The 288,358-nt window shown below is 36.7% G+C and overlaps 5 protein-coding genes and 2 long non-coding RNA genes across 10 annotated transcripts; 4 read left to right on the top strand and 3 right to left on the bottom strand.

Annotated features, from left to right (window-relative positions):
* Positions 1-4,947: 4,947 nt before the first annotated feature.
* On the bottom strand, positions 4,948-16,007 carry LOC135155645 (uncharacterized). Its single transcript, XR_010294803.1, has 3 exons — positions 15,887-16,007; positions 8,866-8,985; positions 4,948-8,506 (listed from the first exon to the last, which is right to left on the bottom strand). It is a non-coding gene; the product is annotated as an uncharacterized LOC135155645 (long non-coding RNA).
* A 39,704-nt stretch (positions 16,008-55,711) lies between these two features.
* LOC129269851 (uncharacterized) lies at positions 55,712-61,971 on the top strand. The gene is made up of 3 exons (XM_054907315.2): positions 55,712-57,911; positions 58,706-59,004; positions 59,643-61,971. Exons 1-3 carry the CDS (start codon positions 57,602-57,604, stop codon positions 59,883-59,885), a joined length of 852 nt encoding a protein of 283 aa, XP_054763290.2. The 5' UTR covers positions 55,712-57,601; the 3' UTR covers positions 59,886-61,971.
* LOC129269850 (WD repeat domain phosphoinositide-interacting protein 3-like) lies at positions 61,078-79,148 on the bottom strand. 4 transcript variants are annotated; one of them, XR_010294802.1, is made up of 12 exons: positions 76,645-76,726; positions 76,324-76,523; positions 73,890-73,964; positions 73,023-73,124; positions 72,465-72,552; positions 71,476-71,570; positions 70,643-70,833; positions 69,967-70,052; positions 69,426-69,530; positions 68,218-68,339; positions 67,526-67,690; positions 61,078-63,678 (listed from the first exon to the last, which is right to left on the bottom strand). XR_010294802.1 is itself a non-coding variant. In XM_064105350.1 (11 exons), the coding sequence occupies exons 2-11, from the start codon at positions 76,397-76,399 to the stop codon at positions 67,584-67,586; spliced, it is 1,047 nt and encodes a 348-aa protein (XP_063961420.1). In that variant the 5' UTR covers positions 76,400-76,514; positions 76,645-76,693; the 3' UTR covers positions 66,406-67,583. The 4 variants fall into 4 exon arrangements, 2 of the variants coding, with proteins under 2 accessions (XP_063961420.1, XP_063961421.1); XR_010294801.1 differs by having other exon boundaries at positions 76,324-76,745; XM_064105350.1 differs by lacking the exon at positions 61,078-63,678 and having other exon boundaries at positions 66,406-67,690; positions 76,324-76,514; positions 76,645-76,693.
* Positions 79,149-114,614: 35,466 nt separating this feature from the next.
* Positions 114,615-136,737, top strand: LOC129269119 (enoyl-CoA hydratase, mitochondrial-like). The gene is made up of 7 exons (XM_054906575.2): positions 114,615-114,840; positions 118,176-118,370; positions 126,844-126,971; positions 130,300-130,399; positions 131,240-131,344; positions 131,745-131,932; positions 135,488-136,737. Exons 1-7 carry the CDS (start codon positions 114,735-114,737, stop codon positions 135,551-135,553), a joined length of 888 nt encoding a protein of 295 aa, XP_054762550.2. The 5' UTR covers positions 114,615-114,734; the 3' UTR covers positions 135,554-136,737.
* Positions 136,738-137,115: 378 nt separating this feature from the next.
* Positions 137,116-210,039, bottom strand: LOC129270178 (polycystin-1-like). Its single transcript, XM_064106016.1, has 32 exons — positions 209,874-210,039; positions 192,962-193,257; positions 191,650-191,932; positions 186,251-190,580; positions 185,491-185,651; positions 184,867-185,037; positions 183,679-183,971; positions 183,161-183,307; positions 182,621-182,650; positions 179,984-180,115; positions 178,363-178,453; positions 171,825-171,961; positions 170,915-171,166; positions 168,916-169,396; positions 166,222-166,412; positions 164,753-164,977; positions 163,396-163,566; positions 161,209-161,369; positions 159,110-159,206; positions 157,696-157,929; positions 156,291-156,509; positions 154,185-154,466; positions 152,874-153,024; positions 150,582-150,827; positions 149,658-149,858; positions 147,264-147,427; positions 146,468-146,812; positions 145,424-145,625; positions 144,408-144,670; positions 142,350-142,517; positions 141,535-141,712; positions 137,116-141,114 (listed from the first exon to the last, which is right to left on the bottom strand). The coding sequence occupies exons 1-32, from the start codon at positions 210,037-210,039 to the stop codon at positions 140,912-140,914; spliced, it is 10,671 nt and encodes a 3,556-aa protein (XP_063962086.1). The 3' UTR covers positions 137,116-140,911.
* A 10,151-nt stretch (positions 210,040-220,190) lies between these two features.
* LOC129270177 (josephin-2-like) lies at positions 220,191-244,384 on the top strand. Its single transcript, XM_064105349.1, has 5 exons — positions 220,191-220,271; positions 228,132-228,393; positions 231,076-231,226; positions 238,025-238,150; positions 240,384-244,384. The coding sequence occupies exons 3-5, from the start codon at positions 231,111-231,113 to the stop codon at positions 240,685-240,687; spliced, it is 546 nt and encodes a 181-aa protein (XP_063961419.1). The 5' UTR covers positions 220,191-220,271; positions 228,132-228,393; positions 231,076-231,110; the 3' UTR covers positions 240,688-244,384.
* A 27,897-nt stretch (positions 244,385-272,281) lies between these two features.
* LOC129269849 (uncharacterized) lies at positions 272,282-280,307 on the top strand. Its single transcript, XR_008585461.2, has 3 exons — positions 272,282-272,910; positions 273,565-273,630; positions 275,583-280,307. It is a non-coding gene; the product is annotated as an uncharacterized LOC129269849 (long non-coding RNA).
* The last annotated feature ends 8,051 nt before the right edge of the window (positions 280,308-288,358 follow it).

Genomic DNA, 288,358 nt, shown 5'->3' with positions numbered 1-288,358 from the left:
AAAGCTGTTGAAGAAATCATCACAGAAAAATATTCCACGAGGATGCCGTACAAACTATTCTCCTGGCTTGACGGATGACGAAGCTGCTGTACAATAAATATTTCAGGAGCTTTTAGAATTACCCCTTTGGTGCCGATACACTTGAATGTGGGGGAAAATAGACAACTGCCATTATGGATAGTAAAAAAAGAAAGTGACAGTGATTTAACAAATCAATGGATATGACTCACTACAGCAGAAAAGCCGGGAAAATAATTCGGATCCTTGAAAACGACTATGCGAGTCTCAAACTATACCCCTAGTGACCACCGACCAAGTGACCCACTATCTTCTTGTGTACAGTCATGGTCACCCTATTTATTGTCCGCGAAGGGCCAACCTCCCTAAAAGAGCAGAGACAGCGTCCCAACTGAAGAGTCATTTGAAAACACAAGACAATTCAGCATGAACGTCTTGTCTGCTTGTGCTATGCTATTAAAGAAAATAATGAAGAGCAACAAAGATTAGATGTCCTCTGTGAGCAGATCACACTTCTTGGACCTGTTGCAGCCCAATGGCTGCTGACATATTAATCGACTGTTTGCATGAGAAAAAATGGCAAGAGGAAATTGAGGGTAGTTGCCTAACTCGAGCCAGGCAAAGACCCAATCAGCCCAAGGAGTTACAGAACTATATCTCTACTCTGTCACACACACAATCCCTTTGAAAGGCTCCTGCTTAACCGCATTGCTCCCTTTGTGACTGAGTTCCTCATTCAATTAGGCAAGATTCAGACCAGGAAAGTCCTTTACTTATCAAGTACTGAATCTGACTCGGTACATTTGATGGTTTGAGGAAGGTCTGAAAACTGGAGAAGCCTTTGTTGACTTCTCTGCAGCTTATGAACCAGTTAATCATAGGGTAGGCCTACTTACGAGGAAAGTCATTGTGATGACAAAGGACGTCAAGTTGACAAGGCTAATTCAGAACATGTCCTCAAACCGGTTGTTTGTGAATCTCAGTGGTTCCAGCAGCAAATGGTGGAGGCAGAAAAATGGTCCCCAACAAAGAAGTGTCCTTGTCCAAATACACAAACGACCAACTAATCCACCCAAACACCAAAATAGCTACCTATGCTGATGAACTGTGCATTGCCTCATAAAAGCAGAAGATGTGGAAAAAAACATTCAGTGATGCTCTGGCATATCTGACTCTTTACTATCTAGAGAAAACCCAACTTAGCGTCTTCCACCTTAACAATAGAGATGCAGACCGGAAACTGCTGGTCAGATGGTGTTGAAACTTGAAAGTGAATGAAACACTCCAGCAAGCCTGCCTACCTTGACGGCACTCTTGCGTACAAAGAACATATTGCCGAGACAAAGGCAAAAGCTGGAGAAAGGAACAACATCAAAAAGAGGCTTGCTAACACGATATGGGGATATCCGTTCAAAAGCTCTGCTGTATGCTTCAAGTTTAACCCAGTCCTGAATGCTGCTTGCAGAGCAATTTCCGACTGTCCGCTACCAAAAGAGTAAACGATCTTTACCTACTGTATGGCACAGTCCCCCACACATATAGGTATCAGAATGGGTGGAAAAACAAGCAAAAAAAAAAACATGTCCTTCTTCCACTCTTATGAACCTTCCAAAAAGAGACTCGAATCCTTCGTTTCACTTGACTGAATCCCTTGATGGCTATGCACACAGTCAAATGATCCCCCTATAATGGTTAAACCACCTCCAGTCTGTGACGCAAAAGCTTTCCATGTGACCTAGCGAATCACGCCCCCAGGTTCAAGTGACGAAAGGTCATCCTGACTATGGTCTGGAACAGGAAGGTGCAAAGTCCTTAATATGCAGTTCGGGGCTACAGCAGGGATGCAGACACTATCTACGACTGAGGGGAGGATCAGACAGTGCATCACCTTTTGGTCTGCACCCCCCTACCAGAGCCGTGCGCTGCCAAAGATCTGGAGTCGTTCAACCCAAAAGCCAGATCTTGCTTGATCCCTCTACTACACAGGACTTGTGTAGTGACCCGAGAAGATGGGCACAGAGCAAATATTGCCCTTTAAAATCATGCAGTATACTATGACCAAAGGGAGCCTAGGTGTGCAGGAGTTTTTCTCTCCAAAAGGTGGCTTTTGGGGGTATGTAGATATGGGGTAAGATTGTTAGCATCGAATGTCTTTGCTCATTCACTGGCAAATTGTAATTTTCACCTTAAAACACTAACAATCAGAATATAGGCACCTTTTCAGCTAAGTTTTAGCCTAACCGACAACCCCATCAGGAACCAATTAAGTCCCCGCCCCCTCCCCCATCCAACAACCCTTGAGCAAATAATCATTTTTTCCCAAAATGTCAGATTACCATAAATAGGTGTCTTCTACCAGTAAGATAATTAATGACAAACTTCTTCTTAGGTCACTAAAGATATCATGTCCTGTTAATGGTACAAGAATTACATGAAACTTTCCTGTGAAAAGACTCACGTGCAGTGGCAAAGGCAGTGGCAGTTCATAGCTCTGGTAGGAGGGAGCAGACACAAAAGTGTTGTATCCTATGATCATCCTTACAGTTGCAGGTAGTTTCTCCATCCCTATTGTAGCCCCATAGGCGATTCAAACAAGATCAGGTAGGCCATTCTTCACTTGGACCTGGATAGTGATGTACTAAGTCCATAGGTGAGATTGTGCATCACAGACTGGAGATTGTTAGACCAGAGGGTGACGCTTTCATGCGTGCAGAGTCATCAAGGGATTCTGTTGAGCGGAGAAAACTGTCTAGATTTGAGTCTCTTGGCAGGTTCATGGTTGACGAGTGGAATACTATGTTCTTGATTTTTTTTTTTTCTTTCATCTGTGCTGATGACTTCTCTTCTGACGTACGGTGGGGCAATAATACAGAGCAGGTAAAGATTACCCACTTCTGTTAGTCGCAAGCAGCCAGTGATGGCTCTGCAAGCTCCATTCAAGACTTGGGGTCAATATAGCACCAAGGGCTGCGTACTCAGCAGTGGAGAAGCAAAGAGCAAGAGCTGTGGTACAGAAAGATTTGGCATCTGTCAATTCCCCATCTGTCTCCCAGCTTCTTCAGAATGATATTCCTTGCTCCAAATTTTGCATTTGTTTTGGCAGCATGTTCTTTCTATGAAAAAAAAGGTCTAGAATGACGCCAAGGTAGGTTTGCTTGTTACCAACTGACCCTCAGTTTTTGATCTGCTCTCTGTTTTTAAGGTGGAATACACTATAATTTGGGGGTCTTTTTGGATTGGCTCAGAGATGATTTATAGCACAGTAAGGAGTTAGACTTGCCAGATCATCACTGAGTTCGTTTTGGCACACTGATGACTGATTATTACTTTAGAGATTATTGCACAGTTCAATGTTTTCCCACTCCATTCAAGCAGTGATACAAAATTATGGCTGTAATTTCGATGTTCCAGCATTATTATATGAACAAATCATCATTACAAATACAGATGAGTATGTTTTAGCAATACTGTAGGGGTATCATCCCAATTACATCAGTTTTAGATATATTCTCAGACATATTTATTATACCATGGATGTCTTTAAAGATTTACATTACTTGATACTTGATGTAGTGATGCCTTTGGCAGCTCATACAGAAGCTATACTGGGATGATGAATAAAGTGAGCCACTGGAAGGAGCATCATGAAGTGCAGAGATGGTGATAGATATACATAGCAATTTTGTATATGTACAGTAAAACATGCTATGCTGAGTGCAAGTAAAAACCAAGCTTTTGACTTTAAATCATTTGGGATCCAACAGGGGGCTGCATCATTCTGATGGCAGGGAGAGCAGCCTCCTTGAAACTGGACATTCCTTTGGTGTTGGCAGCTGAGCTGGGTAGGTTGTTCCAGTTCCTTATCGTTCTTGGATAGAACGAGAACTTGAAGGGGTCCCCTTACAAAAAATTCCTGTAGTACTCTGTGATATGTACTGCAGGAAGTATCGCAGGAAAGTACTGCAGGAATTACGTGCACGTAATTTGGGACGGTACTACAGAAATGTACAACAGGAGTACAACAGGTCCGTGTCCTGTGATACTTCCTGTGGTAATAACCGCATAAGTATGGCAGGAAGTATGACAGGACACGATCACCACAACCGCTACAACCGCTACAACCACTACCACACTACTATTAGTACTACAGGACAGTATCACAGGATAGTATCACAGGATAGTATCACATGATAGTATGACAGGACAGTATGACAGGATAGTATGACAGGACAGTATGACAGGACAGTACTACAGGAATACCGCAGACCAGTATCACAGGGAAGTACTACAGAACAGTATCGCAGGACAGTACTACAGGAGTACCGCAGGCTTCTGGTACTGTGTCCTGTAGTACTGTCCTGTGATACTGGTCTAGTATTCCTGTAGTACTGTCCTGTGATACTGGTCTGGTATTCCTGTAGTACTGTCCTGTGATACTGGTCTGGTATTCCTGTAGTACTGTCCTGTGATACTATCCTGTGGTGATAAATAGTATCACAGGACAGTATGACAGGACAGTACTTTAGGAATTCCGCAGACCAGTATCACAGGAAAGTACTACAGAACAGTACTACAGGACAGTACTGCAGGAATACCAAGAGACCTTACCGCAGGACAATTCCTGCAGTACTGTCCTGTGGTATTCCTGTGATACTGTTCTTTGATATCTTCTGTGGCATTATTGGTCTCATCCTGCAGCCTTCTTGTGATACTTTACTGTGGTAATCCTGCAGGGGTATTCTTGTTGATTTCCCATGACAATCCTATGGTATTGTCCTGTAGTAGTCTGTGCGATTTTCTCACGACACCGTCCTGCACTGGTTTGTTAGGCGTAGTAGTTTGTAAGAATTTCCTGTGATCCAGCACAACAACTTTGACATCTTGACTAATGAAAAGAGGGGTGAAAAAACCCACAAATTTGCAAAGACGTTAAAAGCATATTCACATACCTTTATTATGTATGAGTTGTACTATGCACAGTATAGAACATCTTTGATATCATAAATGACTGCTAGAATAATGCAGTAACATTTCATCTTTAGGATAATACATGTACAAAGATTTATATCCACCAACATTGAGATGCCACATGAACTACTTTCACTATTCATACATTGCTGCCATTTTGAGATCACATAAAGAAAGCTAGATTCGACCCAGAATCCTTCCCTCTAACACAACAATAAGCGATTATTATTAATACCTTGGTCACATTCCTTGACCGGTTGCCTTACGGCGAGACAAAATCAGCAGTTTTAGGTATTCCTGTACAAACCACCCACGTGTAGCTGGTACAAGGATGATTAAGACTGCTAATTTTGACTCGACGTAAGGCCACGAGCCGGCGAATGTAACCAAGGCTTAACCAGTATTATGGTTGCAAAAAAACCTGTAATAGCTGAGCAATTGCATTTTCCCCTTCTTGTCAACACCCGATTGGCTTAATACTAAAAGCAGAACATCCTTTACTCAACCATGTTATGAAACAATGGATAACCACTTCTGCATGTACAGATAATGCATGGTGCACATACAGTAAGGGATGAAATTATGATGTGTTGATCACCAGTATAAACTTAAAGTACATGAACGTAATCATAATCACTTCATTTTGCTCAGAATTCACTTAAGTCCATAAATACTGAAAGATATTTTTGAATGAATTTCACATGATTTAGAACGTTCACCATAGGTTAGAAAAAATATGAACATAAGATTACTTTGCCAAAACGTAGATCAAATCTATTGAGACATTAACCTTTATGACATTGAATAGGCATATCATTTTACACAGTCTTCTTGTCTAAGAATTGCTCCAACTACGTATTGAAGGGTTATATATGAATGTAAGCATGAGCCCATCATAAACACGAAATTGCGGCATGTAATTTGATTTGCTACATGTCATAATTGATAACTAAATGACGTTCAATACTTGATGTTGCTACATAAAATAATTAAGGTCATGTGGCAACCTACTCGAGTCATTTAGTAATTTCAATTAGTATATGACCTAATTAATTATGACATATAGCTCAAAATTGACTTGAATAATTATGACCAATTTGATTGACCTCAATTATTTGAAGTAGCAACATCAATTATTTAACATAAGCACTCTCAATCGACGTGGAGTAACTCTTCTTTAGGTCATGTTACTATTCGAATTGGAACATGTCATTGTTTAGGTCATGCAGCAATTCAAATTACTTGCTCAAGTAAACAATTACAATTGTAATATCACGCAAAATGAATTAGCTGTACATGACATAATTCTGTTCTTTGATGGGCTTATGCTTCCATATATTAAGTAAATGGCTTTAATTCTTAATGATTATCCAAAAATTCATATACATAAAATAAACCAATATGAAGAGCATCATATCCAAAGTGATCACCAGTTCACCCAATGTTACAGTACAAAAATAAAAAGCTGATTTTCTTATGTACTTTCACACACGTTATACATGTGCACTGTATGTCACTTGACCCTGGCAGACAATAGAATTGACAAGCAGTGAGTCCTACATGTACATGTAGCTGCCTGGTTTGCATACTTTAATGTTATATGAATTTCAATCATGGCCATGTGCTGTTTATACACTAAATGGAGGGATCTTGTCATAATGTTATGTCAATTAAAAACTGAATAAAATCCCAATTATCCTGAATAGCTAGACTAGCCCCCTTGCAATGGACATTGTAATCTTGTTTTCTTTTACCTTTCATTATTTTTGAAAATTTTCATACAACTAGGGCTGGGACTAAAACCCGGGTACCCGAGTAGAAAAATCAATACCCGATACCCGAAAATTGCTCACCAGTATAATGTACATGTATTTGATTTGTATTGCGTAGTGTAAGACATGATTGTAACTCATCACAAAAGTACACAAGCCTCATTTTGAATATCAACAATTACCCTCTAAATATCCATAAATATACAAGTTTTCAAGTGATGATGATGTGACCGAGATCGTTCAATCATCGCCATGTTTCTTTTGCAGCGCAGTGACGTCATCCAGCCACTGCGACGCAAACCAATTTATGAATGAAAATATAGTAAGCATGCGCATTGCAAGCCTCAGCCCCACGCAGTATTACGTCAAAACAAGTCTGCAATACTCTGTCACCTCATACCAAAATCGACCTACGAAGCACCAGCCAATCACGTTCTTGTTACCATTTTTAGTTCATCATAAACCGAAAATGGGAACACGATCGTGATTGGCTGGCGCATTTGACGCTCCGAAACCCGGAAATCAATTGACTTTGTTCACGTAGCGATACAAACTCACGAACACGATGTTATAACGACGCTACTTCGTAAGATTTTGACGGAAAAGCAAGAAGTAATAAAAATTTGCTTACCTGTGCAGTATCGGTGAGAAAACCTTTTATAATTCATATGATATATAGGAAAGTGGAATTCTAGGTCGATTTTGGTACGAGGTGACAGAGTATTGAAACTTGTTTCGATGGAATACTGCATGGGGCACGGGAGGCTTGCAATGCGCATGCTTACTATATTTTCATTCATAAATTGGCTTGCATCGCATTGGCTTGATGACGTCACCTATGGGGTTTTTCCACCAGTCATATTTCAAGTGACATGATTTTCAGGTACCCACCCGAAAATTACCACGGGTACCCGAAGAGAAAAAACCCGAAAGTCCCAGGCCTACATACAACTCTTTGGGTTTTTTTATACTTTATCAAAACTTTTATGATTATAAATGTAATTAAATAATTTGACTTTAATCTTGATAAATGTATATTACTGGTATACTAATTGTGAATTTTTTGCAAGAAACAGTATTTGTGTTGGATTAATACATAAAAATGTTGCGAAATTTCGGAACAGCGTACCCAGGCATCACAAATTTGGTCTCAAAAGATGTGCAAGACTTGAAAGTAAAAAGGCAGCTAACAGCCTCCCAGTTATTAACCCTTAGTTAAATTGGACCAATTTGACCCCCCCCCCCTTCCAAAAATTTTGCGACCATGCTGTCGCACAATTTTTTTAAAACATGCCTCTTTCTAGTCTTGTGCATCTTTTGAGACCAATCTTGTGTCACCCGGTATGTGGTTCTGTAATAACATGACATTAAAGTACATGTCATACCAAAAATTGCTCAAAAACGTGATTTTGTGTACAAAGTCAATGCAATAGAGGAAAAAGTATGATTTTGTATTCTAATTACGCATAAATTAGTATTATCACTTAATAACAATTTGCGTGAAATAATTTACAATTTAATTTTGTAAATTATGCCCTAGACAACCCATGTGCCAATGTTAGACGCGATTGTGCGGTCAAGATCTCAAGGAAGGGGGGGGGGCCCTGGAAACCCCCCCCCCCCTCCCCCGGCCATATCAACTCCCAAAATACCCTGGCCTTAGTTGACTTTCTGGCTCCTCTTGAGTAGTCACCATTCATTGGACAGCTTGTTTTTATCCACGTCTGTATAGCACGAGGCAGCTTAATCTGTAGAAAAAAAACACACGTACCATTACGATAACATGAACAACATAAAAATAAAAGAAATAAGGTGTTTTGCCACCATCTAGATCTCTTTTCACAAGTACATACCTATCGGATCATGAGGTCCTTGCGGCTATCTCTCTTAGCATATTCTTGCTTATAAAAGCAAACTAAGCCGAAGAGTGACAAACAATTTATAATGCAAACAAATTGTCATAAGCACATATTGAAACTCTTTAATAAAAAAATGAAGAATAAATCTACATCTTCTAACAAGGATTACACTGTATGCCACTGCATGAATACAATCTGCTTAATTTTGCAATTATAATATCTACTGAAGTGAATGCCTATATAATCACCTTTTATGAACTCCAACCGTGTCTTGTACAAGAACATGGCCTTTTCTGTGTACGCCTGTAGTATCTTTCCCACATAATGCTGGACTTGCTGCTCGATCATCCAGAGATCCCTCTTTGAATCTTTAATGAAATGAAATGAATTTGAGTGACATAGTAAAATTTTATTTGCAGATTAATACAAATACATGATGTAATAAAAATACATGATAAAACTTCTTCATTTCCATATTTCAGTGTTACAATTCAGGTGCAAAGAGTCATATTCTTTAATAATATTCAACATAAAATCAATGAAAACTAGTGCTGTTGTCGATAGGCCTCATATCGACATTGATGTCGACATACGAAGGATTTTCACAATTCCGACATGTCGACATGCACGCACCCACATCGACATGTAAACATAAAATAAAAAGGGGTCTAGCCTACAATCACGAGTGTAAAGATTAGCTGAAAAGTTAGAAGCATTTATCCACAGTAATTGGCGCGATTAAAAGGTTTATTCAGCTTAGCAGCGCATTAAATGAAAAAAGAATACCTGCGAGCTGTGCGGCAGTAGAAATACGTCAGTGCAGGGCCGGCCTGCCCGATCGAGCCGCCCTTGATATCCCGCTATAGCGAGAGTAGCATTCACCGTACCCATCCACGGAAATATGTACCCATCGCGCGCTATTCACCGTGCTTGATAATACGTTGCTCCTCAATGCATTACTTTTCACATAAACGTGAGCAGCAGCGAACACGTGTTTTTGTCAAAGTTGTGACCGCCGCAATTGAGCGCTTACTTCATATCACGAAGTCACAGAAAACTTCCCTTCATTTGTTTGGAGATCGTTGCACGGATCGCCGCGGAAGTGATACTGAAATTATCGGTCGATTTTCATTATTTTTCATTGTCAAATTGAGGAGCTTGCGTTTGCAGCACATGGTACCAGCGTACACTACGCAATGATCACTGTTGTAATTGGTGATTCTCAAATTGGCTACGAGTGTTATTGAGCAATGCTTTCGAGACCGGATCCTGGTACAAAAACTTGATTCTCCAGAAAAAAAATGTGGATTAAATCGGTGATTTTGGAAGCTCAATTCCCGAACTGAGCCTGTATTATATAGATCTAGTGTGGGGATATCACTCGTGTCAAGGTGAATATATTTGATTGAGAGTGTTGTTCCACGATCGAATGCTTTTTTTTATGTTAGGGAGCCCAGGCTAAATTACGGTCCCTTTTTCATGTCGACATTGTCGATGTCGGGATTAATTTTTAAGCGACATGTCGACATGGATTTTTGTTCCCGACAACAGCACTAATGAAAACATTAAAAGTAGAGGAGCATTTTAACCTTACTCACAGTCTGTTATTGTCGCTAAAGTCTTTACAATAAGAAGATTGGACACTTTGCCGACATCGCGTAATGCTTTGCATCGATTTACATGTATAATAGTCTTTGTGCCTAGTCTTTTCTATGTAGTGTCTTTAATATGTAGATAAAACATGCATCCTTTAGCTAATTAGACGAACAATTTTGGAAATTAAAGACGGATCCATATTTTATCAACCGGAAGAGAAATTAGTGCTTAAATGAAGCTATTTGAGGGATATTGATGATATTTAGGGTGAATTGACTTCACATCTTTTCGTAAGTTTGTCATGTTCATAGAAGGCCGGACTTGATTTTATAGAAACCTCTTTTAAATTTGTGGGATTGCCTACCTCGAGTGAAGTTTGTGCAGGCTCCACTCCACTTCACTATTGCTACACTACGCTCCACCTACCCAAATTTTGAGACCGTGAACTGGATCTGATATTCCGAGTGACAAAAAGTGGGATTTTATGGGGGGGGGGATATAAAATTCATGCAACATCACGCTCTTTAAAAAAATTAAAACTAATATTCTTCCTGCACACAAAGTCTCAGTTCTTCTCCATGCCTCTATCCGTCTCAAAATTGATGATTTAGAGCCAACATGAAGTTTCTCACACGTATCAATATTCAATACATCGCATGCGTGTGAGGTCGGTCGGGTCAGACCAGACCCGGTATCTCGCGCATATTGCATCCGCATGCAATGTTTTGAAATCGGCAGCGAATTATAAATATGTGTGAGGAACTTCATGTTGGCTCTAAATCACCAATTTTGAGACTGATAAAAGCATGGAACTAAATGAAACTTTGTGTAAAGTAAGAATATTAGTTTTAATTCTTTTTAAAAATCAAGATGTTGCATGAATTTTATATTCCCCACCCCCATAAAATCCCACCTCTGTCACTCAGAATATCAGATCGAGTTCATGGTCTCGAAGTTCCCGTCTGTAACGTTGGCGAAGAACAATAGAAAACAAGATGGCGGCGTAAACATCGGGCAAGTCTCTTCCGTCTAATCATGATATTTTTCTCATTTTCTTAAAATGAATTTCTTCTTCAAAAATAACAACGAGAGCGTAGAAATGTTGGAAATTAAGTTTTATCCCATGTACATGATTTAGGTCTAGATCTTTTAGAAGGAAAGTAGAAATCTCGGGGGTGAAAGTTTCAAGTTTTGGCTTCCTCTGTGTGGGTATATGAGAAAGGATCCCTGGCTTCATATGAGAGTGACCTTACGTTAGTAAATGATTTTCACTCTCTAGAAGCCGCCTGGCTAGGCCTACACTATGGCACGCTCATAGAGAATCAATTAAATATATATTTCACTTATAAAATATATGTTTCTCTTTCACTTAACCATTTCACTCAAAGAAATTTATATTTCACTTTTAAAAATATATTCCACTTTATCAAAAAAATATATTTCACTTTAAAAAAATGTTTCACTTTAAAAAATAATATGTTTTACTTTAAAAAAATATATATATATTTCCCTTTCCCCCAAAAAATATATTTCACTTTTCAAGAAAATATATTTCACTTTTCAAAAAAAATATATTTCACTTTTAAAATAAATATATTTCACTTTTCAAAAAAAATATATTTCACTTTTCAAGAAAATACATTTTACTTTTCTACAAAATATGTTTCACTTTTTTAAAAATATATATTTCACTTTTCCAAAAAAATATACTTCACTTAAAAAAATATATTTCACTTTTCCAAAAAAATACATTTCACTTTTAAAAAAAAATATGTTTTACTTTTCAAAAAAAAAAACATTTCGCTTTTCAAATAATATATTTCACTTTTCAAAAAAAATATATTTTACTTTTCAAAAAAATACATTTCACTTTTCCAAAAAAATATGTTTCACTTTTTCAAAAAAAATATATTTCTTTTCGACAAAGAATCATTTCACCTGTTCCATTTTAATTGTGAGAGAATACAAATCCTTTCGCATTCGTTGGATAACACATACATGGTGTGCCTTACTGCACGTGAAAATCCATTCCTCTCTCGCTCCGTATTACATTTCACTCTTGTTGCAAAATTCATTTCACTCAATTGCAAAAAATACGTTCCTCTTTTTTCTCGGCCTGTAGGCGGCGCACACCATTGTTGGTGGGACGAGGACAATGCACCACGAGGTGGGCCCATAAACACAAATCGTAAAGTTTGAATTTATCGCTGATTACGCTCAATAGCCAGTGCAAACAGCTGTTGCATTCGGCCCTATGATCAATCACTAACCTTAGCACGGTCTGGCTATACGTAATAGGTCCATGGTTTTGTAGGCATGCATGAGACATGAATACTTTATACAATACGGAGCTGAATGGTCAAGGTATAAGTGTTGAAATTTCCCTTTTCTCCCTTCCGTCTGTTTTTTTTACTTCATTGACATACGATGATCGTAATGATTGATGAAATGAAGCTTACAAAAAGCTACATTTCACTGGTCAACTCGCTTGTACCTGCACTGCAAAACCAAATTCTCTCCATTTTGTATGAGACATGAATGGGGGGGTCCCCATCCTTAGAACAGACATAAAAAGTGAGTATACGGGATTGAAGTTGGGTGATGACATCGTCGCTTTCGGTGGACATTCTCGGCTAACACCTCAGAGATGTATACTAATTACGCGTTATTAGTATATATCTCTAACACCATGGACCTATTACGATGCTAACACCAACCTTTTTGGGTTGAGCGATGACGTCATCACCCAACTTCAGTCCCGTATACTCACGTTTTATGTCTGTTCTAAAGATGGTGACCCCCCCCCCCTTCATGTCTCGGACAAAATGGAGAGAATTTGGTTTTGCAGTGCAGGTACAAGTGAGTTGACCAGTGTAATGTAGCTTTTTGTAAGCTTCATTTCATCAATCATTACGACCATCGTATGTCAATGAAGTAAAAGACAGACAGAATGGAGAAAAGGGAAATTTCAACACTTATACCTTGACCATTCAGCTCCGTAGATAGTGTATGTATCATGCCTCATGCCTACAAAACGTTGTAGCCAGACCGGCCGTGCTAAGGTTAGCGATTGATCATAGGGCCGAATGCAACAGCTGATTGCACCGGTTATTGTGTTTGTATTCTAGTTCAGTGGGTCCACCTCGTGGTCGTGGTGCATTCTCGTGCACGTGGGAAAGTGATGTAATTGGGTTCGCTGGTATTCCCATATCCTCGTTATTTTGTGTGTTGCAACCGCATTCATGATTTCTCCCCTCAGCACAGCGAAAATTTTGCAACCATCTCTTTTCCTCGTCCCACAAACAATGGTGTGCGCCGCCTACAGGCCGAGAAAAAAGAGGAACGTATTTTTTTGCAATTGAGTGAAATGAATTTGCAACATGAGTGAAATGTTTTTCGCAGCGAGAGGAATGGATATTCACGTGAGGAACGAATTTTACGTACGGTCCAATACGGCAGCCGTATGTGTTATCCAACAAAAGTGAAAGGATTTGTTTTCTCTCAGATTTAAAATGTAACAAGTGAAACTAGATTTTAATTCGTCGTGCGGAGGAATTAGGTGGTCTGTCGTAGATACAGAGATAAACAGACATAATTATTTAAACAAATGAGTGGATATAAGTATGAAAGATAAATAGACAGACAGATAGACATACATATTTAAACAGATACATATAAAAAAGATAGATAAATAGATAGATAGATCGATGGATGGAGAGATAAATGGATAGATCAATAGAAGATAGATATATATTAATAAAAGGGATTAATATATAGATAGATATAAACAGATAAATATAGGTATTAGATAGATAGACAGATAGGCATTAGATAGATATTGATTGACGATAAAAAATACGATGAGGAGGATGATGCTGATGATTGATGGCAAATATGATGATGATGATAACGGTGATTATGATATTATATTTGATATACACATAGATTCAGAGACAGATAGATACATACGCAGATAGATAAACAGATGGATAGATATATAGATAGAGAGAAAATAGATTGATATAGTTATTGATAGATAGACAGATAGAATAACATATTTAACAGATTTAATAGATAGATATTAAATAGATAAACAGACAAATAAACAGACATAATTATTTAAACAGATCAATAGATATTATATTAAAAAACAGATAGACATACATATTTTGAACAGATAGACATAAGATAGATAGATAGATAACGATAAATAGGCAGATAGATAGATAGATAGATAGATAGATAGATAAAGATAAATAGGCAGATAGATAGAAATTAAGACAGATATACAGACATTTAAACAGCCGGATAAATCATTAGATAGATAGATAGATTGAATGATAAATAAACAGATATAGACATATTAAAATAAATAAATAGATATTAGATAGATAGATAGATAAAGAGACAGACAGATAGATAGATAGACAGACATATTTAAACAGATAATTGTTAGACAGTTTGATAGAAAAATAAATAGTTCGAGAGATAGATAGATAAATAGACAGACAGATAGATGGATAGATAGATAGATTTAAACAGATAGATATATATTAGGCAGAGAGATAGATATATCATGTAGGTAGATAGATAGATAGATGAATTTTACGTACGGTCTAATACGGCAGCCGCATGTGTTATCCAACAAAAGTGAAAGGATTTGTTTTCTCTCAAAATTAAAATGTAATAAGTGAAATGATTCTTTTCAAAAGTGAAACATATTTTTTTGGAAAAGTGAAATATATTATTTTTTGAAAAGTGAAATATATTTTTTTGAAAAGTGAAATATATTTTTTGGAAAAGTGAAATATATTTTTTTTGAAAAGTGAAATATATTTTTTTGAAAAGTGAAATATATATTTTTTTGAAAAGTGAAATGTATTTTTTTGAAAAGTGAAATATATTTTTTGGAAAAGTGAAATATATTTTTTTTGAAAAGTGAAATATATTTTTTTGAAAAGTGAAATATATTTTTTTTGAAAAGTGAAATATATTTTTTTTGAAAAGTGAAATATATTTTTTTGAAAAGTGAAATATATTTTTTTGAAAAGTGAAATATATTTTTTTGAAAAGTGAAATATATTTTTTTTATAAAAGTGAAATATATTTTTTTGAAAAGTGAAATATAAATTTCTTTGAGTGAAATGGTTTAGTAGAAGAGAAACATATTTTGTTCAAGTGAAATATATATACAATTGTTTCCCTATGGGCGTGCCATACTACACGGCTACAGCCATTCCCGATCACGATATTTTGAAAAGTGGTGGATATATTATTGACTTCGAAATGTGACTGAGAGACTTGTCATGACATTTGGGAACAAATATTGGTGATGAGGTATGCTGGTAATCGGCCGGTGCGAAACTGCATTAGCGCCCACCCCTGACCTGGCTACAATCATGACAATACAAACATCCTCACCGCCGCCATCAATACTACTAGCCAGCCGTTGGCCGTCCCCGGCCGCGCACACCGCAGATCAGCCCCCATCCGTTAAGCAATCGGGAACAACGGCAGTGCAGTGGCCGTACGGTAATGATTAAAAAGTCTTCTTCTTCTTCTTCTTCTTTGTAGTCTGCTTCCTTCAATCCTGAAGATTCTTGCAGAACTTGGTGAAGTCGAAGAAATTTAAGTGCATGCCGTGCCAAACTACGAAAAATGGATCTAACTTACTGTTTAGCCTGTTGTGTGAATGTCTTAAGAAGTCGTTGTCCGAATCTGATCCATATTCTGTTAGTTTTTGTTGAAATATTGACGGCCTTCTTCATCAAGCTTCGGGTTCAGCTGAGCAGTTACGAGCGTTTTTTTTTCAAATGGCGGAACCGGAAACACGTATACAGTCCGTGCGTTTGTACGGGGAGCTCGGAGGGGGGTCTTACTTTTTACTTGGCAACCAGACAATTTGACTATTTTCGCCATCATATATATCATATTATTAACGTAAAGTAATTGAATAAAGTAAAATTCAAATATTTATTTCTTCTTCCTTTCTTTTTCTTTTCTATGTCTTTTAATTTTTTTCTTTCTCTTTATTCTTTTTTTTAATATAAGGATAGGATTTAAAAACATGTCTCACAATTTTACTGAAAAATATGTTATATAGGCCTATTAGTATGCAAGTAGGATGACAAAGAAAGCAATGAGGAAAATCACAGCTCCAATCCTATGTATTTTTAATTTTATTTCTTTTCAAAAACACACATTTTATCCTTTCTTGCGATCGAAGGAAAGATCCCTTTATAAGGTTCAAGTAGTAAAAGAAAATAATCTTAGATCCGGCAGTGCCGGCAGGGTATTTTGATAAGGGGTGGAGGAGCAAGACAAGCAAATATAAAGATACCATTTTGAAGCGAAACATAAGAAAAGATAATAACTTTGCCAACGAGGTAAAAAATAATATGACATCGGTCGTGACACTTTAAGGATGGAAAATAGTTTGAAAATATATAGATACAAACTTCATACAAATTAGAAAAAAGAAGCAAAATAAACTGCCATCATATGTGAACAGAGATACAAGATTGTTCTTGCAATTAAAAAACATATTTACAAACTATATATAGCTTCGCATCATAAAAATAGATTGAAAATATACAAATTTATTTGATTTAAAAAGAAATAGATATAAACCAGCCTGGCTAACATATTGCAAGGTTGCAAAGATATAAACCGGGGATATAAAGCAAAAAATAGGCCTTAAAATGGAAATTAAATATCCTATTTTTAGTTTATCCTATTCCACCTGTAAAAAATATTGTGAATAGGAGAACAAATATTGAAGTAATTTTATTTGTAAAAATATATTTGTAAGAAAAAAGGTCCTTTTTACTAAAAAAATAAATAAATAAATAGATGGGAAACTTGGAAAAATGTATTTTCTCGCAATAAAAACTTCAAGGGGCCAGTATCGCATTAAAACTTGGTTATCAAACATGTAAAACAAAATCTTAGATAGCATTTTAACTGAGATTTATTTTTTAATCAACATTCAACGCTGAACTTTCTTATGTTAATTGTTTATCAATATTTTGTGAAAACAGATAGTGTGCACATCGTCATGAATATTCATTTGGTGGGCTGATGATGTGACATTCCCATTTTCCTTTTTTAATGTTAGATATGAAATTATGATTATCTATTTTTTTCAATACATGTGTAAATAATGTGTCTCCATTGTAAAGTTGCTGCATTAAATAACTAATGCGGTTAATCAGTTGTCATTCCAATTGTTTAAGTTCTTGGTAGAAATATGTTGAATAAACCTAATTTCATATAATGTACAAAAGAACATGGGATATGACATCATCAGCCCACCTAATGAATATTCATGAGACATGCCTAAATAAAACTGTTTCATGGGAATATTGCAAATCCTTAAAATTCAACTTAACTTCGTTATTTGTCATCCGATTTTGAATAAATTTTAAGCATTTTGCTTTGTGAATTTTACTCTATTTATTGATTATCTCTAGCCTTGACCTCCCCTTCAATTATTTTCTTGTATTGTTAGAAAGAGATGGATGAAGTAGAATAATACGTTCATGCTTATATTTTTATTCATTACAATATCTCTTTGAAATTCAACCCGGCTTCCTCACAACCATGGGTGTCGATCGGTATTCTTGGTTGGGGGGATGATTGACACAAATATTCATGTGGATGGGGATCTTTCAATATTACCCCCACTAAAATCACAAGTTAGGACATTTGGGAGTGGTTGATATGCATGGTGCTCTTGGAAATTCCTTCATTGTTGCAGTGTACTGTATTTATATAACTTTTTTTAAATTCAATTTGTGTTACAAGTAAGCCCAGTGGTGTACCGTGGGTCATGGCATTGGGGGGCACCAGCAAAAAGTTTGAGTCACTTATGAGCGTGCAAAGCGCGCTCAGTTGCCAGGTAAACTGACCTAATATACATTTTAAGGACAGTGCCATATATTAAACAGATATGTATCTCACAGATGAAATAATGCGAGCGCGAAGCGCGAGCTTAAAATTTTTTGATATTCGGACGTAAAAAGGGACATTATAATCAACTTTTTGTAATCATGATACGTATCTGTCTCGCTAAACAATGCGAGCGCGAAGCACGAGCTGAATTTTGTATATATTGACCCCAAAAAGGGAGATTTTAAGGACTATATTTAAGGAATCTACTTCATATCTCACCACAGTCATCTGATGCGAGTGCTAAGCGCTTGCTGATTTTGTTAGAATTACACATGAAACACTTGAAGTCATTGTAATCATGATTGTTAACATAGGCATCTCAATAATCAAATATTGCGAGCGCGAAGCACGAGTTGAAAATTTTGGAAATTCAGACCTGAAAAGGGGCATTCTAAAGCTTGTTTGTAGGAATTCACTAAGACCATACGTATTTCATTAACCAAATGATGCGAGCGCGAAGCGCGACCTGAAATTTTTTTATATTGAGATCAGAAAAAGGGACATTTTAAGGACTGATTCTAGGAATTCATGGAGAGCAGACATATCTCACTAATGCCAACATAAGCACGGACAAGAAATGTTTTATATTAAGACCTTAAAATGTGGCAATCACTTTAAGTAGTCATGAAAAGAAGCATACTATTGCACATAAAATAATAATTCGAAGTGCGAGGAAGTATATTGAAAACAGGTGCATAAACATTTCATTCTTTTTCATCTTGAACCTCCACCCATCTGTTTAAAAGTCCTGGAAAAGAATGTTTTATTTAATAACAATATACACAAATTGCGAGGGAAACAAATTGATTGATGGCATACTTTAATCATCACTATAATCACCATTATCAAACTTTTCATTTTTTCATCATCATTATTACAATTTTTCTACCCTGAATTATTGGGGGGGGGGGGATGATAATACAGGCCATCCCCCCCCCACTTGAAATATTGGGGGGGATATATCCCCCCCATCCCCCCCCGTGATCGACACCCATGCTCACAACCATTAAGCTCTAAGAGTGTTAGGTGTGTCCTGTATATTTCAACACGTACCCTTTTAAATGTAGTCAATTTTTTTATTATTCATCCTGCATGTTTTTTTTTATGAAAAATAAGTGGCGAACAAACAAAACAAAAATGATAATTGAAATTTAAAAGAGCGCATGAAAAAGAAATAACCCTGAAAACGAACAATAGTCCTCAAAATATAAGTTGCCCATTTTGGGGTCAATAATTTTTCGCATTTTTCAGTTCGCGCTTTGCTCCTAGTTTTGATCTAGTACGTATAGTACCCTTTCTCGTAGAAATAGAAGCTATCAAACTTAAAACCTCTGAGTCTCAGTAGGCATAACCCCCCCCCCCCTCGCTGATATAGACCTACACAATGGGACAGGGTGAAATATAATTTTGAAATAGGGCCTATATGTCACAATCTAGCTATCACAAAATTAAATTTTCATATAAAAAATTGTACTTTTTAAAATGAATGGTGCCCTTTTAAGCCATATGGCCTTCTAAAAATATAAGACTCAATACGCTACTGACCTCTCCCGAAACTGAAGAAAAAAGATAAATCCCTCACTGGAAAAAAAAAAAATAGTCTGTGGTACAAACAGGGCTTCCATACAAGTACTGAAGGAAACTAAATTTTTCATGTACTGTACCACAGAAAATACACCATAGCGTCTGTGATACAGTTTCAGTCATATTTCTGGGGTGGCTGCATGAGAAGTACCGCAGGAAATTTTGAAAGTATAGCACTGGGGTTGCCATAGAATTTTAGAAGTGCCTATATTGAGTCCTGCAGGAAATTTCAAAATTTTCATTTACCACAGAAGTATCACAGGGTTTCCATAGAAGTGCCTTTAATAGGATCGAGTACTGCAGGAAATTTCAAAATGTTCATGTACCACAGAAGTATCACAGGGTTTCCATAGAAGTGCGTAGTAATAGGAGTACTGCAGGAAATTTAAAAAATGTTCATATACAACAGAAGTATCGCAGGGTTGTCATAGAAGTACTGCAGTATATTTTAGAATTTTCATGTACAACAGAAGTATGACATAACTATCACAGAGTGATATTGTATACAGTTATGTACAACAGAAGTATCACACAGGTACGACAGAGTACCATTAAGGTATTGCATGAAATTTTCATATTTTCATGTACCACAGAAGTATGACAGAACTATCACAGAGTGATACCACAGAAGTCCTGTTGTAATTCTATATACAGTTTTGTACAACAGAAGTATCACACAGGTACGACAGAGTACCATTAAGGTATTGCAGGAAATTTTCATATTTTCCTGTACCACAGAAGTATGACAGAACTATCACAGAGTGATACCACAGAAGTCCTGTGGTAATTCTGAGGTACCGTCGTGTATGACAGAAGTATCACACAGGTACAACAGAGTACCACTAAAGTACTGCAGGAATTTTTTGTAAGGGTCGATTGTGGCTTCAGGTATGATGTACTTACTTCAAGTTGTGATCATGTCTTGTATAAAATGTTGCTGGGGTGACGATAAGTGGAAGAGTTATGAAGACATGATGGTAGTGGATTTTGTGAAAGAGGGAACATTGGGCAAGGATTCGGCGTGTGTGTAGTGCATCCAATTCCAATGACGTCACAAGAGATGAAGGTGATGTGGAAATCCTGTAGTCAGAGTACACGAAGCGAGCTGCTGATCTTTGTACTTGCTCAAGCAGGTTCATGACTGTGACTGTGTATGGATTCCAGGCCTCACAGCCATACTCTAGTTGGGGGCGCACTAAGGATGTGTAGGCCCTCGACTTCACATTTCTTGTACAAGAGGAAAGAGTTCAAGAGTACGACTTGCTTTCTGCCGGACGAATTGGCAATGCTTGTTCCATCGCAGATCAGAAGAAACTGTAACACCCAAGTTCTTGTAGTTGCTAACTCAAGGGATTACACTATTTATCAGATGATACTGCTGGATGTTGGGAGTGCGTATGCATGATCTAAATCTCCATGGAACGAACAGTAGCGTTAGTGTAAGCCCTACAATAGTGGCATGTGTACCTGTTTTTCCCGAAGCTTTTCTCGAAGCTTTGTCGATGTCCTTTACATATGTATGCATGTTGAGAGGAATCCTTGTCTTTTCTTTCAGACATCTTTTCTTAAACTGAGTATTTAGGGCATCAGTTTTTAACAGCCGAGTCACTGACACTATCGCTGTAGCAGAAAATACCTGAAGGACAACATCAAAGACCACTTAAGCTGATATGCCTCCTCTCCATATTTAGGGACTTTTCTTGTATGCCCCTCCCTGGTTGTCTCAATAGATGTGTGCAAACATTATGACATATTACATAATGACACTTATATATACATAGAAAACATCTCCCAATTTAGTTAGCCTATCTATCTTTAATGGTTTTCTTGTCCTTTTCTTGGCCTAATCAGGAATGATAGCTCAGTCGATAGAGCGGGGGTTTCGGATTCCGGTGACCTGGATTTGATTCCCACTTGGTACATTAGTGCTCTTTTGTAAGGCGCATCCTCATTACCATGTTACCAGGTTTTGGAGAGGACATTAAGCTGTCGGTCCTCTGGTTGTTTGCTTACAAGCATTCATGCTTTCTTAGTAATCAGGTAAACAACCATCATATTAAGGCTTAAGATCCCAAGTTTTCATACTTTCATCCCTCTGATTTCTTGACAGTTATCAAATTGAAAGTGACATTATAAGTTCCCTGTGATTAAACTTCTGACACTTAGTAATAGTATTAAAGTTTTTGGCTCTCTTTTATTAGATAAGCAGTTTTCAGCAGCTTCTTTTTGCCATTGTATTAAAGTTTCAACAGAAACTTGTCGAACTCACAACTTTGGCATCTTTGGGCTACAGCCTCCACACAGACACAACCTTGGAAGTTGGTCATGCATGGGTGATTAGGTATTATTTGACAAAACAGATCCATTTGTAAACCATTCCATATTCACTCGAGGAAAGTGATCTGAATATGCAGCCAAAAGCCTCTGCCAATGACTTAATTGAGTATAGGACGTCCCTGAAATTGAAAAAAAATATCTGTATAAGCCTTAGGTGAAGACCCACTTTATGATCAAATTCAGGGACTGTGCCTGAAGAGTAGTGTTGTCCATTCTATTATATCATCAATGCTATACCTACTGTAGCACACTAAAAAATGTTTTGTACCCAGCTATGAATCCTCCAAACCATATTATTCTCTTTTTATCTTCAACATTTAACTTTCTCTTTGAAGCTGCTCTTTTATATATGATAAGTTTAAATGCCATGCTCATCGCACTGTTTAGAATTGGTAGACAAGCAATATACAAACAAGGATAAATGATTTTTTTTTTAAATAAGAGAAATGAAGTGGTGTCCTTTAATTTACCATTGCCAGTATGCATGTAGGTATATTATTGAAAGGGATGGTCCAGGCTGGATAATCTCTATATCTCAACTAAAAGAGTAAAATTCACAAAGCAAAATGGTGAAAATTTGATCAAAATCGGATAAGAAATAACAAGTTATTGAATTTTAAAGATTTGCATCATTCCGGTGAAACAGTTTTAGGTATGTCTTTATGAATATTATTAGGTGGGCTGATGATGTCATATCCCCACTTATTCTTTTGTAATTTATTATATGAAATTAGGTTTATTCAAAATTGTTCTACCAATAACTAAAACAATTGACAACTGATTAAGTACATTAATTATTTATTGCCGTAACTTATTTCATCATAATGCAGACACATCATTTACGCATGTATGAAATAATGAAACATTTATGATTTCATGTATTAACAAAGAAAAAGGAAAGTGGGGATGTGACATCATCAGCCCACCTAATGAATATTCATGACGATGTGCATATGACTGTTTTAAAAAATATTGATAAACTTTAAAATTCAATAACTTTGTTATTTGTTATCCGATTTTTAAGAAATTTTCAGCATTTAGCTCTGTGAATTTTATCCTATTTATTTAGATAGAAATATTTTCAGCCTGGACCATCCCTTTAACAAATGGTACTGCACACTTAAAAGTGGATTATTTTCCTCAAGATTTTTAAGGGGAAAATACATCGTTGCTAAGGTAAATAGTGTTGCTAGGCAATGGAATTGTGTCAGTAGATAATAGTACAACTCCGGAATGCTGTTTGCCTATCGATAACAAACTATCATGTTAATTTTCTCAATATTTTTACTCTAAGGCACAACTTCCTCAGCACATTTGGCCGAGATGAAGAGTGGTAACATAGCCGTTGCTAGGGAATATTGTTTCTAGGCAACACTTTTGTCTCCAAGGAAGCTACAAAATAGTCAGTTTGTTGAATGATTATTGAAAACGAGGTTGTAGGCATCTATATGATAATTGTGTCAGTATTATTGCTCATAATGGACCATTTTTCCACAGATTTGTCCAGGGAAAAGAGTGTTAACATAGTCGTTGCTATGGAAAATAGTCGTTGCTAGGCAATGAATTGGTATCCATGGGTAATATGAAATGGTCATTTTGTTGTTGTTCTATTGAAGACAAGATACTACATGTTAATTGATCAGGTATTATTAACTCAATCAACTTTTTCACCACAAAATAGTATAAAGTATGTGACTTGTACATACGTGTTTCAATGCATGCAGTCAAAATGAACATAATATGGCGATTTGTACGATGTGAAGGGGTATGTCAGTTAGAGCTTAGCAAATTTATTTGAGGTTCGCAATGGTTAAAATGGGGGTTTTCAGTTCTTTTTATTATTTTTCAATAATACTTTATAGAATTTCATTGGTGTAATTTATTTGGTTTAATTTAACCTAGTTAAAAAGTAAAAAGTTAGGTTTGAAATGGAAAAATAAGTGGTTTACTTAAGGAGCTAAATGGTTGCTAAGGAAATTTTTGTTGCTAGGCAACAGTTTCTGAGAAAATGTTCATAAAATTCATGCTAAGTTGTTTTTCAGTAATTCTTCTTACAATATATAGTGGATCTATCCTTTGAAAATAAGAAAAAATACCTGATAATTCAAATTAATGAGTAAAAAATCAATATTCACAAGAAATATTCAATAAGTATTTAAAATGGGCGTGGCTTATTCAAGGCTGGTTTCCATGGTGATGCTACACATTACGGCATTTTTAATGCCCAATTCCGAAAACTTCAGAAAATTTCCTTTAATTTGATGTATGATTTTGCTTTGATCCAGCCGGGGGGATTAAAGTCAAGAAATAAGGCACTTTTTGGCTTCTGGCCGCTCACCTATAGGGAATATATACGCGAGAGAGTGTAGCGAGCAATGAAAAATACTACTCTTTTTTTCACCTTTCTTACTGCATTCACCCAATTATTAAACCCTACAATTTTGAGAGAAAAGAAATCTTTTATATTTAAATATAAGTGTAATTTTGTCACAAATTTCGTCATCCAAATACCTGATGGGTCTATCTCAATTCGATATTATTCAACACTCGCTTGACTCCCTTACAATATTTATAATTTGCAAGTGGGCGAAGCAAGAGAGGGGCCTAACTCGTGAGGTAATTGCACTCATAAGCATATTGGGCGACAATTAATGAGATCGATTGTCAATCAAATGATATCATGAAATAAAACATTATACATGACAAAGTGTTGACATTTAATTAATGACAATGTATGTTCCATCTAGAATGAAGAGAAAGATTTTAAACAAACATGTCAAACTGATTACATCGATCAATCTACACCTTTTCTTTTTTACCCATTTTGGCAATAAAATACAATTTTGGAGTTTGACAAATTCTTCTTGAGACAAAATGTATAATCCCTTCTGTGGAAGCTTACAGAAAACACTTCTCAGACAATTTTTCCCTGGGGCAATTTAAATATATTTCACTGTTAATATTTCAGTTTGTATTGGCTCAATAACACGATTAATTAGGGTTCATCTAGTCGTATTACAAACCGCAGTGTTTATTATTATAATCGAAAAATATCACAAAAAGTGCACTTTTCGACAAGGACGCCCCTTCCCGACGCACTCTTTTAACACCCTCCCTTTCATTTTGTTTGTTTGAATTACGCGCCGGACAAAAGCGCTACCAAATACCTCAACTTTCAAAAGCATGAAAAGTGGGATAAAAAGTACATCTAGACTCTTCATTTACAAAGTCAACATAAAGTCGTTTGTGACTCCAAAAGGAACTTTTTGATATCCATTTTAAACTGTTTATTCAGGTTAGGCTTTTCTTTCTTAAATGAGCGCGGAGACAGTTTGTCTGAAATCATCAAAATATGATAATATCTCATACAGAGCTACCAGACAATTAATTCATTCTGAAAGAAGCGATAATCATTGTGAGGGATTAAGAATTATGAAAACTAACAAGGGACTTTAACCACTATCGCCCTTCTCTTTATGCCTGATTTGTCCATCAAATGATGTACCTTTATGTAATTACACATGTACAGGAATATTTTCTTTTGTAGGCTGTGAAGTTACTCGTGAAATCATACGTCGCTTGGGCGTCTTTTTCAAATCAACAGAAGGAGAGAACACACGGGGGAAAATCGATAAATAGAAAAGTCGCTGACAAGCTCACAAAAGCCGTTTGACGATTTTTTTTTCGTCATGATTACTCTTTTAATTCCTTTTTGTAATAAAATAGCTGCTCGCGTCGCTCCGCTTAGCGTGAATGGTTGTTAAGAATAAAAACTATGACTCATATTTATAACGCTGATCGTAATGAAAGCATGGACCTATTATCATCTATTTTGGTGGTATACTTTTGTGCCCTTTCCTTTTCTTTGCTAAATCTCTTCACAAGTCAGAATGAGTTTATTGCCCTCGAGGACTCCTCGGGATTATGGTTGGGGATAATCGTGAAAGACGAGAGATAATATTTGATAAAGTACATTTAAAATATGAAAAATAGGACAGTCATAATTATAGTCGGAGGAGAGAAGGGATGAGAGAGCGACAGAAGAATAGAGGTCTAGAACATGAGCGAGAGGGGAAATGGGTCAGATATCATGTACATAAAGAGATGGATGGATAGATAGATAGATAGATAGATAGATAGATAGATAGATAGATAGATAGATAGATAGATAGATAGATAAATAGATAAATAGATAGATAGATAGATAGATAGATAGATAGATAGATAGATAGATGGTAGATAGATAGATAGATAGGTAGGTAGGTAGATAGATAGATAGATAGATAGCAAGATAGATAGATAGCAAGATAGATAGATAGATAGATAGATGGTAGATAGATAGATAGATAGGTAGGTAGATAGAAAGACAATATGTATATATATATATAGAGAGAGAGAGAGAGAGAGACATAGGAAGAAAGAGAGGGTGAGAAGATAGACTAACATATCTATTGGATATACATATAGCAAAAGAGAGAGAACAAAGAGAGAGAGAGAGGGGGGATGTTTCGTCCATAATATTTTAAGGTCATGAGTATGTACTTTTCAACCAATAACGTCCGCCAATCCACCTTTGAATAGAATTAATATAATCGAACAGGAGTTATTCTATTTCTTTGATTTAATCAAAGTGATGTCGAAAAACCTCTGACTCTTTGAGTTCATTCTTGGACACCGCCAAAGTACATATTTCTCGTTGTGAATTGTGTTGGCGGGTTTCGGTGTGTATTTGTGGCGATGATTTAATCTTTAGTGCATTATTCTCTCACCATTATATTTATAAAGTAACCCCATTATCATTATAATTATCGGTCTCCGCCCCCTACGCCACCAAGAACTCCTCCTCAAGTTTTTAAGTACCCCCCCCCCCCTAATAATACTCCCCTTTGCCTTTACCAGGGTGTGAACCACGGGAAAAATTACACGGAAGATAGGGCAATTTAGCACCCGAATTGTTTAAAGGAGCCCTGGAAATCCCCATTTGTTGCTATGTTAAAGCTAATCCAATGTTGCAGATGTAGGCAGTAAGTTGTGTAGCCCTAGAAAAAAAAATGGCCTGGTGTGAACCAAAAAATCCTTGCCCCATTCCTATCCACTCAGTGATGATTTATCTTCGTGATTTATAAACTTCCTCCTCGTGCTATCATTAGATTTGTATCATCCATCCACTGATCTGCTGATCCATTTACATAATTTTTTTTCGACTTCATGAGAAACTCAACGGCAACCTTGGGGTAGGGCAAAATTTGTATTTGAGAAGGGCATGCCCTTGAAATTCGCTAAAACTATCAGGTTTTATGGTTCATTTTGGCAGAAAGAGTACTAATTAGTATGCTTTTAAAGAAAATGGATCCTCTACATTTTTGAAACAAATTGTCAAAAAGAAACATGTCGAGTCACTTCGATACACCCCTGTTTAGTGATTTTTTTTTGGGGGGGGGGAGTGGGGGAAAGATTCACTTTATAGCAGAATTGAGCATCACACTACTCCCTACCTTGCGGTTTATTTTCATTTGGTCTAATGCCAATTCGTCCATTTTCCATCTCGTCTACTATAATTTTTTCTACCATCAGTTCGTCCAATAGCCACACGGTCTAATTGCCATTTCGTCTGATAACCAGTTGGTCCAATAGCCACTTACTCCATATACCATTTGGTCTAATTAGACTAAGTGTTAATTGGGCAAAATGAATGAAAATAAATCGGATATTTATTACACCAACTGGTTATGAGACGAAATGGTCATAGATGAACTGGTAATTATGATTGGACCAAATGGTTGTTAGACGAAATGTTGATGGACGGAATGGCATTAGACTGTATGAAGGTAGACCACGTGATGAGTGGATGAGTTGGCAGTAGACAAATTGGCAATCTACTTACCTTACCAGGGGGCTGTTTCATAAAGCTGTTTGTAAGTTAAGAGCGACTTTAAGAACGACTGGTGAACCTCCTTACGCGCTAAACCATCGCCAATTCAATATACTATTTATCACAAGAAAGGATCACCAGTCGTTCTTAAAGTCGATCTTAACTTACGAACAGCTTTATGAAACACCCACCAGGTGAGACCCCACCTCTTGAGACATTTGTCTGCGAGATGACAAAAGTGCGAAAATTGCACCTTATACTACAAAAATTCATATAAATCTTTCAACAAATTTGACCCAATTAACAAGCCAGTACAGGGTGGTGTTTCATAAAGATGTTCGTAAAGTTACGCACAACTTTACGAACGACTGGAACATGTTCTTATGCATAAGTCAGCTACATAGGGATATCATACAGCACAAGAAAGGGTCACCGGTCGTGCGTAAAGTCATTCGTAACTTACGAACAGCTTTATGAAACGGGCCCCTGGTATAATTACGGCATACAGTACTTCGATCAAATTTAATACAATCACTGACTAGTACCAGCACTCCCAAGAACACCGCCCTTACAACAGAGCCGTCATAAACATGACCATCACCATTGTATCCTCCATTGCACCGCCAGCGAAATCACAATCACAGTGACGACCACGAACCACTACCACTACTGCAATCACAACAGCCACCACGACATTCACCACAGTGGTGAAGTCTGACCACAACCATCGTCACCACTGACCACCACCACTACTGTCCACAACCCCCATTATCTTCACCCTCACTAGTGGCCACCACCACCAAAATCATTGACCTCAGCCACCATCACCACGCCACCACCACCACTACACCCACCGCCACCATCACATTACCATTATCACTGACCATAACCATCACCAACACCACCACTATCAACATTACTGACCACAATCACCATCGCCACACCCACTGCCACCACGACACCACATCCACCACCACTGACTACATCAGCCACCATCACCACACCACAACCATCACCACCACACCCACCGCCACCATCACAATACCATCATCACTGACCAGAACCACCACCATTACCACCAGCACCACCACTATCAACATTACTGACCACCACCACCGCCGCCACACCCACTGCCAACACGACACCACATCCACCACCAGTGGCGTACCGTGGGTCACGGCATTGGGGGGGCACCAGCAAAAATTTTGAGTCACTAAGTGAGCGCGCAAAGCGCACCCAGTTGCCAGGTATACTGACCTAATAGACATTTTAAGGACAGTGCCATTAAACGGATATGTCTCTCACTGGTCAAATAATGCGAGCGCGAAGCGCGAGCTTAAAATTTTTGATATTCAGACATAAAAAGGGACATTATAATCAATCTTTTGTAATCATGATACGTACCTGTCTCGCTACATAATGCGAGCGCGAAGCGCGAGCTGAAATTTTTGTAAATATTGACCCCAAAACAGGAAGATTTTAAGGACTATATTTTAGGAATCCATTAAGAGTATACACATCTCACCATAATCATCTAATGCGAGTGCCAATAAGCGCTTGCTGATTTTGTTAGAATTCCATCTAAACATGCACATAAAGAACTTGTAATCATGATTAACATACCCATCTCACTAATCAAATCTTGCGAGCGCGAAGCCTGAGCTGAAAATTTAGGAAATTCAGACCTGAAAAGGGGCATTTTAAGGCTTGTTTGTAGGAATTCACGAAGACAATACGTAGTTAACTAACCAAATGATGCGAGCGCGAAGCGCGAGCTGAAAATTTTTGATATTCAGATTAGAAAAAGGGACATTTTAAGGACTGATTCTAGGAATTCATGGAGAGCAGACATTATTTCGCCAATCCACTACTGCGAACGTAAGCACGGACAGGAAATGTTTTATATTAAGACCTTAAAATGGGGCAATCACTTTAAGTAGTCATGAAAAAGAAGCATACTATTGTACATAAAACAATAATACCTCGAAGTGCGAGGAAATATATTTGGCAGTTTGGTGTATATTGACTTGAAAACGGGTGGTTTTCATTATAATGAACAATAATGTCTTCTTTCCCATTTAGTTTCTCTTCCTTTCTCCCTCTTTTTCTCCTTTACCCCGTTTTTTTTTTTTTTTTTTTTTTTTTTTGTCAGCCGATTGGGGGGGCACGTGCCCCCCCATGCCCCCCCGTAGTTACGCCACTGTCCACCACCATCGTCACCACCACCACCATCACCACTGACTACACCAGTCTCCATCACTGTAACACCACAACCACCACCACTGCCACATCACACCCACCACTGGATTCACCACTGATCACGACCACCATCGCCACTCACCACAACCAACATTACCATAATAACATATATCAAATCACTCTTCACAAAATTAACACAAGCAAAATTAAAAACTATTGTATTGTTCTCTCTTTTTTTCTTCCTTTTTTTTTTAAACCTAAGCTAAATCTGTGTCAACGCAATAACCCAATCATTTTTTAAAATAACTTTCATCCCCATTGTAACCTTCTAGGTTTCAACCTCCTTTCCACCGATTACTTTTATGCCCTTCATTTTTTTTACTGCGTTTTTGTTTTGTTTTGTTTCATTTCCATTGTTAAAATTTCGCTTTTGTATGGAAATGATGTGGTTTCTACAACGCCCGAGCTCGCCGCCTAAATCGCCCTTTCGTATTTGCTCGCTGTAGACTCGATCGCTCCAATTGCAGAAACGTGACGCCGATAGCTCAAGCAATTCCCCTTCGAACAATCACTCTTTCCCCCCACAATTTGACGCAACTTGATATCAAATTAACGTTCAAATTGTGATTCATAAAGACCAGCTATTGCACAATTTCCTTCCTTTCTGGCATAATTTGTATTTGATTGATTTGGATTGTTTATTTTTCAGAGTGTAATTCCAGCGCTAATTTGTATGACGACCCATGCGCTGTAAATTTTTGATAGTGTAGGCGGGCAAGTGTTACTTTGAATTTTAAGCATGATAAGATTGATTTACTGAAACGATACTTTGGTGGCTTTTTTATTTAGAAGTAGGACGGAATCAAGCTTAGGAAGTAGCTCCGGGAAATAATGTTCTTGATGACGAATCAACGGAAGTTCTCTTTGAAGAAAGATTCGCAAAGAAAAAGTATGAGTGAGGCAACTTGAATTAGCAAAAATGAGGAAAGAAGCTGAAATTATATAGAATCAACCCGAAGATCGTCAACTTGAAGATAACTATTTACACTGACGCATAAATCAATTCCCTCACACATCTACTGTCTATAATGGATTATACCTATTTGAATCAATCAATCTATAATTTGACAGCTTAAAATTCCAAATTACCTACGTTTTTACGTTAAAAATGAAATCAATATTTATTCAATCATGGGTTTTCCTTTCAAGTACAGATGTTTCCAAGAGTACACACTGTCTTGCTTAATTACATACAATATATTTTGAAGTAAATATAAATATACTCCTGGTGGGTGTTTCATAAAGCTGTTCGTAAGATAAGAGCGGTGATCCTTCTTTGGTAAATGGTATACACCATTGGCGATGATTTAGCGCGTAAGAAAGGATCACCAGTCGTTCTTAAAGTCGCGCTTAACTTACGAACAACTTTATGAAACGACCCCAGGCATTGTACTGCTATTCCTTTGGGGTTTTGTGTGTGTGTACACTGTAAAAATGCTGTTAAGCATGTTGTTTAAGCCCATCACTCTAACAACTATTGTTTAAAGTTTTAAACAAATTGTTTAAAAAGTTTAAACAATTGCAATTTTTTAAACAACTTGTTGTTAGAGTGACAGGCTTAAATAATTTGTTTTTTTTTACTCTGCACATAATTTCTTAAATGTTTATTCGTTGTATAATGATATTATTTGCAATATATACTGTATTATGTATCACACACAAAAAAGTTTAGTTTAACCCTGCTTCTTTTTGAATTACCACACTCGCCACCAACGATCGTCTGCATTTTCATAAAGTTCAAATGCACTTGATATACCCCCGTCTAGAGGCATTTGAATATATGGTTAACCAATCATGGATATGATAACAAAGAAACTCTTTGATTTCTGGCCCCGCGAACAAGTAATTATCCTCTTCACTTTTTACAATCTTTGCTAAGGACTTTTCCCCACCCGTTACGTTCTTGTGATGATGAACTTGATGTAACCGTCGTGTTTTCTAAATCCTCCCGACATGCTACTCAAAAAGCGATCATCATTAAAACTACTTGAGCGTTGACATCGCTAGCATGTACTAATTTTTCGTTTTAGGATGATAATCACATATTGAGACGGTTTATGAAAACCGATACGAACGTCTGCCCAACATCCCAACACCCCCCCTCTTTCTCTATCTCTCTCTCTCTCGAAATGGTTCAAAATGAAGTTTTGTTTACTTTTTGATAAAATTATAATAATAATAATAATATTCCGCATTTATATAGCGGTTAATACATCGAAACGACGTCTCTAAGCGCTTTACAGACATATTATTACCCCGGTCATCGGATCCTTGCATGCCCGCATACAATGTATGCACCTTCTCCACTCCCTGGGGAGCATTCCAACAAGAGTTCCAAGACTCAATTGCTAGGCATACTACATATAGGCTTTCACATCCTACCGGGTACCCATTTAACACCTGGGTGGAGAGTGGCAAAGTGTGGATTAACGCCTTGCCAAAGGACGATAGGCCATACCCAAATTATGGGTATTGTAAAAGTTCAAACAACAAAACATGATTCTTTTTCTGACTAGAGACGCGTTTTCTTGTTTCTTTGTTTTGATTTTTCTTTGAAAAAAAAAAAGAAATTAGGTAAAAATCTTTATTGCCATCACTTGTTTTATTTGATTTGATGAGATTTATCTTAAGCAATTTTACACACAAAAACACATCCTTTCCATTTCCCTGAAATGAGACTTTCTTCCTCTATAAATGCACTAGCTTTTACCGGTATAAAAAGTGGAATCAGCTCCCAACCTCTCTAAAAGATTGTTCAACTGCATCCCGTTTTAAAAATTACGTATATAGGGCCGATTTAATGGAAAATCTATAACATCGCCAGGGTTTATGTGCGTGAGTTTGGGTGTGTGTGTTTGTGCATAATACGTCTGATGGTGAAGTTTGCCCTGTTTTTAAATTACATTTTTATGTTGTTTATTGCAAAATTTTGCTACTTTTGTCTATTTGGGTAATTCTTTCCAAGCAATTTGCTTTTTTATGGTCCTAGCCATATTTTGCATTATCTATTGTATATGTACAAAGTTTGATTTTAATATTGGTATTTTCATGGTTGAATAGATTGAATTGCATTGAAAACTGAATTGAAATATCAGAACTATATACATCGTTGAACACAACATTTCTTGCGGAAGACGGATTGCCATTGTACGCAAATATACTCTACAAATTAAAATAACCATATATATTTAATATATGATTATACATTGAAAGATCAGAATGAATGACAAGAAATGATTTAAATACCATCTTTGAAAAAAATAAGAAAGAGAGAGCCCCTTACCCCGTAAGTCTGCCCCTATTTCCCCTATAGTCTAGGCATAGACTCTTGGTTTTCGCAATACGCATATAATGCAGAGTCTGAAGTCATGAGACTAGATTCACTATGTAATGTGACTTTATTTTAAAAAAAATTGCAGGAGTGTCTGCAGTTTAATCAATAAATGAAGAAAAAAAACTTGATACAATAACAATGACATAAATGAGTACATTTTTGCATGACAATCGAAAAGATAAATAATGTATAAGACTGAAAACTGCATAAATAAAGCATGTAAAATAGTAAGTTGGGTAAAAATGCAGGGGCAAGCTATAAAAAGCAGGTAACTGCTTGAAACAATAGCAGCCATGAGGGAGGGCTACATATACTAGTAGGTTATGAATTTATTTCGATAAAATGATGTCACGAAATATAAAGTATGAAAGTTTAGATATTAAGTGGGGGGGGGGGACAGTGTAAAAAAAAGTGCGAGTGAGCGCAAGTGGGTGAGTGCAGTCACGTCTTCATTCTAAACATCGTTTTGATCAAAATGTCAAATTTGAGTCTGTATACCTGCAGACTAGTTTCCCCCAGTCCCCAGCCATGATCATTGACCACCGCTGCATGTTTCTCGACGGTGACTCACATTAATCGCTGCTCCCCCGCCATGCCCGTGGCCATTCACCAGATTGTAGCAGAGCGGCGACATGCTGCGCAGCAAATTGAAACATCTTCCAAATTGTTAATCTCACTTTTGAAGTGTGCACTCTAGTTCAACTACAAGTAAAGGACCTACCACAGTTGACTGATAATAATTCATGTAATTCAGAAATATTACCAGCAAATTGACTGAACTAAAGAATTCAAAAATACATTTTTTTTTATTCCGTTGAAATCAACCGTTTTTTCTTCTTCATATAATGAAGACACATAGGTATTTTTGGTAGACCCAAATGATTACGTCATAATCATTTCCGGTTGCAATGGCTCCCTTGGAAAATATAATATTCAGGATTATCTACTCATCTATCCTCAGTCACAAAACAAATGACGTATGATTGATCATATCTATCTACCGTATATCATGTTTGATTAACCCACCATTTTCCCAATTTCTCAGAAAATCCCGAGTCGTTGACCGGTCCAATTGGTTACTTAATACATGGTGATGTCACCAAATGTGAAATCGACCTTTATGCTCGAGTAAATAGATACAAGATTCATACAAATGGAATTATTTCAACTGGTCAATCATATCAATTACTATCTGACGAAAAGAAAATTATTTAATGAAAACTACTGACCCGCTACTAAAGTAAGCACTATTTGACTTTTGTTTTCCACGCATTCTACCAAAAGGCAGTGTCTATTGTATTGGCGTGATTAATACTGATTCATTATTTTTCTTTCATAAAGTATGAATTGCGCTTTTTAAAATCGCATTATTCAGAACTTGTTACTTGTTGAACATAATATGAATCTATAGATCGGGTGCTTCGTTCATACCATGAATATCTGTACCAGCAATTTTCATTCATACAATACCACCTCTAATTATTTCTTGGTGTAATTCATCTTCAGATTTTCGGGTTGGGTGGTTTTCTTCCGAAATCGAAAGTAAAAGAGAAAAACGCCCCGTATTTTCAGACTTCCGAGCTCTCCGACAAAAGAATATCAAACCGTTTATATTAGAGTGGGCGGGGAATCGGTAATGAGAAGGCCTGGGCTATTTTAGTCTATCTGGGTTTCTATAAAAAGAAACACCTGATGGATACCCGGGTCGAAAATGGTCCTGATGCTAATTAGAGAAGATATGAAATCAGGTCTTTCCCGGGCGGTTTGGAGGGGCTCTCGGAGAGACCCATGCTGCGGGGAGTTGAGGCGCAGTCAGATCGCGGGAGAGGGGTAATGTCACGCCCAGTCAGGGGGCAGCTGCGAGGTCCGCTCGAGTGACAGATATGCCACTTTCTTCCCATAAACTTGAATGGATTAATAAATCATGATTGGTCAGAAAGAAAGAAAGAGAGAGAGAAATATTATGAAGAGCTGTGGGAATAGTTATAGTGTGTTCTTCATGGTCAGCTCACCAGGTGGTCCACATCAAAACCCATATCTTCAATCTATCCTTGTTCGATGTGGTCCGAATTGAAGAAAGGTCTGAATTAAAGTTCAAATACAACGTCTACCAACCCGTAGACCTGCTCGAAGATGTCAAGTTGAAATGGCAGTGGTAAAAAAAAAAGTTAGAAAAATGGCAGGAGTGAGAACTGTAAAATTGGCAGAATACATGTCGGGTGAAAATGGCAGAGCTCAAAAATGGTGAGGTAAAAATGGCAGAGGTAATAATGGCAGTGGTGAAAATGGCAGAAGTAAAAAATGTAGATGTAAAAATGGCAGGGGTAAAGAATTGCCGAGGTAAAGTAGGCTCGGTCGCTTCACTCCCTCGGTTGTACGTTTCTAACTGACAGACTGATATAATGCCCATTTCGTCTTCTTACTTTTTTTCACAATGTGTCAATGACAATTCAGTTAATTCTACAGTTCGTCTGATCATTATACAAAGTATAGTTAGAAAAGTTGGATGATAGATCAGGATGGGTAGCCTAACAGCCTATACTAAAAATTAGAAGAAAACAAAAATGGTGAGGCATTTAGACAAAGTGGTTACTATATGCACATACGATAACGCTGTAAAAACGCTGTTCAAAATTATAAGTACGTTGTTTAAGCCTGTCACACTCACAACTATTGTTGAAAGTTTGAAACAAGTTAGTTTCAAATATTAAAGTTCAAACAATTTTGTTGAATTCTGAAAAAATTATTTCAAAGTTTAAATAACTTGTAGTAGTAATATAACGGGCTTAAACAAAGTGTTATATTTTGATACTGTGTAGAGACTGACACTCTCAAAATGAATTGTTAAATGACCATATTAACAAAGATCGTAAGAGTGACACCCTTGTTTTATGCAATGCAATGTTTTATCCAACCTTGCTTAAAGCTGAATCCAACATTTTAAGTGTTGGGTTGAACCATTTAAAGTGCATGGTAAATGCACCCCCCCCCCCAAAAAAAAAAAAAAAGAAGTCTGTCACTCCTCCAAACTTTCAAATATTGATTTAACATTTAATATTTTAAAGAGTGAAGCGGAAACAAGACCAAGTTCATGGAGAGTTGGAGACGAAGTGACAATTTACCCATGCATTTTCCTGGTTGTATCCCCACCCATTACTATCCGTGTCGGATTGGCCTTCTGATTGGGACCGGTTACGATCTGTCATCTTCCGTAGATATAAAACTAAGAGGTTTAAGAGAGAGAGTCAAGTGCATTAATAGCGATGACGAACGGAATCACCGACATCGACATTTTCAGATAAACAATGCTCAGTATGGTAGCGTCAAGAAATACATAAAGGGAAAATTAGTCAACTTAAGTATACACAAACGAATTGGCCTTTTATCATACAACCACTTGAAAAGGAAAACACAAAAACCGCCATTTCCACTGCACTATCCTTGCCGATATTGGTCATAATAAACACTCTTGCGGATTTCTTCTAAAACAAACAAATGGGGTTTTTAAAGTATCTCTTGAGAAAGTGCACAGCTAATTGGTGCTTGTGGATAGGGTGACATGCATGGCGTTAAAGCAAACCTCTAATCCTACTCCGTATTTTTATTTTTTCTTGTATGACGATACCTCCCTCCAAATCATTCAGGTCATCGGTTGTTTTTGCCCAAAGGCATCATAATAATTTAATACTATATTTTTAATGATGTTCATGGTCTTAGAGCTAGTAAATTTATTCAAACTGACTGTTTCAAAACCGTCAATAAAAATGAAATAAGTTCTTACTACTTATAGAGAAAGAAATCTTTTTTAATTTTACAAATTGGCATGCAAAACTTGACTTAGAAATGAGTAGCAAGGTACCTTATGTGAGTTGCGACGTCATGGCCTTCCATAATTATTGTATCGTAATAGCCTCCCATAATCATTGCATTGTGATTAGCTTTCCATATTTATTGCATATATTGTATATATAATCCCAAATACCTTTTACGGGTTCGGCTTTATACTCTGAGGCAACCTTTAATATACGCTGAAGATCATCATTTTTGGTGGGATTGTTTTAATATCAATAAACAAAATCAAGAGCAACCTGCAGTCTGCTTGCCGCCATGTCTGACCGTCTGACAGAAGTATAACCTTGACCTTAAGATCTCTCGGGGTCAAGTGTGTGAGATCACGTCCGGTCAAGTGGGCGGGAAAACTTCTAAGCCATGGATTTGTGGGGGAGGGGGATGTCGTCTGCTACCTGTTACGAAAACAGAGAGATGGGTACTTACGATTTTGGGGAAAGTATGTTGTTAAACGTCTTCGCTTTATAGTTTAAGCGTATTCTGAAATTTTAGAAAAGGTTGAAATCATAGTTCATGTGAGAGAACGATATATATAGATTATAGATAGATGGATGGATGGACAGATAGACAGAAAGAAAGATAGAAAGAAAGATATATAGATAGATAGATAGATGGAAAGATATATAGATAGATATATAGATGGATGGATGGAAAGATAGATAGATAGATAGATGGATGGATAGATAGATAGATAGATAGATAGATAGATAGATAGATAGATAGATAGATAGATAGATAGATAGATAGATAGATAGATAGATAGATAGATAGATAGATGGATGGATGGATGGAAAGATAGATAGATAGATAGATAGATGGATGGATGGATGGAAAGATAGATAGATAGATAGATAGATAGATAGATAGATAGATAGATAGATAGATAGATAGATGGATGGATGGAAAGATAGATAGATAGATAGATAGATGGATGGATGGATGGAAAGATAGATATATAGATAGATCAATGGATGGATGGAGAGGGGAAGGGTGGGGAAAATGGGGTAGGCATAACACTTACTTCTTCAAAGCTCACCATGATGTTGAAGAAGAAGTATATAAAGGGTTTTTGATAAAGGTTTTATAAAGAGTGGCACAATTAATTTTTCCTGATTTACTATTTTTTAATTAAAATTTATCATTGTTGCTGAAATTGTCTCAAAGATAAAGACATTGATTTTCCAAGGCTTCTTGAATATATTGATATTGTCGCTACAGCAAGCTAGCACTCGAGTAGTAATCAGAGGACACGCCTTGCGAGTTGGACGGGTGGATGAAGCCAAACAATTAAGTGAGACTCAAAAAAGTAACATTACCCCCCCCCCCCTCAGTAGCAGTCAAGTGGATGGGGGGGTAATGTGACTTTTGTGAGTCTCACTCTATGTTGAGCCTTGAGGAAAGTAACTTCCCCCTCACAAGAGGGGGGGGGGGGGGTCAAACAGGACTAGGAAGGATGGGGGCATACGAGTTAGCGAATGGAGGCTAGACTTGGAGGAGGAGGGGGGGGGGTCTTACCAATATGATCATGGCCCTACAGTATATAGGTAAGCGGCCAGAAACCAAAAAGTGGCTTATTTCTTTTAATCCCCAGGCACATTAAAGGGGAAGTTCACCCTGACGGAAAATCTGTTGTAAAAGAGTTAACAAAAAATAATGAAAAATGATTGGTAAAGGTTTTGAGGAAAATCCATTTGTTATTAGAATTTCGAGTTTGTAATTTGTGTCGTCATAAACAAGCAGCTGTCTCATATGTTATGTGATATAAAAGTTTCGATATTTTTAAAATTATTTGTCTGTTATTTTTACAGTTAACTTTTTGTCAGGGTGAACTCCCCCTTTAAAAAAAGAAAGAATATTTTTATGGACACGCATGGGTCTACATTAAGCACGTGCCCCTATTATGGCAATTTGTCAGGCCTGTTGGTGTAACGTGCTCGGGGCATCAGGAGCGAGATATTTAACGACCTGTACGATTCCGTGGTTGAAGTCACGTCTGATCACGAAGCCGTGACCGTACATGGTCGGAGGGGATTAGACCGTAACATATATTACATGCTCGGTGATGTGGTTTAATTCGCATCAGAGTGTATCCATATGCATCGTCAGGCTCCTTGGTGATTGGTAAAGGTGTGATGTGCGTAAGTGTGTGTGTGGGGTGTGGGGGATGGAAACTTGTTCTCGTGATGGGGTACTTACAATCTTTAATGATTCAATTTATGATAGATCATGCAGTATATTCAATCATGCGTGGAACGTGGATTTTTGTATCTTTTATCAACACGTGATAGAAAAATATAGGCTTAGTTTTCACGATTTTCCACTTTACCCCCCCCCCCCTTTCTCTCATACTCTATTTCATTATATCTTACTTTATCTTTTATATATATATACATGTATATTGGCGAAGAATCTCAAAAAGCATTGAAGCTAGAGACGTAGCCTGGATTTCTTCAACTTTTATTAGTACAAGCTTTCGGCCATTTAGATTTTGGGATATACAGCACACATAACTTTCAAAAAAATGTTTGTAATAAAAATCTGCGTAAAATTAATTGATTTTAATAGCTATTGGATAATCCTAATTAAACATTACCGATGTAAAACATTTTCTTTTAAGATATACCTATATTTAGTAAATTAATCCAAATATATGCATGGTAATTGTAAAGCCATTATGTCTTTTACATCTTCAGATACCTGAAGAAGGCCCAACTAAATGGCCGAAAGCATGTACCAATAAAAGTTGAAGAAATCCAGGCTACGTCTCTAGCTTCAATGCTTTTTGAGCTTCTTCGCCAATATATTTCTCACTGAAGCACCCACGCAATGTTTAGGTCCTTGCTCATCACAATTATATACATATACATGTATATATATATATATTATATATATACATGCATATATATATATATATATATATATATCTTTCTTTTTTTCTCTTTATCTTTACAATTACATATTTCTATTCATCGTTCAATTTTTCCATATTTCTATACTTTTTTTTCTGTCTATCTTTAGGTTAAAAATTTGAAAAGAATTCTACAGAAAGTCAGGGAGGATGTGACTGTGTGACCATGACTTGACCTTTGACTTGACCGGGAGTCAATCTTATCCATCGACGTGGTCCTCACGAACCAATATCAATCTTCCCGTAATCGACTTACATGCGGACATGTCCGAATCATCCGGGTCCCTTCAGCTGTGAGAACGTCACAGGTAAAGCGATATTGAAATGATGATGAAAAGGATAAAATGATTATAATGATCCTGATAATAATCAATGACTGTGATAATGACGATGATGATATCGATGACATTGATGATGATGATGACAATGGTGATGACGATAATGATGAATGATGATGAGGATGACGACGACAAGGACAATTATGGTGAACATGATGACGATGATAATGATGATAAAAGTAATGAAGTTAATGGTGTCGATTTCGAAGATGATATTGATGCAGTGATAATGCTGATATTAATGATTACGACGATGGTGATGATGACAATGAACAGATGAAGGGGTGGACCAAAAATCATTGGAGAAAAACGGTACATGTAGTTCGGCGTGTTGTAACTACAACGCTAGATGGCGCCAAACTATAATTTGACATGGTGACGACTCTGATCTGAGGGTCCATCTCATGAGGACATCCAACTCTTTGGTTGTCATGATGTGAACTGTCCTAGAATCCTTGATTGTGATTGGCTGCTGAGCCTTGTTGCCATGGTAATTACCATAGTGACAAAGTTTACATATTTGTAACTCTTAATGAAACAGGCTATGTCTTCGCAATTACGTATCCTGTTATATTCTATCACAATTATACATGTAGGCATATCTGCCGACTAAATCACTGTTGAATGTCGTGGAATAATAATAGGAGATAAATTATGAATTTTTACAGAAAATATTTGAACGTGAACACAACCAAAGAGTTTTCGACAACGATGACCATCAATTGCATCCATAGAAATAAGCTCATTATTAAACCACCTAACTATTTAATATCGAAATTGCAACAAATATAGTTATTCAGGCCAATTCTAGATTCAGATTCAATGAATTTTGATGACTGCTGAATTTACTCACGTCGTCAATTGGGATAGTAGGAAGCTACATTGCCAAATGACAGTCGAAATAAATGACAAATGTTTGTCCAATTTCGGTACACTGTATTGGATATACATTATGAAATAGTAAGTCAAGCATGTCAAGTATTTTGACGAACAATGATTGGGCAACTGTTGATTAAAACATCGACAAAAGAAATGTCCACTTGCTAGACCTTGTATTACATCTGATAAAGTACCTGCTATCCTCTTCCCTTTTTAATGATTATAGTATTTTCATGATTTAATTTCCGGAACCGTTTAGCTCCTCAATTAAAGTGTAGACGAGATTGCAATGAAATCATTTAAACATTTATGCCTTTACAGAAGAAAATTATTGTGAAAAAGAAATCACCTTGCAAATTTGACGCAATTAAACACCTCTCCTAATACATTTCATCCTTAAACTATTAAAGAGGATTTCAAGATTTGTAAAATAACATTTACGACGCGAGAATCAAGACTGGTTTGGATTTGCAAGCTAAACAAACAGTATGATATCCCAGCAGGCGATGACAGGACGCCAGGGCAGCCTAAAAGGGGTATAATCGAAAATCATAATTTTAAAAAACAATGTTATTATTCCTTTTCACATTAACCTCACAGATCAGGTGTTATATTCGTTTTCTGTCCATTTTTAGCAATTGATCCACTTATAACGTGCGTCACAAAATGATAATTGAAATAACAGATTGAAACTCAAATCCATGAAATATTGAGGTTTTCTTGATTTTCCGTGTGGTGCTTTATCCTGCAACAATCATTATATTTTTCTGTATTTCTCATCGTATTCTAATAATAGCAACAAGATTCAAGAACATGCTAACCTAAGACCATTATTTTTACTTCCCTGACATAAGATTTTATTTATATTCACTATCTTGGCTTTGACCATCCAATTTAGATTTTTTTTAATATTTCTTTCCCTATCTCTTTCCTAACTTTAACGCTTATTATGCCACCTTTTGCAGAAAAATTATAGACCATATACGGCCGGAATCCCGAAGTTAAACTCTGGTTGTTTAGATTATTGTGGATAACATTTTTTTACATAAATTTCAAGCAGTATATGTTCAATTTACTAGCTCATTTGACTTTCAAATTATTATGAACTCCTGGGAAGGATAAATAAGATAGTTGTCTTCACCATTAAAGAATGAGGAAAGAGCACATCAAACATGAGAAATACAATGTGTCAATACTTTGCTTTCCATAATTTGGCACATTGTTAAAAGTTGGTCTATAAGTTAAACCCGACTCCATAATACGGGGTTATATTTATTTCAATATGAAGTATAAAAACTCTCTCAATCTCATTAGAGAGCCAAAATATGTTAAAATGTGCAATTTTAAGCCGATTTTTGTGTGTGTTTCATGTCGAATTAATTTTAATTCATAGGACCTAATTAAATGACGACTCCAATGCAAATAGTATTGGACCTATATACTGCAGGTTTAACTTGGAAGAATTGATAATTATGTATGTCGTTTCATTATTGGACCCCCCCCCCTCCCCAAACAAGAAATAAAACAAACAAATGAAATAGATGAAATGATAATGATAATAAATTTTGATGAAAAAATAAATAAATAAATAAACAGTAATTTAATTTGCTTTTGCATATTATGGTCATCCTCATTAAACCCGCGACGATATTTCTGTTCTTTTGACATTTCGCATACAGTAACAGTAATTCGTTATGACATTTATGTTGGAACATGCAAGAAACTCAAACTCGACATGAACATAACGAAGACGGAAAAAAGGCCCTGTTTAGAAATGCTCTATCAAAAGATGATTTCAGTGGAAGAATTTTACCAATCTACCAAAAGCTCAACATTATTCACCCAAATCCAATTAAAATCCTATCATCGCTGTGAAAGCCACATAACATCATCATGCTCGTAATTTTTATTCCATCACAACCGCATCTTCTCATTCCCCCCCCCCCTTAATGATTAAAATAAGAAATATAACTTTTTTACTTGTCACATCAACAAGAAAATTTTCGGTATAACCAATATCAAGTCCATTGGGGAGCCCTGGTTAATTGTCACTTCTGTGAAACTAACTGTCGTCTTCAGAGTCACGATATATAGCTATAAACTAGTTATGAGCCTGTAATTGGTCCATTGGGGGTGATGAGTATTTGCGCATGCGTGTCGCGTATACCTGGTCATTGACCCCTTATTGCCCAGGTATCATGTGACGTCATCATCACCAAGGTAACGATCAATAACCTTTGAGATGTCCCCTCAAGCAGTGGCATAAGATATAGTAAAGGCTTGCTTCTTCATAATAGGCCCAAGCATGGCCGTAAGAGGGGGCTTTCGGGAGGGGGGTGGGGCAAAAATATACAAAATTTCATGTAGGTTTACAGAGAAGGCGAAGCGACCACGTGAATTTTTTTCCATCTTAAAATTGAAATTTAAAGATTTAGTGTAGTCTTTTTGTTGATTTCAAGTGGAATGCTCATTAAAAGTCTCACACCCAATTGCGATTCTCATGTGTACTGAGATATGTAAGGTTATCTACATATTTCTGGACGGGGGAATTTATTCCTACCGATCAATCGCAACAAAACATGAAATTAATTAGTATGGATGTGTTTGACAGCGACAATTTTGATTAATCAAGACTAATAAATTTTCAGACTGACTTCTGATCGTTGTTATACACAGGGACATAGGCCTGCTTTTTTCCTCTCTCTCTTTTCGGGGAAATGTCTTTGCCACATCAATATGAATAGATTAATATAATAATAATACTAATCAGTATATTCAGGAACACAATACCAGTCATCCTTACGATACACTGCAAAAACGCCGGTGTTAATTTAACACCAGCCAGGTATCTATATCGGTCCACACCAGAGATGTGTGAAACAACACCGGTTTAGCGTTAGGCTAACCAGCGGCGTAACAGGGGTCGGTGACCAGGGGGGGGGGGGGGGGGCAAGAGCCAGAAATTTCCCGGTCATATCATGGAACAGGCAATGGCGTCATAAGGCAAAAATTTTGATTATATGGCGTATCGGGCAAATATATAAGCGAGCGAGCAAAAATTTTTGACATTTTTATTGCAAAAATCCAATTTTGTGATAGATTTTGACATAATGTTAAAAGGATGATATCATATTTCACCCTCCTCTCTTTCCTTTTTTCTCTCTTTTTTTGTACGCCACGGTGAACAGGATTTGTGTTATGATTGTGAGCATAAGGGCGAAGCTCTATATGCTCGAGGGGGCCGAGTAATGCGCTTCTGGCAAGAAGTAGCTTAATATAGGTCCCGAGCGAGCGAAGCGAGCGAGATAAAAATAAAACATTTTCATGAGAATCTAACATGGAGATAGATTTTAACGTGATATTCAGAAAAAATATAATACACTTTCCTTTCTTTCCTCATTTTTTTTTGTTTGGTTGTAGAACTTTTTGGGGCCATGGTCCAAACTCATCCATTTAACAGTGCTTTATGGGTGGGGTCCAGGGCAGAGCCCCGGAACCTCTTGATATCAAAGCCATTTTAAACCTTACAGATGGCCACTTATTTTAATCAAAGTGCGTGTATATTTATATAGCTTTAACACAACACATAAATTCAATGCAGTTGTGTATCGTAATCATCCAAATATTGTGAGGGGCACACCATAGCAAATGTGGACTAATTTGTAAAAAGTCGCCAGCGAGCGAAGCGAGCCAGAAAAAAAATGGCCTGTTAAAATGAAATTCCAATTTTGTGATAGATTTTTACATCATTATAGCAAATATCATGTCAAATATATTTTTTCATTCATCTCATTTCGCTGCCTCCTTTATTTTCTTTTATTTCCCCTTGGCTGTGGAACCACTCCCGGTACGCCATTGCTGCAACGTAAAGCTTAATGCATGAAGGGTCCATATAGGGGCCCGTTATATAACCCATTAAAGGTTACAGATGAAGAGCCCCCACTGCATGGGGTCTTGACTCTTGTTCATACGACATTATGCTATATACCATCCATTTTTCTTCCCGCTCGTTATCTCAATCCTCGGCAGCCCGGTAGTGTACGTTATCTTGTCCCTAATTCTTTATTTTCCAATTTAGATTTTGGCTAATTCCATTCTGCCTTTATTTTCCGCTTTTGTTTTCCTTTTTGTCATCTTTAATTTATTCCCCTGTCTTACTAATCATGCTAATGTATTTGTATATCGGGGCGAATTGTTCTTTCTCACTTGTTCTTTTTTCCTTCCTTTTCCCGTTATCTTTCCGTTTTCCCTTTTTTATGTTTTTTCCTAGTTTTCTTTTCCCTTTTCCTTTCCCCTTTTTTCTTTCCTTTCCCTTTCCCTTTCTTCCCCCTTTTGTCTTTTTCCCGTTTTTTTTATTTTCCCGTTGAGCTCCTCCAGGGGGGGGGGGGGCAGCTTGCCCCCCTGCCCCCCCGCCTGTTACGCCACTGAGGCTAACACCAATTTGGCATTAATTTAAGCAACACCAATTAGTGTTAAAACCAATATCGATTTGATTCATAACTGGTATTGTTTTGATGCCTCTCTGTTGTGGACCGATATAGATACCGGGCTGGTGTTAAATCAACATCGTTTTTTTGCACTGTAGTAGTTTTTAAGCAGACCCCCCCCCCCCCCAAAAAAAAAAAAAATAATAATAACAATAAATAAATGATTATATATATATAATAATATTGATAATTTAAAAAATACATACATACATATATATATATATATATAGATATATATATCCTCTTTCATTCGAATTATAAATTTAATGGAAACACTATCGGCTATAGTATTAGAGAAGTCTGAACTCGTGCTTTCTCGGTCAAAGTTTGGTTTATTTTTAGAGGAAGGTAACTCACCTGCCTACTGTAAAGTGATAAACAGCGGGCCAGGATTTAGTACCAAATATCACCGACTATTTACCTTTCATTTCACTAGCCTGCTCGTCTCCATCGGGGGTCCACTGGGAATGGGGCCAAATATAGACTCGTGTCACGAGAGAGAGAAGGGGGGGGGGATGATGTGAGAAAGTGGTAAGAAGAAAGGTAGAGAAGAGAGAAGTTGGCAAAGGCGGGTTACTAGCTACGGGAGGTTTACAAGAAAAGAACAACAGAAGAAGAAAGAGAAGAAGAAAAGAGAAGAAGAAGAAGAAAAAAAAAGAAGGGGAGGAGGAGGAGTACAAGAAAAAGAAGAAAGAGAAGAAGAACAACAACAACAAGAAGACGAAGAAAAGAAGAAGAAGAATAAAAAGAAGGGGAGGAGGAGGAGTAGAAGAAAAAGAAGAAAGAGAAGAAGAACAAGAAGAAGAAGAAGAAGACGAAGAAAAGAAGAAGAAGTAGTAGTAGAAGAAGAAGCAGGAGGAGGAGAAGAACAACAACAACAGCAACGATAATAGGAAGGAGAAGTAGAACAAGAAGCAGAAAGAGGAGGAGGGCGACGACAGTGTCGACGACGAGGATTGTTATTGGGGTAGAGGAGTTAGGTAAGAAGAAAATAAGAATGAAAAAAAAACGGAACGGATCATAAAATACATGTACGTATCTACGGCATCTGCTCATTTGGGAATTTGTTCATAATTAGTTGTATAAATTTACCATCATTAAGAATTTGTAACAATGTTCAGGAGCAATAAAATCAACGAACATCTCCGTTCTTACTCTTTTAGTAACCATTCAGAGATGTTCGTATGTTTTTTTTTTTTTTTTTTTGGGGGGGGTGAAGCTGTGTGACCACAAATACAGCTTATTGGATGTATGCTTTTCAAGATAATAATGAGAAAATTTAACAACATCTCTAGTAGTAGCAAAAGAAGATGGTAATGAGAGGGAGGGGCAAGGGAGAACGGGATGAGAAAAGAAGGGGTGGACGGTCAGGCAGTCACCTGTATGTCATCACGTGACTAACCTTCCTTATCGTTCAAAGCGGTGCCGACCTGGTGTCATGACCGAACCACCCTGACGGGGTGACGAATGATAATAATCAGATGAAAATCATTTACCTGCACGCGCAGATATAATCGTTTGGTGAAACTTGCCCTGGTTGCATGTTTATTTATTGCTAATTATTCTTTTTTCTTTCTTTGGAGAATATTTGCATTTTAATGTAACGTTAGTGGCGAAACCGAGCCTTGGGCGGTTGCTACCAGATAGGCCTACACTTCTTTTTACACCAGATATAATTAATTAATTAAATTAAAGACATATATATACAAGTAAAAAATGTAGATACATACAAAATTATTCCATTCTCAACTAACGTCTATCAAAATCTGATAAAATTTGTTTTCACTTTGACCCACACCAGACTGTGGTAATAGTGACCCAAATCAGAACGAAATTTTACCGCGAATCCTATCAATATCAACTTTCAACACATATATCAAAAACTTTTTTTTCTTTAAGTGTTGTAGAATATACTGCAGTATTTTATATTTTATTCAAATTAATAATTATTTTCATTTTTTTATGTCAGAATAATTCATTTTGAAGCGCATCGAGATTATAGACCGATATATAAGTTTGTTCAATCCAGTCATCAAGTGATATAATACAAATGAAACGACGAACATAACAACGTAAGTTAAATGGAACATTACATCAAGAATATTGATATAATGATAAAATAAAGGGTAAACAATTTTTTAAATACATAATTAATACATGAAGAAAGACATTTATGTACCATTTTTACGAGGCCGCCATCATTTTCAAGATTAACCGCTCACGATGGCGGTCTCCTGCATTCGTTTAAACTTATATTTTCTTTTAATTTAATAATGCTTCTTGTTGATATTAATTTTTCATTTGATTATGACTATTGTTTTATTGTTTTGTAAAAATTAAATGTATCACATTTGTAGATGTTATGTTGCATATTTATCTTGAATGCAGAAATAAAATAAAATCAATCAATCAGTCAATTATTATACCCACACACGCGCGCAATTGCTTTCCAACAATTTGTTTTCGTTCGAACTATAGGGGAGCTGGCCTTCCCAAACTATCCCCTTGCTTGTTGGTCAGTTAATGGCTTCATGATAGTAACCATGTTGTATTTTTAATGATCGCTTTTACATTTACAATGCTACTTATAAAAACGAAATAAAAACATAATAATCACCATTGCTTGGTAATAATGGAATGCCATAAAAATAAAATCATAGATTTTAAAAGAAAACCGAGTATATATAATGTAGCTCTCAAAAGTGAAAGGTAAAGTCACACTCTTCGTCAGTGCCATGGTGTGACCCCCCCCCCCAAAAAAAAAAAGAGAGAGATCAAAATCCGTTTCTGAAACAGTCATGAAAAAACACGTCTTTTCTTGTATTCCTTGGATGCTAATCAGACTATTTACATTTTAGAACAGTTTACATTGTGACGATAAATCTGCAAGCTCTTTTTCACAGATAATGAATAATTCAGTTTGTCGAAAGCTAATACATCAGTCACATTTGCTCTACGGCGGCCGTACGGCGAGTCGAAAACGGCCGTTTTATTCATTTTTATTCAAACCATGTATATGTAGCTATTGCCAAAAAATGTCAAAACGGCCGTTTTCGACTCGCCGTACGGCCGCCGTAGAGCAAATGTGACCGAGGTATAACCTACTCGATTGAGTGCCTTAAACTTGTTGGCATCCAATGAATGGTTATTCAGAATCCGTGGTGAAATATTGTATTGGCCCACCCCTTTATTGAGATATTCTTGACAGAGGACAGAATGTCCCAAAAGAACCCCGAACTTCCCATTTTATGACTCGGGCAATCAGAATGGGTCAAGATGTTAACATCCTTCCATTTTCGTCTGAGTATTTTTCTTTTCATTTCCTTACGCTATTTAATCCCTGCGGTCTATTATTTGTAAATGCATATTTTGGACCCTGAAGATTTTGGTACTCGTCGCCCAACCCAGAAATATGAGAATGGGACTAGGAGAGATATGTCAACGTTAAAACAGGAGACTGTATCATGAAGCTGTACATAAAGCTACGTACGCACGACTTTAAAGGACAAGTCCACCCCAACCAAAAGTGGATTTGAATGAAAAGAGAAAAATCCAACAAGCACAACTCTGAAAATTTCATCAAAATCGGATGGAAAATAAGAAAGTTATGACATTTTTAAGTTTCGCTTAATTTCACAAAATAGTTATATTCACATCCTGGTCGGTATGCAAATGAGAGAACTGATGACATCACACACTCACTTTTTCTTTTGTATTTTATTATATGAAATATGAAACATTCTTATTTTCTCCCCATTGTCCAGTGAAACAATGATTAATTCCTCCATGAACATGTGGAATTAGCATTGTTTAATACTATATGATTCAGTCAAGTCAGTCCCTATGGTCAAATCTGTAAAAAATGAAATATTGTATAATTCAAACAATAAAAAACAAAAGAAATAATGAGTGATGGACATCATTGACTGACTCATTCGCATGTCACTGAGTTGTGCATATCACTGTTTTGTGAAAAATAAGCGAAACTTTAAAATGCCATAACTTTCTTATTTTACATCCGATTTTGATGAAATTTTCAGTGTTATGCAAATTTGATTTTTCTCAATTATTCAAATCAACAATTTTCTGGGGTGGACTTGACCTTTAAAAGCGAGTGGATATGTCTATTATGTCTATGGGCAAGTTATTGTGGTCGCTCAGTTAATTTCAAGCTCATCAGCCAAATGTGAATATGCTGATATTTACACATTGTTATGGTAGAGTAAAGGCCATATTTTGAACGAGTTGATCAGAAAATAATGCTACATTAATTTCAGTTACTTTTATTGGGGAGGACTTGGTCTTTAACTTTGGGACGCTAGCGGTTGGGTCTTACAAAGATGGATGATCATTGGATTTCGTGTCTGTAGAATTAATCCGAAGGGGGATTCATCGAATGACCACGAGTCCTTGACAGTAGACATGCATCCACCACAGACAGACATGGGGGGGGGGGGAGTTGAAAAAAGAATTGCTATCAATCACAAGTCCAAAATCGAATTTATCTTGGTTTTAAACCAATTAGAAGTGTCCATTTAGCCTCTCTCAGTCTCAATTCCTTCTGTACCGGGTAACAACTATGGTAACCCTGCCCTTTCGGTACTACTAACGCCTACCATCATCATCATCTCATCACTATCCTACTACCATCCAACTATCATCATCATCATCACCATCACCATCCTCCTACTACTAATCTAGTACTATCGTCATTGTCACCATCACTTCAATCACCATCACACTAACCTACTATCACTATCATCACCACCACAACCATCGTCATCATCATCATCATCATCACCATCACCACCACGTACCATTATTCTACTGTATTAATTTCCTGCCATCATTTTTGCCACCACGGTCGTCATCACCACCACTACCATGATCGTCATAATCACCACCAACACCATCTTCACCGTCAAAATCATCGCCATCACACTAACCTACTACCACTATCGTCACCACCACCAAAACCATCGTCATCATCACCAACACCATTATCCCACTATACTAATATCCTGCCATCATTTTTCACCACCACCAATATCACCGTCACCACCACCGTTGTCATCATCATCATCACCACCACTAACATCCCGTTACTAAGGTGTTACCATAATCGTCACCACTCACCACCACCATCAGCAGCAGCACCGTCACCACTATCGCCATCCCACTGATAACCTACAACCTATCGTCACCACTGTCATCATCGCCACCGCCACCGACATCCAATTACTAAGCTGTTACCACTATCGTCACCACTCGCCACCACCACCATCGTCACCATCCATGTACTGTTAACGTACAACCACCATCGTCACCACTGTCATCATCACCACCACGAATGTCCCATTACTAAGCTGCTACCATCATCGGCACAATCACCACCATCCACCCTTCGTCATCATCATCTCTATCCAACTACTAACTTACTACCACTATCGTCACCACTGCCATCTTCACCACCGCCACTGACATCCAATTACTAAGCTGCTACCATCATCGTCCCCACTCGCCACCACCACCACCGTCATCATCATCGCTATCCAACTACTAACTTACTACCACTATCGTCACCACTGTCATCATCACCACCGCCACCGACATCCAATGATGAAGCTGCTAGCATTATTGTCGCCACCACCACCACCACAACCATTGTCACCATCATCGCCATCCATTTACTGCTAACCTACAACCACCATCGTTACCACTGTCATCATCACCACCACCACCACCATCATCCCATTACTAAACTGCTACCATTATCGTCACCAACATCCACCATCGTCGCCATCATTTCTATCCAACTACTAACTTCCTACCACTATCGTCACCACTGTCATCATCACCACCAACAACATCTTAAGATGCTACCACTATCGTCACCACTACCGTCATCATCACCACCACCATCATCCCATTACTAAACTGCTTCCATTATGGTCACCATCACCAACATCTACCATCGTCGCAATCATGGCTATCCAACTACTAACTTCCTACCACTATCGTCACCACTGTCATCATCACCACCAACCACATCCCAAGCTGCTACCACTATCGTCAGTCCTACCATTAGAGGTGTCGTGGCCGAGTGGTCTAATGTGCCTGGCTATACATGGAAAGTCCGGGGTTCGATCCCGGCCGCGGCACGTATGTTCTTTTATCCTGCATTCAAATAAAATGAAATGCTTTACGCATTATTGGTAACTAGGTGTGCACTTGTTTCAAAAAAATACTACCATCCCATAACTAAATCGCTACCATTTTCGTCACCATCACCGCGAGAAAGCCTTCCCCTCTTCATTAAAGGAGCAAATTTGTGAAAGCAGAAAAATCAAAGAATAAGATCAACAAAAGTTTGAGTAAAATAGGACTAGCAATAGAAGAGTTATGCGACGATTCATTAATGATATAATGTTGTGAAACCTGTGTACTTGTCCTCTCATTCAATCTTCCTCAAACTTTCAACAATATGTTTCTTTGATTTTTCTCTTTGATATGGATTCAGCTGGTGTCAATGGTTTCATTCTCCTTTAATTGTATTATTGTCACTAATATTCAATGGCGATAATGAAAAAAATAAGGAACATGTTTTCTTGAACATCATGATTTTACGATAAATTATCTTATAATTTAACCAGAAAGGACATCATTATACACATGCATGGATTTGTGAAGGAAAACAATAATTAAGAACTGAAAGTAAAGAAACAAATATATATATATATATTTACATATTTATATTATATTTATTTTCATTTTCTTTATTTTTCTTGAATAATCCGATATTGAAGTATGTTTACACCATATTTTGTTTGAACGTTATCAAAATTGTTGGTTACGTATGCTATAATTCGGCATTTTAGCCACGAAGAGATGTTTGTGAGCACTTCCACTCCCCAAAATACCAGTGGAAACCGAAATATTGCCCCTCGCTCCCACGTGGGACACAAACCCGCACCAGATCGGAAGAAAACAAACGATTATTACCCACAAAAATGGTGAAATAAATCCTTATAAATTATTCCTTTCCCCAGTAAGACTGACATCAAGATTATCTTTCAGTCTCATCTTTCGTCGCACTAACTAGTCTGATTTTCAGACAGTGAGTATTTGAATTCTCTCCCATATTTTACAAACGTCTCGTAGTAAATTGCTTTCATTCTTAGGTGTTTAGAAGGAAATTTACACTAGCGAAGCGGAAAATGGTATAGGTTTGACGAAAATCACTCAGAGAATAGCGGAGTAAAGAAACAAAAGGTAAAGTCACACTCTTCGTCAGTGCCATGGTGTGACCACCCCAAAAAGAGAGATCATAATCCGTTTCTGAAACAGTCGTGAAAAAAGCACATCTGTTCTTGTATTCCTTGGATGCTAATCAGACTATTTCTACTTTAAAACATAATATTTGAGTTTACATTATGGTGATAAATCTGCATGCTTTTTTTTTCACAGATCATGAATAGTTCAAGTTTGTCGAAAGCTATACCTACTCGATTGAGTGCCTTAAACTTGTTTGCATCCAAATCAATGAATGTACGAAAAACAAAACAAATGAGTATTACCCACAAAATTTGTGAAATAAATCATTATAAATTATCCCTTTCCCCATTAAGAATGACATCAAGATTATCTTTCAGTCTCATCTTTCGTCTGATTTTCGGATAGTGACTTAGATTTTTTGAATTCTCTCCCATAGTTCATAGTTTACAATTTCTCGTAGTAAATTGCTTTCATTGTTAGGGTGTAACAGGAAATTCACACTGTCGAAGCATAAAATGGTATTGGTTTGATGAAAATCCGTCAGAGAATAGCGGAGTTATGAATTTCAGGGGAGGGGGGGCATCGCTTTTGAGTTTCGTCGAAAATTTATACGCGTTCCTGCCCCCCCCCCCACCCCCCCGGAAAAAAAATCTGCGTACGGTCGTGATTATATTATATATGTCTCATAAAAATATAATTTGAAGCAATACTTTTGAAATAAAATACATACAACATGAATATTGACCATTTTGTGTATTGGAGAATAGTCCCTTTCAATATATTGTAGGAGTGAGATGTAGTCGGCGGGGTCATTATATCCTTCATTAAATCAGTAGTCATTTTTTTTTCATTCTTAGAGGGGAAAAATGGAAGGAATCTTACTTTTTGAGGAAAAATAATGGTTCCGAATAGTGATGATGCTGGAGCTGATGATGGTGGTGGTGGAGGGAGGATGATGATGATGATGATGAAGGTTAATAGTGGTATTTGCAGGGTATTTGTAAAAATGGCTCTCTGGTTGTTGGCCCAAATAGCGATTGCAATGAGCTTTGATGGATAGATATATGTATATCCAGTATGATTTCTCTCATAATGTGTACCCATGCCCATTCTTGCCCCCCCCCCCCCACCCCCACGCCCTACACCCACTGAATGTATCGTGATCAATACTCAAAACATTGTCAATTGTCATCATTGTTCCAGCTTTTCATCTTCGTTGTTTGTATTTTTTTACGTGATGACCATTCAGTGCAACGGACCATGTCGAGTGGGCGTGGATTTCATTTTTCTGGTAATCGAACCCCGGGGAAGGCCCAGCTCTGACGTCAATGTCGCGCTTGGTGAGTTTATTATGAACAAAGATTCTTTTAATACATTGGATGTCTGACAAATTGACCGGTGCTTGACCAAAACCTCTTATCACCTGAAAACAAAAGGTGAATGGAGATACAGATTATATATTCATTCGAATGGATACTATTGTTTATGGAGAATGAATGAGTCACTGTGCCATATAGGCCCGAATTCACAAAGGTAGACTAACTTTATACCCGGGTATTAGTTAACCCCGGGCTAAATTTAACCCCGGTATAACTTTAGTCGACCTTTTTGAATTCGGGCCATAGAGTAAAAGGTCACGTGTTTGAGCTATGGGGCGGGCTTGGGTGTTTCATGCACGTTATAGGGCAGTGGCGTAACTACGAGGGGAGCATGGGGGGCACGTGCCCCCCCCCCCCTAATCGGCTGGCAAAAAAAAAAACGGGGAAAGGAGAAAAAGAGGGAGAAGGAAGAGAAACGTAGTGGGGAAAGAAGAAATTATTGTTCATTATAAAGTTATACTACATAAGAAGCATTTTTTCATAACTTTATGAAACATTAATTGCTCAGTGCCTATGTCTTTATTGTTCCTGGTGCTCGCATAGACTGTTTAACGAGATATATAATCATGTTGTACTAAAACCTCCCGTTTTCAAATCAATATACTGTACACCAAATATATTTCCTCGCAATTCGAGTTTTTATCGTTCCATTTTTCATGCCTATTAAAGTGATTGCCCTATTTCAAGGTCTTAATATAAAACATTTCCTGTCCGTGCTAACGTTCGCATTAGTTGATTGGTGAGATATCTGCTCTTCATGAATTCTTAAATTCAGTCCTTAAAATGTCCATTTTTAAATTTTCAGCTCGCGCTTCGCGCTCGCATCATTTGGTTAATGAAATACGTACGGTCTTAGTGAATTCCTGCAAACAAGCCTTAGAATGCCCCTCTTCAGTTCTGAATTTCCTAATTTTTCAGTATTTGATTAGTGAGATGCGTATGATAATCATGATTACAATGACTACAAAAAGTGCTAAATGTGTTTAGATGTAATTCTAACAAAATCAGCAAAGGATGGCACTAGCATTAGATGACTATGTTGAGATATGTATACTCTTAATGGATTCCTAAAATATAGTCCTTAAAATGTCCCTGTTTGGGGCCAATATATACAAAAATTTCAGCTCGCGCTTCGCGCTCGCATTGTTTGTTTAGCGAGACAGGTACGTATCATGATTACATAAAATTTGCTTATAATGTCCCTTTTTAGGTCCGAATATCAAAAATTTTCAGCTCGCGCTTCGCGCTCGCATTATTTAATCAGTGAGATACATATCCGTTTAATGGCACCGCATGTCCTTAAAACGTCTCTAAGTGACTCGAAATTTTTGCTGGTGCCCCCCCCCCCATGCCGTGACCCACGGTACGCCACTGTTATAGGGGATTTTTTTATACTATACTCTCATTTTTCTTGTCACCCGCCCCATCACAATGAGGGCGATTCCATGCTTTCATTGTTTTTTTCTTGTTTATGTGTCTTGTACGACACGGTATTATTTTCCATTTCTATTGTATAGGTATGTAATCGAGTCAAGTCTTGTTAATAGGCTCATGCAAATCATTTATCAACGGCGATGAGCTGAAACAGTGGCGTACATATTGCCGGGGGCGCTTGCCCCCCCAAAAAAAAATCACAAGAAAAAAATATAAAAGGAAAGAAAGAAGGGTGAAATATATCATTTTCTGTATAATATGTAAAAATCAATCACAACATTGGATTTTCGTAATAAAGAATGTCGACATTTTTGCTCGCTAACTTTTTCGCTCGCAATTTTTTTTCTAAATAAATTTTACCCGTTACGCCATATCCCGCCCCTCATTTATTTATTTATATATTTATTTGGCTCATTACGCCACTGAGCTGAAAAGCGAGAGAAGTAGCCTATATAAGGAGTGACGGCAAGTATTGATGGAGTTCACTCGCTTCGACTAGAAGCCCGGAATTTTGTGCGCTCAATATGAAAGAACAAAAAAAAAGATGAGTTCACATATTTCGGCCCAATATAATTTTATTTTCTGTCCGAATGTATACTTTTAAAAATCCTTCAATTAAATACACTAGTCCTATATTCGAGGCAGCCGGGGAAGACGGGGTGGGGAAAGGGTGTAGGGAACAAAGGAGTAATGGATTATTGTCCAGCGCAAAGCACGGAAGCGATTATATTCGATTATTATAAAAAAAAAATTTGAGAGGGGGGAGATGTTTCGTTCAGGGGGGCGTTTCATGAAAGGACTTGTCGGACGTTTTATCCGACAAGTCCCATTTTATCCGACAGTTGCCATAGTAACAGTGCTTCTTAGCCAATCAACATCAAGGAAAGATGTCAGATCTGACAACTTGTCGGACAAAAATGTTGATGAAACACTCCCCAGGATTCTATTCTTTTGAGAAAAAAACCCACAAACCTATTTCTTTCTTTTAATCCCTTTGCTTTTCCATTTATCCTCCTTTTTCCCTTTCTACCTTTTATGGGAGCATAGGGGAGGCATGCCGTGAGCTACGTGCCTTCTGCCCTCACCTGCCCACTTTTGCTTTCATAAAATTCGTGTCGTAGGCCTACTATTTACAATATTTCTTGAAAGGTTTTCTATTCAATGGAACTTTCGACTCCTATTTTAAATATTAGAGGGGTTTTCGTGCTTTGCTTGAGAAGGGAAATCTCATTCCTTGCACATCCTTTTCCCATTCTTGTGCTCCATTTTCCTCGTAGTCCAGTTTAATCTTAGAAAAATAAATTAAATGAGAGCGGGTGAAGGGCTAGGGGGATCCGGAAGGGCGAGGAACGGGCCCCTATATAGCTGGGATAGGGGGCCGGCGGAAGGGTGAAAGTTGGCGCGGCGTCGATGTGGCTTCGCCTGGTTGCGCGCAATAATTTTGTTGACCCACGCGCAATGCGCGTTCACATAGACTGACGCGCCCTAATTTAATTATCAATGCAAATATCGCATTCATTCGAGAATGATTTTATACCCGATTTTCTCAGTTTTCATATTCGCAAAGAGATTGCTCTCGCCCGAACCGTCGTCATGTTCAAATCAGTCCGACGAGCCGTGGTCCAGGGAGTGGAGAAGACCTGGCACACGTTTGCTTCTCATGGAGAGGGCCGAGGCGACAGCCAGTGGGAGGGGGAAACCAACCGATTCAAGAGAGAGGTTCTTATTACCAGCAAGGATCTTGGAGTAGGGACAGACCCGGATGTTATGACTGATGCTATCCGGAGGATAGGGCATCTAGCTTGGGGTGGTATGTCGATATTATCATCATCCATCATTCTGTTTTTATTTTTAGAATTCATTCCAACTTAGAGCATCCCCACCCCGCCCCTTCTCTCCCTGCAATAGGCCCCTTTCCTCGTGAGTGAATGGGGGGGGGGGGGGGGGGGGGGGGTCCGGACACCCAAGCACATTCTAGCAGATAAAATGCTGACATCATCTTTTGCTCCAGCTTTCTTCAACATACAGCAAATAGATCTCGATCTGCAAAAAATTGTGTCGGCTTGTGTTTTTTCAGCCCCCCCCCCCAAAAAAAAAAAAAAAAAAAAAAAAAAAAAAAAAAAGATCTGAAAACAACTGTGTGTTTGTACGTTAAACAATTGATGATATTGCTTGCAAATTATTGAAATTGCCTTCTGGCCCAGACAAACAACCCACAGATATGTACAATTGTTTTCTCAGTCATTACAATCTCTCTTCCCGTTCTAATACATCAATTTCTTCCGCGTTTTCTTTACATCCTCCTTTTTCTGTAAATTTTTTTTCTTCTTCTCATCATCCCCCTTGTTCTACTACGTCTTCTTTTTCTCTTCTTGCTCTTCTTCCTTCTTCTTCTCTTCTCCTTCTCCTCTTTCTCTTCTTCTTCTCCTTCTACTTTTTCTTCTCCTCCCCTCTTCCTCCTCTTCTTCTTCACCCTTCTAATCCATCTCCGATACTCCTACCACTCTCATTTCTCACTGCCCTGTCCTCCTTTTATCTTCCTTGCTTCCTTTCCCCTACCCTTCCCATACATTTACCCTTTTTCTTTCCCCCTCGATCGCTCAGGTGGTCCAGACGCGGCAAAGGCCGCCGCTACCTCACTGGACCTCCTGCTCGGCTACCTCTCTGATCGGGAGACCAGCATCAGGGTTCGTACACAGATCGTGCGATCCCTCAGCGAGATCTACCGAGGTCATCGCGACCACGGGGAAAAGTTCCGGTCCATGGGCGTGATCACCATCCTCGCCGACCTTCTAAAGAAGTACAACGATTCGGCACTGCTTCGCTGGTGCTGCTACACTCTCTTCACGTTGTGCGCAGGCTCACTGGTCAATGTGGGATTGGTGGAAGCACACGATTTGAAGGTATACATTTCTATAACGGCGGGGGGGGGGAGGCAGGAGCTAATAAGAGTGATAAGCCCTAAAAATATTAAAATAACCACTGAACTTTTTCTTTTCAAAAGGAGTCACCGTCAAATCATCTGCCATGCATAAATCATGGACATGGTGGATTTTTTAGCAGCCCTTGTGAAAGGAATATATATATATTTTTTTTTTTACACAGGGGGGAGGGGGTACCAGCTTGTTCTTATTGAGGGCATGAAGGGGCAAGAATTGTGACTGCACCTTCTGATTTTGAAAAAAAGGGGTAACTGGCATGCAGGCATGACTTTAAAAAATACTATACTACAATCTCATAAATAAGGGGGGAGGGGTCGATCATTTCAATGTTGGACCATTCCTAGCTATGAATAAACTTCCAAAAGACATCCAAAATACAGCATGCCCCCCCCCAAAAAAAAAGTCCCTCTATATTGTTCAATTAATTCCAAAATGCTGTATTATTCTTAATTAAATGTACAGAACTAGAAAGCTCATTTCATTTTCTGACTTCTCTGAAAATGTCAATGTTGCTGAATAGTTCTTAAATCTATCTCCATGGCATTTAGACTCATTTTCAAACAATTTAGTATTTCATCTTCTAATCCATATGTCGACAGGAAAACTTCACTGTTTTAGCGAGCTTGTCTTGGAAGGGCTGGCCGAAGAACTATGCTCAGATGATGCTGCTGATGGTCGGATATGCCAAAGAGGAAGACTTTAAAGAGATGACGGAGGAGGAGGAGGAGGAGGATGAAGAAGCAAGCGATCATCCAATGCCTTTGAAAGACATCCTGAAAGGCAGGAGAACGGCAGAGACGAGCGTCATCAAGAAGAAATCCTTGGATGTTCCTGCGCTCTGAATGAACCAGAATCCCGGGAGTTTTCGGTTCTGCGACGCATGGAGGAGGGTTCAAGAACACAATGAATGTATTGAAAATTCTGTTAAATGACAAAGAATAGCTGGGAGGTCTTTGTCATAAAATGGTGAAGAGAACAGCAGTTTCATCCTTTCGGAGCTGACAAGAAGAATTGCAAATATGTTGTTTGTCCAGAGTTCAGGACAGACCATTTTCGACAAGGATTTCTTGGATGTTCTGTCACGAAGGGCATTTGACAATACATTTTCTCTATTCTCGAACCCTCTGTACAATGCAGAGTGAAAAACCAGTACCATCCACAGGACTGTTCTACGAGACCCTCAATAGTCTAAGTTCAAGGATATCATTGATTTGTTTTTCTTGGGCTATCCTGCTTAGGTATTTCATACACCCCATCATGTCATTGTATTTCTTGATTTATTTTATTCATTCATCAAGTATTACAAAAGAAATGCAAAGATCTGGTGGGGTAGTATCAAATACCTTGACAGGATAGCCAAAGAAAGCAAAGTGGCACATTCCATACGGGCATGTTAAATTTATAAGGCACTTCCCTCACTGTTGGTCATGGAGTAATACTACAGCAATTCCTTGAATCGTGAATCTGGGTCACATTTCATAAGACATTCGATCATGGTAAATTTGCCATTATGGTAACCATGAACTACCATGGAAACTCTGATGTTGAGTGGCTGATTGGCCCTTTTACCATGAAAGTTATCATGATGGTAAATTTACTTATTTTATAAAATAGAACCCCTGAATGACCTTTGTAACTATGGCACTAAGATTTAGTTTAAGAGGTTGTTCTTTTATTCCCCCACCTTCCTCTTCACAACAAACGTCTTACAAAGAGTTGTGATTGATCCAATCAATCACAACTATGGACAGCCAGCAAGGTCAACATCTATCATGCATGTTTGTTCAAAATATTTTCTATGGTGTACATTCATGCATTCATTGTTTTCTTGAAAATTCACTGTGCTTCTCTTTGTTTAGAAAGGAAATTGTGCAAATTTCCAGTAGAAAAAATTATGACACTGATGGATTTCCGTAGTTATGATTGATTGGATCATTGTCATTTTCACATTTTTCATCAGCAATATCAATAACCACCATCGCACATTAAAACAAATATGTTCTACAATAATATAGCAAATGACCACATGCAAAATATGCTAGAAATGTTTTTTTAATTGAATGAATATTATATTTACAATCATATTCTATTGTAATTGTTACTGTACATATCATACTAAATCCATACTGCTAAGTCTTATTGGTTTCTCACTTATTGAGTAATAATATGGTATAAACAAAGATGGAATAAAATTGTTAAAGCCTTGTTCATAATAATGAAGTGTACCACCTTACAATGGGTGATTTCTAGTTCAGTGTTGGTGTTGGAAGCACATTTTGGATCGTGTTTCCTAGCTCCAAAAACCTATTCTGAGTTTACACTTATGATCCAGATCACAATATTGACAGCTCAACACCTAGTGAGTGACTTGTCAGGACTATCTTCATGTTGTGTTTGGTGTTATACTCGTGTAAAAATTGACCTAACACTAACACCAAGAGGTCAACACTGAACTTGAAATCATCCACTGCTTCAGTCACATCAACAAAACCAACCCCAGGGCCCCGTCTTACAAAGAGTTGCGAGTGATCCAATCAACCACAACTATGGAAAGCCAGCAACGTCAATATCTAAAATATATGTTTCTTCAAAATGTTTTGTAGATATGTATATTCATACATTCACCACTTTCTTTTCAATTCAGTATGCTTCTCTCTGTTCTCAAAGGACATCGTGCAAATTTCCTTTGGAAAAAATTACGACAGGCATGGATTTCCATATAGTTGAGATTGATTGGATCAATCGTAACTCTTTGCAAGATGGGCCCCTATCGACCACAACAATGAATGGCCAGCAACGTCAACATACAAATACATATTTGCATGATTGTTCAAAGTAATTTCTAGATCTGCTCTTTATTCATACATTCACCATTTTCTTAAAAATTCAGTGTGCTTCTCTTTGTTTACAAAGGTCATATTGGAAATATCCCGGAGGAAAAATCATGACAATGATGGATTTCCAAATAGTTGGGGTTGATCGAATTGATCGCAACTCTTTGTAATATGGGGGGAGAACTGATCAACTCCAATTATATGGGAATCCATCATTGTCATAACTTTTCCTAGTTTGGAAACAAGTGGAGCAAACTGGATTATAAAGACAGCAATGAATGTATGAGTATACATCATATCTTGGAAACATCTTGAACATGACTTACATGTTGGCATGGTGGGGGGGGGGGGATTTTTGTACAGAAAAAATTAAGAAGCCCCCAAAAAGGTATCCACTCCCAATTAATGGTGACTTATATCGTGAAAATTTTGACAAGCAAATAATTGTGTAAGCAGGACATATTCCCCTAACAAATATCTGTTATGGCTCTAAAAGGGGGGGGGGGGCGTGGAAATGGGCCGAATGTACCCCTGCCTGGATCCACCACTGATTGGATCACTGCAACTCTTTGTAAGACATGGCCCAGAACAGACAAAGATATTACATTATTTCCACTGACATACCACTGGTCGGTTTGGGTTGGTTTCGCCATTGTGACTTGTGCGGCATTAACACCACAGAGACAAAATGAGAAAGAAAAAAATAGGACAGCAATGAAGTTCAGATTTAGTGCCGCCTTACAAGAGACTAAGAAATGGGTCGTGTTTTAAAATGAAGCTTACTTTGTTGTGGCAGCATATTTGAGGCAGTCTACTGCATGTTATCTAGTACATGCAAGAACATTACCAGAAATTGAGTAAAGTTTCACATCTCTCCTACCAGGGAGTTAACTCCCTGCTCTCACCAATGACACTTCCCTTTTATATAGCAAGACGAGAATACTGCATGTGACAAGAAAGTGATTATTTTAAAAGAAAATCGAGAAACGAGCGGGAATGTAAATACAATTCACAGAATAAAATTAAAGATAATCTAAGTACTGAATCTACATGTATATAATTATTACATCTGCATATTAGAAACCTTCAAACATACTCTGTCATATTATAATTTACAAATGCAATTTTAAATGTAAATGTCTGATATTATAGAAAGCATACATTTCTATGAAAGTTCTTTCTTTCATGTTTGATTATTATAAATTTTACTGCAACCTTTGCTATTTAATAGCATGCATCCTGGAGTATATATCATACTGAGTAATACTGGAATTTGTCATGTAGAAAGTCAACTGATTATTTACGAATGTTCATGCTTAAGCCATATGCTTAAGCCATGAAACCCTGGATTGAAAAGTCCAGGCGATGTGTAGTCTGCAGGCACAGACCCTGATTGAAACTTTGATCAACAAGTGTGTCTCCACGCAAAGACTAGCACATACAAAACTTGCTGTGAGGGCCTACAGTACACAAGGCATGAGTAGGCTGCAATTCAGACCCTTTACTCAAGTGAAGGGTTTGCACAGCAGACTAGGCAATGTGGGTGCTATAAATTCAATTTTGTCATAAAGCCCAGCGCGCATCGTGCAACACCATTGCACTAAGATCCGATTGGAACAAGTTTGCTGCTCCCATCTCGGGGCAATCGCATCGCAGGCCAGCGCACACGTCGTAACAGCTCTGCAAACGAGCTGCATCTCCATGGAACGTTCTCTGTTGCGTGTATGTTTTCTGTGCTGCAGCAGCACAGCAAATTGGTCATGACCTCTTCATCTAGGACAAATCATCTGATTTGTTATTGCTGAAATTAGCAAAATTGTGGAAAAACACAGGAAGATTAGAGTCAAACGTCTGAGATTGGGTCTGCGATTCTTCTGCAACCAATCAGATCACAGTGCGTTGCAGGTAAGCGGACATTCATACATTAAAGGACAAGTCCACCCAATGAAAAAGTTGATTTGAATAAAAAGAGAAAACTCCAACAACACTGAAAATTTCATCAAAATCGGATGTAAAATAAGAAAGTTATAACATTTTGAAGTTTCGCTTAATTTCGCAAAACATTTATATGCACATCCTGATCGGTATGCAAATGAGGAGACTTGTGATGTCATCCACTCACTATTTCTTTTGTATTTCATTATATGAAAAATTATAATTTTCTCATTGTCAAGTGAAACAGATCAATTCCTCCCTGAATCTGTGGAATTAGCGTTATTTTGATACTCTGTGGTTTAGTCAAGTTGGCCCTTATAGTCAAAGCTGTAAAAAATGAAATATTTCATAATTCAAACAATAAAAAACGAAAGAAATAGTGAGGACATCATCGACTTTCTCATTTGCATGTCGCTAAGTTGTGCATATAACTGTTTTTTGAAAAATCTGCAAAATTTTAAAATGTCATTACTTTCCTATTTTACATCTGATTTTGATGAAATTTTCAGCATTATGCTAGTCTGATTTTTCTCTATTTATTCAAATCAACATTTTTCTAGGGTGGACTTGACCTTTAAAATGATTTCAGAGTTATCACTGATATCCAAAGATATCCTTGAATTTTTCTACCAGCAAAAAACTTCAGGATGTTCTTGTGATGCAGAGGTTTACATGCAAATGATTGGTGATTTCAAGTTCAGTGTTGACCTTTTGGTGTTGGTGTTTAGTCAATTTTTACTCGAGCATACCACTCAACTTAAAATGAAGTCGGTCCTGACAAGTCACTAACTATGGGTTGAGCTGTCAATATTGTGATGTGATCATAAGTGTAAACTCAGAATAGATTTGGAAACACAATCCAAATTGTGCTTCCGACACCAACACTAACACTGGACTTAAAATCACCCTGTATTAATTGTCCATCAAATGAAAACCATCTTGAAAGATTGAGGGACCAACAAATAAAAAATCAAGGCACATGTTGACAATTTCTATTTAAAGTCATCACCTACTAATAACGTTTTGAAATGACTGAACAAATGTCACACAACATGGAATGGCATTATTGAAATCAACCATGACATAAAAAGAATTGGCGCAAGAAAGAGACATATAATAGAATGTATGAATTTCATGAAACATACACTTCACAAAATAAACAGTGAATTTCACTTATTGGAAGGGTTGGGATGACGAATCTGTGACAATCATTTTTTTTTACAATTTCATTTATGGAACAAATATTCAACAAAAACAATAGACAACTGACAAACGACATGTGATCTTATGAAAGTGGACAAACTGAATTGGAACCCTCAGGTTATTAAAGTAACATATTTTCCTCCAAAAAAAAGGCAGAAGAAAAAATATAAGAAAACAAATGATCATATACTGACCAAATGCAATACTACTGTTTACATATGACTTGAATTTCATTTCAAGGAAGAAAAAGAGACAACAAAAAAAAGTAAACAGAATTCGGCTGTGAGATTTAGTCAACCAAAATAAGAACGATGGGGTTCTGCATGGCATCAATATAAAAATATAAAATATGATAACTTTATATTTACAGCAAATATTGAAAGTGTAATAAAGAAATATGAATAACTATCAAATAAGCATATATCTACCTCATTATGAATTAAACTCATAAATGCCAAATGACGATATTATTATGATCAATATTATGATCAATGTTATCCTATTCAGAAATTTCTGAAATTAAACCACAATGAACAGTTCTAATGGCATGGATGCATTTGCGTGAAATCTTCACTTTGCCAAAATCAAATCTGAAAACTTTTATCAAAAGGGTTGTAATAAACTTTACTGTTATTATTAATGAATAATAATAATAATATAAGATTTGTATAGCGCACGTATCCACCTTGCTAGGTGCTCAAGGCGTTCCTATATTACCCCCGGCTAAGCTAGTCTACCAATTCTGGTGCGCACTGCCGGTACCCATTAACCTCACCTTGCTGAAGGAAAATATGCCATGGCTAGGATTCGAACCCACAACCCTCTGTTTGAAAGGTGAAAGTCAGAACCACTAGACCACGATGCGCCCACAAGGACCTTCTTCATGAAACTTGGACGTATAGGTAATCAAGTATTACTGAACATCCTAACTGCAATCTTAAATACAGTGAAATTCTCCAGAAGTAATTGGTGGAGTATATAACATGACCCCAAATATATATGTATCCCTATATTCAACGCAGACAATATGAAACTGTTCATTTTCAGATCAGTATCGTCGTGGTCTAGTGGTTAAGACTCTCGTCTCACAATCCGAAGGACGTGGGTTCGATTCCCAGCCATGGCGTGTTTTCCTTCAGCAAGAAATAAACCCACATTGTGCTGCACTCAGCCAGGCGAGGTAAGTGGGTACCGGCAGGGAGTAATTCCTCAAAAAGCTGTGTGCACCGGAATCGGTAGACTAGCTTAGCCGGGGTAATATAGAAGCGCCTTGAGCACCTAGCAAGGTGGATATGTGCGCTATACAAATCCTATATCATTATTATTATTATTTAATATATCCACTTTGCTATCAACGGTGTGCTTTAAGGCTTGCAAAAATCAATCGCCGCTTTACTATGTTAGCCGCCAAATTTTCTCAAATTTGACTAATACCATAAACCTATTACACAGACCCATCAATAACGGAATTCAGAACACAATTTGTAATTAAAGTTCTACCTATTCAAGCGGATAATTTCTTGAAGGCTTCAAGTTATACAAAGGTTAAAAATGGAAAAAGTACTGAAAAACAAAACCAACATTTGGGAATTCTTGGAAGAGGTCCATTTTGAGAGCATTTAATGAATCAAATAATGATTTTCAATGATGACTGTTACAAGCTACAGCTTGGCTAAAGACAAATTAGGCAGTTAAAATCAGAAAATAAGTTTCTGGCCTGGGGAACGTTTCATGACATAATTTTTCAGTGATTTTCATTGCAAATTCTTGCATCTAATAGCAAATTTGTCAGTGGTATTCCCCAATAGGTTATGGAAGTCAAACGCCTTATTGAAGTGGAAAACAATCATTAGGCGACATAATATTCATATCCCAAAGTTTTATCCATGAATTCATGTAGAAGTGATACTGGAGTATGATAAAGGTGCATTCATTCTAATTCGTCATGCAGCATAGGTTATAGTTAAGTATTCAATGGAGGAAGTAAGAAATATAAAAAGCAATGAGATAACCTAGTGCAATGCAAAGAGTATTTATTCATATCCAGGCCCCCGTTGCATAAAAGTTACTATTATATCAACTTTACCACCCAATGGTAACTACCATGGTAACGATGCTCAACAGCCAATGAGAATCAAGGATTTCAGAGATGTGCAATTGGATGACAATGTTACTGTAATACTTTTATGCAAAGTGGTCCGAGAGGGTGTTTCACAAAGTTAAGTGTGACTTAATAGTCATAATTGAATGCAAATGTGCATGTTATTTAACATGTAATCTGATTGTTCTTTTTTCTTGGTAGTGCGCCTCCTGTGCACATGATCTGACCAATGCGGTGATGCGTTCCATACCGCACAAAACTGTCATTTAAGTGCGACTCTAAATCACACTTAAAAGTTTTGTGAAACACGCCCTGATGATGTAAGATTCAATCAACAAAGTACTATTTCCAATGCACTTATTATTAGCTCCTATCTTCATATTATCACACATGGAATTACACATCTTGCCTGGTCATGTGACTAGGTGACTCGCTGTCGGCCCGGTCAAGAGGAAGCGGAAGGGGTCTCAACTGTGGTCATCGGTCATCTCAAGGAATCGCGTGTAGACATCTCGACTGCATTCTCCCTTGTTGTTGAAGACGAACTTGAAGTAGCTTCCATCCGCACAGATAGCTACCAGAGATAGGAAGAAATCAAGAGAGAGAGTTTGATGGGGGAGTGGGTAGATGAAAAAAAAAAGTCAGAGAATTTTCTTCATGATTGCAACAGCTTTTATGATAATGTTAGATTCTTACTTCTTTTATTCAGACCCTCAAACTAGGAGGGGGGTTTAAACCCTGGAATATTCAGATTTTGTGAACATTAATTCAGCACACGCACTGAGAAACCAACAAGCTTTCTGCAAAGGGTGCTAAATTCAACTTTGAATTATCAAAGTATGATTTCAACTCTATACAAATTCTGCACAGTCCATGGGACTCAGAGAAATTCCTGCTTGGATACTTGATTTTTATCTTGGGAGCATTTCACAAAAAGTTTTGTCAGTGATTTTATCTAATATGGTCTAAGCCAATCAGATGCATGGGATATGCAGCAGCTTATATCATCTGTCACTGAAAATCATTTAACAAAACTTTTTTATGAAACACTTGCTCCCTTGATGTCATGTGACCAAGAACCACCTGATTGCTAGCACTCACCTACAACCGAGTTTGGATCAGAACCGAAGGCACAGATGCACTGGGCGTGGTTGGGCACCTGGAATTTACAGAAACTCCATGACGAGTTGAAGTACTTTGGCAGGAAAGTGGCTGATGCTAAGCTGTAAGTAACAATCACACAATCAAACACAAAATAATGTACTCATTCGGGGCAACAAAAAAGGACTCTCTCAAGATGGCACAAAGACTATTGAACAAATAATTAACCCTACCAAATGCACTAATCTACAGGCCTAGCCATTGCAATGGGGGTCTTCCATTTTCGTTGATATACCGCCCTTGGCTACCCGTAACGAACACGTCAACAATCTTGAACAAGTTACCAATGATTTCATGAAAATGACTGTAGAACCAAGATGAATTGACATTATATCATCCTAGATCTAGATCCATACTGTGTCATGAAGCTATTCGTAAGTTGCGAGTGACTCTACTAACGATTGGTGATCCTTGTGGTAAATGATATAAACCAAATCTTCATTGATGCTGAATAATGATATTAATAAAATAATGATTATGAAGAATAAACATAGATTATGCCTATAATGATGGTCATGATGTAGAAACTTCTTCTAAAGAGGCCAAACTGTAACAGATATTACTCGAATTATATTTGGGACAAATTCCTATGTTTCAAATTTCATGCCATGATAAGTCTGAACTTATGGAAACACAATCAAAGAAGGCACCTGGACAAAGCCTGAAGGGGTGTTAGTCAATCGGCGCCAAAATGTCAAGATTGATCTGCGAGAAGGATCACAGATGATAGCCTCACCAACCAGCCAGGTGAACCAGAGATAAATTTTCTCTTTCTCAAGTACAGAAAACACTTAATACAGACCAATTGTTGGGTTTCACAAGTGAGACCTTTTAAGAGTCTAAAACTTAGAGGATTGTTGAGAACTTTGGTAACCCAAAGTAAATGACGATCCCAAGTATGGTCAAATCGGTGCTTTCTGCTGTTGTTTTTTCTATCCATTCGTCCGACGCTTGCACAGCAAAGAAGCCTTTTGCAAATAACGTAGGATTCAATTTCCCAACGGTTTGGGACTTGCAAATTCCCCTTTATTACAAGAATATAGATTTTTGGGCTATCGGCCCAAAAATCCATCTTAGTGTTGACCATTTTCTCATGAGGAATAGGCAAGCTAGAGAGTGACATGAATCAGCGAGCTCTCTGTACTCACTGTGATTTTTTGTTCTTCTGTGCGTCTGCCTCTAGAGCGAAGACATGAATGGTTCCATGGTCGCTTGACACACACAGCATGGTGGAATCCTGGTTGAAGTTGATACTGTTCATGGAAAAGGGACAAAAATATGTACAATCATAATAAAATATATATATCAAACCAATTTCACATGAGATTCACTACTGTTATAGAATGGATGGTTTCAAATACAGTGCTAGAGCTGGTGGTGGCATTACACCACACATACTGACCCTGAATTCACACAGCTGGCATTGAGAACCATCATTGAACCCCTGGTTTATGAAGATTTGCTGTGTAAAATTACACTCAATTTACCACTTCTATAAAAAAAAATTCCCAATGATTTTTATCCTCTTAAAAAACACTATAAATCCAGCTGTTATTAATATCATTATTATCAACAAAACAGCGAAGTCACCATTAATGTGTTTTTTTTAACAGGCCAATATCTTCTCAAATGTCATTTTTTGAGAGATACACCTGGGAAGAGAGTGGCAAGTATCCATTAATGTCTCACCAGTAAATCTGAGCTCCTCCTGATCCTCTTCTTAGCTCATGGAGTTGTTGTCCGTTGCCTGTATCAAAAACTCTGATCAACGTGCCCTTTAAAAATAAAATAATACAAATATTTGAAGTCATGCACCTAGTGTATAATACTAAATAATGGTAACTTATTTTCAAACCACAAATTAACAAATGGCCACTAAAAGATTGACAAAAAAGTTTTTACTTTTGGTTAAAACCTGTACTGGAGCATTGTGGCCCAGTGGATTAGTCTCTGGACTACTCCGGTCATGGGTTCAAATCCCAGCCATGGCGTAGTTTCCTTCAGCGCAGGAAATTTATCCACATTGTGCTGCACTCAACCCAGGTGAGGTGAATGGGTACCTGGCAGGAATTTATTCCTTGAAATGCACTGAGCGCTTGAAGGCTGCTTGAGCTACAGCCGGGGTAATAATATCCAAGTCCTTTGGAAGCGCATAGAGACGTTATTCATAAATTGCTACGCGCTATACAAGAACTAATACTATTATTATTATTACTATTTGAGATTTACTTCACGATTGGCTATCACTAGTTAAATCACAACTTCAGACCAAAGTTTTAATAAAACCCAGGTTAAAAATACAAGCCATAGGCTAATTAGTTTTGGTCTAGTTTGGAGTCAAGGGCTTTGATGGATATTGCCTTACCCTGTCTGATGCTGTTGCTAATCTTGATCCTTGATGGTTGAATGTTAAACAGCTTAGGACGCCCTCGTGTGCTGCTATGTCTAAAGGGGGTTTGTCCGTCTGAGCGAGATCGATGATCTGCACGTGGCCTGTCTTTGTGGCAGGGAAGGCAAGCAATGAATTGTTGCTGTTCGGGCACAGAACACAGAGACCTGAAAGAAACAAGATTTGATGGGTCAGAAAAAAGTGGTATGAGGATTTAGTGAAACATGACGGTGAGATCTGAAAAAGGTTGGGAGGTGTGGACCATTGTTTAGAATCAATGATATACCTCTCCAATCATTTGTCTGATCATACGATCCAGCGACAATGCTTATCACCTCAACATCAGCATCGTCTCCAACATCACCATCATCGTCAACTTCACTATCATTGTAACTTCTGAAGGTTTCCATGGCGAAGAAGAATAGTATAGTAGGTTTCACGGTACACCATGTATCTTTCTTGGGCAAGTGTTTGTCCTGAAAAGGACCACCGTTTCGTTCCGCAAGTGTGTTCTTGTCATCTTCTCCTGAAGACTCGAGTACCAAAGAAGACAACAAGAATACACTTGTCGAAACGTCGACCAACACTTGCCCAAGAAAGATACATGGTGTACCGTGAAACCTACTACACTATTCACTATAATTGTTTTCATCAATTCATCTCACCAACATCATCATCTTCATAACCCAAAATCAGCATCACCGTCATCCTCTTCCGTAACTGTCATCACCATCACTATCACCATACCGGGTGATCACCATCATCACCACAATATCATCATAATCACCACCACCAGCAGTATACCGTACCTTTAGGATTCATACATGTGTCAAAGACATGCAGCTGCTGAGGATTCTGTGTGAATGTGTAGACTTTGATCATAGACTGTAAGACCACAACTATCCTGGAATAATCAACAAAGAATTGCAAAAAATGGGTAATGATAAACTATCAAAACTACCAATCATCTATTGTCTTGTCATCATGAGACTTAAACAAGACAAATGCACGGTCATTAAATATGATTTGTTACTTTTCTTCCTAAATAAAGATGTGAATTTATTTTGAGACTTGACAGAGTATGAGAGTGTAGGGGGGAGGGGGACAACTATTCGTTATTAAGGACAACTACCAAAACCCTAGCAAATTCTCTACACATCATGTCTTTTTAACAATAAAAAAAATACTTAAAATCAGCATATATTGCTATAAACTGCTATATCTAAAATTATGAAACTAGCTACTCAATATGACTACAGCAACCTTTGTGCCTTTATGACAGTGTGCCAATATTTGCCAGATAACACCCTCAAATGAAAACTAAACAAAAATCACATCATAAAGGGCACTTATGTATGTGTCAGAATTTTAATGAAAATGGTGGAGGCTGTCTTGGCAAAGGTCAATTGTTTTGTAATTCCCATTAAAATTTTTTTTTTTTTTTCAAAGGAGAAGTTCTCTCTGGCAATAAGTTGTGTTTAATGAAAGCAGAAAAATATTGGTGAGGCTTGATGAAAATCTTGCGGTGCTAATAGATGCAGTGTGCAACGAAACTGGGCTAAGGAAAAGTGGGACTAAGCATTAGCCAATGACAGAAGTGGAAATTGCATGTTGATCGTGCTCTGTATGGTAAAATCATCAATATTCATGAGCTGTGTGATAGTCTAGCGTTAAGGCGTTAACCCCGGCTAAGCAGATAGTATGGGGTTAAGAAAGACAGTGTGAAACACAAAAGAGATAGCATGGGGTTAAGGAAATGCAGTGTGAAAAGCATATAAGAAAATCTATCAGAATTTACCTGTCTCTTCTTAATCGCACACTCTTGACTTCACTAGAGAACTCTAGCTCAATCACATGTTTCTTCTTGAGGTCATCCCAGATCATAGCTAATAAAATTCAAAAGTAAATAATTGTGACATACATGTAAGCCTCTTTTTTTATTCTTTAATGTACTTCATGTGCATTACAATGGGAGATTTCACCCAATAAATGGCAGCCCAAACCGGCCTTAACATTCCCCAAAATTGAACTTTGGGTTTGCGGTGAAAACAAGAAAATAGAAAAGTCAACTCAGTGATGTCAAGAGGCCCTGGCTCGCTACCGCTAGGGCATTGACAAGAGGCTTCCCAAGTCTGGGGTCGGAAATAAATATCAACTCCCCATGAAAGCTAGCACCCATCTTGATTCTAATCAATTGGTCATGAAATATTACCTCAGATAAGAACTATAAGAAGATGTAAGCATATTATAGTTCTAGACCTCACTTTGCATCTTGGATCTTAATTTTTCGCAAGTCATTTCTAACCATTTCTGACCACTGAAAACAACAAACAACTTTTTAGAGCGTTAATAGTACCTTTATTGGGAGGATAGTGAGGGTTCTTGCCGCCGCCCACCAATGCAAGATAGTTGCATCGAAACAACATCTCAACATGCCCAACTCCACCATCTGTGAAATCTGCAAATGAAAACAAGATGAAATCATTCTAAGTTGAAAGATTTATAAACACGATTCATTGATAAATGAAGCAACATGTCAATGTCATGCACAAATGCATCCCAAGTTAGTTTCACAAATCATATGGGGACATCATAGGAAATTACTTGCAGATACACTGTAGAATTTGAAACAAATGTCACTAATCATTTGTAAGTTTTCTCTAGTTCTACACATTAAAAATAATGTCCTTTAGGTTTTTTTAATTTCTCCCTCTTTTTCTTAGAAATGAATAAAACATTAGTAATTAATTTGAATAAGAAATGTACATCAGTTCTCTGATTTCTATCAATAAGAGTATTGTCTGTTTACATCCTATCAATGAAAATATGTTGGATTTCAAAAACATGAAATGAATCGCTGGATTACACTTTAATCTTATTTCTTGACGAAGCTGAAATAGAATAGAATACGAGGCCTTTTGAGATTCTTTGCTACTTTTGTAAGTACATGAAGTCACTGCCCTTATGAAAATATTAACTATAATTAATGTTTATTGAGATCCAAAGTGTACTTCTATTTTTAATATCAATTGCATTTCTATGACACCCCCTCGTTAATGGTCAACAGTGATGTCAAATTATCAACAGTTACTTATTGATGGCTAATCTAAATACAAGATTGTTACAGTTCTGAGAAATATTCTTCATTGTGATAAAACAGCACATGTTAATTGCTGTAACTATTCAAATATATGAATACCGGTATATAAGCTTTTGTTTATACCTTGTCTCTCTTTCTCCTTTAGAGGGTCACAGTTATACACCCTGAAACCAGACTCCATTCCACATGCAAAACAACCTGAATACAAAAGAAACTTGTAAATTAACTCGTTAATTTGGCAAAGTTAATTCTGACGGCTATGGTAATGATCTTGAAATTAGTTGGAACATAATCCAATTTAATGACGACCCAAGTGTTTGGATGTGCCTAATGATTCTGGCACTATTGCACAACTGCTGAGAAATAAAATCATGGCATTCCTCTTAAAGGTCAAGTCCACCCAAAGAAAATGTTGATTCGAATCAACAGAGAAAAATCAAACAAGAATGATGCTGAAAGTTTCATCAAAATCGGATCTAATTAGTAATATAAGAAAGTTATATTTTAAAGTTTCACAAACAGTGATATGCACAACTCAGTGACATGCAAATGAAACAGTCGAAGATGTCCCTCACTCACTATTTCTTTTACTTTTTATTATTTGAATTATACAATATTTCAATTTTTACTTATTTGACAGTTAAGGACCAACTTGACTGAACCATGAAATATCAAAAAATGGTAATTCCACATGCTCAGGGAGGATGGAAAGTTTGTTTCACAGGAGAATGAGGAGAAAATTTTAATACTTCATATAATAAAAAACAAAATAGTGAGTGATGTCATCAGTAACCTCATTTGCACACTGACCAGGATGTGAATATAACTTTAAAGATAACTTTAAAATGTCAGAACTATATATATATTTTACATCTCCTCGTCTACAGACGGCTCGCTATCGTGCAGCTACCAATAGGGGACTTTTGAAAATTAACACGACCGAAATGCATATTAAAGGAGAATGAAACCCTTGAAACCAGCTGAATCCATATCAAAGAAAAAAATCAAAGAAACATATTGTTGAAAGTTTGAGGAAGATTAAATGAATAATAAGAAAGTTATGAGCATTTGAATATTGAAATCACTAGTGCCATGTAGATCCTCCCATTGGCAATGCGATCACACACGTACAACTCCCTCATTACTTTAGTACTTATTTCACGTATATTCTCACTTTTATAGAGTCTATCACAAGGTGAGGTGTTCTCTTTATGAGATGACAAGTACAGAGGTTTCACAACATTATATCATTGATGAATCGTTTGTCATATGATTAGAATGAGCAAAAAGATATGTTTTGGGGTATATTTTCAGTGTCCAAATGGGAGAGTTGTACGTGTGTGACATCACAGATCTTGGTCGCATTGCCGATGGGAGGATCTCCATAGCATTAGTGATCTCGACATTCAAATGCTCATAACTCTTTTATTGCTAGTCCTATTTTACTCAAAGTTTTGTTGATCTTATTCTTTGATTTTTCTGCTTTCACAAAAGCTAACTTGCTCCAAGAGTTTCATTCTCCTTTAATATTCCCTCTTGGCATTAATTGCCAAAAAACGGGGAAAAAATCAAGTCAAAAGGAATGAAAACAGTGATTTACCTCGGCTGTCGCGCAACTGCACTTCCGGCCGTTTTAACCAAACTTAATACATAAACATATGGCCATTGAGTCCCCTGTAGAGATCGCGCTAGAACTTCGGTCTCTGTATTTGGTGAGTGAAGCCAACGGAGTTCAGCTGAACAACCAACATAAAGAGACCGAAGCTTTTGGTCTAGGCCTAATCTAGACCAAAAGCTTCGGTCTCTGTTATGTAATTGGTTGTTCAGCTGAACTCCGTTGGCTTCACTCACCAAATACAGAGACCGAAGTTCTAGCGCGATCTGTACAGGGGACTCAATGGCAATATGTTTATGTACTTAAGATCGGATAAAACGGGGAAGTGAATTTGCGCGACAGCCGAGGTAAGTCACTGTTTTTGTTCCTTTTAACTTGATTTTTCTCCGTTTTTTTGGCAATTAATGCCAAGAGGGAATATTAATTTGCATTTTGGTCGCGTTAATTTCCAAAATTTTTATTCATTAAAGACAAAAATTGAAGAGCCCCGATGGGGGGATTTTGCATTGCAAGTCCCCTAATGGTGGCTGCACGCTAGCGAGCCGTCTGTGTACGAGGAGAAAAAAAAAAAAAAAAAAGTTAAAAAACTCCTCGAAACAGACGGCTGCCAGCTGTCTAGCCGCCTAATCATGCTTTTTAGTAGAAATGCTGTTTCGTTTTTTTGGCAGCTGCACAATCGCGAGCCGTCTGTGTTAGACTAAGAGGAGAAATTTAAAAATGTTAAAAAGCTCCTCGAAACAGGCTGCTGCCAGCTGTCTTGTGCTGCACCAGCTCGAGTTTGCTCAATATTGAGATTTTTAGCCCGATCGGCCCTCTTCGCAATTAATGATCACGAGAACACCCGTCTCCACCATCGCAAGAAGGGCGATTCGTGCTCATGCCCATTGCAGCTGGGGACAGGGGATAGGTCATTTTGATAACATTATTAATATTAGGCCTTACCATTGTCTTGATTGAATCCTGCGTAGAGGAGACTGTTGTCATACGAATTCTCGCCTTTCCTCTCGGCCAGATTCATGACTGATGACGATGCGGCTGCAGCAGTGGCAGTGCAGTCAAAACGCGATGGCAGAAAATCTGATTCTGAATTTCGTGATTTGATTTTGACTGATTTGAGAACTGTCTGATCCAACCTAACGTTACTACATAGAGCAAAGGGAGTATGTAGATCAATCACAATTTAAGAATAAAACAATCTAAGCTTAACTGCACCACAAAGAGTGTTTAAAACTAAAGACAAAAAAAAGTGTGAAATTTACTGACTTCTTTTTCTCGCTTCCATTCAGTCAAGTTCGGCCTTCGGGAGACACGTACGTGCAGTCGCCGCTGGCTAACGTCAGCTTAATGGACGACGCCATATTGCCAGATTCAGGCAGATTTGGCCCGCGCCCTCTCCGGCTAGCGCTCGGCTAAAGCTCGAACGCCATTCACCCATACACTAATTCCCCTTGATTACCGTTGTTAAAAACCTCTGTCAAATCTTTTCCAGCATTTTTATGAATTAGCGATTGATGTTTTTCCGTTTATCAGATATCCTTCATTATACACATATTTTTTTCATATTTATAACATTTTTATTTTAATCACAATTTTAGTCCAAACGCGGGTCAGTTTTTGTTAACCCACGTTGTTTGTGCATGCCCACGTATAGCCTTACGCGTATTGAAAGGAATGGTGTTGGGTCGAAAAACAGAATTGTTATTGTTTGTTCCATGTTTGTTGGGGATGAAACTATGATGGCGACCAGTCACGTTTGACTGTACCGCCAAATAGTTAAGATTAATTAATTAAGGTCAAGGTGAGATAAGAGAAATGAGCAAGGGGCATTGTGGTGGGGGGGGGGGAGAGGGAGAGAGGGGGGGGGGGGGGTTACGAGGGCCGAGTGGGGATACAGTTTCATCATGCAGTACAGGGCGTCGATGAACACTTTTATTTTTTCTCCAAAATATGGAAAGTGACAGAATAATCAGAAAAAGGTTGATTGGTTCTGATTTTGAAAAAAAAAAAGAATTTATCAAGATTGCTGTTATTCTTCATGGTTGTAGAATTTAATTTAGTTTCTCTGATAAGTATAATTCTTTCAAACAATTAACTCAAATTTTGATTAATCGTATTTCATTTATTTCACTCTTTTCTTTCGCCTCGTTTTTTTTTCTTCCAAAAAACCAGGGAGCTGAAAAATATGAGAGCTAGAACCTAAAGATATGGGGTAGCTATGACGTTGGAGGGGGCGCAGCCTCATGCACTTGCAGATCCAAATCAATTTTCACAGGGGACACTTAGAGTAGCCCCTATTTCTTTAATATTATTTTTACAAGCAAAAAGAAGTCAATGAAGACATCAGGCCACCGACAGCTGCCTCGTCAAAGGGGGGGGGGGGGCGGTCGATTATTTTGAGTATTTTTTTTTCATTTTGTCCTCAATAAGGGGGGGGGGTTCAATTAATTCTATATACACTTCTATTGTCTTTATATATGGGGGGGGGGGTCTGCTACTGAGCATGTTTTTAAAAGGGCTTAATAAGGGGCTTAATACAACAGAAATTGTACGATTTAATACAATAAAATGTATCATCGAGGTTAATACTAAATTAATACATAATTAATAATTGTTTTAATTGAAAATGAAAATAATAAAGGCACCCATAGATCTTAACATCTCATAAATACAGGCCTAAACCTGTATTGGAAGTTGAACAGGCATAAAGTATAAATGTTTAGCTATATAGCTGATGCTTTGATCCCGCAACCAAATAATGTTATCATAAACTAGTAGATGTTATATCAGTCATGTCAGTGGCGTAACAAGTGAAAATAATTGAGGGTACTACGATATGGCGTATCAGGCAAAATTTATAAAATATATAGTTGCAAGCAAGCGACATAAGCATAATTTTGACTTTTGGTTACAAAAATCCAATTGAACAATTTCGCAAGATTCTCTTACCTTTTCCTTTTTTTTCTTGTTCGTGAATTGGGGGCATGCAAGACCCCACCCCCCCCCCCCCCCCCATACAACACCACTCTTTGTTGTCACTGTCTAAAATTTGAATTTGAATTTCTTATCTAAGTAATCCAAAGGGATAAGACAAAAATATTTGCAGATTACTTATTTCAAAGTATTTTTATACCTATAACTCCCCAACTCTGCTCTAGCTGCACTGCACGTTGCCTAACGGCCTTCCACCAAAGGGCCAGGCCGACTCGCCCCGTGAGCAAGTGACCGCGTTCGCGTAAGTTCACCCGAAGCCATGACTAAATTCTGACCATAAACATCACCTAACTAATCACTCTCTGACAATATTTCAAAGTATCTTTTATTACAGTCGATCCTTTGGGCCATTAAACGATAATATTTCCAATGTTATCATGACAAACAATTTTAATGAGATAGTGGCATTGTAGAAAAAACAAATTTATAAGCACGAAATGGCACCAGATAAATCATCAAACATACAGCGCAGCGTTCGGGACTGGTGAGTGGTACGGCTCTCTTGGAGTTTTCGCCCCGACGAATTCGGCGAAAACGCTACCATTGCGCCGTGCGAATGTTCAATCTGCGGCTCTCAATCAGAGACTTGAATGTCTCTTTTTGCATTATCGAAAATGTATCATAGACTTTGTTTGATTTGTTTACAAGTAAGTTGCATATCCGTCGTGATAATTAGGAAAATCCATGATGTCTTCTTCTAATTCTGTAAAAATTACCTCTTCAAAGTGCCTGCCGGAGTAGAGTCAGCCAACAATAAGCTAGCCAACAGCAAGCCAGCCAACAGTTCCAGCCAACAATATCGCGATGTAAGATAGATCAGATACAGGATTTTGCGCAGGAAGAGAAGCGTGCATTCTTGTACAAATCAAACAAACGGGGTCAGGTGGGGTTTCCCTTCTTTCAATTTGTAAAGAAAAACAACGGGCTAGTGCTTAAATTTTAGTAGCCCACACCCCTATATACTCTATGTGTTTTCGTATATTGAGGAGTAAATTTCAACTAAAAGTCCTCTTTATAAAATACAATTGGAAGATTGCTCCTGAAATTTATTTTGGGTGTGTGTAGGGGGGTTTCCCTTCTTTCAATTTGTAAAGAAAAACAACTGGCTAGTGCTTTAATTTTAGTAGCCCACACCCCTATATACTCTATGTGTTTTCGTATATTGAGGAGTAAATTTCAACTAAAAGTCCTCTTTATAAAATACAATTGGAAGATTGCTCCTGAAATTTATTTTGGGTGTGTGTAGGGGGGTTTCCCTTCTTTCAATTTGTAAAGAAAAACAACTAGCTAGTGCTTTAATTTTAGTAGCCCACACCCCTATATACTCTATGTGTTTTCGTATATTGAGGAGTAAATTTCAACTAAAAGTCCTCTTTATAAAATACAATTGGAAGATTGCTCCTGAAATATATTTTGGGTGTGTGTAGGGGGGTTTCCCTTCTTTCGATTTGTAAAGAAAAACAACGGGCTAGTGCTTTAATTTTAGTAGCCCACACCCCTATATACTCTATGTTTTTTCGTATATTGAGGAGTAAATTTCAACTAAAAGTCCTCTTTATAAAATACAATTGGAAGATTGCTCCTGAAATTTATTTTGGGTGTGTGTAGGGGGGTTTCCCTTCTTTCAATTTGTAAAGAAAAACAACTGGCTAGTGCTTTAATTTTAGTAGCCCACACCCCTATATACTCTATGTTTTTTCGTATATTGAGGAGTAAATTTCAACTAAAAGTCCTCTTTATAAAATACAATTGGAAGATTGCTCCTGAAATTTATTTTGGGTGTGTGTGGGGGGGTTTCCCTTCTTTCAATTTGTAAAGAAAAACAACTGGCTAGTGCTTTAATTTTAGTAGCCCACACCCCTATATACTCTATGTGTTTTCGTATATTGAGGAGTAAATTTCAACTAAAAGTCCTCTTTATAAAATACAATTGGAAGATTGCTCCTGAAATATATTTTGGGTGTGTGGAGGGGGGTTTCCCTTCTTTCAATTTGTAAAGAAAAACAAGGGGCTTGTGCCTTCGATTTAGTAGCCCACACTCATATACACTCCTATATATTCCACGTTTTTATATATATTGAGGAGTAAATTTGAACTAAAAGTCCTCTTTATAAAATACAATTGGAAGATTGCTCCTGAAATTTATTTTGGGTGTGTGTAAGGGGGTTTCCCTTCTTTTAATTTGTAAAGAAAAACAACGGGCTAGTGCTTTAATTTTAGTAGCCCACACCCCTATATACTCTGTGTGTTTTCGTATATTGAGGAGTAAATTTCAACTAAAAGTCCTCTTTATAAAATACAATTGGAAGATTGCTCCTGAAATATATTTTGGGAGTGTGGAGGGGGGTTTCCCTTCTTTCAATTTGTAAAGAAAAACAAGGGGCTTGTGCCTTCGTTTTAGTAGCCCACACTCATATACACTCCTATATATTCCTCGTTTTTATATATATTGAGGAGTAAATTTGAACTAAAAGTCCTCTTTATAAAATACAATTGGAAGATTGCTCCTGAAATATATTTTGGGTGTGTGTAGGGGGGTTTCCCTTCTTTCAATTTGTAAAGAAAAACAAGGGGCTAGTGCTTTAGTTTTGGTAGCCCACACCTCTATATACTCTATGTTTTTTCGTATATTGAGGAGTAAATTTGAACTAAAAGTCCTCTTTATAAAATACAATTGGAAGATTGCTCCTGAAATATATTTTGAGTGTGTGGAGGGGGGTTTCCCTTCTTTCAATTGGTAAAGAAAAACAAGGGGCTTGTGCCTTCGATTTAGTAGCCCACACTCATATACACTCCTATATATTCCTCGTTTTTATATATATTGAGGAGTAAATTTGAACTAAAAGTCCTCTTTATAAAATACAATTGGAAGATTGCTCCTGAAATTTATTTTGGGTGTGTGTAGGGGGGTTTCCCTTCTTTCAATTCGTAAAGAAACACAACGGGCTAGTGCTTTAATTTTAGTAGCCCACACCCTTATATACTCCTATATATTCCACGTTTTTATATATATTGAGGAGTAAATTTGAACTAAAAGTCCTCTTTATAAAATACAATTGGAAGATTGCTCCTGAAATATATTATGGGTGTGTGGAGGGGGATTTCCCTTCTTTCAATTTGTAAAGAAAAACAACGGGCTAGTGCTTTAGTTTTAGTAGCCCACACCCCTATACACTCTATGTATTTTCGTGTATTGAGGAGTAAATTTCAACTAAAAGTCCTCTTTATAAAATACAATTGGAAGATTGCTCCTGAAATATATTTTTGGTGTGTGGAGGGGGGTTTCCTTTCTTTCAATTCGTAAAGAAAAACAAGGGGCTAGTGCCTTCGTTTTAGTAGCCCACACTCATATACATTCCTATATATGCCACATTTTTATATATATTGAGGAGTAAATTTCAACTAAAAGCCCTCTTTATAAAATACAATTTGAAGATTGCTCCTGAAATATATTTTGGGTGTGTGTAGGGGGGTTTCCCTTCTTTCAATATGTAAAGAAAAACAAGGGGCTTGTGCCTTCGATTTAGTAGCCCACACTCATATACACTCCTATATATTCCACGTTTTTATATATATTGAGGAGTAAATTGGAACTAAAAGTCCTCTTTATAAAATACAATTGGAAGATTGCTCCTGAAATTTATTTTGGGTGTGTGTAAGGGGGTTTCCCTTCTTTTAATTTGTAAAGAAAAACAACGGGCTAGTGCTTTAATTTTAGTAGCCCACACCCCTATATACTCTGTGTGTTTTCGTATATTGAGGAGTAAATTTGAACTAAAAGTCCTCTTTATAAAATACAATTGGAAGATTGCTCCTGAAATATATTTTGGGTGTGTGGAGGGGGGTTTCCCTTCTTTCAATTTGTAAAGAAAAACAAGGGGCTTGTGCCTTCGTTTTAGTAGCCCACACTCATACACACTCCTATATATTCCTCGTTTTTATATATATTGAGGAGTAAATTTGAACTAAAAGTCCTCTTTATAAAATACAATTGGAAGATTGCTCCTGAAATATATTTTGGGTGTGTGTAGGGGGGTTTCCCTTCTTTCAATTTGTAAAGAAAAACAAGGGGCTAGTGCTTTAGTTTTAGTAGCCCTTACCCCTATATACTCTATGTTTTTTCGTGTATTGAGGAGTAAATTTGAACTAAAAGTCCTCTTTATAAAATACAATTGGAAGATTGCTCCTGAAATATATTTTTGGTGTGTGGAGGGGGGTTTCCTTTCTTTCAATTCGTAAAGAAAAACAAGGGGCTAGTGCCTTCGTTTTAGTAGCCCACACTCATATACATTCCTATATATGCCACATTTTTATATATATTGAGGAGTAAATTTCAACTAAAAGCCCTCTTTATAAAATACAATTTGAAGATTGCTCCTGAAATATATTTTGGGTGTGTGTAGGGGGGTTTCCCTTCTTTCAATATGTAAAGAAAAACAAGGGGCTTGTGCCTTCGATTTAGTAGCCCACACTCATATACACTCCTATATATTCCACGTTTTTATATATATTGAGGAGTAAATTGGAACTAAAAGTCCTCTTTATAAAATACAATTGGAAGATTGCTCCTGAAATTTATTTTGGGTGTGTGTAAGGGGGTTTCCCTTCTTTTAATTTGTAAAGAAAAACAACGGGCTAGTGCTTTAATTTTAGTAGCCCACACCCCTATATACTCTGTGTGTTTTCGTATATTGAGGAGTAAATTTGAACTAAAAGTCCTCTTTATAAAATACAATTGGAAGATTGCTCCTGAAATATATTTTGGGTGTGTGGAGGGGGGTTTCCCTTCTTTCAATTTGTAAAGAAAAACAAGGGGCTTGTGCCTTCGTTTTAGTAGCCCACACTCATACACACTCCTATATATTCCTCGTTTTTATATATATTGAGGAGTAAATTTGAACTAAAAGTCCTCTTTATAAAATACAATTGGAAGATTGCTCCTGAAATATATTTTGGGTGTGTGTAGGGGGGTTTCCCTTCTTTCAATTTGTAAAGAAAAACAAGGGGCTAGTGCTTTAGTTTTAGTAGCCCACACCTCTATATACTCTAGGTTTTTTCGTATATTGAGGAGTAAATTTGAACTAAAAGTCCTCTTTATAAAATACAATTGGAAGATTGCTCCTGAAATATATTTTGGGTGTGTGGAGGGGGGTTTCCCTTCTTTCAATTTGTAAAGAAAAACAACGGGCTAGTGCCTTAGTTTTTGTAGCCCACACTCATATACATTCCTATATATTCCACGTTTTTATATATATTGAGGAGTAAATTTGAACTAAAAGTCCTCTTTATAAAATACAATTGGAAGATTGCTCCTGAAATATATTATGGGTGTGTGGAGGGGGATTTCCCTTCTTTCAATTTGTAAAGAAAAACAACGGGCTAGTGCTTTAGTTTTAGTAGCCCACACCCCTATACACTCTATGTATTTTCGTGTATTGAGGAGTAAATTTCAACTAAAAGTCCTCTTTATAAAATACAATTGGAAGATTGCTCCTGAAATATATTTTGGGTGTGTGGAGGGGGGTTTCCCTTCTTTCAATTTGTAAAGAAAAACAAGGGGCTAGTGCCTTCGTTTTAGTAGCCCACACCCCTATACACTCTATGTATTTTCGTGTATTGAGGAGTAAATTTCAACTAAAAGTCCTCTTTATAAAATACAATTGGAAGATTGCTCCTGAAATATATTTTTGGTGTGTGGAGGGGGGTTTCCCTTCTTTCAATTTGTAAAGAAAAACAAGGGGCTAGTGCCTTCGTTTTAGTAGCCCACACTCATATACATTCCTATATATTCCACGTTTTTATATATATTGAGGAGTAAATTTCAACTAAAAGTCCTCTTTATAAAATACAATTGGAAGATTGCTCCTGAAATATATTTTGGGTGTGTGTAGGGGGGTTTCCCTTCTTTCAATTTGTAAAGAAAAACAAGGGGCTAGTGCTTTAGTTTTAGTAGCCCACACCTCTATATACTCTAGGTTTTTTCGTATATTGAGGAGTAAATTTGAACTAAAAGTCCTCTTTATAAAATACAATCGGAAGATTGCTCCTGAAATATATTTTGGGTGTGTGGAGGGGGGTTTCCCTTCTTTCAATTTGTAAAGAAAAACAACGGGCTAGTGCCTTAGTTTTTGTAGCCCACACTCATATACATTCCTATATATTCCACGTTTTTATATATATTGAGGAGTAAATTTGAACTAAAAGTCCTCTTTATAAAATACAATTGGAAAATTGCTCCTGAAATATATTTTGGGTGTGTGGAGGGGGGTTTCCTTTCTTTCAATTCGTAAAGAAAAACAAGGGGCTAGTGCCTTCGTTTTAGTAGCCCACACTCATATACATTCCTATATATGCCACATTTTTATATATATTGAGGAGTAAATTTCAACTAAAAGCCCTCTTTATAAAATACAATTTGAAGATTGCTCCTGAAATATATTTTGGGTGTGTGTAGGGGGGTTTCCCTTCTTTCAATATGTAAAGAAAAACAAGGGGCTTGTGCCTTCGATTTAGTAGCCCACACTCATATACACTCCTATATATTCCACGTTTTTATATATATTGAGGAGTAAATTGGAACTAAAAGTCCTCTTTATAAAATACAATTGGAAGATTGCTCCTGAAATTTATTTTGGGTGTGTGTAAGGGGGTTTCCCTTCTTTTAATTTGTAAAGAAAAACAACGGGCTAGTGCTTTAATTTTAGTAGCCCACACCCCTATATACTCCGTGTGTTTTCGTATATTGAGGAGTAAATTTGAACTAAAAGTCCTCTTTATAAAATACAATTGGAAGATTGCTCCTGAAATATATTTTGGGTGTGTGGAGGGGGGTTTCCCTTCTTTCAATTTGTAAAGAAAAACAAGGGGCTTGTGCCTTCGTTTTAGTAGCCCACACTCATATACACTCCTATATATTCCTCGTTTTTATATATATTGAGGAGTAAATTTGAACTAAAAGTCCTCTTTATAAAATACAATTGGAAGATTGCTCCTGAAATATATTTTGGGTGTGTGTAGGGGGGTTTCCCTTCTTTCAATTTGTAAAGAAAAACAAGGGGCTAGTGCTTTAGTTTTAGTAGCCCACACCTCTATATACTCTAGGTTTTTTCGTATATTGAGGAGTAAATTTGAACTAAAAGTCCTCTTTATAAAATACAATTGGAAGATTGCTCCTGAAATATATTTTGGGTGTGTGGAGGGGGGTTTCCCTTCTTTCAATTTGTAAAGAAAAACAACGGGCTAGTGCCTTAGTTTTTGTAGCCCACACTCATATACATTCCTATATATTCCACGTTTTTATATATATTGAGGAGTAAATTTGAACTAAAAGTCCTCTTTATAAAATACAATTGGAAGATTGCTCCTGAAATATATTATGGGTGTGTGGAGGGGGATTTCCCTTCTTTCAATTTGTAAAGAAAAACAACGGGCTAGTGCTTTAGTTTTAGTAGCCCACACCCCTATACACTCTATGTATTTTCGTGTATTGAGGAGTAAATTTCAACTAAAAGTCCTCTTTATAAAATACAATTGGAAGATTGCTCCTGAAATATATTTTTGGTGTGTGGAGGGGGGTTTCCCTTCTTTCAATTTGTAAAGAAAAACAAGGGGCTAGTGCCTTCGTTTTAGTAGCCCACACTCATATACATTCCTATATATTCCACGTTTTTATATATATTGAGGAGTAAATTTCAACTAAAAGTCCTCTTTATAAAATACAATTGGAAGATTGCTCCTGAAATATATTTTGGGTGTGTGTAGGGGGGTTTCCCTTCTTTCAATTTGTAAAGAAAAACAAGGGGCTAGTGCTTTAGTTTTAGTAGCCCACACCTCTATATACTCTAGGTTTTTTCGTATATTGAGGAGTAAATTTGAACTAAAAGTCCTCTTTATAAAATACAATTGGAAGATTGCTCCTGAAATATATTTTGGGTGTGTGGAGGGGGGTTTCCCTTCTTTCAATTTGTAAAGAAAAACAACGGGCTAGTGCCTTAGTTTTTGTAGCCCACACTCATATACATTCCTATATATTCCACGTTTTTATATATATTGAGGAGTAAATTTGAACTAAAAGTCCTCTTTATAAAATACAATTGGAAAATTGCCCCTGAAATATATTTTGGGTGTGTGGAGGGGGGTTTCCCTTCTTTCAATTTGTAAAGAAAAACAACGGGCTAGTGCTTTAGTTTTAGTAGCCCTTACCCCTATATACTCTATGTTTTTTCGTGTATTGAGGAGTAAATTTGAACTAAAAGTCCTCTTTATAAAATACAATTGGAAGATTGCTCCTGAAATATATTTTTGGTGTGTGGAGGGGGGTTTCCTTTCTTTCAATTCGTAAAGAAAAACAAGGGGCTAGTGCCTTCGTTTTAGTAGCCCACACTCATATACATTCCTATATATGCCACATTTTTATATATATTGAGGAGTAAATTTCAACTAAAAGCCCTCTTTATAAAATACAATTTGAAGATTGCTCCTGAAATATATTTTGGGTGTGTGTAGGGGGGTTTCCCTTCTTTCAATATGTAAAGAAAAACAAGGGGCTTGTGCCTTCGATTTAGTAGCCCACACTCATATACACTCCTATATATTCCACGTTTTTATATATATTGAGGAGTAAATTGGAACTAAAAGTCCTCTTTATAAAATACAATTGGAAGATTGCTCCTGAAATTTATTTTGGGTGTGTGTAAGGGGGTTTCCCTTCTTTTAATTTGTAAAGAAAAACAACGGGCTAGTGCTTTAATTTTAGTAGCCCACACCCCTATATACTCTGTGTGTTTTCGTATATTGAGGAGTAAATTTCAACTAAAAGTCCTCTTTATAAAATACAATTGGAAGATTGCTCCTGAAATATATTTTGGGTGTGTGGAGGGGGGTTTCCCTTCTTTCAATTTGTAAAGAAAAACAAGGGGCTTGTGCCTTCGTTTTAGTAGCCCACACTCATATACACTCCTATATATTCCTCGTTTTTATATATATTGAGGAGTAAATTTGAACTAAAATTCCTCTTTATAAAATACAATTGGAAGATTGCTCCTGAAATATATTTTGGGTGTGTGTAGGGGGGTTTCCCTTCTTTCAATTTGTAAAGAAAAACAAGGGGCTAGTGCTTTAGTTTTAGTAGCCCACACCTCTATATACTCTAGGTTTTTTCGTATATTGAGGAGTAAATTTCAACTAAAAGTCCTCTTTATTAAATACAATTGGAAGATTGCTCCTGAAATATATTTTGGGTGTGTGGAGGGGGGTTTCCCTTCTTTCAATTTGTAAAGAAAAACAACGGGCTAGTGCCTTAGTTTTTTTAGCCCACACTCATATACATTCCTATATATTCCACGTTTTTATATATATTGAGGAGTAAATTTGAACTAAAAGTCCTCTTTATAAAATACAATTGGAAGATTGCTCCTGAAATATATTTTGGGTTTGTGGAGGGGGGGGGGGCTAATATCTCTCAATTTGTAAACAAAAAGAAAGGGCTAGTACTTTAGTTTTAGTAGCCCACACTTCTATATACTCCAGTTTTAAGAATATTGAGGAGTATGTAAAAAAAAAAGTTCCTGATAAATGAAGAAAGCTATCGTATTTTTGAAGGGGGTGACCCTTTTTATTCAATTTTACAGTGCGTATCAATAAAAACGGGACAGTTATGAAACGTCTATCAAAATACCCTTTTGAATTATGATGTCTATATTTTGATGTTCATAGATGCTCTGAAATCTTATCGATCAAATTCAAAATGTTTTTTTTTTTAATTTGTTCATGCTTGAGTGCACACGAGATGGTTTTGTCGGGGGTTCAAATATAGGATTGCGCTAAGTGGTAGGAAATGAAGTGTATGGTTATAAGACTTCTTGCCAATCAGCAGATTATTTTTGCCATAGTTTTCAGATTTTGGTCGCAAATGTCACGTACAAAGCTGTATATTTACTTTACGTTTTCATTTCAATAAATTATTTTTTTAGCAATGAATATTCTTTCATACTAACATTTTTTGTCAACCAAGAATGACCCAATTTGTAATTAGGAATTTGAGAGCTTGTAATCAATTCAAACCATTTTATTTTATGCAACAAGCAGATAAATCCTTTTCTGTTAGAATTGATAATTTAATATCCTATCTAACACACAATTATAATGATTTGAATAAAGTACAGCAAATTCACCCTATTAACAACTAACAATTAACAATTAGGGGTTTGGTAAATGATAACATCTGTTCTCGTTGTGAAGTAGAGGAAGATATTCATCACGCTTTCATTTCTTGTGATTTGAACAAACCATTCTTTGAATTTTTGAAAAAAATAATCCAGCAAATATTTCATAAAGATTTAGAAATCAATCATTAAAATTTTGTTTAAACATGAAGTAGACGAAAAATTAGTTTTACTTCTGACTATCGCACTTTGGTGCATTCACAAAGTCATCGTTTTAAGAAACATGAGTGGAAACGAAAAGAAAGGCAATCCCAGAAGGAAAAACCAGTAAGGCTGGACCAGTTACACCAGTAAAATTTAATTGGTAACTCTGGAAATTGGAACAAAATATACTGGTCTGCTATAAGCTGGACCAGTAATTTTTTGATGGTCAAATTTAACTGGACCAGTATAATTTTAACTGGACCAGTAACAAATATACTGGTCAAACTAACTGGACCAGTAATAATTTTACTGGTCCAATTGAACTGGACCAGTACAAATTGTGGTGGACCAGTAATTTTACTGGTCAAATTATACTGGACCAGTACAATTTTTGCTGGACCAGTAATAATTTTACTGGTCAAATTAAACTGGACCAGTACAATTTTTGCTGGACCAGTAATAATTTTACTGGTCAAATTAAACTGGGCCAGCACAATTTTTGCTGGACCAGTAATAATTTTACTCGTCAAATTAAACTGGACCAGTACAATTTTTGCTGGACCAGTAATAATTTTACTGGTCAAATTAAACTGGACCAGTACAATTTTTGCTGGACCAGTAATAATTTTACTGGTCAAATTAAACTGGGCCAGTACAATTTTTGCTGGACCAGTAATAATTTTACTGGTCAAATTAAACTGGATCTGAAATTCATATTTTTAAGAGAAATAGAAAGAAGAATAGAAATGAAACCTCGGTACAGGAAAAGATATGTTCATCTACTCAAAGAGATTATGGAATATATTTGAAACATTGTGAATTTCATGTTTCCATTTAATGTTTTTTTTATTTATGTTAAAGATTACGTAAGATTATTGCACAATTACATTATGTAAATTTTTGTTTTAATTTCTGAAATTTCCTGTAATGTCATGTATGCTCATTTTCATAATGTGTTATGTTGTTTTGTTGTAAATAAAATCCTCTAATTGAGGCCAAAAAAAAATGCAATTAGGCATTTCTTGGGTTGACTTTTATCAATTATTAAATATGCAATCCTAAAAAATAACTTTTTTTTTTAAGTAACTAAATAAGTTTGTGAGTGAATTTTGAAACATAATTTTAAAAACAATGGCAAAACTAATGAAAATGTTAAGAGGAAGTTTACTGCTTAGCAGGAAGTCTAATGACCATATATTTTGTTTCCTCTCATTTCTGCACAAACCTATTTTTGAACCCTTGACAAATCTCGTGTTCGTTCAAAAATTTATTTCTTAAAATTGCATTTAAAATATAAGGTTTCAGAGCATCTATAAACATCAAAATATATACATCATAATTTGAAAAGAATTTTTGATAGACTTTTCAAAACTGTCCAGTTTTTATTGATACGCACTGTATTGATAGAATGAAGGGGCTTGTCCTTTGATAAGGTTCACTGGCCCTCTCTTATTATTTGTGCCCTTTTAAAAAGTATTTCTTTTTTACTATTGAGGGGTGAATACAAATGAAAGTATTCTTGACTGAAAAGCAAAAGTGAAGATTGCCCCTGAAAGAAATTTCGGGTGTTTGTGGAGGGGAGTTTCCCTTCTGTCAATTCGTTTATAAAGGGGGGGGGGGGGTTAGTGCCTACATTTCAGTAGCCCACACTCCTATATATTATTTATATCCTTGTTTTGTCCTTATTTTAGTGTTGACAGTAATTGGGGATTAAATAAAATTAAAAAACCTCCTGATAGCAAACGGAAATATAGCTCCTAGAAGACCATTCGGTTGTTTGTAGGAAGTTTATGAAACCTCATTTCAATTTTTGGATACTAAGAAGGGCTAGGGCTGATTTGTTTAGTTGCCCGCACTCCTATAATATACTCGATGTTTTACAAATATTGAGAATGATATAATGGAAAAAGATTGCCTGTTGAAAGCAAATAGAAAGATTGCTCCTGGTAGAGCTTTCAGTTGTTTGTAGGGGGTTTCACATATTTGCAATCTAGGGAACTTACAAACAAGGGGCTAGTCCTAAAGTTAAAAAAAAATAGTGATCCCACCCTCCTGGGAAGATTGATCCATAAAGAAATTTCGGGTATGTGGAGCGAGTTCCCTAATTCCTTCAATACGTTTGTATTAACAAGTGGCAAGTGCGCGTACACACACACACACAAACACACACCATCACACTGACACACCCTCACACGGACATATATACATATATATATATAAATTCACACACCCAAAATATATTTCAGGAGCAATCTTCCAATTGTATTTTATAAAGAGGACTTTTAGTTGAAATTTACTCCTCAATATACGAAAAAACATCGAGTATATAGGGGTGTGGGCTACCAAAACTAAAGCACTAGCCCGTTGTTTTTCTTTATAAATTGAAAGAAGGGAAACCCCCCTACACACACCCAAAATATATTTCAGGAGCAATCTTCCAATTGTATTTTATAAAGAGGACTTTTAGTTGAAATTTACTCCTCAATATACGAAAAAACATCGAGTATATAGGGGTGTGGGCTACCAAAACTAAAGCACTAGCCCGTTGTTTTTCTTTACAAATTGAAAGAAGGGAAACCCCCCTACACACACCCAAAATATATTTCAGGAGCAATCTTCCAATTGTATTTTATAAAGAGGACTTTTGGTTGAAATTTACTCCTCAATATACGAAAAAACATCGAGTATATAGGGGTGTGGGCTACTAAAACTAAAGCACTAGCCCGTTGTTTTTCTTTACAAATTGAAAGAAGGGAAACCCCCCTACACACACCCAAAATATATTTCAGGAGCAATCTTCCAATTGTATTTTATAAAGAGGACTTTTAGTTGAAATTTACTCCTCAATATACGAAAAAACATCGAGTATATAGGGGTGTGGGCTACTAAAACTAAAGCACTAGCCCGTTGTTTTTCTTTACAAATTGAAAGAAGGGAAACCCCCCTACACACACCCAAAATATATTTCAGGAGCAATCTTCCAATTGTATTTTATAAAGAGGACTTTTAGTTGAAATTTACTCCTCAATATACGAAAAAACATCGAGTATATAGGGGTGTGGGCTACTAAAACTAAAGCACTAGCCCGTTGTTTTTCTTTATAAATTGAAAGAAGGGAAACCCCCCTACACACACCCAAAATATATTTCAGGAGCAATCTTCCAATTGTATTTTATAAAGAGGACTTTTAGTTGAAATTTACTCCTCAATATACGAAAAAACATCGAGTATATAGGGGTGTGGGCTACCAAAACTAAAGCACTAGCCCGTTGTTTTTCTTTACAAATTGAAAGAAGGGAAACCCCCCTACACACACCCAAAATATATTTCAGGAGCAATCTTCCAATTGTATTTTATAAAGAGGACTTTTGGTTGAAATTTACTCCTCAATATACGAAAAAACATCGAGTATATAGGGGTGTGGGCTACTAAAACTAAAGCACTAGCCCGTTGTTTTTCTTTACAAATTGAAAGAAGGGAAACCCCCCTACACACACCCAAAATATATTTCAGGAGCAATCTTCCAATTGTATTTTATAAAGAGGACTTTTAGTTGAAATTTACTCCTCAATATACGAAAAAACATCGAGTATATAGGGGTGTGGGCTACTAAAACTAAAGCACTAGCCCGTTGTTTTTCTTTACAAATTGAAAGAAGGGAAACCCCCCTACACACACCCAAAATATATTTCAGGAGCAATCTTCCAATTGTATTTTATAAAGAGGACTTTTAGTTGAAATTTACTCCTCAATATACGAAAAAACATCGAGTATATAGGGGTGTGGGCTACTAAAACTAAAGCACTAGCCCGTTGTTTTTCTTTATAAATTGAAAGAAGGGAAACCCCCCTACACACACCCAAAATATATTTCAGGAGCAATCTTCCAATTGTATTTTATAAAGAGGACTTTTAGTTGAAATTTACTCCTCAATATACGAAAAAACATCGAGTATATAGGGGTGTGGGCTACCAAAACTAAAGCACTAGCCCGTTGTTTTTCTTTACAAATTGAAAGAAGGGAAACCCCCCTACACACACCCAAAATATATTTCAGGAGCAATCTTCCAATTGTATTTTATAAAGAGGACTTTTGGTTGAAATTTACTCCTCAATATACGAAAAAACATCGAGTATATAGGGGTGTGGGCTACTAAAACTAAAGCACTAGCCCGTTGTTTTTCTTTACAAATTGAAAGAAGGGAAACCCCCCTACACACACCCAAAATATATTTCAGGAGCAATCTTCCAATTGTATTTTATAAAGAGGACTTTTAGTTGAAATTTACTCCTCAATATACGAAAAAACATCGAGTATATAGGGGTGTGGGCTACTAAAACTAAAGCACTAGCCCGTTGTTTTTCTTTACAAATTGAAAGAAGGGAAACCCCCCTACACACACCCAAAATATATTTCAGGAGCAATCTTCCAATTGTATTTTATAAAGAGGACTTTTAGTTGAAATTTACTCCTCAATATACGAAAAAACATCGAGTATATAGGGGTGTGGGCTACTAAAACTAAAGCACTAGCCCGTTGTTTTTCTTTATAAATTGAAAGAAGGGAAACCCCCCTACACACACCCAAAATATATTTCAGGAGCAATCTTCCAATTGTATTTTATAAAGAGGACTTTTAGTTGAAATTTACTCCTCAATATACGAAAAAACATCGAGTATATAGGGGTGTGGGCTACCAAAACTAAAGCACTAGCCCGTTGTTTTTCTTTACAAATTGAAAGAAGGGAAACCCCCCTACACACACCCAAAATATATTTCAGGAGCAATCTTCCAATTGTATTTTATAAAGAGGACTTTTGGTTGAAATTTACTCCTCAATATACGAAAAAACATCGAGTATATAGGGGTGTGGGCTACTAAAACTAAAGCACTAGCCCGTTGTTTTTCTTTACAAATTGAAAGAAGGGAAACCCCCCTACACACACCCAAAATATATTTCAGGAGCAATCTTCCAATTGTATTTTATAAAGAGGACTTTTAGTTGAAATTTACTCCTCAATATACGAAAAAACATCGAGTATATAGGGGTGTGGGCTACTAAAACTAAAGCACTAGCCCGTTGTTTTTCTTTACAAATTGAAAGAAGGGAAACCCCCCTACACACACCCAAAATATATTTCAGGAGCAATCTTCCAATTGTATTTTATAAAGAGGACTTTTAGTTGAAATTTACTCCTCAATATACGAAAAAACATCGAGTATATAGGGGTGTGGGCTACTAAAACTAAAGCACTAGCCCGTTGTTTTTCTTTATAAATTGAAAGAAGGGAAACCCCCCTACACACACCCAAAATATATTTCAGGAGCAATCTTCCAATTGTATTTTATAAAGAGGACTTTTAGTTGAAATTTACTCCTCAATATACGAAAAAACATCGAGTATATAGGGGTGTGGGCTACCAAAACTAAAGCACTAGCCCGTTGTTTTTCTTTACAAATTGAAAGAAGGGAAACCCCCCTACACACACCCAAAATATATTTCAGGAGCAATCTTCCAATTGTATTTTATAAAGAGGACTTTTGGTTGAAATTTACTCCTCAATATACGAAAAAACATCGAGTATATAGGGGTGTGGGCTACTAAAACTAAAGCACTAGCCCGTTGTTTTTCTTTACAAATTGAAAGAAGGGAAACCCCCCTACACACACCCAAAATATATTTCAGGAGCAATCTTCCAATTGTATTTTATAAAGAGGACTTTTAGTTGAAATTTACTCCTCAATATACGAAAAAACATCGAGTATATAGGGGTGTGGGCTACTAAAACTAAAGCACTAGCCCGTTGTTTTTCTTTACAAATTGAAAGAAGGGAAACCCCCCTACACACACCCAAAATATATTTCAGGAGCAATCTTCCAATTGTATTTTATAAAGAGGACTTTTAGTTGAAATTTACTCCTCAATATACGAAAAAACATCGAGTATATAGGGGTGTGGGCTACTAAAACTAAAGCACTAGCCCGTTGTTTTTCTTTATAAATTGAAAGAAGGGAAACCCCCCTACACACACCCAAAATATATTTCAGGAGCAATCTTCCAATTGTATTTTATAAAGAGGACTTTTAGTTGAAATTTACTCCTCAATATACGAAAAAACATCGAGTATATAGGGGTGTGGGCTACCAAAACTAAAGCACTAGCCCGTTGTTTTTCTTTACAAATTGAAAGAAGGGAAACCCCCCTACACACACCCAAAATATATTTCAGGAGCAATCTTCCAATTGTATTTTATAAAGAGGACTTTTGGTTGAAATTTACTCCTCAATATACGAAAAAACATCGAGTATATAGGGGTGTGGGCTACTAAAACTAAAGCACTAGCCCGTTGTTTTTCTTTACAAATTGAAAGAAGGGAAACCCCCCTACACACACCCAAAATATATTTCAGGAGCAATCTTCCAATTGTATTTTATAAAGAGGACTTTTAGTTGAAATTTACTCCTCAATATACGAAAAAACATCGAGTATATAGGGGTGTGGGCTACTAAAACTAAAGCACTAGCCCGTTGTTTTTCTTTACAAATTGAAAGAAGGGAAACCCCCCTACACACACCCAAAATATATTTCAGGAGCAATCTTCCAATTGTATTTTATAAAGAGGACTTTTAGTTGAAATTTACTCCTCAATATACGAAAAAACATCGAGTATATAGGGGTGTGGGCTACTAAAACTAAAGCACTAGCCCGTTGTTTTTCTTTATAAATTGAAAGAAGGGAAACCCCCCTACACACACCCAAAATATATTTCAGGAGCAATCTTCCAATTGTATTTTATAAAGAGGACTTTTAGTTGAAATTTACTCCTCAATATACGAAAAAACATCGAGTATATAGGGGTGTGGGCTACCAAAACTAAAGCACTAGCCCGTTGTTTTTCTTTACAAATTGAAAGAAGGGAAACCCCCCTACACACACCCAAAATATATTTCAGGAGCAATCTTCCAATTGTATTTTATAAAGAGGACTTTTGGTTGAAATTTACTCCTCAATATACGAAAAAACATCGAGTATATAGGGGTGTGGGCTACTAAAACTAAAGCACTAGCCCGTTGTTTTTCTTTACAAATTGAAAGAAGGGAAACCCCCCTCCACACACCCAAAATATATTTCAGGAGCAATCTTCCAATTGTATTTTATAAAGAGGACTTTTAGTTGAAATTTACTCCTCAATATACGAAAAAACATCGAGTATATAGGGGTGTGGGCTACTAAAACTAAAGCACTAGCCCGTTGTTTTTCTTTACAAATTGAAAGAAGGGAAACCCCCCTACACACACCCAAAATATATTTCAGGAGCAATCTTCCAATTGTATTTTATAAAGAGGACTTTTAGTTGAAATTTACTCCTCAATATACGAAAAAACATCGAGTATATAGGGGTGTGGGCTACTAAAACTAAAGCACTAGCCCGTTGTTTTTCTTTATAAATTGAAAGAAGGGAAACCCCCCTACACACACCCAAAATATATTTCAGGAGCAATCTTCCAATTGTATTTTATAAAGAGGACTTTTAGTTGAAATTTACTCCTCAATATACGAAAAAACATCGAGTATATAGGGGTGTGGGCTACCAAAACTAAAGCACTAGCCCGTTGTTTTTCTTTACAAATTGAAAGAAGGGAAACCCCCCTACACACACCCAAAATATATTTCAGGAGCAATCTTCCAATTGTATTTTATAAAGAGGACTTTTGGTTGAAATTTACTCCTCAATATACGAAAAAACATCGAGTATATAGGGGTGTGGGCTACTAAAACTAAAGCACTAGCCCGTTGTTTTTCTTTACAAATTGAAAGAAGGGAAACCCCCCTACACACACCCAAAATATATTTCAGGAGCAATCTTCCAATTGTATTTTATAAAGAGGACTTTTAGTTGAAATTTACTCCTCAATATACGAAAAAACATCGAGTATATAGGGGTGTGGGCTACTAAAACTAAAGCACTAGCCCGTTGTTTTTCTTTACAAATTGAAAGAAGGGAAACCCCCCTACACACACCCAAAATATATTTCAGGAGCAATCTTCCAATTGTATTTTATAAAGAGGACTTTTAGTTGAAATTTACTCCTCAATATACGAAAAAACATCGAGTATATAGGGGTGTGGGCTACCAAAACTAAAGCACTAGCCCGTTGTTTTTCTTTACAAATTGAAAGAAGGGAAACCCCCCTACACACACCCAAAATATATTTCAGGAGCAATCTTCCAATTGTATTTTATAAAGAGGACTTTTGGTTGAAATTTACTCCTCAATATACGAAAAAACATCGAGTATATAGGGGTGTGGGCTACTAAAACTAAAGCACTAGCCCGTTGTTTTTCTTTACAAATTGAAAGAAGGGAAACCCCCCTACACACACCCAAAATATATTTCAGGAGCAATCTTCCAATTGTATTTTATAAAGAGGACTTTTAGTTGAAATTTACTCCTCAATATACGAAAAAACATCGATTATATAGGGGTGTGGGCTACTAAAACTAAAGCACTAGCCCGTTGTTTTTCTTTACAAATTGAAAGAAGGGAAACCCCCCTACACACACCCAAAATATATTTCAGGAGCAATCTTCCAATTGTATTTTATAAAGAGGACTTTTAGTTGAAATTTACTCCTCAATATACGAAAAAACATCGAGTATATAGGGGTGTGGGCTACTAAAACTAAAGCACTAGCCCGTTGTTTTTCTTTACAAATTGAAAGAAGGGAAACCCCCCTACACACACCCAAAATATATTTCAGGAGCAATCTTCCAATTGTATTTTATAAAGAGGACTTTTAGTTGAAATTTACTCCTCAATATACGAAAAAACATCGAGTATATAGGGGTGTGGGCTACTAAAACTAAAGCACTAGCCCGTTGTTTTTCTTTATAAATTGAAAGAAGGGAAACCCCCCTACACACACCCAAAATATATTTCAGGAGCAATCTTCCAATTGTATTTTATAAAGAGGACTTTTAGTTGAAATTTACTCCTCAATATACGAAAAAACATCGAGTATATAGGGGTGTGGGCTACCAAAACTAAAGCACTAGCCCGTTGTTTTTCTTTACAAATTGAAAGAAGGGAAACCCCCCTACACACACCCAAAATATATTTCAGGAGCAATCTTCCAATTGTATTTTATAAAGAGGACTTTTGGTTGAAATTTACTCCTCAATATACGAAAAAACATCGAGTATATAGGGGTGTGGGCTACTAAAACTAAAGCACTAGCCCGTTGTTTTTCTTTACAAATTGAAAGAAGGGAAACCCCCCTACACACACCCAAAATATATTTCAGGAGCAATCTTCCAATTGTATTTTATAAAGAGGACTTTTAGTTGAAATTTACTCCTCAATATACGAAAAAACATCGAGTATATAGGGGTGTGGGCTACTAAAACTAAAGCACTAGCCCGTTGTTTTTCTTTACAAATTGAAAGAAGGGAAACCCCCCTACACACACCCAAAATATATTTCAGGAGCAATCTTCCAATTGTATTTTATAAAGAGGACTTTTAGTTGAAATTTACTCCTCAATATACGAAAAAACATCGAGTATATAGGGGTGTGGGCTACTAAAACTAAAGCACTAGCCCGTTGTTTTTCTTTATAAATTGAAAGAAGGGAAACCCCCCTACACACACCCAAAATATATTTCAGGAGCAATCTTCCAATTGTATTTTATAAAGAGGACTTTTAGTTGAAATTTACTCCTCAATATACGAAAAAACATCGAGTATATAGGGGTGTGGGCTACCAAAACTAAAGCACTAGCCCGTTGTTTTTCTTTACAAATTGAAAGAAGGGAAACCCCCCTACACACACCCAAAATATATTTCAGGAGCAATCTTCCAATTGTATTTTATAAAGAGGACTTTTGGTTGAAATTTACTCCTCAATATACGAAAAAACATCGAGTATATAGGGGTGTGGGCTACTAAAACTAAAGCACTAGCCCGTTGTTTTTCTTTACAAATTGAAAGAAGGGAAACCCCCCTACACACACCCAAAATATATTTCAGGAGCAATCTTCCAATTGTATTTTATAAAGAGGACTTTTAGTTGAAATTTACTCCTCAATATACGAAAAAACATCGAGTATATAGGGGTGTGGGCTACTAAAACTAAAGCACTAGCCCGTTGTTTTTCTTTACAAATTGAAAGAAGGGAAACCCCCCTACACACACCCAAAATATATTTCAGGAGCAATCTTCCAATTGCATTTTATAAAGAGGACTTTTAGTTGAAATTTACTCCTCAATATACGAAAAAACATCGAGTATATAGGGGTGTGGGCTACTAAAACTAAAGCACTAGCCCGTTGTTTTTCTTTATAAATTGAAAGAAGGGAAACCCCCCTACACACACCCAAAATATATTTCAGGAGCAATCTTCCAATTGTATTTTATAAAGAGGACTTTTAGTTGAAATTTACTCCTCAATATACGAAAAAACATCGAGTATATAGGGGTGTGGGCTACCAAAACTAAAGCACTAGCCCGTTGTTTTTCTTTACAAATTGAAAGAAGGGAAACCCCCCTACACACACCCAAAATATATTTCAGGAGCAATCTTCCAATTGTATTTTATAAAGAGGACTTTTGGTTGAAATTTACTCCTCAATATACGAAAAAACATCGAGTATATAGGGGTGTGGGCTACTAAAACTAAAGCACTAGCCCGTTGTTTTTCTTTACAAATTGAAAGAAGGGAAACCCCCCTACACACACCCAAAATATATTTCAGGAGCAATCTTCCAATTGTATTTTATAAAGAGGACTTTTAGTTGAAATTTACTCCTCAATATACGAAAAAACATCGAGTATATAGGGGTGTGGGCTACTAAAACTAAAGCACTAGCCCGTTGTTTTTCTTTACAAATTGAAAGAAGGGAAACCCCCCTACACACACCCAAAATATATTTCAGGAGCAATCTTCCAATTGTATTTTATAAAGAGGACTTTTAGTTGAAATTTACTCCTCAATATACGAAAAAACATCGAGTATATAGGGGTGTGGGCTACTAAAACTAAAGCACTAGCCCGTTGTTTTTCTTTATAAATTGAAAGAAGGGAAACCCCCCTACACACACCCAAAATATATTTCAGGAGCAATCTTCCAATTGTATTTTATAAAGAGGACTTTTAGTTGAAATTTACTCCTCAATATACGAAAAAACATCGAGTATATAGGGGTGTGGGCTACCAAAACTAAAGCACTAGCCCGTTGTTTTTCTTTACAAATTGAAAGAAGGGAAACCCCCCTACACACACCCAAAATATATTTCAGGAGCAATCTTCCAATTGTATTTTATAAAGAGGACTTTTGGTTGAAATTTACTCCTCAATATACGAAAAAACATCGAGTATATAGGGGTGTGGGCTACTAAAACTAAAGCACTAGCCCGTTGTTTTTCTTTACAAATTGAAAGAAGGGAAACCCCCCTACACACACCCAAAATATATTTCAGGAGCAATCTTCCAATTGTATTTTATAAAGAGGACTTTTAGTTGAAATTTACTCCTCAATATACGAAAAAACATCGAGTATATAGGGGTGTGGGCTACTAAAACTAAAGCACTAGCCCGTTGTTTTTCTTTACAAATTGAAAGAAGGGAAACCCCCCTACACACACCCAAAATATATTTCAGGAGCAATCTTCCAATTGTATTTTATAAAGAGGACTTTTAGTTGAAATTTACTCCTCAATATACGAAAAAACATCGAGTATATAGGGGTGTGGGCTACCAAAACTAAAGCACTAGCCCGTTGTTTTTCTTTACAAATTGAAAGAAGGGAAACCCCCCTACACACACCCAAAATATATTTCAGGAGCAATCTTCCAATTGTATTTTATAAAGAGGACTTTTGGTTGAAATTTACTCCTCAATATACGAAAAAACATCGAGTATATAGGGGTGTGGGCTACTAAAACTAAAGCACTAGCCCGTTGTTTTTCTTTACAAATTGAAAGAAGGGAAACCCCCCTACACACACCCAAAATATATTTCAGGAGCAATCTTCCAATTGTATTTTATAAAGAGGACTTTTAGTTGAAATTTACTCCTCAATATACGAAAAAACATCGATTATATAGGGGTGTGGGCTACTAAAACTAAAGCACTAGCCCGTTGTTTTTCTTTACAAATTGAAAGAAGGGAAACCCCCCTACACACACCCAAAATATATTTCAGGAGCAATCTTCCAATTGTATTTTATAAAGAGGACTTTTAGTTGAAATTTACTCCTCAATATACGAAAAAACATCGAGTATATAGGGGTGTGGGCTACTAAAACTAAAGCACTAGCCCGTTGTTTTTCTTTATAAATTGAAAGAAGGGAAACCCCCCTACACACACCCAAAATATATTTCAGGAGCAATCTTCCAATTGTATTTTATAAAGAGGACTTTTAGTTGAAATTTACTCCTCAATATACGAAAAAACATCGAGTATATAGGGGTGTGGGCTACTAAAACTAAAGCACTAGCCCGTTGTTTTTCTTTATAAATTGAAAGAAGGGAAACCCCCCTACACACACCCAAAATATATTTCAGGAGCAATCTTCCAATTGTATTTTATAAAGAGGACTTTTAGTTGAAATTTACTCCTCAATATACGAAAAAACATCGAGTATATAGGGGTGTGGGCTACCAAAACTAAAGCACTAGCCCGTTGTTTTTCTTTACAAATTGAAAGAAGGGAAACCCCCCTACACACACCCAAAATATATTTCAGGAGCAATCTTCCAATTGTATTTTATAAAGAGGACTTTTGGTTGAAATTTACTCCTCAATATACGAAAAAACATCGAGTATATAGGGGTGTGGGCTACTAAAACTAAAGCACTAGCCCGTTGTTTTTCTTTACAAATTGAAAGAAGGGAAACCCCCCTACACACACCCAAAATATATTTCAGGAGCAATCTTCCAATTGTATTTTATAAAGAGGACTTTTAGTTGAAATTTACTCCTCAATATACGAAAAAACATCGAGTATATAGGGGTGTGGGCTACTAAAACTAAAGCACTAGCCCGTTGTTTTTCTTTACAAATTGAAAGAAGGGAAACCCCCCTACACACACCCAAAATATATTTCAGGAGCAATCTTCCAATTGTATTTTATAAAGAGGACTTTTAGTTGAAATTTACTCCTCAATATACGAAAAAACATCGAGTATATAGGGGTGTGGGCTACTAAAACTAAAGCACTAGCCCGTTGTTTTTCTTTATAAATTGAAAGAAGGGAAACCCCCCTACACACACCCAAAATATATTTCAGGAGCAATCTTCCAATTGTATTTTATAAAGAGGACTTTTAGTTGAAATTTACTCCTCAATATACGAAAAAACATCGAGTATATAGGGGTGTGGGCTACCAAAACTAAAGCACTAGCCCGTTGTTTTTCTTTACAAATTGAAAGAAGGGAAACCCCCCTACACACACCCAAAATATATTTCAGGAGCAATCTTCCAATTGTATTTTATAAAGAGGACTTTTGGTTGAAATTTACTCCTCAATATACGAAAAAACATCGAGTATATAGGGGTGTGGGCTACTAAAACTAAAGCACTAGCCCGTTGTTTTTCTTTACAAATTGAAAGAAGGGAAACCCCCCTACACACACCCAAAATATATTTCAGGAGCAATCTTCCAATTGTATTTTATAAAGAGGACTTTTAGTTGAAATTTACTCCTCAATATACGAAAAAACATCGAGTATATAGGGGTGTGGGCTACTAAAACTAAAGCACTAGCCCGTTGTTTTTCTTTACAAATTGAAAGAAGGGAAACCCCCCTACACACACCCAAAATATATTTCAGGAGCAATCTTCCAATTGTATTTTATAAAGAGGACTTTTAGTTGAAATTTACTCCTCAATATACGAAAAAACATCGAGTATATAGGGGTGTGGGCTACCAAAACTAAAGCACTAGCCCGTTGTTTTTCTTTACAAATTGAAAGAAGGGAAACCCCCCTACACACACCCAAAATATATTTCAGGAGCAATCTTCCAATTGTATTTTATAAAGAGGACTTTTGGTTGAAATTTACTCCTCAATATACGAAAAAACATCGAGTATATAGGGGTGTGGGCTACTAAAACTAAAGCACTAGCCCGTTGTTTTTCTTTACAAATTGAAAGAAGGGAAACCCCCCTACACACACCCAAAATATATTTCAGGAGCAATCTTCCAATTGTATTTTATAAAGAGGACTTTTAGTTGAAATTTACTCCTCAATATACGAAAAAACATCGATTATATAGGGGTGTGGGCTACTAAAACTAAAGCACTAGCCCGTTGTTTTTCTTTACAAATTGAAAGAAGGGAAACCCCCCTACACACACCCAAAATATATTTCAGGAGCAATCTTCCAATTGTATTTTATAAAGAGGACTTTTAGTTGAAATTTACTCCTCAATATACGAAAAAACATCGAGTATATAGGGGTGTGGGCTACTAAAACTAAAGCACTAGCCCGTTGTTTTTCTTTATAAATTGAAAGAAGGGAAACCCCCCTACACACACCCAAAATATATTTCAGGAGCAATCTTCCAATTGTATTTTATAAAGAGGACTTTTAGTTGAAATTTACTCCTCAATATACGAAAAAACATCGAGTATATAGGGGTGTGGGCTACTAAAACTAAAGCACTAGCCCGTTGTTTTTCTTTATAAATTGAAAGAAGGGAAACCCCCCTACACACACCCAAAATATATTTCAGGAGCAATCTTCCAATTGTATTTTATAAAGAGGACTTTTAGTTGAAATTTACTCCTCAATATACGAAAAAACATCGAGTATATAGGGGTGTGGGCTACCAAAACTAAAGCACTAGCCCGTTGTTTTTCTTTACAAATTGAAAGAAGGGAAACCCCCCTACACACACCCAAAATATATTTCAGGAGCAATCTTCCAATTGTATTTTATAAAGAGGACTTTTGGTTGAAATTTACTCCTCAATATACGAAAAAACATCGAGTATATAGGGGTGTGGGCTACTAAAACTAAAGCACTAGCCCGTTGTTTTTCTTTACAAATTGAAAGAAGGGAAACCCCCCTACACACACCCAAAATATATTTCAGGAGCAATCTTCCAATTGTATTTTATAAAGAGGACTTTTAGTTGAAATTTACTCCTCAATATACAAAAAAACATCGAGTATATAGGGGTGTGGGCTACTAAAACTAAAGCACTAGCCCGTTGTTTTTCTTTACAAATTGAAAGAAGGGAAACCCCACCTGAGGTCTCACAGGCCTAATTCATTCCCCATAGACTCGTGTGTTAAATTGGCACTTTAAAAAATTCATAAAAAATAAGGATGAAATTCGGGGGTCGAATGTTTACTACCAGTGGATAGGATATATATCTGGCAATCCATATCTGACCAGAAAAGGGTCCTTCGACTGGCTCATTTTAAAAATAAATTGGCGTGTTTGAAGACATCGTCGGGGGGAGCAGATTCATCACCTCAAACAGCAAAATAGCCCTAATCCTTCCGCCAGTCAAAATACAGTCCAAAATTGGTGATATTTCTTCCCAATTTGGGAAAAGGAAGTTCAGTAATTACCAAAAATAGAATCAGTGTTAGATGGAAAATCATATGCATACACTTTGTCAATCAGCCATATCAAAATTAAAAAAAATGGCAATGGGTTGGCTCGAATGAATATCTATGGCCTGCCACTAGTGATTAGGCCCGTGTAGCCCTGACCCCGTTTGTTTGATTTCTACAAGAATGCACGCTTCTCTTCTTGCGCAAAATCCTGTATCTGATCTATCTTATATCGCGATATTGTTGGCTGGAACTGTTGGCTGGCTTGCTGTTGGCTGGCTTATTGTTGGCTCACTTGACATAGGCAAAGTGCCTGTGTCAGAAAATTGCCGGAAATCGTAAAAACTTGCCTAAAATGTCTCTTTTTGAAAGTTCATCCATGGTCTGGAAAAAAATGTTATAATTTATGTAGACGTATACCGTAAACAAATACATCCTCGATCACTAAAATGAAGTGTTTGCTAAGCTTTTATATCTCAGACCGCGTTACCATGGCAACTTGGGAAAACCTTTATTTTTTACTAATAAAATTCTGGTTTTAAGGGTCATTTTAGAGACATAAAACTAACCATATTTTGAAGTATTGGGTTTAAATTTCACATAAAACAGAATTATCTATGTTTATACTTTCGTATATGAATATTCATATTTATTGTAGAATCTTAGTTTTTGATTGGTCAATGTTTCAGTCATGGATAATAACTGAGCGTTAAAAAATCTGAAAATGCGCATTTTATCGGCAACCAACAAGCAAGATGGCGGAACACATTAAGTTGGCGCTATGCACGTACGTGGAGATCGAGAACGTCAACTCCTCACTGGGAATTCATTCATATAGATCGGATATAAATATATGAGAAATGGGTGCGAAGACTTGTTTTAGACTCTAAAATAATATTTGATTCTGCCTATCTGTACAATCGTATTTTTGTAGGATTAGTAATAGAAACTAAGATTAAAATAAATATTTAAATTGAAATATTAATGTATTCTAACCTAAATGACATTCTGAAAAAATACGCGAATGCAATCGTTCCATTGATTTTAAGAAATGCCTAAAAAAGACTACGGTAGTAATGGACCACGCCCCCTAGACAAGAACCTTGTCAGAGCAAGGCCGGGCACTTTAAAGGTCAAATCTACCCCAGAAAAATGTTGATTTGAATCAATAGAGAAAAGTCAAACAAGCATAACGCTATATTTTTTATAAAAATCTGATGTAAAATGAGTAAGTTGTGACATTTTAAACTTTCGTTTATTTTTCACAAAAAAGTTAGGCCCCACAACTCAGTGATATGCAAATGAGAGAGTCCATGATTCCCTTACTATTTCTTTTGTTTCTTATTTTTTGAATTGAACAAAAACCAACTTGAATGAACCATAAAATATTAAAACAATGTAATTCCACGTGTTTCACATGACATGCAATGAGGAGAAAATTAAACTATTTCATACTACTGGTATACCGTAGTGAGTGGGTGATATCATCAGTCCCCTCATTTGCAAACTGACCAGGATGTGCATATAACTGTTTTGTGAAATTAAGAATTAAGCGAAAGTTTAAGAACTCATAACTTTCTTATTTCACATCCGATTTTGATGAAATTTTCATTGTTATGCTTGTTGGATTTTTCTCTTTTTATTCAAATCAACATTTTGTTGGGGTGGACTTGTCTTTTAAAGGACAATTCCACTCCATCTTAAACTTGATTTGAATAAAAAGAGAAAAATCTAACAAGCATAACACTGAAAATTTCATCGAAATCGGATGTAAAATAAGAAAGTTGTGACATTTTTAAGTTTCGCTTAATTTCACAAAATAGTTACATTCACATCCTAGTCGGTATGCAAATGACGGAACTATTTTCATTTGTATTTTATTGTACGAAATATTATAATTTTCACCTCACTGTCCTGTGAAACGAAGTTAAATTTTTCCCTGAACACGAGGAATTACCACTGTTAAACATTTTATGGTTAAGTCAAGTTGGTCTTTATTGTCAAATCGGTAAAAATTGAAATATTGTCAAATTTAAACAATAAAAAACAAAAGAAATAGTGAGTGAGGGACATCATCGATCCTCTCATTTACATGTGACAAAATCGTGCATATATATATAACTATTTTTTAAAAATAAGCGAACTTTAAAATGTCATAACTTTCTTATTTTGCATCCGATTTTGATGAAACTTCAGCATTAAGCTTAATTGTTTGATTTTTCTCTATTGATTCATATCAACAATTTTCTGAGGTGGACTTGACCTTTAAATGTAGGTCTATTTAAATCTTTTGAAAGACTACTAGAATTATGAATTCTATTATTCTTGATGACGTATCTACATTGCCGAACTCGATTAGCTATTCCACTGTACTTTAATCAAATATCAATTACATATTTTTTTTTTATAGTCTAAACCCGGAGGATAATCGGATTCTATAACCAGCTATAGGGTCGCGGAGCGGTCTTAAAAATGAAGGGGGAGAGGGGGGTTGACCATGAAATAAACACAATCAGATGGTAATTTTTACGTTCATGTACATAAAAAAAGTGGGGCTTACATGGTCTGCGGCCCCTAACAAAAATTCAGTGTCTACAAAAACTATAAAAAATTAAAAGAAAAACAAAAGAAAAGCAGGAGCGGTGAAATATAATATTATTTCTGAATATCATGCCAAAACAGGGGCCGTGGAACGGGTTTCAAAGGGGGGGGGGGGCATGCAAAATATCACAATCCTGTGGTCATTTTTACGTTTTTGTACACGGTTTGGAAAAACCAGCCACCCCCCCCCGCGCTTCCGTGGCCCCTGCAAAATCTATCACAAACTGAGATTTTAATTTTGAAAGGATATTTGCTCGCTTTTCAGTAAGATTATGATCCATATGCCACGTTCTGCTTGTCAGTATAAATATAAGTGTAGACAAAGTGTAGACAATCGATGAATGACGCAGGACATTATTTTGCTTCCGAAGCAATGTGATAAATACCAAAGCTCAAGGAAAGAGGATTTCCTATACGTCATTTATTGATTTCATGAGCTCCCATCAAACTGTAGATACACATATCACCCTCGAACACACGCCCATCATATAGTTGAATTTAAATTTGAATTTGAATTTATTAACAAACTTCATTCATATGGCATGAATATTTTGTTTTAAAATATATACAATGATAACATAAACAAAAAAAATCATAACTGTATGTCGTATAAATCAGTAATACATCAATACATAGATTTCCAATTATTATAAAGATCCCCAACCCTTCCTTATATACCTTGGTCACATTTGTTCTACGGCGGCCGTACGGCGAGTCGAAAACAGCCGTTTTAAATTTTTTTTGTACCAGCTACATATAGGTGGTTTGAATAAAAATGAATAAAACTTTGTTTTTTATTTCTTCTTCTACTACTCTATCACTATCGACTATCTCACCTAGTTCTAAACAATTCTTATTCACATCCAAATATATGTTAAATCCCTAAGAAGGTGTTGCAGATTTCCTAGCCAGCATTCGCAATTATTCTCAATTATCTTTTTGTTTTCGTCAAAGGAGTGATGTAGCAAAGAATCTTCATCTATACTTCTCATTCGAGCATAATATTTTCCCAAGTTTCCGCTAATTTGTGTTATCAGTGGATACATTCCAACTTCTGCAAGTATTGCTAAGTGGCTGCTCCTTTTGTTAATTCCTAAGACATTTCTTAACCATTGAAACTGGACACATTGAATATCATTTCTCAAATTCAACTTTGAATTACCAAATGCAAGCTCCGCTAACTGTTTAAAGTTGACGGTATAAAAGCGCCCCATACCTCCGAACCATATAAGAGTATTGGTTTTTATTAAAGAGTCAAATATTCGTGATGCGGTTTTTATATTTGGAAGATTGTAACCAAGGGATTGAAATAATTTGAATAATACTCTCTTGGCTTTATCTGCCAGATTAACTCTTGTATCTTTAAATGAACCGCAGTTATTGAAAACTAAACCTAAATATGTTGCATGTTTAACAACTTCAATGTTCTGACCGTTTACCTCGAAAGCCTGATCTTTCAAATTTTTTCCATTCTTGTTACAAATCATCATTTTTGTTTTGTCAGTATTAACATTCAACAGCCATTTATCACAGTAAATACCAAGTCTATTTAACAATGTTTGCATTCCACACCTTGATTTTGATACCAATACAATGGCATTTGCATACATTAAACAGTTGACTAACTTTCCATTCAACTCAACTGGATCAGTGTCAGTAACTCATGAGGCAAGTCATTTAGATAGAGGTTGAAAAGGGTGGGACTTAATGTACACCCTTGTTTTACACCACAATTGCTATACCAAAACTCTCAGTAATCCCTTCATTCAGCTTTACACTCAACTTTAGTTTTTTATACATATTAGTTACAATCTCATAAAAATTGCCTCCTATACCATATTTCAGCATTTTATAAAACAGACCCTTCCTTCATATACTATCGAATGCTTTTTGCAGGTAGATGGTCTTTAATTTAAATATGTGATCTGATGTTCGATGGCCTTCCTTGAAACCTATTTGATTATTAACATAAATATTATCCATGAGATATTTCACAAGGCGTTTATTTAGAATACTACAAAATAATTTTCCAATGGAGCTTGAAAGGGATATTCATCGATAGTTTGCAGGGTTGGTTTTAGACCCTGTTTTGTACAATGGTATAATATAACTTTCTGACCATTTTTTGAGGAAAGTTTCCACTGACGAGGATCAAGTTGAACATTTTTGCTAACACTGGTGAAAAATTGTATATACCTGCTTTTAACATTTTATTTAGAATCGCATCACAACCAGGTGCTTTCTTTGGTTTAAGTTTTTTTATACATGCCATGACTTCGGGAGATGATATAGAAAAATCCAACGAACTAAAGGATCTTTTCAGATGTTCTTCATTTAGTTGACCCTCAATCACCCGTTGATTCTCAGTAAGTGAGTAGTCCTTATTCATTAATTTGCGGAAGTAAGTATACCACTCTATATGTGAAATCTTTCCCGAAATATCCCTTCTTTCCGTATGCAGTTCATTCAAATCATATATACTCCACCATTCTTTTGTGTTAGTGCTTTGCATGTTTTCTAACTTTGTTAACATATTTTCTCTGCTTTCTCTAACATTTGTTTTGAGTTTTTTCTTGAATAATTTCCTAAACGTATAATACGTATTTCTCAATTGACAATCGAACGGTTTCTTACATACTTCCCGACACAATTTCTGAACCCTTTTCCTAAGTGCTTCTGTTTCTCTATCACTTTGAAACTGTTTACATTTTCTTCGTAAATTCTGTTTCTTCCTTGGTATTTGAGCTGAATCAGCCACGTGTAAAATACAGTCAGTCAGCTCGTTCACCGCAGTATCTATTCCGTTTTCATCTAGTTGACAGTTGACCGATATGTAATCATTAAGTTATGTTCAGTTTCAAGAAGGGCTTCCGAAATCTAAGACACGTAAATGTACACTCTGCTAATAAAGTTTTAAAATGCGTTATATTGTATCATTAGGTAATCATGAAATGACCGAAAACATTGTGTCAAATACATATGGAAGGGTATTTTGGTCATATAAAAGTCTTTAAATGAAATAAGTACAGGTATATACCTTTAGCAATTTGCTATCAGAAAATAGTGGGTCTGTGTGTGAACGAAAAGCTCAATTATGCGAATAGGACGAAATATTTTGCAGTAATAACAGTCTATCTATACAGTGCGTATCCAAAAAAAGTTTACACTTAGAAAAAATCCTGTAAAATTATACTTTTGGAATATCCTGAAGATTTTTCCACATTTTAACATTGGTACAGATCCATTTAAAGGAGAACGAAACTCTTGGAGCAAGTTAGCTTTTGTGAAAGCAGAAAAATCAAAGAATAAGATCAAAAAAGTTTGAGTAAAATAGGACTAGCAATAGAAGAGTTATGAGCATTTGAATGTCGAGATCACTAATGCTATGGTGATCCTCCCATTGGCAATGCGACCAAGATCTATGATGTCACAGATGAACAACTCTCCCCTTTTGGACACTGAAAATATACCTCAAAACATCTCTTTTTGCTCATTCTAATCATATGACAAACGATTCATCAATGATATAATGTTGTGAAACCTCTGTACTTGTCCTCTCATAAAGAGAACACCTCACCTTGTGATAGACTCTATAAAAGTGAGAATATAAGTGAAATAAGTACTAAAGTAATGAGGGAGTTGTACGTGTGTGACATCACAGATCTTGGTCGCATTGCCAATGGGAGGATCTACATGGCATTAGTGATCTCAATATTCAAATGCTCATAACTTTCTTATCATTATTCATTCAATCTTCCTCAAACTTTCAACAATATGTTTCTTTGATTTTTCTCTTTGATATGGATTCAGCTGGTTTCAAGGGTTTCATTCTCCTTTAAGCAAATGACGATATAACTGTTGAAAAATATTTCCGCTTGAGTGAGTAACCACTTACTTTTGAAAAGTTAGTGAAAATGATTTGCGCAGAACTTTGAAATAGTAAATGTGAATGAAATTAGACCTTAATCATGAAGAACACGTGGAATTTAGCTAGTTAAATTGATTTGAAGATATATTTTACCTTATTAACTTGTTTCCTTGCCCAAAACACTTCAAAGAGTGCATTGCGCCCCATCCCACTCCCCCACACAACGAGGCCATCGTGACGATATTTGCTTTACACTGAGCTGTGATTTACATGAAATGGCTTAGGCTTGATTTTCATTTTGTTAATCATTGTCAAGCTTGGGAAAAGTGTGAAGAAACAAGTTTTAAATGAAAAATGAAATGTAAACCCACTTTAAATGATAAAAACTTAGTGAAAAAATGCTGGAGATGTCTGATATAAACTTTTGTTCAGATTAAGTTAGGTCCTCAGATCCAGCTGGAACAAAAAGGGTAAAGGCTGTGCTTACTAAGTGTTGAATTTCAATTTGGGTGGCAAAATTGTTACAAAATGCTTGAATGTATCAGTTTTATGTCAATTGACTAAAAGTGCAAGGGAAATGTATGAGAAATGTTTCGCAGGGTAAGTTTGATTTCGCACTTTCCCCTTGACACAGCGTGAAAATGGGCATTTCTGCGAGCTTTACAAAAATGGACAGTGCTCACTCAAGTGTAACATTCTGTCAAAACTTTTACTTTCATTGGATAGATGAGACCCAAACCCAAGATTTTATGTGAAAAATTACCCACATGTTGTATATTTTTTAATTCCCAGGGCTTTTTTAAAGTGTAAACTTTTTTTTGATACGCACTGTATATCAAAAAGTCTCTATCTACTAGTAAGAATTAAACCTATTGATTGTCAGTATTAAGTACAGAAAAAAAGCAGAATACTGATAGTTTCATACAAAAGACTGATTGAGTTTTATTTGATGTCCTAAGGTATTTTTTGAAAATATCAATTTCCTCACCAAAATACAGATTTTCAGCTTTTCAAGTTCTAAAATGTTTTTGTTCAGATCGGAACTCCTCGATTCAATGATGTAACATTAAAATTTTCTTTATCTGTCTTTTTATTTATGTTTTTTTATAATAAAAATTTGTGGCATTTGTGAGTCATCATGGATTGGTTTTAATATGATGATTTTTTTTTTAAATTATCAATATAAAAAAAACATGTGATTGAAAAAAAGAAAAAAGAATTAGACCTATTATTAGTAAATCAACTGCCATGATTTCCTAACAAATCACCGGTCCACTGTATGTGGAAAAAGCTTCCAAAACCAATTATAATAAATGGCAAACATTACAAAGTGGTTAACTATCTCCATGCAAGTTTATTCTTCGCTTGATGGACAATCTCAAAACTCGTTGGGCAATAGACTTCGCCGTTGTCACGTTCGAGTCATTCGGTCCACCGTGCAAGAAGACGACGGTCTGGAATCTGGATAATGACCAACTGGCTTTGAACTGCCCCAAAACTTAATATGGCATAAGACGTTTCTTCATTGTTTTAAGGCGAAAATCCACGGAACAAGTAATATCATATACATCCCTGCCTTCAGAAAGAAGCTTATATAATATCACTTTAGCTCAGCACTTTATCATGATTAGCCCCTTCAATGCTGCATATGCTACCCCCACACAATCTCCCATCCCACTATTTTTCACATCGGTTTTTCTCGTACTCATAGGCCTAAAGGCCACCGCACACCTTACGACTGGTCTGCGACCCGATTTCAGAATAAAATGTAATAGAATTCGATGCTAATTATTGAGACTTGGAATATCTTACTGTGTAATGTTCGAAATCATCGTACGAATACCTATGATCAAATTTGTGACTATGCTATCATCCTTCCTAGAATAAAAGCGAATTTAATATCTAGTCGTAATGACGTCATAGCAGTCTTACGATTGGCTACGATTTGAACCTAATTTTGACTTTACTCCAAAATAAGGGCTTGCAATCTTTCAAAATTGTTATAATATTACTACTTCAATTAATTTCAACCTCAGATAAAATGATATGTTCCATTCACATCTTCAGAAAATGAGCAAAATGCGATTTGTTCCTAAATCGGGTCGCAGACCAGTCGTAAGGTGTGCGGTCGCCTTTTAAAAGTTGTTGGCCTATCTAAGCATTAGGCCCAGTGGCGTACCGTGGGTCAAGGCATTGGGGGGCACCAGCAAAAAATTTGAGTCACTAAGTGAGCGCGCGAAGCGCGCCCAGTTGCCAGGTATACCTAATAGAGACATTTTAAGGACAGTGCCATTAAACGGATATGTCTCTCACTGGTCAAATAATGCGAGCGCGAAGCGCGAGCTTAAAATTTTTTATATTTAGACCTAAAAAGGGACATTATAATCAATCTTTTGTAATCATGATATGTACCTGTCTCGCTAAATAATGCGAGCGCGAAGCGCGAGCTGAAATTTTTGTAAATATTGACCCCCAAACAGGAAGATTTTAAGGACTATATTTTAGGAATCCATTAAGAGTATACACATCTCACCAAAGTCATCTAATGCGAGTGCCAATAAGCGCTTGCTGATTTTGTTAGAACTACATTTAAACATGCACATAAAGCACTTGTAATAATGATTAACATCCCCATCTCACTAATCAAATCATGCGAGCGCGAAGCGCGAGCTGAAAATTTAGGAAATTCAGACCTGAAGAGGGGCATTCTAAGGCTTGTTTGTAGAAATTCACAAAGACCATACGTAGTTCACTAACCAAATGATGCGAGCGCGAAGCGCGAGCTGAAAATTTTGATATTCAGATTAGAAAGAGGGACATTTAAGGACTGATTCTAGGAATTCATGGAGAGCAGACATATTTCACCAATCCACTACTGCGAACGTAAGCACGGACAGGAAATGTTTTATATCAAGACCTTAAAATGGGGCAATCACTTTAAGTAGTCATGAAAAAGAAGCGTACTATTGTACATATAACAATAACTCGAAGTGCGAGGAAATATATTTGGCAGTTTGGTGTATATTGACTTGAAAACGGTTGGTTTTAGTATTACAGGATTATATATCTCGGTAAACAGACAATGCGAGCACCAGGAACAATGAAGACATAGGCCCTGAGCAAATCATGTTTCATAAAGTTATGAAAAAAAAATTGTTTCTTATGTAATATAATGTAACATAATTATGATATAATATAACATTATAATGAACAATAATGTCTTCTTTCCCACTACGTTTCTTTTCCTTTCCCCCTCTTTTTCTCCTTTTCCCCGTTTTTTTTTTTTTTTTTTTTGGTCAGCCGATTGGGGGGGCACGTGCCCCCCCATGCCCCCCCGTAGTTACGCCACTGATTAGGCCTATATGAATGCATTAATTACGTTTGTCGTTGATCTATGTTTTTATTTACATGTAGGCCTATTTGTTAGTTTTTTCTATTGTATGTTTGTAACTTTTACGGTGTACTGGACTCCTCGAAAGAATAGCCTGTGATTGAAGACGGCCATCCATCCCCGAGTAGAGTATAAAAAATATAAATAAATGAATAAATATCTAAAAGGGTTCGGCCTATGCCATAATTCAAATTGTTAAAGCGGGCCGTTCAGCCTGACAAAAAGTTTATTGTAAAAATAGTTAAAATATTGACAAATATTTAAATGGACCTGATGCGTATAATGATGTGAATTCATTATATTGAAAAGATATCATTTTATATCATTGTTTTTTTTTTCAGTTAACATTTTCCATGAAATTGCCCAGAAAATTATACAGGTCAAAATTATCATCAAGAAAGATATCCGATATATCTTGGTAAAGTCACGAGAATTTGCACTTTTTTGTACTTCCGGGCACAGACCTCGGTTCACGTAACGTAAACCTTGCACATGTATGCGTACCGTAGAGCTGAGTCAGTCGAACATCGAGAGGACAGAGCCGTAATTTGCACCAAAAAACGAAATAATGTCTGCGTTTCGTCAAGTTATTACTTCTGCAAGCAGGAATTTCCTGGTATCCACCGCCAGGAATGCTCTGACTGTCCCTTCCATGACAAGATGTCTTGCAACAGGTATGAAGATCCGTTTTGTTCTTGCTGCATGCATGCTGCTGTCTCGTGAGCGCCAGCGGTGACGGCAGTGAATTTCAGCCCGGTCGGTCGGCTAAGCCGTTTTGTAAACATCAATCAGACACCACCGCCCTCGCTGTTTGTTAGTCGTGTACGCCGTGGCCGTACGGCTAACTCAGCTTCAAAGACAATGTCAATGACACATGCGTGTAATTTTCACAGGCTCAGGCCAGGCTTAACAGCTGAAATCCGTCTGTTTGGAATTTTAATAGGAAAAGTACATGTAGATCTAATTCAGCTCAGTTGACCATGAATCCTGATGAAAAGTGTAATAATGTTTGTTGTATAACTATGTACTAGTATAAACACCTGGGCCCAGGCAGAAAAAATAATAAAAAATATTCAATTGGTCAAGGCCAAGCCCCAGCCAAACAGAAGTCAGAGGCTTGTTTTGATTTACCTTGACTGATGTTCGTGTAGGCTCCACACTCCACTTCACTACGCTACACCTACTCGAACATCAAGCCTTACAAAACTCGCTCTGATACTCCCAGTGACAAAGGTGTCACGTACATTAATGTGTATAAAACGTACCATTCATTGCAACAACACAACCTTAAAAACAATAAAAAACTCATCTTAAGTTTCATTCTAATTTCACTCGGTTTCCATCCTCCGATCAGTCTAAAAATTGGTGATTTAATCCAAGGCTCCACATAAACTTTTTTTGGTGGTGGCCCTTTCGGGCTACCAAAACATTCATAGATCTATAATATTTTTTGGTGGCCCGATGTGAAAGTTTGGTGGCCTGAAAAAAATAAAGAAAAACATTTAAAATGAATAAATATGAATAATGACCCTCTGTTTCAAAGTCCGAAGACTAATCCACTGGGCCACAATGCTCTAAATATGCTGCAAAATTAGAGTAATGGCTAATGCATAAAAGGGGGAAACAAAAAATAATAATTTTCAAAAAATATAATCCAAAAAGGAATGAAAAATAAGTTAAAAAGAAGAGAAATAAAACAAAAGAAAAAAAGAGATGAAAAAATTTAGAGAAAAGAAAAGAAACAAAGAATATAAAAGAAAAATGAATAAAACAGAATGAAAAAAAATAGGGGGAGGGGGAAAAATCTTAAGAAGCCATTACAAATACTTTTGAACAGCTGTGGCAAGCCTTTTCTGACTGGAATATAATTAAAAGCCAAGCAAATCATTTTCACTTGCCTTTTGGGAATTGGGTATTTCTATTATCCTTTAGTTTTTTTTTTTAATTATTTTCTGTCAGCAGCAGTAGCCACATATTTTGTAATCAGGCAAAGTCAATGGGAAGGAGAATAAATAGTTTAACCACTGTAAAAAAAATTAAAAAATTAAAAATAACAATAAGTAGGAAGCAGGGCAAAAGTTATCTCTGGAAAAAAAAGGGTGAGAAAAGTCCTTCCCTATATACACTGTATGCCAAAATATTGGAAAAGTCCACACTTCATATCAATGAAATGCCTTCCCAAAGTATTTACTTTTTCAAGAGTGGTTTAAAGGGATGTTCCAAGCTGTGAATAATAGGATTTAAACAGATTAAGAAAAATCAGACAAACAAAACACCGACAATTTGATCAAAATCGGACTAGGAATAACAAAGTTATGGCATTTTAAAAGATTTGCATTATTCCGGTGAAACAGTTCTAGGCAAGTTTTCATGAATATTCAATGAGCAACTTGATGATGTTATATCCCCACTTGTTTTTAGTATTTTATATGAAATTAGATTTATTCAAAGTTTTTTCTACCAAGAACTGAAAAATAAAGAAAAAGGAAAGTGGGGATGTGACATCATCAGCCCACCTAATGAATATTCATGATGATGTGCATATAACTGTTTTCACTAAATGTTGATAAACTTTAAATACAATAACTTTGTTATTTGTGATCCGATTTTGATAAAATCTTTTCAGCATTTTGCTCTGTGAATTTTACTCTATTTATTTAGATATAAATATTTTCAGCCTGGACCATCCCTTTAAATAAACAATGTTAAACATTAAATGAATTTGTAAACAAACAGGACAAACTGCGATGCGAATCCATGCGCTGAATCATGAAAAAGAATTGGCTCTCGAAAACTGAAAATGGCTCTGGTAAAATGAAAAATGGCCCTCAAATTTTTTTTCAAAATGGCTTCCTAAAAATAAAAAAGTAATTTCAACACTGAAAGTGACATATTCCATTTCTTTTCTTTAATCAAATCTAATAACTGTAACCAAGTGAATATTTAGTTAATTTTCTTTTTATTTTCAAAATTTGCTAATGTCGGGTCCAATTTAAACTGAGTAATAGGTTCTAAATGATATTATAAATTTTACAACTGGAAAAAAATCTTTGAATATTAGCCATCAAAGGTTAGATTTAAACCCGTGCCAATAGAATGATGCAGTGTAAAGCTCTTACCTGATACCTTAAACCACTCAATTGACAGTGCTATACTTTCGCCATGTATAAATTGTACCATCTGCATCTCTGTATTTTTTTAATGAGGATCGCTTGGTATATTTGCTAATTCACCAATTTTTTCACCTCTTTTGGGGAGACGGGAGTTGAGGGATGTCACCAGCCCTAATGAAATAGTCAGAAGTTGACTGAGCTTATTCCATGATAATTGATGTTTGTTTAAAGGACAGGTCCACCCCAACAAAAATTTGATTTGAATAAAAAGAGTAAAATACAACAAGTATAACGCTGAATACTTCATCCAAATCGGATGTAAAAGCAGAAAGGTAAGATCTTTTAAAGTTTCACTTCATTTCACAAAACAATTATACAGGGTATGCACATCCTGGTCTGTATGCAAATGAGGGGACCGATGACGTCACCTACTCACTATTTTGTATTTTATTATAAGAAATATTCTATTTTTTTCTATCATTATCCTGTGAAACAAAGATTCATTCATCCTTGATGTGGAATTACGATTGTTTTAACTTTTAAAGGTTCAGTCAATCGATGAATCTATAAGAATTGAAATATTGTATAATTCAAACAATTAAAGAAAAAAATTGTGAATGAGGGACATCATTGACTCTCTCATTTGCAGGTCACTCAGTTGTGCATTCAACTATTTTGTGAAAAATAAGAGTCATGAGAGAAACTTTAAAATGTCTTATCTTTCTTATTTTACATTGGATTTTGATGAAATTATGTTTGTTTGATTTTTATCTATTGATTTGAAATAACAATTTTCTGGAATGGAATTAACCTTTAAGGGCAAATAATTGAGTAAGCCTAATAAGAAGTGAAGCCAACCCCCAAATATATCTTTATGTTTTTTTTTTGTAAAACAGGAGCCTATGAGAACATCATTGTGGATCACGTTGGTGAGAATAAGAATGTTGGGTTGATCAAGTTGAACCGACCCAAGGCTCTGAATGCTCTTAAAGATGATCTGATGAAGGAAGTGGCACAGGCTCTGGATGTCTTCGAGGAAGATGCCAGCGTAGGGGCCATCGTGTTGACAGGAAGTGAGAAAGCGTTTGCTGGTGAGTGATCCCATTGGCCCATGTTCTGAACTTGGGTTTATTTAATCCAAACTCTGGTCTAAAGTTGTGGTTGTACTGGATAGCATATAAGCCTTTTCACAGTTGCAACTTGGCATGAGCAGTAAAATGTCATTAAACCATCAAGGTGGCTTTCTAGTATTTATCTGATGATGATTATTATTCCTTTTTAAAACTTTCTTTTCATGACATCCAAGCCGAAGAGTAACAAAGTGATCATAATCAGTGGTATTTGACATTAGCCCAAACAATAGTGCTGAAAGCGGACGATAAAAAAAAACGATTTCCAAACTTGATCACTGAGGTACTATTTTAGTCACCTGTACTGACCGCACAGAAACATTGTTTAATAGCGTTAAAATGTGCTAACAGAGGCCCTGTTACAACCGGTAATGTGGCAGCGATGCCTAATGTTACAACAATGCATTACTTCCATTTTGAAATAAATGATTCGACTTTATAATCTGAAAGATGTGACTGGGCTTACTGTCAGCTGTCTGTTTGGCTAACAACGTTTCTTTTCGGCCGGCACTGGTCTATACCATGCCTTTCTTTCTAAGAATTTGAATGCTTTGTGGGAAAGCTTATGCTACATCTTCATATGAAAGTGTTATTGCCCATCCTAATGACAAATGGGACTGATCATTTGAGAAATGTTGATCATGAGCTACCTGTTAATTGGTTTATTGTGACAGGTATCTCTTACCTGGTAAACTGCTGATTCGACTATCGCCAACTCGTCCACTCATCACATGGTCTACTGTCATTTAGTCTTATGCCATTCCATCGATCAACATTTCGTCTAACAACCATTTGGTCCAATAATCACTTCGTCTAATCACCAGTTCGTCTATGACCATTTGTCTAATAACCAGTTGGTCTAATACCCATTTTCTTTTCATTCATTTTGCCTAATTAACAAAATGGTTCATGGACTACATGTAAATGACTATTGGACCAACTGGTCATAGACGAAATGGTGAATAGATGAAAAACCAGTTAGACCATGTGGATAGTGGACGAATTGATGATAGACCAAATGATCGTAGACGAGTTGGTAATTAGACAAAGTGGCACTAGGCCAATTGGAAATGAACCGTCTTACAGTACAGGTTCAGTTTGTCTGCTCATTCCACACTCAAATCATTCTTACAGCAACTGATTTGGAATGTACTGAAATTATTCTCTTCATCGTTAAAACAATAACCCTTTGCGTGCGGGCCCGCGAAACCGGATACCTCTCCCTGCGGCGGAGCCGTTTTGGTACATTGCTGGTATTTGGATCTGTGGTGGTGTTTTCCTAAACAATTGCTAATTGCGCCAAACTGAAGTATTTTCAGGATTTTTAGTAAATGTAAAGATGAAAGATCAGACATTTTTCTTTCTAGAAATGAAGGTTTCGCTTTTCAAATCAACAGAATAGTTAAGAAATTTACTAGGAAATAGTCGTGTTATTTTGTCAAATCTTCGCTTTTTCCCAAGTCAATAGGCACTGTGTACAAAAATGCGTAAGGGCATTCAGCACATGCACGGACGGGTCGGGTTCGATCGATACCGCTTTGTTGTCTGCTCTAGGGCTTTTTTCTTTGCCTATTGTCACGCTACTCATAAATGGTCTCCTTGAATAGAGATCATTTGCAAAGTGTATAATTACGACGATAATCTGTTTTGGGTGAAATCACAGCATACCAAATACCTTTATTTTCCAGAATGAATAAAAAAGGGTAAATATTCCCTTGCAAGTACAATGATGATGCTGCGCAACGAAAGTCCGAGACCTATTTGTGATTTTTTACTTCTGGGCTTCAAGACGGTGGCCTCAATGTTTCACTAAAAATCGCCTTTGGTTTTTTCTTTTCATGAATTATTGTTTGTAATAAAAATAATTTTGTTCCTGAAGATTGCATACCAGTATTCAATCTGTTTTCCTGTTGCAATTTCAAAGAGTGAAGGGGATAAAATTAATGTGACTCGAATAGTGGATCTAAAATCATACCTCCCAACGCTCTCCTCTTCTTGTTCTACGTTTCATTTTTATATCTCCCTTTTCCCTCCCAAAATAACCATGCTACCGATTACTGTTCGTCACAATGAAAGAAAGTAAATTATTTTCATCTATTGAAATTGTAACATCTAAATTAAAAGTGTTTTATTTTGTTCTTTCATTTTTTAACCGTTCTGGGTTTTTTCACAACCGTAAACAAAAGTAATAAATAAATCATGAAAGATTTATATCCCGTTTTGTCTCTATCTTTTTAATCGTTCAATTAAATAGTACAGAGGCGTTGGAGTCTGTAGGAGGCGTCAGTCCACCCCCCCCCCTCCATTCAGCAAAAGTATACAAAAACGCAAAGTCCATAAACTTGTGATTTTGTTTTGGCCGGATCACTCCCTCCCACATTCAGCTAATTTATAATTCTTTATAAGTAAATATTCATGCAATAGCAAAAGCGCACATTATGGTTTACATTATACCTGTTTGGTCTATTTCCTCTTTTTTCCCCTCTCATCCTTCTGTCGTTTCATCATTCTCCTATACATGTATCTCGATTTGCATTTTCTATTCTTTTTTGAATCTCACTTGCATCTTCTTCCATCCCTATGTGTATCATCACCCAGGGGAAATTGTATTTTTTATGAAGAAAGCACTGTCATGCTCAAGAAGAAAATGTTCTTGCCATGTCTTAAGCGCCTGCATGTTTTGTCAATAAGTGTGTAAAACATTTACTTTTTTAAATTTTACTGTCGTAATATGAAAAGCAGTATTCCTAAGAGATTTTTGTATTGCTAAATACGAAAAGCATTCAGTAGGTCATCCTGACGAAATACACTATTCTTCCTTTTATCCAGGGCGTTGGCTATTTGTCTCCTGCTCTTTTTATAAGGAATTTGTTTGAGCGTCCGCCATGACTTTCTTTTGTTTTGAGTGCCGAGATCACGTTTTCACTTTCAAAAGAGCAGAGGATAAATGGTGTTCTAAATTGCTTTATTTTCTGTTTATTTCCTTTGAAAATAATAGAAGACAAAAATAAGAGCAATAAGATGAGAGAACGAGGGGGGGGGGGGGGTCAGAAGTGTATCAGGGGCCCGTTTTAAAAAGCTACTGAAATCCTTCTATTTGACTGGTGGATGGTAAATTTGTTTAAATTATTGCGCGTTTGTCAATATGAAATGTACATGTATTTATAAAACGGTACCAATTAGGGATTTCCTTGTTTTCCCTTGTTTCTAACCTGTAACTAAATGTATTTTCCACCGCTTTCATTCCCTTTCTTATATATATCGTCTTTCTATATCCCCTCCCTTCTACACCCTTTTTTCTCTGAGTTCTTCTCATTTAAATTATATCTGTATCGTCTTCCTTCTCCCCAATTTGGATTACGAGGTATATACCCGCCCCCATCCCCCTCAATCCTTTCTATTTTTTCTTCTCATTACCTGTCATTTTACATTACATCTTACGTCTCCCCCTCTCTCTCTTCATCGGAAACGGTTCTGAGAGTATGCCTCGATTTTGCCAACTTGTATTGATTGGAGACGGTTGCATTTGTGGGCCTCTCGTCCAATTGCATCGTGGTCATCATGTCAAAAATTTAGGGGTCCCCCCCCCCCCCCGTTTCTCAAATTAATATCCCGAAAAACCTTTTAAAATCACTATTGTAACTGTCACTTCACAATCAATTTTATATCATCTTCTATTTTCTATATTGATAACGTAGGTAGATATCTTTCGCAAAAGACAAAATGATGAGGATCATCGTATAAAAATGCACGACTAAACTATTTTTTGTGAACTTGGGGCTTAGAGTTATGGCAAGATAGAGGTCTCAATCTTTCACTAAAAGACATTTTAGAGATTTTTTCATAAATCATTATGTCTCATTTAATTCGATTTTCCACACAGCTATGATAATAAAATAATTTTGTTCCTGAAGTTTGCGCACCGGTATTCAATTTGTAATATCCTGAAATTATTTCAAAGAGTTAAACAAGTAAAAGTGACTAAAATTGTAAGTCTGAAATCATACCTCCCAACTCTCTTCTTGTCACTTTCTACATTTCTTTCTTTGTCTTACTTTTCCCTAAAAAAGAGCCATGCTAGCAATTACTGAAAGTATGAAAAAGTATTTTTTCTTGAATAAATTATAGCATCCGCAATCAAAAGTGTTTTTTTTTATTTGTTCTTTCGTTTTGTTCTATTTTTAATTTGTCTCCTTGATTTCATAACCGAAAACAAAGTAATAAATCTCGTTTGAAATGTTCTATCTAATAGTACAGAGGCTGCGGAGTTGGTAGGAAGTTTCAGTCCTCACCCCTTTCAGCAAACATGTACAAAAAAGTCTATATGAATTTGTGATTTTTTTTGGCCAGTCCACTCCCTCCCACATTCAGCTCAACCCCTCCATTATCAAAGCGCTCAGCGGCCCCTGTTTTTATTTAAAAAATCAGATATTTTGGTTTTGATGCTCACCAGGGTAAGCACCCCAAATGTTTGCAGTAACGGAAACAATTTTTTTTTATATGAATCTTTTCTACCACGCTATTCGCCGGTAAAAAAAAAAAGAAGAAAGAAATTCGCGAAAAGTAGGAAAATCAATAAAATTTGGGTCGGTATCAACCCTTTTTTTGGGGAGGGGGCGGTGTAGGTCAAACATGAATAAAAGGTTGTAGGATTGAGAGGGTTCTGTCGGGTGACACGCCAGACAAACGTGTTTTCTTTATAGTGGGTGCCTTAACGTAATTTCTCATCATATATCATTCTACATGTATTTCCTCCATTTCAGGCGAGGAAACTTTTAGTTCATTATTGGTTTTATCATTTGAAGTGATTATGTTTCCGTCAACTTTTCAATGCAAACATTCTCATCTGGGCGAAAAGAGGAGAATAAGATAAAGAGCTTCTAAAACCTAACCTATTATAAATTCATTCTGTAAAATGACATGAATTTAAATAATTAGATTTTTTTCAGCCGATTCACCTCCGTCCCACAGCTCAAACCCTGCAACATAAAAAAAACATTGCTCTCCCGGTTTAACATAAATCTTTTTCCAAATATTTTGGTTTGGATGCTAACCATGGTAAGCGCCCCAAATGCGATTTTTTAAAAAGTTTTTTTTGTTTGGTCGTAACGGGAAAAAACTGGCCAGGACGGTCTTTATTCTTATCTTTTCTACCGCGTTACTCGCAATTAAAAACAGAAAATAGGAGAGAGGAGACAAACAAGCAATATTAGAGTGTAGGTCAGAACATTTCCATCGGGGGGGGGGGGGGGCTAGGTCAAACAAGAATAATAATAAAAAGTCATCAGTTTGACAAGGGTCTGAGGAAAGAGTTGCGACAAACAAATGTTTTGGGATTTTTTTTTAAATTAATCAAAAAAAAAAATAAAGTCATGTTATTCGTTTAAGTAGATATTCATGGAATTTTAGCAAAAGCGCACTTGTCTATTTCCCCTTTTATCTCTGTCTCTCGTTCTCCTTGACATCTGAACATTTTTTTTTCTATCATTTCCCTAAATGATTCTTCTTTCATCCTTATATGCATCATCACCCAGGGGAAGCGCTTTTATGCAATATGAATCACTGACTGATTTCACAAGCACCTGTGTTGTCGGTAATTGAGACAATTTTTTTTTTCTTTAGATACGGTATGTTGGTCGAAAAAAAAGTATTCATAAAAACTTTTTGTATTGCTAAGTACGAAAGCATTTAATAGGTAATCCTGCCGATAAACACTAATCTTCCTTTTGTTCTGGGCGTTAATTGACCATCTGTATCCTGCTCTTTTCGGAAGGAATTTGTTTGAGTGGCCGCCCAGACATTCTTTTGTTTGGGTAGTGCTGATATCATGAACTACATGGACGTTTCCCTTTTGAAAAGAGCATAAGATGAATGGTGTGCTAAACTGCTTTCTTTTCTCTTTTTTTCAGAATAGTAGACAAAAATAATGAGAAGAGGGATGGTGGGGAGGGAAAAAAATTCAAAAGTGCACCGAGATCAGCTCAAAGTACTAAGACATTACAAGCTTTTTGTTTTTCTGAAAATACAATCGATCGATGAAACCAAGGAGATATCATTCTATCTCCTTGATGAAACAAATAAGACGAAAATGGTGAATAAACGCGTAGCTTATTACGTGACGATCTTGCAGAAAAGATTTTAGCTTATCTTTCAGAATGATATGGATCAAATCACGTGATCAGAACAAATCACGTGATCAGGCCTAGTGCGCGCGCGTACGTGCACGTCACAAAATTTATCCTCCCCGTCTGACTCCAACGAAAAATTCGGGTAAAGTTGAAATGATTTCCTATTTTGGGGATTTTTCTCCACGTAGCTGTATATTGTTTTCATTTGGTTATCGAAATAGATTTATAAAGAAAATAGTGGCATAGGTTTTTAGTACATAACAATTACGAAAAAGCTGAAAAACTTCATCGAATTAAACCAAATAAATCTCGGCTTCTGTAGAAGCCTGTCGTACTAAGTGAACGACTCGCTGGGCTTCTGTGGAAGCCCGTCGCACGCAAAGGGTTAAGGAAAGAGCCAAGTAAAGATAGGAAACTTGTAAGACCGTGAGCAATTTTTAAACCAGATTGGCATTCGAGATGATGAATCTTTTCAGAGAAAATATGACTCTGAGAAAAACCACATATATTTTAGCACAGTAGCGTACAAGCATAAGCGTTGGTGGCGCAAATGAATTTACGCCGCATGTCAACAATGCGCTTAATTATTTATGTTTAGAAGGGACGCATCTATTGGTTGACCGAAACATATAAAAAGTTTAATGATTGGTTGATGATAAAATATTAGGCGTGTCAGAGATAAAATAGGGGACGTCCTTACAGAGATAAGACAATTTTCAGAATACCGATTTAAGAGAATTTTAGCGAGCTTTTATCTTGCTGAGTTACAAGAAAAGTTAAGATAATTTTTAGAGTACCATCCGTGGTCAGCTATTCAGTTCAATACAAATCTTATTGAAATATTTTGATAGTACACTAGAGCTGAATGCAATAAAATTTCATTCCATATCACAGAATGACCTATTCAGCTAAAGCTGCTTTTTCCGTTACATGTAGGTACATGCGCTGTTGTAAATTATTTTTGAAAATATTTACCGTAAGTAACGGTGTATTAACCGCACCTTTTTCTCGGCGGGACAGAATCAAAAGTCGGGGGTGCGGTTTATACACGGTGACAGGTCTGAGCCAAGCCAATCTCAGCCCGATACCACTACCAGTTTTCAACTCGCGTCGGGTGGCCGAGCGTAGCCGCTTGGGGCAATCCCGTTTAGAGGGGTATGAGCCGCGGGTATAAAAGGGAAGCAACTATGACTACCGGTATCTGCCGTAAATGTCCCTCAAAGTTATATCACGGTAACAAACGCACCTACCTTCATGAAACTGACTTTTTTTAATGGTGTGACTCTGTCTTTGTTGTCATTTTTTAGTCATCGCGGCAAAGTTCAGATGCCAATCGATCGCACAGCGCGGTGCAGCTAGCCGAATAAGACATGCATGTGTAATGTTTATCGCAACGTCAATGTAAGCTGGCGCTTTACCTTTCCGTGGAAGTTATTTTGTTTGACAAATTATTGGTATTATTTGACAATTAATTTCTTTCATTTGCCTTTCCTTCATTTCTCTCTATCATCCATCATCTCAAAATCAATCTTCAATCCCCATCTTCACTCCTTCCGACTTTTATTTTTAATTATCATTCACTTTATTCCCGCCCAGAGCTCCCATTGAAAATACGGTATACCGGTACTAGCATTTTTTTTCCTATTTTGCTGTCTGTAAGATACCGCCACACACGTACTGAGAACTACCGGTAGTGGTTCAAAGCAGACAAGAAAAACACCTGAACAAAATCGCAAATTTCTCGTATCTTGAACCTTCCCGTATTCCCTTGTCTAAAATTCATGTCAAGACATTGAATGCTAGACAGAATTCTGAAAGCAAAAGTGGGGCTGTGATGCAGGAAATATGATATGAACGATCTTCTCGTATGGGTGAGCCCCCATGTTGATGCTGGTATCGGTACTTGCAATGAACACCGGTACCATATGTGTGTGTGTGAGGTGACTCGGAGTGTGGAAGTGGCCAATAATATCGGCAACTTGCAGATAAGTGACGAAGCGCTGATTTCCCATCATTTTTTACCAGTAATTCTTCGATATTTTTTGGTTCTTGACTCTTTCTTAAATACGCATATTAGAGATAGAAAGTAAGTTTGATTAAATTATTTTTTTTATGATTTTTTTTTTTTTTTAAATGATTTAAAAAAAAAATTTTTTTCCATCCGAAAATGGGGGGTGCGGTTAATACACCGTTAATTACGGTATTAGTTTAGATATTGTATTTGATGAATTAATTAACATATTTTGATTGCATCAAAGGTAATAGGTTTAACCAATGGTAATCCACTCTTTGTTTTTTCATTTCAGCTGGAGCCGATATCAAGGAGATGTCTTCTAAGACCTTCCAGCAGACGATTGGAGGTAACTTCTTAGAATCCTGGAGCAGACTTTCAAAAGCCAAGAAGCCAACAATTGCAGCTGTCCATGGTTTTGCGGTAAGGCCAAACTAGTTACACTTTAAAGGGGTGGTCCAGGCCAGCTCCAAAAAATATTTAGCCCGTAGTAAATAATTACAGGAGCCATTTCAAAAAGTATTATCTCCTTACTCGACTTTGGAGATTTTTAAGAGCATTTCTTGTAACGGTTATTTGGGGCAAAAAGAATTAAATTTCGCGCACATGTAGCGAGATCGGTCACGTGACTGTGACGTACCATCTCCACTTTGGTTTCGCAACAATCCAGCGCGCGACGTCTCACAGCTGCAATATGCCTATGTGTCAGGCATACGGCTGCTCGGTTCGGCCGGGAGAAAATAACCATAAAAGTGCGTTTTCTATACCAAATCCGATCCGAGATCGAGAGAGATGTGCCCAGTGGCTTCACAATATTGGGACTGACAAGTTTGACATAAAAACATACAAATATAACGCGAGTAGAGTCGTTTGCGAGGACCAAATGCTCTCTCTGGCCGTCGGCATCACCGGGCAGTTCCCGCACCGACACCAGTCATTTCTCCCCACTCGATCGGCCGCTGGCTGCGGTACGATCGGATCTTCCTCCACCTCTTCTTCTTCTATTCTGCGACGGTTCTCCAACTCTTCCGCATTCCACCTTGGTTGGAATGCATATCCCGCAGGACCCGACATATTAATTGTTCAAATTATGAAATAAACGGTGAGAAACAAACAAATTGTGAATTACAGGGTCGACGGTGGCTGCAATCAATGCAAGTCGAAAACTACATGTAGCTAATACCGTACGTATGCGGCCGACGCTGATGATCTATACGCATACGTGCGAGCGATAGCTAGCTAGCTAGCTAGCTCGCTCGCGCTCGTAGCAGCAGCCAGCGAAGCCAAAGTGGAGATGCTACGTCACAGAAAAAGCTGCGCATTGCATTCTGGGATCGTACAGACTCGTGCCAGAATATGATTTTGGCAAAATTGAAAATTCAATAAAAAATAACTGTGCCTCTTATTTCTTAAAAAAAATATAGTATAGGAAAGAGAAGGTTTTTGTCTATCTAGTGGATATAAATTAAACCTGGCCTGGACCACCCCTTTAAGAAATGTTAATGCACTTATCAATCATATCCTCGGCCCTGGGGGTCCTGCAGGTCGGTTCAGGGACATAGCTGGGCATGTACAAAAAATTGTTGCCCCGCTTGCTGGGTGTTTATCCAGAACTTGACAGTAGACTGTCTGCAGGGTCAATCATTGATGATAGCGGGGGCTTGCACCAGGGTGTACAAATAGTTTGCCTGGTGTTGCTGGAGCAGAACAGGGACTTACTTGCAGATCTCACACCATAATTCCGGATACTGTTTAAAAACCTATTGTTTTGTACACACCAATTGTTAATAATAATAGGCATTTACACAGCGCCATCTCTCTCGAAATAATCTAGTCTGAGGCACATTGTTGTTCTGCTTATTATTACCCCAGCTATAGCGCGAGCTTCCTTTCAGCGCTCAGTGCATTCAAGGAATTAATCCTGTCAGGTACCCATTCACCTTACCTGGGTTGAGTGCAGCACAATGTGGGTAAATTTCTTGCTGAAGGAAAACACGTCATGACTGGGATTCAAACCCACGTCCCTCTGATCGAAAGACAAGTCGTAACCACTAGACCACGCTGCCTCCACTAGTAGACTGTAGAATTGATGTAAGAATTAGAAACACTGCAAAAACATGAGTTTTACTTGTTCTAGTACCATATTAAGCACATTTTTTTGAAGATTCTAGTTGCTAGTTAGTGCATATTTTCTGTAAACTGAAAAGAGCATTCTGGGAAGATTAAACTCCTTTGGCTATGGCAGCAAGGTGAAAGCCACTGCACTTCGATGGTCGATGCAAAAAGAATTTCGGGAGCCGAGGTGTCCATTTGCGCGTGTCGCTGCAAGCAGACCTGTCATTTTGAGAAGTTGGAAACACAAGTCATGGTAGCTGTTTGATCCTCAAGAATCAGAATATTTTACCAGAAAACTGCGGTGTGAGGTATGTTGACAGTACGGTACTTTCATGTATAACTGAGATCTATGATTTTGGAATTGAGATGAATGCACGTATTTCATTATAGGATCTAGTTCTTAAAATTAGATGGATTTTGCTTTTGGATGATGCCTACTGTACATTGCATAAGTCAAAACTAAGTCCCGGCCCATTGGGGTCGGGCCTATGCGAGGATAGTCACATTGAGGGGGATCTATGGAAAATGTGTGCTCAGTGGCTGAGACTTTGCGTTGTTTGGCAAGGATGTGTAGGTGGGGATGTCATGCCGGCAAAATGTACATCCCCGCTATACCGGTAAGTCCCCTCTAGTCCTGAGACCCCCAGGGCCGGGGATTAATTGATAAGTGCGTAATGGTTATTGAAATTCTATATGTAAATATTTACAGCCTTGTAGTCTATCCTTTTGTGGTATTTTTTGTATTTTAGCTCTCCACCAATTATCAAAATTCACATTTAAACCTTATATATCAATTATATTAAAGATTTGAAGCAGGGTTGATGAGTGATATTTCATATACATATATGCATTGATGTCTGTAGTAATTGGAGGTACATGCAGGTGATTGTTATGAAATTCAACTGTACTGCCCAATTTTGGCAAAAGGAAGCAAGTGACACATCAGTCAAATTTGAGTTGTTGTTTCTGAAAAACCCTTTGTACATGTATGATGCACTTTCAGGCAAAATTTGGGGAAGAAAAGATCTTTCTATGGAAAGATATTGAAGAAAATATATCCTGTTAAATTGCATTGATGCCTATGTAAATGACGAACACGCATTGCTCATTTACAACACATGATACTTTTGTAACTTGCTTCCTTTTGCCAAAGTACGGCAGTGTAACTGACCTGCATCTCCAAAATGCAAACGCTTGTGTCCTCTGTGATGATAATCGTGCATAATATGTTAGCCTCCCTTTCATCTAGTAAGCTTTGAACCTCAGATTTATCCAATTCCTATGATATACATGTAGATTGGTGAGAAAATTTCTTCAAGATGTCCAGTTCCCAACAAATGTTATATTGACTTCTGACCATGAAGACGCCAGTTGGAAACTGGAAAGAAAATTTCTGACTTGACACAGCCCTACCCCAAGGATAATTTTCCTGATATCACACCGCAGTTCACTCCACAGTTTTTCAAGACTGCCACACCAAAATCTTGTGTAGCACATTTTTTTGTTACATATGACAATACAGAACTTAGTTAAAACCTTTTCTTTCATGACCCTGAATGCAAATCAAATTTAGTAAGCAAAATTATTCCTTGTACCCAATATTTTTTTCATCGTTCTCTCTCATACATTTCAATAGCTTGGTGGAGGATGCGAGGTTGCAATGATGTGCGACATCATCTACGCAGGAGAGAAGGCATCGTTTGGTCAACCAGAAATTCTCCTTGGTCTCATTCCCGGTGAGTTTTCTCTCCCAGAGAAGAGAACAAGTAGTGGTAGAGAGATGATGATGGGTTAGAGGAAGCTTAAAGGGTGCAAAGTATGACTTGGCATTATCGATGATTGCTGATTCGAGGATTAATTGTATGCTTTTAACCATGGAGTTTACATTTAGTTAATTATTTACAAGATGGTTTAAGATATAAGATAACTGAATAGGCTGATCCAATTCTAGAGCAGTTTTACCAAGGAAAGACTTAGACTTGTCAGGTGGGGGGTGGGGTTGGTATGTGTACATGAAGATTATCTTTGTCTGCACAAGTTCTCCCCTAAGGCTCCTTTTCTACTTTTCTTGAAGCTTGTGGTATCTGGCTTCTGCACTTCCCTCCAGCTATTTCTGTTACCAGTGATAAGCAAAGGATGGGTGGGTATTACAAATGGCACAATTTCCCTAATAGGACAGCTGCTCTAGATCTTGTAAATCACATCTTATCTGAAGGAAAGTATTTGTTTCCCTAGAGATCATTTCCCAACTGCAACTCCTTCAAATATATCTTACAAGACTAGGGTCATGATATCTTTAAAGTTCCTGCACTCATCAAAACCATTATCTTCATCACCATCATCATCTTCACCATCACCACTACCATCACCATCATCATCACCACCACCATCATCATTGTCATCAATCATCACCATCATCTTCACCATCACCATCATCTTCATCATCATCATTATCTTCATCATCATCATCACCATATCATCACCACCACCATCATCTCCATCATTATAGATATCATCACTGTGATTATTGCTGTTGCTAATTTCGCTTTTTCCGCGTATACTACCTATCATCACAGGTGCTGGTGGAACCCAGAGGTTACCCAGGGCTGTAGGGAAGTCCCTGGCTATGGAGATGGTTCTTAGTGGTGACAGAATAAACGCTCAACAAGCTTTACAAGCAGGTATGACAACCATTCATCTTTAAGGGGCTGTAAGTTACCTGTAACACAAAGCTTAGCAATTATCGTAGAACATTTTTTTACAATTTAATGCATTGATTACAATAGTGAAGATCAAGCATACAATTGATCACTAACCTTTGTGTTTAAGGGAGTCTGATCGCATATTCCTCAAATTAGCAGTGTTGGGTTTATAATTTCGAAATGGTAACTTTGCTTGAGTTAACTTTTGTGTTGTCTCCTAAATGGATCATTAGGGTTATTAGCTTCTTTCTAATGCTATATCATTATACATGTTATATTAAATGCATATTTTGTATTTATTTTATTTTTATTGGGACATTTGGCTTGTGAAATAAGATAAATTGAATCGATTGGAAAAATTGAATGCTTTATCTTACAGGTCTGGTTAGCAAGATCTACCCTACCGAAGAGCTCTTGGATAAGGCCATTGCTTTGGGCGAGAAGATCAGCAAGAATTCTAAACTCATCAACTCTCTATGTAAAGAGGCTGTCAACACAAGCTATGAACTAACCCTCAATGAAGGCATGCACTTTGAGAAGAGGCTCTTCCATGCATGCTTTGGAACGGTAAGAAATATTAACATCTTTTATAAAGAGGGGAAAGGGAACTGACCAACATTGTATGTGGTCTGTCATGGACTGTATGTTCTGAATAGCCAGTCTTAAAATATAGGCCTACCCTACGAGATGAATATAAATATTTCAGAGAACAAATTAGCCTCTTGTTTTATTTATTTATAGAAAAATATTTTGAGAAAAAAATACTTGTTATGCTACTTGGTAATACAGCTATTGAGGTATGAATTTATTGAGAAGTGAATGAGTATGTTATCATTCAATGGGGCATTGCATTATGGGTCAGGGATCTGGCCAGATTTGAGCTAGTTCAGGACTCTAGGTGGTGCTAATAAAGGCTGCTTCTGGGTGATTCCATACGTGTCGTACGGGACATTTAGAGAACATTTGACATTTTTTGACAAGAAAAACAAAAAATATTCCAGTAACTAAATGTGATCATCAAGTACTACCAGAGTGTTAGGAAAACCAAAACTTAACATGACTTGAATTCACATCATGTATAATACAGATTTAAAATAGTCATGTGTCGTACAGACGCAGAAAAGTTGCTTTTTTAGAAACCTCAAGTTTGTACTCTAAAGTCTGTGAGTTGAACAGATAATTTTCACAGAAACCGAACTTAAATTGATATTCAATTACCCAAGAACAAACGCATCTATGAAAGAAAGCAAAATAAACATTCATGAATAAATAAAGCAAATTACAATTTTCGAGAACATTGTGGCGTACGGGACACTCAAAATGTGTCGTACGGGACATCTCTAAATTGAAGCCAAACTTTCCTACTTTATGTCTCTTTGACTTCTTCAATCACTTTATTTGGCTGATGTTAATGATAATCCTATCAAACTAAAGACATTCATTATGCTGAATATTTATGTCAATATATCATAAATAAAATAATGTGTCGTACGGGACACTTGTGTGTCGTACGGGACGCTTGTGTGTCGTACGGGACACCTATGTGTCGTACGGGACACTCGAGTGTTGAACAGGCACTTGCGTGTTGTATTGGACAGCCTGTATAAAACAATGAACTTTTTATCAATTAGAAGGGGAGCATTGTCCCTAAATTCTTCCTTTTTAATGAAAAAGCCTTTTAATAAGTAGTCATTCAGGACAATATAATTAAGTAACCTCAATATATACAATCGGGAGCAATATATTATCATGTTTTTCATGATGGGAAATGTACAATGGTTCACAGCATTTTTACGAGCTGAAAAACTTGAGGTTTTGTGTGAAGTTATATTTTCGTGAATCAATTGATGATTTCCAATGCACTATTTAAACAATGAATAAATGAAACTGTGTGTGTAAATTATCGGGCAAAATTGTTATGATTTTTCATATAAAATGTATATATACTATGTCACAACTGTCACTTGAAATTCCACCAAAAAAAAATTTCTAAAGAAATGCGATTCTACTTTTTCAAACCTTTCTGCATTTCATGAAACCATATGGTTTGTTATATTTTCCAGATTTTTTTCACAACTTAAAAAAGTAAGGAGTTTCAATACTGTATATAAAAAAATTAGTGATCATCAAGGAAAGTCCACAAATATAGATGATTGATATGTAAATATTTTTTATTTACATCTTATAATAATTTTACATTAGCATGCAAGAGGAAGTCATCTTCCAGGCTAGGGTGAATCAATTATAAATGTTTTCTTTTCATGCTCAATGACAAAGAAATTAACCTGCTCTGACCAGTGAAAATAACCAGTTTAGCTGAAGGGATTCACAAAAGAATACGCCTACGTGAAGTCAATTAAAATGGTTAGAATCACCTATTTCATGTTCTATGTGGATAAATAAAGTACTTTTTCAGTTCACTTTATGTCAAATCAATTACTTAAATTAAAATAGGCCTACTATTTATAGTTTCTGAATCCAAATCCTGCAATTAAATGCAGTATATATTGTGTGTCGTACGGGACAACTTTTAATAGGACAATTATTGAAAAATAAAGGGCAGTAATTAGATCCTTATGGGATAAATCGATCACCCATGGGTCAAAGATAGAGAAACTGATATCCTGAAATTGCATCATCAAAAATAAAATTGTAGGAAAAACTTTTGCATTTTCATGTGTCGTACGGCACATTGTCAAAAAAAGGTTCGGAAAAATCAGGGCCTCCCCTATTATGGATCATGAAAATGTTGTAGATATTATTTGGAACCATCAATGATACATTCTTCCATTGACCCGCAATATTTTTAATCTTCTCGTGCTTTACCAATAATCGTTACAGGCAGTGTTTGTACTTGACTATTTATTTAGCAAAATTATTGAAAATTGAAAATGCCATTGTTTCCCCCCAAAAAAACTATATCTGACTTCACTTTTGGTTAAAACCCATAATTTTCATAAAATTTAGGTATCATAGTAAAATATTACAACTTATGACTTATTGAAAGCATGTTGAAATTTATGATATTTTTGAAGTTCTAGTGTGGAATCGCCCTTCTGGTTTGTATCTGCTTTAAAGCCTGGTTAAAGCTGTTGTAAAGCAGCAGTAATTGTGGAAGAGCCGTGGTGCAGTGGTTCTGACTCTCGCCTTGTAAACAAAGGGTTGTGTTTTCGAATCCCATCGCGGTCTAGCGTCCATTGGCAAGACGTTCATCCACACTTTGCCACTCTCGACCCAGGTGCTAAATGGGTACCCAGTAGGATGCGAAAGATATTGTATGTTTGAGCTTGCCAGCGCCATAATGAGGCTGCGATGAATGCTCCCCAGGGAGTGGAAAATGTGCACTTTTCGTGCGGGATTGAAGTGAATCCAATGACCGGGGTAATAATATGCTGTAAAGCGCTTTGAGCCGTTCTGGGAAAAGCACTATATAAAAACAGGCTATTATTATTATTATTATAATTCATCATCATATGTAAGGTAGTGACCAGTGGACCTTGTTTTATCTGCTAAAATTCAAATTTGGCATTGTTTCCTATCTACATGTAGCCCCTGCCCATTTTTCTTTGAATAAGGCCCTTGGCACTTATCTTACTAACGTAGTGATTGGATATCAGGAAGCTATAGACAAAATATTATATCCTGAATTTTTCTGCCCATTCCACACTTAGGAGAAGGTTTGATTTCAAAAAGAATTCTCAAAGCAAAAAACATGTTTAATATTCTGATTGGGCACCCATTCAAAATTAAACTTTAAAGTGGTTAATAATTCGCTATTCTGGGCACCATTTCGTGAATATTGTCAGCACTGACAGATGTCCTTCTTTTGATGGTTACCATAGTAATACTCAGATTAGACTGTATCTCCATTTAGTCAATGCTGATATTTTTTATTCATGCAAGACTGCTGTACCATTCATTCCATTTTAGGTTATTTTGGGAATTTGTCTGATGCAAGGTTGTCAATGAGATATCTTTGACCTGTTTTATTTCTGTTTCTTAGATGCGCAATGTTCAGTTTTCTTTGCAAGCTATGTACCAAAAAGGGATTTTCTCTATGTATAGGTCTTGTTTTTCCATAATATTTTAATTTTGGGGCAATTTTTTTTTGTCTTCACACAGGAGGATGCGAGGGAAGGAATGGGTGCATTCGTAGAAAAGAGACCAGCCAACTTCAAGGACAACTGATCCATCCATTTATCTTTAAATTCTGCTGTGGTGTTGCCTACTCTCGTCATATCAGTACGTGTCGTCAATCCCAAAGTTTGTTCATGCATACTTCTATGAAGTGCGAAAGTCTAACTTACAAATATCAGACTATGGTGGAGGTACTACTGAGACATGGGTGCTGTAACACAAAGGTTAGCAATTGATCGTACGCTTGATATTCACGATTGATTGTACATTGTAGTCTATGCAATCAATCGTAAAAAAAGTATTTTACAATGATTGCTATGCTTTGTGTTATGTGCCCAAGGTCTTGACACCAGGGGAGTGTTACATGAAGTAAATATTCAGTGGTTTTCACTGTAAATTGAGCTTAGCCAATCAGGTGCAAGTATTTCAGTAGCTTTTAACAGTTTTTCAGTGAAAGTCACCATTACTTTCATGAAATGCATCCCTATGGATGAAAGAGGGATATGTGGCATGAATACCTCTGCAGTTCCAGGATGCACAAATACTATTTTTCTTTTTGTGATGCTGAATTTTTCAATTGAGCATGAAATCAAGCACAGATAATGTGATTTATGAAAAATTGGAATTGATCTGGGTTCATGGTTTTACTTTCAAGATTCTGGTATTAAGTTTAAGGTATCTTGTCCTCTCGTCAAGGGACTCCTCTTGTGTGCTAAGCATCATTAATTTTTTTTCTTATAAAGTTGGTCATCTTTGGTCTAAAATCACTGGAATCATATTGTCTAATTATTTCTAGCACATTGATTACATTTGCATTCAAAGTTATAATTCATAAGTTTCTTTTCTTATCACATGAATTCCGGTTATAAGGCTTTTAAAAATATATATTTTCTTATCTTTTCCAATTACCATGTGCCATTTAAAATAAAGAGATATTTATGTTTTATACAAGAGATGTTCTATTTGCAATAAGAAAGGGTTCCTTATTCTGTAAAATCTGTATGAATGTATTCACATCATTATTAGTGACTTCTAACATAAAAGGTGATGACCAAACAAAAAATGTTTGATCTCTACAGTGTGACCAAAAGAAAGAAGCAAACACACAAAGTTAGAGAATAAATGCAGAAGTCAAAAGTTTATTGCTGTAAATTTGATTCAAGGCTATATAACAATCAAGGTGAAATATATTGTACTACGATCATTGATTAAATCTGAAATTAAATTTCATCACATTTTATCATGAATAATTTGTAATTCATTTTCTTCTACAGTATTAATTGCTTTCACTTTCTTGGCATCAGGATTAAAGGGATAGAATAGTAGTGATAATCAGACCTGCCAACCAGTACGTTTTTGGCGTATTTAGTACGTTTTTGCAACCAAAATACGGCAGTATGTCTTTTCTTTAAAAATATGTTTTTTTAATACAAAATCGTAATTTATTGAAAAAAATCATCTCTATATGTCTCTATTTCATAAAACTTACACAAATATGGTTATTAGATCAATGTAATTTCAGGGAACTTGTTTTTTTTTCAATCATTTTGTTAAAACCAGGGTGAGATATACACATGTTTCAATGTTTTTTTTTCATCTGCAAGAGCAGTGCGCATTTTAGCTTGCATGCAGCTTGAGCGCCGCGATGAGCGAGTGCGCCACGCATTTTATTATGAAATACACTTTTTTTGGAAAAAATACATTTTTTTAAATCACAGAATACAATTTTTTATTCCCAGAGGTTGGCAGGTTTGGATAATGGTGGCTCAACCCTGCTGAAACTAGAATCATATTGCTCTGCACGCATTAAAAGATAAGGTTTGTGAGATTTTGTGACACTCCATTCATGATTTCTTTCGCGTTTTGTCAGAGTGTAGTGCAATACAACGATATAATTCAGCAATATGCAAAGATACTTCAACACCTGTTGGTATGGCATCAAATGACACGGTGCTTCCCTTATTTATTATTCATGCAGGCAAATGGAATTTCTTGAGTTAACATTTGTGCTGGTACTTGAACTCGAATGATGCCTCAATCAAGTTTTAGAAAAAATATCTTCCAGCCATTTCTTGATCAAATTAGCCAAAATAAGCTGTAACATATTCTAATTTATAGTAATCCAACGCAATATGATAAACTCAATTAACTCCAGCTATTACATAAAGTAGCTAAATAACCAAAGTGTCATCTCTCCCATTAAAAGCCTTCCTTTTAAGGTATTCAATTATTTTGTAAGACCTCAAGCTCAATACTCTGCATATTGCACAACCTTGGGTCCTCCAACCCCTACCCAAACAAGTGTTCTCGAATTTGTCGGGATTGCACCTAAAATTGCTTTCATTTGCACTCGTCAAAATTTGGCTGTCAACATTTTTTTTTTTCAGCTACTGTTCATGAGAATGTGTTTATTTTTAAAGAACATTATTACTAACTATATAATACAAGTAAAGCATCATGTGCATATGTAGCTATAAAAATGTTAATTTAAGTAAATTTAAGTAAAATGGAATTCATTTTTTATCTGAAACTAAAAAGTTTTGAAAGCATGGATTTGACCTATAATCCCTACTCTTCTCTAAATATTTCTGGCCTTACTGCTATGATTTTTTTTTTCTTCTTTCTTTACACAAGCAGTCACATTGGCTGATAGACACCGAGTTTTTTGCATTGCCCCTACATGTAGATGTACATACAATCAAATTGGCATACACAGAAACATGCATAACATGGCTCGAATTAATTCTACTTCATCAATCACAATACACATAGTTATATATATAAATATATACTCTGTACAGCTAAAGCACTCATAAAATATCCTATTTTAATAAATTTATATTTATTTATTATATATACGATAGCTTTATAAATAGGCAGTTTATATTGGTCATGTGTCACAAAGACTTGTTATAAATAAATGCACAATTTCTGTAACAAGTTTACCAACAGCCAATCAAATCAAATGATTTCAGTAGCTTTAAACTGTTATTCGTTATAACAAGTTTTATGAAACGGGTCTCTGGTCAAAGTTAGAAGAGGGGTGGCTGTGCCATTATTTTCTAAGTAGGCATATATAGTGGACGGGGAGGTAAATATGACCTTTCTTGTTGATAAAGTGTCAGTGCACAACTTGAATTTTTTTTTTACTACTGCACTTGGAGCAATATCAAAGCCTCCCACCAGGCACAAACTTACCCTCGGACAACCCACTTCTTTCTGGCCCCCTCCCCCCCTGATTCTCGTGGCAAGGTGATGGTCTATTTGGCAATCAGATTCCCACCCCTGAAAGGGCTCTGATGGTAACTCTGCTTACATTCCTTCAAAGATGATGGATTCTGGTCATCACCCCCTCCCCCCTCCCCCCCCCCCCGAAAAAAAAAATCTGAGGAAAATATTTCAAACCGCCCAACATTTAATGTATGAGTGGAAATTTCAATTTGAATGGTTCAAAATTTTCTAATGAAAAAAGGTTAGCGGTACAATTTCTGCCCCAAAACAGCAAATACAATTCATTAGTATAAACATATGATATATCTTGCTTTATAAGTAGTTCTACTTAATTAGATATGAAGTTCCTTGCACTCTCTATTTACATAATTTACTAGCAATAAAATAAATCTCAATCTTGTTTGAAAGGTGTAGTGCCTCAAAATATACAATTCATTAGTATATAAATATATGATATATCTTGCTTTACAAGTAGTTCTTCTCAATTATATTATATACGAAGTTCAGAGGCGCGATAGCTCATTCGGTAGAGCGGGGGTTTCGGATTCCGGTGACCCCGGTTCGATTCCCACTCGATGCACTAGTGCCCTTTGGTAGGGCATTAATACCCATTACCATGTCCCTCGGAGATGACCTTAAGCCGTCGGTCCTCTGGTTGCTTTTTATGCTTTCTTTAATAGCAATCAGGTAAAAATCACCACCATTTACCAAGTTGTTTGCACTCTCCATTTACATAATTTACAAACAATACATGTAAATCTCAATTTTGTTTTGAGAGGTGTATTTTCTTCGTCATCAACCTCTTATCCAGTAATGATCCTCGAACTATAGTATACTTGCTGAAAGGTGCCAGTCGGAATTCAAAGTTATTTTGAAAAGTTTGCCTCTCTAGTTAATAAACACGTATTCCAAAGGGACCCTACAGCAAAACATGGACCGACCATGAAATAAGCATTCAGTATAATACATCGAGAATCATCAATATTGTCTAGGTTGAAAATAACTGTTTTACATGGTTCATATTCAACAAAGAATAGGCTTCTACAAAAGGAGATAACAATAGCTTTGAATTATGTCCACTTTTACTTGTATGCTTTGATTAACAATTGCATGATAAATTTGATTTTATATTAAAGTCAATATTGTCCTTGCAAGCATGTAATTGCACTTCTGTCTTATTGCACAAATTCAGACATTTGAATCTAAGAAACTTCAGGATTCCGTAACACAAAAGATAGCAATTAATCACACAGTTGATTTTCATGATCATTTGTAAATTGTAGTCAATGCAATCAATCGTAAAAATATGTTCTACGATGATTGCTAAGCTTTGTGTTACAGGCCCTAGGCCTTGAATTTCAGTAATTTTATGGCAAGGTCACTTTCTAAAGCACACATTTTTATAATACAGCACAAGTTAAACAAATCAATAACTAAAAAAAGCACTGCATATCTCTAAGGCCAAGGCGAAGGGCATTTCACGGGGGGGGGGGGGGGGGGGGGAGGGGCCAGTCAAATATATTGCTGTACACACGCATGACCAATTAATTTCTAAACACCCCCTAAACGAGTTTTTCTCTGTGTGCAAAATAACACCCTAAACAAGTTTTTCGCGGGCTTTATTGACACATTTTGGTCCCTTAACAAGTTGTCGCCAAAATATGACCTCGTGGAAAAAGTTTGGGGAAAAAACATACCCTAAACACGTTTGGCTAGTCTTAAAAAAAAAAGCTTTGGGGGAAAAAATACACTAAATACATTTGACCTCGCGATTGACCAATTTTTCAAAACCACCCTTTTTCTTGAAAATCTGTGTTTCTGATACCCTTAACGAGTCCACGCGCGGACCGCGTCCAAAACTGAAAAAAACACCACTTTAAACGCATTTTATTTGCCTCAAATAATGTCATAACTATTTAAACAATGATTTAAATTAATTCACAATATTCATACATGAAATGAAGTATTGATTCTACATATTACTGATTCGGATATTAAAGCAAAATGCTGATTGAGGTTAGCCCTAAATAATGTCATTATATTAGTTTTCAACAATGATTTTAACTAAATCACAATATTTGTACATCAAATTCAGTATTAATTTAACTTATTGATTTAGATAAAAGCAGTGATCTTGAACACACAAATTAATGGTGAGATGACCATTAGTATGTACACCTAGCTGATCATTATGGTTCGGGTCTTCTTCTGCTTGACCGTCTCGATGTCCTTCTTGACCATAGCTTCAAAGGTGTTGAGGGTAGCCTTACTGCCCATTGGTGCGCCCTTGCCGTCACCGTAGTTCTTGAGGACGTAGGTGACCAGTTGATCAACACGATTCTCTATGGTGTCCATCATGTCCTTGTAGGCCGGGTCATTACCTGAAGATCAGCAATAGAAGATTCAAGTGATTAAAGAATTTTAAATTGTTTGTTTTGCATTCTACGAGTATCATTACCATGTAATGACCCCTACCCACAAAAAAAGCAATGGCAACAAACAGGACAAAGTTAAGTATTAAAAAAAAACTTTGAAACAAATATCAATTTTTTTATTAAGCACAAAAGATAGACTACAGTTTCTAAAGCCCAAAGATGTAACCAAACACTGCTTATCAATTTATTCCTAGAAATGCTTCCGCACTGTAAATGGCAAGGGGGCTAAAGCCAGGGTATTAATATCCTATTCCTTTGGAAGTGCATGTGGACATTAAAATGTGAAATTCACTTTACGAGAACTGCGCTATTATTGAATGTCACTCAAAGCCTGAAGGTGTTATATGTTGTCATGGTTACATGTACCTTCATCATCTACATCCTCTTTGTCCTTGTCATCGGAGTTCTTGTCGTTGGGTTTCTTTGGAGCCGGCCCCACCGAGTTGGAGCCAATACCGTAGCTGGCTAGCATCATCTTGAATTTCTTCATCATGTGTTGACCTATCGGGAAGGTACTGTCATCTTTATCCGGGTCCTCTTTGGACTATCATGGACGAAGATCGGTCAACGTTGCCCATTTGAAGAGCAATTGTAGCGAAGAGCGGGAATTTTGAAGAAAAAAAAAAGATGGGTTACTTGGTGGTTTATCATGGGAACAGAGTGTGCGGGAGGCACTGGAATTATGGCTTACCAAAGTCAGCCATCACACGTACTGCTTCTCCAGCTGTTGCTGCTACTACTACTAGTACTATGACTATGATGATGGTGATAGCGACGACTATTGCTTCTAGTGGTACTACTAATAATACTGCTACTAAATGCACTACTTCTACTACTGCTACTACTACTACTACTATCATTATTACTTCAATTACTACTACTTCTACTACTTCTACTATTTTTACTACTACTACTACTACTACTAATTCTACTACTTCTTCTTCTACTACTACTACTACTACTACTACAACTACTACTACTACTAATAATAATACTAATTTTTCTGCTACTACTACAACAACTACTTTTACAAATATTACACTGCACTAATAATAATAATTCTGCTGCTGCTATTACTACTACTATAACAACTACTACTTCTACTACTACAATTACAACTACAATGACTACTACTACTACTACTAGTACTATGAATATTACACTACACTACAATTGTTTACCTTGGCGAATGCCTCTACAATGATTGTGATGAGCATGTTGGCCAGCATGAAGTATGCAGCAAAGATGTAGAGAGTGAAGAAGATCGGGCCAATAACCGACTCCACAGACTGTAAGGCATAGAAGTCAAAGGACCCTATCATCATGCCAAGCAACGATTCCAAGACGCCCTGCAGATGGTACAAAAAACAAATTTTTTTTAAAGACCTTTTTGAAATACATCTTTTGAGATACATCTAATAGTTAATGATCGGTTAATGCATTAGTCTACAATGTATTTGTATACAGAAACTAAACTCTTGAGGGGCAAGGAAGTACTTGTCTTGCTACTTGGTAATATAATTAGTGCAGTATGAATGTATTTAGTAGTGAATTAGTATGTCATCCAAGTGGGCCTATATTTTTAATACAAGACTACATTGATCAGAATGTTTTATTATGGGTACCGTAATGAATTCGTCCAGATTTCAGTAGTAAGGACTTGATGAGGTGCTATGAAGTCTGCCATTTTGTATTTGCTTTAAAAAGAATATATAGATTAAATTTTCTTAATGCTCTCTTTAGAGAACACCTGATGTAATGAAAACTTGGGGCCCGTATCATTAAGAATTTGCAACTGTTGTAACTTTGTCATAATGGCAACTACCATGGTAACAGGGCTCAGCAGCCAATCAAAATCAAGGTTACCATGGTAGTTGCCTTAATGGCAAAGTTTCAACTGTTGCAAATTCTTAATTAAATGGGCTCATTGTTACACCTTGCATCTTCAATGTAACTCTGTGCAAGTATTAAAGTCTCGGGATTGTGTTTGTGTTGATCCCAAGAACATCATATATTTTATTTGGCAATTCCATAAATATTCAACCTTTTGGTCCAAGGGGGGGGGGGGGCACTTCCATTTATAAGTGGATATCATGCACATGTCCAAAAGAAAGCGTAAAAAGGGTATAATTTCAACAAAGGGCATGTTATGTATGTAATTTAATAAGGGGTCAAAAATATTAAATGGTGAAAAAGGGGTATACTTTAAATTTCCTTTAGCAATTACGTGATTTGGGCCTGATTTACATAGGTATGAAGTATACTTTTTGCGCCAAAATCATGTGTTCAGGGTCCAATCTAACCCGATTTGATTTAGCGGTGATGTAACCCCGATAGTCCTTGCAAGTGAATACTTCTGAAGGGCAGGATATTGTACCAATACTCGTTATGTGACAGTGTTTTACACTGCTATACATGTTAGGGGGTTTGTTTTCAGATCATTGATGCTTAGGGTGCTTTTTGAAACCCCATGGACATGCAAGCATGATATCCACTGGTCAATGGAAGTGCCCCACCACCCTGGGCTTTTGTATTTCTGACCACCATTCAATTTACCTGGTAAAGTGCCATCTCGTCCACTCATCACATGATCTAACTTCATTTAGTCTAATGCCATTGCATCCATTAGCAACTCGCCTAACAACCATTCGGTCCAATCATCACTTTGTTTAATCACCAATTCGTCGATGACCATTTTGTCTCATCGTTTGGTCTAGTAATATCCATTTTATTTTCATTCATTTCGCCAAAGTAACACTTAGTTCAAATAGACCAAATGTCATACGGACTAAATGGCTATTGGAGCAATTGGTTATTAGACGAAATGATGAGTGGACAAAATGGCAGTTAGACCATGTAGATAGGGGAAAAACTGATGGCAGACCAAATTATAGTAGACAAGTTGGTAATTGGACGAAATGTCATTTGACCAATTGAAAATCAACACTTTTTGAAAACCCATGGACAAGCATGATATCCATTGGTCAATGGAAGTGGACCCATATGGGCTTTTTGTATTTCTGACCATCATTCAACAGCTCAAGTCTGGACTTGAGTCCCAATTTGTAGGACTCGGACTCGGACAGCCATTGATATGAATATTAAAAGCAATATCGTATAAATCAATCCTAACAATATTAATCTCATTATCTTCCAGTGTTGTAGGACTCGAGTCCAGTCAGACTCGTCAAAGTGTCCAAGTCCGGACTTGAGTCCTACAACACTGCCATTCAATCTACCTGGAACGTGTGGAAGGTGAAGATGGACCTGCTGAAGATCGCATAGCCCCAGAGAGCAAAGGCAATCACAATCAGACACCACATGAGCAGGAAGTACAGCATGTCCCTGGAGGCCCTTTGGAACGCCATCGCCACGTGGGTCACCCTGGCGCTGAAGCGCAGGGTGCGCATGAAGCGCAGGATGGATATGAACGTCAGGGTGGCCAAGAGATAGCCGAAGATTTGATCCCACTTGGCGATGTGATTGAAATTCACGTAACCTCCTGTGCAATAGAGAGATTATAAAGAGTTTTCGCACTGCAATGCAGAACACTTTTAAGAACATAGAAAATATATTGTTAAATGCCCTTTATGACAAATAGCATCAAAGTCTGTTTTAAAAAATCAATAAATCAAATCAGCAGTTTTTACCCTGAACTCTGGACAAACGACATGTCTGCATTTTTTGTAAGCTCCGAAACTTAGGACTAAACTGCTGTTATGGTTCACAAATTTTCGACAAATACCATCAATGATGCAATGTGTCGTCTTTCAAAAATTTGTTCATGTATGATTTTCTCAATAAGTTTGACTATCAGAGATTGCAATTGACTTTTGTTTATTTTACTCTTACTATCTTCTGTTTTTTTCATATAAATGTTTGTAATTCTATCTGTTTTAATGGTATGCAGGACCCACATGTAAAACATTACTTTAATTAATGATGGGGCTACCCTGCTGAAATAAAAATAAATTAATTAATTAATTAAAATCAAAATTTTATTTCCACAGTTAAAAATATACATATATACTAATCTAATCATAGACACTATGGAGATGAATTACATGTGGAGGGGTCAAAGAAAGCACAACTGCTTGTATAAATTGGCCCCATTGAAATAATAAATCATATTAGTACATGTAAAAAGAACTATAACAATACAATCATAATGAATGAATGAATTAATTAATTCATTAATTAATGAAAGAATAAATGAATGAATGAATAAATGAATGAATAAATAAATAAAACCAACCTTCATCTTTCTTCTTGACTTCTTGGAGAGTGAACCTGATAAACACTTCTCTCATGATAAACATTACAGCTGAAAAGAATGCGAAGAGGAGCATATTCCCCTCAAGAATCGTCCAGACGTTCTTCAGTTCTTTCCTGCCTTCTTTCTTGAGACGGTAGACAAAGTGGCCCAAGAAGTACAGAAGATAGACAACGAAGATGCCCTAAAAAGTTTGCCATATTGGATCAAAGAGAAATATAAAAAAGATTGAAGATGTAATGTTTGTTGATGAATATACCCTGAAAAGATTGTTGTTTTGGATCAAAGGGAAATATAAAGAAGATTGAAGGTGTCGTGTTTGACGACGAATATGCCCTGGAAAGATTGTAATATTGGATCAAAGAGAAATATAAAGAAGATTGAAGTTGTGATGTTTCGCAAGTGCTCACAAGAAAAATAACAAGAGTAATGATGTGTAAAAAAAGAATAATAATAGTTATAATAGTGATAACAATAGGCGTTTTATAGTGCCATCTTTCTAGAAATACTCTTATTCCAAATCACACAATTTTCATAACCCCAACTTTAGCCCGAGTTGCCTTCAAGAGCTCAGTGCATTCAAGGAATTCATCCTGCCCTGTACCAATTCACCTCACCTGGGTTGAGTGCAGCACAATGTGGGTAAATTTCTTACCAAAAGAAAACGTGTAATGGCTGGGATTTGAACCCACAACCCTCAGATTGTGAGACGAAAGTCAGAACCACTAGATGGTGTAGTTTGTTCTGATTGGGTAATCACTGATGGTAATTTGTACACATGGCAACAGCCAAAGGTTAGGCAATGTAGTGGGTGTTTCATAAAACTGTTCATAAATTACGAGCGACTTTACAAACGAATGGTTATCCTTTCTTGTGGTTAGTGCTAAACACCACATTTCCAGTGGTGTTGATTTGGTACCTATAGGAAAGGGTCACCAGTGGTTTCTAAAGTCTCTCGGAACTTAGGAACAGCTTTATAAGACACCGACCAGTAAGCTAGCTGTGAATGGTTTGTTCAATACTTACCTGAAAGGCGATCGATATAAAACCAAGTCCTCCGACATACTGGTAAAGCCTGAAGGTGTGCACCGTGTTTGAGATCACCCCTCCTCCCAACGACGGTGTTTCCAGGAGCAAAGTCACCACACTGAAGAGATTGACGTTCGCATTGTACACGGTGAACTCGATGAAGATCGCTCGGGTGTACTTGTCATACCAGCCGTGGTTCCTGAGGTACCGCGCCGTGTCCATGGCTTGCTCCCGGTTCACCCCAAACTCGGCGATGAAGCCGCCACCTCCATAGAAATACAAGTTGCTTTGATAGGGGACACCGTAGAGATCTACCGCTGATCGATATCGCCAAGGTCTGGTCTAGAAGATGGATAAAGATTGTACTACAGTATTGGTTCTTCAATGTTCATGCGTCCAATTGCTATCACAATGCATTAGGTACATTAAAAAACAAAATTGCAGTCTACATAACTATATATTACACTGCTTTTTTCTCACATTTAATGTGATCCTTTTCTGTGATGAATAAGATCAATGCTCAGCAATGAAAACTTTATAGTTTGGTGAAAGCAGCATGAATACTATTCATAATATTAGCTCATCTTCACTTCCTGGGGAGTAATTTTACGATTGTATGATTCACGTCTGAATGAAAGTCACTTACCTCATCCACCTCATAGTAAGCATAATTTGGAATGTTCTCATCGCTTTGATCACAGGTGTAAGTCCTGCACATATAATAAGCTCATCTTCACTCCCTGGGGAGTAATTTTACGATTGTACGATTCACGTCTAAATGAAAGTCACTTACCTCATCCACCTCATAGTAAGCATAATTTGGGATGTTCTCATCGCTGGGATCACAGGTATAAGTCCAGTTAGCAGCGAATATTCCTTCGTCTTCGTTAGACCAGGAATAGTCCAGGGTGCAGTCTTTGACAACGTGCTCCATCCTACCATTCACCTCACAAGGTACTAGGATGGAAGACAAATGGCTTTACAGTTCAAGTGCTAGATAATGATAATTCAATTTTTTCAATTCGATTCAATTCAAATTTTATTTCAGTCAATCATAAAAATACAAGTATAAACAAATTTGATTTAAAAAATGGGTTTGGAGCCCCTGGAAGTTTTTTTATTAAAAAAAACTTGTAGGTGGGGCACCATAATGATAGAATTAAATACAAATCAATATAAGACATACATAAAGAGTAAACAACAAATAACATCGAAATACAAAAAAAAAAACAATGGGCTAATGTAGGGGAAATAAACAAACAAACAAACAAGAAGTAAGGATTATAAATCATAGTGACCTACAGTGTGCTATTGGCAGGATTTTCATACTGAGAGAAATATTCAACTTTCAGAAGTTTTTAAAACTTATTTAGAGTTTTACTTTGTTTAATATCATTATTTAAATCATTCCAAAGCTTGATTTCTTGATATGAATGTTTGTAATGCATCCGTATTTGTCATGGGAAAATGCTTTTTTTTTTTATTAAAAAAAACTTGTGGGTGGGGCACCACAATGATAGAATTAAATACAAATCAATATAAGACATACATAAAGAGTAAACAACAAATAACATCGAAATACAAAAAAAAAACAATGGGCTAATGTAGGGGAAATAAACAAACAAACAAACAAGAAGTAAGGATTATAAATCATAGTGACCTACAGTGTGCTATTGGCAGGATTTTCATACTGAGAGAAATATTCAACTTTCAGAAGTTTTTAAAACTTATTTAGAGTTTTACTTTGTTTAATATCATTATTTAAATCATTCCAAAGCTTGATTTCTTGATATGAATGTTTGTAATGCATCCGTATTTGTCATGGGAAAATGCTTTTTTTTTTTATTAAAAAAAACTTGTGGGTGGGGCACCACAATGATAGAATTAAATACAAATCAATATAAGACATACATAAAGAGTAAACAACAAATAACATCGAAATACAAAAAAAAACAATGGGCTAATGTAGGGGAAATAAACAAACAAACAAACAAGAAGTAAGGATTATAAATCATAGTGACCTACAATGTGCTATTGGCAGGATTTTCATACTGAGAGAAATATTCAACTTTCAGAAGTTTTTAAAACTTATTTAGAGTTTTACTTTGTTTAATATCATTATTTAAATCATTCCAAAGCTTGATTTCTTGATATGAATGTTTGTAATGCATCCGTATTTGTCATGGGAAAATGCTCATGGCACAGTAATGAAAAAAAAAAGAAGTGGAAACACATCAAACGGCATAAATGAATGGCTCGACTGGTCTTACAGGTAGATTTTAATACACCTACTGCAGTGGCGTTTGGTCGATCTGGTTTTGTTAAACCTGGATCTGTGCAGTTTGGAATGGATCGATATTGTTATATTATATTATATTATAGTGTAAAAGTATGGTGATGTGCTTTCTTCTGCTCTAGCTCTCTATTTTCTTCTTTACCCCATCTCACTCTTACCTTTTCGCCTTCCTTCCACTATTGCTTTCTACTTGCTGTTATGGGTTACATTATTGTTCTCAATTTTGTATACGAATTTCTGCTATACCATCTTATTTTTATTTATTTATTTAAAAGAAAAATAAATAAATTAAAAAAAAAAATAATAATAATAATAAAAAAAAAAAAAAAAAAATCGCCAATTTATTACACCATTTACCACAACAAAGGATCCCCAGTCGTTCTTAAAGTCGCTCTTAACTTACGAACAGCGTTATGAAACAGCGCCCTGAAAACATCCTTTCAGCTTTCAATCCTAAAAATTTAAAGCTGATAACAAAGAGTAAGATGGAAAAGGGGTATAACAACCATTTTATGAAAAAGAAAGAGTGTAAAAGAGGATTATAGAAACAATAACAATAATAGGCATTTATATAGCACCATCTATCTAGAAATATTCTATTTCGAGGCGAGTTATTATTATTACCCCGGCTTTAGCTCGAGCTGCCTTTCAGCGCTCATGCATTCAAGGAATTAATCCTGCCGGGTACCCATTCAACTCACCTGGGTTGAGTGCAGCACAATATGGATAAATTTCTTGCTGAAGGAAATTATGCCATGGCTGGGATTTGAACCCACGACCCTCTGTTTCAAAGTCAGAAGACTAATCCACTAGGCCACAACGCTCCACATAAAACAATGACTTTCGGACAGACAGAAAACCTGAAATTGCTACTAAAATATCTCAACTCACAGGGCTTGACTCTGAGTTGACGAAGCCTTGCGGGACCGACGCGATAGTTTTGCCAGTCCCTGAGAAACCTGGCATCTCTCCATTTCATCACCTCGCCGTTATAATACTTGAAACCGTAGAGACCCGGTAGGAGGGTCTGCTCGATGTAGTTCCAGAACTCGTCGGGCGTGCTCTGCGTCAGGGCGCCGAACGTCACCGGATCTTCCTGCAACAGATGAAAATACGGCAGAGATGGAATACAATGTCTGTGTCCGCTCCATCTCCTCATTTTAACATGTTCAGTACTGAATCCTGTGGTTCCCATAGGCTTTGTACAGGGATAATCCAGTATCGGTAGGTAATGGGTTAACCTGTTGACCACTGAATTCTGTGATTCCCATAGGCTTTGTTCATTGACCACCCGGTTCTAAGCAAATTTTACTTGATTCAGACAACTGCTTTTATTCTGCCCGTCAGTAATGCAGGTTTAATTGTTGGCAGCAGTCGGGTCCAACCGGCACCAAAGATATCTGACCACCACTCATTATGATAAACACTATTTCCGTCCATCACTAATTTCAAATAAAAATGTTTCAAACACAACTCCTTGCAAAGAAGGAATGTACTTTACTTAATTTCTGTCTTTAATCTTGTTTTATTTTAGTTGACTTTTAAGTATTTGCCCATTACAGATAGTTATTACACGATGTTCATTCACTTTTGTCTTTTAGACAACTGACTTGACATAAAGAAGCTGTGTATGGTTGTGACATTGTGACAACCACTGAGAGGTCTCAAGCTAGGATACTAATGCCCATTTCCTTCATTTTGGCGACACACATTTTCAGTTATCCTAGACAAAAATAGAAATGCTTTCACATCTAGAGTAGATAACTAGAACAATAATTCTCTGCCGTGAATAGGTAATTTCTATGAATGATATACTTACCCCATCCACGAGATAATCAATGTTGTCTGAGACGAATGTATTCCTGATAGTTTCCGACATTCTGAAAGAATCGGGATCTCTGTTGGTGTAGGCTAGGAAGAGAATGACGACCAAGTAGAGAGCATAGAGCACAAAGTCCCGCACCACACCGGAAACCTGCACGTCTCGGAGACGTTCTTTGCGAGCCTTCTCGAGAATCTGTTTACTGGGAGGAGTCTTTGGGCGTGCAGAATAGCCAGGAGCTGAAAGCATAAAACACAAAGTTGTTATCAATATTATAATGCTAGTATTAATATCGTGTTATTTGACTATTATAATTATACTGTTACATCGTTTTATCTTAGAGCATGGAATTGAGCACCAACATACTGCTCAGGGACGGGAATGATTTATTGTGTCACCATCCCCGCCCCCCACAAACACACCCCACACTTGAATAGTGCAACATCACATGTCTATGTCTGTCATTGCTGGGATATATCACAGAGCATGCATAGTGAAGATGCAATGAAATATTTTTATGAGTATTATTTTATACAATATCAGTTACACCATATGTGTATTTATATATTTGTTCATATACATTTCTTTTTTTGATATATTTATTTACATATCACTTATAGATACATATTTACACTTACCTTCTTCTCTTAGTTTGTTTAATGCTTTATCATATATACTTATATGTCTTTTGCACATTATCAGTTGTTCCCCATTCTTTTTCTTTTTTCCCCCACTCTTATGCACCAGTTTATTAAGCCTTTCTTTGTAACCTGTTTGACCCACCTCTCACTAAATCTCTTGTTTTTCATCCCATTATCACTGTTTTGTTCCAGATCCTGTTTGATGTTGCCTGCCTCATTATTTTAATCCCTCTTGGCTTGAGGTCTTTTACTGGCCTTACTTACACTAACTTCCCTTTGTGTCTGCCTACTCCTTTTCTTTCATCCCCTTCACTAACCTGATTGGTCTTCTCTACTCACTAATGCCCCTTTTGTCTCCTTGTTTCTAGTGTTGCTGTAGCTTGTTTGTGGTCAATATTATGGTTGTTCCACTTTATATGTTTGTCATTTTGCCTCCGACGAAGATTCTGCTAGGATCGAAAGCTTAGGCCCCCTTTTTGACTTTCTAATTATTTTTTTTAGTTAGGATTGCATTATTGGATCTTATGTCATTGTAGGATCACGATATTGCCGACTCGTGCGCACTACAAATATAATATGAAAAAGAGGGAGAATGAGGGAGTGGGGCATATGTGTGTGAGGTGCTTTGTGGGTGTGTTTGTGTGGGAGAGAGAAAGAGAGAGGGGTGTAAATGTATGTGTATGGGTTAGACTTGGTGGACCTTTCAAGGTATAGGAGTGTGTGTGTTGGTGGATAAGCCAGCGTGTGTGTATACATTAGTGTATGCCTATATGTGGACATATTTTCAATGATCGGCATGAGAGAGAGGAATGGTGTGAGAGCTGCGGGATGAGTGTGTGTGGGTGAGCACATGTGGGTGTGTGTATATTAGTGTGTGGGGGATGTGGACATGATGGGCATATGAGAGAAGGGGAGCGGTGTGAGCTGTGGGATGAGTGTGTGTGGGTGATTAAATGTGGGTGTGTGTATACTAATGTGTGGGGGATGTGGACATGATGGGCAGTTGAGAGAAGGGAGCGGTGTGAGCTGTGGGATGAGTGTGTGTGGGTGATTAAATGTGGGTGTGTGTATACTAATGTGTGGGGGTGTGGACATGATGGGCATATGAGAGAGAGAAGGGGAGCGGTGTGAGCTGTGGGATGAGTGTGTGCGGGTGATTAAATGTGGGTGTGTGTATACTAATGTGTGGGGGATGTGGACATGATGGGCATATGAGAGAAGGGGAGCGGTGTGAGCTGTGGGATGAGTGTGTGTGGGTGATTAAATGTGGGTGTGTGTATACTAATGTGTGGGGGATGTGGACATGATGGGCATATGAGAGAGAGAAGGGGAGCGGTGCGAGCTGTGGGAGGAGTGTGTGTGGGTGAGCACATGTGGGTGTGTATATATTAGTGTGTGGGGGATGTGGACATGATGGGCATGAGAGTGAGAGAGAGAAGGGGAGCAGTGTGAGCTGTGGGATGTATGAAGGTTTGTGATTGGGAGAGGTTGTCTGGGTGTGTGTGTGTATGAGGGTGAGGTATATGTGTGAGAGGGATTATCAGTGCATCTTAACTTGTTTACAACTGAATTCTACAATTCCGTTTCATTTCGTACAGGGACCACAAGGTTCCGGGAGGCAGTGGGTTAAATGGAGGAACAAACCTTTTCCTGCGGTCAAGGAATCCTCATGTAGATATTCCTCATCTGTCTGAAGCTTATTCATTGTCTTGTCTTTGAGACCTTCGGCATCGGCATCATTCATTTTCGAAGGCTTCTTGAAGATGATGGACACTATAAAAACAATGACTATCACCTGAAAAGAATTTCAAAGAAAAATGCCAAATATTCCAGAGATTTCTATATTCCAGAAAACATTATAAGTTTCAATTCACACTTTCTCTGTATTTTCTAGGCTTGAATAAAACACCCTTAGCTTGCATTCTGCAGCTTAATTTTACACTAAGAAGGTAGGAGAGTATGCTTATTGACCCCATTTTGAAATCATATTAATGCATCCTACCAGTGATAATTCAAGACTATATCATCCTGATAATTAATCTCTTACAACTAGATTTCATGTTGGCTAAAACTGACTCCCAATTCCCCTACAAAAAATAAGCAAGTCCGACTGTTACCTACTTTGGATGAGTTTCATAGATCTAACAAAAAGGGGCATTATTTCTGTTCCAATTTCTCCTAAGATCCAGAAAATCCTGAATGACTTCTAACAATCTCAAGATATATCTTCAGGAATACACTCTTGCCTTCATTAATTAGATGAACTCCAGGGCCCCGCGTCTTACAAAGATTTACGATTGATCTGATCAACCTCAAGTATATGGAAATCTATCAACGTCATATTTTTTTCTTCAGGAAGTTTGCACAATGTCCTTTGTAAAGAAAGAGAAGCACAGTGAATTTTCAAGAAAATTGTCCATGTATGACTATACAGCTTTTCTAGGAAATCTTTTCAACAAACATGTATTATAGATGCTGGCTTTCCATAGTTGTGGTTGATCAGATCAATCGCAACTCTTTGTTAGACAGGGCCCAGATGAATTCCTTTCAAAAGAGAACGTTTTCTACCCTAATGGAAACAGACTCCAATCTGTCTGTTGGTTTGTCATTGGTAAAAATGCAATATCCCTGGGCCCCATCTTACAAAGAGTTGCAATTCAACTGACCAACTACAACTTTGGAAAGCAAGAAACATCAACATATGAACTGCATGTTTGTTCAAAATGCTTTCTAGATATTACGTTTGTTGATGCATTCATCAGTTTATTGACAATTCAGTATGCTCCTCTTTGCCTACAAAAGGACATTGTGCAAATTTTCTGTAGGAAAAATTATGACATTGATGGATTTCCATATAGTTGTGGTTGACCAGATCAATCGTAATTCTTTGTAAGACAAGGCCCTGGTCGTTCTAGTGTCAAGTTTCATTGATGTGACTCTAGCACTTGATTATACCTTCGTTGGTTGAATGATGAATGCCGAACTGAAGAAAGAGACGATCATGGACTTCAACCACTCATGCGCCTTCTCTTTTCCCCACTCTAAACTGTACAACACCACAAAGAAACAGGACAGAAAGCAGGCAATGAAGGACAGGATGTAGGCGAGGTAGACGGTCCAGTGCGGCAGAGGATACTTTTTCTTGGTGGCTGCAGCAGCAGCACTCTGCTCAGCGGGCGGAGGATCGGAAGAGGGATTGGTTGCAGATTGTCCTGATACTACATTGACATTCACTTCCTAATGAAGACAGGGATCAAATATGAATTTCTCGTATTAACTTTCAATTGTATACGTGACATTGCCCCCTACTTATGGGCTGATGATGTCACATCCCCACTTGTTCTTTTGTATTTTATTATATGAAATTAGGTTTATTCAAATTTTTTCCTCCAAGAACTAATAAAATTGGATTGACAACTGATTTAGTGAATTAGATATTTATTGCTGTGACTTATTTTTCATTATAAGGGAGACATATTATTCACACAAGTATGAAATAGTGAAAAATTATAATTTTATGTAATAACATAAGAAAACGGAAAGTGGGGATGTGACATCATCAGCAAATCTAATGAATATTCATGACGACTGTTTTCACAAAATATTGCTAAACTTTAAACTTTGATAACTTAATTATTTGTTATCCGATTTTGATGAAATTTTCGGCATTTTGAACAGTGAATTCTACTCTATGTATTAAGATATAAATATTTTCAGCCCGGACCATCCCTTTAAGAACTTGCCCAAATTCATAGACCCAAGTGTAATCTCCGTTCTAGCGAAGAAAACTTCTGTGTCAAATCACTGTCAAGACCAAATCACAAGGGGATCAGGTTTTCCATGAAGTTGCACTGGCAAAGAGGAATTCTCTCTTACCAACTTTTAGAAATATTACCCACCTTAACAGATTCGAAGTAGGAATAACAAGTGGAATGCCTCTGGCCGTCTCACCTGCATCACGCGATTCAATATAGCAGCAGTGCTGATTTTGAAAACTACTATGACTCGCACAAGATGTTCAGTGATACTTGGTTACTCTTATTTCCACGTTTTATGAACTAGACCAATACACTTAAAGAGATATGATGGCAATTCAACAAATACATGTACCAGCAACGTGGCCAAAGTTCTTTGACCTTACATGACCTTTGACCTTGATCATGTGACCTGAAACTCGCACAGGATGTTCAGTGATACCTGATTACTCTTATGTCCAAGTTTTATGAACTAGACCAACACACTTTCAAATTTATGGCTGTAATTCAACAAATACCCCAATTTGGCCAAAGTTCATTGACCCTAAATGACCTTTGACCTTGATCATGTGACCTGAAACTTGCACAGGATGTTCAGTAATACTTGATTACTATTATGTCCAAGTTTCATGAATCAGATCCATAAACTTTCAAAGTTATGATGGTAATTCAACAGATACCCCCAATTTGGCCAAAGTTCATTGACCCTAAATGACCTTTGACCTTGGTCATGTGACGTGAAACTCATGCAGGATGTTCAGTGATACTTGATTAACCTTATGGCCAAGTTTCATGAACTAGGTCCATATATTTTCTAAGTTATGATGACATTTCAAAAACTTAACCTTAGGTTAAGATTTTGATGTTGATTCCCCTTACATGGTCTAAGTTCATTGACCCTAAATGACCTTTGACCTTGGTCATGTGACATGAAACTCAGGCAGGATGTTCAGTAATACTTGATTAACCTTATGGCCAAGTTTCATGAACTAGGTCCATATACTTTCTAAGTTATGCTGTCATTTCAAAAACTTAACCTCAGGTTAAGATTTGGTGTTGACGCCGTCGTCGCCGTCGGAAAAGCGGCGCCTATAGTCTCACTCTGCTATGCAGGTGAGACAAAAACGCCCCTCTTTCCGAGTGCCTACGTTCAATCTATATGTTTAATATTGAGTCAATATTTAACCATACGTTATGCTATTTCTTTCACATATTGACCTTAGGAAGCTAAGCATTCATTATAAACTGAACTATTGTTAATTAATTTCTATTAAGGAATACTTAGTACTTTAAAATCACACTGTACCTTTTCAGAAATGGCTTTATCATGGCGCTTCTCCTCAAAGTTGAACTGATCAAGTGGCTTCTTCTCTTCGTCCCTCTTCTTTCGAGTGAAGATTCTTCGGATGAGGGCTACGAGGGGGTCTGGTGCATCAGATTCAAGCGGTCGCGCCTTCCGAAATATCTGGGCTATGATAAGGTTAACTGGCATGACGACAAGAGAGCTACTTATACCTATCCCAATCTACATGAAGAGTAAAACAAGGAACGCATTGAAAAACATGAGGGATTAATAAGTGGTGTTTTAAAATTCATGAAAACTTTTCAAAAGAGTGAAAGGTATGTTAAGGAATGCCGTGTGGGCCCTTCTCATTCTAGGCACACTCACCTTTTATTGTCAGTGTACCATGGACTGTACTATGTACCTACAAATTAGCTGGCAATGTGGCTTTTCTGCACCCAGGTGGTGGAATAAGCCTCCTCCTCTCTCTGAATTGTCACCATAACATGGGATCAATTTACATAAAACTTGAAGACCTACCTTTTGTAATATCCTAATCACGTAAGCACTCGACTGAACAATCAATAGTCACTGCCTAGTAATTTTCATATATGTTATCTCCTTGCTGAACGGGGATATCGACTCATGGAAGATGGGTTGTGCCTCCTGACCTTGTATCTCATGGAAAAAGGTGCTTTAGAACTATGAACTATTATTGTAAATTTCTGAATTTCCTCTGCATTAAATCCATTACTTTGATTGGTTACTGTTGATCAATATTGATTAGTTTAAAGCTTAGGATATGCTTTTTCTGGTGGGGGGGCACTTGACCACAAAAGTGGTAGGTATGTGCTGCGAGACAAAAAACGGGGGCTTTGGAACGGGCTTATTGTAAAAAGGAGGGTCTTCAGAACGGGCTTCGGAACTACGAATGTTTGTGAAAACAAGGTCCTTGGAACAGTTCGCCTGTGTGTGAGTGCGTATGCATCCCTGTGGAACTGGAATACGTGCATGCAGCTAGCGCAGAGGCGATGGTCGGAAAGCACTCTGCGGGCCGTTTTTCACCTAAAATGCAGCTCATTGTAGTGGATCGATGCGGCCGGAACGGCGTAACGAAAAATATGCGAAGCTTTAGAATGGATTTCTTACTTCTTTTTTCTCGATAAAAAGAAAAGCTATGCTTTAAAAAGGCTTTCTTTGTTCTTTTTCTCAATAAGATAAAAATGCTATGCTTTAGAACGGAAATTTGAGCGTAAAAATGGGGGTCCTTTCCGCGGCACATACCCACCATGCATTTCATACTGAGTGCCCCCCCCCCTGCAGCTTTTTTCAAGTTCAATGAAAATCTAAAAATATATTTTGGGAGACTTATTGTTGGTTTTGGGGTGGCCGGTCACAAATGGATCACAGTAAGTTGATTTGAACAGACCTGACTTGGTGTGATGGTGATCGGTCCAATCTTGATTGCCTGTGCTTGAGCAGCCGTCACATCTACCTTGTAAAACAGGGCATTGGCCAACATGGACGTACACAGGAGCGTGAGGCAGCAACACAGTCGCTGGCATCGATTGAAGGAACTCCTTGTCGGGCGGCTGAACAGGGAGAACCACAGGTGCTGGTCGGATAGATTCTTTCGCCCGCTTGTGTAGACTAGTTGGCCCACCTAGGAAAGGAATTAAGCAAGTTATTTTTAACAAAAGAAAATATTATACTTCTAATCATGGTATCAACACAGTACATACTGCAAAGAACAAGAGTAATAAAATGTTGATGGTAGTTGGTGATACTAATATTTGATTAGTAATATTAAAAACTTATATTTTTACACAATAATGTCGTGTTACGAGATATCACAATCAAAGCACTATATTTATATCAACATCATCACCACCAGCATACACTTCTACCTAATAATACATGTCATGTTGTGAGATACAACAATTATACTCCCTATGTGTATAAAACCATCCTAATCATTAACACTACCACCGTCATCATCATCGTCATCACGGTCATCTCGTCAACATCTTCCTCATCATCATCATCACCATTATCACTATCATCACCATTACTATCATCAGCATCACCATCATCATCATCATCATCACCATTATCACCATTACTATCATCAGCATCATCATCATCACCATTATCACCATCATCATCATCACCATCATCATCATCACCATCATCATCATCATTATCACCATTACTATCATCAGCATCATCATCATCACCATTATCACCATCATCATCATCACCATCATCATCATCATCACCATCATCATCATCATTATCACCTTCATCATCATCATCACCATCATCAATCATCATCACCATCATTATCCATACCAGGGTCCCGTCTTACAAAGAGTTACGACTGATCCAATTAATCGTATCGCTATGGAAATTCATCAGTGTCATATTATTTTCAACAGAAAATTTGCAATATGTCCTTTGTACAAAAAGGCTAACACACCAAATTGTCAAGAAAACAATGAATTTATGAATATACATCATATCTAGAAAATATTTTGAACAAACATGCATTTTAAATGTTGACATTGCTGTCTCTCCATAGTTGTGGTTGATCAGATCAATCTCAACACTTTGTAAGACTGGGCCCTGTATTATCATAATGACCACCAACATTTTCATCATCATCAACACCTTTATCATCATCATCACCATCACCACCACCATCATCATCACCACCACCATCATCATCAACAACACCATCACCATCATCATCATCATCACCATCAACACCACCATTATCACAATCACCACCTATATCATCAACATCATTGTGTTCATTGTCATGATCATCATCATTGTCATACCTGTGTCATGTCTTTCTTGCTGGCTACAAACAATGTTCTGTCTATAGAACCATCTCCTTGCTCTACTGCTAGCCACTGCTCACATAGAAAGAAGAACCTGCATAATGATTATGAAGGACATAAAAAAATTTCCACTGGCATTTTAACAATATTCCCCAATTTCCATTCACAATATTCAGTTTAAAAAAGAGGACATGGCTATTAAAATTCATTTAAACCAAAAAGCTATTGTTATTCCAATTCATTTCCCATAAAATAGGGCGTGTAGATAAAAAAGAAAAAAGTTGACACCTCACAAATTCCCAATTAAAGGAAACAATATCTCATGTACACATCATCATTATATATGGCTGGAATAGAAAGAGTATCTTCTCCCAAATAATTTGATACCATATTTATGTGGAATGTCTTCACACTTGGAAAATCAGTAGGTATTCTTTGTAGTAATGTAACTTTTGATTTGAAAGAGAGTTATACCTCAGTCACATTTCCCGAAAACAGCCATTTTAACATTTTTTGTACCAGTTACATACAGGTGGTTTCAATAAAAGTAGATAAAATGGCTCTTTCGACTCGCCGTACGGCGGCCCTACAGGAAATGTGACTGAGGTATAAGGCATGATTGCAATTAATGAATCCAGATGTCAATGTCATAATCCTATAAGGGTTGCATTAAAATCCATTGCAAAACACCTTTTCATTAATTTACATTATAATTGTTTGATAAACACTTTTAAGTATCAATTCTCAAGTTAATTTCATTGAAAAAGGATTTGCAAATATGTTTATTAACTCATCTAGGATTATATGACACCATCTGCATCTGGATTAATTCATTGCAGCCATGTCTTACTTTGGCACAAATCAAATTTTACTTCACAGTAAAAAAAAATATTTACTGATAATCCAAGCATTAACATATACCACATAGATATGGTATCAAATTATAATAGAGAAAATACTTTTTCAGGCCATATATAATAATTATGAGTCCATGACATATTTTTCTTAAATTGGGGATTTGTGAGATGTCAATTTTTGTTTGACTCACACGTTATATATATATGAATAATAATTCTATATGTTTCATTTCATTTATTGTGTCCGCTAAAATGGATAATTGTATACACTTATCAATTCTTGCTGTACATAAATAAATTCACAAAGTAATATACTAACAGCAAAATAAAAGATAATCTGAATGGTTTTATTTTTACCATATTATACTTGCTAATATGGCATATACTATATCAGAAGCCTCTAAGAGCTCTACAGAGCAGCTACAGTACATATAACAGCTTATATAAACATCTTAACTTTATGTAAACGGTTTTCTGGCATTTCTATTTTCTTTTTTTTTTCTTCAGAAGAAGGAAAAACATTTCTTTTAAAATCTACTTTAATATCCATGGATGTTAAATCACAGGTTCAGGCTTTGAAGCACTGCTACCTGCTACTATGACAACTATCAGTAAATGAAATGATTTATTTTTCAGCGATGCCAACTTTTGTGAAACAGTCTCAGAGTATTCTACAAAGCATTTCAAGGATATTCATTAAACATGAATTCCCGAATAAGGAAAATAAAATCTGCTCATCGGATCCCTGGAAGAAATCTATAATTTTGTTCATATATCAGCGGTTGCAGTCATTATGAATATATTGTTTCTTGTGTTTTCTTACGGAAGCTTTAAAGTGCTATATATTGACGAAATTGCGGGATATTTAACTTTACCATGTTGAACTATAGCCTCATTATGCCGACATGGCGAGATATTGATTGCCACCTTTAATGGACTCGGTGACATTGGTATATACTAAATGATGCCAAGTCGACTTATCAATGGTCTTATGTCATCACAGTACAGGTAACGTTTTGTAAGATTACTCAAAAGTATAATATATCTTGCCAGGAAACCTATCTTGTCATGTCAACATAAAACTTTGTAATAAGTTGACTTGGCAAAAAACGTATCTCATCTTGACGACAAAATAAGGCTAGAAGTCTACATGGAAAAATACAATATCTCGCCACGGAGATGACCATTTTATAGCTTAATTCCGTAGTTTTGCAAAGTTCTGAGCCATATTATACTTACTCCTTGCCCGTCTGTAGGTCCATGACGGAGACCTTTGAAAGGAACCAACCTGCTTGTCCTCCCGCCCCAGAGTTGTCATGCCAGATTCGAACGTAGGTAAGAAGACCCAGTGGCCTCGGAACTGTCATCAAGAAACTGTTGATGCAGCCGCTTTGGAATACCTGTCAAGCAGTGACACAATCGTGGATACACTCTATACAATGACAGACTTCACATCATTGATTAAAGGTAAAAGGAAGTAGTTGCAGAAAAAATTATTTCATGAGGAAGTCTTTCAAATTAAGGTGAATTGTGACCATAATATCATGACATATCTAGATCTGGTACATTAATGTAATCTTATCTTTGTGAAATCATGAAATCTTAGCTGAAAACCAATAATTCTGATGACTACTAACAAAGACAAGGCATAAGCGATGTTGTGTCTCGCCTACTTGTGAAAGTAACCAGAAATATTGTGATCTGCAGGGGCACACAACAGAATTGTATTCAAAGCTCATTGTAATATAACTGGGATGGAATAACATTTGTCATAAGAGTCTTGCACGTAAACTCTAATGTTGACCTCAAAATGACCTTTGACCTTACCATGTGACCTCTGAACGCAATAACATGCAAGTCTCCTAAGTACAGCTTCAACAAGTCTGGGTGAAAAGTGAGTTACGGTTACGGAGTTGTGTGTCATAAGAGAGTCTTGCATGTAAACTTTAATGTTGACCTAAAAATTACCTTAGACCTTACCATTTGACCTCCCACTGCACAATAACATGCAGGTCTCCTAATTCATCTACAACCCAAGTTCGGGTGAAAAGTGGCTTACAGTTGTGGAGTTATGTGAGTCTTGCACAAAGGCTTTAACGTTGACTTGAAAATGACCTTTGACCTTACAATGCGACCTCCGACTGCAGCATAATATTCAGGTCCCTTATCTACATCTACCATCCAAGTTTGGCTGAAAAGTGACTTACAGTTGTGGAGTAATGTGACATAAGATAGTCTTGCACGTAGACTTCAATATTGACCTGAAAATAACCTTTGACCTTACCATGTGACTTCCAAATGCAGCATTACATGCTGCATCCCCTAAGTACATCTACCATCCAAGTTTGATTGAAAAGTGACTAATGGTTGCGGAGTTGCGTGTCATAAAGTTTGTGACGGACGGACGGATCGACGACATTTGAATCCTTTAGTCTCGCCTTCACCTCTGGCGGGCAAGACAAAAAGCATATATGGGACATTATATTTGCTTGTAAAAAATGCCTGACCTTTGATGTAATTCTATGCGTATTTTGATCATTTCTCAGCAATTACACATTTTCTTTTTTATTCATACTTACAAATACTTGGGTAGTCATTTTTATTGGATTCTGTTTGAACTCATTTTGAGATTGTTACCACAATTGGTATTCATCTTTAATTCAAACCTTAGACCATGCTTTTACACTCTCATAGAGTGTATCAATCATATTGTGTATCTGTATGCACACTGTGAACCCGCTGTGGATATACTGAACACACTGTGGACATACTATTACCACACTGAGGACACACTGGATGCACTGTGGGACCTACAAAGAATACACTGTTGATGCACTGTGACACACTATGAGCACGATGTGAATGCACTGTGGACACACTGTGGATGCACTGTGAACACACTGTCAACACTGTGGAACACACTGGGGGATATTGCGTTCTTTCCAGCAGGACTATTTAGATAATTTTCACAGCATTGGTTAACCTTACAGCTCAGACCATATTTTAATTTAAGTGAAAGTTGCCAATCAATTCGCCAAGTATAAGTTAATTGTATCTTGCACTTAATCTGTCCAAAAAGGTATAGAAAGGGAAAGAGAAAGTAAAGAGCAATAGTAAGTGAGAGAAAAAAAAAGAAAGAGAAAGAGAGAAAGGGCTAAATATATAGAGAGAGATAGAGACGGGTCTAATGAGGTTGCATAAAACCTAATATCAATTGCAAATTTGTTTGGGTTGCCCAAATCAATCGCATGTCTTGCAACTATAATTGCAAATTTACAACTGATCGTTGTTGATCTGCTTCTTAAAAAACGGTGAAAACTGATTTTCTTCAGATAATCTTAAATGAAATTGATTATAAGATTGCAACAATAATTTGCAATTGATTACAAAATTTCCTTGCAACACCTCCTCTCAATATCATCTTACCGGTCTTTTGGGATCATCCAAGACTCTCGATCCAGTATCTGCATCCTCTCCGGATATCATGATACCGACTTTGGATTTGGTTCCCGCTCCTGGTCTAACCCCGGTCTCCACGGTCACCTGGTATCCGTAGGTATGCGCTGGGTGGTTGTCACTTAGAGGTGTAACACCCCACTGAAAGCAAATGAAAAATAAAACAAGATAGAAATCAGTTGATACCATCACTTCACTAAGTGCGTAAAATTCTTTGTAGCCAACTAGTAGGCCACCACGTTTCTTTTCAATTTTTATTCATGTTGCGAGGTGCCATAATAATGTTGTAGTAAATATTTGTTGTATTTTCATATTTTCTTCGTTGCTCTATTCTTGCAATATGATGATGTCCTATATGGTGGGGTTGTTATCAGAATTGAAATTAAATTAAGATTCATACACTCATTCATTCAAGAAATTCATCCACACTGTGCTGCACTAAATCTAGATGAGGTACGCTGTATACGTAAATGGTTACCTGCAGGAAGGAATTCCTCAAAAAGATTTGAGCAACAAAATTTGTAGCTAGCTAGCTGAGCTGGGGTAATATAAGAGCAGCTTGAGCAGCTAGCGAGGTGAAGATGTGCATAGATAATCATTATTATCACTATCATTATTATTATCATTACTATAATTGTTATCATCATTGTTGTTATTGTTATAATCATTACCAGTATTATCAGAATCGCCATCAATTCATTCAATTATCTCCAATGGGTGACTACGTTATGATTAATGTAATTCTTGTCACACACACAAAGTGAGTCACATAAAACTTTAATGAAATCCATTGTTGTGAAAGTGTGTCAAGTCACATCTAACTGTGCCATACTTCACACATGACCGTGCGATATCACACATAACTGTGTAATGTCATGTTCACTATACCTATATGTCATTTCACCCACATTTGTCAAAATAGACAAAACTCTGTATTTAAAAAATGAGCTGCTTGCCTATTCAACTTTTATGCGTACATAAAAGTTATGTAGGTCAAATGACTCATTATAGTATGGTGACGTTTGACATGGATTTAAGTGTGACTCAAATCTTCGCTTAGATTTCTATTTACAGCTAGTAGGTTAAACACATCATGACACTGGTCAGATCCAGAGAGGCACATTCAGATCACTCTCATGGGGCAGACTTAAAAAATGTCACAACTTTTGTATTTTCACATCCGATTTTAATGAAATTTTCAGTGTCATGCTTGTTAGACTTTTCTCTTATTCAAATCAACTTTTTGTTGGGGTGGACTTGTCCTTTAATTCACCTTTTTTAAAACACCACCAATGTTAGAGATCGTACAGTCAGCAGATAGACTCACCTTGATGAGATCTTGCTTGTCCTTCCTCCTGGCATAGATGAGGAGAAGTAGATAAATTGATACAATCACAATGATGGTCCCCATGACGGCAAAGTTATCAAGAAGACTCTTGCTGAAGACATCGCTGAAATCGATTTTGTTGGGCGGGACGAAGAAGGCGGATGCAAAGGATGTCAGATGGTTGCAGAGACAGTGCGTTTCTCTGGTGCTGGTCATAATCCCGGTCTATATGGAGAGAGAGAGAGAAACACGGAAAGAGAGGGAGGGAGGGAGAGAGAGAGAGGGTGGGGTGGACAGTTAAAAATATTTACCTAGCATTTGTACAGATTTGTGTATGCATCATGCGACTGGTTCATGCCTATTATACGTTGGGAATTAATATCTGCAATGCATTCTTACTTCTTAATGCAACGATGTGCATGCTGGACATAGATAAACTGGGTATATTCAAATAAGGAAACCAAAGTAACGTTCATGTCATTTCCTGAGAGGGTATCAAGGTGGTGACTCCACATTACACTGGTCAAAAGCGCCAGTTATTCACATATTTCACATTCAGTGGGCATGCCGTGGTCTAGTGGTTCTGACTCTCGCCTTTCAAACAGAGGGTCGTGGGTTCGAATCCTAGCCATGGCATGTTTTCCTTCAGCAAGAAATTTATCCACACTGTGCTGCACTCGACCTAGGTGAGGTGAGTGGGTACCCGGCAGGATTATTTCTTTGAGTGCAATGAGCACAGGTGATGGTAGCTCGAGCTAAAGCCGGGGTAATAATAGCAGCGCTTTGTATCCTCAGGCAAAAAGCGCTTTATAAATCCAACTATTATTATTATTATTATATTTCCTGTAATCCCATCTACTGAATATAATCATATCAGATACACAAGGTTAGATTTTTCAGATTGAACATTTCTATTTCTTTGAGTTCGCTATGCTCTCTTGTAAAATCTAGATTCAAGACTCTTTAGGCAGCTAGCAGCTCCTATTCAAGCAACACGCCGAGGTGCCTCATTGTATTTGCATTCCAACAAAATCAGGATCATATTGAATTTAGACAGCAAACAAGATAGAGACAAAAATCATTTTCTGCAGATTACGGTAAATGAAAAGATGGATTATTGATAAATTTTTGGTTCATGTTCATTTTAATCATAAAATTACGCTATGCTTACTTCTATTCCATGATATCATGAAACCTAAAAAAAAGAGTGTAAAGAACAAAACTGAGCAGTTTTGGGGGCTTCATCTAAAAAATTATGGCAGACTTCTGATTTTATTCATAAAAATAGCATGATGAATAGATTAAATGAAATATAAATTTGAATAATTAACTATACAATATTGTACCATTCAGTATGAGTGATGTGCTGCCATCTCCCATAGGAGAGATAGGGAGGGAGGGAGGGAGGGAAGGTGCATAGGGTTATATTTCCAAAGATATCTTTGAGGATACTATAACTAGTGACTTACCCAGCACCCATCGCTATTCCACTCGTCCGTAATGTTATCGTAGTATCTGCATGCCGATGAATAGAAGCTAATATTATACGCGATTGAGACAGCCGTCGTATTTTCGTTATTTGCGTTAATCACAAGAAGCCTTTCCTCTCCTGAACATTTTGTCGAGTTTGATATCAACGACGCAAATTCCTCATCAGAACCTGTTGGTGAGGGAAGCCATTTAGTAAGGAAACTGCTCTACCAATGGGCCTGCATAACATATGTAATTATTACCCTTCTGCATCGAGTGTCTAGCGAATAGGCAGAATGTCCCATTTTTGCCTTGCTGCATAGCAGAGTGAGACTACAGTGCGTATTAAAAAAACGGGACAGATTTGAAAAGTCTATAAAATTTTTGTTTCAAATTATGATCTCTATATTTTGGTGTCAATAGGTGCTCTGAGGTCTTATCCTTCAAATGTCATCAAAATGATTTAGTTTCGTTCATGCTTGAGCAAACACAGAATGTTTTTGCCTGGGGTTAAAAAGGAGGCTTGCGCCAAAATGGCATAAAATGATAAATATGATGGTCGGACTTCTTGCTAATCAGCAGACTTCCTCTTAACCTTTTCATTATCTTTGCCAATTTTTGAATTATGCGGTCAAAATTTGTTTCCAAATCTACTTATTTGCTTGAATAGTTCTGTTGTTTTTCGTTTTTAATATGTTCTCTTTCAGCTCTGAATATTCCTTCTCTAAGCAAAAACAATTTTTTTCAACCGAAGTATGGGAGAGCGTCAATTTTTTTTTTCAAATCCTTTCATTGTGTGCTACAAAGGTTAAGGTGCCTTTGAACAGTGGCATACTGATGGGTGACCGTGGGTGATCGGGGTGCCCATCCCCCCCAAAAAAAAAATAATAATAATAATAATAAAAAAAATAATAATGACCAAGAAAAAAAGTGAAAAGGAAAATCACAGAAAACATAGAAAGTGAAATATGATATCATTTTCTCAATATTATGTCAAAATCACAAAATTGGATATTTTAATAAAAAAGTGGAAATGTTTTGCTTGCTTGCTTCACAACATTCTAATACGTTTTACCCCATCTGCCTTATCTTGCTCCTTCAAAATCGACTCAATAGGCTACACCATTGCCATTGAAAGACATGAATCCTTTCCTGTTTGTCCTGCCAAACACATAATTAAACTTAAAGGATTCAATAACCCCTTGAAAATAGGATTCATGTCTTTTATAGGTACCATAACATAATTTGTTTCACATAATAAAAGGATTTGAATAATTACAAATTCTCCCAATTAATAATGCAAATCTTCTTACTTGGGTTGACAAAAAGTCTTCTTTTCTTACTTATAGGGGAAATTCAAAGGTAAAAGAAGTTTAAATGAAAAACAAAATAATTCAGGTAAATAGATAAATTTGTAAATGAAATTTGACAGCATAATTTGAAAATTATGGAAAAGATAATGAAAAGATTAAGAGGAAGTCTGCTGATTGGCCAAAAGTCTAATCATCAAATTTCTCATTTCTGCCATTTTGGCGCAAGCCTCATTTTGAAACCCCGACAAAAACGTCCCATGTTCGCTCAAGCATGAACAAAATATATTTTTCTAAATTGAATTTAAAAGATAAGATATCAGAGCATCTATTAACATAAAATATAGATATAATAATTCGAAACAAATTTTTTATAGACTTTTCAAAACTGTCCCGTTTTTTTGATACGCACTGTATAGGCATCGCTCTTCCGGCGGCGGCAACAGCAGCGTCGTTAAAATTGAAATCTTAGCCAAGGTTAAGTCTAAGGTCTAGATAATGAAATGTAGACGTAAGAGCAATCAAGTATTGCTAAACATTCTCCTTAAGCTTCATGTCACATGACCAAGGTCAAAGGTCATTTAGGGTCAATAAAACTTTGGCCATGTTTTGGTATTTGTTGAATTACCATCATAACTTTAAAAAATTTTGGATTTAGTTCATGAAACTTGGACATAAGAGCAATCAAGTATCACTGAACAAGTTGTGGGTCAAAGAACAGTATTTTATTATTACATGAATACTTTTTTTCGTGAATATTTATTCAATAGTTTTCAAAGTCAGCACTGCTGCTATATTGAATCGCGTGAGGGCGAGACTGCTACTACTGAGCCAATATGCCCGGTCCAACAATACTTGCATCATTGTACATTTTGAGCCTCAATATGTTTGATCGCTGCACATGAATGAGTGACATAATTGGATAACTTATCATTATGAGTCTATAGCATTGAAGCATGCAAAATAAAAGGAAATTGTGTTTTTATGTAAACTATCATTTTTATGCACACTATCATTTGGACCCCATGGAAGACCAGCATGACTGTGCCGGTCAAGCTGAATGTGGGCAATCCACTGTATTTTATTATTTTACATATGCTTTTAATACGGAAATAGATACTAGTACTACTATCATGCCATTCATACTGACATAGGCCCCTACTGACTTTCGTGATATCTTCATAAGTATATGAAACCCGAAAATATCAAACGGGAAACACATCAAACCAATTACTCTATTATTAAAAATCACTAAATTTACTCAAACTCTAAAAAATTTCTACAATTCCTCTTTCCAATGCAATGGAATATGTTCAGAATGTCGTCCAATTACAGGCTAGCTGAAGAAAGTGAATAGCCAAATTTTAAAACTTATAAGCGTACCTGCAGGCATGATGCCAATGAAGTATGTCCCGTTCCCGCAGTGTTCTTCCTTTGATAAAACAAACGTGTTCCTAATTTCTTCTTTCAAGAATCCCTCGATCCCAACATCGGTGTCATTGAGTTCCCTGGGTAACCGCTGGACCACGTCGTAACTGTCATTGAGTGGCGGATTCTCAAACTTGGCAAACACCCAGAAACCACTAGAACCGTCGCCTCGGATGACCGCCCTGAAATCATCATCAGGCTTGGAGATATTGAACTGGTGATAGGACATTGGACGTTTCTGTGTGATGTTGCCGTCTACCTCTAACGTTTCTGGAGCATCCGCTTCTGTCTGAAGCACTAACCTCAAGGGTTCCGATGCATTTGAGACGGGTATCTTCTTCCGATCTGCCGTCTGGAGCTCGATGCTAACTACGCTTGACCCAAGGATATTGCTTCCTCCAGCATAGCTGAAGGGATTCACGGCATAGCTGATAATCTGAAGATGGGTTGCAAGAACATCACAAGGATCAGACATATACATAAAATAGATCTCATTATTACCTTAAAGGACAAGACCATCCTAACAAAAAATTGATTTGAATAAAAAGAGAAAAATCCAACAAGCAAAACACTGAAAATTTCATCAAAATCGGATGTAAAATAAGAAAGTTATGACATTTTAAAGTTTCGCTTAATTTTCCAAAACAGTTATATGCACATCCTGGTTAATATGCAAATGAGGGGACTGATGACGTCACCGTCTCACTATTTCTTTTGTATTTTATTATATGAAATATTGTGAAATCGAGTTTTGTTCCTTCCTGAACATGTGGAATTAACATTGTTTAACATTACGTGGTTCAGATAAGTTGGTCCTAAATGTCTAATTGGTAAAAATTGAAATATTGTATAATTCAAAAAAAAAAAAAAAGGAAATTGTGAGTGATGGACATCATCGACTCTCTCATTTGCATGTTACTGAGTTGTGCATATAACTGTTTCGTGAAAAATAAGTGAAACTTTAAAATGTCATAACTTTCTTATTTTACATCCAATTTTGATGAGGTTTTTAGCATTATGCTTGTTTGATTTTTCTCTATGATTCAAATCAACATTTTTAAGGGGTGGACTTGACCTTTAAAAGCACCCCAATTATCCCTTCCTCTACAAGCTATTGTTATTATTGTAATGATTATGCCTAGTTACATTGGGTAGGTTTCAATAATATCAAAAGATTAACAAAGAGGATAAGCCAAGATATAAATATATTTTTTCATGATTTATTGAGGACCTATCATTTAAAACAGAAGCAATCTTGTGAAAAATCTTCTCATTTGCAGGGGGGGATCAGTAATGATAATGATCTAAAACGAAAGTGCATTAAGAATATTGATCTATATCAATTATATTCTGGCTCTTAGGTGGGCATTGCATGGGAATACATCCAACTCGTCTGGTTCTTTCTCTGTCTCCAATTGTTTGTATATAATAATGAGAATAATAATTGCCTTTTATATAGCTTGATATCAATCTACAACTGCTCAAGCACTTCACAATTATTATTACCCGGTCACTGGATTCATAGCTTTTTAACAGGCTGTTAGGAGAACACTTGCAGAACCAACCACAATGACGGTTGTTTCCTACCAGTACCCAATCAGCACCTGGGTGAGAGTGGCAAAGTGTGGATTGACACATTGCCAGAGGATGGTAGGCCATGGTGGAATTTGAACACACAACCCTCTGATTACAAGGCGGAGTAAGAACCGCTACACCATGGCGCTTCCTCTCTTTCACTCCCTCCTCTTTTCTTTCTCTATCAATTTTACTTCAATGCATGATAAGAATAATTGTCTTTGTTCATGTTTCACATGCATAATCATGCAAAATCTGTCATTTGTACTTAAATAGACCTGGTAAAATTGGTCATATCTCAAACTATATGTTTTTCATTTTGTAACATGTCAGACATATCAAGGATATCCATCTATATAATTTTTTTTTCAACACTCACTTTGGTTGCAATCAATTTCTGTCCGATATCCTCTCCGATGAAGCTAAAGGCTGGTGGAAACCCTATCTGAGCTGCTTCCGCTTGGATAGAATCATCATTGGTGGTTAGATCCTCAGGGGCGTTGACCTGGCACCGAACCTCAACGGATGGTCCAGTTGAGATGGCCGGAGCTTGACCAGCTACAAGCTTCGAGGTGATCAGGTCGCTGACTTTGTCAATGACATCTACTATCAACGTGGACACCATTTTCATCTGCGTAAAAATATAAACAAACACAACAAAAGAATCAAGAGAGCTGCCCACTAATCTGGTGATCACCATTGTTTGTTAAGATGAAAGGTATAATGAATGTACTCTTTCTTTTCCAGAAATACCTTGAAAACCAATAGCTGTTTTGGCATACTTATACTTTGTCAGAGGCACTTAACCCAGGTGAGGTGAATGGGTACCTGGTAGGCTGGGAATATTTATTCCTTGAAACGTAGCGCGTAAAGCAGCTGCTCTGCTTATGCCAGGGTAATCATGCTGCATCTCTGTAGAGAGCTTCTGATAAAGTAAGTTTTAAGTGCTATGTAAGCAAGTATAATTATTCTTATGAGAAAATGTTTTTTCACAAAAGTCTGCATGAACATTTCTTAGATTCAATATTCTTTTTTTTTATGCATTGCACTGTATAATTCAAATTTAATTATCGTAGTGTGTTGGTACGTAATTTCAGATTTTGGCGACATTGGATCTATTGCATGTCACTGAATTCGAAATGACTTGTTATATTGTGCAGAATAAATGAAAATGTTTGTATGTTTGGAAACTGAATTCCAAGCAGAGAGAGAGAGAGGAGGGAAAGAACCAGGGAAGAGACTTGATATTTATTCAAGTTCAAGGACTGTAAACAACAGTGTAGATTCACCTTAAAATTATTCTCCTCTATTTGTCCTTCTTGGTCGTCTGGTGAAAGTACTTCTTCAGTTACGTTTGATCCAGATGAATTAGAAGACATGGATGTCAGAACTACTGTCATCATGTTTCCACAGGTACCAATGAGTGCTTCAAAAATATGGGGAAAGATAAGACGACAAAGTGTCATTGCAATTTATTTAGAAACTTCATATGCATGAACATTTTTACTTATGTGACGATGATTTTTACATTATGCCCCCATACTGTTAACATGCTATGAACACAATGTGGGACACACTATGAACAAACTGTGAACACCCCATGCAGGGATGCACTGTTAGTACACTGTGAACACTGTTAACACACTATGGGACACACTTAACACATTGTGAACACACTGTAGGACACACTGTGACCACACTATTAACAAACTGAACACACTGTGAACACTGTTAACACACTATGAACACCCTGTCAATACACTGGTAACACACTGAACACACTGAGGGACACACTATTAACACACTGTGGGACACACTATAAACACATTGTGAACACACTGTGAACACGTTGGTAACACACTGAACACACTGTGGGACACACTATTAACACATTGTGAACACATTATTGACACACTGTCAATACACTCTTAACATAATGAACACACTGTTGGACACACCATTAACACATTGTGAACACAATGTGAACACACTGTAGGACACACTGTTAACACACTAATAATACAGAGACAGAGAGGACAGATACTGTCCCCTTCCTTGTTCCAGTGATAAGATCGACCGTTGATTACATAGTTGCCAACACTGCCGCTTTTCATGCATTTTCACCACCTACCGCTTTTTTACTCTCCTAACAATAGAATCTAGAGGTTTTATTAAAACTACGCAATTCAATTGCCCACGAAAATGCTCCCAAACTCTTTTAGTTTAGATTGTGATTTCAAGGGCATATGCTGGTTTGAGCATAGCTGCACATCTTGGGGAGGTGGAACTAAAGTTTGGAAATTCAGCTGTTCAAAGCAGAAAAGGGGTACAAATTTCAATTTGCTTTCCAATGTCGGAACTCCTCTGCCTCAACGGGAGGGTGCATGTGCATCCAGAGCACCCCCAGCCTACGCCCTTGGATTTTCTTCTGAAGTTTCATTTTGTTATTGATAAGTGACTTTATTTGTACTCTATAGAACATAATTAGTTGAAACGACTGAAGCAACTTTTTAAAGGCTTTAAATCTTTCCCATAATTACAATATCCTTGATAGATGTTTGTGGACCATTCAGGAAATTTTTCTTGCTTGCTTTGCTCGCTCGCATAATTGTATTAACTGGAAAAATCACAACAAAAGCATAACATAGCCATAAAAAAACATTATGTATCCACGTACACAAAGCCATTGATGTGGGTAGCCCCCCAAATTTTGAATGTTAAGATCAATCATCCAATCCACCCACTGCTCGGATCGGTTTACATCATTGCATGCGACTATTTTATTGATTTAAGTTGGCGGAATCCATTTGATTTCAAACCATTACAAAAAGCTTTTTTCTGAGGTATTTTGGCGGTACAAAAAAGAAGGGAGGAGAAAAAAAAAGCACAAGAAGGGAAAGGATTCAATTTTTCAATTCGATTCATTTATTCTTTTCCATTCAAAAACAAAAAAATATGTACAGTTGAAATACACATGTTTATACAAAAAATAGATCAAATACATAAGAATAGTAAATTAATATTATCACAATATTAATAGAAATAAATGGAAAATGGGACACCTGTAGAAAGCTTTTTTAAAAAGGCTTGTAAATGGCAGGAGTCCAAAAGTTAACAAGTTACAAATATAATAATTTTAATAATATTTGATGGCGCATGTATAAGCCAGTTCGTAGTTTGCTACTGGAGTCTTATGACATCATCATGTCATAGGTCAATTGTACATGATTCCCCCCAACTATGGCCGGTAAATTCGTGCGTGTGCTTCCTTCACTGTATTGTGTATGTATTATCGATCCTTTGCCGTGCATTCTGTGCTTATTATTTATCGAAAATTCCTTCAAGAGCTATCGAAATGGATGAGGAGGAGGCTCCTTCGATCGATGACATCCGTTTGCGGACTGTGCCTCGTCTAAAAGACTTTTTGAGGCAGCGGAGACTGAAGATTTCAGGATGGAAAGACGAGCTGGTCGCCCTTGTTTTTTCTGTTTTGCTGTTACCAGAGCTAGCCCCTGTCACGCAGACTTACGCCGGGCCCTCAGCCGGAGGGAGTGGGTTGATCACGGACCTCCTCAAAGTTGAAGATGGAACTCTCCTGCCTGATCCGAGCACCCTTACTGATTGCATTGGGAGACAGAAACTTCTGCCATAACAAAATGGCCGCCTACAATGGCATTTGATCTCCATGCCTACCTGACACACATTGATGACATCCCACTTCGAAAAAGACTAATGTCTGAATATATGGGGCACTGCATCTAATTTCGCCCAGGTTTTGCCAAGATTCGTACGTAACACTGCAAACATCCACGTAAATAAAAACAAAAATATGAACACTTCTCGAATTGAAAATGCCTAAAAAGCCAAAATAGTACTTTACCAGTAGGTAGTTCAGATCAGATTCCGAGTATAATATAAAGTTAATAAACTATAAAGAACTGCTTCCAATGTTTTCGTTGACTGCTGTGGTCAGGGTGACCAGATTTCACAAAATGAAATACGGGACAATCAACAACAAAAAATCAACAAAGAAGGTCACACTTGTGAAAGGAATATAAAGAATTGGAAGGGAGGGTGAAGGAAAGAATGAAGGAGAGAAAGAAAAGACGAAAGAAAAGAGATGAATTGAGAAGAAAGAAACAAAATAATGAAGCCTTGAAGGGGGAAAAAAGAATAAAAGAACAAAAGAAGGATAAAAGAAAGAATAAAAGAGAGAAAAAAGGTTTCCGTCATTTGAATTGAATATAGAAAGAAAGAAAAAGAAAGGAAGGGAAGATGAATAAATGTGTGACCGACAAAATAAAGGAGAGAGAAAAAAAAAGGAGGAAAGAAAGAATGAAGGAAAGAAAAATGTTTCCTTCATTCTTTGAAAGAAAGAAAGAAGAAAACAGGAAGGAAGGGAGGGAGGGAAAGAAAGAATAAGGAGGAAAAATAAAATAAGGAATGAAAGAAAGGAGGACAGAGAGGGAAGAAATAATGAAGGGAGGAGAGCATGTAAAAAAGATAATGGAGAGGAAGGAGAAGGAAGCAAAAGAAAGTTTAAGGAAAGAAATTATGAAGGAAATAAAAAAAAAGGAAATTTGATAAAGAAGGCAGGAAAGAGAAAGAAGGTAAGACAGAAAAATGAACAAAGAGAGAGAGAAAGGATCAGGAAAGACAGATAGGATATAAAGATAGATGGAACAAAAAAGGGCAAGCAGGAAGGATGAAGAATAGAAAGATAGAAGGATAGAAAAGAAAGAAAGAGGAAAATAGTTCAAGCAAACAATCCAATTGTCTAACAAAAATTATAATGATATTTGGTGTTATTTTTAAATATTTTTAAAATTTTAAAAACTGACATGTTTTAGAAATGAATAAAATTTTAAAGTGAAACAAGTGTCAACTTAAAAGTTAGATGAAACATCGCGGCATCATACAAAACAAGACTCAAAACGAAAGCTGAAACAAATGGATCTAGTTTAGAAAACTCCTCATAACTTGTTCCTCCAATTACATCTCCAAATCAGTAATCTGAGAATCCATAATATAATCATTCAAATTTCCCGCCGATTTTGAGATTATTTAGGTGGAAAAACTGTTTATCATGTCATTGTTTGCACCAATTCAATCTGCTCCAGCCATCCTTCATGCCTAGCTAGGCTGCCACAGGCAGGAGGCCAGTTCATTTGCTGTGGTGATCTGCTCAGCTCAGCTGGCTCGGATTCGATTTTATGTATAATTGACCTTTGGAAAAGTTCGTGCCCAAACCATGCGCATGCACAGTGAGTGAGTAACTACGAACTGGCTTATTTGAATTCAACGTCTTTTCCCCCCTGTCCCCACCCCATCTCTGTCTCAGGTAAAATTCAAAACTAATATAGGCTAAAATTTAAATTGAAATTAAATTAATATGAAAACAAATAAACTTTAAGTTTTTTTTTAAGTATTCAAAAAGACATTCTCCATTATAGAAGTTGGTAATGAGTTCCATACTGTGGGCCCTGTATAACTGTTTTTTGCATATACTGCTTGTCAATATTCCAGAGAGGAAAAAAAAGAAGCTAGGAAAATAAGAAAATAATTCTCGTCACTATATAACATTTTCGTTCATGATTCGTGCTCGCATTGCCTGTTCGCTGAAATACATATATTGCTCAATAGGCTGAAATGGAGCTTAAAATATTCTTCTTTTTTTTCAGCTAGGACATCGAGCTTTCATTATTTTGATTAATTTATAAATTGATTTTAAATAGGTGCTCTGTAAAATGCCTCGTTTATGGTCTGAATATGAAAAAAATTTCAGCTCATGCTGCATGCTTGCATTATTTGATCTGTTAGTACCTATTCTCTTTGTGTATTCTATAAAGTTTTCAAAATAATCCTTTTCAGGCCTGACTGTCTTAAAGTTATCAGCTAGCGCTGCTCTCTCGCATAGTGAGATATGAATTCTAAGGCCTTCTCAAATCCCAATTGCATGACAGTTTTTAAAATATTATGGCTCACCCTTTGCGCTCGTAATAATTGTTAAAAATAATTGATATATCCTATTCATAATAACATGTTAAAATGCTTAAAATGTCCAGTTTTGCAAAAAATGATAGCAAAAATTAGTGCTCACACTTCGCACTCGCATTATTTGATTGTTGAAACATATATCGTCTTCATGGGTAACTGCAAACAGTCCGTAACAGATCTCTTTTCGATCAAGCCAGAATACAAAAAAATTTCAGTTCGGACTTTGCGCTCACAGTAATTATTTAGTTACATATGCATATTGTTCATAACAATCATTGCTCAGAATTTTCAATATTCAGGACAAAATACATGAATTTCATACAATTTTAGCTCGCGCTTCACGCTCACATTATTGAATTTGAGCTTATGAGATATAAGAATAAAGCTAAGAAGTAACTGAAAGACCGATCAGGGAAAATGTTTGCCAGAACTGTACACACCCTTATAATGAAGGGGGAGGGGGTAGACTGTCATCACTGTTATACTTTCACATTGAATAAAGAATTGAAAGCGCTTTAAAATGTATCATATTGATTTCAATATCTGCAATGTCTCTAGCCCTAGGACGGGGGCAAGCACCCCCCTCCCGAACCCTCCCTCGCCATGTCTACCGCTTTTGCTCTCTTCCATGTTGGCAAGTATGTGATTGGGAGATTATTAATACGAGCTTTGAATTTTAAAGAGGCCGCATCAAAATCTAGGTTGTCTAATATGTAATTCTCTAAAAGTGGTTTATCCTTTATTCCTGCATAATACAAAATGGATGATTTTGCTTTCATATTTTCCCTCCATTGAATATCAGAGGTATTCCAATATCAAAGGTATTCCAATACACTGGTAACACACTGAACAGACTGTGGGACACACTATTAACACATTGTGAACACATTATTAACACACTGTGAACACACTGGTAACACACTATTAGCACACTGTCAATACACTGATAAGACACTGAAAACACTGTGGGACACACTATTAACACATTATGAACACACTGTGAACACATTAACACACTGGTAACACACTACTAACACACTTTCAATACACTGGTAAGACACTGAACACACTGTGGGACACACTATTAACACATTGTGAACACACTATTAATACACTGTGAACACATTATTAACAGAATGTGAACACACTGGTACACACTATTAACACACTGTCAATACACTGGTAAGACACTGAACACACTATGAACACATTAACACACTGTGAACACACTGGTAACACACTATTAACACACTGTCAATACACTGGTAAGACACTGAACACACTATGAACACATTGTTCACACACTGTGAACATAACTTTTTTGACACACTGTGTCCTTTCTAGCAGGCTACAGGAATTTAGGAGAGGGGAAAACTGCTCAACTATACTTCTTCAAATTTTTTCAAAGGAATACATGTATGTTTGACACCTTACTATCTTTTTTTTAATAACATATTTCTACGTGGATTTCATTCCCTTCTGTTTATGCACTAGCTTTATTTCCCACTCTCCTCTTTCAATTTCCAGAAGCTAATGGTGGGGCACGTACATCCTGTGCTTAAGCAATTCTCTTATACACTGAAGAACAAAAGAGAATGCGAGTCTGCATGCAGTGAAACACCACTATTCAAAAACTGTTCACGATGTTTATATAATTTTTAGTGAATACATCCTTAAACCCCTTAAAATCTTAGCATCAATCCTATCAAACATCCGATTTTGAAAAAAAAAATCTTAGTAAAATGCTTATTTGCTTTTTTTCCCCCAGTATCTAGACATTAGACGCGTGCCATCCAACATCATATCATTAATGTGGTAATTGGTACTTACAATCGCCTGTTCTTTTAATGTCTTCTGCAGTATTTCCTGAGATGTCAGCATAATTAGATGTCATTTCCTCCAACGATGTAGCAGCATTAATCTGTGCAAAGGCAAAGGGCGTCAATGTTGGCAATAAAAATAGAATGTACTTGTATTGCATTATCTATATTTATAGTCACACAAACACAAGCAGGCCTGGTGTTAAAGGGATGGTCCGGGCTGAAAGTATTTATAGCTTAATAAATAGAGTAGAATTCACTGAGCAAAATGCCAAAAATTTCATCAAAATCGGAAAACAAATAACAAAGTTATCGAATTTTAAAGTTGAGCAATATTTTGTGAAAATAGTCATCATGAATATTCATTAGATGGGCTGATGATGTCACATCCCCACTTGTTCTTTTGTATTTTGTTATATGAAATTAGGTTTATTCAAATTGTTTCCTCCAAGAACTAGAAAAATTGGATTGACAACTGATTTAGGGCATTAGATATTTATTGCTGCAACTTATTTCATTATAAGGGAGACATATTATTCACACAAGTATGAAATAATGAAAAATTATGATTTTATGTAATAACATAAGAAAACGGAAAGTGGGGATGTGACATCATCAGCCCACCTAATGAATATTCATGACGACTGTTTTCACATAATATTGCTAAACTTTAAACTTCAATAACTTTATTACTTGTTATCAGATTTTGATGAAATTTTCGGCATTTTGCTCAGTGAATTCTACTCTATGTATTAAGATATGAATATTTTCAGCCCAGACCATCCCTTTAAGGATGAGACAAGCTTTCTCTTTATCTTTATCCTCCATAGTTTTACTAAACCATTTTTATTATTTTTAGCCCCTAAACAAGGTCAAACCCTTCAAAACATGCAAGGAATCTTAGATTGCTTATCAAACTTAATTCTTAACTCTGTTTTGTGAGAGAGGGTGTCTATTATCTTCATAGACACCGTTCTCACTACTAGTTTAGTGGAAACTACACCATTCTCACTACCTTCCTAAAACTAGTTTACTGGAAACGAGTTTAACGTGCAATGAGAATGGTCGAAGCAGTTTTGGAAGCGATCTTCCAAACTGGTTCAGAAAACCACCTTTCGATGTAGTTTTGAAGATCGCTTTGCCTCGTTAACTGGTATTAGCGTGAGGACACAACCGTTCTTCGGGAAGCGATCTTTGCACATTTCGAGCATGCTACTCCACACACTGTATATGGAATGCCTACGCTGTGGTTTCAAATTTCGCGCAAAACATGTCACCCCACTGAGAGTGTTCCCATAGCAACAAGACCGCTTAACATGAAGTGGTTTTGAAAACCACGTTCGGTGATCAAATGGGAACGCTAGCAAAGCGATCTTCCAAACTGGTTTCCAGAACCGGTTTCCAGTAAACCAGTTTTAGAAAGCGTAATGAGAAAAGTGTCTATAACTACATGCTTTTGTAAATTTTCTGGGGTCTTTGAAAAAGTATCTTTAACGTGAGCATTGCATCTTAGCCAGTAAAAAATACAATATTTAGGCATCTTTCTGATGTCCTTTGTGTATAAAGCGAATACCAAGGTAACTATTAAAATGCCCCCCTCCCCCCTAAGCTTTTGAATATCCAAAACTTACAGCTTGATTTTCACTGGGAGGGGGGTAGGATGCGTAGAGGCTAGAGAATCCCTCCGCAGCCATGCCGATGCCATCCGACGTCTTCGACATAGCCGCCAACTCCGTCAACACATTTATTGACTTGTCTTTCACCTACACAAAAACGATCTCATACATATATATATCAATATGAAATATGCTACATTTATATGTTTCATTGCTTATATCAAGATGTACAAAACCATACATTGTATATAAAACATTGGAAATGGAAATAAACAAAATGAATTGAAATATGAAAACCATCACTTTCCATATATATTGTCCCATTTTCCATGAATCGTTCAGTTTTGGAAAATGTTGCTGAATTTTTTTTCTTCTGAATCAATCAAATGGAGTTGTAATTTCATAAAGAATGAAATTATTCTGGATGCGTTAATGGTGACATGTACCTGTCAAAAAAATATCAAATCATGTACCATAAAATCAATAAAACCTGATTTTGTTTTTAGATGTCATGAATTGTGTATTGTGTAGAATATTGGTTGTGTAAAATGGGACAATATACATGGTAAATAGGAAATGGCTTGAGAGGAATAAAACATGCTAATATTCTCCAAATAGACTATCAATTAAAAAGACAAAATAGCTGCAATCAATAGTTATTGAAAAAATAATAATACATAAGATTTAAAGTGCACCAAATCCACACTGCAGAGTGCCATAGAAACAAGTGGAGCGCCTCGGGCAGTCTCGCCTGCATTACGTGATTAAAAATAGCAGCAGTGCTGACTTTGAAATTCACAAATAACACAATTTATATAATAATAAGCTACGTTCATTGACCCTAAAGGACATTTGATCTTGATCATGCGACCTAAGACTTGTGCAAGGTGATCAGTGATATTTGATTACTCATATGTCCAAGTTTTATGAACTAGATCCATAAATTTTTAGACGTACAATGGTAATTCAACAAATACCCCCAACATGGTAAAAGTTCATTGACCCTAAGTGACCTTTGACCTTGGTCATGTGACTTGAAACTGGCACATGATGTTCAGTAATAGTTGATTACTCATATGTCCAAGTTTTATGAACTAGATCCATAAACTTTCAAAGTTACAATTGTAATTTATCAAATACCCCCAACATGGCCACGTTCATTGACCCTAAATGACCTTTGACCTTGGTCATGTGTTCTGAAACTTCATTACCTCATTACCCTTAAGTCCAAGTCTTATGAACTAGGTCCATATACTTTCTAAGTTATGATTGTTGATTACCCCAACACAGTCAAATTTTATATTCCCTAAATGACCTTTGAACTTGGTCATGTTTCCTCAAACTCAGGCAGGATGTTCAGTAATACTTGATAACCCCTATGTCCAAGTGTTATGAACTAGATTCATATACTTTCTAAGTTATAATGACATTTAAAAAACTTAACCTTAGGTTAAGATTTGATGTTGACGCTACCGCCGCCGTCGGAAAAGCGCCTCTATATTCTTGCTCTGCTATGCAGGCAAGACAAAAAGCAGGAAGAGAGGAGCATTGTGTATGTAGTAAAATTACAATCCAAAATAAATAGTTTCATATAGCTAATAGGTATATAAATATATTTTATCCATAACAGTATCACAAAGGAAATTAATCAGAATATATGGGGGGGGGGGTCCATGAGGCTGAGTGTAATGGACATCTGTCTACTTCAAAAGATTTTCTGCTTATTAGCCTGAACTTCGATATAAAATGATATACACTCTAGAAAGCACTGTACTCGAGCATTTTAACCACATAGACGTCAACTATTGATTGGGTGCTCATGCAGACAATTTATGTTTTAACTTTGAATATTCAAGATCAATTATATCAGCGACCAAATTAGCAAAGTTGTACAAATTAAAAACACCTAAATTTACATATCACTGTGAATGCTTCACAAACACAAGTATACTACAAAATGAATAGACATACAAAGCACAACAAACTGAATTGAGCTATAAATTGGAATTATCCTATTGCATTAAAGGAGAATTAAACTCTTGGAGCAAGTTAGCTTTTGTAAAAGCAGAAAAATCAAAGAATAAGATCAACAAAAGTTTGAGTAAAAGAGGACTAGCAATAGAAGAGTTATGAGCATTTGAATGTCGAGATCACTAATGCTATGGAGATCCTCCAATTGGCAATGCGACCAAGATCTATGATGTCACAGATGAACAACTCTCCCCTTTTGGACACTGAAAATATACCCCAAAACATCTCTTTTTGCTTATTCTAATCATATGACAAACAATTCATCAATGATATAATGTTGTGAAACCTCTGTACTTGTCCTCTCATAAAGAGAACACCTCACCTTGTGATAGACTCTATAAAAGTGAGAATATAAGTGAAATAAGTACTAAAGTAATGAGGGAGTTGTACGTGTGTGACATCACAGATCTTGGTCGCATTGCCAATGGGAGGATCTACATGGCATTAGTGATCTCAATATTCAAATGCTCATAACTTTCTTATTATTCATTCAATCTTCCTCAAACTTTCAACAATATGTTTCTTTGATTTTTCTCTTTGATATGGATCCAGCTGGTTTCAAGGATTTCATTCTCCTTTAAGTTTTATTTCAATGACAAGACTATATAGCATGGATCTTACCAATACTGTATCTTCAGTAGTCAGATCGGTCTAATCAGTGTAAGAAAAAGACAAGGAAAAAAGTATAATTTGTGATTTCTTCCTTTACAAAAAAAAATCAGGGAAAATGACAATGACATATCACAGTCTGATTCTGGAATACTCCCCAGGGAGTAGAAGATGTGCATAGTTCCTTTAGTACTAGAATGAATGATTGAATATGATCACCAGGGTAGTAAACCTGTAAGTGATTACATACATAAATTTATGTCTTAAGTCCCTTGCAAGTAACCATATTATCATCATCATTATTATCATTATTATTACTATCGTTATTAAAATTTTCATTATTACTATCACCTTTATTATTATCATTATCGTTATCAATATCATTATTGTTATTATTACTAATATTGTTATCATCATCATTATTAGTATCATTATTATTATTATTATTATCATCATTATCATTATTAGTAGTAATACCATTATTGATATCAGCATTATTACTAGTATTGTCATTATTAAAGGGAAATAAAACAAATATGTACATGTACGTACTGCCTGAGATACCACAGATATGACGGCACCAAGCAGTCGCATGCCGGCTTCTGGATCTTTGGACTGTGTCAAGGCGTTTAGATCTCCTTTTTCACTGAAGAGAGTCAGCAGCTCGTCCTTCTCCACAGCCGCCTCTTCCAAGAAAACCTTGAAGAAAATGTAACATGGCAGATAGGGGGGTACCTCACGGGTTGATATTAGAAATTACATAATAAGAAAAGGCTATTTATTTATTATGATAATGCTCATTCTTCCTATCTGCCGGGGAAGGATGCATACTTTCCGAGCTAGCTTGAGACAATTGTTTTTCCTTTTCAAGTTTCAGACAGAGCTAGGCTGCCGATTCACCAGCACACCTTTTTTTTCATGTCATCATGTACAAACACGTGAAATTTACCATCAAATGGGGATTTCATGCACGTTCAGTACCCCGCTTATGGCTCAACATCCCCTCCCCCCCCCCCCACTTTCAAAAATCATTCCACAACCCCCAGAATAGGTTTGACATTAAAGCTCACCTGGATGCTTCTCTGCACTTGGGCAATCCCGCCAAACTTGTCCAGGATCGTGAACAGAACTTGAAATGTGTAGTTGGCAGATTTTGGACCAATGGGAAACTTCAATCCTCTGGTTTCCTTTGCTTCTGCTGCTTGCACAAGCATGGCGTAGTCGGCATCCAAGCCCATAGCCCGAAATTGCACTCTATAGAGAAGAACCGATTCATCGTTGCTTCTTTCGTCATACTCTGGTGCATCTCCTTCATCCTTCCACTCGTCGCAGGATGCCGTGAAATCCGATACAAGGGCTGACCCTGTGTAGAAATAAAGACACTCGATATCAAATTAAATTCACGAAGACAGAACTGTACTAAAACTGTGATCTCTTGGTTGAATAATGCTTTTCTTGATAGGAGAGATTGATATAATGATTTTGATTATAATCATAATAACCTATTCAGTTTGTTTGAACACAGACCTCAAAATATACATTGGCATCAAATCTTATTTATGCACCTTCTAAATACCGGTTATGTTTCCTCTATTTAAAGATGTCGCACCTGTTTTTGGACCACCTGTAGCAATTTATTCCAAACCTTCAGGGCTTTCTCCTGACAATGGGGTGTATTAGAATAAAAAATGTGATTTGTTTGTACGTTTGGTGGGGGGGGGGGGTTTGGGGGGGAAGGGTATCAATATGCTCAATACTCTACTGTAAATTGTGTTATCATATTTTTCTAATCCGTATTGGATATTGTTTTCAACACAATATAAGGTCATCCCCTATGTCTATTCAAACAAACAATTATTCTAAACTGCAGATTGCCTAGTAATCGACCCATCATTTATATCTCATGCAATAACATGTACATCATTCTACTTTTGTCATCTAGAAACATCAATTCAATTTTTCCTCAAATCAGTGAATATAAAACATACAAATTATTTTGAAATAGATAAATGACTACAATATGAATGAAAAAAAATTAAGAATTTGAATTGAAAAAAAAATCAAACTGTAAGACTGACACCGGTTGGGGTCGCGAGAACCACAAACTAGAGTGTAAAAGTAATAACCAAAGGTGCTGTAATAACATCGATAGGTGAAGTAACACCAACAATTTAACACCTTAATAAAATGACTGGTGTGGGCCTGTATGCACGTACACCAAACAACACCATAGGTTTTGTGGAGAGTGCTTATCTCACCGTTTCTTGGAAACATGTCACAAGTGCCTCCAAAGGGAACGAGGTTCGTGTAGAAGGAGACCTCGACAAATCCTTGTAACATCCCAGGTTCTTCCACGTACACTCTAACGTAGTAGAACTTGCCACTCTCCAAGACATTGCTCTTTATCTGCAGTCCGCTTTTGGTCAACTCTGAAACATGACAATAGAAGACACAGATCAAGTGGCACGGCAGGGGGAGGTATTTCAATATATTAATCAAGGGCTGCTCCATGCAGGACTTCAGAATAGGGAAGGGAGACGTACCCTCCCCCTCCCCCACGTACCTCCCATTTATCTCAAATTTCTACATGTACGATATGCATAATACTTGTGTCCGATTTAGCAGTGAGAATGGAAATGTATCCCATTTTAAGTTCAGACCATTTTGGGGGGAGGGGGCAGGGAGTACCCATTTAAGAGTGATGTCACCTTCATTTTTTATCTCAGTCACTTTGTAACTTGAAAATTCATGACTATGCATTTCCATATGGTCATGACTATAACTTCATGCCACAGTAATAGTAACGACACTGTCTGCAGACCAGACGAAACTAGCAAAAAACAAAAGGTCTGTGCCTGCAGACTAGGTTCACGTGGTCTTACCACTTGCTGCTTTTGCTTCCAGATCTACCAGCTCTCTTTCTTCTTCCCCTGTGGTCATCTCCCAGAGATACGTTGCATTCTGTGTGGCACAATTCTCACAGTGAGCCTGGTACGACACTGGCGAAGTCGGGTTAACCTTCAATAAACAGTTGGTAATGCAGCTGCAGAAGAAAGTTCATGAAATTGCACAAGTTTACCTCTCAATGGAGCAAATGAAATTTTGCATTCAGGGCAACCACCATGGTAACACTAACAGGGCTCAGCAGTCAATCACAATCAAGCTTTCAATAACAGTTATAATAATGGCAAAGTTACCCCAGCTGTAAGTCTTAAAGGAAGTCTTCTTGAAACTGGTCCCAGATAGGCCTACACTATTATGAATACTGCCTTAATATCATCTGACCAAAACAGACCAGTGTGGATTTTTTTTCGTTTAATAGGATCAAGTCACCCTTCATTTATACAGTTCTATCCTAATTGATAACTTTTGCCATTTTAATCTGAATTATCTTAAACCCTTTTTTTTTCATTTTTTAAAATCAAAATCTCCCTCTTATTATATTAGCTGTGTCGAATTCCATGCTTTTTTTGCAAATTTCTCAGCAATTACACAATTTTTCCTGAATACTTTGGCCCAAATTTAATATTAATACTAACAGACACTTTGGTGGTCATTTTATTGGATTCAGGTTAAACTCATTTTGAAACCATTACCGCAACTGGCATTAGATCTTTAATTAAAAGAAAACATATTTCTTACTCAATTCTAGCCAAGACTGGTGTTCCTGGAACAGTTTGTATGGCCTGTTCATAGGATCCAAATCTACCGTCAGCATGAATCGCATCCACCCTGATGATGTACTTTGTATCAAGTGCAAGACGTTTTGCTTCAATAGTAAAGAGCGGTTGCACTTTTCCAGGAATCGTCTGTTCTGTGGTTTGCTCACAAATTCCGTTGGGTACTGTAGGAGTGGGCGTCGTGTCATGATTGCTCTTACAACTCCATGTGAAGTTCCATTGACTCAGGTCTTGATCCTCGAGGTTTTGGTCAGGATTCCGCGACCCTGATGCATTGAAGTGAATATCTTTTAAACCGTTGACAGACCTGGCGCTACCACCAGCGATGGTGACAATTAGGGGTGATGGGTCAATGCGCATGTATGCAAAATCAGTCCCAGATAAATCAGGTGTTGTATCAGTTACTGTAACAGTCATGGTGAGATTGTACAGTCCCACTTCAAATGTAAGAGGTTCAATGTCGGCATATGACCCATCCTTATCATCCAGGTCGGTAAAATTTGCATTCTCGTCATACGGATCTATCATCATTGTCGACCACTGAAAAAGGGGCGGTTGTTCAAGGCCGAAACACCAAAGCCGCACGGTGGACGTTAAACGGAACTTGTCTGAACGTAGATACACCTTAGGCTGTTCTCTGGAACTTCCGGATCCACTTATAGTCACAACCGGTGGGACAAGACATCCAACAATGGTTATAACTTTTGACAAACTGGCAGTAGAGGCATCCGAGTCCATGTTATTTGTAATGATCACGGTTAAATTAAATTCTCCTGGCGTGTTGAATTCAACATGCGTTAGCACTTGTCCATCTGTTGACCATGCAACACCCGGTTCACCGCTGCTATAAGCAGCATTGTAGCAGTTTGGGGGACCAGAAAAGTATAAAGTTTCATTGCAGAACACCCAGAGGATACAAAGAGGCGAGGTGAGACCTTGTCCCAATAGCGTGATGTTGAGTTTACTGTAAGTCTTCAGCTTTTGAGTTTCATTTCCGGAACCATCTTCCACGACAATGTCCTCAAATGTAAACGGCGACACAATGTGGAGAAAAGTCACCAGATTATCAGTGTACAGCGGGTGTTTTGCTTCCACAGTTACGACAAAAACACCTGTTGACTCAAATTCATGAATAAATTCATCTTCAGAACTTGATGGTTGATCTGAACTATATTTCCATACATATTGTGTGTCATTATATAGAGGGACAGGTGTAAATTTAAGTTGATTGTTTTTGTAAAACCAGGTTTCATTCTGACCACCTCCATACTCCCCATTTCTGTCACCACCAAAATATCTGATAGAAACGTCCAAATCACGTTTTTGGGCTACTGTCACTTGTGCTGTGAGAACACCATTCCACAAGCCATAAGATATAGTCACATTGGTTTGGTAAAGTCCTTCAACAGTGAACTTCTTGGTTTTAGATATTGTCCGATCGAGCATGATCCTGTTTTCATGTGAGTAGTTCCCATCCCCAAAGTCCCAATAGAAGTCAGCGTAGCCAAATGGAATGTCTTCATATTCCTTCACTGACAATTCGTACCAGACCGTACTTTCGGAAAGCCAACGAAACAAATTCAGCACTTTCAGTTCAAATACATCTGATATTGGCTTCCTCACACTCACCGCCTTCGTAAGGTTCAATGATCCAAGGACATTGAAGCAATGCAATGTGGCTAGATAATTCTTTAATGCCGGGACATAAAGACATTGTATTTGATGTGGAAAAGAAGATATGTCATCTTCATTTATGACCAGAGGATTGGTACCATCACCTCGATCAATTTTGCATGTCATCCCTGAAGGATGGGGTATCTCTGGCAAAAGTCCGATAACAAACTCACATGAATTGTCTATAACAAGTTGAGTATTTGTGTTGAAGGTTAATCCCTGAACCGGATACAGGATTTGTATGGTCGTGCAGTTTGGCCTGGCACTGGGTGATAGAGCATTATACACACTCACACATACTTCATACTCATTAAGAGTGTTGTATGTGTGATTGAACGTAACAGATGCAGCTGATGAGAGATGGCGGTCGTCGTGGCTACCATCACCCCAAGTAATATTTATCAGTATTTCAGTTCCACTGGCAGGCAAGACTGTAAATTCCAGAACATCCCCTACCAACAATGCTTCTGCAGACGGTGTCACGGTGACTTCCCCTAGTCCTTCCACCGCCCAAACCTGCATCTGCTTGGTGGCAGCACTCACTCTATTAGAAATAACTGCAGTGACGTTGTACGTTCCACTAACATTGTAGATGGCCCCGGTAAATGTCAGATGATTCTCAAGCTTCATTGAAAGACTGCAGGTACACTGCTGGGAAAAAAGGAATGTGATATACGTATCTTGGGGGATGCTTTGCCCTGAATCTAGAGTCAAGGTGAAGTTGATTTGTTGCTCCACGGTCACATCAATAGCATCAGGGGAGGAACTCAAAGCAAATAAGTGAGAGGCTGGTATACGATCCTGGACGTATATTGTGGCATTATCACTCGCACACGAAATATTGGACGTTTGTGAATTTCTGACTGTAGCAGTAACGTTATATATTCCAACCATACTGAAAGAATGATTGACCGATATCCTTCCTGGGATTTCAGAATTTACACTAACGGTACCTGAATCATCATCAAAGTTTAGCTCGATCGTAAGGGAATTGCCACCTTCAACAAGGATAACTGTTTCATCGTCTTCCCTTACAACCTGTGCATCAGGAGCGTAGATAGAGCAGCTTTGCACCGTTTTACCAACCACGATATATTTTTCTACAGTTTGGTTGCTGACGGCATTTGAACATGTTGCTGATACTTTCACAGGTTCAAGAAACTCTTGGGAGTACGAGAAGCTTTCAGAATACTCTAATTGACTATTCAGCGTCACATCATTTCGAATAAAGCTTTGCCCATCGCCAGTCAGTATGGTACATGTCACATCATTGATGACAGTGGGTCCTGCAGTGAGTCTACAGTCAACAAATTCGCTTGTACCAACAGAAAGTGGAGTTACCGAGAGTTGTAGCCCAACGACAGACTGGATTATTTCAACAACTTCAGTTTGCGACTCAGATCCAAAGACGTTATATGCAGTGACCCTAATATTTTTTGTACCGGCTGTTGCGTAGCTTATAATCCATGTGTAGTCAACGATCAGAGGGTGTTGAGAAACAGGATCACCTTCGTCGAAATCCACATCAACGGTTACATTACTCCCTCCACTTATCTGAACTGTAACATTTAGAGGCTGGTTTGTACCAAGTGGACCTGATACTGTGACTAATGTTTCAGATACTGCATCTCCAACAGTTACATTCAAGGAAAGAACAATGTCTTCTTCAACCTTGTTCGAAATGATTGCATCCATGGGGAAAGTACCAAACTTTGTTGGTGACCAGGTAGTTTCAAATTGGGTGGATGGTGATGGCACAAAAACTTCTTCCAGTCCATTCAGAATGAAAATTGCCCTTCCAGGCAACGCCTCTCCACCTGTTCTGGTAACCTGAATAGTAACGTCTGACAGAGTAGCCGTTGTACCGACCTGTTGGATACTGAACTGCTCGGATGTTAATCCATCGATGCTGCTCCATACTGTGACTGATGCAGAGTCTTGTATGCCACTACAGTCAACGGTGGCAGTGAAGTCACCTGGCTGGGTGTATTGATGCTGATACTGTGTACCATGTTCAGCCTCGGCTTGTTTTAACGTTTCAGTGTCGTCACCAAAGGTCCATGAGCATGTGAGTTCTGATGTTTCAGTATATATGATATATGTGAAGTTCAGAATAGTGTTTACTAGACCATTGATATCATCGAGTGCAATAAAATCTGTACTCCTTCGGTGCCTAACAAGAAGACTATCTGTTTCTTCATTCTCGGAACTTCTTCTGTATCTCGCATGCGAATGAAGGAGTGGCATTTCAAGAGGCCGGATATCAGATAGGGGATCGGAAGGAGAGATGTCTTCAGCTATTGGATAAGGCAATTGAGTGACCAAACTCGATGTTAAGTAAACACTCAATTCCGCCTCAGACCCACACGGCAGAGAAGAGTAACCGGGACACACCTCTCCGCACATCTGTGTTTGGTCTAGAGTAGTGATGTCATCAGCACATTGACACTTGTTCTCTCCAATCAAGGCATACAGTGAGGTGACCTTGTTATAGCATGACCTGCGACATGAAATAACAGCGCTGTCTTCTGCAGATAACGGCAACGATGCTCTGAATAGGTCCAGCGATGCTAATTTAGTCACTGGTAGGCAACCCAAGTAGTAGCTGTATGCCGTATCTGTGTGCATATAACGAAAATGACAAAAAATACAGCCACTAATCAAAGGGCAACATATCTGTACCTGCACCCATCTCAGTAACTTTAATGAAAACAAACTATTTTTATGGAGCATTCTCTTAAAAAAAATACTCTGATAGATCTTCTCCTTAGCATAATAATACCAGCATTTCTTTTTTTCCAAACTGTCAATACTTTGATTCAATAGAATGGTGTACTGAATAGCCAAGACGTTTACATGAGATACAGTGTCGTAATGGGTAAACTATTCTGGGGGAACACATCCTGGCAACAACATGAGACTGAAGGGAGCAAGCATAATAGTTTTCCTTTTTTGCATCCAAATATAATCTTGTGAAAGATTTAAACAGAACATTGAAAATGTGATTTCATATTTTACTCTTATTCATTTCCTTTCCTTTCTTTTTTCTCCTTGGCCATGTAACTTTTTTTCTAGGTCCCAAGGGGCTACCTCCCCCCCCCCCTGCCACTCCATCTGAACTCATGAGATGAGGTTGAAATCAATATTTTCTTGTATTTATATATCACTTAAATTCAAGACAGAGTCAGCCCTTGCCAATTATTTTCTTCATGCAATTCAATGAAAAAATAGACACATAGATCTTGGCATGTTTTTTTTAGTATATTTATGAACAGGAAATCATAAAAGGATATAGAGAATAGAGGTAATTAATTTTAAAATTAAAAAAGAAACAAATTAAAAAATTAAAATATAATTTACTCTCTTCATGTTCCTGAAGACAACAAGAACACACTCCTCGAAACATAGAGTTTGGGGGGTCTTTTTTCAGACCAACACATGCCAACAAAAAATATATATGGTGCATCATGAAACCCCTGCACTCATCATTTAACTCTCCATCAAAAACAGGTACACTGGTTCTCTAGTGTTTGATCCTATAGAGGTGAACGAGTGTCACAAATGATTGATGGCATCAACATACAATCCATCCTGCACAAAATATGAATGTTAAATAGCTAAGTTGTGTGATATGGGAGCCAGGTGCAGTGTTTGTTTGGGGGAGGGGGGAACTAGCAAGCACCTCACCTTCATTCCGAAAATCCAAGAGAGATCCCGTTGGTCTCAGGAACTCTACAAACTGAAATTTGTCCGGCGGGATAGTGATGATACCGTCTCCATATTCAGTCTGGGTTTTGTCCGATAATTTACGAAAGGAACCTTTGACAACAGACCCAGCACAGACATCATCCACATAGACATCTAGACCAATGCTACGTTTCCAAGTCAGACCTACCAGAATGGGATGATCAGCATCAAGCCGGGAGGTGAAATCTATATCCCAAGCCAGATCGGATGTCTTCACTCGCACCTAAATATAGGGAATCATTCAGTGCGACAAGATGAGCAATCGCGCCTTTCAAAGGTGATGAATTTAATACAAGCCCACTCCTAGCTTAATGCTATGCAGTGGTTTAATGAGCCCCCAAATTTTTTAAGGTGCCAGACGCAGCATGGTGCGCAGAATTTTTAATAACCTACGAGCGAGAAATTTCTGGTCCTTTTTATAACAAAAACATATTTTCTGATAGATTTTGAGATAATATTCCGAAAATGTTATATTTCACCATTTTACCTTTTTTTTCTCTTTCTTTTTTTTCCTTGGTCTTTTTATAAGTCGACTTGTCATGATAAAGTAGCTAACAATGTCAGCATGGAAACACCTCGGGGGGTGTTTCACAAAGATTTAAGTATGACTTAAATTTGCACTTAAATGCTTACGTGTTTGATATGCAACGCGCAATCTTATTAACATGCAGTAGTGTGTGTCCTCTTGGCATGATCTGACCAATATGCCATCATGCCTTTTATAACGCACACAACCAGGCTTTTATACAACTCTTATGTCATGCTAAATCTTTGTGAAACACGCCCCCCCCCCTGGTATAGAAATCTAATTTTGATAGCAAATTAATGGTTGGAAGACATCTTAAAGTGTGTATCATACACCAGAGGCCCGTAACACAAAGGTTAGCAATTGATCGTACACTTGATTTTCATGATTGATTGTACATTGTAGTCAATGGAATCAATCGTAGAAAATGTTCTACGATCATTGCTAAGTTTTGTGTTACGGGCCGCAGAATGCATTTTCTTTCAGGACAAAAAAATAATTCAGGATTTCTTTAAATATTCATTTCATAACATGCTTTTCCTGGTGTATGTTAGCTATAACACAGAAACAACACGAGGGACCACATCTTAACAGACAGGCATTTTTCAGAAACTTTGGCAGATATCATCCATTCATATTATTTAGATAAATTCTGTGAACATTTTATGTTGTTTCCAGTACCACTTATCTTCAGGTGAATTTCTGAAGAAAGGTCAAAGAATCTACCTTGAAAACTCCTATCTGTGGCACTGGGTCAATCTCCTCAAGACGCAGCGACACAGGCATTTCCCAGTAGCTTTCATAGGCTGAGAGACTGAGCGCTGGCGTGAAAGCGATGACATCGCCACTGTCTAAGGCCTTGACTTTGTCCAGTGTTATGTTGAAGCTGGCTGTAAATCCATTATGGCAATGATCAAGGTCATCAATACAAGCTATTACTCCTCCATGGCGAAATTGCGCTAGGTTAGGTAATGAAAGGTCATCTTCTGTCGACAACGGCCACTTGAAGACATCACCAGCATCTGTTATTGAGATAAAAGGACAAATGCATTCATGAAATCAAGGGGAATTATAGGAGTAACCTGACTCTTGATTGTGGATGTAGTCTAGCCCGATTTACGAAGCACTTAGGCCTATTCAAGAGTGTAAGAGTACCGGTAACCAAAGGTGTTGGAACAATCCATAGATGTTGAACTAACATCCAAAAATTTATCACTGGAGTAAAATGACTGGTGTATGTAAAGTGTAGGCCTACACCGATCAACGTCAATTTTGCTGTTTGTACTTACAAAATGATGATAAATCCTTGTCCATCTCACGGATAGTGATAACTTTCCAGCTGTTGCACCCCTTATGATTATTCTGCAAGCACAGATCCATATTTGACATTTTAACCAATTATACCATATCTACAGTAAAGACTAGACGCCAAATTCTGTCTGTGTTAGGCAGCCACAGTACATAGTGAATCTAGTCTCACTACTTCAGACTCTGCATTGTGCACGTACTATGCTTATTGTACAAACCTAGGGTCTGTGCCTGCAGACTACCAAATGATGGGTCTGCGACCAGACATTGGAATAAAAGGTTGTTAATATTTGAGGAAATTTGAACAGGGAGCATAATACTGTCTAGAATTCTGAGTGGTTGTAGACATGATTACCTATAAACTTGACACTTTTTGGGTATTGTATTTTTGCTTGATAAAGGTCTTAAAGTAAAAAAATGAACTTTATTAATTATCATAGTGGCGTGAAAACAATGGTATGATCGGCTATGAGTGGTTCAGCCTTCACACCGAAAAAATGGCTTGAGTTTTATCAGAACTAAGCTATAGAAGTTATTTTAAACCCCGATCGGGCTGAAATAAACCAATTGTAATGCCAATGCTTTCATCGCAAAACAGAGTCCATATAAACTAGGCATTAGGTGCGTCTTGATGATACAGAAAGATGTGCATCAGAGGAAAACAGGGACCGCAAGTGGGGAGCTACAGTAGGTCACTCAACTCTGCAGGATGGGTTGTCTGCTGTGCTGAACGAGCAAGGCCGGAACCAAAAGGTGTAGTTCCACGATGGGAAAATGGATTATAGAGTAGATGGACGGGTTGGGACACCACAGGTGCCCACAAGCGTGAAGGGGGGACATCAACTACAAGGGTACTCTGGGAAACTGTGACATGTGACATCTATGATGGGAACTGCAAGGGCCGGGAATTGCATATGAGACAGGAGTAATTACACATGCAGTGATGGAGAGTCACAAGTATCAGGGGCTATCATCATCATCAGAGGGTTGGGGTCCGTGGGGACAGATCTATAGTAGATAGCGAGTTGTTGGGTGGGGAGCAGACATCGGCAGGTGGATGGTGTTCTGGGGAGGCATCGACATCTATGCGAGATGTTACATCTAGGTAGCTGATGGATCAATCTACATCTGCAGCTGGTAGGTAGTCTAGGAGGGCATCTACATCTGTGGGAGGTGGTTGGTGAGTGGGTACGTCTCCCGCATCTTTCCATTCCTGTTTATTCTTTCATTTTGTTTTTGCTCACCTTTTAAATATTTGTTTATTTCTACATAATTTTCAGTGACTACTTAATATACACTCTGTTTTGATGTGTAGTTTATTCAGTTATATATTATTTTCTTGTAATTTTCTATCACAAATTTTCTATTGTCCTTTTGTTATTTGAAATAGTTATTGAACTGTATTTGTTATTTTTAATATTTGATTGATAATATCTTTGTTTATGTTCATTTTTCAAACCTCTTGTATCAGGACCATGATGTAAAACAGCTGTGCTGATCATGTTTTATCCTGTATAAATTAATTAAAAGAAATGAATAAATCTATAGTACAAGCCAATTGGTGATGGGCAGGTGTGTCAATATCTATTATGTCAATGGCATGTAAGTGGGTTGGAGTAAGAGAATATAGGCACTCCAGCTCATAAATAATGAGCCCAGAAATTGTTATATTGAGGTCTTACCATCTCTGATTTTGATGTTTTGCATGGTCATCTCTCCCCCCAATTCTTCCAAAACCGTTCCGCGGGCCCCTGCTATCGCATCTCTCTCCTTTTTTTTTTGGGGGGGGGGGGTCACCGTCACATGCCTTATTATTTATGCATTATTGTCTACAAAAATACTTTATTATGTAGATTTTTTTAAATATGTTAAAATGATTACCATTTATGTCATTGAATACATGTATTGCTTGTTGGGGATTCTAAATGTATGAAAATAATTTTTATACTTTATCTGCTTTTGGATATGAAATCAAATTTGAATTTTGAGATGAATTTGAATAGAAGACATACTCTCAATGGATGTTCCCAGAAACAAGATGAGTATCCCCATGGAGATAAAAAAAAGGGACGCAATAAGAAGACATTAACATCCACTCTTGAGACTCCTAAGAATCCCTTCTTATTCAGGCTGCCGAAGTAAGAGAATCCCCAACAAGCAATACATACATGTATTGAGCAAGGCCCAATCACACATTCTTGATTATCATATTCAAAGTTAAAATTATTAGATCTAAGTAATAAGGTTGAACTTAGACAGATAAATAAGTCTATTTCTGTCAGGGATATGCTCCGCTGAGACTTCGTCTGGCTCCACGGTGAGTCCGGCCCCTCCGTCAATAATCAGAAAATGTTTTAAAACTCGTGCAAAACAGCATATTTTTCAGTCTAGGTTGAACCTACTGAAATTGATCCGATGGTCGCACCATGCAAATCACCACTGTTCTCCAAATAAAAGGTGTATAAGGCCATCCAACCACCATATCAACATCTTCATCCACAACTAGGGTCTAATTCGTTCCCCCCCCCCCCCCCCCCCTCTTGGAGGACTTTATAAACTTTTTTTTACAAATGCAAAGGAGGTGTATAAAACAAGACGTTGTCCAGTGGAGCAACTGATGAAACAGGGAGTGAATCTTAATATCATATTGTGACTCTATGCTCTATCCATCCCATACTCGCCCCGACTCGCCCCAGCCCGGGGTCTTCGCCACTCCCTACTCGGGTTGCTGTCTCAATTTTGGTCGGTAATCGAGTATTACTATTGTATTTGTAAGAAAATTGCAACGCGTGTTCATTAATCAAAATATCCTTTCACCCCGCGGCCTTTCACTAACTTTATCATATCGATTTTACTTACAGCCTTCTTCAATCCACTTTCATTCTGTTATCACCAACATCTTGATCAAGATATATTTATAAATAAAGAGGTGATTTATCACACTAAATTCGAATGATGTCTGGTAGTACCGCGAGCTAGCTAAGAACGGGATGTATGGAGGCGACTCTAGCTTCTCCGGCATGGCACGGCAAAATACCACAATGAGTAAAGCCACATCCCCTCGATCTCGCGAAGAGGTGCCCTTGACCCCCCCCCCCCCCCCCCTTTAGGCGCAGGCCTATGGGGCTGGTGTCCCTACGAGTACTAAACCGGGACTAAACCCTGGCATCATTTTCATCATCAATCATTATGCCTATTATTTTCGTAATCAACATCATCATTATCCTTTCATTATCTCATCTTATTCACCATCATCGTCGTCATCATTATCATCATCAATAGGCCTATCATCATTATCATCTTCATTTTAATCATCATCATCATCACAACAACACTATCTTGATCAATATCACCATCGTAGGACTACTATCATCATCATCGTCATAATCTTCATCATCACATCGTTACCATCAACATCATTGTCATAACTATCATCATCATCATCACCACCACAATTATCATCATCATTATCATCATCATCTTCATCATCATCATCATCATCACCACCACCACCACCATCATCATCATCATCACCATCATCATCATTATTATCATCATCATCATCATCACCACCACCATCATCATCATTATCATTATCATCATCATCACCACCATCGCCACCATCATCATTATCATCATCATCATCCCCACCACCATCATCATCATCATCACCACCACCATTATCATCATCATCATCACCACCACCATCATCATCATTATCATCATCATCATCACCACCACCACCACCATCATCATCATTATCATCATCACCACCATCATCACCACCACCATCATCACCACCATCATCATCATCATCATCACCATCATCATCATCACCACCACCACCATCAACATTATTATCATTATCATCATCATCACCACCTTCATCAGCATCATCATCATCATCATTATCATCAATCGGCACTGTCTCACTACCATCTTCATCATTATCATCTTCATTTAATTTCATCATCGTTATCACTATCACTATCATCACTAGCATTCTCATCTTCATATCACCACCATTACCCATTATTTTATTAGGATGAGAGAAATTTGGCAAATTTGAATATTTTTTTCCGAATTATCGTCAATTCGTCTTTGGATTGGAATGCAGATTATAAAACAGAATATATAGCTGTTTTGGTTATTATCAGATTATTTCGCTACAGCCTATAGACCTACGTTGAATTCAAAACAAAATACAGTTAACAAGGACTTTGTATCTATTTGAAGTATAATAGCACAAAATCATTCATAAAATGAGCATGAATTAAAAAAAAATGAATAATATATGTAGGGAAATAGTGATGATGGCGTGCCTTCAGGACAAATATTCTTGATATCAAGAAATCGATTTTTATATCGAGAATTCTATAACTGTGAACCACATGAAATCATTTCTTGATATCAAGAATCCGTTTCTGGATATCAAGAATTGAATTCTAATTCTTTATATCAAGAAATGAAATCTTGATAAATTCTTGATATCAGAAAATGTGAATAAATGTTAACGGCTTGCCATACGCTCGAGCGACTAAGCTTGAGCGTCTCGAAATTTTGAAAACCAACTTCAACTACTCACCATTTAATTATTCATATAGATTTAATTCAGCCAAATTTTATATAGAAATATTGTCCCCAAGTTATGAGAATCTATATCCTTTTATTCTTTTGCTTTGAAGTTAGCGCAATTTATATAGATATATTATTATATTATAGGCCTATGTTATTTTTTACGCCAGTCATGCACGTGAAAGAGAAAGAGTAACAAGAAAAGTTGGGTATTGCAAATATATATTATTGTGCGTGGGAATATAACTGAAAATATCATCATATTATATTTTAGAGGAATTTACTCCACAGTAAAAAAAAAATTGCACGTTGTTTAAGCCTGTCACTCTAACAACAGGTTGTTTAAACTGTTTTGTAATTGTTTAAACTTTTAAACAACTTGTTTAAAAATTTTAAACAACTTGTTTAAAAAGTCTAAACAGTTGTTTAAAAAGTCTAAACAGTTGTTTAAAAAGTTTAAACAGTAGTTGTTAGAGTGACGGGCTTAAATAACGTGCTTAAAATTTTAAACAGCGTTTTTACAGTGTCTTTCTTCGTTTCTTAAATAACATCCCTTTGTCCTTTATACCATCATAAGTCTGTAATACTTCTACGTAGAGGGAACCTATATCCATCCCTCTCCTTCGCTGAGTCACGTGATTTCAAGCTGTATTTAACCAACAAAATTGAGCTCTTGATTTAATCAACGAATGACGCGACTACAATAGCCATCATCATTGTGTCATGGGCCTATTACAATTTGTGTAAACATAATACTTTTTTTCAATTGACCGAACATAACTGTCGTTCAATAACTGAATGAGAATAGTTCATTTTGATGCTTCCCGATCGATCCCGTTCAGAACTTGAATGACATCAACTCACCCGACTCATAAATGGAGAAGGGTATAACATTAATTTTCCAGGTCCCGTATAGAGAGTAGTTAAGCGGCTAAGTTAAAGTGACTACACTCTAAAAATAAAATGAAATGTTGAGCCAACAACGAGTAAGTTTGGTCGATCACAACAGTTTGAACCCCGACTAAAATAGAAAATGGAAATTGGTTCCATGGAACGATTTTTGACATATTGAATACAATATTTTAGTATTTAGCCACATGCAGATAGGCAAACATTAATGGGAAATGTATGTCAACATGGGTAGAGGATAAAAAAAAAATTATCTCTCTCCCTGTCTCTATCACTCTATCTTTAATACAGGGATTTGTATACAACCACTTTTCCTGTTCTTTTTTTTCTTCCTTCTGGGGATCGTACGTTTCATGAAAGGACTTGTCGGACGATTTATCCGACAAGTCCAGTTTTATCCAAAGTTACCATAATAACTCAAAATCAGCCAATCAAAATCAGGGAAAACTTTCATATCTGACGACTGGTCGGACGAAAATGTTGATGAAACGCTCCCCTGACTTTATCTTCTCATTTTTGTTTTCCTCTATATTTTTACTCTTAAAAAAACTCATAATGGGGGTCGCCCCCACACCCCTGTGGCACCGTTCCTCGGCCCTACAACCAGTTCCAACTATGTTCCTTTAATTAAAATCAATTCGCAATATACACAAGGGAAATTAACTGGTGGTACGCGGTTACTTGTAGTACAATAGTCAAAGTTTAATGTTTTTTTGCGGGAATGGGTGTGAATTAAAAGAGCAAAAATCCATATATATTTATTTTAGTCTTGCGTTTTATTTGAACCCATGAATACAATATAAGTCTGTATATATATATATATCCTGACTAGGCCATAATAATGGGATGGGGGCAGGGGAGCCCCTCCTCACACACAATACACACCCACGCACATTTCAAAAACATTTCAACCATACTGTCTTGCGTGTTTTCATGGTTTTGAGTTCGAGACTGAACAGCAATTTTCATGATTGTAGGCATTTTTTTGGTATAAAAGACCTACTTTCGATGTCAAAGATCAATAAGTCCAATGACGGCCTCACAAATTTGACTCCCTTTTCCCCACAAAAAGCAACAACAATCACAACAAAACACGTCGTTTTACAAGCGAAAGTCGTCCGTTACCTTGATTCAAATTACAATTTTGGTGAGCATTCTTCGATTTTTAATTTCTTTCAGTGAAAAGCCCTTATCATCCACTCACGCAAAGTGTGATTACCAAAGGCACCAGAGCAAGGCAGCTGTATACATTCATTCTATGACCATTGGGTATCTTTGCATCTCATCTGTTACCATGGTAACCTCACGCATGAGCACCATTTTGTTTTTCATGTCTATGATGAATATAAGAGAACAATATGCCTCGTCTAATCTGTCTAAGTATAGCTTGCATATTTCAAAGTTTTTCATCCTTCGTGAAGTGCTGGCTGCGACCCCGTTTATCATCACCATCACAACAGCCAAAACCTTACAGCACTAGCGAGATTATACTGATATTGATACAAGCTACTAAATTATTCAGAAGAAGTAGATAAGTAATACTGTCGCCTAAACAACAGATACAGAGAAAGGTCCCCTTAAATCAAAATGACTTGCTTGTATAAACCGTAGAAATACAAATATGAATACATATTTAAATTCATTTTAAACAATAAAACGTTTAATTGCTCTTGTCCATTATTATTATTTTTTTTTTTTGGGGGGGGGGTTGTAAGTCATCGCGATTTGCAAAGGTAGATGGTAACCGTTTCAGTAAGAAATTTTCTATGTAAAACCTTTCTAGATTTAGAACTGCTTAGTCAATTATCAAAAACAAATTTTAAACTTTTTTTGCCTAATTTGTTTTTCAATATTGTACAATCCAAAATAGTAAGAACTAGAGTTCAAGAAAAAAGGGAAAATGTTAAGACATAACTTACCATACTTACGGTAAACTGTGGTAGTTTTTATCATTTTTATCATTACTATAATTATCTTCATTATTATGAGATTGCAAAGTATTTTAGTTATCATCATAGATATTATTATTATCATTATTATTAGTAGTAGTAGTAGTAGTATAGTAGTAGCAGTAGTAGTAGTGGTAATAGTAGTAGGAGTAGTATATAGTGGTAGTTATAGTAGTAGCAGAAGTAGTAGTAGTAGTAGTAGTAGCAGTAGTAGTAGCAGCAGCAGCAGCAGTAGTAGTAGTAGTAGTAGTAGTATTAGTAGTAGTAGTAGTAGTAGTTGTTGTTGTTGTTTTTGTTGTTGAATTGTCATTTTACATCATCACTAGCATTAGTCTGAATAATACTAAAAATGGCAATCTTGAATTTACCTTTTTTGTTTAAGAAAGTCTTACGGAAGAAAATTTAGAGACCGAGTTCAGCTTTTCAAAAGAATCGATATTGATTATGGATATGCAAATAAAACGAAATAAAACTAAATATACATCATTATTAGACCATCTTCTGTACTGAAGACCACGATTGGAGACTTACAATCTTATGTTTAATTTACACACAAGAACATTTTAAAAATAAGTTACCATGCTTACGGTAAACTGTGGTAGTTTTTATCCGGATGTTTTTCTATTCATTGAAAACAAAATTGGCGAGACGTCCATTTTTTCATCTTTTCAAAATGTTGAATTACCATTGTTATCATTACTATAATTATCTTCATTATCATGAGATTTCATAGTATTTTAGTTATCATCATAGATATAATCATTATTATTAGTAGTAGGAGTAGAAGTAGTAGTAGTAGTATAGTAGTAGCAGTAGTAGAAGTATTAAAAGTAGTAGTAGTAGTAGTAGTATATAGTAGTAGTTAAAGTAGTAGCAGAAGTAGTAGTAGTAATAGTAGTAGTAGCAGCAGCAGCAACAGTAGTAGTAGTAGTTGATGTTGTTGTTATTGTTGTTGTTGTGTTTGAAATAGTACACTCTAAAAATCAAGGATTTAAAATAAATCCAGATCGGCTGTTAATAGTGACCAGCTGAATATTATATTTAGTTTCAAACCTTGTAGATTTAAATATAAATATAAAAGATTTGAATTTGAATCTTTTTGGATTTGAAAGTTAATCCTAAAGATTTAAAATAAATCCAACATTCGTCTGGTCACTATCCACAGCCGATCTGGATTTATTTTTAATCCTTGATTTTTAGAGTGTATAGTAGTAGTAGTAGTAGTAGCAGCAGCAGCAGCAGCAGCAGCAGCAGCAGTAGTAGTAGTTGTTGTTGCTGTTGTTGTGTTTGTAATAGTACACTCTAAAAATCAAAGATTTAAAATAAATCCAGATCGGCTGTCAATAGTGACCAGCTGAATATTAGATTTAGTTTTAAACCTTGTAGATTGAAATATAAATCTAAAAGATTTGAATATGATTTTTTTTTGTAGTTTTTATCCGGATGTTTTTTTATTCATTGAAAACAAAACGATTGGCAAGACGTCCATTTTTTCGTCTTTTCAAAATGTTGAATTACCATTGAAATTGAAATGTTCGGTCATTGATCTCGAGAAGATATGAAGTTATTGGGGTTATTGTTATTATTTTTATCATTACTATAATCTTCAACATTATTATGAGATTTAATAGTATTGCAATTAGGCTTATCATCATAGTTATTATTATTATCATTATTATTATTATAAGTAGTTAATAGTAGTAGTAGTAGTAATAGTAGTAGTAGTAGTAGTAGCAGCAGCAGCAGTAGTAGTAGTAGTAGTAGTTGATCTTGTTGTTATTGTTGTTGTTGTGTTTGAAATAGTACACTCTAAAAATCAAGAATTTAAAATAAATCCAGATCGGCTGTCAATAGTGACCAGCTGAATATTAGATTTAGTTTTAAACATTTGAAAGTTAATCCTAAAGAATTAAAATAAATCCAACATTCGGCTGGTCACTATCCACAGCCGAACTGGATTTATTTTTAATCCTTGATTTTTAGAGTGTATAGTAGTAGTAGTAGTAGTAGTAGAAGTAGTAATAGTAGTAGTAGTAGAAGAAGTAATGGTGGTGGTGATGGTGTTGGTGGTAGCGGTAGTATTAGTAGTAGTAGAAATAGTAGTAGTAGTAGTAGTACTAGTAGTAGTAGTAGTAGAAATAGTAGTAGTAGTAGTAGTTGTAGTATCATCATTATACATCATAGCATTAGTCTGTATAATACTAAGAAATGGCAATCTTGAATTGACTTTTTTGTTCAAGAAAGTCTTACGGAATAATATTTAGAGACCGAGTTTAGCTTTTTAAAAGAATCAATATTGATTATGGATATGCAATAAAACGAAATAAAACTAAATGTACATCATTATTAGACCATCTTCTGTACTGAAGAGTGGGGTCCAGGGGCCCGTTGCATAAAAATTTTGCCATAATACTTTTTTTTAATGTGTAATTTTCACTGGCATTATTTTGTTTGCCAGAGTTTTTGTTTATTTGCCAGAGTTTTTTATGACAAAATTTTTATGCCATGGGCCCCAGGATTACAAACTTACAATCTTGGATTTAATTTACACACAAGAACATTTAAAATTCTGCAGAAGAAATTGTGGTGACCAATGTTTTAGCTTTCTAAATGACCATGATTATTCTGTGCTGTTATGTCCTCCTCATATTGTTTTGTGATCCGGGGTTTGTATTGAGGATGTTTATAGAGTATAGAATTGAAATTTGCTTGAAAATCAATTCATTGACTTGAACGATCATGTTTAAATTCTACTTCTTTATTGATTTTTTAAAAGGATTTTGACATATCAACGGCATGTCATTTCAAAAGTCGATCAATAGATGCCTCTCCAAAATGCAATTATTCCCATGTTGAAATTTGTTTATTCAGTTATCGGTTTTACTTATCAATTACGTTTGCAATGTAAATTATATCAATAGTTGTATAGAAACCAAGCCTAGCTGACAAAAATTATATATCCACATCACAAATATAAAATGTCATGATCCTACATGATATCCAATATCCTGCTTACGTTATTATATTTAATCTTAAGTGGACATTTTTTTCTTTCTTTTTATAGCAATTTTACAGTGCCTCTTATATTTTCCACTGATCGACTATTCTTTGTCCAGATTTTTGATCCTGTCTTGGTTTTTAAGTATCATTTTAAACATAAAATTTATTGATTCATTTTCAAAGTTTTGTGTAATCCACTTGTTTTTTACAATATGTTATTCCATTTTGTATATTGAATTGCATGTAAAGATCTTTATTCATCTAATCGGGTGTGAGGGAGGGGGGACAAGGATTTTATCCCGGGACCCTGCTTTATATTCACTTCTATGATTATACATGTATATAATCTTATCAATAATGATGTTAACTGTAAATAATATTTTTTAAATAAAAAAATTCCTTCAAACGAAATTTCTCAGTCGAATACCTCGTTTGTAGAACCCTTGACGTATATGATAGCACCCCCTCCCTCCGGGCTAATGTAAGAATATTGCAAACTTGAAATGCCTCAGCCATGTCAATGAGAGCCTGGAAAATGTTCATCAATATTTATTTTGTCGTCTGACAAGTTTTCAGATCTGATGATTCTGCTAGATCTAGATTTGGTGAGAAGCACAACTGCTATTTTTATTGATATAACAAAACAATGAATATATAATCCATAACGCTCCCCGGGGAGCTTATAACTGGTAGACCACTGGTCATGTAAGCCAGGACCCCAGGTTCAAATCCCGGTTCAGGCAATGATGATGATGAAGAACATGCAACATTATTTTGTATGTAAAAACATAATGATAATTATTATATTAATAATGATAATTAATAGTAATAATAATAACGGTATATTTACCCAGGGTAACCACTTCAGTTCCAAAAACTGTTCTCCCAGCGGGTTCTGCTATTATTATTACCCAGGCTAAGCTATAGGCTACCTATGATTCAGGTGCACACAGCTTTTTTGAGGAATTACTGTCGGTACCCATTTACCTCACCAGGGTCGAGTGCAGCACACTGAGGATGGATTCCTTGCTGAAGCAAACTACGACATGGCTGGGATTTGAACCCACGACCCTCTGTTTCAAAGTTCGTAGAATAATCCACTTAAAGGCGCTGGCTTCCCAATATGAAACACATTAATCGTTATTAATGTAGTTTTTCCTCTTTCTTTTTTGTATACATTCAATGATAAGAATGCTCTTAATATTTTTCCCGCCATAACCTGTCATGGAAAAGTGGTAGATAGATTGACCGAAGTGCATCCGTTTCCAACCAGGGTGCAAGATCGCTCAGGGTGAGGCTCAGTGGCGTAACAGACGGGGGGGGGGGGCAGGGGGGGGCAAGCTGCCCCCCTGGCGGATTTCACCGGGAAAATAAAAAAAACGGGAAAGAGAAAAAAAGGGAGGGAGAAAGAAAGGGAAAGGGGGAGGAAAGGGGAAAAGGAAAGGAGGAAAGGGAAAAAGAAAACGAAGATTTTTTTCTTTTAATGGAAAAGGAAAAAAAGCGGGAAAATGTACGAAAGAAGAATATTTGACAAAGAACAAATCATTCCGTAATAGGCTTATGTAATGCAGTAGCTTGATGGGAAATAAATTAAAATATGACAAAACGACAAACAATAGCGGGAAACGAAGGTAGAATGGAATTAGTCAAAAGCTAAATTAGAAAACAAACAAAAGGGACAAGAAAAAAAAATAATAACACGACCGGGCTGCCGACGATTGAAAATAAAGAGCGGGAAGAATGATGAACTGCACGCAACATTGTGCTATAAGCTTGCTAAATTTTATGCAAAGCAGTAGGAGCTCTTCATCTATAACCATAAAATGGCTCTATAACGCCCCCGTTCAATCACTGGCGTACAGGCGCGGGGAGGGGGGGGGTCTTGGTTCCACACCCAAGAGGAAATGAAATAAATTATACAGGAGACAACGTATAATAAAATGAATGGAAACAATGAAATGTGTTATTTGCTGTCAGCATTGCTGAATATAATGGAAAAATCTATCACATAATTAGAATTCAATTACAATATGCAATTTTCCAGCTCGCTTTGCACGCTGGCGACTTTTAACAAATTCAATTCAATTCACTTTACTCACATCCATTAAAAAGGTACAATATACAATATTATATGAACAATTAAAAAACAATACATTAAAAAATCAATATAATGACAAATAGAAAGAGTAGAACCAACATGCAGTGGATGTAATATGTAAATTTTCCCACAATGCTATGTTTTGCCACCTCAAATATTTGGTTCATTACGCAACTGGGTTGAATAAATGTGTTGTGTAAAAGCTATATTCTGTATATACTCGCGATTTGATTAAAATAGCGGCAATCTGCGAGGTTTAAGTGGCTTTGATGTCAAGAGGTTCCGGGGGCTCCGCCCCGGACCCCAACCGCACAGCACTGCCATATATGAGTATGGAAGGGTTAAGCCATTGGCCCCCAAAAGTTCTACAAACAAGAACAAAAAAGAAGGAGGAAAGAAAAGCAAAGGAAAAGTGTAGGATATCATTTTATTTACTGAATATAATTTCAAAAATATCTCAAAGGTAGATTCTCATGAAAAAGGTGATTTTTTTCTCGGTCGCTTCGCTCGCTCGGGAATTATATTCAGCAGCTTTTTAGCACATGTGTCATACTGCGCCCCTCGTTTTTTTTTACTCTTCACGCTACTGCCGCAAAGAATCCTGTTCACAGTGGCGTTCAGACCACAAAAAAGTAATGGAAGAGAGAAGAGTGAAATATATTATTTTCTGGATATCGATCATTTCAAAATCTATCACAATAATTGGATTTTTATGTATTAAAAAGGTCAAAATTTTTGCTCGCTCGCTCGCAACTTTTTTTAAAAGATAAATTCTGCCCGATACGCAATATCTGGCCCTCTCAAAATAGTCGCCTCATTACACCATTACGCCTGTTCATACCATGATATGACCGGGAAATTTTTGGCTCTTGCCCCCCCCCCCCCCCCCCCCTGGCCACCGATCCCTGTTACGCCGCTGGTGAGGCTTTCATTCCATTTCGGGACAGTGACGGATCTGTCCCCATATACATACACAAATCCTTGCTATAATAATCGATACACTCTCGTTCTTTCGTGGTTTGAACCTGCAATCATAAATAAATCACATCGTGGTTAATTGCAATATAGGCCTATATTATCACCCTTGAATTTTAACCCGCCCGCCCCCCCCCCATCCCCGATGAAATGCAGGTGTCAGTGTCATATTCTATACATGACAATTGATACTATTCGAGTCATTTCGTTTGTGTGTGTGTGTAAGCCTGTAAGGGTATGTGTGGGTGTGCGTGAGGGTGTGTGTGTTAAGCTTATCGTATGAAGCAACGTTGTTTCTTGTATAAGTCGTGTAAATTATTTGACGGCTAATCTACTAATGGTTGCGGCATTGTTATCTTGGAAAGAGAGAAAATTGCATTCGAATTTTTCATCGCCAGCAACACAATGGTGCTCCCAGCATGGAAGTAAGCATCATCTACTGCCATCTATCAAACAAATAAAAGGTGATTAATTCTCGTCAGATCGCATTCCGAACGTTAAAAATTAAATGATTTTATGTTTAATATGATCATCTATCCACTTTCACTTTGTCAAAATTGTCCACGAAACGTTCGACCATGAAGGTATAATGGGTCGACATTGACCCTATATATTATATTGAGAAGTAAAGCAAAAGTTATATGAAATCTAAAAAAAAAATGTAATATAATGTTTATATCCTATTTTTGCGATGTTGTAATATTCATTAATTTCACTTTTCGCGACACCTTCCCAAGAATATAAACTAAAAACAAACAAACAAAACAAATTCCCTACATAATCGTTTCATTGGACTTTTTTTTATCGATTTCGATCATTGTACATTTGAGCAATATACGACCTGACTGATCAGTAATACTGCGAATGTTTAAACTTGCATGTCTTTGCGGAGCGTTGTGGCCCAGTGGATTAGTCTTATGACTTTGAAACAGAAGGTCGTGGGTTCGAATCCCAGCCATGGCGTAATTACCTTCGGCGAGAAATTAATCTACACTGTGCTGCACTCAACCCAGCTGAGATGAATGGGTACCTGGCGGGAATTTATTCCTTGAGTTGAAATGCCATCGCGCTGTAAAAGTCTGTGGGGCTGAAGCCATGGTAATATTAATATCCAAGTCCTATGGAAACGCATATGGACGTTATGACACATGATATGACATGCGCTATACAAGAACTGCGTTATTATCATTTCGATTGAAACTTTATGAAAGTGGTTAGGGAAATTCACGAATTCGATCAAAACTATCTATCCATCCTTCACTGTCTAATGACTGTAATCTTTTTTAATGCGAGAGAGCGTAGCGACCGACAAAGACATTATCTCACTTTACACTGTGGAACTTTGCAATTTTACACATCACATCGAGTATAGCCGTGAATGGAATGGGGTATGTGCCATAGCCCTTGAAAGGGGATATTTCCTTTACTTGTATGCGAGTAAACGTAGCGATCAAGCAAAGCAATCTACAAAATTTATTGGTAAATAGACACAGAATATCATCGCGACGCACAAAAAATACTTTTAGTGCTTCTCGAAATTTAAAAGGAATGCATCTGCCAATATTTGTAACAGTTTGTGGTATTTGAACTATTTCCACTCTATCAAATTTCACATTCACATCAATTCAACAATTTTTGTAAAAAAATCAGAAATTACCAGAACATATTCTTTCTCTCTCTCTCAATTTCTCCCTTATGTTATTTTATTCATTTTTTTTTTCTCAATTAAAAAAAAAAATGATGCCACAACGGTAAATACCGTACCACGCGTAGTGGTTCCGATGGGCCTGATACAGTATAATAATGTTTTATTTGACATGTGTACGTTTTTCTGCAATTCGTTCCACAACTTGTAAACATGCAAATATCGTTGGTGAATCAAATATATCCAATCAAATCATCGCCTTTTTATTTTCATTATCTGCATTAACATTTCGTCAATGATTATCCTATTAAACTGCATCAAAATGTTTTTCTTTAATCTGATTTACAAGTGATTTTTAACTATTATTTGATATGATTTGCTCTTCACTCTATGCAGCGTTCATGGTAATTCATGTCATGATGCGTTGAATTAGACAGGATTAGCCGTGTTGGAATCGCTACCAATCTCGGGTTTAAATAACTATCAATCAATAATAAAAGTAGGAGAATTTGAATGGAATACTTTAGTTTACATTAGCAGATTAGTGTCACCATATTGGCCTATGTTTCATTCATATCACTTCGATTTTTTTTCCAACGATAACAATGTCGTTTAGTGCTGTATACTCTTGATATATAAGTGAACTATGAACATTTTGCCCAATTTTGCGCACAATATAAGGTAGACAAAATAATTTTGCATTTGCAACAGGTTGGTAATGGAGGTTGCTGGTTTAAAAAAAAAAGTTGAGCTTGTAGAGTGCAGCGTCTTTGTTGTAGGACAAACATTATTATTAATAGTCTAGATCAAAATTTAATGATAAGAACTTAATTTACAAATGACAACGAGTGTATCATACCAGTTGATTATATTCAAAATAGAAAAAAAAATGGATAGGAGAAGACGAAATGAGAACGAGGGACTTAAGGTCTCCAGAATGTTGCTCCGGCACTACCACTCACTAATAAAAGGACAAGTGAAATTATGTATATATGGAATAAAATAAATGTATTTCCTTTGGGTTTGGCGACGAAACTTTTCATTATGAATGGATAAAAAGCAAGGAAATCCTTTTAGAAATGAACTTTCAGCGATTCAAAGATCAATATTTAGGCCAGCAAAGTAGGCTTAATAGGTGATATTTAGGACTGAAAAACATAATATGTTTACCCGACTTACCGTTTACGTCATCATAAGGAATATCACGACAAGGTTGCCCCATCTCCATTCCAAACAACTCATCTTCTCCACTGAGAGCTTGGTGGCAGCGACATGGGCACAACGTCAACAGCAACACCAGCAACTTCACCGGTATAGCGGTGTAAACTCCAGATACGCCCGGCATCCTTCTCCGTGATCCGAACATTTCGCGCTCACAGATGATTAACACAACCAAAATTTATTGTCTCTGTGTCAAATGACTATTAAGAGTAATTATCATGTCATTTCATTATTCAGAGCAAACTATTTTACTGATCTACGGGGAAAACATTAACGGAAATTAATTATTACAAATTCCACCAAGTGACGATGGATTCGCAAGAGATTCAGTCGGATAATGATTACCCATACGGTTGTATCGTATGTTGATAACTATGATTTTCCAGAATAAGCTTTACTAAAAAAGCAGGTCCTGGTACTCGTTGAATTCGAACTCCATTTTGGCCTCCGATGTCCGGTTAAAACATCTTTAATAATCAGGAATAATCAATATTCAGTCGTTATATCTTAATTGAAATATTTCACAAACAAGAAGCGTGAAGTTTACGATAATCATAATAGTCTCCTTTGATATCTTCTTGTATTGTCCGATGCTGATGAGTTTGCGATAAAAATCTAAAACAATTTACAACATCCACACTTCTACTGTCGCAAAACTATAGAAGTGATTATGATAAACAATTACAAGTCCGTCAGACGACAAACTACCCAACAGACGAAATTTATCATTTTGATGGAAGAGGAAGGCGGCGGAGAATGAGCGTTGTCATTGGACCGTCACAAAAAAATATTAGTCTGCCCTTTCAGGCTTAAGTGATCAGGTTTACTCAACAAAAGTTTATGAAATTCATGAGCGACGACTGTTTGGATAGAGGACAAAACGACCTAAATGTGACGTCACTTTTTATTACTTAAAGAAATATCATAAGGGTAGTAGCCCCCTGACCCAAGGTACCACCGCTCCCTGGCAAAAGTTTATTTCGTAGCAAGCAATAAATACAGAAGAAAGAAATCCACAGACAAGAGATATTTAGGTTGTTTTACTCTATATTAGCCATATACTATAAATTAGGGAAGGGTATAGGGGTACGCAGGACAAGAAAACAACATGGCTTTGTCATGATCGGTATGGTATACTAGAGAGGGAAAGAAATGAATTAATATTTTATCATTATTACTTTACTGAATAATGAAGGCTGAAATAGAAGACTAAAATAGAATTGAATTATGCTTAGCGAACTTAATAATGATTGAACATGATATATAGGATACAGTGGATTGAAAGAGACGATTTAATCATGAAGATTAATGTATTGTACTTGAAAGCGGAAATGACTTGAAGTATGGAGTGTAGGATGGGGACTCGATGCCCCCCCCAAAAAAAAAAAAAAATGATGATAATAATAATTGATAATTAAAACGACCAAGGGGAAAAAGAAAATAATGTGGACACAAAGAAAAGGGCAAAAAAGAATGAGTATGATATCATTATCGGATTTTTTAATAAAAATCTATCACAAAATTAGATTTTCGTTTTAAAAATTTAAATTTTCGCTCGAGTATGACTTCTTCGAACCCCCACCCCCATTATCCTTTATGTGTGTGTGTGTCTTTTTATGCAACTGAGTCTGAGAACAATAACGATGCCTTGCAAAATTTCAGGAGTAAGTTGTCGGCAAACTTCGTAGTTAATTTCGAAAGTTTTTTATCGTAATTCTTAGAGGATCATTATTATGTCTGCGAATAAAATACACAATCTATCTTTCTTTTTTTTTTTAATCTTTAATTATGATAAAGATTGTAAATGTTTTGTGTTCTATGAACTAAAAGGCAATGGTTCTTTATAACAATTCCATATTTCACTTTTAACTCGTTGAAGGTTTTCAATATACGTACTTTATTTGGTGAAATATTCAGAGACGAAATGATGCACCTATATCATAACAATTATAATAGTAATAATAACGGTATATTTACCAGGGAAGCCACTTCAGTTCCGAAAACTGTTCTCCCAGCGGGCCATGTTATTGTTATTACCCTGGCTTTGGCTCGGCTACCTATTGGCACTCAAACATTCAAGGAATTTCTTGCCACCGAGTACCCATTCGTGTCACCTGGGTTGAGTGCAGCACAACGTTGTGAAATTTCTTGCTGTAGGAAAACATGTCATGGCTAGGAAACGAACCCATGTCCCTCAGATTGAAAGGAGAGAGTCAAGACCACTAGATCACGACGCCCCCACGGCGCCCCCTTGTCCATATGAATTTGAAATAAAAGTGGCAATTGACACATTAACACTTATATCCGTACACAGAAGATGTATCTTTTTTATGATTATGGTTTTTTAATGAATTTATATAAAGATTTCATTTTTAAAATGTAATTATACATTTTAGAAACACCGCGAAATTACGAAATATCTTTGAAATGAGATTTCAGTTTAAGCATCCCCTCAGTCGCGTGAATGTTTAATTTTTTTGAAAAAACCCGACATCGTAAACATATTTTCAACACTTTAATTGTTAAAATGTGTGATACCCTTATAATTATCATCGTTCTTAATCTTGTTTCACTGCTCTTCATCATCTCGAAATATACACAGCAGAAACTGTGCATTGTTGGTGTATAGGCCTACATAGACCACGCCCATCCCTACTGGAAAGAACACAATGTCTCACAGTGAGTGCCACAGTGTCTATTCACAGTATGGAACACAATGTGAAATCACATCCAGACTGTTAAATTTGAGCATTTAAACAGTGCGAATCACAATATAAACGTAGTCGATATTGTGAACACGCCGTGAACAGTCAGATTGTCGAGGTGTCCACAGTGCGAAAATATCTTTACACTGTTGAATATGAGTATTTTAACAGTGTGAATGATATTCTCACGTAGTCCACTATGTGAACACACTGCGATCACACTGTGTGACACTGTGTCATTTCCAGCAGGGATTATTATCCTCTGGTGTTTAAGTTTTGGTGTTATTTCAACACTTTTGGTGTCATTTGAAGGTGTCTACGTTGGGACATCAACAGGTGTCTGATTGTTAGAACACGACAGTTTTTACAGCATGGCAATTGAGGAGTAATGCCTTTAATGATATTACAAAAATTACACCATATCGATGACATTGGTATATGTAGTACGAAAACCCTACTCTCAGAACAATAATACATTCCTTGCTCTGCCACCCAGATGTAAATTTCATTCTTGAGCTTTACCGACACACATATATATATATATTCAATTGAATTCTATACTAAGCCTATTGACGGATGAATTCATCACATTCGTAAGTTGCCTGATGTACAATAGAAAACCAAAATTAGTCCATTTCCAAGTAAATTATACATTACATCTTCTCATATTGTGCAGATAATAAACACGGTAAACAATAAACAGCTCCGGGAAATCTTCGTGGGGGCATGCGAAAAAAAAAATGAAAGTGCATCCACTGCGTCTCCCGTTGGCATGGTAGCGATACAGCCTTTGGAGGTTGTATTTTTGGTTGTTCATCGTCGTGAAGGCACGGATGATTGCTTATTAATGCCATCTTCTCCCCGCATAAAATGACACTCTATCATCTCCAACCATTGGTGACGATTAAACCCTATTGTATTTGAGATGGTGTGGTAATAAGTTCTTCACCCCTACTGTATGGTACTATTATCATATCTAGGGTAATGAGAAAGTTCGAGTATGATTCGTTTGCCTCAATTTTCTTTGTCCTTCAAAATCTCATTATACACGTTTCTATTTTTCATAAATGCATTAGAATTTTTGCCTTGTACCTTTAGGCCTACATTTCGTCCAGGCCGGAGGATGGATACATCTCCAGCATTGTTGGGTGAGGATATGACCATTCTAATCCTTATCTTATATTTACCCCTTCAATTTTGAATAAGCCTACAAAACAAACCAAAAAAGTATTTCCAAAAAATATAATAGATGATCAAATGAATTATACGTTCTCTCACTTCACCCTCTTGCATATAAATGTCTAGATTGTTATTGTATTTTTGTTCTTCCTTTCTCGCTCTTGAGTGTACAAGACCTATAAATGAGAAAGTTCGAGTATGATTCGTTTGCCTCAATTTTCTTTGTCCTTCAAAATCTCATTATACACGTTTCTATTTTTCATAAATGCATTGGAATATTTGCCCTGTACATTTAGGCCTACATTTCGTCCAGGCTGGGGGGGGGGGTGGATACATCTCCAATATTACTGTTTGAGGGTATGACCCTTATAATCCTTATCTCATATTCAACCCTTTAATTTTGAATAAGCGCACAAAACAAACCAAAAAAAGTATTTCCAAAAAATATAATAGATGATCAAATGAATTATACGTTCTCTCACTTCACCCTCTCGCGTCTAAATGTCTAAATTGTTATTGTATTTTTGTTCTTCCTTTCTCGCTCTTGAGTGTATAAGACCTATAAATGAGAAAGTTCGAGTATGATTCGTTTGCCGCAATTTTATTTGTCCTTCAAAATCTCATTATACACGTTTCTATTTTTCATAAATGCATTATAATTTTTGCCCTGTACATTTAGGCCTACATTTCGTCCAGGCCGGGGGGTGGATACATCTCCAATATTATTGGGTGAGGATATGACCCTTCTAATCCTTATCTTATATTCAACCCAATTTTGAATAAGCCCACAAAACAAACCCAAAAAAGTATTACAAAAAAATATAATAGAGGATCAAATAAATGATACGTTCTCTCACTTCACCCTCTTGCATCTAAATGTTTAGATTGTTATTGAAGTTTTCGTTCTTTTTTTTCTCGCTCTTGAGTGTATAAGACCGTCACCGTGCATCATCAAATGTTTTAACGTATATAAACATTGTATGTTTTTTTCTTACAATGAACTGTCGTCTACAAAAAGGTTCGCATCAATACAAGATGTAAGGTAACATCTTCTCTACCATCTATCAATACATATATTTTTTCAATAAAATTTAATTCATGTATATCTATCATTATCTTTGGTGATACAATTGGAAGGCTACTATACTAAAACAGGAAAAAATCCTAGTGACCAATAGCCTGTATAGCCTTAAAAATTAGCATAGAAATTACATAAATGTATCAACAGTAAATCAAGAGATTGGAATAAGAATATAACAGTAAAGAGCTGGTATCTTGCTTGCTCAATGTTTTTGCCAATAAAATTATAGAATACAGTATTGATATACTCTATTTTTTGTATTATCATTTTCTTTCGTTCGAGAGGGTATGGATCTTCATATAAAAGGTTATTTGACCTGGAAAGATTTTGTTCGTTAACAAACTTGATTCTCATTCATTGACCGTTATAATTTTTTGCCCGCATGAGGGGTGGCAAATGTTGACGAATGGAATTATCAGACGTGTTAATAAAATAAACAGTAAATTATCAGAATAGAAGCAGCTCCGCTAACATGATTTTAGTGCAGACAGATAATATGCTTATTCTTCTATCAACGATCCGTTAACAGTATAGGCTCGATCACAAGGTGAAAACATTATGTTTTTATTACGCCTTAAAAGTAGGCTTGCGAGAACGCAGCTTCGAAAAGGCGCCATAAAGATGGCACCAATGAAATTTTGTTCGATGCTGATGAAAATATGATTATGATACATAATCATAAAGCGGTAATTTAATAAAAACATCGATGAGACAGCTTAATCATCCTACTATATATCATCAACGATCGCTTGAATAAGGCTGTAAACATCATTATAAACGTCATCTTCGTTCACACAACAAGAATGTATATAGTGCTCTACCAAGTCTCACAAGATTGTTAAAATAATACCATGCAAAATGAGTTTGTAATTGTATGACAGCTGCATGTGAAAAACTTTACTTATTTATCTTTCATCCCTTTTATCTCTACTTTTTAATTGCATATTTGTAATTTTGATCTATATTTTGGTATAATTATTGTGAATCCAGGTGCGGACCCAGGATTTTCCAAAGGGGGGGGCACAATTTCCCGAGGAACGAGGAAAATTGAACAAGCAAAAAAAGGGGGGTAACACAAAATTCAAGGTAATTTCGTCCACGAAAAAAGGGTCCTCCTTTCAAAAGGGGGCACACTTATAACGGCATATTTACATTACAAATTTGTATTATGCCTCTCCTCAAGGGGGGGGGGCACGGGCCGGATGTGCCCCCCGCCCCCTGGTTCTGCCAGTGTGTGAAATCTTAATAATTTGTAATTCTTCTTACATTATGTTTTACTGGAATTGTGTAAACATCTAAAATTCGGTCTGTTACTGCCAATCATAATTTTTGGCAATTTTTTGTTATTTTGCAACAAACCTGAATTGAATGGAATCGAATTTGTTAATCGTTCCTCCAACATCAGTTCTGATGATTATGACTAATGGTGAATATTAATTTACTCATGCAGTCCATGTTTTAAGGAACAAACTAAAACGATTGATACCGTAAAACAAATTAAAAACAGCTATTAAAGACTTATTCAAAATGTACATCAACTCAAAAAAAGTGAAGTCATTCACTCACCTTTTTCTTTTCTTTATATTTTTTTTATTTTCTTTATATTTCTTGGCTTGAGGTCTTTTACTGGCCTTATTTACACTAACTTCCCTTTGTGTCTGCCTACTCCTTTTCTTTCATCCCCTTCACTAACCTGATTGGTCTTCTCTACTCACTAATGCCCCTTTTGTCTCCTTGTTTCTAGTGTTGCTGTAGCTTGTCTGTGGTCTATATCATGGTTGTTCCACTTTATATGTTTGTCATTTTGCCTCCGACGAAGATTCTGCTAGGATCGAAAGCTTAGGCCCCTTTTGACTTTCTAATTTACTCCATTGGCTCTCTTTTATTAGATAAGCAGTTTTCAGCAGCTTCTTTTTGCCTTTATATTTTGAAGCGCATAGAGACATGGTTATATTAACGCGCTATCTAAAAACTGATTACTATTATTATTACTCGCAAATTGTGAGAACATCGTGTATTTTATTGTACCTTAAAATCTAAAAGCAGCCTTAAACGAGCACAGTTTCAATTAGGCGCCATAAAGTTAGCGCCAAATAAATTTTGTTCAAGCTGATAATCATCCAGCTTCAAAAAGCGGTAATAAGATGAATAGATTGATCAGACAGCTTGGTTATGCTACTATATCAACGACCCCTTGAATAAACAATAAGCAGTAGCCCTACTCACAATCTGAAAATATTACAGTGCATTTCTTGTTCCTTAAAAGCCAAAGTAGGTTTATAATTATATGAGCACTGTTTCAAAATGGCGTCATAAAGTTGGCGCCAAATGTAAAATTTATTTCAGTGCAGATGAAAATATAGAAGACATAACCGTTACCAATGGCTTGAATTCAGCCCGAGCAGTGGGGGGGGGGGGGAGGGGTGATAGCCATAATCATATTGAACTGAACATTTAAAAATTTGGGGAACACCCCGCCCCACATGAAGGTAGACGGGGATAATTCGGTATGACCGTCATGTGCATAATACTACCATCTTCCAGTTAAAGGCCTATTGAAACGATTTTGTTTATGGCAATATTGTGATGGATTTGTTGTGATATGAAGTAATGACCTACAGTTAATATCAATATGCGAGCGAGCGAAGAGAGAGAGAGAGAGCAAAGTTTTAGTTGGAAGGCAAAATGGCATCCAAAAAGTGGTGTGTAATTAAAAGCGGGCAATGTTTACTTAGGCATATAGACTTTAAATGTGTACATTATTATACTACCATCTTTGAGTTAAATGCCTATCACTATTTGTTATTGCGATAACTATATTGCAATGGATTTTTGGTGATATAAACCACTGAATTACAGTTGATAATCAAATGCAAGCGAGCGAGCAATTATATTCATTAGTTGGAAGACAGAATGCTGGCCAAAATTGTCTTTCAAGACAGCGGTGTGTAATAATATTATTGGAGAATTTTTTAAGGAGTGAGCGAATTGAGCAAGCCTCGAAAAAGTTCAGTCGTTTAAAATGATATAATACCTTGGATAATACCTTGGATGTAGGCATATAAAGTTGATAACTTATTTGCCTCTCGGTGATATGCATGTATGTATGTTTGTTTGTATGTATGTATGTGTGTGTGTGTATGTTAGTATGTATGTATGTATGTATGTATGTATGTATGTATGTATGTATGTATGTATGTACGTATGTATGTGTATGCATTGCAGAAGATCAGAGGATAAAACGGGTAAATTATCAATAACGTAAACTTTAGAAGAAAAGGATTAAAGAGTCCAGATTTCCGTGGAAGTGGTTACGGTACACCATGACTGCGTAAATTCCTTGAAGGACTGAGATAAGAGTGGAAAGAGATAGAAGTGAAATGGAAGGGTGAGAAAGTGGAGGTTGGGAAATTGTAGTCCTTAAAGGACAAGTCCACCCCAGAAAATGTTGATACGAATAAAGTAGAGAAAAATCAAACTAGCATAACAGTGAAAATTTCATCAGAATCGTATGTAAAATAAGAAAGTTATGAAATTTTAATTTTTCGCTTATTTTTTACAATACAGTGATATGCACTACTCAGTGACAAGCAAATGAGACAGACAATGATGTCCTCACTCACTATTTCTTTAGGTTTTTATTGTTTGAATATACAATATCCCATTTTTACAGATTTGACAATAAGGACCAACTTGACTGAACCTTGCTTGTTAGATTTTTCTTTTTTTATTAAAATCAACTTTTCGTTGGGGTGGACTTGTCTTTTAAAGGACTGTAAACCAGAAGAGGTGGAAAGCCGACTAGTATAGGCAGTGTGAGAGGCTTGAGCCCGGGGCTTGAGTAGGTGGCTGGATTGCCGGGTTTGAGAGTTGAGAGAGGCTTGAGTCGGCGAATGGAGTTGCAGAGCAGGAGCCGAAAAGAAGACTCGACTTTCTTGTACAGTCAACCTGTCCGAAACGTCTAGTCTTCTCCCTTGTTTTGTCTTGAAAACTGTGGGGGGTGACTGTACATGCCATTCCCCCATCTCCTAAGTATTAAGTATTGTTTTATTTAAATCTTTATTTATTTTATTTCTTCATGAATTGAAATCAACGTCTTTGGCTCTGAACTGCCGTATGTTCAGAAGGGGGGGGGGGGTGACTTGCCCCCCGAAAAGTTCCTTGACGAAGACAAAAAGAAAGAGAGGGAGAAAAAGAAAAACATTGAAAGGGGAAGTGTGAATTATGATATCATGCAGTAATGTTGAACATCATTAAATTTTGTTGAACATTGTACCGAAATCTATCACAAAAATTTGCAAAACTTTTGCTCGCCCTCGACTTTTTAGAAATTTTCCCACATAGGCAATGTAAGTTGTGCCCCTAATACGTTTTTGTTTTCTTGTACCCCACTGGCCAAGATATATACCCGCTGACACCAACAGAACAAAAAATCCAGTTTAACCCTCCACAGAGGATGATAGCCGTCCAATGATTTAACGTAAATACAAATAGCTTACAGATGGGGGAGGGGGGTTGGGGACACGGACCCATTTTCACGACCATGGGGAAAAAACGTTAATAAGAAAGAACTAAAAGGAAAGGTAATATGATATCATTTTCTGAATATTATGCCCAGGATAATACAATTTTTGTATTAAAGAAGTCACAATTTTTGCTCGCTCGCTCACGGTATTTCATTTATTTTGCCCAAAATGCTTTCTCTGGCCCCCTCAAACTTTTTGCTCATTACACCACAGTGAATATAGGCCTATACCAGAAAGGGGGAGCAAGAGACGAAACAGGGACGGCGGAACGGTTTTGAAAGTGGGGAGCTGACCATGCAAGAAAAAATTATAATCAGATGGTGATTTTACGTTTTTGTACACGGTTTTAGAAAAAAGTGCGGGACTGAAGCCCCCCCCCCCCCCCCCCCCCGTTTCCGCGGCCCCTTGGAAAGAAGGGGAGAAGATCGGAGAAGGGTTTTATATTTAAAAATTCATGTCGAAAATATCTATTTGAAAGATTACAAAGTGTCTATAATCGAATCTTGACAAACCATATGTGTGGGTGAGGGTGTGTGTGTTGCATATTTGTATGTATTTTTCTTATTTACTCTCTAGATTATCATTGTATATATATTTATCATCTCATTATTGCTGTACTGTATTGTATAAGGGGCCCCTCTCACAAGATCTGCTATGTGGTCCCAAACCTATCATGTATTCTCATTTCTTGTTAAACTATGTAATTTGTCTCTTGTTTTGATTGGTTTGAATAAACTTGAGCTTGAACTTGTTTCACAAAAACGCCCTCAGCGTTGGCAGCAAAGATATTTCATAGGTGCAGTGCAGTCGAGTCGAGTCTGAGAGAGAGTAGGGTGCTCAGAATTATCTTCTTTTTTTGTAAAACGTAAGTTATCAATCAAATTAGGCCTAATTCCACTTTTCATTATTTCATCATATCAGTGATATTGCCCCTCATAGTTTGGTAGTCATTTCATTCAAGTATTGTACTTAACTTTAGTCTTTACTGTCTGAGCTGTGACTGTTTGATGAGTGAAGTCGAGAAAGAGCAATGAAAAATGGATTGTCATTTCATTGAGTGCATCGACAGTGCGTGTGAAGAGAGCTGAGCTGAGCGATTTCTGCACTGCACAAATGTAGCCAGGAGGCTTCTAACGTTAGAGAGTAAAAATCGTTTACTATTTTTATTTTAATCAGTGTAATGTAATCGGCTTATGACCAGATAATAAATCTATCCTTTCATTTTCCTTTAAAAAATCATTAAAATGTCACTTTTGGGACCAAAATTACTAAGCCTGAGTCGAAGCGAATTTTATTTAAAATCGGTGTCCGATCGATGTCATCGAGCGCCGGTGCAGATTTTGCAATATCGGTGCATCGAAAAAAAAAAAAATACGTCGGCCGGCCGATTCGTTTGGTTCACACAGTCAATCATCAAAATAAACAGTAATGTCCAATACCCTTTTTACACACGCTAAAATTTCCTTAACCCCGTACATATAGGTGGGGCTAAATTGCCATTTAGCCCCACCTATAGTACGGGGTTAAGCTTAGCCCACTTTCTTTTTACACAGCATTTTTGCAAAGTGGGCTAACCCCACCTTTAGTACGGGATTATTTGGCCCTGCAAAAAAGCAGGGTTATCCCAGCAATTGCGGTGCTAAGAGCGATAGTACGGGGTTAAGATCGCTAGTGTAAAACGAAAGTGGGCTAAGCTTAACCCCGTACTATAGGTGGGGCTAAATGGCAATTTGGCCCCACCTATAGTACGGGGTTAAGGAAATTGTAGCGTGTGTAAAATGGTACGAGTGAAGTACTTGTACTACGAATGATTGACAAAAACCACTAGTCGGGGTTAGCGAGTTTCGTGTGTAAAAAACGAGCATTCCTTATCCGGGGTTAGCAATAACAATTTGGCATGTGTAAAAAGGAAAAAAAATAGTACGGGGTTAAGGATAGTACGGGGTTAGCGATAGTCCGGGGTTAAGAAAATCCTGTGTAAAAAGGGTACAACTTTACTTGACTACTACTTGATTTATATTGCCCCCAAAATGAAACCGATTGTGTAATTGTGATGCCTATTCACCATTAATTTAAAGTTTATTTCGATCATAGTTCGAGTCTAACTCGTCTGCTCGTGCCGAGTTAATTTATGCACGATGAACTCATGAATGGAAGTCATTGCCATCGATCGTGCATGCGCAGTAGGATGAGGGGTTGGGTGTCCGGACACGTAACAGAAATGAAGCCTTATTTTTATCTCAGGAATAAACCAAAAATATAGGTTGAATAGTTTTTTTTCACCATCAATATTTGTTCTTTATAATATTTTCTTATATTCTGTGCTAAAAAGAATTAAAGACATTGCTTGTAAACTTTTCCAAATTGAGAGTAAAAGTCATGTGTCCGGACACCCAACCCGTCCGGACACAACCACTGGGTATACTGTGCTTTAATCAAACCAGAAAATGGCCGGAAAATTGACCCGATCAACGTAAAATAAACCTTGCTTTCATGAACAATATTAATATCATGACCATAGAACATTATTTAATCGTAATATTTAACAATATTTGCAATAATAATCATTAATATGAATTTAGAGCTTGATGTGAAACGTTTGTATTTCGTTTCAATTTTCAATGACGGATGACGATCGAGATGAGTGAGTGCACTTGTCTAAAAAGATATTATCATGTCAGGATTGATTCTCGAACATTGTCAACATGCAGAAACTCTTTTCAAGATCGTAATGTCACCATATAATGTCATTTTACATGACAAAACAGAAAATTGCGTTTGATATTTTTTCCCATCAATTTGAAGCTAGTTTGTGCCTAACTTTGGGCTCTGATTTCATGAATGGAAAATATGCCATACGTCATCGAACGCGCATGCGCATTAAGCTTCTTTTCTTGGAGACGTCCAGACCAGGGGAGTGTTTCATCAACATTTTCATCCGACAAGTTGTCAGATCTGACATCTTTCTCTGATGTTGATTGGCTGAGAGGTACTGTTACTATGGTAACCGTTGGATAAAATGGGACTTGTCGGATAAAACGTCAGACAAGTCCTTTCATGTAACGCTCCCCAGAGATGGAATAAAAATAAAAATAATGCCAGTATAATACTATTAATACTTCCATATGAACATAACATACTTTGCTGACATCGTCAATATTTTTAGTATGGCCGTAAAATTTATTAAATCGTAATTATTTAACAATTAAATCCACTAATAATTTATATGAATTTAGAGCTCGATCCGAGACATTCGTATTTATTTCGATCGCATGCTCCTGTGTCTAAAATAAAAAATGGATTATCATATCAGGATTAATTCTCGAACATCGTCACAACTCATATTCCACAATCTTTCCTCACAATCGTTATATCAGCATTGAATACCAATTCAAATGACCATCCAGAGAAAATTACGTATTTATTCCCATCAATAAGCCTGTTCACGGTTGTAAACTGCGCACGAGCAGAAAAAGGTCATTGGAGACAACCATGAAGGTGGCTTTCAAACTCACTGACATAGGCATTTGTGATTTGATGATTATTCATGTATTCCTTTCAAAATATTTATCACATCCAAGCTGAAGAGTAATAAATAGAGCCTTCATAATCACTGGTATTTGACAGTAGCCTAAACAATAGTCAAATGTGCCAAAGGCAGACAATAAAACAGATTTCCAAACTTTATCCCTGATGTACTATTCTAGTCACCTGGTCTATACAATGCCTTTTGTTCTTAGAATTTGAATACTCTACCAGTAAAGCTTACGCAACATCTACATTTGAAAATGATAGTGCTTATCCTAATGAAAAATCACAAAGGTCATTTGAGAAAAGTTGATCATGAGCTAACCGTGAACTGGCTTATTTGGAGCTCGTTTTGGATCCAACTACCCCGCCAACTACACAATCTCAGGCAAGTTACAGCGCTCTCCGCTGGCTGGCGCTGGCAAGCACGCCTGTCGTTTCGGGAGAGGGAGTTTACGGGGCTGGTGTGTGCGAGTCTGGACTGCGACTGCTAGTTGACCGAAAATCATTCGGATGGACTCTGCGTGATTCATGTATTTAATATTGTTTAATTTTAAACTTATATGTTGTCATCTGCAAATATCATTGTTGAAGATATTTTGGGAAGAATTCTGCATTGGTCCCTGGCTTTTTTTTGTGTTTTGTGATCATTGAAAATACAACAAACTTTGCTCTGACATCTGCTTGTGCACTCACCTGGCCAGCGCATACCGTCAGTGCATGCAGTGCATGCATAGCGCATCGACGCGACGGCCGGAGCAAAAAAAAAAAATTCCCCGCCTTCAAAATTCGATGCATCGATGTTCGATCAAATTAAAGCTGTGGAACACCGGTTTTCAAAATAATTGATATGACTCAGGCTTAAAAATTACTAATTTCCATACAGTTGCAATTTATTTTTCATTAGTAACCAGGGAATAATTTTTGTATTCACCAGAGCGCTCAAAAACTTAAATTTTGGGCAGATTTTTGTGTACGCCCTCTATTGGTGGAAAGTAATATGGTAAGAAAATTTTCATTTTTCAATCTCTATTTTTAATTAAGAAAAAATAATCTAAAGAATCAAATTTACTTAAGAGCCTAGTTATATGATGAATAGCTGTAATGGAAACAGACAGAGTAAAAAAATCAAGCATTTGTCCCAAAGAAAAAGAGAAAATAAGCCAAACATTGCTACCCTTATTTTGCAACACATGGAGATGTAACTGAGAACAAGGTTATATCATAACCTTGTTCATTGAATGAGTGGCCAAATCATGGTTGGGGAACCCCACTTGTACTCATCATACATACGTAGCCATATTTTTTATAATTATATTTATTTTAGACAGCTGGCAGCCGTCTGTTTCAAGGAGTTTTTTAACATTTTTTATTTTTTTTATTTCTCCTCGTACACAGACGGCTCGCTATCGTGCAGCCACCATTAGGGGGTTAACAATGCAAATTCCCCCCGACGGGGCTCATCGATTTTTGTCTTTATTTCATAAAAATATATAAAAAGAAGATTATTATTCCGTTTTGGCCTGAAATACACCAAAACGGGGAAAAATAAACTTACAAGGGGAAAAAAACAGTGACTTTCAAATACTTCGGCCGTCGAGTCCCTGTACAGATCGAGCTAGAAATTTGGTTTCTGCATTTGGTGAGTGGAGCCAACAGAGTTCAGCGGAACAGCCAACATAACAGAGACCGAAGCTTTTGGTCTAAGGAAGCTCCTACTACGAAAGAGTAAAAATAATTTACTAAAAAGTGCTTACCTTCCTCGGAGCCAGGAATTGCATCCAATTCCTATGCGTGTACTGAGAAAATACTGAAACTTTTGTCCCCCAGATTTCTACCTTCCTTCTGAAAGATCTAGGCCTAGCCCTAAATCTTATTATTATTTTATTATTATTTTATTTGGCAGAATATTAAACAATTCAAGTACAATGATAAAAAAAAATAATTGTTACAATAAAATACAGTAACACAAAAATAATTAAACACTGGATACACCTGGATGAGCTGCCAGGCATTGGGCAAAGTTAACCAATAACTATAGTCCGCGGACCGCCCTAACCCATACCCCATCCAGGTGAATCCACTGTACTATTTACATGCGAAATGAACATAGCATAAAATTCCATTCAAAGTTACATATAACAAAATGTTCAATCACTCAGAATCAAAACATAAAATCATACAAACAAATATCAATAAATACACTGCATTACAAGGTGATAAATTGAATAACAGAAAGGGAATATGCTGACCAATTATCTAAATTAATTTTGGTTGGCTTTGTCGTGCGATTCGGTAAGAGATTGTATAAATTGCAATAATTAATTAAAAATTGAAAGTACTGTGGTATCTTGGCAAGAAATAAATGGGATACAACTTCATTTCCGACATTTCTGCAATATTGATTTCATTTTTAAACAAGAATTCATTAAAAAAGCGAGAAATCTTAATTAGCCTGGCCTGGCTGGCTTGGAACTGGTTAATTTAGATCTAACGTTCGATCTAATGCCACTCAAGCTCACACTAGTGAGAGGTATTAACCTCGCACCAAGAACCGCGTTTGGCAGTGGATTTTTAACTAGTGGGTGGCATGCATTTTAGATCTAACGTTGGATCTAATGCATGTGACTGAATGATTAAAGCACTCCTGTACAAACTGAATGGTGGTTCCCAATTTTGCGATAATGCAAAAACTTTGTTTAAAAATACCTTGTACTTATTACATGTAGACCCCTAATTTTATCTTTATAGAATCTATTTCCAGGAAAACAAATGTTAAAAGAGTCATGCCATTGGCAAATCATGGGGAAACTGAATCAATACAAAATTTGCACAAGGCCAATCGACTTGCGTTTAAATAGTCGTCATCATGACCACCATTACCATCACTATCATCATGACATCAATATGAATTTATCATCAAGAATCAAAATTATCATCATCATGATTGTCATTAGAATCTTCATCATTTCCCAACTGCATGTATGTTCACTATGGTAGTTACATTTATTCATCATACAGTATCCCTTCATTCCATGAGTATTTTGTTTCATCATTACATGTATTTCATTACTTTTTTATTCTTGTTTTTAATATGGTCATGGTCATGGTCATGAAAATTGACGACTGATGATTTATGATATTTGAATTAGAGCAACAAAGTATTATTCACCTTTTATTCACCTCTAGTCTTAACACAAGTTGCTCAATATATTACCCAAGGCCAAGTGTCAACAAACAGTATTCTCTTCAGAGATATCTGTCATAACGATAGTAGCACAGGATAAAAATCAAATTTTTTATTACTACTTTGCAGAGGTTGAAAAACCCGGGGGGGGGGGGGGGTTATCACGAAATAAGGCATGCAGGGATGTGCCGCTGGAATGGGTCGCTTTTTTGGAAATCCCGGCTAATCATGGCCCCAATTTTTAGATACTGGCCTTAAACATGGGTCCATATTCTCCTCCAATTTTGGGTGATAACCTTTTATTTATTTTTTTTGCTTGTCAAATGTTGATAAATCCTTAATTATGGGTGCCTTATTAGCCAAAATAACCCTTGAATATGGGTATGGGTTTTGAACCTTCAGCCGCACACCCCCGTCCAAACCAAATCTAAGTACCCACCCCCCGGGTTGAAAATCTCAAAATGTCTCATAGTGATAGATACAGTAGATAGATAGATAGATAGATAAAATGGTTTATTAAAAGATCATAAAAGTCTGAATTGTGATCAATTTTACAAACATGCAAGTTACATATAAAGTTCTCATACAAAGTTTTGTAACATTTTCTTAAATGATACACAGCCTATTATGTAAACTATGTGATCTTAGAAAAAAGTGTCTGTAGTAGTGTGTGAGATGCTAGACTTGCCTAAAAAACATTGTGTATTTTGACATTTTTATCATTTTCTTTTCAAATTCTGTTCAGTAGAATGTTGCAAACAGCTATTGTGAGTCACAATAAAATTTGGATGCATTCATTCTTGTACAGAAAATGCATGTATGGTATGTGGGTATGTATACTGTACTCTTTATAAAATCAAGAATTAATGCACTTGTGAAATAATCATCTAATGCACTGAAGATTTAGCTCATGAAGTTCACGAACCACAGGGCTTAAACCAGGGTTATCAAAGGTTGAACTTGTGATTCTTGATGTCCTGTTGACTGGCATTGATCCCCCCTCCCTCTAATTGGCCTTGATTTTTCCATTTGTACCACAATATGCCTGATGGAAAAGTGGCATTGCCATAGAATTATTGAAATTGAAGACCTGGAACCAGTGATGCTGTCAATTGTTAATGTTTTTTTTTTCTCAATATGAATTATTTTGTTTGATCAATCAATCGATTTCATGTATATCAATGTACTGCAGTGTTTTTGTTTAATGTTTTTGTTGATCAGTAAACTGTTTTCCTTTTCATCTTGTAGACTTGTAACATTTAATAGTTGTGTGTGTGGTTCAATTTTGTGAACTGTAGAAAAATCAGGAAGAAGTATTGTTTGTTTGGAATGGTGATGTTCATCATAACTTCAAATATATCAGCTTAATGGCAATATAAACATGCTAATAATATTGCTAATTTGCTAATATTTTATTACATATGAAATACTAGATAAAGTCTACTATTTTGTGTTTCTCTTCATAAATATGCTATCAGGCTTATCTCTTTTTTGTCTATTTAAACACAGAAAAAAGTGAATCTGGTCAATTGCATTTCTGCCAACTCTCGGCCTTTTCACACGTGAATCTAGAATCATCATTGTAATGATGAATGCAATTCGTCTTTAGAAAAATCGGCCCTTTCAGATGGAAAATCTGTACCGTAATTTGAGTGAAACTTAATTGGAATTCACCTCTGGAGTAGAATTTGAATTTGTGATAGTTAGTGATTCTAGTTTGGTTTCACACGTGCTAAAAATTTGTCAATAGCCTTATTTGTCACCGGAATCATTCAAATTACGATTTTTTTTTAACCGTGTGAAAGGGTAGTAAGTCACTTTGATGATTTCTCATTTTGACGCACAAGGTGATGTTTGCATATGATATGAACATTAATTTTTACTTCTTTTGAATGCTATAACTGATTAATGAATGTTTATGTGTTGGAATGGGGGGGGGGGGGGGTGTGCACAAAGCTCATAATTGGATATTAACCCAATACCTTTACATGTAATTGCTCTCCCATACAGATAATCTTATCAGCAACCCACACGTAGGTTTCCCTACAAGATTGCCCTTAACTGGAAGCGCAAGTCCATTAGGCGATTAGCTAATCTCCAAGGATTAGTACATGGGATTATGCAGGTCTAAATGATTATCAATGCATCATGAAACTTGAATCATAGCAAGATCAACGACAGACAAGCACAAGCCTTCAAGCAGTATGTACAGTGCTTCACAGGCATTGCTTTGCTGAATTTGCACATGCTGACTCTGTGCACTTCCACAGATGTAAGTACATAATGCATTTAAGAAATGAATTTTTTGGTGTTGTAATTTGGAAAACATTCTATTGCATGCTCATGGCAATGATTGAATATGAAAAATATTACATGTACATGTAATGTACTGAGCGGTGTTGGCTCAGTCGGTAACGCGTCTGCCCGTCGAACCAAAGATCGTGGGTTCGAGTCCACCCCGGGCGGATGACTGAAGCCAGTGCGTTGTGTGTAAACGTCTCTCCCATGTTTCATAGATGCAGGCTATGTTACAATGGAAAACACTCCGTCCCTCGGATAAGACGTTAAATGGAGGCCCCGTGTAGAGGAGAGTCACCACCTTTGCACGTTAAGAACCCACTGCACTATTCGTATAAGAGTAGGGGGAAACCCTGGTGTAGTGGTCCACCTGCATTCCCTCCAATCAGTTATATCGGGAGGAGAGACCTGCGGGTCATAGTGATTCAGTTCGCTTTTCGCCTCCCAGGCACAGGTGACGCCAAACAAATAATAATAATAATAATAATAATGGTGCATGTCTATGAAGTGCTACTGTTCAAAGTGTATTGATCACCTATTTGTTAGACCCAATTCACATTCTGTTTCGTTAACTGATTCAGTTGAAACCAGTCCAGCCCACAAGTGTTAACATTCAAAAAGCCCCAAGGCAATCCAAGAAACCATCCTTGGAACTGATTCAGATCAGGCAGGTTTTATGAAAATCTATCAAAGTATTTAATTGTGACATCTGTGAACAACTACCAGTAGCCAATATTGACTGGCTTTGAGGGGAACATCAAATATATTGCCAGCAAAAGAATCATATTGGTCCGAGTCCTTAGACGGGGGCAATATGGCTCTTTTAAGAGCAAGTGGTCCGAGTCTTTAGACGAGGGCAATATGGTTCTTTTAAGGGCAATATATTTGATGTTCCGCGAGAGAAGAGCCAGTCAATATTTTTATTATCCAAATCAGATATCTAGAGCAAAAATCATGAAAATTGAGATATTTCTATTGTTGTCACGTTTATATTAGGGTCTAAGCTCTGCACTTTACCAGCACGTGACACTGGCACTGGTCTGACGGTCCCAGACCGGTAAAAATTAATGTCGGGCCAGTAACTTTTCAGAAATAGCCAGATTTACTGGTCCGACATGAACAGTATAAAAATATATCAAACTGATACAAATTATATTTTCTTCTTTTGTTCATCATAAAAATGGCTCTGGAGTCTCAAGAAATGGCTCTCATGATTCATGTTGTAGTGTGTGTGGTTTTTTTTGGGGTGGTAACAATATGCAATAAAAGGCAGCAAAATAAACTAAAGTCTCTTAGGTTTTTATTTATTTTGGGGATCAGTAAATTATAGGTTTGGACCAGTAAAAATGGAAAAACTGGGTATTTACTGGTCCAACATGAACAGGTTGGACCATTAGAAAAAAATGGTTAGTGTGGAGCCCCATTATGATGTACTTGTAAGCACTCGTGTACAGCGTTGTCTTTAATTATGACCTATATTGTTGGTGCGTGGATCATTATAAAGCGTATCTCTTTACACGCATCCTCAAATGCCCGGGTGTGAGACCAGGGAAAATACAAAGGTATGTTTTGCGTCGTCTTTGCATGCAAAGTATACCATGATTATACATGCATAGAGACTGAGCAAAATACTAACAATATGCCTATCCCTTCCCGATATTCAGAAAATCTAGGGCATTTCAGTTTTGTAAATGACCAGCTCAGATGTCTGATACGGGTGATAATATGCAATATTTTTCTTATAGAATGGGGTATGAAATAACGTGTCTGAGGAGACAACACAATTGAAAATCATATATATTCATTTTTTGGAGAATAGGACATTTTTGGAATTGATATCATACTGCATATGGAAGAGCTGCTCATCTTTGACAAAACAAATGCAAAATTCTGTTATTCTTGGACAGATTTTCATCAAATTTTGACAGATATTTTTATCTATTTTAGTAAATCTAAGTTATCAATGACACCATCGGGGTAAAGTTCCCCTTTAAGTCTTCCCCTTTTGCAGTGTTGTACAGTCATAGAAATTGCTGGAGACACTAGGTGGTTTCAAACCGCCTCGATCACAAGAATCCCCGTTAAATTACGAGAACTTTTTTAGGCTGAAAAATACCCATTAATTATTCCTGCATTCACACCGCCCTGAAACATACCCTTCGGGATAAGTTCCTGAAGTTACGAGCATGCGCAGTATGGTCTGATAAGCAGCAAGGCGCGAAATTCAAAATCACTAGCCCAGCAGCAACCCATGCACGGCGCCGCACCCAACGACACGCTGGGCTAAAAGTTCCCGTAATTTGCTTTCAGACCGCCAAAATACCCACGACCTTGGAAAAATCCCCGCGAAAGTTCTCGTAATTTCGCCAAGTACCTACTATTTATTGGGTATTTTCTTTCGGGGATATTACGCGTAGTTTGCTTTCACACCGCCAAAATACCTGGTATTTTCTGATCGGGGTAAATTTCCCGATCAGAGAATACCTGGAACTGGCGAACTTCGAGGCGGTCTGAAACCACCTTATGTATACTGTACATGGTAGTAGTAGCATTTCCTCAGATGCTCAGATGCATTACATAAATGTACATAGAGCTTAGCTACTCTGTATGCACTTCTATGATAATTGTTACTGGATTTGAATGATTACATTTTCAGCTGACAAAGTGACCTTTGACCTCCAAGGAGGTGTAATGCCGATCTACCACGAGAAGCAGCGTTGGGAGCTGTGTGCTCTCCATGCCCTCAATAATGTGTTCCAGGATGCCAAGGCTTTCAATAAACAATCCATGGATGAGCTCTGCCAGAGGTATGTCTGATATGGCAATTAGGAACATTTTTCAGATTTTTGTAATTTCTTCATGTCTTATTTTCCAAAATATTTCTAAGTACATGCCGGTACATGTACAGTACATTGTAATTCAGTTATTGAAAATGTATGGATACAGTTTAATAGTCTGTTTTGAAAAAAAGTATTTCAAATATTGTAAATATTCATTATTTTTAATGTATACACGGTATGGTGCATTTCTTCATTGTTTGAAAATTAAGGATATTCATGATGTGTGTGGAATCAATGAATGCAAAAGAACAAATTCATGAAATGAAAAAAAAATTGCTGATACATAAAAACCTCTTTTTGTTAACATATCAGCGTCAGTAGCATTAAATTCTTAAGGTCTTAAAATCTTAAGCCGGTGAAAGAGGGTATTTTAAAAGAAATGAGTAGTATACTAATAGTATTTTGAATGAGTTACCAATGCCAGCAACTTTCTTTCGTTCCCTTTTCTTCTTTGTCCCTTGATATGCACCATTTGTAATAAGCGTGGTGTACAGGTGTAATTATTATTCATGAAGACAGGTCCCGTAATTAACCTTGATTGACAATTTGGTATTATTTGTGGGGGAGGGGATATCAATTGTTAAACTGACATTTGCAATGCATTTATTTATGAATTCTCACATCGGAGAATGTGTGTACTCCAATGTGTGTCAGAAAACACTCTTCTTTTTCTAACTTATAAAATCTGTAGGCCTACATGATAATTTGATGGTGACCTTGAATGTTTATTGACACCTCGGTCACATTTGCTCTACGGCGGCCGTACGGCGAGCAGAAAACAGCTGTTTTAGTGATTTTAATTCAAACCACCTATATGTAGCTGGTGCTAAAAATGTCAAAACGGCTGTTTTCGACTAGCCGTACGGCTGCCGTAGAGCAAATGTGACCGAGGTATAAGGCCTCTTAATTTTTTGTATGCAGTGTACACAATGCTGAGTTTTTGCTGGACAATGTTAATTGTACAGCACGTGTTTAATCACACTGTTCTCATTAATTTGAACCTGTTTTTAGTACAGTAGGCCTATAGAAATACAAGCACAGAATTCAATTTGACACTTTTGACCACAACCATGTTAGAGAGTGAAGACTAGACTCCAAACTCTCTGCCAGCCACAGTACATATTGAATCTAGTCTCACTACTTCAGACTCTGCATTGTGCACTGTACAAATTGTGAAAACCAAGGGTCTGTGTTGCTGTACCTGCAGACTAATTATAGTATGTCATGTTGGTTTAATGAGTGGAATCAGTATTAAAGGGATGGTCCGGGCTGAAAATATTTATATCTTAATACGTAGAGTAGAATTCACTGAGCAAAATGCCGAAAATTTCATCAAAATCGGATAACAAATAATAAAGTTATTGAAGTTTGAAGTTTAGCAATATTTTGTGAAAACAGTCGTCATGGATATTCATTAGGCAGGCTGATGATGTCACATCTCCACTTTCAGTTTTTTTAAGTTATTACATAAAATCATAATTTTTTCATTATTTCATAGTCGTGTGAATAATATGTCTCCCTTATAATGAAATAAGTTGCAGCAATAAATATCTAATGCACTAAATCAGTTGTCAATCCAATTTTTATAGTTCTTGGAGGAAAAAATTTGAATAAACCTAATTTCATATAATAAAATACAAAGAACAAGTGGGGATGTGACATCATCAGCCCACCTAATGAATATTCATGACGACTGTTTTCACAAAATATTGATAAACTTTAAAATTTAATAACTTTGTTTATTTGTTATCCGATTTTGATGAAATTTTCAGCATTTTGCTCAGTGAATTCTACTCTATTTTAATATTAAGGCTTAAGCTATAAATACTTTCAGCCCGGACCATCCCTTTAACAAACCATATAAAGGTGAACAAGACCATTTAATGAAATGTGAATGGAAATCATTCAACTTTTTTTCAATCTCTCTCTCTCTCTCTCTTCAAATTCAACTTGCGTATTTTTTTTTCTGTGATAAAAAAAATCTTCAAAAGTCCTGTAAGAAAATAAAATTTTTAAGTTGTGTACATTTAAAGCCTTTATTAATTAAAAGTTTTGGTACATGTAAATCATCTAAAAGTGCCTCTTACGGACAGTTTAGTATGAGTCTGTAATCTGTATGTCCCAAGATAGTGGTGTGGGTGTGGATGAAGATTTTGATTGAATGCCCAATCAGTAGAATCTGCATTTTTGTCTCGCCTGCATAGCAGAGCGAGACTATAGGCGCCGCTTTTCCGACGGCGACGGCGGCGGCGTCAACATCAAATCTTAACCTAAGGTTAAGTTTTTGAAATTACATCATAACTTAGAAAGTATATGGACCTAGTTCATGAAACTTGGACATAAGCTTAATCAAGTATTACTGAATATCCTGCCTGAGTTTCAGGTCACGTGACCAAGGTCAAAGGTCATTTAGGGTCAATGAACTTAGACCATGTTGGGAGAATTATTTTCAAAATCTTAACCGAAGGTTAAGTTTTTGAAATGACATCATAACTTAGAAAGTATATAGACCTAGTTCATGAAACTTGAGCATAAGGTTAATCAAGTATTAGTGAACATCCTGCCTGAGTTTCAGGTCACGTGACCAAGGTCAAAGGTCATTTAGGGTCAATGAACTTTGGCCAAGTTGGGGGTATTTGTTGAATTACCATCATAACTTTGAAAATTTATGGATCTAGTTCATGAAACTTGGACATTAGGTTAATCAAGTACCACTGAATATCCTGTGCGAGTTTCAGGTCACATGACCATGGTCAATGGTCATTTAAGGTCAATGAACTTTGGCCGTGTTGGGGATATTTGTTAAATTACCATCCTAACTCTGAAAGTTTATGGATCTAGTTCATAAAACTTGGACATAAGAGTAATCAAGTATCACTGAGCATCCTGTACAAGTTTCAGGTCACATGACCATGGTCAAAGGTCATTAAAGGTCAATGAACTTTGGCCGTGTCAGGGGTATTTGTTGAATTACCATCCTAACTCTGAAAGTTTATGGATCTAGTTCATACAACTTGGGATATAAGAGTAATCAAGTATCACTGAACATCCCCTGTGAGTTTCAGGTCACAAAACCAAGGTCAAAGGTCAGTTTAATAAGGTCAATAAACTTTATAGGCCATGTTGGGGTAATTGTTGAATTGCCATCATAACTTTGAAAGTTTATGGATAGAGTGAATGAAACGTGGACATGGGTGTAGTTGACAAGTCTTAAGTCACCGTTCAAATGTCATTTATGGTCAATGAACGTGGTATTATGTCATTATATGAATGGTGTTTTTGTGAATGATTATTTAATAGTAGTTTTCAAAGTTAGCACTGCTGCTATATTAAATCACGTAATGCAGGCGAGACTGCCAGAGGCGTTCCACTTGTTTTTTAATAGAAAACACTTTTAAAATATGGAACAGGCGGATAATTTTCAGGATATGATCTTTATGGTTTTCTGATGTACAAACACAATTACATGTATGTAAGATCTGTTGAAAATAAATGACCCTTAAAAAAAATTTGAATTGTACAAAGAGAGGGCACTAGATCTATATTAAAATTAATAATTAGATTTACATGTTTTCAAAGAATGGATGGCTGACAAAAGATTCACTGGCTTAATGTACAGTACATGTACATGTATTAAAGTTTTCCAGCAGGGTTGGCACGTTTTAAACGGTGTGTTTTAAAACATGTTTTAAAACGCGTTTTAAAACACCCGTTTTTTTTACAAAAAAAACGTGTTTTAAAACACCTCATAGACTTGTGTGTTATAAATATGCATGGACGTGATTTTACATGAATATATTTTTTATACTTTTTTTCTTAAGTGGTATATTATTTTCTTCTAACTAAATCTCTTTCTCACAACCACTCTTTTTCTCCTCTCTCTTTCCCCCCTTATTCTCCCCTTTTCCATTGTTTTGTCATGTTCCTTTCCTCCTGTTCAATTATGTAGATCAATCTATATATTCTCATTTTAACAAGCATTTGAGTGTTGTGCTCACTTTTAGACAGGGAAAGAAACACTATTTAAAATAAGCTCAAATATGTAATAGTAGTTGTTGAATGAAATGGAAGTGTTGCACAAGCACAATAATATTTTGCAAATAGACAGTATAACTGACATTGTAACCTTGAGGTACACACGAAAGTAGGTGAAACTTTGCGCTTTGTAAAGATGAAGAAAGTAGTTTAATTCAGAATAAGATAATCAGCTAGCAAACCTTAAAGGACAAGTCCACCCCAAGAAAAAGGTATTATGCTGAAAGTTTCATCAAAATCGGATGTAAAATAATAAAGTGATGACATTTTTAAGTTTCGCTTAATTTCGCAAAACAGTTATATGCGCATCCTGGTTGGTATGCAAATGAGGGGACTGATGACATCACTCACTATTTATTTTGTATGTCGTTATTTTCTCATTGTCGTAATGTGAAATATATTTTTTTTCCTCCCTGAACATGAGTGGAACTACCATTGTTTTAACATTTTTTGGTTCAGTTATTAGTTGGTCATTATTATCAAATCTGTATAAATTGAAATATTTTATTGTTCAAACAATTAAAAAAACAAAAGAAATAGTGAGTGAGGGACATCATCAACTCCCTCATTTGCACATCACTGAGTTGTTATAAATGTTTTGTGAAAAATAAGCGAAACTTTAAAATGTCATAACTTTCTTATTACATCCGATTTCGATGAAATTTTCAGCATTATGCTTGTTTCAATTTTCTCTACTGATTCAAATCAGCATTTTTCTGGGGTGGATTTGACCTTTAACCCTAACAATCCCAGGGGACTGTAATGGCCCCCTTAAAAATTTCTATGATAAATCCATAAGAACAGCAGGGCCACGCCATATTGTTCAAGATTATTTTTTGGATACATGCATGGATATGCGGTTATGATATTACCATGGAGCTATCAACACATTGATAGCTCCATGATATTACACAAGTAAAGCCAATGCAAATTTTTCGCCAACATTTTATCTGTATCAATATTTGTACTTTTTGTTAATGATTGGAAAATAATTGCCAATAATTTCCATTAAAAAACGATAAAAAAACCCAAAAGTAACCACAAAACTGTACATAAGAAATTTAAAAAAAAAACAGTTAAAACAAACATTGAAAAAAACAATTTGATTAAAATTCCTCAATTAAAGAAATAAGCAGTTCAAGGGCCTAATATTTATAGATTTAAACCCAAACTTATATTTCATGCACTTGTGGGTACCCGGTAGGATGTGAAAGTCATTGTAGCTTGTCCAGTACTGTGTGCGCCTCACTAGCGACTGACTGGAATACTACCCAGGGAGTGGAGGATGTGCATACATTGTGTGTGGGAATGACTGATTGAATCCGATGACTGGGTTAATAATATATCTGTAAAGCGCTTAGACACGTCGTTCCAATGTATTAAGCACTACATAAAAGCGGACTATTATTATCATTATTATTACTTAAAATTTATATAATTGATACAAAGTGAAATAAAGCATATTGAATAAATTAAATTAAGCTTTGAAAGCCTATATAGTGTATAGATTATGTTGTTTTCTTACATAGTGCAACTTCTTCTCACCCCTATAGATTGATAAGACTAAAAAACCTGAGACTACATGTATGAGGAATAAACCTATAAAATGTCAACTTAATTTTTTGGCATTCAATTTCCTTGATTTAGTAATTTTGGGAAAAATATGAACTTTTCTGTTGAAAATTCAGTAACAAAAATTGTAGTCATCTCTTAATACTCCAAAAATGTAATTAAAACATCAAGAGCTTAAATCATATTGTATTAAGTGTATAATTTAATTGATTTACAGGAAAATTACATCGTTCGTTGGAAAAAAAACGTTTTAAAACGATTTAAAACGTTTTAAAACAATAAAAAACGTTTTATTTGTTTTTTTTAATAAAAAACGTTTTTTATTACAACCCTGTTTTCCAGTCAGATGAACTTGTATGGTTTTTATATCATACATGTATCGTTTTTGTGCAAGAAAGCCCTTAACAAAATATTTTCACACACCTCATAGGTGCAGAGATGCCTTTATGCACTGCACAATATGCATGCTACTTCATGTAAGAGCGTTATTGTGTGCATGCGATGCACGATTCAAGCGTACTTTATAAAGGATGTAATTTTTGCCCCAAAACTACATGTACGTGTTTAGGGTCCGATTTGAGCGAGGTGTGGGAGGTGGGGCAGTACTAAACCCAATGTAGGTAAAGCCGACGTCCGTGACATGACAATTAAAATATTGTTGTACTTGTGTAGGGGGTCAATCCAGGGATACTTGTCAAGGGTACCGTTTTGTTTCCAATACTCGTTAAGAGAAGGGTTTCTCACGCCAATACATGTACTTGTTAAGGGGTGCATTTTCAGAACATGAAAAATACAGTTTGTTTAGGGTGCTTTTCAAAACCCCATGGTCACGCATGGTATCCACTCGTCAATGGAAGTGCCCCCCCCCCCCCTCCCGGGAAATATACATTGTATATCAAGAGGATAGTACATGACTATATTTCTGTACATTGTACATGTATGTATTAAATGTTTAAATAGCACCAGTCTCATGTATGGTTTTCATCACAACTGGTTTTCATATCATATAAACAAACACACAACTTATTTTAGTTTGGTATGTTGGGTTTGTGTTGAAGGCCTGCAATTTTTATGTTATGAGTCATGCATGGTTTTGGTTCCAGTTGGGACTAGTCTGGTCACTAAACCTTTTTAATTTTTTTTCCCTGTTGATGGCAGCTTATCACCCGGTACGGTACTGAACCCACACAAGAGCATGCTGGGACTGGGTAACTATGATGTGAATGTCATCATGGCTGCTGTTCAGAGGAGAGAATGTGAAGCGGTTTGGTGGGATAAAAGAAGGTCAGAAAGAGTTCATGATATTAAGCTTCATACAATTGATCAATTCATTAATATTTTTATATTTCAATTTCTCATACAAGTAAATTTTCTTTTTTCGTTTTTTGTCTCGCCTGCGTAGCGGAGCGAGACATAGGTATCACTATTTCCGGTGTCGGCGTCGTCGTCAACATTTGTGTTGTACACCCAATAACTTTCTATAGCTTTGAGGTGGGATCACCAAATTCATACCAGAGGTCCATCTCCTGAAGGCACAGGTCAAGTTCGAATATGAGTCGAATTTGAATAAGGTCAAAGGTCAATGAACTTTCCATGACTGGCACTGTGCTGTGTTGTACACATAATAACTTTCTATATCTTCGAGGTGGGATCACCAAATTCATACCAGAGGTCCATCTCCTGAAGGCACAGGTCAAGTTCGAATATGAGTTGAATTTTAATAAGGTCAAAGGTCAATGAACTTTCCATGACTGGCACTGTGCTGTGTTGTACACATAATAACTTTCTATATCTTCGAGGTGGGATCACCAAATTCATACCAGAGGTCCATCTCCTGAAGGCACAGGTCAAGTTTTAATATGAGTCGAATTTGAATAAGGTCAAAGGTCAATGAACTTTCCATGACTGGCACTGTGCTGTGTTGTCCACACAATAACTTTCTATAGCTACGAGGTGAGATCGCCAAATTCATAACAGACGTCCATCTCTTGAAGGTGCAGGTCAAGTTCAAATGTGAGCCGAATTTGAATAAGGTCAAGGGTCAATGAACTTTCCATGACTGGCACTGTGCTGTGCTGTACACACAATAACTTTCTATATCTTAGAGTTAGGATTGCCAAATTCATACAAGAGGTCCATCTTTTGAAGGTGCAGGTCAATTTCAAATGTGAGTTGAATTTGATTAAGGTCAAAGGTCAATTAACTTTCCATGACTGGCACTGTGCTGTGTTGTACACACAATAACTTTCTATAGCTTCGAGGTGGGATCGCCAAACTCGTAACAGAGGTCCATCTAAGTCATATAGCATACATGTAGTTTTGACATGCAGTCTCTTCATGACTGCAATATGCAGGCGAGACAACGCTTGGCGTTTGCCTTTTTTTTGGGGGGGGGCATTTTATTACTCAACCATATATATATATGACACTCTATCCTAGTGTACTAGAGTTAGGAACCACTGTACATACCCCCCCCCCTCCATTCGACATCATATTGATATACATATATATTTGTATACATGTTTCTATTTTTGTTGAAAATCTTCTAACAATTCAACATAAAAAGCATTTTGTCTTTCATTTCCTGTTCGAAAAAAAATGCAAAGGTTCCCATGCTGAACTGTTTCTGGAGTTCATTGAATAACTTAGTCCAACCTGAAAAAAAAATGGCTGTGTCAACCTATAAGAAATTTGATGATGATGTTGTTGAGGAAATCATGATCGTGAAAGCGGTATCTGCCTTTTCCAGCCTGCTGAGGTTCCTGTTTTACTGCTTTGTGCTAAAATATCTTTTATTTATTTTTTTGGTTTTAATCACTTTGTCATAATTTGTTGCTGGTTGGTTTCCATTCTAGGGATTTTTGCTCATGTAAAAGTATGATAATGTTTTAATGAAATAATGTGCATCATGCATGTACTCTACCTTCTTTTTTTCTCTTTATTTTCCTGATCACTCCGCTCTTTTGTAAATATTATGATTTATCGTTAATTTGTTTATGTAATCTTTATAGTGAACTTTGATGTAAAGGATTTGTATGTTGATGATCTATTAATAAAAACATAAATTAAAAAAAAATGTATTTTTATGATACTGACATTTTTATTTAAAATCCATGAGCATTGTGATGATATGTTTAATGATATCATTGCATTAAAACATCGCAACACCTCTAGACTTTATGGCCCGAATTCTGAAGTCAGGTTTAACTTTATAGACCATGGTCTAACTCTGTGCTAAAATTATGGTAAGCCATAAGTGTCAAAATTTTCATTAAGTTGTATGTTTTTTATGTTTACTGTTTACAATCATCTATTCATACTTACTAGACAATTATGAATGATTTGAGAGCCAAATGAGCTGAAATATGATATCTCTACCGTTAGTGATTTATGTAACAATTGGCTATCCATACTTAAACCACAACTTTAAACCTGACTTCAGAATACGGGCCTTCAGGCTACAAGTCTCAATATATCATTTATTTTTCATCTTTGATTGTAATTACTCTTCCACCAGGAGTTTGGAACAACTTGAACTGGACAACATCCTTGGGTTCATCATGAACGTACCCTCGCCCATCCAGCTCGGCTTTGTCAGCGTTCCCATCCGCCGCAAGCACTGGATAGCCCTCCGCCACATAGAGGGCGCCTTTTACAATCTGGACTCCAAACTTGGCAAGCCGCAGACGATCGGCGCCACCCCCGCAATATTCCTGGACTTTCTCCGCTCCCAGCTGAAGCAGAAAGGCTGCGAACTCTTGCTGATTGTGGAGAGGGACGTTTGCGAACTGCGCACGTGGCTGCACGAGCCAACGTCTTGATCTTAAGCCAGGATCCTGAATCGTCGCACCGTCATATCTTGTTGCCGTCAAGAAATGGGTGTCGAGATTCCCAGCAATGCACTTCATGCAATCTCAAGCTACTTCAAGCATCGAGCAAATCACTTGTGTGTTCGATGCATGTCAGATACTGTCTTTTACTAGTATATTGTGTATTGACATGTAACAGCCACACTCGGTCACTGCGTTGTACATTTGCCTATCCTGACCCTGATGTTGAGGTATACTTGCATAGAGGATCTGACTTAGAGACAGCCACCAAACCTGTCAAGGTTCTACAGTGCATAGTCGTCTACAAGATACATTGTATGCCACCCAGCTATGGACCCAACTGGACATCCCCTCATCCAGGTGAAAGTGGAAAAGCAGCAATTTTTGTATGGATTTGTATGTATCTTGGCTTTATAAGCTCCCTCTATGCTCTTTATGCTACATCAATGTACATGTATTTCAGGTGATGGAACTAAGGACCTAGAATCTATTGCTTTTTTAAGTCATAAAAAAAACCATATAGGTCATATACAGATAAAACTGCCCAAGTCAAATCCTAAGAACCACAGAAATTCGTTTGAAATAGAGAATGTAAATAGCACATAGGTCGACTTAGATGAATATTCACGTACCGATGAGGAAAGTATAAAGGTTGACTTAACTCTTAATGTGCCATTCACTGTAATCAGCGAGTGCCATCTTATTCAAAGAGTCTATATTTAATTGTTTTATTTATAAAAAAAAGGGAATCACTCCTGAGACAATAATGTTAAACCTGAACAATAGGCTGAACTGAACAATGGAATCACTCATGCATGCAATGCACTCCTCAAAGTACAATAGGCATAACAACGGCTGTATGACCATTGCACGAAAATGTGTTCGTGGCACTCCAGTGGATGCACAGATATGTGTTCATGGCACGTTAAGGGTTAAAGCAGAGCAGAGTCCGCTGTAGAGGATGTTCCTGCACGTCTTTAATTTCCTCACATATCTACCTGTACATGTACAGGTATGTGAAGAATGTTGATAGGTGGTGAACTTCATTTGACCTTTGTAATGTATCCTGGTGTACAATATTACATCCCTCCCCCTATGCACATTTCAGAAAATGATTGAAATACGATTAAACATTGCTACTGAGAGTCGAGCATGGTTATGGGGGGAGGAGGGATTACCAAATTTTGAAATTCTGATGGTAAAAAAAAATCATATCTAAGCAGAGCAGGTAACTATATCATATCCTCAAAATGCACTAAAATATGAATTCTGGAACCTAAAATCAGAAGATTTTCTGCTGGAAGTGGTTTGAATGAAGGTTTAACTGCATTGATGTTACAATCACAAACTGCCAGACTTTTATCTGTAATGCAAGTTGCTCTTTAAGACTAAATGGAGAAGGGGACCTGAGCAGTGTGTTTGTATTATATTGGATAGATCAGACTGGGATACTAGAGATATTCCTTGAGTTAGGGCCAAAATTCCATGAATCACAGAGGAGCTGAATATTAGCCCGAACAAGTGGAATATTTATGGTATTCCATGAAATAGAGCTTTCCAATATGATGATTATTATCTATTCCCTAAACCGTAATGCGAGTGAGCAAATCATGTCACTTAACATCACGTGCAGATGTAGCCCCACTTCGTAAGAGCAGTTTGATACTAAAAACGTGACTTAAATTTGACTCTTTATGACAATATTTAGTATCACTGTGCACTAGGATGCACATTGCATTGATTATTGTGCTCAAAGTCATTTTCGTGCATTTGCGTGTGCACATTAGACTTATCAATATGGTACAGTATTGAACAACAATTATTCTTTAGTTTGTACGGGAGATCATCAGATTTCGGTGCTTTGTGCAATACGCTCTCATACTGCATAGGCAAATGATACACACCAAAATATGCTGTTTTAATGCATTGTTGAAACACCCTACAATGTACAATATTCCTTGCCAATTGCCACGAAGAAACATCAAGTGCCACGAAGAAACATCAAGTGCCACTTGTAAGGAATTCCACCTATAGGAAACAAAAGGTTCCCTCAAGAATAGGTTTCTGGACATCAACACCCTACATGTAGCTCCTCCTACTCTGAGATGACGTGACGTATCCGCACTGAATTTCCTGGGCTTAATGTCATTCTCAATAAGGTCTGGGGCACAATGTCTTCCTGGCTGCGATCCGGGGCACAATGTAAACCTCATTAAGGTCAGGGGCACAATGTCATTCTCAAAGTCTAGGGCACAATGTCTACCTGGATTAGGAATGAGGCACAATGTCATCCTGGATGAGATCCGTGGCACAATGTCAACCTCGATAAGGTCAGGGGCACAATGTCATTCTCAATAAGGTCTGGGGCACAATGTCAACCTGGATGATGAATGAGGCACAATGTCATCCTGGCTGCAATCCGGGGCACAATGTCAACCTCAATAAGGTCAGGGGCACAATGTCAACCAGGGGAGTGTTTCATCAACATTTTCATCCGACAAGTTGTCAGATCTGACATCTTTCTCTATTGTTGATTGGCTGAGAGGTACTGTTACTATGGTAACTGTCGGATGAAATGGGACTTGTCGGATAAAACGTCCGACAAGTCCTTTCATGAAACGCCCCCCTGGATGATGAATGAGGCACAATGTCATCCTGGCTGCGATCCGGGGCACAATGTCAACCTCAATAAGGTCAGGGGCACAATGTCAACCTCAATAAGGTCAGGGGCACATTGTCACCCTGGGTGAGATCCAGGGCACCATTTCATGAACATGTAGAAAAAATATTTTTGAAAATAGTCCTTGTAAGCCTGGTAAACTTAAACCCGTGTAAAATTGCAGTTGGCTTTGGTTCAACACAAAATATGCTTTTGAATGAACTTCAATAGACCAGTTCAATATAGGAAATATTATATTTTTTTGCATTTTGGTAATTATGTATGAGACTTTATCCATGTGAATATATTTGTCTAGGTAAGATTACAGAATCATATGTTATACATGTGAGAGTGTAGTCTACGAGACCTAGGAGTCGTTCTCAGAAAAACGTCACAATTCATTCATTGTTCTAACCGTCATTTGGCCTACAACCTCACAATCTTGTAGGTTTTCTGTTTGATTTTTTGTAATAACATGGATAGATGGCCATTGCACCAGATATGTGCTGGCTGATCAGTGATGCTTGAAAATATAAAAGGTTAATTTGGTTAATTAACATCCGTATTACATGTAGTATTAAAGTTTGGTTTATAGAAAATAATTTGTATTATGCATCTACATGTCTATTGTGGGCCCCGTAACACAAAGGTCGGTGATTAATCGCTAATTCCGCTTAATGAAATGGCCTGTCAAGATCATCATTGCATGTGCACTCTGCTCAGTAGACCCACTAGGAACCAATTGGAATTGTTCTTTCATATTGGCGAATAATCACTATTAACCTTTTGTGTTACGCAGTAACCCAAAATGGGGAATTTTCGTGAAATTTTGACTTTTTTAGGAAAGGTTCAGAAAATTGAAAAATTCCAGGAAATTCTGGCAAAAAAAAAGAATTACAATTAAACGTAGCAACTTTTAAAATTCATGTTATATTTAAAGAATTGTTTACCTCGATACATAGCTCAAATTTTCCGCTCGCGCTCCCCACTTGCATTTCGTAATTTTGTTCCTATTTTGAAAGAGGACGTAAACAAAAAAAAATTTTAATTCCTTGATTTTGGTCACTTGGACCAAATTTAGGCTCGCTGTATTATTGCCCGATTTTTGTTAAAAATCAAACTTGAAAATTCCAGGTTATGTCTATGAATTTCAGGAAATTTGGGATTCAGTTTCAGGATTTTTTTTTTAATCTGTGGAAACACTGGAGTTAAGGGCCATGATCTGGGAGTAACCTGTCACTGATAGTGGAAGCAGTGTGCACTGTGCAGCTATTTTATCTGTGTTCCTTCTTGCGTGGGAGTTGGGGACATGGTCGAAAGATGGCCGAGTCGTGATTTTCATGAATTGTGACATTTTCTTGAGAATGACCCTATACATGTACATACATGGCATATTCAGTATATACTTAATGTAATTTTCATTTGTGTATATTTCTATATTTGAATACGCCAGAATATTTGTCGACAAAAAACATAATATTTTTGTGCACAATATTGGCTGTAACTTTTCTACGAATTTCTACAGAAATGTTTGTTATTTACTGGTATAGGTTACTGTAGATTATCTGTAATTTAGCATTTATATATATGTGAACAATGAACTTACAAGGGAGATCCTCAAGAGGCTGATCTCTCTGTTTCTCTCTCTCTCTCTGTCTCTGTTTCTTTTTTCTTGTAGTTTATATGCTTCAGTATTTTTACATGGAGCTGTGTAATGTATCGCAACTATAGAAAACTCAACATATGAAATGCATTTTTGTTCAAAAATTGTTCTAGATATGAATGTATATCCATAAAGTCATTGATTTATTGACAATTTGGTGTGTTTTCCTTTGTTTACAAAGGACATTTTGCAAATTTCCTGTAGAAAAAATTATGACACTGATGGATTTCCATAGTGTTACAATTGATTGGATCAATCGTAACTCTTTGTGATATGGGGCCCTGGGCTAGGTCATCAGATTCCTCCAGGTAAACAATGTATGCACACCCTCCACTCCCTGGGGAGTGTGAAACTGCATTGAATTCTAATCATACCTGGGGCCCGTAACACAAAGCTTAGCAATGATCGTAGACACATTTTCTACGATTGATTCCATTGACTACAATGTACAATCAATCGTAAAAATCAAGCGTACGATTAATCACTAACCTTTGTGTTATGGGACCAAGGTTGGTGTTTCATAAAGCTATTCGTAAAATAAGAGCGACTTTAAGAACGACTGGTGATCCTTCCTTTTGGCAAATGGTATAATAAGTTGGCGATGGTTTAGCAGTTAAGAAAGGTTCACCAGTCGTTCTTAAAGTCGCTCTTAACTTACATGTACGAACAGCTTTATGAAATGGGTCCTCAGGTTGTTTCCAATATAATTTGCAAATCCTGAACATTCGGATGCTAATTTTGGAAGAAAGAAATAAAATAAATGAAATTTTTCCAAAGGTTCATACTGTATTCAACAGATATTCCTTGGGCACCTTGTTAAAAGTCAGAGCGGTGTCTTTGACTCAGGTATCCTGCAAGCAACTATTCATTAAAGGCCCTGTCACATCGTTCAGTGCAAGCCTTGCGTCAGTTGCGTGTAACTATTTTCGCTACCCGCGGGTCGCCAGCATTGACAGTATCTCGGATGCATTTCACACGCAGTTGTCCGCAGAAGCACACGCAAGTCTCATTTGCACGCAGAAAAGTTTTGAACATGCTCAAAACTTTGTTGCGGGTGAGTTGTGGGCAATCACTCGCAACTCACCCGCAAGGCTTGCATTGAATAGTGTGACAGGGCCTTAACAGATTATCATAGTAACCATAGAGAAAACAAAGGAGACTGCAAGAAAGTCACAATGAAAAGACGCATAGCGGGATTCCTGCCAAAACACAAGATACCGGTACAGACTTTTGACAAGTTGCCATATACATGTAGTATCGATTTAATCACAATTTTAAAAGGGAACACATTTTCTTGCCTTTTATATGACATAATTATGTTGCGACAACTCATAAAATGCGGTCTTTTATGTGAAGTGTAATACAGTGAGATTGGCAGTACCTGTCATAAGCTTTAAGAAGCAGTATTTCTTTTGTGTGTGTCTAATGTAAACCAAACTCCAAGAGTATGTTTTAATTGATTGCTTCATTGTAATATAGTGGGTTCTAAATTCACTAGTCCATTTAGATGGGTGTTTACTAAAGCTACTCGTAAAATTATACATGACTTTAACATTGCTGTAATATCGAGACTAACAATTTGTTTCCTGGATGTTGGAAAATGCGACTCTTTTTTCAGTGATCTTTGTGAATAACGTTGAAAACGGTTTTCCGTTAAAGGAGAAAAAAAGGGAATAATTTTTCAACTTGTCAATGTGTCTGAAAAGAAGTGATGCAAATCCCATTTTACTATTCATGTTTAGTCATTCTTTAAGTCATGTATAACTTTGTGAAGTTTTATGAAACAGCCCACAGCATTGCCAGTGTATTTGCACTGGTATTTGCTTGATGCATCTTCAGAAAAAATATATATTTGGCCCTGTTTATCATAAAGAGATACAAGCTATACTTACTATCGATTTCAATATTTTTCTACATGTTTCAGCTGCAGACTTACAATTATTGTTAATGGATTGTATCATTTTTGCCTCTCCTGCATATCAGAGACTATAGGTGCCGCTTTCCGACGGCGGCGGCATCAACATTGAAATCTTACCCAAGGTTAAGTTTTTGAAATATCACCATAACTTATATGGACCCATTTCATGAAACTTGGACATGAGGTTTCAGGTCACATGACCAAGGTCAAAAGTCATTTAAGGTCAATGAACATTGACCATGTTTTGGGTATCAACATTGAAATGTTATCAGAACTTTGAAAGTAAATAGGTATGTTGCATGAATCTTGGACATAAGGGTGATCAGTTATCACTGATCATTTTGCACAAGTTTCATGCCATGTGATTAAGGTCAAAGGTTATTTATGGTCAATGAACTTAGTAAATAATTATTCATCTTGGTTGTTTCCAAAGTCAGCACTGCTTCTATGTATTGAATTGCATGATGCAGGTGAGATTGCCGGCAGTGTTCCACTTGTTAACTTTATACTTTATTTGAACAACAAGAAATAAAAATGATCCAAGTAAAAAAAAAAGAAAGAATCATTACCGGTAATCCTGTTCCTCTCTCTAATTCTTGACGCAATCTTGGTGTCATTTTCGATTCCCAAATGTCAATGTCAAATCAGGTCACGTATTTGTAAATCTGTCCGCTATCAATTGCGTAACATTGGTTTCATTCGAAAATATTTAATTCGTTCTGCAACAGAGGAACTTGTGCACTTTCTCATCTCCTCACGTCTTGATTTCGGCAATAGTCTTCTCTTTAATATACCTATATATTAACTCTAAAATTACCCGACTTCAAATACTTCAGAATTCAGCAGCTCGCATTGTTTCTCTGTCAAATAAACACGATCACATCACTCCTGTTCTTAAAGACCTCCATTGGTTGCCCATAAAAGATCGCATAGTTTTTAAAATTCTACTTTTGGTTTATCATATCATCAATGGATCCGCACCCAATTACAACAAGTCTCTTATACACCACTATCAACCTGCACGCACACTGCGATCATCCCAATCTAGTCTCTTACATATTCCACTATCTAAAAAATCATGGGGTGATCGAGCCTTTGCTCATGCCAGACCAGCCCTGTGGAATTCACTACCACAGGAGCTGAAGAACTCAAACTCTGCAACATCCTTCAAGGGCAACCTGAAATTGCATTTGTTCACCAGCAGGTACTAGGTTTGAAGACAGACATTTTTCCTCATATGTAATTTACCCTTTCTTGTACTTCTCTAAGTTCTCTTTACTTTCATGTTTTGCTCTCTTATAAGCGCCTTGAGCATTTAATCAAAATGGAAAAGACGCTATATAAATCATATGTATTTATTATTATTATTACCGTTATTTATATCCGTTTGTGTTTATTTACACATTAATTAAAGTCAAGTTTCATTGTAATTTTCCTGTTAACATTACTTATACACACACCTTTCCTCCAAGTTCTTTTGTTTGGTATGGGGATCCTGGGGGTATTGTCTGCAGATCTATAATCAAATTCAACCAATGGTCTTGTTTTGGGGCAGTCAACGGTTATGGACTTTGTTTGTGATCAAATACTTATGTTGCTAAAAGCATTGCTTAAAATCCAGTAAAAACATTGTGCATTTGTTTTTGTTTTTTCTTTGCTTCTTAACAGATATTTGTACACAGATGATATCTCTCTTTGTTTGATTTATTGAACTATACTTAGATATGAATGATTGATTTGAAATATTACTTGAATATTATTGGACAATGTTATAATATGTCATTTCTATTTGTATTGATATAAGCACAGCTATGCTAAAAATATTTAAACATGCATTTAAAGCCGGTATATAACAATTTATGATTATGATCCAGTGTATAATGCTGTATAATTTTGTTTTTTGTTTAGTTTGATTTATGAGAAGAAAAAAATAATATTGCAATTTGTATGATGAATGTCAGTATGGAGGTTTATCAATGTTATACACATAATGTAGTTACATATATGGTCTGTAGTACTAGATTGGTTAGAATTAGTATTATCCTTTTGTAGAGGAATTCAACAAAGAAATTATCACACATTTGTAAAGTACTATTTTTGTTGTGCACAGTTTTCAAAGTAATAAGTCGTATTTACAATGATTATTTGTATAGTAAGTTTTGTACAAACAGAGATTATTGAATTAAAAAGGAAAACAAATGAATGTACCCCATTTTCATGGGTTGTGACTAATTTTGTGTGTTTCATTTTGAAGAGGAAGAAAGTAAGTGTTGAAAGAGGAGGAAATTGGCAGTGAGATGGGGAGAGAGGGGGAGGGGAGGTAAGAGAGAAGGGGGAGGGGAAAGAGAGGGGAAGGGGGAGAGATAGAGGGGGGAAGAGGGAGATGGGGTTGACTTGAGGTCACTTGAGTAGGACTTCCCATTGTGTACTAAGCAGAGACAGTTTGTGGGGGGGGGGGTCATGAAACTTGTAGGTTACGCAGAATTGGGGCCCTTTGCAGAAAGAGTTGCAATCAAACACAAAGCAAAATAAAAAGTAACTTGATTTTTATCCACGAAACACACTTATTAGGAACTTGTGTTTTTTTTTAGTTGCGTTAAAATGCAACGGAAACCTAGTGACCCTTTCTAGGGCTATGTGGTATCCCAAAATTTCTGTTGTAACACTATGGGAGTGAAATGTTTCATTCTTATGGGGAGTTGCAAAAAGTTGCAAGTCTAATTTTGGTCCATAAATCAATCCAGTTTTGAAATTTAATTGCGAATTTGTGATTGATTCTAATCTGCTTCTTGAAAGAGGGAATGTCATCTGATTTGCTACTGTAACAGTTAAAATTGATTTATCACTTCTAACAATGCAAGAGAATATTTGCAACTGATCGCAAATATTTTCTTGCAACACCCCCTCAATCAATTTTTTTTTCTTCAAATAACTACACATAACGTTTGATCCCTAAATCAATCAAGTTTTGAAATTAATTGCGAATTGGTGATTGATTGTAATCTGCTTCTTGAAACAAGGAATGTCATCTGATTTGCTACAGTTAAAATTGATCTATCAACCTATCACAAAAATTTTCTTGCAACACCCCCTAAATAAAATTTTGTCAAATAACTACACGTAACTTTGCTTTTGAATGCTTGCATGCTAACAACATGAATTTCGATGTACAAAGATTGTATTTAAACTTGAGCTGAATGGAAAACAAATTATTGCACAAAACTTGCCATTACCGAGATAATAGAAACTGCCATCAATTGTAAGTACAATGGTAACATTGCAAAGCAACCAATTGAAACCAAGATTTCCATGGAAAGAAATTGACAGACCAGGGGGTATTGTCCGGGGGGTGATTGTCCTCGGGGGTAATTGTCCTCAGGGGGTAGTTGTCCGGGGGGTACTTGTCCGGGGGGTGATTGTCATCGGGGGTAATTGTCCGGGGGGGGGGGTAATTGTCCTCGGGAAGTAATTGTCCTCAGGGGGTAGTTGTCCGGGGGTAATTGTCCGGGGGGGTAATTGTCCTCGGGAGGTAATTGTCCGGGGGTAGTTGTCCAGGGGTGATTGTCTGGGGGTAATTGTCCTAGAACCAGATCAACTCTACTAAATCCCAGAAATTTATTTTGTCATTTTGTAATTGACGAGTTTTAATCAATCTTTATAATTGTTTGTAAATGTACATTAGTCATTAGTCATTAGAAATGTATACCAAGATAGCGAATGTTTGCCAGAAAAGATAAAATAAAATACTTTTATATACTACTTTTCTATGACTGATAAAATATAGTACGCATATCTGTAAATAAACTTAACAGAAGACCAAAAACATCAGATGAAAATACTAACTTCATAGGCGGATCCAGCTTTAAAGAAATAAACAAGCAAAAAGTAACACAAATTATGCATGTTATGTGCGATTTCAAAATCTCGTGTATTAACCCTTTTATTGCGATGAGGCCAATACTTTTGTATATTAATAGAGATACAAGTTTTTTTACTATATGTATAATACTTTCCTTATGAACACAAAAAGTAGGACCTAAATTGGGACCTAATTCAGTTGGGGAAGAAGAGGGATAAGATTTGCAGCATTGTATTTGGGGGGGGGGGGGGCAGACATGGCGTATGGGGCAAACATTCTATGCAGTTGCGAGCAAAGTGAGCAACTAAAAATGTTTACCTTTTCTGAATCAATACAAAAATAATTTTGTGCTGGATTTTGACATAATGTTCTAGAAATGATATCACATTTTCACCCCTTTTCATTTTCTTTTCTTTCCTTTTCTTCTATTTTTCTCTCTCAGTCGAATAAGTGAAGGATCCATGACCCTAAGCTCCCCCCACCCCCCCCCCCCCCCCCATCTGTACACCAGTGAAGATCTAAGGAAAAAAATGGGGAAAAAATGTGAAAAAAATAAACGGACAAACTATAATGTATATTCGTGTAGAGGGCGCTGGTACTTCATGTTTTGAATTTTTCGAGCGCGCTCCTCGAAAGTAATGAAATCCAAGTTCAACTATTCGACATAATTACCAAGTAAAACCACGTATATAACTGTGTGAAAAACGATGACAGTTTGGATTTTGAGTGGTTTCTGTTCTTGAGGACAAATGGCTGGTGTGAGTTTTGTTCCACTCATGAATCTTCACCAGAAATTTTGCCTCCAAATTCCCTGGACAGGATTGTTGCGTTTCACTTTCACTTCAGCCCCACACATGTAAGTCTGCGTTTGTTACTATAATACTAATTTAAAGTTGAATTAAGAAGACGATTCCAAATATTGAGATATTTACATTAATAGCAACCTTACAACCCCCCAAACACTAAGAGGTGATTCGACCCCCCATTTTCTTTTTTCAAAATAGTGAATTTGAACGATTCATCCCTACCCATTTTCCCTGAGTTCGCTCCTGCAATGCCTACCGAGACGGGTGTTCTTTGAGTAGAGTTACCAAAAGGTCGGCCGATCCACTGAGCAAAATTGCTATGGGCAAATGAAAGGCCAATTGCAAGTGCGTAAACAGTGTGCATTGCCACCATCGTCTGTTCTCGACGGCAAAAATGAGCATTGAAATGCTTTTCCTCAGCAAATTAGTTCATCTTAGACTTAGTGAAAAAAATTAGGCCCTGTGCAGTGTTTTCTACATTTAAATTAACTTATGTGGGATGAAGTGTCTTACCTTCATGTGGTATCGAAAGTGACGTTTGGAGGTTAAATCCACGAGAAATCCACAGAGTTTCGTCGCGTGTATTCGCTATGGAGAAAAATGCGTGCGATCGCATGCGTTATTGCAAGCTCGAGATGGCGCTGTTGAACTTGGTCTGGAAATTCATAAAAAATAAACAAAAATCCTTTGAGTAGGCTCACAATAAAATCATAAAAAATATACTTTATGGCTTAAACGGCAGATCTCGTGCCCACACATATCATACTGACTGTTGCGTAAGAAACCCTTTTTTCATGATAAAAATATAGCAATAAATGTTTTAAAAATAATGTTTTCCACATGGAATATGTTTGAAACATCTATATTAGAAGAAAAATGTGTTTTTGGAATGAATTCACACTAAAATGATGTTTATACATGCCTGTACTTTTTCATACTACTCAAAAAACTAAATGGGCCGTCAATCAACGTTGGTTACCTCGGCAAGTAGGCGTGGTCTATCGTGAAGTTCGTTGGTGACTTGTCTCTCTCGCTAGACTTTACTCAGCCGCCGAATTTAATTCATTCTCCGCGCACGTGCAACTGCAACTTGTGCACTTATCATCACTTCTGGTGTTTGCCGCATTGAGGACAGATGAAACAATTCTGATATAGTCGCGCGTGTCCAATGAGTGGAAAAGCGCGATCGTTTCATGATCGAATGAAACAGTGTGCCTGTCGAGATAAAATTCATCTGCCATGTTTTTTCTATCATGTTTTATGCAACTGCAAGTTGATTTTTTATGTTATTTTCTTTGATATTTTTCTGTATGAATTTTATTTGAAGTGAATGAATTATGCTGGTGTCCTTGCCATTGAGGACAGATGAAGATGAAACAATACTGATAGAGTTGTGCGTGTACAAGGAGTGAAACAGCGCGATTGTTTTATGATCGAATGAACAGTGTGCCTATCGACATAAAATTTATCTGTCATGTTATTTTCTATGATGTTTTATACAACTGCAATTAATTTGTTACATTATTTTCTGTGATATTTTCCTGTTTATGTATGAATTTTATTTGAAGTGAATTAATAATATTATAAAGATTAATCCAAAACAAAGCAAATAATTGTCGGCTTCATTGTATTCGTGATGAACAAGTTAAGGTATCAAAAAATGATGCTTATTTTTTTATTTGAATGACTGAGTAAATTTGGAATTGAAAAGAACATTTTATTAGTGTTTCCTGTTCAGTGCATTTTTTTTTTCATTTCACATTCTCGGGATGCGAACCTCCACTATATAATTAATGAATACCATTATAAACAAAAATATTTAAAAAATAAAGACTCGCAAAATTTTTAGTACTAGTGCAACGGTGATTTGTTGATTTTGTTGTTTCATTTACTGGGAGGCATAGGCGGCGGAAGTGGGGGGACAGGTCCCCCCTAAATTTGCGGTGGGGGGGGGGGGACGGCCCCCCCCCTAAAATTGAGGTTGATAACCTTTTTTTTTTTTTTGCTTGACAAATTATTTTTTACCTGTGTCCATCACAAAATTTCAGGTAGACCCCCCCCCCCCCTTGGCTTCCGCCGCCAATGCTGGGAGGTACGACAGACAAATACCCGGTGTAGATCAATTTTTTTCCAATGGGGGGGGGGGGGGGGGACAACAATTTTTTTCCCCGATCGACGCCGTTAAAAGCCGATTTTTTTTTCTTTAACAAAACGGCACGATCTAACTTTTCTTTTTAATTTTCGCACCGCCAGTAAGAGGGGGTGCCGCCGCCCATAATTGGGTCCGGCACCTGGATCTGCCTATGGAATGGATGAGGAATAAGGAAAGGGGAGAAAGATAAAGGTGTCCCCTCCCGTAATATATCAAATATTTGTTAGTGGATTTTGTCGTTCATTCTCAGATGAGGACTTATTTTTCAACTTTTCCCAGGAATTTTGTGTATGGAATGATTTTTTTCCTAGCAAAATTTCTAGTATACTAGGTCTTGTTTATTTTTTGTATTGAATGCCCCACTTTGGAAAATCCTGGATCAGCCCCTGTCGAAGGTGTATATAGATTAAACTAAACTAAACTTGAATAGGGCTCCACATTGATGATTTTCAAAATTTAGCCATTTCCTATTTTCCCAGTTTAACACTGTGAGGTGAATAATTCAAATGCTTTCACCATCGCTACCATAGAAGGATCCAGAGGGGCCGGTCACCCCCCCCCCCCCCCCCCTCTGTTGGCGGATTAAAGACAAAAAAATGGAGAAGGAAGAAGAAACAGAAGGAAAAGAGAGGGGAAAAGGAAGAGGGGGGAAGGGAGGGAGAAAAGTGAATAAAACTAGGGAGGGGAGACTTTGATGATTAAAAAAAAAACATCACATTGCTCATTTTCGATGAGCTATACATATTGCTCAATAGGCTGATATATATGAGCTTGACATTTCAAGCTTTGCAGTAAAAATACAAAACATATACTGTACGGTCAGCTAGGATATTTCATTATTCTTTTTTATTTATACCTCGGTCACATTTGCTCTACGGCGGCCGTACGGAGAGTCGAAAACAGCCGTTTTATTCATTTTTATTCAAACCACCTATATTAAGCTGGTACAAAAAAAATGTTAAAACGACTGTTTTCGACTCGCCGTACGTCCGCCGTAGAAAAAATGTGACTGAGGTATAACGAATCAATAAAAAAGTGCTTTGTAAAATATTTGTTTTATGATCCGAGTATCAACATTTTTAGCTCACGCTGTGCCCTATAGCATTATTTGATTTGTGGAGTACCTCCTCTTCGTGTAGGCCCTATTCCATAAATTTCTCAAAATATAACTTTTAAGGTCTGATTGTCATATCTTATCAGCTATATTGCGCGCATGTGCTAGAATTGGTGAGTCATGTATACCTAATATATATAAATCAAAGTACTCACATTCCCCTTTTCATTACAGTTTTTTTAGTTAATAATAAGTTTATTAAATTAAAAATTTGCTCGCAATTGCCGTTCGCATTAATTTCGTTAAGTACTTCAATTAATGCATCCTATTCATAATGACAAAAGTGCTTATAATCTCCGAGGTTAACACTTTAAAATCAACAAATTTAGCGTTCTCATTAGGCTTATTAGATTAGTAAATAAGATATTGATAACATTTCATTAATTCCTAATACCGTAATTAAGTTGTCACTTTTTTCAGAATGGAAGATCGACATGTTTCTTTTTGCGCTTGGGAAGAGGAATCGGAAGACAGTCATTCATAATGATGAAAAAATGTCCTTAGAATGTCCCGGTCCTACGGTCCAGAATAACTTCAGCTCGACATGCTTTGCATTCGCCTAATTTTTAAGAGCAATCCATGTCCACTTCACGATTATTTTCCTACACAGTGCAGTGCTTAATTTGACCTTTTCACATCGGAATATCCAATATTTTCAGTTCGCGCTTCGCGCTCGCATTATTGATTTCCGTGATAAAAAGTGTATTAAGAATGCGCAAATTCTAGAACATGCATGTTTATTGAGACGGGCTGCTTATCCTGTATTGAAAACAGCATGCTTAAATTATCTCGCTTCAGATTAGAATATCAAAAATTTTCTTCTCGCGCTTGCATTATACAAGTAAAGGTGTAACCAAGTACCCATCCTTTTCACGATTTAGAAAACATGAATATAAAATAGTGTTCCTTTTTTAGGTCTATATATCTCAATTTTTATCCGCTCACGCTTCGTGCTCCCACTTTGTACCTAAAATATTACTTAGGCCCTATTCTGTTCTGTTCATACACAAAGTGCTTGGAATGTCCATTTTTATGGTCAGAATTTCAAACATTTTTAGTTCGCTTTGCGCTCGCATTATTTTGATTGAACTGTAAACCGCAATTAGCAAGTCCCTTTTCGATCAGACCAGAATGTATATTTCTCTCTTTTCTTTCTTTTTTTGCTCCTCCTTCGCGCTCGCAGAAATTTTATTAAAATACGCATATTGTTCAAGTTCACAAACATTGCCCAGAATGTTCAATTTTGAGGATAAAAAACATGAAATTTCAAAGATATTTTAGCTCGCGCTTCTCACTCGCACTATAGGGGCTATGAGATTATTATATATTGTGTTTTGTGTATGCTGTTTAATGAGAATAAAGAAGTGACTGTTAGGACTACCCCTATTAACTTTGAGCAGAGCAAATATTTTTCGGCCCCTTCCCCGGTTTATTTCTAATTTGTTTAATTGCCAACTCGTCTACTATCGTTTGGTCCATCAGTTCGTCAACTCACCACATAGTCTTTTTTTTCATTTAGTATAATGCCATTTCGTCTAATGACCAGTGGACCCAAAAGCCATTTGGTCCATATACCATTTCATCTAATTGGACTATAAATGTTATGAAAATAAAATGGCTATTAGACCAACCGGTTATGTGACTAAATGGTCATAGACGAGATGGTTATTTAGAAGAAGTGATGATTGGACCAAATGGTTAATGGACCAATGGCTGTTAGACGAAATGTTGATGGACAGATTGGCATTAGACTTAATGAAAATAGACCATGTAGTGAGTGGACGAGTTTGCCGTAGACGAATTGGCACCCCCCCCCCCCCCCTATTGGCGATACCGCCCATGCACTACACGTTACTTCTTTCTTATCTCATCCTTTTCATGATATATAAAACATGAATAGAGTGTCCCATTTTAAGGTCTAAATCTCGATTTTTTTTTTCCCGCTCGCTCTTCGCGCTCGCATTAATTGTTTTATAGCGACGATCCTGTTCATGGTTACAATTGATTTAAATTTTATATTCTTTATGTAGAAGTGTCCCCCCAAAAAAATCGGCTCGCGCTTGCATGATTTTATTGTTGAAATATGTAACGTCTCCCCATGGCTAAGTGAAATAAGCAGTCCTTAACAGGTACCTTTTTGATCAGTTGAAAACGTAAACAAAAATCTTATGCTCGCGCTTTAACAAAGATCGGAAATTTGATATCCTTTCCATGCATGATTTAAAATACATGAATAGACATGTCTTGTTTTTAGGTCTAAATCTTCCAATTTTGTGCTCGCGCTTCGCATCAATTGCTAAGTTATATACCTATCCTGTTTAAGTTACAAAAAGTGCCTATTATTTCAATTCTGCTCGCGCTTCGCGTTCTTAGTAATTATTTAGTTGCATACACATCTTTTTCATGATAAACATTGCCCAGAAATGTCAAACTTTGGGGAAAAAACACATATTTTTTAATGATAAATTAGCTCGCGCTTTGCGCTCGCATTATATAAAAAAGAGTTATGATATTATATATTTATGTTGATTTATAAGACAAAAGCTAAGAAGTGACATTTTATTCAAAGAAACAAACATAAATCATCTTCGCGCGGCCGATTGGGGAAAAATATGGGTGAAAGAAACCCCCCCCCCCTTGGCGAAAGCTGGATCCACCCTTCATCCTATTTATTTCTCTCCTTCCATCCATCTCTCCATTCTTCCAGGAACCGAGGAATAGTTTTGAAAGTGGGGTTAAACATGAAAAATTGATTTTTTTTTTTTTTTTTTTTTTTTGTTGTTGGTATTTTTACCAATAAAATCATTAATGAAAATAATTCGGTACAAAAATCTATGTAATTCTTCTTCCTGTTTTAAACTACTTGAAAAAAAAAAAACTGGGAGGGGGGGGGTTGGCCATACCGCCACTGCTAGTAATATGATTATACCATCCGTCACTATAAAGATGCTTTGAAGAAAAAATGTTCAAATTTTTGAGATAATCATGAGGATTGCCCGAAAAGAAATCTTTTAAAGAGGGGTTGCTGGCTTTGAAAAAAAAAGCCAAAAGAAAGAGATTATCTCTCTAAAGATAAGTTGATTTTGGTCGAATATCATACTAAACTGATTTCCAGGGGGTGCTGCCTCTGGTGCAGGGGCGGCGATCCAGGGGATAGGCGGGGGCTCAATGCCCCACTTCTAAAAGCACTAAAAAGTGCCCCTTTTCTGTTCCCCCAACTTCGCTCCACTCCCCCTGCCGTACGTGTACAAAAAACGCACCACCAGCAAAAAAAAAAAAAAATCTTGGGGGTAACAACCCGAGCACCCCACTTCTCAGGGCCATATACAAGGATTCTAATTTATTAATTTTAAAGAAAGCATGAGACATCATATGTTGAAAAAAAATTAAAGAGACCTATTAATGACTGCATGTGGTCCCACCGTTACGCTAGATCTGCGCACAAAATTGCTTTTATATTATGACACGCAAAAGGGATAGATCTTAGTGGAAAAGTGGGATAAAGCAAACAAGTTTTAGAAACTGCCTTTATTGGCGTTCAATAATATGGGTGATATGATACAAATTCTGCTAGTTTATTCGTACTATTATTTCTGGCCATTGTACTTAGATCTATATTTTATTGTGGAAACATTAAAAAAAAAAATTATGGTACAAATCGAGCGAGGCAAGTACAATGATATGGGGCAGAGTTCCAAGTCTTCATGCCCCAGACTGAATATATTTTGACATCAACTTTCTCTAAAAACAAGTGTTATGTTTTATTTTGTATTATTCATTTTTAAGTATAAGGTTAAATTATAAGTCTCGGAGTGTCAGTTAATGCTGCAAAAGATGTATAAGGCCTACTCTTTTGCAGCACTATCCAGCTACCGCGGCGAGGACGCCCTCCGAGAAGGTAGCCATATCAAAACTAAAAACAAAAAATTCCCCTTAGATTACTGGTGGATCCAAGGGGCATAATTATCGAGAGCCAAAATTGTAATTTGTAACATTAGCATGCCCTTTTTACCCAAGCATGCCCCCTTGAAAGTGAGGATATATATATATATATATATAGGCCCAATTTTTTTGCTTGTAAATTTTTAGGGACGAAATGACTTTGAATTTTTTGTAAAAACATTTTGTAATGCTTATCAAATTTGCATCGGGAAAATATGCCCTCCATAGGCCCCCCACCAAAAAAAAAGTTTATCAACCCAAATTTTAGGGGAGACCACATGAAATTTTTAGGGGGGGGTCCACTGGAATTTAGGGGGCACGCAGGAAAAAAAATTGTCAAGCAAAAAAAAAAGGTTATCAACAAAAAAATTAGGGGGGGGGCGATTGTCCCCCCACCTCAAATTTAGGGGTCCCCCCCCCCCCCCCCCCCCCGCTGCCTATGGGGGGACGTTCTTACCCTTTTTTTGCTAATTTTTTTTTCGGTCCCCCCCCCTTTGATAACCTTTTTTTGTCAAAGATTTTGGTGCCCCCCTAAATTTTTTGACTGCCGCCGCTAATAGTGCCCCCCCCCCCTTTGGAAAATCCTGGACCCTCCCTTGCCTAGATATAGATGTTTAAAGAATTAATTATTTTGAAAGTCAGAGTGCCCCCGCCCCCCATGCTTTAGTTATCATGGCATAAAACTTGTCATATCTAATCCTTATATCAGCAAGAGGTCACAGCATACTATCCGTCACCAAACGACTGCATTTGAGCCATTTATTTTCTCTTTTCTCTTCTTTCTATTTTTTGTTGTTATTTAATCATTGTTTATTTGGATAAGCTCGGATCCGAGACTAACTGGGACGGTGAACGCACTTTCGTTCGAGTTGTGTATTTACGTAACAATACGCCGAGGCGAGAAAGGACACGCCCACAATCCCTCGTTCAGTGCCGAGCTCTGTGAATACGTGTCGACGAAATTTCAAAATTAAATTTGTACACAAATCTGTCACAATTCGGACCAACTTTAGCCTCAGATTAACAGATATTTAGATCTCTTTGGAACACTAAAAGTCATTCACTTGGGGTTTTTGAATATGCTGATTCAGGTGAGGTACTTTTCAATGCTTTTAAACATAGATTTAAAAAATTAGATTTTCGTTTTGGGATCCCTACTTTGAGTGTGACGTCACCGGGGGGTATTCGGTCTCGGTGTAGTAAACAAGGCAGTGCCGCTTTGTGTACTATGCACGTACGCCTTCATATGGAATAACTGCAGTTGAAGTTGTATCTGCGAGCCATAGAACTTGCAAAGAGGAAATGATTAAAATATTTGTGGCCGTACTATTATTCCAAATATGTAAATTCCCTCAGAATGATACCATACTAGACCCTAAAGGAATAATTTCAAGGTGAATAATATGAAATTTGATCGAGATCTTCTCACCAGTCGATAACGTAGCAGACGTGTTATTATGACATATTTATCCGCGTGTGACGCGGCTCTTGCAAAAAAACACAGTTGGTTGCGGAATTGCTTTGTGCCGACCGGCCGCCCGCTCCGGCGCAGCTAGCTGTCGAGCTACCGTACCGCATACCTTTCTTGTTGTCTTCAACCATAGATATGTATACTAATTACTATAATATCCCTCTGTCTTCAACTCACTTGCGAATTGCGTTTGTATGTGTGACGGTGACCCCTAGCGTAATTAAATATAGAAAACAACTCAGAAGGCCGAGAAAGAATAATATGTTTGGTTCAAGATTGTTCTGTGGAATGAGCTATGAGTGGAAATGATCCAGAGGATATAAAAGTGGAGTCAAAGACAAAAGAAAAGAAGAAAAAACGCCAGGGGATCGCTGCACGGCCATGAACTAAGTCGACGTACCAGACCATAACAGTACACTCAATGCCTGGGTACGGTGTTGTGTCTACTAGTATTATGCGTTCAGCGCGCGCTGAGCGAGAGCTGAGCTAGCCGCCGGAAATTACTTTCCAGCTATTCACTTGATTGAACATCGTGATAAAATAAATGAGAAATAGTGAAAATATCATTCAATAACTCACTGTTTGCTATCTTACATCATGATTGAAGAGTTCATGATGGTTATTCATACTGTTTTTTATACAGGGAAAGTAAAGATTTGTACATATCAGTCCTATTTGTTTGATTTGAGTTGCTTTGAAAAAAAATTGTAAAATATCTTTCTCTCTCTGCATAGCATTTCTGTATGACATTCAGGCACCTCTTATACTAAATTCCCCCCGGTGACGTCACACTCCGAGTGGCTTTTCTGTACACTCGTCTCTCGGGCTCTGACAGGTGGCTAATTTCATAGACTTTCAAAGCAAAATATCGAGAAGGCAGAGGATTTTTGTGACATGCTATCTGTTTGAACAACTTATATATACTATATATTGTGTGTAGAACCTATATTTATGAAAACTCACCCCCTTCTTAATTCAACTTTAAATGTTTGTTTTAATACGTGATACGCTGAGTCTCAGCTGAGTCAAGCTGGGAGAGACGGCAGATGAGCAATAAAAAAGGTCTCCGAGAACTTGTTAAAGGGAAGTGGCAGTGGAGCACTACAAAAAGATCTTCTTTGACATGTCAAGCCCAAGAGCTTTTAAGTTTTTGTCTGATTAGGAAGGAAGGAACTAGGAAGATGAAAAGGAAGGAAAGAAGTAAAAAAGAACGAAAGAAGGATAAATGAAACTTAATTGAAAGATAGATAGAAGGAAAGAAAGTGAAAAAAAGGAAGTAAGAGAAAAAATGGAAGCAAGGAAGCTTGAATGAAGGAAAGTTGGAGAGAATGCACTCACACTTATTGCGAGGTTAGTATTAAAAGTTAGTACTAGGCTAGTAGAAAGAAAGACAGACCCCAAAAAGGGAAGGTAATGAATTCTAAAAGGGAGAAGAAAAGGAAGGAAGACGGGAGAGACGGCGTCACAGTGAAAACACAAAAAAATGGAGAGTACAACATGCTTAAAGTTAGACTGAGAGCACTCACACTAATACGAGGTTCGTATATATATATACGAACCTCGTACACCGGACCTTGTTTGACCGTAGATTTCGAAGTAGTCGGCAAACATTGCTTCATTGCTGAAGTAATATTTGCCGAAACTCCTTCTCGCTACGCACCGGGGCTCTTTCCGGTAAGTAGCAATACATAACAAAATTATACATATGATATTTAACTCATTTCATTTAAAAAGAGCAAATTTTGCTTACCTCGGCCTAGCAAGTGAATTCGTTTGTCTCTTCTACGGAAATACAAGGAAGCTCGTTGGTGGCGCTATTAAATTTCACAACCTTGATTCAGCTCCTCGGTAATTTTATAACTGTGTCTAAATTCTTTGAATGCGCAATTCTTATGATTAATTTACTAATTATGGGCACCAATAAATAAAATACCTTCAAAAACATAATTCAGGATTACTATTGGCGATGATAACACTTTCGTTGCAATTAATTTAAAACGATGACTAATATAATTTTTTTTTTTTTAAATACACATGCCTGGAACGAAACCAGCAGTACAAGCAGTATTAACGAACGTCACGGTATACCAAAGTCTATACAATGAAAAGATTGGACACTTCACGGACTTCGCGTAATGCCTTGCGTCGATTTGCGTGTAAAATAGTGTAGGTTCCTAATCTTTCCCTTGTCGTGTCTTTGATATGAATGTAAATCGCGCGCACTCTTTAGGCGAAAATTGATATCTACGCTGACCAAATTTTGTCTCCGTGAAATCTTCACTAAAGATCAAGAAAATATACATATTTTTAAGAAAAAACTTCAAGGAGAAGTCACGGAAGGATCTAAATGATTCGGTAAGTGTCATAGCAGAATGTGAAATACCAGATTATTGGTGATATTTTATGTGGGCAAAAGCCCACTATCTTTTTGACTTGTCGTGTGTGTCGCGTGCATATGACTGATATTCCTTCGCACGCGAGATGATATGAACCCATGGGTGGACTGAGAGAAGCTCTGGGAGGCCAGAAAGCTTCCGTTCCAGTGGGCATCCCAGGTCATCATCTTGATCCATCTGGCTTTCCCCTATCGGGTGATAGTTGGCAGTCAAAAAAGTAAATGAGATGACAAATATCTGCGATTGTGTTAGTCTTGTAAATGTGTTAAAATAATTTGTAAATGCGTTGGTGCTTATATTCAGTTAACCCATTGTGTTAGGTGTCCCCAGCATCATGTTAGAGCTAATGTAAGAATTCAAGATACTACAGATGGTCCAGAATCATTGTCACCATCCCTAAATACACGTTTGGACAATGACACTTTTTAGTTGTAAATTCAACTCATGATAATAATAATAATAGGCATTTATATAGCGCCATCTATCTAGAAATATTCTATTCCGAGGCGCGTTGTTATTAAATTATTATTACCCCGGCTTTAGCTCGAGCTGCCTTTCAGCGCTCATGCATTCAAGGAATTAACCCTGCCGGGTACCCATTCACCTCACCTGGGTCGAGTGCAGCACAATGTGGATAAATTTCTTGCTGAAGGAAATTACGCCATGGCTGGGATTCGAACCCACGACCCTCTGTTTCAAAGTCAGAAGACTTATCCACTGGGCCACAACGCTCCATGATACGTACAGTCTCAAACACACAATCAATTGATGATACATTCTCACTCAATGACACTCTTTGAATACACAGTCAAATGATGACACGCTAAAATCTGTTAGATGTACTCAAATGCTGATTCGTTACGTAATAAAATGGCTGAACTTATTTTTTTTGTCTTGAACTAAAAACCCCACATTATTGCTGTTACTGAGGTTGAACCAAAAATTTCAAAGAAATTCAACTAGAGGATTTTACTTTGAATGGATATGTAATACACTTCACTAATGCAACTAATGCCTCTGGTAGGGGGATCATTGTTTATGTTCATGAGTCTTTGAGTGCCAATGCCGTTGATGTATCGTCACATAAAGACTTTGATGAAATCATTCTGATTGAATTGCATTTAAGGGGTAAAGACAAGCTCTTAATTGGTTGTTTTTATAGAAGTGACAGTGGAAGTCAGGCAAATAACATGGAATTCTTAAGCACAATAGTGAGTATTTCAAGGATGAATATAGTCATGTTCTATTTTGGGGGGATTTCAATTATCCAGATATCAACTGGGATTCATGGACGACTTCCAAGAATGAGAATAGTGAAGAATTTCACTTCATTGAACGTGTGTGTGATGCCTTTTTGTATCAACATGTAACACATCGAACCAGGTTCAGGCATGGGTGCAAACCAATCATCGACTTCATTTTTTATAGACCCCCTGAAAAATCAATCAATGAATTTATTAATGTTCTTACCAATATTGTTGAAAAGGTTAATGGTGAGCAGAAACATTGTATATTTTTGGGTGATTACAATATTGATATAAAAAAGATTGATCAATTGAATTATGTTAATGAATTTCTTGAAATGATGTCATCATTTTCTTTTTCCCCACTAATAAGTCTACCCACCAGGATTACTCAAACTTCGTCAACTTTAATTGATAATATTTTTGTTAATAACTCATGTAACCTTTATTATGGTTCTGTTATCTGTGATGTTTCTGATCATTATCCAATATTTTCTATTTTTTATTATTCGTTGCCAACGAAGTCGAGTAAAAAATTTCATAAACGGCAAATTACTGAAGATGGCATCCTTAGGTTCTTACAAAGAATATCAGAGTTTGACTTTTCTTGTATTTATGACAGTCACAATATTGCTGACCCTAGCTTGCTCTATGATGAATTCATGAAAATGATTCTTGAAATATATGAAATTAGTTTCCCATTAAAAGAAATAGTAAGCCGAAAACAAAAGAATGATTGGTTTAATATTACACTCAAACGTATGGATAGAAAGAAGAACAGGTTGTATGCAAACTTCATAAAGAAACCTACGGATAATAAAAAGGCAAAATATAAATCTTTTAAGAATAAATATGTGAGTCTTGTTAGAAAAACTAAACAAGAATTTTATTACTCTAAATTTAATAAAGTAAAAAACAATCTTTGCAAAACATGGAAAGTTATAAATGGTTTATTAAACAAACAGAAACCTGAAACCTCTGATAATACAACTTAGTTTTTAGGTATAATGAAATAGAAATCAGAAATGAAAATGACATTGCACTTGCATTTAACGAATATTTTACCAATATTGGACATACTATCACTAACAACATTGCAAGAGGTAATATTGATTATAGTTTTTACCTGAAAAACACCCTGCCTTGTTCTTTATTTCTCATACCAATTACAGAACAGGAAATTATTAACATTGCAAATTGTTTACAGAATGGAAAAGCCCCAGGAATTGATGGTGTTGAAAATGTTGTTGTAAAAAGGACAATTCATATTTTATGTAAACCATTATGCTTTATTTTCAATTTATGTATTCAAGAAGGTATATTTCCTGATAGTTGTAAAATATCACAAGTTATTCCTGTATATAAATCTGGTTCAAAAAATGTTTTCTCAAATTATAGACCAATTTCCTTATTATCATGTTTCTCCAAAATGCTGGAGAAATGTATTTATACTAGGCTAATTACATATTTTAACAATAATCATATACTTTATCAAAAACAATTTGGTTTTAGAGAAAAACATTGTACATCTCATGCTCTGATAGATTCTTTAAATGACATTATAAATGCTTATGAGAATAACGAAATAACGTTTGGAGTGTTCATTGATCTAAAAAAGGCGTTTGATTGTATTAACCATGACATATTGCTTAGTAAATTATCTTTTTATGGAATACGAGGTATTTCCCTTAAATTAATACACAATTATTTAAGTAATAGAAAGCAATGTGTTCTTTATAATTCATGTCATTCTTCGTTCAAGAAAGTATCAATAGGCGTACCGCAGGGTTCAATCCTCGGTCCTCTTCTTTTCCTTATATATGTTAATGATCTTCATCTCTGTTCTAATTTATTAAAATTTGTTCTTTTTGCTGACGACACAAATATATTTTTTAGCCACAGTGACATAGGTTATTTACAACAAAATATGAATATTGAACTTAATAAAGTACAGGAATGGATCTCTGTTAATAATTTAGCTTTGAATATTCAGAAAACAAATTTTATGATCATCAGTAGAAACAATGTAGATAAAAAATCTGTTAAATTATATATTAATGATACTGAAGTAGAAAGGGTGGAGAGTGTAAAATTTCTTGGAATTCACATTGATGATAATTTAAAATGGAAAAGTCATGTTAACAAAATAAACTCCCTCATTTCTAGAAATATAGGTGTTTTAAATAGATTACGTGAATTTGTCCCACAAAATATTCTCTTAATGCTTTATAACACTTTAATTTTGTCATATCTCAATTATGGAATTATTGTTTGGGGGTCTTCAAACAAATATTTATTAGATAGAACTTTAGTTTTACAAAAAAGAGTAATCAGAATGATATCTTATTCTAGTTTCAGAGCTCACACTGCTCCACTCTTTCTTAAGTTTAAAATATTGCCTGTGTATGAATTATATAGTTACAATCTTGGTATCTTTATGTATTTATACTATAAGAAATTACTTCCAATAAATTTTGATTCTTTATTTTGTAAAAATTCTGATATTCACAATTATGATACTAGAAGAAAATCTGATTACCGTGTATCATGTGGGAAATTATCATTATCCCGAAAGTCAATAATTCATAATGGTCCTGTATTCTGGAACAGTCTCCCTGAAGATGTCAAAAGTTCTCTATCCCTTAATGTATTTAAATATAAACTTAAAACATTTCTTCTACAAAAACTTTAATTTCCTAGACTAAGTTACCTCAATTACATTTTTTTTTTCTTTTTTTTTTTCTAGTCTTTCTCTTCAAAACTCAAACTTTTATTGACAAAATTGGGATTATGTTATAAGTTTTTAACTTTTTAAATGATCCCCCACATTTACATATACTGTTTCTCTTCTTGTCTGATTTAAGTATTGTTCATATTTTGGTATATTGTTTTGTGTAGTGTATGTTCTCTTTATGCATCGGAATATATTGTACTGTATTTTGTAATACCATCTTTACTCTGTATTGTTCTTTTTATGAAGTGTGGAAATAAATGAATCAATAAAAAAAAAAAAATCAATCAATTTTACAAATAGAGATGATCTATAGTTCAACACTACAGTCCCTAGGGTGCTAGTGACCATGCTATATTGCTGTTCCAACTGAACTGCTATTACGATCAGTCCAGTAGCAAGAAAAAAGTATTTCTTTATGACAAAGCTAATTTTGTTGATATGAGGGAAGCCTTGGCTTCATTAGACTGGCGTACTCTCTTTGCATCTACAGATAATGATGTTGAAAGGTAATGGTGCATCTTCAAAGGTAAATTGAAAGCTGTTCATGACAAGTACATTCCAGCAAGAACTATTTCTAGAACACAATCATGGGGTAAGAAAGGTGATTTTCCCATTGATAAAGATACTTCACTTATAAAGAAAAAACATAGGAGTTGGGAGCGTTATCTTAGAGATAAAACAGAAAGCAAGAAGAAGGCTTATAATAGGCTTCAAAATCGGGTCAAAACGGCTACTAGACGACTCCAGAAAAATTATGAAAGGAATATCGACAGGAGTGGCATCTCTTAGCTTAGGAATCCACAAACGGCTGAACTTGCTGAGGTAGATAGAGAAAAAGCTGACATTTTACTTGGATTATTTTTCTACTGTTTTATACCACTGAGCCTCTTGGTGATATTCCTTCGACTGCTCAGCACAATGTAGTTGAAGATTTTTGTGAAATTGTAGTAAATGAAGATAACGTTCTTCCTTTGCTTTCCAAACTAGATGTTACATGTCCCAAGGGCCAGATGGGTTCCACCCTAGGACCTTACGTGAAGTAGCTCCGGCAATTGCTCTACCTTTGAGTATTATTTATCAAACCTCTTTGCAAAAAGGTGTTGTTCCCTGTGACTGGAAATCTGCCAATGTGAGTGCTGTCTATAAGAAAGGTGACAGATCGCTTTCCATTGAATTATAGGCTGATGTAAAATTTTGAAATCCATTATGCACTGAGATCCTTGACCATATGAATACAAATGGATTAAATTCAGTAAAAGGCACTATGGTTTTTTTGCCTGGTCGTTCTACTATGCTTCAATTGCTAAATGTTCTTGATGAGTGGTCTAAAGCTCTTGAGGAGAGGGGTACAATTGTTGTAATTTATTAAGATTTTATGAAGGCCTTTGATAAGGTGCCACACCGCCGATTGCTTGAGAAGATCCATAGTTTGGAATAAGTGAACAGGTGGTGAGTGGGATCGAGGCATTTCTTGTTGGTAGGAGACAGAGAGTGTGTGTGAATGGCGAGTTCTCAAGTTGGGGTCATATAGATAGTGGAATTCCACAAGGGAGTGTCCTTGGCCCAGTGTTATTTTTGTTGTATATCAATGATCTTCCTGATGTTGTTATCGGAAGTAATGTTTATCTTTTTGCTGATGATACTAAGTTAAAGTGTATGAGAGATCAGAGTGATTGGGATACACTCCAGAGAGATCTTGACCATCTGAAATGCTGGTCAGAAAAATGGCAGCTGAAATTCAACCCCAAGAAATGTAGTGTTCTCTCCATTGTTAACACGCAGGACTGGCAGGAAGCTTTTGCATATTATACTTTTATGGATGATGCAGAGATGCGCTTGAACATGTCACCTCCGAAAGAGACTTGGGTGTTGTAATAGATGATTGACTTAGCTTTTAAGATCATATGCAATCTCAGATCAACAAGGCCAACAGGCTTATGGGCTTGATCAGACAAACTTTTGAGTATCTAGACAAAAATAATTTTGCTTTGTTGTAGCTTGTCCGACCACAAGTTGAGTATGCTTATGCCGTATGGAATCTCGTACTGAAGAAGCATATACATGAACATGCATTAGAGAACATACAAAGAAGGGCAACAAACTTAGTCCCTGAATTAAGAAAGCTTTCCTATCCACAATGACTTAAATAGTTAAAAATCCAAACTCTGGCGTATTGAAGAGTACGGGGTGACATGATTCAAACATAAAACACTTCAATAAATATGATCAATGCACAAAACTAACTTCAGAAGTAAAATCTAGAGAACATACTAGAGGTCACAGTAAAAAAATATTATACCAAGGACAAAGACACAGAAATAAAGGAATTCTTTTTATGTTAAAATATGTAAGACATGGAATAGCCTAAATAATGATGTTGTCACTGCCCCTAGTGTTCACAGTTTTGAAGCTGCCCTAGATAGATGCTGGAAAAACGAGCCAATAAGATATGACTATGAAAGCCCTGTTCCTGGAAGTGAGCCAGCCATCTTGAGGAGGAAAAACCTAGAACTGAATACAAAGGCATAACATGCCTGCATTCAGAATCTTCCCTAGGTAGGAAAAAAAATTTGAAAAGTAGAAAGGAGGAATAAAATCAAGAATGAAAGAAAGATAGAAAGGGTTGATAAAAGAAAAGGGGATGGAGAGAAATAATTAAAAGAATGAAGGAAGGAAAGGAATGAAAGAAAGAAGGAAGGAGGGGAAAAAAGAACGAAAGACAAGAAATAAAGTAATGAAAGAAAGGGGGAAAAGAGAGAAATGAAGGGGGGGGGGAAGGAAAGGAAGAAAACAAAACAACAAACAATTTACACGCAATACACACACAAATGGATATGTGGGACTATAATGTACTCGGCAATGTATTTTAGTGTGTGTTGATACAGACACAAAACTTGAACTTTTTTTGTCTACCGGTAAGTAATACAGAAGTGATTACTCCTTCTTTTACTGCCTGCAAATGAGAGTTACACCAATTTTTTAGGACATATGGACATTGCAAATGAGCATCTAATTTGTATGAAATGTTAATTTTGACAATTGTGTGGATTACAGCTATGTACATGGACATGTATAGCAGGGCGCGACAAAACCGCTTGCCCGGGGCAAGTGATAATGACGTGTGGGCAAGCATTTCTCAAAGTCAATTGCCCGATCGGGCAAGTGGTTGTTTTGAAAATAACAAAAATAAAATGACAGTAAATTTCAATAAAGTGATGAAATTTTTTTTTGTAGAGGCCTGTGTACTGTATATGCGCAAATCATGACGCGCACAAACATAACTGTGGAACATCCTTACAGCATGTTCGTAAAATCATTCAATGTTTACTCACAACATCTAGATCACATTATTGACCTCTGCGCGCCATTCCAGGGACTGCTACAGTACAGAAAAAATGGTTTCTTCCACTTTGTAAATCCGGGTTCATGTATATGTCATTTTGTGGGAAATTTAAAAATATATGCTCTTATTCTTTAGATAATACAAATTTTGATCTGAAATTTGGTCTTTCTATAAAGATAATGATGGGCTTTCAGAATATGAATAAAAACCTCAATTTCAAAAATATGACCCATAATTAGGTTTTTGCCTATTCGTAGAATCACTGACGGTATTAAAACTTTTCTCCTGTAATTGCTATATTTTTGTCTCTCCTGCATAGCAGAGCGAGACTATAGGCGCTGCTCTTCCGACAGCGGCGGTGTCGTCAACATTGAAATCTTAACCAAGGTTAAGTTTTTGAAATGTCATAATTTAGAAAGTATATGGACCTAGTTCATGAAACTTGCACATAAGAGTAATCATGTATTACTGAACATCCTGCCTGAGTTTCAGGTCGCATGACTAAGGTCAAAGGTCATTTAGGGTCGATGAACTAAGACCATGTTGGGGGAATTAATATTGAAATCTTAACCAAGGTTAAGTTTTTGAAATGTCATCATAACTTAGAAAGTATATGGACCTAGTTCTAGAAATGTAGACATAAGGGTTATAGTGTATCACTGAAGATCCTGCCTGAGTTTCAGGTCACATTACATTATTCTTACAAACATGATAGGGTACAGTATCTCACATGGCCTAAATACGTGTAGATAATGAGAGATTTGACCTTATTATGAAAAAACAAAAACAATAGAATGATACAACACTGTGAAGTTGATTGAAATATATTTGCTTATTTTCAAAGGGTGATGTTGGTGGCATGCATTATTTTCAAGAACTATCTCATATTTTATTCACTTTATAAAGAGGGAGTGAACTGTGTGTGATCTCTCATTGACTGTGTGTTATAAATACATAGTCTTAAAATATACGTTTTCAGATATCTACTAATACCACAGAGAATTAATTGACGTATAATTGTATTTGTAAAGAGAAACTAAAATGATTTGAGAGGAAAAGTAATTGTTTTGCTACTTGGTAACATAATTATTGTGGTTTGAATGTATTGAGTAGTTAATTAGCATGTTATCATTCAAGTGGGTCTAAATTTCTAGACTACACTAGCATTATGGGTCAGGAAACTAGCCAGATATGTGTAGTTGATGACTCGAGATGGCACTGTTGGGTTTGTATCTGCTTTGATAGAAGATTGCTCAGGGAGACAATCAGAAGTTCAGAAGATGGCAAAGAATATAAGTCTTGGGTGAATATATCATTCAACCCATTGTTGGATTACTTTATGTATAAATTTTGTCTCACCTGCATTGCAGATGCACTGCTTTTTCAATGATGGCAGCAGCGATTTCAACATTGTTAAGTTTTGAAATTTCATAACTTTCAAAGAACGTACAAAGAATTCATAAGTAATTCATAAAGATTATCAGAAATTTTTTGAGTGTCCCTTTTTTCTATCTTAGTGTACTACACATATATGCGGAAATTGTAATGCATGAATTAGTGGAATATGGGATAAAACAGCAACACGGGCAGGGCATGCAGGACAGATTTATGAAATATGGGACTGTCCCTTATAATCTGGAATGTCTTTTCCCAGGGGAGGGGGGGGCAGTCAAATATATTGCTGTACATGCGCGTGACCAAAAAAACGGGTTTAAAGGGGTGTTTTTTTTTTCAGTTTTGGACGCGGGCCGCGCGTGCACTCGTTAAGGGTATCAATAACACTGATTTTTTTTTAGAAAAGGGGTAGTTTTGAAAGACTGGTCAATAGTCTATCGCAGGGTCAAACGTATTTAGGGTATTTTTTTTTAAAGACTAGCCAAACGGGTTTAGGGTATGTTTTTTTTCCCCGGGGTCATATTCTGGCGACAACTTGTTTAGGGGGTTATTTTGCACACAGGGAAAAACTTGTTTAGGGGGTGTCTGGAAATAATTTGGCCATGCGTGTGTACAGCAATATTTTGACTGGCCATCCCCCCCCCCCCCCCGGGTCTTTTCTCCCTCATGGGAACATCTACATTCATAAACTTATTAGATGGTTAAAAATGTCTTTGATGATGTACAGGAACCCCATTTCCGACGAGAATACATTCTATGTCTGACTTCACTATTAATGACAAATAAGTTGCGGTTATGTGTATTAGGGATGATGACCTAGAAACACAAGGTCTTATTGATTCAGTAATATTTTGTTGATGTAATATTCTTTTATATATTTTCTGAATAGGCTTTGGGTTTAGAAGCTTAAGAGGACATCCATGACTTGAATACTTTCTACAAGCCATGCGTATCAGGATCAGGACCAAGGAACAGGACCAAGGACTAGGACCAAGGATCAGAACTGAGGACCAAGGACCAGACCAAAGGATCAGAACCACGATCAAAACTTGGACTGATAACAAAAGATCAGAAATGAGGATCAGGACCAAGGTTAAAGACCAAGGATCAGAACTGAGGACCAAGGATCAGAACTGAGGACCAAGGATCAGAACGAGGACCAAGGATCAGAACTGAGTACCAAGGATCAAGACCATGACCCAGGATCAGGACCAAGGATCAAGACCAAGGTTCAGAACTGAGGACCAAGGATCAGAACGAGGACCAAGGATCAGAACTGAGTACCAAGGATCAAGACCATGACCGATGACCCAGGATCAGGATCAAGACCAAGGATCAGAACTGAGGACCACTGATCAGGATTAGAACCTAGGATCAGAACTGAGGACCAGGATCAGGACCAAGGATCAGAATCAAGGATCAAGGACCAGGACAAAGGATTAGAACCTAGAATCAGAACCGAGGACCAGGATCAGTACCAGTACCAACAATCAGGACAAAGTACCAGAGTATGCAGAGGTAAGATCTCATCAATCAACAAGCATTTCATAATTCATTTTGCTTCCATTTTCAACAGTTAAACTTGTTTAAGTATTATCATCAGATATAATTTTTAAACAATGGAGCTTTCAAAATTTGATGAATGTGGAAGATTGTGGGTGTAATATCAATACTTTTATATTGCAGGAAACCAATCTTTATAAACTTTGACTTTTTATTCATGCTTATTAGGACAGATTGAATCATTGATCTTGTTCAGTTAAAGTAATTACCAATATATTCACTTCTTTTCAGCATTATTGTAAGCAATGCTGCTAATATCAGTACACATGGGATAGGATATACAATGTATGTCTAAAAATTGAAGCAATTCTGAATTTTATTTAAAGACTTGCAGTTTTGAAACCTCCTCTTTGTCTTTTATTGAAAGAAACCATTTAATATTTATTATTCTCATCAGTACAATGTGAAAGAACAACATAGATTTGATGATTTGATACTGGTATCCAATCAATAACTCTGTCAACAGGAGTTGAAACCTGAAAAGGGATTTGACCTTTTTAAAATAATGAAAAATACAACACCATCAAGATGATTAAAGCATATTTTGTTTACATCTTGTACATTATTTTGAAGAGTCTCATGTTCTCACTCACTCTGATTCTTTAATAGGAGATTGCTCAGGGAGACCAGCTAACTGAAGATCAGCGAGATGGCCAAGAAGGTCTGACTCAGCAGGTGAATATATTATCAAACTCATTATTGGGTTATTTTGTAAATTATTTTGTAAATAATTTTTGTCTCACCTGCATGGCACAAGCAAGACCCAAGTGCCACTTTTCCAGTGGCAGTGGCGGGGTCAGGATTATACCAAGGTTCAAGTTTCTGAAATTTCATTGTAACTTTTAAATCATAAGGAGGACATATTTCATGAAACTTGGCCATGTGGGTTATCAAGTATCGGTGATTATGTTGCTTGAGTTTCAAGTCATATGATCATGATCAAAGGTCAATGAATTAAGTATTTGATCATCATATGAATGGTGATTTTGGTGAATAAATTTACATCTTGGTTATTTCCAAGTCAGCTCGGCTGCTATATTGAATCATGTAATGCAGGCGAGACTGCAGAGTCGTTCCACTTGTTTTGTGACACGGGTGGGCAGAATGAGGTTGTAATGGAAAATTTATTATGATTAGAGGTGACTTGCATACACACTCACCATTGGCTACTTCCATATATTTGAATTTGAGCTTTGCATGTTGTATGAGACAGAGAGGCCCGAATTCACAAAGGTGGTTTTTAAAACCTTCGGTTGAACCCATGGTTTATGCAGATTTCCTGTATAAATTACGCTTATTTAACGTATATATTAAAAGATGTCCAATGCTGATGCCCGCTTTTGTCACAGTGTGCCAAATTGATGTCTGTTACCGTGCTTATCCACGCTATTTTATTCATGAGTCCACTCTTCAAACAGTGGACTCGTGAATAAAAATAGCGTACTTAACCATGGCGACAGGCGTCAATTGGGTGCACTGTGACAAAAGCGCGCATCAGCATTGGTCATTTTTTAATATACGCGGTAAATAAGCCTAATTCATACAGGAAATCTGCATAAACCGTGGGTTCAACCGATGGTTTTAAAAACCACCTTTGTGAATTTGGGCCAGAGAGTTTATTTTGCTTGGACTGTTTTCAGACATTTCTCCATGTAATAAGCACCACTTATATTGTAGACCACTGCATCTTAATTAGTCCAAACCAATATTTCATTGTACAGTGCGTCCCACAAAAAACGAAACCGAGATTTATCGATGATTTATCATAACTTAATCACAAATACAATAGACAAATGACCTACCATTGTAAAGCTTAGAATCTCCTCTTTCATCTGAAATTACTTACATTATTTCTCATTCACGCATGAGTGAGCAAAAACAATTTGAAAAGGGGATACCAAAAAGTCATTTGGCGGGCTGTATCTTGGTTTCAAAACGAAAACCACATTTCTAAAAAGTTCAATATCTGCTCTTCAATTTGATACCTCAATTACAGAAAATGGTCAAGAAATAAGAAAGTTCTGGTTATTTGAAATAAGGCTTGAATTTCAATAATTTCATAAAATGAAGAGGTTTTACAGGCTAGCGTTCAAACTCACACGACACTCCGTTTTGTTGACGATCAACCGTGCATGAAGTCTTTTGTTAACCATGCGATAGCTTCTGTGGGAAACCGGTGAAAACACGTTTATTTAATAAAATTATGGAAATACAAGCATTGTTTCGAGGGAACGTAACTTTTTTACTTCTTGACCATTTTTTGTGATTAAGGTATCAAATTAAAGAGCAGATATTGAACTTTTTAGGCATGTGATTTTCTTTTTAAAATTCAGATACCCCCCGCCAAATGAGTTTTTGGTATCCTTTCTTCAAATTGTTTTTGCTCACTCATGCGTGAATGAGGAATAATCTAAGTAATATCAGATGAAAGAGGAGATTCTAAGCTTTACATTGGTAGGTCATTTGTCTATTGTATTTGTGATTAAGTTATGATAAATCATCACTAAATATCGGTTTCGTTTTTTCTGGGACGCACTGTATAGTGTAAAATGCATTGCTATATAATCTTCATTCTCATAATGGTTTAAATAAATCAAAGTGTTGATATTATTCTATTCCAATCTCAGGACCAACCTCAACGGGATCAAACCACTTCAAGAAGTGCAAGCATGGGAATCAGTAGACCCTCCACCACATGGAAGACACCCAGCCTCAAGAGCAACACTGAGCAAACGCACCAAGAAGAGCACCGGCAGGAAGACACCTTATAGTATTGGTCAGAAATATGGTTATATGATATGTATTATTATATTCATTTACAGAGAGAGAGCGGTGAGGGGGGCACCTTGGGTTTAAGAGTTTGCTCACAAAAGTTATACAAGACTTAAAGAGATAAAAGTCATGAAACGTCGCTGCGAGCATTTCACTTCTGGGAGTTATCACAATTTTTTCTCAGGGGTTAAGATGCCTGCACTCCAAATACGTTTTGCGTCTTCTGTTCAAAAGAGATTGTTCACTCCATTTCAAAAGAGGTTATTAAGACCAATCATTTGGTACAGGGACAGGGATGTCTGGAAAGCAAAATGATTTCCCAAACAGTTATTATGCACTTGTTCTGTGAGTGATGTTGATACCTATGGGGACATGGAATACACAGACTGCATTTGGTATACAGGGTACCTTTACACCAATAGTCACAACAGTACAACTTTATTCAAGATTTGGGAGCAAACCTGTGATTATGATTATGAAAAAAATATATAAGATAATGCCCTGGGGTGGTATTCTGAGATCCGTTTTATCTTTATAGATAAGATAAAATATTTCATCTCTGTTAAAATCAGTGAGATAAAATACCCTTAAAATCTCTCTGAATTATCTCTGTAAGACACACCTATTTTTTAATCAATATCCGATGAAAAACGCGCTTTTATAGCTCTTTCATCTCACCAAACCAATGGAAATCCATTCCGCCAGAAGGTGTGGCAAAGGGGTGAGATTGCGTCAATTTATTGACTTCAAATATGCTTGTGCGTCTTAACAGAGATTTCTTTTTAAAAAGATGACAATACTCATATTTTTTTCAGAGTCTATATCTTATCTTTTCAAGCATCATTTCAAAGACAATATTAGTCAAGAAAAGTCTTATGAAATAATTCCTGATTGTTCAGGAATAACGTAAAGGTGTAATTCTCAATAAATGTATCATTTTTCTTCATATTCATGTCAACATTTGGAGTTAATTCTCCTAGAAATATGAAATCAACGTCGCAGAGATAAAATAGCCCCTACCCTCTTTTAAGTTTATTATATTTTTTCTTCAAAGTAACATGGGTGCTAGCATATCATCCGCGTTGCAATGGCCAGATACGTGATGGGTATGTCTACGCAGCCACTGCTCTTTATCATCTATAGAAACGCGAGATAAAAGTTTAAGTTTTATCTGAGAGATAAAGCGCCATCTCAGAATACCAATTTCATTTTAAGAGGTAAAATAAAATATTTTAAAGATGAAATGACCTCAGAATACCACCCCCAACTTACAAACATAGAGGTTCATTACACAATGAGTAGTGATTGATTGTGCAGTTGTTCTGTATGGTTTAATGCACTTTATGATCAATTCAATCGATGTTAATACTCAAGGTTCCTAGCCCATCAGGGAAAATTATTTTACTTTTTTCCAGTCAGGGAAAAATCAGGGAATTTGATTTTAAAAATACCTCAAATCAGGGAAAAATCAGGGAATTTTGATCAGCCCAAGAGTCGAAAGCACGGTAGTCAGTCAGACTCTGTTATAATTTGTTGCATATCAAAACAACATCCATTGAATAAATGGTTATGGTGGTACTGATTAGTTTTACATTATTGTTTTTATACTGAAAATACATGTAATTCACTGCAACAACTTAGAAAAGATGCGAAACTGGGAATGGGTTTGAATAATTATCAGGGAAATTTCAAACTTCAGAGAAAAATCAGGGAAAGATCAGGGAATTTTGTTTTCTTGAAAAGCTGGGAACCCTGATATTGGCCCCATCATCGATTTGTGCATTTCATAATACGTGTGCTAACTGCACCCTTATTGCGATGCCACTCATACACATTAATCCTGTGAGATTTGTCAGCCTAATAGGGCATAAGAAGAAACTTTTCTTGCTATTTGAGTTATAGTTCTAGTTCTACTGATTAATCCCTATTCTTCCTTGCACTTCCAATTGATCATTCAGCTAAAATGTTTCTTTAATTTTTTTTTCATTTTTATTTGCGGCCCATGATAACTTGTATGTGTATTGGGAAAAGTGGTTGACCGTAAAGCCTTTCATGGTAATAATAGTTGGTGTCACATGTATTATGAAATGCACAAATTGCTCCTAAGTTTTCTGTACAGGGTTTAGATATCTTAGTTCAGATTCTCATATACATGTATATATAAGTTTATGAAGGTTAAATTAGTTTTCTCATGTTTTAATACATGAATTGAAAAAACATGCCCACTTCTACAAGGCAGGTTCAAGCTATTTTCCCATCGGCCTGTATACAAGTCATGAATGTTTATGAGTGCAATGGATTATTCATTTCATCTTTCACCGAACAAAGTATTCTGTCCATTGCACGAATGAAAAGAACATTCATTATTTGGTTTATATGACACCTAAAAATAGATTATTTTTCATATGAAATTTGTGAATTTTGATACAAAATGCTCATGCAGTGCGAGCTCGGTCTGTTGATTATCGCGTACATACAACATGCGCGCTGCAAACACGAGTAGTGTCTGTTGTCTGGGTGCGGGTGTGCAATGGACAAAATTGTATGGATCCAAAATTGCACGATGAATGGATCTATATTTGCACGGTTGATGACGTCATTGTAAAATGGGCTGAATGATTGATATCGATAAACCAATCAAACGATAAGGATCTATCTAGGTGTCATATAATATATTCTGAAGTCCAGTTTAATATGCACCATGGTCTATTACTCTCTGCTAAAATTTGGGAAAGCTGAAAATATCTTCATTTTATTTATGTTGTATGCTTGTTATGTTTACTCTTTTGTTTCCGCACTCTTTAATGATGAAGCAAGCAAACCTTTGTTATTATTCCCAGACAGTTATGAATGATTTGAGAGTCAAATGAGTTGATGAATTGAATCTCTACTGTTGAGAGATTTGTGTCACAATTTGCTATTCATTGCTTAAACAGCAACTAGTTAAACCGCAATTTTAGACCGGATTGGAGTTAAACCCAAGTTCAAAATACAGGTCTTTGAGCTTAAAATATTTCACACCAAAGCTACTGCTAACTTGGCTTTTATATTGTGCCCATACTAAGTTTATGTTAAGCAATCTGTAAGGTTAAAAAATACTAGGTTGGAATAAACCTAGGACTTATTGGTATGTAGTAATAGTGGCGGCAAAATCAGCTTCATAATCTAAATTTGGTTCTGCTACATAAAGTTTAGCGATTGATTGTAGGAGAGATTTTAATGATTGAATCAACATTGCAGTTGGTGCATTCAATCGTGATAATATGTTCCATTTACTAAAGCTTAGTGTTATGGGGCTGGGATCACAGACTACTACTATGATGTCCCTCCAGTTTTAAACTGACTTCGGTTTTATAATTGGGATGTGGTCTACAGTCGCCCATAGTCTCAATTTAAATGTTCATATTTATGTTGGAAGTTTGATTGAATCTGCTTGCACTATTTTAAAATTTGAATATTCAAATCAAATGACACAGCAGATCTGCTGCTAAAAGTGGATTGCAAAGATATTCATGTATACCTGCAGAGGTTTGTTCTCATGATAACTAGAAAAAAAACATGTGACTGATCAACTTAAAACTTCGCTGATGTAAGTATTTGATGCAAAGACAGGATCTGACTCGTGTCCCAAGTTACAAGGTTGAAGGTCATGAAATTATTTAATATTAGAAATGGCATCGATCAAATTTGAGGACCACAAGGTTGGAGATGTTAATCATAAAAATGTCATCTACTTATAATGATTTAAAGATCCAGTTAACGATCAGATTTAGACTTAATTCATGTAAGGCAATTCCATAAAATGATAAACCTTTTTGTACGTCCGACCCCCATTTTTCTAAAGTCTTACATCACTTAACAAACTGACCAAGTCATGGTCATTTGACAGCATTACAGACTGTCAAAAGAACCAAAAATCAGAGACAGAAAACTTCATGAAGGTCCCACATATAGGGGGTCAGACGTACATAATTTATGTAATAGCCCTGTATGTACTTATAAGAGAAGTCATCCGATTGGGAATTGTAATAGTGTTTTAAGAAGTATGGTGTCAAAAGTAGCTTGAACCTGCCCTTAAGTCTATGAATATTGTATTAATGAATTTGTAAGCTTTCTTTTTCTTTGAGAAACATTGTAAGACCGGCAGCCCAGGAGATTTATTCAAGTAACAGCACTGGAGCAGTTGACCTTGTGGATCGATGGAAGTGGGCCCTGGACTTCACAAACATGGACTGCTGTCTGGTCTGTGCTGTGGTCTTCCTGCTAACTCACACACAATTTATGATGTCACCACTGAAAGACTGGTCTTTTATCAACGTGTAGAGAGAAGCATATGACATTATCAGACAGTACATGCATCCATCCTAATGTAAGTGCTTTAATTGTGATTTCAATGACTTTTCATCTGTCTAAGAGAATGCAATACAATACAATGAGATTTTCCAGGTCTTGTCACTGAGGGCAACAATATGATTGTGTTCTTGAAAAGAGATTCTACTAATGATAAGAAAAAAAAATCTTTTTTTTTTATTGGCTTCAATACCAGTTTTGGCTATTTCAAACTAGCTCCACCCCCCCCCAAAAAAAAAAAATTCCTTGAAATACGGAAAATTAAGCCTTTTTCAATGCCCCTTCATTTTAATTTGTAAATATTTATTCTGTTCCCCCTCATACTGCATCCTTAATTTTTCATTTTCATATCCAATTCACTCTTTATCATTAATCTTACCCCCTCCTAAAAACATTTTCTTATTTGTTATATCTCAATCCATTGATCTCTTGCAGTATCTTTGTTCTTCCTTGCACCACACCCCCTCCCTCTGATTACCCCCATTCCTCTCTCATTCTCATTTCCCCCTTCCACCTCTCTCATTCTCTTTCTCTTCTCCTGTCTACATGTTTATCTCTTCATCAATCCATTGATTACAGACTTTCTCTCCCTCCTTGTACTCCCCATCCCTCTCTTACACTCAGTTTGTCTTCCTTTTATGCCTTTTCAACATGAATTCATTATGACTGATGTTACAGCGTTCTAAATCAGCAGAAAAAAAGTTCATGAATAAAGTGACATGATATATATTCCTCGATTTAAAAATTTAAAAAAAAGTAAAATTCACTTCAGTAGAAGAGTTAAATACTATAATAAGATATCTGTACATTTTGTAATTATGTTTCTATGAATTCCAATTGCACCCCCCCCCCCATCCTTCCTCCATCCCTTTCTGGACAAAAAATATGTACATGTATGGTAAAAACTACATGTAAAAACTTGGTCCTTTTCTTTTAGTCGATATGGTAAAACCAATGTAGGTGTTTATCCATCCAGATGTAACCTCAGAATTTGTGAAGATAAGTGTAGACTGGCTTAGGAATTCAATGGCTTTGTGAAGAAGGTTGAGACTCGGCATAGGCCGTTTCTGAGCACTTGAATGTGCTTGAATGTTCATTTCCTACTCTGAAGGAAAAAATGAAAAAAGTTTTTAAAAATGAAAAGACAGAAGACTTATTATCTGTCATAGTATTAAGAAAATGAAGTGCAATGTCATATTTTGTGAATAGTTCTAGGAAAACTAGGACAAATTTGCCATCTGATAACCTCCAAGAGCATGACCTCGTCATTGAAAAGCTTCCCAGGTGGCATTTCGTTTCTCATGAGAAAGTCGTTCCCAAGAGGTAATTCCTCCTTGATACGATTCCCACTTCCCATTCTTAGTAGACAGCTTCCCCGAGAGCAACTCTCCCTTGGCGAATCTTTACCCTGGAAGATAACTTCCCTTGATATGATTCCCAACTGGTACCAGAGCATGACTCTTTAAAAAAGCCAGCCTCCCCAAAGATAACTCTTGTGGGAAAAAGTGTTCCCTGGAGGATAACTCCCCTTAATATGATTCCCATCTGACTCCTCCAGAACACAAATATTCTTGAGGACAGCCCTCTGAGAGCAACTCTAAGGCCTCACACACCTTACCCCAGATGATGGCTCCAATGATGTGACAGTCTCCAGGGAGTTGTTCTATTTTGTAGACAGCAAATCACCTGTCTGTGTCTTCCGCACGGTTACTTGATTGATAACCATAGTTCAAGGTGTCAATCCGTATTTTGGCCTGTACGTACTAAACTGCTGTAGGTGTTTCTGTAGGTTTTACTTGATTGTCAGCCATAGTTTAAGTACTTGTTAAAGTTGTAACTTGATCTTTTTAGCAATCGTTCACAGTACTGTCGCAGCATTCTAGTTGATTTTTTGTACCACACTGGCAGAAACAACTTGTTTGATGATGCTCCACTATTTTGAATCTCATGCTCCGGTACCCCACTCGTTTCAAGTTTTGAACATCCCTCAGCAATTGTTAAGGGTACATAACCCAGCTAGAAAGATATCTCTGTTACTGCACAAGTATGAAGCAGTGATTCCTCCAATTCCCATGAAAGAAAAGAGCAGTTTCATATCCCAGATTCAGTGCATCTTGTCAAACTCCTGGTCTAGATTCTTCTGTTGTATTCTGGAAGCATTATTGATGTAATTGCTGATCGGAGCTCTTAGGTGTAGTGTTTCTTAATGTCCTTGGTGGACTCTATAACCATGATGTTATCTGGATCACATTGGATCGCTATCAAACAGGATAATTCCAAGTGCAGTGTTGACCTTTGGGTAATGGCATTGGGCTGACTTCTACATTACAGTGACTGCTGTTTTTGGTCAGATATTTGGTTGCAACATCAGAATGTTGACAGTTGGATTCTAGGGTTTGTGTACTTTTCTGTGTGGACTATCTTGAGCCAGACTGATACCACAAGAAGACAATCCAGTCTCTTTGCTGAAACATTCAGGCCAAGCGCCAAATTGATGATTGCTATGTCAGCAATCTAATTAAGCTTACCAGGTACCCTCTGAATACCTTGGTACATGTAGATATCATCAAGTGTAGGCTGATATCACCTGGGCAGGATCAGTACCGTAGTGATTTGTCTAGATAAGACCACAGCTCATCTCAAACGTAGTTTCAGTTTTTGAACGGTCAGTCCCTTGCTGCATTATGTGAAGGTTGATCCATTTGATGTGTAAAGGAACTTAGCACACCTAGGCCATGACACATAGATACAATTGATATTATTATGGATGGGATGTCAGAATCCCAGAGCTTGAAGGAGTTTGGGGATACACAGAAGACTCCTAAGCATCAAGCTAGAGCCTGACAGAGCTCAAAGACCAGCAATGTATGCGATTTTAGACCAGAGACTCTATCCAAGCAGAGATCACTGAGGGTTGTTTATGCAGGAATTCACTGTAATGTAGCCATGAGAAAGGGAATGCTTAGGATGAGCAAGAGCTCCTACTGCATGAATCTCTATGTAAGAGACTCCTTAATGTCTGCAGTGACAGTCTCATTCTCTCCATGAAATATGACATTGCACTTCGCTACTTGGTACTCATATTTTAATTTAATTATTGATTAGGTTTTATAAACTACCTTTCAGGGGATATGAAGCACCCAGTGTTCAGGGACTGGCTTATGTTCGCCCGCGGGGCTAAGAGGCTCCCGCTTCACATACATTGTTATTTTGATGCTAAGATGCTCCTTTCTTTCCGAGTTGTGAGGTGCATTGGATATATAAACACAAGCATGTGTTTTCCATAGATGAATGGACCCCCCCTCCCCCCCTCCCCTTCCCAAAATATGCCAGTTGCCTTTTTTTTCATTTAGACATGCAACTGAATGTTTTAATTCATTTGGAATTCATAGAAACGAGATGTATTCTGTACAGATATAAGTATCAACAATAATTTAAGTAGTTGATAACTATTTCAATTAAATGATTAAAAGCTGAAAGAAAAATGAAAAAAAAAACCATTTTGGTATTGTGAAGAAGCTGGTTGAATAGAACATTATTACATCAGTCATGATTGACAAATGTTGAGAGGATGCGAAAGGAAAGAATAGTGACAGAGATGGTTGGATAGTACAGGGAGGTATAGAGAGACTGCAATCAATGGATTGACAGATAAACAAAGGAGAAGATGGAGAAAGAGAAAGAGGAGGGAGAGATAGAGGGGGGTAGTACAAGGATGGATAGAGGGACTACAAAGAGTTCAATGGATTGAGATATATGAATAGAGAAATGGGAGGGGGTGTCAGGTAATGAAAAAGAAAGGGGTCTGGTACAGAGACCAGAAAATGGGAGTTAGGAGAGAAGAATTAATGTCATTGAGGAGAAAAGAATTAATGTCGCCCTCAACGACATGATCTAGGAAATCTCATTGTATCATTTGTGTACTATTGACAAGTCTTGTTAGAAATCACATTTCAAAGCACTTTAGCTTGGACAGGGGCATGTATTGTTTGATGAATGTCATGCGCACATCTTTGCATGCTGTCAAAAAGGAGTCTTTTAGTGGTGATGTCATAGATTTGTGCGAGTCTGGTATGAAGACTACATCGCAGACTGGGTAGCAGCCATTTTATGAGGGTCAGGGTTTGCCCCCATCGATCTTGGTCACTTGCTCTGGGGCTTTATTACTTGAATAAATCTTTTGGGCTGTCGGTCATTTTTTTTTAAAGGAATTTTTCAATTTGTTGTTCTGATATTAAAATCATAAAATCAAATATTTAGTCTTTCTCATTCTTGATTGGTAGTTGGTGTCTTTCTCACTAACCTCACCCTCCCGGCCTCCCCTTTAAAAAGTTCTATTTTACAGGGGCGGCACCATTCCACGGGGAGGGGGGGGGGGCTAACATGGCTAAAGGACCTCTATGAGAAGATATGGGCAGTGGCGGACCATGACCCGGAGGAGACAATGATTGGAAGGGCACTGTATTGTTTGTGAACAATGCTGTGTCCCTCCAATGCTTTGTCTCCTCCGGGTCACGGTCCGCCACTGGATATGGGTGTTATACATTGGGTGATTTCCTGTTCGATTTTGGTGCTAGTGTTGGTGTCGGAAGCACAAGATTGTCTTCCATATCTCCAACACTTAATCCGAGTTGATAACAATGGCCGAGATCACGTTGATATCTCAACACCAAGTTGTTTCTGTTTTTTGTGCTGTGCCGATCTCAAAATCAGCCAACACCAGGGGCCCGTGTCATGAAGAGTTACAACTGTTGTAACTTCGCCATTATGGCTACTACCATGGTAACCTTGATTTTGATTGGCTGCTGAGCCCTGTTGCCATAGTCGTTGCTACAATGACAAAGTTCAAACAGTTGCAACTCTTTATGAAACGGGCCCCAGAACACCTACACCAAAACAGAACTTGAAATCACCATGTATGAAAATATAAAGTAAACCAAATTTAGAGGGTTGAGAACTTGAAAATGCAATTTTACTAGAATAAGAAAGCAATTCCTTGCATGTGTATTGATAACTTTATCATATCAATGGAACCATATATGGCTGAATAGATTAATCTGAAAAGATATGATTGCAGATTCCCTTTTTATTTATCCAAGGCCGATTAAATATATTAAGTGAATGGAAATTGATCAGCCAGTTAGGGCAACCTTTTCTGCGTTTATTCATTGCCAAAACTTTTAGGGATGTCGAGAATATAATTAAGGTATAATTAAAAATATTACGAATTGCACATTTATATTCTGGTAATAATCTTTTCAAATACTAATAGACATTGGTTAACATAATCAATGTTTTGTTAAACAAAATTTATGAACTTTGACGTGTGTTGTATTTAAGATTGTTCATATGGACAAAAGAAAATCAAAGGAGAGAAAATCAAACTGGTTCAGACTCTTCCAAAATATCTGTGACTGAAAATATCTCTGCTTGTGATTAAATTTGAGATGGTATTTCACCTTATTTTTCACTTTTTGAGTCATTGAATGATTTTCAGGTGCAGTGTTTTATAGGCTTTGGGTTTTTTTACAACACAGACACGGGTGACAAAGCTCATATTTAAAAAGAAAGTCAAATTAATGTTAACCAATGTCATCAATATTGGCCCTCTAAATTTGAATTACCTTCTTTTTTTTAAGTCTGTAGTGGTGCCGCCCCCTTTAGTCTCACAATCGTCATCATTTTCCTGGATTGGCCCATTTGTACAGAACCCAAACGATCCCTTATATATATATTTTTTTTTTTTCGTTGGGAGTATTTGGAAGGTCTCAATCAGTGGCATAATGAGCCAAAGAATTTGAAGGGGCCAGATGGCGGACAGAGAAATGGCTCTTAAAGCGAGCAGGCAAACATTTTGACCTTTCCAATATAAAGTTCTTATTTTTTGATAGATTTTTAACATAATCAGAAAATACAAATTGCACTCATTCCCTTTCCTTTTTTTTCCTCCCCCCTTTTTTTTCTTGATCACGGAAAAGGTCAAGTTCCCCCCCCCCCCCCCATTTTTATGCAAGTTGTCTAAATCAAATGAGCTTCTCCAGGAAAACGGTGGCGAACTGCTTGAAATAAAACTAGTTTATTCACTTTACATGAAAAGGTTTGCATCGTTTGTTTTGTTTGAAATACTGATTGTGTTTTTGTTGTGGCCACGTGAATTCTGACCAGAATATAGATGTATTATACTTCCAATCCGAAAAAGGAAACTGCCAGAGAATGAAAGCTCGGCAATAATGTGAACGGGGAATAAGCGATTTTTTTTCTCCCACCGAAATCGTAACGATTATTTTTCTTATGGTATATTGAGTATTGATATGATAAACTTCAAACACAAACAAAAAGTGCAAAACCTTTTAGTTTGGAAATAGTATGAACTTCACAAAATGAAAAAAAAAGATAAGTTGAAAGTCTAATAATCGTCCAAGTTTTCAATTTTCTAACCTGATATTTTCTTTTTTGTTGTTGTTCAAATCATCTAAATTGAATAGAATTGTTTAGGGGGCTTGTTTGACAGAGTTAGCAGTACTTCGGATTGCAATAGATATCTCGAGGCGGTTTCTTTAATGGCTTTAATATGAATCAGTCTTCAATGTCTATAAGATTTCAATAATTTTAAACACATTTTGTGAAGTTCAAATATTTTCATATATTTTATTTTTAAAAATAAACCCAGATCGTATATATATATATATATATATATATATGTATTATCACACATACAGAGAGAGAGAGAGGGGTGGAGAGAGTCGAGGTGGGGTGCATGGAGTGGTAGAATTAATGTGTAGATTGGTGCAAAAACTATGAAAGAAACCAAGTGGGAATTCTGTATATAAAATGAAAAATAAAATGAAGATGAAGGGGCGGACAAAGAATATAACAAAGTGAGAATGAAAGAAAATGTTGATTATGATTAAATGTATAATGATATCGTTAATAAAAAAAAAGCGAAGGAGTAAAAGTGAGTACAGGCCTAACCTGATTTAAAAAAACGCTCTTGGGTGGAAAACGATAACAAATGTATCCCCCTCCCCCCAAAAAAAGAGTCTGTTTAAGTGTAATGTACATGATTTAAAAAAGAATTATTCTAAGAACGCAATTGAATGAAAAGGATAAAGAATGTAACAACGCCACCTCCCCCCCCCCCCCCCCCCCCACTCCCCCTCTCCTTGAATCGGTAAGGAAAACAAAAGCGAACATGTTTGAAAAGTGTAATGTACATAATTTGGGGAATGGAGAACAGTAACATACTCCAAAAATAGCCCGGAGTTTAAAGACCTGAACGTTGAATGAAAACAAAGAGGTCCCCCCCCCCCCCTCTCCCTGGCCCAGGAAATTAATAGAATTAATATAACTGAGTGTATGTGATGAAGAGGGAGGGGGCATATTAAACCAGTCAGGATGTGTATAAATGCGTGCTTGTGAGAATGATAATGAATGAGCGTGATGGGAGGTAGGGGTGAGGGGGAGGGGGGCTTTGTGCAATCTTTGGAATGATAGGATAACAGAAAATGACAAAATGACAATGGGGGATCAGGCAAGAAAGAGAGAAGAAGAAGGGGGTAAAGATTGAAGAGTACAAGGACGATTAATAAATACAAAGTAGACAAAGCGGGGAAAACAATAGTATTTAATCCAAAAATTCCTAATGGAAATGACAGTGTCACACAGATGTTATTCACACTGTTCGAATTCCCATATCTACCAGTTTTACACAGTGTGTTCGCATTACGGACTGTGTGAATGTGTTTCCCAGTGTCAAAACGGTCAAATAAAACAGTGTAAATATTAATTTCACATTTGTGTTCCACACTGAACAAACCCACTGTGGAACGCTATGTTCTTTCCATCAGAAATATTACAGTAACAATAACGAGTGTCTGTGTGCAAGGCCAACGGCAGATATTCGACTGCAATGCACCTCTGTTAACCCTAAAAGGACTGGGGGCCATGATGCCCCCCCCCCCTCGACGCTACGCGCGATATTTCCGAAACGAAAAAAAATAACGCCGCAAAATTTTATGACTTTTTTTTAAAGTCTCGCGCAACTTTTGAGACCAGATTCGCAACATACGGGTATAGCATCGCGACGCCATGTGACTTTTAAGGAGACGATCGATGTCATGCCGAAAAGTGTCTAATTTTTATAATTTGCGTACAAAGTCTATGGGAGATAAATTCATAAAAGGGTGATTTTTATTCTAATTGGTCTGCATAATTAATTTAGGGTTTAATCTATTTGTTCAATGGTCTGTAATAATTTTCATTGAAAAAAACGAAAACCAAA

This window comes from Lytechinus pictus, chromosome 10 (assembly GCF_037042905.1).
Source record: "Lytechinus pictus isolate F3 Inbred chromosome 10, Lp3.0, whole genome shotgun sequence".
Taxonomy (NCBI): domain Eukaryota; kingdom Metazoa; phylum Echinodermata; class Echinoidea; order Temnopleuroida; family Toxopneustidae; genus Lytechinus; species Lytechinus pictus.
This window is presented reverse-complemented; position numbering and strand designations above follow the sequence as displayed.

Excerpts from the sequence above, each read along its gene's own strand:
- LOC129269850 (XM_064105351.1), bottom strand. The coding sequence starts at position 76,399 with ATGAATCTGGCCGAGAGGAAAGGCGAGAATTCGTATGACAACAGTCTC. Across the intron at positions 71,571-72,464 it reads GTGCGATTAAGAAGAGACAG|GATAGTTGTGGTCTTACAGT; the intron begins GTAAATTCTGAT and ends TGATTATTCCAG. Across the intron at positions 70,834-71,475 it reads CACATGTATGAATCCTAAAG|GTCTCTGTGTTCTGTGCCCG; the intron begins GTACGGTATACT and ends TGTTTCTTTCAG.
- LOC129269851 (XM_054907315.2), top strand. The coding sequence starts at position 57,602 with ATGCAAATATCGCATTCATTCGAGAATGATTTTATACCCGATTTTCTC. Across the intron at positions 57,912-58,705 it reads AGGGCATCTAGCTTGGGGTG|GTGGTCCAGACGCGGCAAAG; the intron begins GTATGTCGATAT and ends TCGATCGCTCAG. Across the intron at positions 59,005-59,642 it reads TGGAAGCACACGATTTGAAG|GAAAACTTCACTGTTTTAGC; the intron begins GTATACATTTCT and ends ATATGTCGACAG.
- LOC129269119 (XM_054906575.2), top strand. The coding sequence starts at position 114,735 with ATGTCTGCGTTTCGTCAAGTTATTACTTCTGCAAGCAGGAATTTCCTG. Across the intron at positions 130,400-131,239 it reads TCTCCTTGGTCTCATTCCCG|GTGCTGGTGGAACCCAGAGG; the intron begins GTGAGTTTTCTC and ends CTATCATCACAG. Across the intron at positions 131,933-135,487 it reads TCCATGCATGCTTTGGAACG|GAGGATGCGAGGGAAGGAAT; the intron begins GTAAGAAATATT and ends GTCTTCACACAG.
- LOC129270178 (XM_064106016.1), bottom strand. The coding sequence starts at position 210,039 with ATGCCGGGCGTATCTGGAGTTTACACCGCTATACCGGTGAAGTTGCTG. Across the intron at positions 166,413-168,915 it reads CATTGGCATCATGCCTGCAG|GTTCTGATGAGGAATTTGCG; the intron begins GTACGCTTATAA and ends CCTCACCAACAG. Across the intron at positions 147,428-149,657 it reads TCAACTCAGAGTCAAGCCCT|TACCTTGTGAGGTGAATGGT; the intron begins GTGAGTTGAGAT and ends CTTCCATCCTAG.
- LOC129270177 (XM_064105349.1), top strand. The coding sequence starts at position 231,111 with ATGCCGATCTACCACGAGAAGCAGCGTTGGGAGCTGTGTGCTCTCCAT. Across the intron at positions 231,227-238,024 it reads ATGGATGAGCTCTGCCAGAG|CTTATCACCCGGTACGGTAC; the intron begins GTATGTCTGATA and ends TGTTGATGGCAG. Across the intron at positions 238,151-240,383 it reads GTTTGGTGGGATAAAAGAAG|GAGTTTGGAACAACTTGAAC; the intron begins GTCAGAAAGAGT and ends CTCTTCCACCAG.